The following is a 288,358-nucleotide window of genomic DNA, read 5'->3' on the forward strand; positions in this document are numbered from 1 at the left end:
GCTGGCAATGCAGCCATCTGCATCCCATGCCCCCTTCTCTCCACAGGTGGGACACAGCCCGAAGCAAGCTGAGCTGCCAGGCAGCAGGAGCAAGAATGCATCCCACCATCGCGTCCGTCTGCCACCACTACCCCGCCTGGAGGTCCCTGAATCCCCCCCTGCACAGGTAGGAAGCCCATGGGAGAAGGGGCTGAACTTCTTCCTGAGTCCTGGAAGCAGTTTATGGGCTGGTTCAGCCCGGTTCCATGATTCGTGGGGCAGGGGGACCCATGGATCCACACCCCGGGAAAGGGAAAAGGGTAGAGAGATGGGCCTAAAAACAAAAATCATAAAACCATGACATTCCACCCCTTATTCCACATCACTACATCACGCTTAATATATACAATCAAAAACTTAACAAGCATTAAACACACACACACACACACACATTTATATATATACACATACATATATATATATATACATGGAATTACTGAGTGCACTCCCCCCGCATCAAATTCTCTTGTGGTACAGATTGAACATCCTCATTTTTCTCCATCAGCTACCAAATGGATCCAGGTCCCTGACCAAAAACCGTTCCACAGACAGGTTTGCCCTTTCCAGAAGCGGGAAAGACCCAAATTGCTTTTCCCAGCGTGCTCTTTACGTGTACTACAGGGACCTTATCTCCCTCTACAGTATGTAGGAAGCTGGATTGGGCAGGACCATCGCGACTGATAGATCCTCTAGTGTTGCCCAACCAGGTGGCTGCCTCTGCACCTGGCTGTGAGCTGGTGACCCAGTGGGGGACTGTTATGTAAGGGACACTGGGCCTCCATGGCGACAAACAGAGCTTTGCAATGCAGACACAACTGCACCCAAAGGCTATCGTGACACAGGGGTCACAATACTGTCCACTCTTAGGAGAGCAGTTCCTGAGGAGGCAGCAGCTCCTCTGGGTGCCAGGGACTGAGTCTCTGTGAGAGGATACAGAAGCCCAAGGGGCTGGAGAAGAAGGCCCACGCCCAGCTGAGAGGGCTGCTGAGAATGCAGGAATGCTGCTAGGTGCAGGACGCAGTGGGAGCGAGAGTGATGGCATGACACAGAAAGCACCAGAGCATGGGGCACAGCAGCGGGCGATGACATGTCTGCACCTGACTGCCTCTGGCGAGGGCACCGCTCCTCCTGCCCCGGGGCATTTCCTGGGGACAAACCACCTCCCAGGCCAGCCCAGGCCCACGCAGGCCCAGCAGATCTGCGCCCAGAGGCACAGAGCAGTGGGATTGAGCTCAGCCAGGCTGTTCATGCCCAGCAGCTGCCTCCTACTGGAGGCTCTGCTGGGACACTGCTGGCAATGCAGCCATCTGCATCCCATGCCCCCTTCTCCCCACAGGTGGGACACAGCCCGAAGCAAGCTGTGCTGCCAGGCAGCGGGAGCAAGAATGCATCCCATCATCGCGTCCGTCTGCCACCACTACCCCGCCTGGAGGTCCCTGAATTCCCCCCTACACAGGTAGGAAGCCCATGGGAGAAGGGGCTGAACTTCTTCCTGAGTCCTGGGAGCTGTCGACAAGTAGGTGGCAGCTGCAGGAGAGAACTGCTCCCAGCAACCTCCCAAGGCATTGCCTTCAGCAATACTGTAGGATGGAGAGCTGGGCGGAGAGAAACCTTAGGATGTTCCACAAGGGCAAGTGCAGATTCCTACACCTGGTGTGGAGTAACTGCACAAATCAATACAGGATAGGGACTGACTTGATGAAAAGAAGCTGTGAGGAGAAGGATCTAGGCATCCTGGTGGACAGTGCCACGAGCCAGCAATGTGCCCTTGTGGTGGATGTGAATGCCAGCGCATTCCCAGGATGCATTAAAAAGAGAATGGCTAACAGATCGAGGGAGGCAATCCTCCCCCTCTACCCTGTCCTGGAGAAGCCACGTCTGGAGCGCTGTGTGACTACACAGCCACCTGAATCCCACACCTCGTTTTCCCCTCAGCAGGGCTGCAAGCGGAAGCAAGCTGTGCCTTCAGACAGCAAAAGCAGAAACAGATCCTACCACGGGGTCCGTCTGCCACCACTCCGTTGCCCGGAATGCATGCAGATCCTTGGCAACCACAGCTCAGAGGTAGGAAGCCCAGCTTATGCTTTAATGACTGTAAATATCTAAAAGGCGGGTGCCTAGAGGATAAGGTCAGGCTCTGCCTAGTGCCACAACAATGGCAACAAACAGAAACAGGAACACAGAGAGTTCCATCTAAGCATGAGGAAAATCTTCTTTGCAACATCTTCTCCCCACAGGAGGACCACGGGCAATAGCAAGTTGTGCTGCAGGACAGCCAGAGCCCAGACTCATTCCTCCGTGGGTCCCGGAGCTCCATCTGGTGAGGCAGAGGCCAAGTCTTCAGCTTCTGCTGCGGCTTCAGGTCCTGGGCCAGAGTGACACCATGTGCCTGAATCATGAGAACAACTTTTCCAAATTGTGAGAACAGCCTTCCATATAGCTTGAGCAGATACAAACTGAAGAACAGAGGCTTGAGTAAATGTAAGCTCAAGAACAGAAAATGTGGAAGCTGCGGAGCTTGTTGTCAACTGAAGATAAGAGAGCAGAATAGATGTCCTGTTGTTGAAGATAAGATGGCAAAACAGATGCCTCAGCTCAACGTAACATCAGTGGGAACTGGTTTGGGCTATCCCCCCTTAAAAGGTTGGAAATTCACAGCGAGAATGCATCCCACGACCACCGGAAATGTTATTTCTGCCCACGTCCTTGGAATGTAATGAGTATGTGTACACCATGCTTTTAAATATACAGTCGCTACTTCTTTGGGTGTGCATGCACCCAGCACTGTAATAAAGGGAATACTTGCTTGACATAACTCATTGTCATGTCAACTTACTTTATCGGTTTTCTCAGCTTCAGGAAAAAACACCCTGAGCCCTGCTTGCTGCTATGGTACAAAGCTTCCCAACTTTCTCCCATCTCCCATGGTAGCCAGACTAATTTTGGGGATCAACAGGCACACTACGAACAACAGACCCACAGCAGTGACTGTCTTTCCCTTGCTTTGTGCAAAGACTTCTGGCTTTTATTTCCTATCTCTTTTCTATCACCTCTTCTGTCTTCCCCATCTCCCTAAGCAACTAGGATTTGTAATAAACTGGTCAGTTCATTTTTGGCCCATTCGATCCATTGTGTCTTACTCTTCCCATCGGGTACACACACATATATATAAGACCCTTCTCTCCCTCCTGTAGTTGGAGCGAGACAGACACTCGCCAGGATCCTGCTTGGTGCCTGCCCGTAGCAGCAACAGGAGAAGGGCTGTGGACTCCGGTTCTCCTGCACACAGGGACCAGCAAAGGGGAGAGTGGGAGCTCTGTGAGGCTGGAAACAAACGAGTGGTTACCAGTCAGAGCTCAAACAGAAGCAGGCATATGGAGCAGGGTCCCGTACTACATGATGCATGTGGCCAAGTAACAGGTGATGCTGAGAAGGCAAGAGATACTGAATGCTGCCTTTGCTTCAGTCTTCAGTGCTAAGACTAGCCCTTAGGAATCCCGCACCTTGGAGGTCAGAGAGTGTCTGGAGTCTGGAGTCTGGAGTGACTTCCTGTTGTTCAAGGAGGATCTGGTCAGACAGTGTCTAGTCAAAATCAACACATGCAAATCCAAGGACCCTGATGGGATGCACCCACATGTGTTGAGAGAATTGGCAGAGGTGATTGCTGAACTGCTATCATCTTTGCAAGATCATGGCAGACAGGATAGCTAATGCCACTGCAGTCTTCAAAAAGAGCAAGAAGGAGGATCTGGGAAGCTACAGGCCAGTCAGTCTCATTTCTGTCCCTGGAAAGGTGATGGAACAACTTGTTCTGGATTGCCATCTCCAAGCAATTAGAACAGGTTGCCCAGAGAAGCTGTGGAGTCTCATTCTATGGAGATATTCAAGACCCACCTGGACACCTACCTGAGCAACCTATGGTAGGGTACCACATTTGGCAGGGGAGGTTGGACTCAATGAGCATTGAGTTCCCTTGCAACCCCTGCAGTTCTCTTAAGTCCAACCATCACCACCATGCCCAATAACTGTCACTGCCACATTTCTGATCACCTACAGGGACACTAACTTCATCACTTCCCTGCTTGGCACAGCACTTTATGGAGCAAATCATCTTGGGTGAGATCACACGGCACGTGCGTGGCATCCAGGGGATCGGGCACAGCCAGCACGGGTTCGTGAAAGGCAGGTCATGCTCGACCAACCTCATCTCCTTCTACGACTGGGTGACCAGACTGGTAGGTGAGGGAAAGGCTGTTGATGTAGACTTCCTAGACTTCAGCAAAGCCTTTGACACAGTCTCTCATAGTATTCTTCCAGGGAAACTGGCTGCCCATGGCCTGCACGGGTATACTCTTCTTTGGGTAATAAACTGGCTAGAGGGCCGTGCCCAACGGGGAGTGGTTAATGGAGTTAAGTCCAGCTGGTGACCCATTTCAGGTGGTGTCCCCCAAGGGTCGATACTGGGGCCTATCTTGTTTAGTATCTTTACTGATGACCTAGACAAGGGGATTGAGTGTACCCTCAGTAAGTTTGCAGATGACACCAAGCTGGGAGGTGGTGTGGATCTGCCTGAGGGTAGGGAGGCCCTTCAGAGGGACTTAGATAAGCTGGATTGCTGGGCTGAGGTGAACGGGATGAGGTTCAACAAGGCCAAGTGCCGGGTCCTGCACTTTGGCCACAACAATGCCATGCAGCGTTATAGGCCTGGGGACGAGTGGCTGGACGGTTGTGAAGAGGAAAGGGATCTGGGAGTGCTGGTTGATGCTCGGCTGAACGTGAGCTGACAGTGTGCCCAGGTGGCCAAGAGGGCCAACGGCATCCTGGCCTGCATTAGAAACAGTGTGGCCAGCAGGAGCAGGGAGGTAATCAACCCCCTGTACTCAGCACTGGTGAGGCCACACCTCTAGTACTGTGTTCAGTTTTGGGCCCCTCACTACAAGAAAGACATTGAGGCCCTGGAACGTGTCCAGAGAAGAGCGGCAAAACTGGTGAGGGGTCTGGAGCACAAATCTTATGAGGAGTGGCTGAGCGAGCTGGGATGATTGTTTAGTCTGGAGAAGAGGAGGCTCAGGGGAGACCTCATTGCACTCTACAACTTCCTGAAGGGAGGCTGTGATGAGGAGGGGTTCGGCCTCTTCTCCCAGGCAATGAACAGGAGCCGAGGAAATGGCTGCAAGCTGTACCAGAGGCGGTGTAGGTTGGACGTGAGGAAAAAACTTTTTCTCTCAGAGAGTGGTCAGGCACTGAAATGGCCTGCCAAGGGAGGTGGTGGAGTCGTTCTTGTTCTTCTGTTGGATAAAACATGGCCAAGAAAGCAAGAAGTCCTCAAAATTTTTTGCCTTTCACTATAGGCGTCGTGAAACTTCATTCTTTAATATCAATGAAACCACAACATCTACAATGACCCAACAGAGATACAGAGCACAGAATTTAATGGTCAGGAAAACAGCAATATGGCAAAGGCTAGGTATTAACTGAAACTGTCGTCAACATTACGTTAGTGTCACACAAGTAATTGGGCTAAGAAAGGTGGAGGCAGAGGTGGACAAGCTCTGCTCAGTGACACATCTCATTCTGTAATAGCCAGAGTAGACTTTACAGCAACACAGCAAACTGTGAGCTCTCCTCCAGAAACTTCCTTGTTTCTGTGTTTGCATGTTTCAGAATCCCTTGCTTCCAGGAAGAAGTAGAACCATTTGCAAAAGCATAAAAGCAGTTGCTAAGAATGTACAGAAGAACAGTACAAAAAGCACATAAAACCATTAGAAAGCACCCAAACGAGGGTTACGAAGGTGGAGAAGAATCTGGAGGGGAAGATGTATAGAGAAAGGCTGCAGCCCCTTGGTTTGCTCAGCCCAGAGCACAAGGCTGAGGAAAGGCCTCATGGTGGCTGCAGCTCCTCACAGGGAGCAGATAGGCAGCACTGAGCTCTGCTCTCTGTGGCAGCAACAGGGCCGGAGGGAACAGCATGGAGCTGTGCCAGGGGAGGATCAGCAGGTTACGGAAAGGGTCTGCCCTAGACGGTGCTGTCCTCCAATGGGCTCCCCAGCACAGTGGGGACGGCCCTGAGCTACCAGAGCTCAAGGACTGTCTGGACACCACTCTCAGACAAGTGGTCTGATTTCTGTGTGGAGCCAGGGGTCGAACTGGATGGTCAGTGTAGTCTCTTTCAACTTGGGATACTCTGTGATTCTGATTCAGATTCTAATGAAAGAAGGCCTGCAGATACAGCATAATTTCTTCTGTTAAGAGATAGTTAATTCAGTTTCCTATATGGGATTTAGCAACTATGAATATTACAGTTTCAGGATGAATGTAATAATGGACTTTTTTCCTCTTGAAATAATCTGTCTGAAGTACATTTTCTTTGAAAAACTGGGAGCATTCCTCAGTAAATTCTCTTTTCACCAACTCACAAATGACAGAAATTTGGAGAGATGAAGGTAAATTGACCAGCTGCAAAAACTTGGGGCAAGAAGCTGAACACTTGCATGTGACACAGAAAGACAAGTGATGAGGACTAAGAAAACTAAAGAGAAACGGACACTCAGACAGGTCAAGGAAGCAGTTCTGGAGTGATCAAACCTAAAAACAGAACTGATTTCATAAATGTGGCACAGGGTACAAACAGCATGCAATTGCATTGAGTCATCAAGGTCTTAAAGAAAGAGTGAGACTACATAAATGCAGAATAATAGCTTTCCTAGAAGTATTCTCTTTAAGTAATACAGTTAGAAGAGGTCTGGAATGTCTCACAGTGTCACTCATAGTCTTTAGTTACGGAAAAGCATTTAATAATTTCTCTGTCTCGTGACTGGAGGAAACAAAGAACTTTATCAAAGTATCTGTCTACTCCATCCTATCTTGGGTTGAGATGCTCTCTGCTTTAGTTTGGTGGCTTACAAGAACAACAGAGTATTGCACTTCAAGAGAGAGTAGGGGTTCACGTCTTTCAAAAGAGAAGTTATCCTTAAACAAGATTTTTTTCCGTTTTAATAATAAAATGATTTCATAAAATCATATAATCATAGAATTATGTCTTGGCTTGGAAGGGAGCTCAAAGATCATTTGGTTCCAACTCCTCTGCTACAGTCAGGGTTGTCAACCACTGAAGAAGGCACTAGGTCAGGCTTCACCATCCTGCCTGGCCTTGAACATCCCCAGGGATGCGTCATCCACAGCTTCTCTGGGCAACCCGTGTCAGTGACTCATCACCATCTAAATGAAGAATTAGCCCAATATCTAATCTAAATCTCCTCTCTTATAGCTTATGTTGCTGGCTCAGGTCCAGCTTTTCATCCATCAGACCTTCCAAGTTCTTCGCAGGGCCGACAACTCTTACAGTCACTACTGATCGTCTTGAGTAAGATCACATGGCTTGTGTGGGACAACAGGGGGATCAGGCTCAGCCAGCATGGGTTCACAAAAAGCAGGTCCTGCTTGACCAACCTGATTTCCTCCTATGTTCAAGTGGTGAGTGAGGGAAAGGATGTTGACTTGGACTACCAAGATTTGAGCAAAGTGCTTGGCACTGTCTTCCACAGTATTCTCCTGGGGAAGCTGGCAGCCTTTGCCTTGGACAGTTGCACTTTGCTGGGTAAAGAACTGGCCAGACTCAGAGTATGGTGGAGAATGAAGTTAAATCCAGCCTGGTAACTGATCAGGAGTGGAACTCCCCAGGGGTCAGTATTGGGGCCTGTCCTCTTCAGTATTTCTACTGCTGTCCTGGATGAGGGGATTGAGTGCGCCTTCACTAAGTCTGCAGATGGTGCCATGCTGGGACAAAGAGTCAATCCGCCTGAGGGTAGGAAGGCCTTTCAGAGGGATCTGGACGAGTTGGATCGCTGGGCTGAGGCCAGTGGGATGAACTTCAGTGAGACCAAATGCCGGGTCCTGCACTTTGGCCACAACAACCCAAAACAACGCTACAGGCTTGGAGCAGAGTGGCTGTGTGGAAGAAATGGATCTGGAGGAGGTCAGCTAAACATGAGGCAGCAGTGTGCCAAGGTGACCAAGAAGGCCAAGGGCATCCTGGCTTGTGTAAGAGAAAGCATTGCCAGGAGGAGCAGGGAGGTGGTCATCCCCCTGAACTCACCTTGGTGAAGCCACACATCTAGTACTGTGTTCAGTTTTGGGCCTCTCAGTAGAAGAAAGACATCAAGGCCCTGGTGCATATCCAGAGAAAAGCAACAAAGTCAGTGAGAGGTCCAGACCACAAGGAGTGGCTTGGAAGGGAGCTCAAAGATCATTTGGTTCCAACTCCTCTGCTACAGTCAGGGTTGTCAACCACTAAAGAAGGCACTAGGTCAGGCTGCACCATCCTACCTGGCCTTGAACATCCCCAGAGATGGGTCATCCACAGCTTCTCTGGGCAACCTGTGTCAGTGACTCATCACCCTCTAAATGAAGAGTTAGCCCGATATCTAATCTTTAGTCTGTCTGGAGAAGAGGAGGCTCACGGGAGACCTTACAGTGTTCTACAACTTATCAGTCATAGAATCATAGAATGGCCTGGGTTTGAAAAGGACTTCAGAGATCAGAAAGGCAGGGTCACCAACCACCAGATCAGGCTGCCCAGAGCCACATCCAGCTTGGCCTTGAATGCATGTGTGGGACAGGCACCCACAACCTCCTTGGACAACTTGTTCCAATGCATCACCAACCTCTGAGTGAAAAACTTCCTCCTAATATCTAACCTAAACCTCCTGTCTAACTGCCTAAATTCCTGAAATGAGGTTGTGGCAAGGTGGGGGTCAGCTCTTCTCCCAGGTAGCAGCAATAGGATGAGAGGGGATGGCCTCAAGTTGAGGCAGGGAAGGTTCAGGTTGGGTACTGGGAAAAATTTGTTCTCCAAAAGAGTGGTCAAGTGCTGGAAAGGGCTGCCCAGGAAGGTGGTAGAGTCACGGTCCCTAGAGGTGTTCAAGAAACATTTAGATGTTGTACTAAAGGACATAGTTTAGTGGGGAAATACTGATGGTAAGTGAATGGTTGGACTGGATGATCTTGAAGGTCCTGGATGACTTTTCCAGGCTTGTCATTCATCAAGCTCAGGGGGTAGAGTAACCCAAGAATAATTAGGTTGACATTTTAAGTCGGATGTAAGTACAGAATTGAGAATGTCAGTCTTTTCCTTATCCTCAGTGGATCCCCATGTTCCTCTCCACATCCAATAAAGGATAGAAATTCTCCTTGTCCTTCTTACTGGCAATATATTTGTAATTTTTTTTTTTTTTCTGTATTGCCACAGCCATTGACCTGCACCAGACTGTGAGCTGGTGACTCAGTGGGGGATGTCAGAGGAGGGGCACTGGGCCCCTGTGACGTCAGACAGGACTTTGTGAGGCAGGGAGCAATTGATTCCAAAAGCTATTGTGACATGGTGGTGTACCCCTGCCTTCAGGGGTCAGAGTCCCTGTGCTGCCCACTCTCAGGAGAGCAGCTCCGTGAGGAGGTAGCAGCTCTTGAGTGTCTGAGACTGAGTCTCTGTGAGAGGATATAAATGCCCAAGAAGCAGGAGAAGAAGGCCCGCTCCCAGCCCAACAAAGGGCTGAGGAGGGTGCAGGAAAACCACCAGGTGCAGGATGCCCTGGAAGAGAGACTGACGGTAGGACACCAAAAGCGCCAGAGCTGTGGGGCACAGCAGCGGGGTGAACATGGCTCTCACTGTGCTCCTCTGGTGAGGGCACCGCTCCCTCTGCCCTGGGGCATTTCCTGGGGACAAACCACCTCCCAGGCCAGCCCAGGCCCACGCAGGCCCAGCAGATCTGCGCCCAGAGGCACAGAGCAGTGGGATTGAGCTCAGCCAGGCTGTTCATGCCCAGCAGCTGCCTCCTACTGGAGGCTCTGCTGGGACACTGCTGGCAATGCAGCCATCTGCATCCCATGCCCCCTTCTCTCCACAGGTGGGACACAGCCCGAAGCAAGCTGAGCTGCCAGGCAGCAGGAGCAAGAATGCATCCCACCATCGCGTCCGTCTGCCACCACTACCCCGCCTGGAGGTCCCTGAATCCCCCCCTGCACAGGTAGGAAGCCCATGGGAGAAGGGGCTGAACTTCTTCCTGAGTCCTGGAAGCAGTTTATGGGCTGGTTCAGCCCGGTTCCATGATTCGTGGGGCAGGGGGACCCATGGATCCACACCCCGGGAAAGGGAAAAGGGTAGAGAGATGGGCCTAAAAACAAAAATCATAAAACCATGACATTCCACCCCTTATTCCACATCACTACATCACGCTTAATATATACAATCAAAAACTTAACAAGCATTAAACACACACACACACACACACATTTATATATATACACATACATATATATATATATACATGGAATTACTGAGTGCACTCCCCCCGCATCAAATTCTCTTGTGGTACAGATTGAACATCCTCATTTTTCTCCATCAGCTACCAAATGGATCCAGGTCCCTGACCAAAAACCGTTCCACAGACAGGTTTGCCCTTTCCAGAAGCGGGAAAGACCCAAATTGCTTTTCCCAGCGTGCTCTTTACGTGTACTACAGGGACCTTATCTCCCTCTACAGTATGTAGGAAGCTGGATTGGGCAGGACCATCGCGACTGATAGATCCTCTAGTGTTGCCCAACCAGGTGGCTGCCTCTGCACCTGGCTGTGAGCTGGTGACCCAGTGGGGGACTGTTATGTAAGGGACACTGGGCCTCCATGGCGACAAACAGAGCTTTGCAATGCAGACACAACTGCACCCAAAGGCTATCGTGACACAGGGGTCACAATACTGTCCACTCTTAGGAGAGCAGTTCCTGAGGAGGCAGCAGCTCCTCTGGGTGCCAGGGACTGAGTCTCTGTGAGAGGATACAGAAGCCCAAGGGGCTGGAGAAGAAGGCCCACGCCCAGCTGAGAGGGCTGCTGAGAATGCAGGAATGCTGCTAGGTGCAGGACGCAGTGGGAGCGAGAGTGATGGCATGACACAGAAAGCACCAGAGCATGGGGCACAGCAGCGGGCGATGACATGTCTGCACCTGACTGCCTCTGGCGAGGGCACCGCTCCTCCTGCCCCGGGGCATTTCCTGGGGACAAACCACCTCCCAGGCCAGCCCAGGCCCACGCAGGCCCAGCAGATCTGTGCCCAGAGGCACAGAGCAGTGGGATTGAGCTCAGCCAGGCTGTTCATGCCCAGCAGCTGCCTCCTACTGGAGGCTCTGCTGGGACACTGCTGGCAATGCAGCCATCTGCATCCCATGCCCCCTTCTCCCCACAGGTGGGACACAGCCCGAAGCAAGCTGTGCTGCCAGGCAGCGGGAGCAAGAATGCATCCCATCATCGCGTCCGTCTGCCACCACTACCCCGCCTGGAGGTCCCTGAATTCCCCCCTACACAGGTAGGAAGCCCATGGGAGAAGGGGCTGAACTTCTTCCTGAGTCCTGGGAGCTGTCGACAAGTAGGTGGCAGCTGCAGGAGAGAACTGCTCCCAGCAACCTCCCAAGGCATTGCCTTCAGCAATACTGTAGGATGGAGAGCTGGGCGGAGAGAAACCTTAGGATGTTCCACAAGGGCAAGTGCAGATTCCTACACCTGGTGTGGAGTAACTGCACAAATCAATACAGGATAGGGACTGACTTGATGAAAAGAAGCTGTGAGGAGAAGGATCTAGGCATCCTGGTGGACAGTGCCACGAGCCAGCAATGTGCCCTTGTGGTGGATGTGAATGCCAGCGCATTCCCAGGATGCATTAAAAAGAGAATGGCTAACAGATCGAGGGAGGCAATCCTCCCCCTCTACCCTGTCCTGGAGAAGCCACGTCTGGAGCACTGTGTGACTACACAGCCACCTGAATCCCACACCTCGTTTTCCCCTCAGCAGGGCTGCAAGCGGAAGCAAGCTGTGCCTTCAGACAGCAAAAGCAGAAACAGATCCTACCACGGGGTCCGTCTGCCACCACTCCGTTGCCCGGAATGCATGCAGATCCTTGGCAACCACAGCTCAGAGGTAGGAAGCCCAGCTTATGCTTTAATGACTGTAAATATCTAAAAGGCGGGTGCCTAGAGGATAAGGTCAGGCTCTGCCTAGTGCCACAACAATGGCAACAAACAGAAACAGGAACACAGAGAGTTCCATCTAAGCATGAGGAAAATCTTCTTTGCAACATCTTCTCCCCACAGGAGGACCACGGGCAATAGCAAGTTGTGCTGCAGGACAGCCAGAGCCCAGACTCATTCCTCCGTGGGTCCCGGAGCTCCATCTGGTGAGGCAGAGGCCAAGTCTTCAGCTTCTGCTGCGGCTTCAGGTCCTGGGCCAGAGTGACACCATGTGCCTGAATCATGAGAACAACTTTTCCAAATTGTGAGAACAGCCTTCCATATAGCTTGAGCAGATACAAACTGAAGAACAGAGGCTTGAGTAAATGTAAGCTCAAGAACAGAAAATGTGGAAGCTGCGGAGCTTGTTGTCAACTGAAGATAAGAGAGCAGAATAGATGTCCTGTTGTTGAAGATAAGATGGCAAAACAGATGCCTCAGCTCAACGTAACATCAGTGGGAACTGGTTTGGGCTATCCCCCCTTAAAAGGTTGGAAATTCACAGCGAGAATGCATCCCACGACCACTGGAAATGTTATTTCTGCCCACGTCCTTGGAATGTAATGAGTATGTGTACACCATGCTTTTAAATATACAGTCGCTACTTCTTTGGGTGTGCATGCACCCAGCACTGTAATAAAGGGAATACTTGCTTGACATAACTCATTGTCATGTCAACTTACTTTATCGGTTTTCTCAGCTTCAGGAAAAAACACCCTGAGCCCTGCTTGCTGCTATGGTACAAAGCTTCCCAACTTTCTCCCATCTCCCATGGTAGCCAGACTAATTTTGGGGATCAACAGGCACACTACGAACAACAGACCCACAGCAGTGACTGTCTTTCCCTTGCTTTGTGCAAAGACTTCTGGCTTTTATTTCCTATCTCTTTTCTATCACCTCTTCTGTCTTCCCCATCTCCCTAAGCAACTAGGATTTGTAATAAACTGGTCAGTTCATTTTTGGCCCATTCGATCCATTGTGTCTTACTCTTCCCATCGGGTACACACACATATATATAAGACCCTTCTCTCCCTCCTGTAGTTGGAGCGAGACAGACACTCGCCAGGATCCTGCTTGGTGCCTGCCCGTAGCAGCAACAGGAGAAGGGCTGTGGACTCCGGTTCTCCTGCACACAGGGACCAGCAAAGGGGAGAGTGGGAGCTCTGTGAGGCTGGAAACAAACGAGTGGTTACCAGTCAGAGCTCAAACAGAAGCAGGCATATGGAGCAGGGTCCCGTACTACATGATGCATGTGGCCAAGTAACAGGTGATGCTGAGAAGGCAAGAGATACTGAATGCTGCCTTTGCTTCAGTCTTCAGTGCTAAGACTAGCCCTTAGGAATCCCGCACCTTGGAGGTCAGAGAGTGTCTGGAGTCTGGAGTCTGGAGTGACTTCCTGTTGTTCAAGGAGGATCTGGTCAGACAGTGTCTAGTCAAAATCAACACATGCAAATCCAAGGACCCTGATGGGATGCACCCACATGTGTTGAGAGAATTGGCAGAGGTGATTGCTGAACTGCTATCATCTTTGCAAGATCATGGCAGACAGGATAGCTAATGCCACTGCAGTCTTCAAAAAGAGCAAGAAGGAGGATCTGGGAAGCTACAGGCCAGTCAGTCTCATTTCTGTCCCTGGAAAGGTGATGGAACAACTTGTTCTGGATTGCCATCTCCAAGCAATTAGAACAGGTTGCCCAGAGAAGCTGTGGAGTCTCATTCTATGGAGATATTCAAGACCCACCTGGACACCTACCTGAGCAACCTATGGTAGGGTACCACATTTGGCAGGGGAGGTTGGACTCAATGAGCATTGAGTTCCCTTGCAACCCCTGCAGTTCTCTTAAGTCCAACCATCACCACCATGCCCAATAACTGTCACTGCCACATTTCTGATCACCTACAGGGACACTAACTTCATCACTTCCCTGCTTGGCACAGCACTTTATGGAGCAAATCATCTTGGGTGAGATCACACGGCACGTGCGTGGCATCCAGGGGATCGGGCACAGCCAGCACGGGTTCGTGAAAGGCAGGTCATGCTCGACCAACCTCATCTCCTTCTACGACTGGGTGACCAGACTGGTAGGTGAGGGAAAGGCTGTTGATGTAGACTTCCTAGACTTCAGCAAAGCCTTTGACACAGTCTCTCATAGTATTCTTCCAGGGAAACTGGCTGCCCATGGCCTGCACGGGTATACTCTTCTTTGGGTAATAAACTGGCTAGAGGGCCGTGCCCAACGGGGAGTGGTTAATGGAGTTAAGTCCAGCTGGTGACCCATTTCAGGTGGTGTCCCCCAAGGGTCGGTACTGGGGCCTATCTTGTTTAGTATCTTTACTGATGACCTAGACAAGGGGATTGAGTGTACCCTCAGTAAGTTTGCAGATGACACCAAGCTGGGAGGTGGTGTGGATCTGCCTGAGGGTAGGGAGGCCCTTCAGAGGGACTTAGATAAGCTGGATTGCTGGGCTGAGGTGAACGGGATGAGGTTCAACAAGGCCAAGTGCCGGGTCCTGCACTTTGGCCACAACAATGCCATGCAGCGTTATAGGCCTGGGGACGAGTGGCTGGACGGTTGTGAAGAGGAAAGGGATCTGGGAGTGCTGGTTGATGCTCGGCTGAACGTGAGCTGACAGTGTGCCCAGGTGGCCAAGAGGGCCAACGGCATCCTGGCCTGCATTAGAAACAGTGTGGCCAGCAGGAGCAGGGAGGTAATCAACCCCCTGTACTCAGCACTGGTGAGGCCACACCTCTAGTACTGTGTTCAGTTTTGGGCCCCTCACTACAAGAAAGACATTGAGGCCCTGGAACGTGTCCAGAGAAGAGCGGCAAAACTGGTGAGGGGTCTGGAGCACAAATCTTATGAGGAGTGGCTGAGCGAGCTGGGATGATTGTTTAGTCTGGAGAAGAGGAGGCTCAGGGGAGACCTCATTGCACTCTACAACTTCCTGAAGGGAGGCTGTGATGAGGAGGGGTTCGGCCTCTTCTCCCAGGCAATGAACAGGAGCCGAGGAAATGGCTGCAAGCTGTACCAGAGGCGGTGTAGGTTGGACGTGAGGAAAAAACTTTTTCTCTCAGAGAGTGGTCAGGCACTGAAATGGCCTGCCAAGGGAGGTGGTGGAGTCGTTCTTGTTCTTCTGTTGGATAAAACATGGCCAAGAAAGCAAGAAGTCCTCAAAATTTTTTGCCTTTCACTATAGGCGTCGTGAAACTTCATTCTTTAATATCAATGAAACCACAACATCTACAATGACCCAACAGAGATACAGAGCACAGAATTTAATGGTCAGGAAAACAGCAATATGGCAAAGGCTAGGTATTAACTGAAACTGTCGTCAACATTACGTTAGTGTCACACAAGTAATTGGGCTAAGAAAGGTGGAGGCAGAGGTGGACAAGCTCTGCTCAGTGACACATCTCATTCTGTAATAGCCAGAGTAGACTTTACAGCAACACAGCAAACTGTGAGCTCTCCTCCAGAAACTTCCTTGTTTCTGTGTTTGCATGTTTCAGAATCCCTTGCTTCCAGGAAGAAGTAGAACCATTTGCAAAAGCATAAAAGCAGTTGCTAAGAATGTACAGAAGAACAGTACAAAAAGCACATAAAACCATTAGAAAGCACCCAAACGAGGGTTACGAAGGTGGAGAAGAATCTGGAGGGGAAGATGTATAGAGAAAGGCTGCAGCCCCTTGGTTTGCTCAGCCCAGAGCACAAGGCTGAGGAAAGGCCTCATGGTGGCTGCAGCTCCTCACAGGGAGCAGATAGGCAGCACTGAGCTCTGCTCTCTGTGGCAGCAACAGGGCCGGTGGGAACAGCATGGAGCTGTGCCAGGGGAGGATCAGCAGGTTACGGAAAGGGTCTGCCCTAGACGGTGCTGGTCCTCCAATGGGCTCCCCAGCACAGTGGGGACGGCCCTGAGCTACCAGAGCTCAAGGACTGTCTGGACACCACTCTCAGACAAGTGGTCTGATTTCTGTGTGGAGCCAGGGGTCGAACTGGATGGTCAGTGTAGTCTCTTTCAACTTGGGATACTCTGTGATTCTGATTCAGATTCTAATGAAAGAAGGCCTGCAGATACAGCATAATTTCTTCTGTTAAGAGATAGTTAATTCAGTTTCCTATATGGGATTTAGCAACTATGAATATTACAGTTTCAGGATGAATGTAATAATGGACTTTTTTCCTCTTGAAATAATCTGTCTGAAGTACATTTTCTTTGAAAAACTGGGAGCATTCCTCAGTAAATTCTCTTTTCACCAACTCACAAATGACAGAAATTTGGAGAGATGAAGGTAAATTGACCAGCTGCAAAAACTTGGGGCAAGAAGCTGAACACTTGCATGTGACACAGAAAGACAAGTGATGAGGACTAAGAAAACTAAAGAGAAACGGACACTCAGACAGGTCAAGGAAGCAGTTCTGGAGTGATCAAACCTAAAAACAGAACTGATTTCATAAATGTGGCACAGGGTACAAACAGCATGCAATTGCATTGAGTCATCAAGGTCTTAAAGAAAGAGTGAGACTACATAAATGCAGAATAATAGCTTTCCTAGAAGTATTCTCTTTAAGTAATACAGTTAGAAGAGGTCTGGAATGTCTCACAGTGTCACTCATAGTCTTTAGTTACGGAAAAGCATTTAATAATTTCTCTGTCTCGTGACTGGAGGAAACAAAGAACTTTATCAAAGTATCTGTCTACTCCATCCTATCTTGGGTTGAGATGCTCTCTGCTTTAGTTTGGTGGCTTACAAGAACAACAGAGTATTGCACTTCAAGAGAGAGTAGGGGTTCACGTCTTTCAAAAGAGAAGTTATCCTTAAACAAGATTTTTTTCCGTTTTAATAATAAAATGATTTCATAAAATCATATAATCATAGAATTATGTCTTGGCTTGGAAGGGAGCTCAAAGATCATTTGGTTCCAACTCCTCTGCTACAGTCAGGGTTGTCAACCACTGAAGAAGGCACTAGGTCAGGCTTCACCATCCTGCCTGGCCTTGAACATCCCCAGGGATGCGTCATCCACAGCTTCTCTGGGCAACCCGTGTCAGTGACTCATCACCATCTAAATGAAGAATTAGCCCAATATCTAATCTAAATCTCCTCTCTTATAGCTTATGTTGCTGGCTCAGGTCCAGCTTTTCATCCATCAGACCTTCCAAGTTCTTCGCAGGGCCGACAACTCTTACAGTCACTACTGATCGTCTTGAGTAAGATCACATGGCTTGTGTGGGACAACAGGGGGATCAGGCTCAGCCAGCATGGGTTCACAAAAAGCAGGTCCTGCTTGACCAACCTGATTTCCTCCTATGTTCAAGTGGTGAGTGAGGGAAAGGATGTTGACTTGGACTACCAAGATTTGAGCAAAGTGCTTGGCACTGTCTTCCACAGTATTCTCCTGGGGAAGCTGGCAGCCTTTGCCTTGGACAGTTGCACTTTGCTGGGTAAAGAACTGGCCAGACTCAGAGTATGGTGGAGAATGAAGTTAAATCCAGCCTGGTAACTGATCAGGAGTGGAACTCCCCAGGGGTCAGTATTGGGGCCTGTCCTCTTCAGTATTTCTACTGCTGTCCTGGATGAGGGGATTGAGTGCGCCTTCACTAAGTCTGCAGATGGTGCCATGCTGGGACAAAGAGTCAATCCGCCTGAGGGTAGGAAGGCCTTTCAGAGGGATCTGGACGAGTTGGATCGCTGGGCTGAGGCCAGTGGGATGAACTTCAGTGAGACCAAATGCCGGGTCCTGCACTTTGGCCACAACAACCCAAAACAACGCTACAGGCTTGGAGCAGAGTGGCTGTGTGGAAGAAATGGATCTGGAGGAGGTCAGCTAAACATGAGGCAGCAGTGTGCCAAGGTGACCAAGAAGGCCAAGGGCATCCTGGCTTGTGTAAGAGAAAGCATTGCCAGGAGGAGCAGGGAGGTGGTCATCCCCCTGAACTCACCTTGGTGAAGCCACACATCTAGTACTGTGTTCAGTTTTGGGCCTCTCAGTAGAAGAAAGACATCAAGGCCCTGGTGCATATCCAGAGAAAAGCAACAAAGTCAGTGAGAGGTCCAGACCACAAGGAGTGGCTTGGAAGGGAGCTCAAAGATCATTTGGTTCCAACTCCTCTGCTACAGTCAGGGTTGTCAACCACTAAAGAAGGCACTAGGTCAGGCTGCACCATCCTACCTGGCCTTGAACATCCCCAGAGATGGGTCATCCACAGCTTCTCTGGGCAACCTGTGTCAGTGACTCATCACCCTCTAAATGAAGAGTTAGCCCGATATCTAATCTTTAGTCTGTCTGGAGAAGAGGAGGCTCACGGGAGACCTTACAGTGTTCTACAACTTATCAGTCATAGAATCATAGAATGGCCTGGGTTTGAAAAGGACTTCAGAGATCAGAAAGGCAGGGTCACCAACCACCAGATCAGGCTGCCCAGAGCCACATCCAGCTTGGCCTTGAATGCATGTGTGGGACAGGCACCCACAACCTCCTTGGACAACTTGTTCCAATGCATCACCAACCTCTGAGTGAAAAACTTCCTCCTAATATCTAACCTAAACCTCCTGTCTAACTGCCTAAATTCCTGAAATGAGGTTGTGGCAAGGTGGGGGTCACCTCTTCTCCCAGGTAGCAGCAATAGGATGAGAGGGGATGGCCTCAAGTTGAGGCAGGGAAGGTTCAGGTTGGGTACTGGGAAAAATTTGTTCTCCAAAAGAGTGGTCAAGTGCTGGAAAGGGCTGCCCAGGAAGGTGGTAGAGTCACGGTCCCTAGAGGTGTTCAAGAAACATTTAGATGTTGTACTAAAGGACATAGTTTAGTGGGGAAATACTGATGGTAAGTGAATGGTTGGACTGGATGATCTTGAAGGTCCTGGATGACTTTTCCAGGCTTGTCATTCATCAAGCTCAGGGGGTAGAGTAACCCAAGAATAATTAGGTTGACATTTTAAGTCGGATGTAAGTACAGAATTGAGAATGTCAGTCTTTTCCTTATCCTCAGTGGATCCCCATGTTCCTCTCCACATCCAATAAAGGATAGAAATTCTCCTTGTCCTTCTTACTGGCAATATATTTGTAATTTTTTTTTTTTTTCTGTATTGCCACAGCCATTGACCTGCACCAGACTGTGAGCTGGTGACTCAGTGGGGGATGTCAGAGGAGGGGCACTGGGCCCCTGTGACGTCAGACAGGACTTTGTGAGGCAGGGAGCAATTGATTCCAAAAGCTATTGTGACATGGTGGTGTACCCCTGCCTTCAGGGGTCAGAGTCCCTGTGCTGCCCACTCTCAGGAGAGCAGCTCCGTGAGGAGGTAGCAGCTCTTGAGTGTCTGAGACTGAGTCTCTGTGAGAGGATATAAATGCCCAAGAAGCAGGAGAAGAAGGCCCGCTCCCAGCCCAACAAAGGGCTGAGGAGGGTGCAGGAAAACCACCAGGTGCAGGATGCCCTGGAAGAGAGACTGACGGTAGGACACCAAAAGCGCCAGAGCTGTGGGGCACAGCAGCGGGGTGAACATGGCTCTCACTGTGCTCCTCTGGTGAGGGCACCGCTCCCTCTGCCCTGGGGCATTTCCTGGGGACAAACCACCTCCCAGGCCAGCCCAGGCCCACGCAGGCCCAGCAGATCTGCGCCCAGAGGCACAGAGCAGTGGGATTGAGCTCAGCCAGGCTGTTCATGCCCAGCAGCTGCCTCCTACTGGAGGCTCTGCTGGGACACTGCTGGCAATGCAGCCATCTGCATCCCATGCCCCCTTCTCTCCACAGGTGGGACACAGCCCGAAGCAAGCTGAGCTGCCAGGCAGCAGGAGCAAGAATGCATCCCACCATCGCGTCCGTCTGCCACCACTACCCCGCCTGGAGGTCCCTGAATCCCCCCCTGCACAGGTAGGAAGCCCATGGGAGAAGGGGCTGAACTTCTTCCTGAGTCCTGGAAGCAGTTTATGGGCTGGTTCAGCCCGGTTCCATGATTCGTGGGGCAGGGGGACCCATGGATCCACACCCCGGGAAAGGGAAAAGGGTAGAGAGATGGGCCTAAAAACAAAAATCATAAAACCATGACATTCCACCCCTTATTCCACATCACTACATCACGCTTAATATATACAATCAAAAACTTAACAAGCATTAAACACACACACACACACACACATTTATATATATACACATACATATATATATATATACATGGAATTACTGAGTGCACTCCCCCCGCATCAAATTCTCTTGTGGTACAGATTGAACATCCTCATTTTTCTCCATCAGCTACCAAATGGATCCAGGTCCCTGACCAAAAACCGTTCCACAGACAGGTTTGCCCTTTCCAGAAGCGGGAAAGACCCAAATTGCTTTTCCCAGCGTGCTCTTTACGTGTACTACAGGGACCTTATCTCCCTCTACAGTATGTAGGAAGCTGGATTGGGCAGGAGCATCGCGACTGATAGATCCTCTAGTGTTGCCCAACCAGGTGGCTGCCTCTGCACCTGGCTGTGAGCTGGTGACCCAGTGGGGGACTGTTATGTAAGGGACACTGGGCCTCCATGGCGACAAACAGAGCTTTGCAATGCAGACACAACTGCACCCAAAGGCTATCGTGACACAGGGGTCACAATACTGTCCACTCTTAGGAGAGCAGTTCCTGAGGAGGCAGCAGCTCCTCTGGGTGCCAGGGACTGAGTCTCTGTGAGAGGATACAGAAGCCCAAGGGGCTGGAGAAGAAGGCCCACGCCCAGCTGAGAGGGCTGCTGAGAATGCAGGAATGCTGCTAGGTGCAGGACGCAGTGGGAGCGAGAGTGATGGCATGACACAGAAAGCACCAGAGCATGGGGCACAGCAGCGGGCGATGACATGTCTGCACCTGACTGCCTCTGGCGAGGGCACCGCTCCTCCTGCCCCGGGGCATTTCCTGGGGACAAACCACCTCCCAGGCCAGCCCAGGCCCACGCAGGCCCAGCAGATCTGCGCCCAGAGGCACAGAGCAGTGGGATTGAGCTCAGCCAGGCTGTTCATGCCCAGCAGCTGCCTCCTACTGGAGGCTCTGCTGGGACACTGCTGGCAATGCAGCCATCTGCATCCCATGCCCCCTTCTCCCCACAGGTGGGACACAGCCCGAAGCAAGCTGTGCTGCCAGGCAGCGGGAGCAAGAATGCATCCCATCATCGCGTCCGTCTGCCACCACTACCCCGCCTGGAGGTCCCTGAATTCCCCCCTACACAGGTAGGAAGCCCATGGGAGAAGGGGCTGAACTTCTTCCTGAGTCCTGGGAGCTGTCGACAAGTAGGTGGCAGCTGCAGGAGAGAACTGCTCCCAGCAACCTCCCAAGGCATTGCCTTCAGCAATACTGTAGGATGGAGAGCTGGGCGGAGAGAAACCTTAGGATGTTCCACAAGGGCAAGTGCAGATTCCTACACCTGGTGTGGAGTAACTGCACAAATCAATACAGGATAGGGACTGACTTGATGAAAAGAAGCTGTGAGGAGAAGGATCTAGGCATCCTGGTGGACAGTGCCACGAGCCAGCAATGTGCCCTTGTGGTGGATGTGAATGCCAGCGCATTCCCAGGATGCATTAAAAAGAGAATGGCTAACAGATCGAGGGAGGCAATCCTCCCCCTCTACCCTGTCCTGGAGAAGCCACGTCTGGAGTGCTGTGTGACTACACAGCCACCTGAATCCCACACCTCGTTTTCCCCTCAGCAGGGCTGCAAGCGGAAGCAAGCTGTGCCTTCAGACAGCAAAAGCAGAAACAGATCCTACCACGGGGTCCGTCTGCCACCACTCCGTTGCCCGGAATGCATGCAGATCCTTGGCAACCACAGCTCAGAGGTAGGAAGCCCAGCTTATGCTTTAATGACTGTAAATATCTAAAAGGCGGGTGCCTAGAGGATAAGGTCAGGCTCTGCCTAGTGCCACAACAATGGCAACAAACAGAAACAGGAACACAGAGAGTTCCATCTAAGCATGAGGAAAATCTTCTTTGCAACATCTTCTCCCCACAGGAGGACCACGGGCAATAGCAAGTTGTGCTGCAGGACAGCCAGAGCCCAGACTCATTCCTCCGTGGGTCCCGGAGCTCCATCTGGTGAGGCAGAGGCCAAGTCTTCAGCTTCTGCTGCGGCTTCAGGTCCTGGGCCAGAGTGACACCATGTGCCTGAATCATGAGAACAACTTTTCCAAATTGTGAGAACAGCCTTCCATATAGCTTGAGCAGATACAAACTGAAGAACAGAGGCTTGAGTAAATGTAAGCTCAAGAACAGAAAATGTGGAAGCTGCGGAGCTTGTTGTCAACTGAAGATAAGAGAGCAGAATAGATGTCCTGTTGTTGAAGATAAGATGGCAAAACAGATGCCTCAGCTCAACGTAACATCAGTGGGAACTGGTTTGGGCTATCCCCCCTTAAAAGGTTGGAAATTCACAGCGAGAATGCATCCCACGACCACTGGAAATGTTATTTCTGCCCACGTCCTTGGAATGTAATGAGTATGTGTACACCATGCTTTTAAATATACAGTCGCTACTTCTTTGGGTGTGCATGCACCCAGCACTGTAATAAAGGGAATACTTGCTTGACATAACTCATTGTCATGTCAACTTACTTTATCGGTTTTCTCAGCTTCAGGAAAAAACACCCTGAGCCCTGCTTGCTGCTATGGTACAAAGCTTCCCAACTTTCTCCCATCTCCCATGGTAGCCAGACTAATTTTGGGGATCAACAGGCACACTACGAACAACAGACCCACAGCAGTGACTGTCTTTCCCTTGCTTTGTGCAAAGACTTCTGGCTTTTATTTCCTATCTCTTTTCTATCACCTCTTCTGTCTTCCCCATCTCCCTAAGCAACTAGGATTTGTAATAAACTGGTCAGTTCATTTTTGGCCCATTCGATCCATTGTGTCTTACTCTTCCCATCGGGTACACACACATATATATAAGACCCTTCTCTCCCTCCTGTAGTTGGAGCGAGACAGACACTCGCCAGGATCCTGCTTGGTGCCTGCCCGTAGCAGCAACAGGAGAAGGGCTGTGGACTCCGGTTCTCCTGCACACAGGGACCAGCAAAGGGGAGAGTGGGAGCTCTGTGAGGCTGGAAACAAACGAGTGGTTACCAGTCAGAGCTCAAACAGAAGCAGGCATATGGAGCAGGGTCCCGTACTACATGATGATGTGGCCAAGTAACAGGTGATGCTGAGAAGGCAAGAGATACTGAATGCTGCCTTTGCTTCAGTCTTCAGTGCTAAGACTAGCCCTTAGGAATCCCGCACCTTGGAGGTCAGAGAGTGTCTGGAGTCTGGAGTCTGGAGTGACTTCCTGTTGTTCAAGGAGGATCTGGTCAGACAGTGTCTAGTCAAAATCAACACATGCAAATCCAAGGACCCTGATGGGATGCACCCACATGTGTTGAGAGAATTGGCAGAGGTGATTGCTGAACTGCTATCATCTTTGCAAGATCATGGCAGACAGGATAGCTAATGCCACTGCAGTCTTCAAAAAGAGCAAGAAGGAGGATCTGGGAAGCTACAGGCCAGTCAGTCTCATTTCTGTCCCTGGAAAGGTGATGGAACAACTTGTTCTGGATTGCCATCTCCAAGCAATTAGAACAGGTTGCCCAGAGAAGCTGTGGAGTCTCATTCTATGGAGATATTCAAGACCCACCTGGACACCTACCTGAGCAACCTATGGTAGGGTACCACATTTGGCAGGGGAGGTTGGACTCAATGAGCATTGAGTTCCCTTGCAACCCCTGCAGTTCTCTTAAGTCCAACCATCACCACCATGCCCAATAACTGTCACTGCCACATTTCTGATCACCTACAGGGACACTAACTTCATCACTTCCCTGCTTGGCACAGCACTTTATGGAGCAAATCATCTTGGGTGAGATCACACGGCACGTGCGTGGCATCCAGGGGATCGGGCACAGCCAGCACGGGTTCGTGAAAGGCAGGTCATGCTCGACCAACCTCATCTCCTTCTACGACTGGGTGACCAGACTGGTAGGTGAGGGAAAGGCTGTTGATGTAGACTTCCTAGACTTCAGCAAAGCCTTTGACACAGTCTCTCATAGTATTCTTCCAGGGAAACTGGCTGCCCATGGCCTGCACGGGTATACTCTTCTTTGGGTAATAAACTGGCTAGAGGGCCGTGCCCAACGGGGAGTGGTTAATGGAGTTAAGTCCAGCTGGTGACCCATTTCAGGTGGTGTCCCCCAAGGGTCGGTACTGGGGCCTATCTTGTTTAGTATCTTTACTGATGACCTAGACAAGGGGATTGAGTGTACCCTCAGTAAGTTTGCAGATGACACCAAGCTGGGAGGTGGTGTGGATCTGCCTGAGGGTAGGGAGGCCCTTCAGAGGGACTTAGATAAGCTGGATTGCTGGGCTGAGGTGAACGGGATGAGGTTCAACAAGGCCAAGTGCCGGGTCCTGCACTTTGGCCACAACAATGCCATGCAGCGTTATAGGCCTGGGGACGAGTGGCTGGACGGTTGTGAAGAGGAAAGGGATCTGGGAGTGCTGGTTGATGCTCGGCTGAACGTGAGCTGACAGTGTGCCCAGGTGGCCAAGAGGGCCAACGGCATCCTGGCCTGCATTAGAAACAGTGTGGCCAGCAGGAGCAGGGAGGTAATCAACCCCCTGTACTCAGCACTGGTGAGGCCACACCTCTAGTACTGTGTTCAGTTTTGGGCCCCTCACTACAAGAAAGACATTGAGGCCCTGGAACGTGTCCAGAGAAGAGCGGCAAAACTGGTGAGGGGTCTGGAGCACAAATCTTATGAGGAGTGGCTGAGCGAGCTGGGATGATTGTTTAGTCTGGAGAAGAGGAGGCTCAGGGGAGACCTCATTGCACTCTACAACTTCCTGAAGGGAGGCTGTGATGAGGAGGGGTTCGGCCTCTTCTCCCAGGCAATGAACAGGAGCCGAGGAAATGGCTGCAAGCTGTACCAGAGGCGGTGTAGGTTGGACGTGAGGAAAAAACTTTTTCTCTCAGAGAGTGGTCAGGCACTGAAATGGCCTGCCAAGGGAGGTGGTGGAGTCGTTCTTGTTCTTCTGTTGGATAAAACATGGCCAAGAAAGCAAGAAGTCCTCAAAATTTTTTGCCTTTCACTATAGGCGTCGTGAAACTTCATTCTTTAATATCAATGAAACCACAACATCTACAATGACCCAACAGAGATACAGAGCACAGAATTTAATGGTCAGGAAAACAGCAATATGGCAAAGGCTAGGTATTAACTGAAACTGTCGTCAACATTACGTTAGTGTCACACAAGTAATTGGGCTAAGAAAGGTGGAGGCAGAGGTGGACAAGCTCTGCTCAGTGACACATCTCATTCTGTAATAGCCAGAGTAGACTTTACAGCAACACAGCAAACTGTGAGCTCTCCTCCAGAAACTTCCTTGTTTCTGTGTTTGCATGTTTCAGAATCCCTTGCTTCCAGGAAGAAGTAGAACCATTTGCAAAAGCATAAAAGCAGTTGCTAAGAATGTACAGAAGAACAGTACAAAAAGCACATAAAACCATTAGAAAGCACCCAAACGAGGGTTACGAAGGTGGAGAAGAATCTGGAGGGGAAGATGTATAGAGAAAGGCTGCAGCCCCTTGGTTTGCTCAGCCCAGAGCACAAGGCTGAGGAAAGGCCTCATGGTGGCTGCAGCTCCTCACAGGGAGCAGATAGGCAGCACTGAGCTCTGCTCTCTGTGGCAGCAACAGGGCCGGTGGGAACAGCATGGAGCTGTGCCAGGGGAGGATCAGCAGGTTACGGAAAGGGTCTGCCCTAGACGGTGCTGGTCCTCCAATGGGCTCCCCAGCACAGTGGGGACGGCCCTGAGCTACCAGAGCTCAAGGACTGTCTGGACACCACTCTCAGACAAGTGGTCTGATTTCTGTGTGGAGCCAGGGGTCGAACTGGATGGTCAGTGTAGTCTCTTTCAACTTGGGATACTCTGTGATTCTGATTCAGATTCTAATGAAAGAAGGCCTGCAGATACAGCATAATTTCTTCTGTTAAGAGATAGTTAATTCAGTTTCCTATATGGGATTTAGCAACTATGAATATTACAGTTTCAGGATGAATGTAATAATGGACTTTTTTCCTCTTGAAATAATCTGTCTGAAGTACATTTTCTTTGAAAAACTGGGAGCATTCCTCAGTAAATTCTCTTTTCACCAACTCACAAATGACAGAAATTTGGAGAGATGAAGGTAAATTGACCAGCTGCAAAAACTTGGGGCAAGAAGCTGAACACTTGCATGTGACACAGAAAGACAAGTGATGAGGACTAAGAAAACTAAAGAGAAACGGACACTCAGACAGGTCAAGGAAGCAGTTCTGGAGTGATCAAACCTAAAAACAGAACTGATTTCATAAATGTGGCACAGGGTACAAACAGCATGCAATTGCATTGAGTCATCAAGGTCTTAAAGAAAGAGTGAGACTACATAAATGCAGAATAATAGCTTTCCTAGAAGTATTCTCTTTAAGTAATACAGTTAGAAGAGGTCTGGAATGTCTCACAGTGTCACTCATAGTCTTTAGTTACGGAAAAGCATTTAATAATTTCTCTGTCTCGTGACTGGAGGAAACAAAGAACTTTATCAAAGTATCTGTCTACTCCATCCTATCTTGGGTTGAGATGCTCTCTGCTTTAGTTTGGTGGCTTACAAGAACAACAGAGTATTGCACTTCAAGAGAGAGTAGGGGTTCACGTCTTTCAAAAGAGAAGTTATCCTTAAACAAGATTTTTTTCCGTTTTAATAATAAAATGATTTCATAAAATCATATAATCATAGAATTATGTCTTGGCTTGGAAGGGAGCTCAAAGATCATTTGGTTCCAACTCCTCTGCTACAGTCAGGGTTGTCAACTACTGAAGAAGGCACTAGGTCAGGCTTCACCATCCTGCCTGGCCTTGAACATCCCCAGGGATGCGTCATCCACAGCTTCTCTGGGCAACCCGTGTCAGTGACTCATCACCATCTAAATGAAGAATTAGCCCAATATCTAATCTAAATCTCCTCTCTTATAGCTTATGTTGCTGGCTCAGGTCCAGCTTTTCATCCATCAGACCTTCCAAGTTCTTCGCAGGGCCGACAACTCTTACAGTCACTACTGATCGTCTTGAGTAAGATCACATGGCTTGTGTGGGACAACAGGGGGATCAGGCTCAGCCAGCATGGGTTCACAAAAAGCAGGTCCTGCTTGACCAACCTGATTTCCTCCTATGTTCAAGTGGTGAGTGAGGGAAAGGATGTTGACTTGGACTACCAAGATTTGAGCAAAGTGCTTGGCACTGTCTTCCACAGTATTCTCCTGGGGAAGCTGGCAGCCTTTGCCTTGGACAGTTGCACTTTGCTGGGTAAAGAACTGGCCAGACTCAGAGTATGGTGGAGAATGAAGTTAAATCCAGCCTGGTAACTGATCAGGAGTGGAACTCCCCAGGGGTCAGTATTGGGGCCTGTCCTCTTCAGTATTTCTACTGCTGTCCTGGATGAGGGGATTGAGTGCGCCTTCACTAAGTCTGCAGATGGTGCCATGCTGGGACAAAGAGTCAATCCGCCTGAGGGTAGGAAGGCCTTTCAGAGGGATCTGGACGAGTTGGATCGCTGGGCTGAGGCCAGTGGGATGAACTTCAGTGAGACCAAATGCCGGGTCCTGCACTTTGGCCACAACAACCCAAAACAACGCTACAGGCTTGGAGCAGAGTGGCTGTGTGGAAGAAATGGATCTGGAGGAGGTCAGCTAAACATGAGGCAGCAGTGTGCCAAGGTGACCAAGAAGGCCAAGGGCATCCTGGCTTGTGTAAGAGAAAGCATTGCCAGGAGGAGCAGGGAGGTGGTCATCCCCCTGAACTCACCTTGGTGAAGCCACACATCTAGTACTGTGTTCAGTTTTGGGCCTCTCAGTAGAAGAAAGACATCAAGGCCCTGGTGCATATCCAGAGAAAAGCAACAAAGTCAGTGAGAGGTCCAGACCACAAGGAGTGGCTTGGAAGGGAGCTCAAAGATCATTTGGTTCCAACTCCTCTGCTACAGTCAGGGTTGTCAACCACTAAAGAAGGCACTAGGTCAGGCTGCACCATCCTACCTGGCCTTGAACATCCCCAGAGATGGGTCATCCACAGCTTCTCTGGGCAACCTGTGTCAGTGACTCATCACCCTCTAAATGAAGAGTTAGCCCGATATCTAATCTTTAGTCTGTCTGGAGAAGAGGAGGCTCACGGGAGACCTTACAGTGTTCTACAACTTATCAGTCATAGAATCATAGAATGGCCTGGGTTTGAAAAGGACTTCAGAGATCAGAAAGGCAGGGTCACCAACCACCAGATCAGGCTGCCCAGAGCCACATCCAGCTTGGCCTTGAATGCATGTGTGGGACAGGCACCCACAACCTCCTTGGACAACTTGTTCCAATGCATCACCAACCTCTGAGTGAAAAACTTCCTCCTAATATCTAACCTAAACCTCCTGTCTAACTGCCTAAATTCCTGAAATGAGGTTGTGGCAAGGTGGGGGTCACCTCTTCTCCCAGGTAGCAGCAATAGGATGAGAGGGGATGGCCTCAAGTTGAGGCAGGGAAGGTTCAGGTTGGGTACTGGGAAAAATTTGTTCTCCAAAAGAGTGGTCAAGTGCTGGAAAGGGCTGCCCAGGAAGGTGGTAGAGTCACGGTCCCTAGAGGTGTTCAAGAAACATTTAGATGTTGTACTAAAGGACATAGTTTAGTGGGGAAATACTGATGGTAAGTGAATGGTTGGACTGGATGATCTTGAAGGTCCTGGATGACTTTTCCAGGCTTGTCATTCATCAAGCTCAGGGGGTAGAGTAACCCAAGAATAATTAGGTTGACATTTTAAGTCGGATGTAAGTACAGAATTGAGAATGTCAGTCTTTTCCTTATCCTCAGTGGATCCCCATGTTCCTCTCCACATCCAATAAAGGATAGAAATTCTCCTTGTCCTTCTTACTGGCAATATATTTGTAATTTTTTTTTTTTTTCTGTATTGCCACAGCCATTGACCTGCACCAGACTGTGAGCTGGTGACTCAGTGGGGGATGTCAGAGGAGGGGCACTGGGCCCCTGTGGTCAGACAGGACTTTGTGAGGCAGGGAGCAATTGATTCCAAAAGCTATTGTGACATGGTGGTGTACCCCTGCCTTCAGGGGTCAGAGTCCCTGTGCTGCCCACTCTCAGGAGAGCAGCTCCGTGAGGAGGTAGCAGCTCTTGAGTGTCTGAGACTGAGTCTCTGTGAGAGGATATAAATGCCCAAGAAGCAGGAGAAGAAGGCCCGCTCCCAGCCCAACAAAGGGCTGAGGAGGGTGCAGGAAAACCACCAGGTGCAGGATGCCCTGGAAGAGAGACTGACGGTAGGACACCAAAAGCGCCAGAGCTGTGGGGCACAGCAGCGGGGTGAACATGGCTCTCACTGTGCTCCTCTGGTGAGGGCACCGCTCCCTCTGCCCTGGGGCATTTCCTGGGGACAAACCACCTCCCAGGCCAGCCCAGGCCCACGCAGGCCCAGCAGATCTGCGCCCAGAGGCACAGAGCAGTGGGATTGAGCTCAGCCAGGCTGTTCATGCCCAGCAGCTGCCTCCTACTGGAGGCTCTGCTGGGACACTGCTGGCAATGCAGCCATCTGCATCCCATGCCCCCTTCTCTCCACAGGTGGGACACAGCCCGAAGCAAGCTGAGCTGCCAGGCAGCAGGAGCAAGAATGCATCCCACCATCGCGTCCGTCTGCCACCACTACCCCGCCTGGAGGTCCCTGAATCCCCCCCTGCACAGGTAGGAAGCCCATGGGAGAAGGGGCTGAACTTCTTCCTGAGTCCTGGAAGCAGTTTATGGGCTGGTTCAGCCCGGTTCCATGATTCGTGGGGCAGGGGGACCCATGGATCCACACCCCGGGAAAGGGAAAAGGGTAGAGAGATGGGCCTAAAAACAAAAATCATAAAACCATGACATTCCACCCCTTATTCCACATCACTACATCACGCTTAATATATACAATCAAAAACTTAACAAGCATTAAACACACACACACACACATTTATATATATATACATATATATATATATACATGGAATTACTGAGTGCACTCCCCCCGCATCAAATTCTCTTGTGGTACAGATTGAACATCCTCATTTTTCTCCATCAGCTACCAAATGGATCCAGGTCCCTGACCAAAAACCGTTCCACAGACAGGTTTGCCCTTTCCAGAAGCGGGAAAGACCCAAATTGCTTTTCCCAGCGTGCTCTTTACGTGTACTACAGGGACCTTATCTCCCTCTACAGTATGTAGGAAGCTGGATTGGGCAGGACCATCGCGACTGATAGATCCTCTAGTGTTGCCCAACCAGGTGGCTGCCTCTGCACCTGGCTGTGAGCTGGTGACCCAGTGGGGGACTGTTATGTAAGGGACACTGGGCCTCCATGGCGACAAACAGAGCTTTGCAATGCAGACACAACTGCACCCAAAGGCTATCGTGACACAGGGGTCACAATACTGTCCACTCTTAGGAGAGCAGTTCCTGAGGAGGCAGCAGCTCCTCTGGGTGCCAGGGACTGAGTCTCTGTGAGAGGATACAGAAGCCCAAGGGGCTGGAGAAGAAGGCCCACGCCCAGCTGAGAGGGCTGCTGAGAATGCAGGAATGCTGCTAGGTGCAGGACGCAGTGGGAGCGAGAGTGATGGCATGACACAGAAAGCACCAGAGCATGGGGCACAGCAGCGGGCGATGACATGTCTGCACCTGACTGCCTCTGGCGAGGGCACCGCTCCTCCTGCCCCGGGGCATTTCCTGGGGACAAACCACCTCCCAGGCCAGCCCAGGCCCACGCAGGCCCAGCAGATCTGTGCCCAGAGGCACAGAGCAGTGGGATTGAGCTCAGCCAGGCTGTTCATGCCCAGCAGCTGCCTCCTACTGGAGGCTCTGCTGGGACACTGCTGGCAATGCAGCCATCTGCATCCCATGCCCCCTTCTCCCCACAGGTGGGACACAGCCCGAAGCAAGCTGTGCTGCCAGGCAGCGGGAGCAAGAATGCATCCCATCATCGCGTCCGTCTGCCACCACTACCCCGCCTGGAGGTCCCTGAATTCCCCCCTACACAGGTAGGAAGCCCATGGGAGAAGGGGCTGAACTTCTTCCTGAGTCCTGGGAGCTGTCGACAAGTAGGTGGCAGCTGCAGGAGAGAACTGCTCCCAGCAACCTCCCAAGGCATTGCCTTCAGCAATACTGTAGGATGGAGAGCTGGGCGGAGAGAAACCTTAGGATGTTCCACAAGGGCAAGTGCAGATTCCTACACCTGGTGTGGAGTAACTGCACAAATCAATACAGGATAGGGACTGACTTGATGAAAAGAAGCTGTGAGGAGAAGGATCTAGGCATCCTGGTGGACAGTGCCACGAGCCAGCAATGTGCCCTTGTGGTGGATGTGAATGCCAGCGCATTCCCAGGATGCATTAAAAAGAGAATGGCTAACAGATCGAGGGAGGCAATCCTCCCCCTCTACCCTGTCCTGGAGAAGCCACGTCTGGAGCGCTGTGTGACTACACAGCCACCTGAATCCCACACCTCGTTTTCCCCTCAGCAGGGCTGCAAGCGGAAGCAAGCTGTGCCTTCAGACAGCAAAAGCAGAAACAGATCCTACCACGGGGTCCGTCTGCCACCACTCCGTTGCCCGGAATGCATGCAGATCCTTGGCAACCACAGCTCAGAGGTAGGAAGCCCAGCTTATGCTTTAATGACTGTAAATATCTAAAAGGCGGGTGCCTAGAGGATAAGGTCAGGCTCTGCCTAGTGCCACAACAATGGCAACAAACAGAAACAGGAACACAGAGAGTTCCATCTAAGCATGAGGAAAATCTTCTTTGCAACATCTTCTCCCCACAGGAGGACCACGGGCAATAGCAAGTTGTGCTGCAGGACAGCCAGAGCCCAGACTCATTCCTCCGTGGGTCCCGGAGCTCCATCTGGTGAGGCAGAGGCCAAGTCTTCAGCTTCTGCTGCGGCTTCAGGTCCTGGGCCAGAGTGACACCATGTGCCTGAATCATGAGAACAACTTTTCCAAATTGTGAGAACAGCCTTCCATATAGCTTGAGCAGATACAAACTGAAGAACAGAGGCTTGAGTAAATGTAAGCTCAAGAACAGAAAATGTGGAAGCTGCGGAGCTTGTTGTCAACTGAAGATAAGAGAGCAGAATAGATGTCCTGTTGTTGAAGATAAGATGGCAAAACAGATGCCTCAGCTCAACGTAACATCAGTGGGAACTGGTTTGGGCTATCCCCCCTTAAAAGGTTGGAAATTCACAGCGAGAATGCATCCCACGACCACTGGAAATGTTATTTCTGCCCACGTCCTTGGAATGTAATGAGTATGTGTACACCATGCTTTTAAATATACAGTCGCTACTTCTTTGGGTGTGCATGCACCCAGCACTGTAATAAAGGGAATACTTGCTTGACATAACTCATTGTCATGTCAACTTACTTTATCGGTTTTCTCAGCTTCAGGAAAAAACACCCTGAGCCCTGCTTGCTGCTATGGTACAAAGCTTCCCAACTTTCTCCCATCTCCCATGGTAGCCAGACTAATTTTGGGGATCAACAGGCACACTACGAACAACAGACCCACAGCAGTGACTGTCTTTCCCTTGCTTTGTGCAAAGACTTCTGGCTTTTATTTCCTATCTCTTTTCTATCACCTCTTCTGTCTTCCCCATCTCCCTAAGCAACTAGGATTTGTAATAAACTGGTCAGTTCATTTTTGGCCCATTCGATCCATTGTGTCTTACTCTTCCCATCGGGTACACACACATATATATAAGACCCTTCTCTCCCTCCTGTAGTTGGAGCGAGACAGACACTCGCCAGGATCCTGCTTGGTGCCTGCCCGTAGCAGCAACAGGAGAAGGGCTGTGGACTCCGGTTCTCCTGCACACAGGGACCAGCAAAGGGGAGAGTGGGAGCTCTGTGAGGCTGGAAACAAACGAGTGGTTACCAGTCAGAGCTCAAACAGAAGCAGGCATATGGAGCAGGGTCCCGTACTACATGATGCATGTGGCCAAGTAACAGGTGATGCTGAGAAGGCAAGAGATACTGAATGCTGCCTTTGCTTCAGTCTTCAGTGCTAAGACTAGCCCTTAGGAATCCCGCACCTTGGAGGTCAGAGAGTGTCTGGAGTCTGGAGTCTGGAGTGACTTCCTGTTGTTCAAGGAGGATCTGGTCAGACAGTGTCTAGTCAAAATCAACACATGCAAATCCAAGGACCCTGATGGGATGCACCCACATGTGTTGAGAGAATTGGCAGAGGTGATTGCTGAACTGCTATCATCTTTGCAAGATCATGGCAGACAGGATAGCTAATGCCACTGCAGTCTTCAAAAAGAGCAAGAAGGAGGATCTGGGAAGCTACAGGCCAGTCAGTCTCATTTCTGTCCCTGGAAAGGTGATGGAACAACTTGTTCTGGATTGCCATCTCCAAGCAATTAGAACAGGTTGCCCAGAGAAGCTGTGGAGTCTCATTCTATGGAGATATTCAAGACCCACCTGGACACCTACCTGAGCAACCTATGGTAGGGTACCACATTTGGCAGGGGAGGTTGGACTCAATGAGCATTGAGTTCCCTTGCAACCCCTGCAGTTCTCTTAAGTCCAACCATCACCACCATGCCCAATAACTGTCACTGCCACATTTCTGATCACCTACAGGGACACTAACTTCATCACTTCCCTGCTTGGCACAGCACTTTATGGAGCAAATCATCTTGGGTGAGATCACACGGCACGTGCGTGGCATCCAGGGGATCGGGCACAGCCAGCACGGGTTCGTGAAAGGCAGGTCATGCTCGACCAACCTCATCTCCTTCTACGACTGGGTGACCAGACTGGTAGGTGAGGGAAAGGCTGTTGATGTAGACTTCCTAGACTTCAGCAAAGCCTTTGACACAGTCTCTCATAGTATTCTTCCAGGGAAACTGGCTGCCCATGGCCTGCACGGGTATACTCTTCTTTGGGTAATAAACTGGCTAGAGGGCCGTGCCCAACGGGGAGTGGTTAATGGAGTTAAGTCCAGCTGGTGACCCATTTCAGGTGGTGTCCCCCAAGGGTCGGTACTGGGGCCTATCTTGTTTAGTATCTTTACTGATGACCTAGACAAGGGGATTGAGTGTACCCTCAGTAAGTTTGCAGATGACACCAAGCTGGGAGGTGGTGTGGATCTGCCTGAGGGTAGGGAGGCCCTTCAGAGGGACTTAGATAAGCTGGATTGCTGGGCTGAGGTGAACGGGATGAGGTTCAACAAGGCCAAGTGCCGGGTCCTGCACTTTGGCCACAACAATGCCATGCAGCGTTATAGGCCTGGGGACGAGTGGCTGGACGGTTGTGAAGAGGAAAGGGATCTGGGAGTGCTGGTTGATGCTCGGCTGAACGTGAGCTGACAGTGTGCCCAGGTGGCCAAGAGGGCCAACGGCATCCTGGCCTGCATTAGAAACAGTGTGGCCAGCAGGAGCAGGGAGGTAATCAACCCCCTGTACTCAGCACTGGTGAGGCCACACCTCTAGTACTGTGTTCAGTTTTGGGCCCCTCACTACAAGAAAGACATTGAGGCCCTGGAACGTGTCCAGAGAAGAGCGGCAAAACTGGTGAGGGGTCTGGAGCACAAATCTTATGAGGAGTGGCTGAGCGAGCTGGGATGATTGTTTAGTCTGGAGAAGAGGAGGCTCAGGGGAGACCTCATTGCACTCTACAACTTCCTGAAGGGAGGCTGTGATGAGGAGGGGTTCGGCCTCTTCTCCCAGGCAATGAACAGGAGCCGAGGAAATGGCTGCAAGCTGTACCAGAGGCGGTGTAGGTTGGACGTGAGGAAAAAACTTTTTCTCTCAGAGAGTGGTCAGGCACTGAAATGGCCTGCCAAGGGAGGTGGTGGAGTCGTTCTTGTTCTTCTGTTGGATAAAACATGGCCAAGAAAGCAAGAAGTCCTCAAAATTTTTTGCCTTTCACTATAGGCGTCGTGAAACTTCATTCTTTAATATCAATGAAACCACAACATCTACAATGACCCAACAGAGATACAGAGCACAGAATTTAATGGTCAGGAAAACAGCAATATGGCAAAGGCTAGGTATTAACTGAAACTGTCGTCAACATTACGTTAGTGTCACACAAGTAATTGGGCTAAGAAAGGTGGAGGCAGAGGTGGACAAGCTCTGCTCAGTGACACATCTCATTCTGTAATAGCCAGAGTAGACTTTACAGCAACACAGCAAACTGTGAGCTCTCCTCCAGAAACTTCCTTGTTTCTGTGTTTGCATGTTTCAGAATCCCTTGCTTCCAGGAAGAAGTAGAACCATTTGCAAAAGCATAAAAGCAGTTGCTAAGAATGTACAGAAGAACAGTACAAAAAGCACATAAAACCATTAGAAAGCACCCAAACGAGGGTTACGAAGGTGGAGAAGAATCTGGAGGGGAAGATGTATAGAGAAAGGCTGCAGCCCCTTGGTTTGCTCAGCCCAGAGCACAAGGCTGAGGAAAGGCCTCATGGTGGCTGCAGCTCCTCACAGGGAGCAGATAGGCAGCACTGAGCTCTGCTCTCTGTGGCAGCAACAGGGCCGGTGGGAACAGCATGGAGCTGTGCCAGGGGAGGATCAGCAGGTTACGGAAAGGGTCTGCCCTAGACGGTGCTGGTCCTCCAATGGGCTCCCCAGCACAGTGGGGACGGCCCTGAGCTACCAGAGCTCAAGGACTGTCTGGACACCACTCTCAGACAAGTGGTCTGATTTCTGTGTGGAGCCAGGGGTCGAACTGGATGGTCAGTGTAGTCTCTTTCAACTTGGGATACTCTGTGATTCTGATTCAGATTCTAATGAAAGAAGGCCTGCAGATACAGCATAATTTCTTCTGTTAAGAGATAGTTAATTCAGTTTCCTATATGGGATTTAGCAACTATGAATATTACAGTTTCAGGATGAATGTAATAATGGACTTTTTTCCTCTTGAAATAATCTGTCTGAAGTACATTTTCTTTGAAAAACTGGGAGCATTCCTCAGTAAATTCTCTTTTCACCAACTCACAAATGACAGAAATTTGGAGAGATGAAGGTAAATTGACCAGCTGCAAAAACTTGGGGCAAGAAGCTGAACACTTGCATGTGACACAGAAAGACAAGTGATGAGGACTAAGAAAACTAAAGAGAAACGGACACTCAGACAGGTCAAGGAAGCAGTTCTGGAGTGATCAAACCTAAAAACAGAACTGATTTCATAAATGTGGCACAGGGTACAAACAGCATGCAATTGCATTGAGTCATCAAGGTCTTAAAGAAAGAGTGAGACTACATAAATGCAGAATAATAGCTTTCCTAGAAGTATTCTCTTTAAGTAATACAGTTAGAAGAGGTCTGGAATGTCTCACAGTGTCACTCATAGTCTTTAGTTACGGAAAAGCATTTAATAATTTCTCTGTCTCGTGACTGGAGGAAACAAAGAACTTTATCAAAGTATCTGTCTACTCCATCCTATCTTGGGTTGAGATGCTCTCTGCTTTAGTTTGGTGGCTTACAAGAACAACAGAGTATTGCACTTCAAGAGAGAGTAGGGGTTCACGTCTTTCAAAAGAGAAGTTATCCTTAAACAAGATTTTTTTCCGTTTTAATAATAAAATGATTTCATAAAATCATATAATCATAGAATTATGTCTTGGCTTGGAAGGGAGCTCAAAGATCATTTGGTTCCAACTCCTCTGCTACAGTCAGGGTTGTCAACCACTGAAGAAGGCACTAGGTCAGGCTTCACCATCCTGCCTGGCCTTGAACATCCCCAGGGATGCGTCATCCACAGCTTCTCTGGGCAACCCGTGTCAGTGACTCATCACCATCTAAATGAAGAATTAGCCCAATATCTAATCTAAATCTCCTCTCTTATAGCTTATGTTGCTGGCTCAGGTCCAGCTTTTCATCCATCAGACCTTCCAAGTTCTTCGCAGGGCCGACAACTCTTACAGTCACTACTGATCGTCTTGAGTAAGATCACATGGCTTGTGTGGGACAACAGGGGGATCAGGCTCAGCCAGCATGGGTTCACAAAAAGCAGGTCCTGCTTGACCAACCTGATTTCCTCCTATGTTCAAGTGGTGAGTGAGGGAAAGGATGTTGACTTGGACTACCAAGATTTGAGCAAAGTGCTTGGCACTGTCTTCCACAGTATTCTCCTGGGGAAGCTGGCAGCCTTTGCCTTGGACAGTTGCACTTTGCTGGGTAAAGAACTGGCCAGACTCAGAGTATGGTGGAGAATGAAGTTAAATCCAGCCTGGTAACTGATCAGGAGTGGAACTCCCCAGGGGTCAGTATTGGGGCCTGTCCTCTTCAGTATTTCTACTGCTGTCCTGGATGAGGGGATTGAGTGCGCCTTCACTAAGTCTGCAGATGGTGCCATGCTGGGACAAAGAGTCAATCCGCCTGAGGGTAGGAAGGCCTTTCAGAGGGATCTGGACGAGTTGGATCGCTGGGCTGAGGCCAGTGGGATGAACTTCAGTGAGACCAAATGCCGGGTCCTGCACTTTGGCCACAACAACCCAAAACAACGCTACAGGCTTGGAGCAGAGTGGCTGTGTGGAAGAAATGGATCTGGAGGAGGTCAGCTAAACATGAGGCAGCAGTGTGCCAAGGTGACCAAGAAGGCCAAGGGCATCCTGGCTTGTGTAAGAGAAAGCATTGCCAGGAGGAGCAGGGAGGTGGTCATCCCCCTGAACTCACCTTGGTGAAGCCACACATCTAGTACTGTGTTCAGTTTTGGGCCTCTCAGTAGAAGAAAGACATCAAGGCCCTGGTGCATATCCAGAGAAAAGCAACAAAGTCAGTGAGAGGTCCAGACCACAAGGAGTGGCTTGGAAGGGAGCTCAAAGATCATTTGGTTCCAACTCCTCTGCTACAGTCAGGGTTGTCAACCACTAAAGAAGGCACTAGGTCAGGCTGCACCATCCTACCTGGCCTTGAACATCCCCAGAGATGGGTCATCCACAGCTTCTCTGGGCAACCTGTGTCAGTGACTCATCACCCTCTAAATGAAGAGTTAGCCCGATATCTAATCTTTAGTCTGTCTGGAGAAGAGGAGGCTCACGGGAGACCTTACAGTGTTCTACAACTTATCAGTCATAGAATCATAGAATGGCCTGGGTTTGAAAAGGACTTCAGAGATCAGAAAGGCAGGGTCACCAACCACCAGATCAGGCTGCCCAGAGCCACATCCAGCTTGGCCTTGAATGCATGTGTGGGACAGGCACCCACAACCTCCTTGGACAACTTGTTCCAATGCATCACCAACCTCTGAGTGAAAAACTTCCTCCTAATATCTAACCTAAACCTCCTGTCTAACTGCCTAAATTCCTGAAATGAGGTTGTGGCAAGGTGGGGGTCACCTCTTCTCCCAGGTAGCAGCAATAGGATGAGAGGGGATGGCCTCAAGTTGAGGCAGGGAAGGTTCAGGTTGGGTACTGGGAAAAATTTGTTCTCCAAAAGAGTGGTCAAGTGCTGGAAAGGGCTGCCCAGGAAGGTGGTAGAGTCACGGTCCCTAGAGGTGTTCAAGAAACATTTAGATGTTGTACTAAAGGACATAGTTTAGTGGGGAAATACTGATGGTAAGTGAATGGTTGGACTGGATGATCTTGAAGGTCCTGGATGACTTTTCCAGGCTTGTCATTCATCAAGCTCAGGGGGTAGAGTAACCCAAGAATAATTAGGTTGACATTTTAAGTCGGATGTAAGTACAGAATTGAGAATGTCAGTCTTTTCCTTATCCTCAGTGGATCCCCATGTTCCTCTCCACATCCAATAAAGGATAGAAATTCTCCTTGTCCTTCTTACTGGCAATATATTTGTAATTTTTTTTTTTTTTCTGTATTGCCACAGCCATTGACCTGCACCAGACTGTGAGCTGGTGACTCAGTGGGGGATGTCAGAGGAGGGGCACTGGGCCCCTGTGGTCAGACAGGACTTTGTGAGGCAGGGAGCAATTGATTCCAAAAGCTATTGTGACATGGTGGTGTACCCCTGCCTTCAGGGGTCAGAGTCCCTGTGCTGCCCACTCTCAGGAGAGCAGCTCCGTGAGGAGGTAGCAGCTCTTGAGTGTCTGAGACTGAGTCTCTGTGAGAGGATATAAATGCCCAAGAAGCAGGAGAAGAAGGCCCGCTCCCAGCCCAACAAAGGGCTGAGGAGGGTGCAGGAAAACCACCAGGTGCAGGATGCCCTGGAAGAGAGACTGACGGTAGGACACCAAAAGCGCCAGAGCTGTGGGGCACAGCAGCGGGGTGAACATGGCTCTCACTGTGCTCCTCTGGTGAGGGCACCGCTCCCTCTGCCCTGGGGCATTTCCTGGGGACAAACCACCTCCCAGGCCAGCCCAGGCCCACGCAGGCCCAGCAGATCTGCGCCCAGAGGCACAGAGCAGTGGGATTGAGCTCAGCCAGGCTGTTCATGCCCAGCAGCTGCCTCCTACTGGAGGCTCTGCTGGGACACTGCTGGCAATGCAGCCATCTGCATCCCATGCCCCCTTCTCTCCACAGGTGGGACACAGCCCGAAGCAAGCTGAGCTGCCAGGCAGCAGGAGCAAGAATGCATCCCACCATCGCGTCCGTCTGCCACCACTACCCCGCCTGGAGGTCCCTGAATCCCCCCCTGCACAGGTAGGAAGCCCATGGGAGAAGGGGCTGAACTTCTTCCTGAGTCCTGGAAGCAGTTTATGGGCTGGTTCAGCCCGGTTCCATGATTCGTGGGGCAGGGGGACCCATGGATCCACACCCCGGGAAAGGGAAAAGGGTAGAGAGATGGGCCTAAAAACAAAAATCATAAAACCATGACATTCCACCCCTTATTCCACATCACTACATCACGCTTAATATATACAATCAAAAACTTAACAAGCATTAAACACACACACACACACACACATTTATATATATACACATACATATATATATATATACATGGAATTACTGAGTGCACTCCCCCCGCATCAAATTCTCTTGTGGTACAGATTGAACATCCTCATTTTTCTCCATCAGCTACCAAATGGATCCAGGTCCCTGACCAAAAACCGTTCCACAGACAGGTTTGCCCTTTCCAGAAGCGGGAAAGACCCAAATTGCTTTTCCCAGCGTGCTCTTTACGTGTACTACAGGGACCTTATCTCCCTCTACAGTATGTAGGAAGCTGGATTGGGCAGGACCATCGCGACTGATAGATCCTCTAGTGTTGCCCAACCAGGTGGCTGCCTCTGCACCTGGCTGTGAGCTGGTGACCCAGTGGGGGACTGTTATGTAAGGGACACTGGGCCTCCATGGCGACAAACAGAGCTTTGCAATGCAGACACAACTGCACCCAAAGGCTATCGTGACACAGGGGTCACAATACTGTCCACTCTTAGGAGAGCAGTTCCTGAGGAGGCAGCAGCTCCTCTGGGTGCCAGGGACTGAGTCTCTGTGAGAGGATACAGAAGCCCAAGGGGCTGGAGAAGAAGGCCCACGCCCAGCTGAGAGGGCTGCTGAGAATGCAGGAATGCTGCTAGGTGCAGGACGCAGTGGGAGCGAGAGTGATGGCATGACACAGAAAGCACCAGAGCATGGGGCACAGCAGCGGGCGATGACATGTCTGCACCTGACTGCCTCTGGCGAGGGCACCGCTCCTCCTGCCCCGGGGCATTTCCTGGGGACAAACCACCTCCCAGGCCAGCCCAGGCCCACGCAGGCCCAGCAGATCTGCGCCCAGAGGCACAGAGCAGTGGGATTGAGCTCAGCCAGGCTGTTCATGCCCAGCAGCTGCCTCCTACTGGAGGCTCTGCTGGGACACTGCTGGCAATGCAGCCATCTGCATCCCATGCCCCCTTCTCCCCACAGGTGGGACACAGCCCGAAGCAAGCTGTGCTGCCAGGCAGCGGGAGCAAGAATGCATCCCATCATCGCGTCCGTCTGCCACCACTACCCCGCCTGGAGGTCCCTGAATTCCCCCCTACACAGGTAGGAAGCCCATGGGAGAAGGGGCTGAACTTCTTCCTGAGTCCTGGGAGCTGTCGACAAGTAGGTGGCAGCTGCAGGAGAGAACTGCTCCCAGCAACCTCCCAAGGCATTGCCTTCAGCAATACTGTAGGATGGAGAGCTGGGCGGAGAGAAACCTTAGGATGTTCCACAAGGGCAAGTGCAGATTCCTACACCTGGTGTGGAGTAACTGCACAAATCAATACAGGATAGGGACTGACTTGATGAAAAGAAGCTGTGAGGAGAAGGATCTAGGCATCCTGGTGGACAGTGCCACGAGCCAGCAATGTGCCCTTGTGGTGGATGTGAATGCCAGCGCATTCCCAGGATGCATTAAAAAGAGAATGGCTAACAGATCGAGGGAGGCAATCCTCCCCCTCTACCCTGTCCTGGAGAAGCCACGTCTGGAGTGCTGTGTGACTACACAGCCACCTGAATCCCACACCTCGTTTTCCCCTCAGCAGGGCTGCAAGCGGAAGCAAGCTGTGCCTTCAGACAGCAAAAGCAGAAACAGATCCTACCACGGGGTCCGTCTGCCACCACTCCGTTGCCCGGAATGCATGCAGATCCTTGGCAACCACAGCTCAGAGGTAGGAAGCCCAGCTTATGCTTTAATGACTGTAAATATCTAAAAGGCGGGTGCCTAGAGGATAAGGTCAGGCTCTGCCTAGTGCCACAACAATGGCAACAAACAGAAACAGGAACACAGAGAGTTCCATCTAAGCATGAGGAAAATCTTCTTTGCAACATCTTCTCCCCACAGGAGGACCACGGGCAATAGCAAGTTGTGCTGCAGGACAGCCAGAGCCCAGACTCATTCCTCCGTGGGTCCCGGAGCTCCATCTGGTGAGGCAGAGGCCAAGTCTTCAGCTTCTGCTGCGGCTTCAGGTCCTGGGCCAGAGTGACACCATGTGCCTGAATCATGAGAACAACTTTTCCAAATTGTGAGAATTGTGAGGGGTTTGGCCTCTTCTCCCAGGCAATGAACAGGAGCCAAGGAAATGGCTGCAAGCTGTACCAGAGGCGGTGTAGGTTGGACGTGAGGAAAAAACTTTTTCTCTCAGAGAGTGGTCAGGCACTGGAATGGCCTGCCAAGGGAGGTGGTGGAGTCGCCGTCCCTGGCAGCGTTCTAGAGGCACCTGGATGAGGAGCTGGAAGGTATGGTTTAGTTTCTGGTAGCAATGGTAATGGGAGGAAGGTTGGAGTAGATGATCTTGTAGGTCATTTCCAACTTTGTGATTCTGTGATTCTATGATTATGCCAAGCAAAAATTGATTTGACATGCTTCATCTCCTGTTTAGACATGATATTTTGAATAATAACATTATCACAGGAAAATGAAAACAATAGCCTACAAGAAGAACAGTTTCCTCCAAGGAAGGAAAAAAGGTCACTGCGATCTTCTGCAGGGGCACTTTTCCTTCATTTGGATGTCATACAACATTGTATTGCTGTCTTCTTGCACGTACTTGTGTGTTTGCGTAGCAGTTCTTTACAGTAGCATCAATGAATCAGGCTTGTTCTTTCTAAACAGTCACTGTCAGCAGCAAGGCAGGGGTCCTCATGAAAGAGGTTGAAAATACAGAGCACAACTTTTCAATGCAATATTAACTATTTTCTGGTATGGCACATCAAGTAAGCCTGCCACTGCTGTCATATTTCTAAGGAACCTTTTTGTTTCTCTTGTTTCTGTTTGCACAAACAGATTTCCTTGTGCACCTACCTCAAGTGACAATTCAAACAGAAAAATTATTCAAGACCAGTTTTTAAGAGACCCTTTCCATTTAGCAGTGATCAGTGTTAACACTTTTGAAAGCTTATAATGAAAGTGTTTTGTTTGCTTGTGACCAAAAACCAAAAACTTTGTCAGTACTTGCTGCTTCACTTATGGTGCTGGAAGCAATTCATCTAACAAACATCTTTTCTAGTCTCTTCCTATGGTAACACTGCTGCAGTGGCGGAGTGGTAAGTGCCAAACTATCTGAAATTACTTCTGTGCCATTTCTGTGTGTGTTATCATGCTGTTGTGACAAAACATGCTAATAACTACAAATACAGCCTTCAGAAGTCACAACTTGTTGCTGAATTAGCTTGACAGGCGTATTCAGCAGCTTTGCACTGTTTCACAATGGTGGTTAACAATTTTCATTTTTTTCAAGAGTCACAATTGGAAAAGAGTATGTTTAAAAAAAAAAACAAATGCCTCACCTCCCCCCATTATGTATTTTCTAAGTAGAAGTGAAAAAAATCAGTTGCCTTAGACTGGGATTGTTGTTTTGATGAGATGCTAGGATACTATGTTGTAAATACAGGTATCAGTGATGTAAATAATGTAGTGCTTTACAGTTGACATATTTTTTTTTTAATTTCTGAATCATTAGTACTATTAGTGTCGACATATAAAGTGTATATCTGACCAAGGTAATGACAGGGAATGCCTTACAAATAAGCTAAATACTACAAATTAAAGCAGTGTCAGGACAAATAGATGCACATTCCGTATCAACCTAGATTTAAGGTTCCAGGGTAATCACAGTAATTTTATTTTAATAAATTCCTTTCTGCTTTCAAAGGTAGCAAAATCCATAGCCGACAAGGAAGCCTGGAAAGATAAAATCTGAACTGATGTGATCTTCACCATCCATCTGTATAAATATAACTGCTTCTGGCAAGGAAACTGCTGCCTCACTCACCTGTTGTCTAACAGTCCATCTAGTTTAATTTATTAGTGTTATAAAAGTCCATTTTACAAAAAGAGCTGGTTATCTGGTAGTTGCAGGAGCACTTTCGTTAAATTAATTGATTTTTCAAGAAACAGCACACACAGGATTTAAATATATTTTGGTCTTATGATGCCCTTTTGTTATGTTTTCTTAATAAAACCTTCCTCCAGTGAGCCACCAGGAGCAAAAACACAGGACACAAAGTATTTTATATATACAGCTTTTGTAGTATCCCCCAAAGCAGTGATTCCTACCACATGACAGATGGAGCCTTTTGTAACCCTGAACCACGGTGAGTGGCTGGAGACAAGAAATAAAGATCAGTCTCTTGCCAGAGTCCTGACAAGCCATGCATTTGCAACAACAGCCCATTACAGGCACTGTTAAGGGAACACTTTTCCATTTGTCTTTTCACGCACACAACAGTTAGTCACAGCAGTATTTGTGTCCCTAATCTGATTAGCTCAATGATGTCTAAAAGTCTCTACTCCTACAGCAGTCAATTTACAGAAAGTACTGAGCTGAAATAAAATGATGATTAAAACGTGAGTGTGGGCAAAGGTGCTTGGAAGCACAGGGGAAAGAGGAAATGAAATGATACACTGTGAGCTCTGCACTTCCAAATAGCATAATTTAGTTGCTTTGTTTGGCCTTCACTCTGTATAGAAACACATTTGGCTTAGCTGCTTTGTTTATGTGTATGGAGGATTCAATACTACAAATTGCTCAAGTTCCCCTTCACACAATGCACCATTACATTATTTTTAGTCAGAGTTAATTTACTTTTATTCTTTTGTCCTTTGTCAGTTCTCATTAGTGTAACAAATAGGAAAATTCTGTACAAGTCATCCACCAGTCTGAGGGCAAAAGCAATACCTCGTATGTTCCACTGATAAATACACAGCTAGTTACCAGTTCTATAAAAGCAATCTTTTTCTTCCTGTCTGAACTGAAACTTTTTTTAAGGAGACCTGGTAAACAGTAGAGGACAGGTGTACAGATAACTCCTCCAGACAAATAAAATTTACTCAGTTAAACCTAATAGCCTGATTTTATTGGATTGGTGCATATGAATTAAACTTGCAGATTATATATGTATTTATTTATTTTTTCCTCAGATGTCTGATGAAGAACATTTGAGTACCTGAATATGATAGCTACACTGTACTATCTCCAAGTTACATGCCTGGACAAGAAATCCACATGTAAGGATTTAAACAATGCAGGAAACTTTACTTAAAATTAGGAATCACTTAGTGTTTTATAAATATAAATACCAATTACAATCCTGTATGTATCTGTGTGTGCATCTGAGTACTGCGGCACTGAGAAGTATAAGTGCAACATGACAGCAGAGTTAAAGAGCATGTAAGGATTCAGTACAACTAAGGGACTCTTTTCCCCCACCACTATGACCTGGAGTTAACAGTCTTAAATTTTCCTGCAAACAATGGAATTTCATAAAGTAGTCACTACACATTTTTAGTAAGACTTCTTTTCCTTTTATAACAAAATGTGTCAGGAAACAAATAGAGAAATCACTATCAGTTGCCCCAAGGTTTATTTGTGTCTCAGTGTATTCACTATTGGAAGGCAGCAACCTACATGATGTTACTCAATAAAAAACAGTTTTTGTACTGAGGAAGTGTGAAGATCACAAATTGAAATACCCAAGTAGTGAAATGACAGCCCACTATTAATATTTTGTAACTATCCACTGTTTCCTCAAATGCCCTACTTTGTTGTTGTTGCTAGCAGAGTGGCTCAATCTGTAAGTAAGAGGTGCTGAGCAGAGAGCAACCTTGGAAATTTTATTCCAGTTTCCAAATACAGATTGGTTAAGCCAATAAGAATCTTCTGGCAATCTGAGGAGTGTGAAAACCTTGTGAACTTGTGTTCAAAGCTAAGGATTTTAAATTGACTTGAGAAATTACATAGCACAGTGTCTGTCAACCACACTGCTTCCTGTCCTCTGCTTCATATGCCCATCAAGGGCACAAGAGACAGATGTCTTTTCAGTGACACTGTAATATGAGAGCCAATCAAACCATCTGGAGTGAAATAACTAGAAGCTGGACAAGGGTTTCCCCACTGTTTCTGCAGAGATGTTTGAAGGGTTGGAATTATCCCCTCAAGGTTCCATGAAAAGGGACTCCAGGTATTTAAGGAGGAAGCAGGTCCTGGGGAAAAGAGAAACAAATGGGCTTATTCTCACAGCAAAAACAACCTTCATTTGGCTGCAAGATTGCAAAGACAAAAGAAATCCAACATGCTAAAGCAGACAAACATGTCAAGGCTTGGTAGAATGACACTGTGCTCTTAAAGACTTCAGTCACACACTGCAGATGAGTGAAGAAATCAGCCATGGAAATCTCAGCTTCATCTGGTTGTCACCTGCAGTTATCTCTTTTGCCCACTTGAAATTAAGAGTACACAAAGCCACTATAAATCAGAGATATTGTGTATTTCATCTTTTATGTGTCCTGAACATCAAAATGTTCTCAGGGCTTATGTGGTAAATAAAAGCTCATATGTAAGCTCATAGATCTTGAAAGTTAAGCATTCACCCAGGAGGCTTTAATGGAGACAACAAGGAGACACAGACACACAACTGGCCAAAGAAATCTATTTACAGCTGAATCCTACTGTCAGCCAGAGGAAGGGATGTGGTTTAGTGGGCATGGTGGTGGTGGGTTGACAGTTGGACTTGATGATCCTAATGGTCTTCTCCAATTTTAATTGTCCTATGATAAGGTTTAAAATGCAGATATGCAAGTCAAGCATAACTGGAGAGCAGCTGATATGATCATTATCAGCTTTATTCAGAATTAAAGCGCTAGGATATTTGCAGTAACCATTATAGCCTCTGTAAAGTCACAGCATATTTTTTCCTATGGGTTTGGAAAACAAAGCTATTAAAAACTATTTTACTTTACTGGAGACAAAACGGTATCATCTGAATGTGGGGATCTTATTTCTGCTCTTAAATGCAATCACAAATGCAGTTTGCAACCCTTAAGCTCTATAGAAATTCTGACAGACAAAACCTCTTCCTGTGAGTGGCATCCATGCACTGCTCTTCCTCTTCACCACCCACCTCCTTTGCAGGTGCTACGCCAGGCAGCACCCCAGCACCACTTTAGCTCCTTGGGATTTCTTCAGAGGCCTGAGGCAGTACAGCTGCTTAACTGTATCGCCACACCCTTCTGCTTTTTCTTTTCTTTCTTCTCTCACACATCTTATCAGCAACTTGAAGACAAGAGATACTTTTTACAGCTGAAAGTTAGAAGTGCCTGGTGTACATGAAAGCAGGAAAGTTTAACTCCAATCCCTAGGTTGCTGCCAAATGAATACTTTGATTAAATAAAACAAGTAGAAGATACACAGATTCAGATGTTAATAAAATGCTGCTTCTCTCGTAGTCTCTGTCATCAAATAGAGGTCATTTGATTACAAAACAAATGTTATTTTCTGCCCATGGGTAGCATTACAGCTGTGGGAGGCATTTCATTCTAACTTAATAGCAAGGAGGTATGCCTAACTTAAATACCCATAAAATGCACTTTCTAGATTTAAGGAAATTGCATATCGTGAAGAGAGAGATGCATTGTCTGTACTTGTTAAAGTGTTAAAATTAATGTTCTCAAACTTTACTTAGCATACACAATTCTATCTGTTCTTGCAGAACCCCTTTACTGACTGAAGATTTTAATGAACACTATTAATATGCAGAATGTATAGCGCTCCTGAACAAAAGCATGAATCTAGCCATCTTTATGAGAGAAATTAACTCTCATTTACCATTAAAGAACCCTATATGAACTTACTGCCTCCCTCCCTACCTTTAAATCCAGCTGTGTTCTCTTCCTTCTATAATTATCTGTTCTAGCCTAGTAATAAATTTCCCCATAACTCTATAAATGGCATTTCATTCTTAGCTGCTTGTTTTAAAGCAATAGTTAGAGAGACATATGGAGATAATGATTTGCTTATGCAAAGTGTTACACATGCTACAAGAGATATTTGAGCCTACAGATTTTACAGACCAGATCACAAGCATCTCTGGAGAGTCAGGGCACTGTGAAGGAGCCAGTATGATGGACAGCATGATATCAGAACACAGCATGAGCTTGTATTTGCAAACACACTTCACTGTCTATATGTTCCTGGTCATTTCAGATAAGTAGCATCTTTTATCACGATAGCATTATGCACTCAGCAGTACATCCAAAACAGTGTATGAGCTTCCTACTTCCTTATAAAGTATTTTGATATACAAAATCACCAAAAGCTACATAATAAGTCAGCCAAACCCAGTCAAACCTGTGTCAATAAAATTCTTGGTTTCTTTAACAAAATATTATCATCTCAGATTAGGAAATGCTCCATAATAAAAATGCTCCCATCACCTATGAGGCAGATGTTTCAAATACGTCAACATAACAGCGGATGAAGTTAGTTCAGCACATAATTTAGCACTATATATTGAAGCTGGTATTTCAGACAGGGTTTCAAACTCGATGTATCTGCTAAAGTTTTACGCAGCTGGTAGATTTCATCTGATAGAAAAAAAAATTGCCACCTCTACCTTTTATTGCCTGTTTTGGAGGCTACAAAGACAACAAAGGTTAATGCAAAAATGGCATACACATTTTTAGAGAAGTGCTTCTTTCATTTGATTTAGTTTTCACCACTATGCAGCCAAGGTGCACCCTTAATGGGTGCTTCAGCTAGGCTTTGTAGACCAGCTGTCACTTCTATAAAGAAAAAAAACATGTTCTTTCTCCTCCTTTGGACTGTAATGCAGAAATGCACAATGTACAATAGAATCATAAAATCACAAGGTTGGAAATGACCTACAAGATCATCTACTCCAACCTTCCTCCCATTACCACTGCTACCACAAACTAAACCGTATCTCGCAGCTCCTCATCCAGGCGCCTCTTGAACACTACCAGGGATGGCGACTCCACCACCTCCCTTGGCAGGCCATTTCAGTGCCTGACCACTCTCTGAGAGAAAAAGTTTTTTCCTCACGTCCAACCTACACCGCCTCTGGTACAGCTTGCAGCCATTTCCTCGGCTCCTGTTCATTGCCTGGGAGAAGAGGCCGAACCCCTCCTCATCACAGCCTCCCTTCAGGAAGTTGTAGAGTGCAATGAGGTCTCCCCTGAGCCTCCTCTTCTCCAGACTAAACAATCCAAGCTCGCTCAGCCACTCCTCATAAGATTTGTGCTCCAGACCCCTCACCAGTTTTGCCACCCTTCTCTGGACACGTTCCAGGGCCTCAATGTCTTTCTTGTAGTGAGGGGCCCAAAACTGAACACAGTACTCGAGGTGTGGCCTCACCAGTGCTGAGTACAGGGGGATGATCACCTCCCTGCTCCTGCTGGCCACACTACTTCTAATGCAGCCCAGGATGCTGTTGGCCCTCTTGGCCACCTGGGCACACTGTCAGCTCACGTTCAGCCGAGCATCAACCAGCACTCCCAGATCCCCTTCCTCTTCACAACCGTCCAGCCACTCGTCCCCAGGCCTATAACGCTGCATGGCATTGTTGTGGCCAAAGCGCAGGACCCGGCACTTGGCCTTGTTGAACCTCATCCCGTTCACCTCAGCCCAGCAATCCAGCTTATCTAAGTCCCTCTGAAGGGCCTCCCTACCCTCAGGCAGATCCACACCACCTCCCAGCTTGGTGTCATCTGCAAGGGTACACTCAATCCCTTCATCTAGGTCATCAATGAAGATATTAAACAAGATGGGCCCCAGTACCAACACCTGGGGGACACACTTGTAACTGGTTGCTAGCTGGACTGACCTCCATTAACCACTACCCCCTACTACTACACTACCGTACTGGCATAGCCCTCTAGCCAAAGAAGGGTTTACCTGTCCAGGCCATAGGCAGCCAGGAGAATACTGTGAGGGACCGTGTCAAAGGCTTTGCTGAAGTTTAGGTAGACTACATCAATAGCCCTTCCCTCACCTACCAGTCTGGTCACCTAGTCGTAGAAGGAGATGAGGTTGGTCGAGCACGACCTGCCTTTCATGAACCTGTGCTGGCTGGGTCTGATCCCCTTGATGCCACGCACATGCCCTGTGATCTCACCCAAGATGATTTGCTCGGTACCAAGGTCAGGCTGACAGGTCTGTAATTCCCCAGATCCTCCTTACAGTCCTTCTTTTAGATGGGAGTCACATTGGCAAGCCTCCAATACTCTGGGACCTCTCCAGATAACCAGGAGTGCTGATAGATGGTGGAGAACAGCTCGGCAATTGCCCCCACCAGCTCCCTCAGCACCCAAGGATGGCACTCATCTGGTCCCATGGACCTGTGACAGTCCAGATGGAGGAGGAGCTCTCCACCTAAATCACCGGGCATGTATTCTGCGTAGCATCCCAAACTTCCAGATCAAGGCATAAAGTGCACTGAAGATAACTGATCTGCCTATTAAAAGCAGATGAAGAAGGTGTTGATGGTCCTTAGCTTTCTCCGTATCCTGAGAGGTCACATTCCCCACTACATCAAGTAAAGGATGGAAATTATCCCTGATTCTTCTCTTACCAGTGATATATTTGTAAAAGGATTTCTTCTTCTCTTTTACTGCAGTGGCCAATCTAAGTTCAAGTTGGGCTTTTGCCTTCCTAACTTCCTCCCTGCATGCCTTAGCAACTTCCTTATAATTTCCCCAAGTAGCCTTCCCTTCTTCTGGAGGATGTAAACTCTCTTTTTCTTCCAGAGTCTCCACAATAGTTCCTGATTCATCCACACTGCTCTTCTTCCCCTATGGCTTGCCTTATGGCATACAGGTATAGCCAGTTCTTGTACCTTTAAGATTTCCATCCTGAGGAGTGTCCAGGCTTCCTGGACCCCTTTACCCTTCAGGCATGAATCCCGAGGGACCCATGCTACCCTGGCCAGCATCCCTCTACCACAGCTTTAACTTCCCAACAGCCTGAAGAGCTGTCATCAGGATCACAATTTATTTTTTCCCCACACAAACTGTAAACATTACTTCCTTAAAAATATCTTAGGCCAGGAAAAAAACAAAACAGGTTAATTACAAGCCAATGAAAGCTTCTCACTGTCTCTGTGTATACTGATTTTAAAAATATAATGTTAGTGCCTCCACAGGTCCAAAAATAGTGATGTTGGTCACTGTAAAGAGGATTTCTTACCATGACGTGGGGTAACAAGCCAAAGATAAGAGACTTGAGTATGATGACAAAAGTAGAGGCATGCCTATGCAGCAGTATAACATTCTGTGCAAAGATTTGCAAGCTGGCTTAAGGACAAATACAAAAGTTTCTTTAAAACAGACTTCTGTTCTAGTTAATCACCTCTGTTAAGAAGCTGGCAATTAGTAAGGGTATAATAGAGAGCTAATACATCCACATTGTTTCCATTAATAGCTTCATACAAGGTACTGTAAAGTGGAATAGTCATACCTTAGGTGCTCTTTGAAGCTAGTTTTAAGGATCCACCTTACCCAGTCTTTGTTTTCCTTCTTGTGCAAAGAGAATTTACGAATTTTTATGTACAAGCAAATGCAGTGTGAAAAAAGATATTTTGCACAGCAGACTTTTAGTAGAACTCTTCTGTCTACCCTTAAATTTATTTTTTGTGCATAATTTGAATGTTTGTTATTTATCTGATAATACTTTATGCAGGTTGATTATATTTGAAAAATGATTCAGGTGCTCTGTAAAAGCAAAATTTGCTCTTGTTTGCTAGTAGGTTCTCTCTCAAGCCTTCCCACTACTGCATAAATAATATCACAAAAGTGGTATTAAATGTATGTAGTTTCTAAGCCTTCACAATTGAATCCTGGGGAGTGACACAGCAGTCAAAGACAAAAAAACAAGTCAAAAAGACACATCTTCCTTTTGCTGAGGCCTGAAGAATCCTCATTGAAATAGACTCTAACAGAATCTTTTTTCCTTTCAACTTCTCTTAGATGACCAGATCTTAGATTTTTATTTTTATTTTTAAATGGAGACCTAGAAGACTACCTTTTGGGACTTGAGTCATTTGTTCTTACATCTGCTATCACTGTCTTACATCTGAGCTTACCACACGTAGAATCATGGAGTCATTACATTTGGAAAAGACCTCTAAGATCTACAGTGACTACACCACCTCCATGGACAACCCCTTCTAGTGCTTAACCACTCTTTCAGAGAAGAAACTTTTCTTAATATCCAACCTGAACATACCCCACCATGATTTGAGGCCATCACCTCTCATTCTATCACTGTTACCTGAAGGAAGAGACTGACCCCCACCTCACCTGAAACTCCTTTCAGGAAGTTGTAGAGAGCTATAACGTCTCCCCTCAGCCTCCCCTTCTCCAGACTAAACAATTCTAATTCCCTCCTCATAAGACTTGTCCTACAGACCCCTCACCAGCTTTGATGCCCTTCTCTGGCACACTCCAGGGCCTCAATGTCTTTCTTGAAGCGAGGGGCTCAAAACTGAACACAGTACTCAAGATGTGGCCTCACCAGGGCTGAATTCAGGGGGATGATCAGTGCAGGTAAGAAGTCAGTAACTATTGCCAGATGCAATCCCTAATGCTACTCGGAGAGCCCCTGTTACACAGTGGTGATTTTCTTGCAGGAAGTGTTGAAAAACATTGCAATAATAATGGATCAAAATTAAGTCAAGCGTTCCCTCACTGCTCAGGGAGAAGAAGAGTTGGTTCCTTGGCATTTTAAGTGGCTCATGGAAGGCCTTGCTTAAATGGCTACTCCAATTTCAGCTGAAAGCACTCAGTCTGGGAGGAAAGGTCAGCCTTTCCTAACCCACACACTTTGCAGCCAACTGAGTTTCACTCAAATTACTGTGCACATGTACTAACTTAACTGGGAAAAAATAGTAAAATAGCATCATCCTCCTACTTCAACCTTCATTTGTGCTCATTCATTTTTCTGTGCCATTAAAGGAGGCTTTGTTCTAGAGTGCTGAAGTTCACATCTTTTAGGAAAGCACAGCCAGCTGTAACAAGAGTAAGCACTACACTCTAATGAAGGTTCTGTGCTGATTAAAAAAACCTGATAGTTCTGAAGAAAATTTAGAATCCATCAGAACTGTGACTTTCTTTTGCTGTTCACAGCACACCAGACATTTTCTGGTTTTTCATTTTACATATTCAGTGCAGACTGAGAACTTCTCCTTGGGTTGTCTTCTGAGGCAAGGTGGAAGAGGGCCATAAAGGGGCAACAATAACTACTATATTAGAAAGTCATTATCCTTTTATATTCAGAAAAAAATCTGCACGCAAAAACCACTACTTTGCATGTCACACAGAAATTCCGCTCACACACTGAAAAAGATCAAGGGATTAAATTTATGTGATATACACAATACACATTATGCACATCAAATAAAGCAACAATAGATCCCTTAGTTATTTTTAAAAGTAACGTTTGTGGCTCACCTGAACTCAATAATACATACTATACAAAAAAGAACTATTGGAAAATGCCCTGCCTATGATGTACAATTGAAACTATGCTTCAAATGTAGTGCTCCAAAGAGATTTTCCAAACATTCTATAACAAAACTAATTTTCTCACTTCTGCATGCATGTTTCCTGTATTCTTTTCAACTTGAAGACTACCAGCTCACAGTAACTTTCCTCCCCTGTGCAAAGTCTGTGATGCCATTTCCCAGGTGTAATAATGGGACGGAAGGCAATCATCTCTGGGAACAGTGTCCTGACAACCCAAACACAACTTTATGAAACATGGTGCTCTTCATGTAGCCCGTTCGTTCTGTTAAATAGCCATTGATAAACAACTAAATACCTATGCCTTCTACAATTGGTTAACAATAATTCATCACAACTTCAGAAAGGTAAAAAGTTGTCCATGCAAACAACTCACTAGTAGTATGAGTAGAGCTTCAGTTTGTATTCTTCAGAATCCTTCAGAGTTTTCCAGTATAATGATTCTATACTATGATTATAGTAGATGACTATGGTTCTGTTATGTTGTCAAATGAAAGATGATTTATAAAAATGTGTCTGCATATTTTACATAGAAAAGCACAAGGCTGAACTTTTTGATGGGTTCACATTGTCCTTGGTAAACTATCAAAACACTGAAAGCCACCGGTTAGATGAATTTAGCTCAGTATATTTCTGTGACAAAGCAGCTATGGAAAAACTCCAATTCCAATTATCTTACATCAGTTAAAATGCATCATCGACTCTGCAAGAAAAATGAGTTATCAGGTCATGGAGCCACCAACATATTGTTAAATGTTATGGTTATTCAGAATATTGTGGATTAAATATTCATGATAAAAGTATGCCAACTTACATGCTGATGTAGTCACTGATATAAAGAGACTAAATTTGTGAATCCTTATGGACAAACACTGTTAAAACGGACATGGTTGGCATTTCTTTGAAAAACAGGATTTTGTAAAGTTCTCTTTGTCAAATAACACTCCTTGATCACAGCAGTTATACAGAATCCCTTTATCCAAACTACTTTAATGACTACTCAAGTCCAAACATATGTCTACACCATAAATAATCTAAAATCACACCATCAGCAAAACAACAAATATACTGAACTATACTATTTCTCTCATGATGTCTCCTGGATTTATCAAAACAATGACTTTTTCCCCGAGTCTAAAAGATTAAACATTAGACTATTTGGGGGATTAAATACACAGGATATTCTGTCATCTGCCTTTGTGCAGTTAGGGATTTGCTTAAACATCTTTTCTAATCAAGAAAGTTTCAGAATAGCAAGGAAGAATTATTGGGAGACAGGAGCTAGAAAATCCCTTTCTAAATGTGGCTCAAAGTTGCAGAAAAACTGCACTGTGTATTCTGAGATAAAGATACAAGTCATGTAAGCAGCTGAGGGAACAGGGATTGTTCTGTCAGGAGAAGAGGTGGTTTAGGGGAGACCTTATCACCCTTTACAACTTCCTGAAATGAGGTTGTGGCAAGGGGGGGGTAGGACTCTTCTCCCAGGTGATAGTTATAGGATGAGAGGGAATGGTCTCAAGTTGTGCTGGAGGAGGTTCAGGTTGGATATTATGAAGCTGCTTCTTCAATAAAATGGACAGGCTCTGGAACAGGCTGTCCAGAGAGGTGGTGAAGTCACTGAGTCACTGTCCCTGGTGGTGTCAGGAAACATGTAGATTTGGTACTAATGGACATGCTTTAGTGGGAAACATTGGTGCTAGATGGATGGTTGGACTGGATGATCTTGGAGGTCTTTTCCTGCCTTGGTGATTTTATGGTAATTCTTAGATGCTTTACATGCCATATACAAGCAAGCCTCTTCTTTACTATCTGCATAAGGCACAAAGGCATTCACTATGAACATGTAGCTATGACAGAACTGCCAAAAAGTCATAGTACAAATATTGTAATTCATAAGCGCTTAGGAAACATTCTGATGATTGAGATATTTATATGCAAGTAAGAGGAAATGCTAATTGCTCCCATTTAAAAAGAAGCTATTTCCCACAGGAAAATCTCCAGGTTTCAACATGTTTTCAAGAATTCAATTTTTGGTATCTTATTAAGTGCAGTAATAGCTAATTAATCAGAGGTGCACACAACTCTGGTTTGGGCCATAATAGTATGGGCACAAGGCAACAATGAAATTTAGAAATTTGTGCAATTTGTGGAGAAAAGGCATGAATTAGGAACACAGTGAACGATGCTTTACTTTGCACTGCAGGAAGATTTTTCTCCCTCAAATTTTAAAATGCTGTGGTTTGGTAAAGTATGTATTTAGCAGGTACTCCCTGTTCCAAACAAAGAACTTGCCCATGATGTAATTTAATCAGAAGTAAACCATAACATAGAGAACCATTGCTTCTGAGCACCATTCCTCTCTGTTGGTTTGAGAGGCTATTTTATAGCTATAGTTAACAAGCATCATAAGTAGTTGCATTACAAATTCCGGTGTTAGGTAGTTGTGGGAAGCTCACTGCTTTCCGTTTTTTAGGACACAAATCTGTAGCATGTCATGGAGTCGTGATCTGCAAAAAGCGTTATGCTTGTAAGCCCTTTGGACCAGCACTGGCCAAAAATGGACGCTCCTGCAGACTGCTTCTGCTGGAAGGGGAAATCACTGGTGCAGTGCACAAAACAGGCGCTACCTCATGTCTACTGGTAGGAACAGGGCAGAAGTCAGCATTTAAGCCAAGAACTCTGTTTAAACAAGACATGGTAGCTATACACCAAGAAATTCAGCTGTTCTTCAGAACCAGGCTGTCTTCTGGGTCCACTGTTACTTTTTCTCTTTTTTCTTTTTCATTTTGCCTTTGGAAAAATAACAAGGGCAAGCCAAATCTCTCTCCCAGCAGTGTCTTGTATGTTTCTACAGGATGGCAGTGAAAAGCTGGAGGAAATAGTTTCCATAATCAGAACTGACCTGATTTCTACTACTCTTTCACAATGAGAAGTAGCTAATGCTCTTTTAACAATGTCCTCCCGATCTGGGACAGTGCAAGTGTCCTTTGGTTAATGCAGACAGCTTCATTCTAAGCTAAAATCATCTCTGCTGAGATCACACTGGTTACAGTGATGTTATACTCTCTTGGGTATAAAAATGACCCTGAGACTGGCAGCAGCCATACCCAAATAGGTCTGAATTATGAAGAGATCTTAATGAATTCAGTGGCATCTAACTGTTCTTAAATTCCAGCTCCATATACAATGGAATTTAAATGTCACATTTTCTATTGCTTTTAGAACAGATTTCTATCTCCTCAAGCTCTTTACAGCTATTTGAAATACTCCACCATCTGAAATCAGGGTGCTTTGATTTTATCACAAGTGGCATCAGAAAGTAGAAAGACAGACTATCCACAACCATATGTACACTATGACTGTGGAGCATTCAGCTTACCTGTGTAAATAATCGGTATTTTGAGGTTACAAACACCTCAGACTTTGAAAACAAGGTCAAAAGAAATTTACTGGTATTTCATGGAAGCACATAGTTAGTAAGGAGCTCTGGAATTAACCTGGTTCAACAGTCTGCTTAAAAGTAAATTCATCTAGACCAGGCTGTTCAGAAATTTGTCCAGGACATTCAATATTTCCAGATACGGACACTCCCCCAAAATTTCATAGACTACATCTCTCTAAACCCATCAGTCCTACCCAACTTTCCAGCTACTTTCACATCCCTTTAGCTCATCAAAACTACTTAAAGTTGGAGTCTATAACACCACAGTGCTGGTCATCTCAGGGTTACCTTTGGTACAACCACATTGGCAGCTCCTTCTACTTCCTGTAGCAGGAAATAATCTCTTGGAAAGGACCTTTGCTTTGCCTCACATTATGGGAAATCTCCTCTAGCTTCACAGAACTAGCAAGCCCCTTTTCAAAGAGAATCCCAGCTGAGCAGTCTCCATTCTTTGAGTATGATCCCCAGGAAAGAATATTCGTCCTTATGTGCCTACATGACAATATTTTCATCATCATAAAAACTTCATGTTTGAGAGAGGATTTCTGTTTCAGATTCATGTGTAAATATATGGATTTACTGACTTTTATTATCATCAGGCTTCCTTCTCAGAAAGGGAGAAACATCAACTCTATCCAAACTGAAAATTAAGAATGCAAAATGCAGATTATATATATATATATATATATACTTAATATAAGGCTATATATAAGTATATATAAGTGTATATTACATATGAACACATTATCGTTCAGCTTTCACATTATCCTCCTGATTGACTGTAGACTGACAACCACCACAACTAATTTTAGCAACAGAAGTATGAACTACATAAGTTCATTCAAGACATTTCTACAGTTTAGGAAAACTGTGCAATCTTGTAAGATTTTTTTGAGTCTTGAACAGATAAAATGAATGCATAAAGAAATACTAGGCTTCAGATCTGCAATTGGTTTGCTTTGTCTGTTTCTTGCATGCTACTCTGCCGTGCTTCCAACTGAAAGCCCACCTAAATGCAGTTTTCAGGATATTGTGCAATTGATAGGATTCATGTAATTCATTGGATGCAGACAATGCTCTTGCTATCTCCTCCTCTGGCCTTGTGATGTTTGAGAACAATTAGAATGCAATAGGAGGCCTTTGTCTCTACTCCACAAGCAGAAATTTGTGGATCTTTGTGGATTTCCAAAATGCTTTATGACTGCAGAAGATAAGATCCAGTGAGCTAATCTTAATGTTTCTGCAAACTGTGACTGGACAGCTGCAATTATTTACTGCTATATCCACAGCTATTGCCATTTTCATCTCTCACTGTTCCTTCAGGAGCTGGAGAAAGATGACTTAAATACCTCACACGATGCAAAGTGGCATCCTTTATTTTCCTGAAAAACATGGTTCAAACTATCCCAAGACCACCGAGAGGACAAGGCTGAATGCATGAGTGTCAGCAAGAAGAAATGATATAATAACTTAATGTTAAAATACAAGATATGCAGAAGAAATTTTAATTGGATAGCTTTCAAATGAATAATTCACCGTTTAAGCTAGCACTGTGCTTGTGACTACAATAAGACAAAAACCTTGGGTCAAGCAATTATATACCATCCCAAGTTTGTTCCCTCCACGGTTTACAAATTCATAATGTGTCAGTACATAAATTTTGAAAAGCCAGCTACCAAGAAATACCTTCAACATAGGAAGAGGGAACCACAGGTTTCACCTCCGCCAAGCCAGTAACCTATTTATATACTGAGATCATGATATCCCTACTCAGGAGACAGCCAACATTCCCCTGTTCCTAATTTATCCAATTCTATTCTCTTGTTTGAAAGGGAAGCTACATTACCTACACTTTAATTTTCATGGTCTTCTAGCCAATACTGATTATTCTTAGATGCAAAGAACAAGTCTCAGTCTTCAACACCCTGCTATTCCTTTCAACCTGGGTAAAAGCAAGCCAAAAAACAAACAAAAAACCCACAAATTGAAATGTTATTTACTTTGTAGTAAAATGCATCCATATACATTCTTTATTAAAGGGAAAATTATTATTTATTCCTTAAGTATTGAAGAAACAGCTATAAATATCTTGGTGAATAAATAATTATTGTTATGGCTAACAATAGAACTGCCTTCTGCTATTATAAAGCACAGTGTGACAAGTAATGGAAGCTGTGGGCTTCTAAATTTATGAATAAACAATTTGCTTTACAGCAAACTGGGACAGATCAGCTTCGTGCAGCCTGGCTGATATAAAGAACAAAGCCAGAATTGCAGATGTGTTGTCGCATCTGCAAAATTAATGCAAAATGGTAGGAGCATCCTCTCTGTGCACCACAAGGAGCATATTAGGCAGGAGAAAAGGGAACAGGAAGCTGTTTTGTTCAGGAGGTATGGACACAAATCAGAAAACAGCAGAAAGATTTGGGAGTGGAGTGCCTATCCCCTGTGACTCACACCATTAAGGACAGGTCTGATACTCAAAAACCCATACAAGTTCACAGTCCATTTGCAGGCAGAACAGAGCTTTGCAGATTCCTTACAGCTAATCCTACACCATCATTTAAGAAAAGCATTACTCACACTCCAGATCCATCTTTCTGGTATCTCCTCTTCATCAGTGTATAAACTGATGCAGACTCAAATCTGTACATCACTGATTGGCATGGGAATGTTCTACAGTCACTTCTTTTACAAAAAGAAAGTAGCAACTAAGACTTGGTGAGCATTTAGGGAAAGGTACTGCAGCAATAGCACAAATACGAACACTTTTCTGGAAATTAAAAGCAAAAATACCATGCACTGCTAATTTATCAGTCTACTTCACATATTCTGTTTGCAGAGGATGTATACTAGTTAAATCGTAAGGATCAAGAGACTCACACTAAAAAACCAATTGAAATGAAAAAAAAATTCATCTACATACTTCTTCCCAAATCTTATTCTTACAGCAAAGGAAATAAATCATTCTGTGAAGCAGAGCAATGGACTAGAAAGAAATGTTTTTGAATTGCCACTTTCAGTACACCGTTTTTCTTCTTGGATGGTTCTCAGGCATTCCAATGGCCGAGGCACTGAAAGATGAATCATTTCACATAGTTTGTTTCCCTGCAACACCTTGAACAACTGTACCAAGCCCATCCATGCTTCAGTTCTCCGTTGCACTTGGAATGAATAAAATTACTACAGGCGGAACTGAGACACTGAATGGAAACTGTTCCTGGTAAGCCAGCAACCTAATGGATATATTCTACCTTGCCTTTTCTTAGTGCAGTCTCTTCCACATTTAATCATTAACAAAATATATGACCTAAATGATTCATTTTGTCAATTTTGTCTTAGGAAAAGACATTTGTTAATTGCACACTGTGTTCAATCATGAATGCTGATCTCCTCCTGAGAAATCCCCAACATGGAAGAACATAAGTACAGAAGAAAGTAGAAAAGTTAGGTCCTCCACACACCAACTGTAATACTTTCTGCTGTTTGACCACTTATCAACTGCATATGCAGTCTCCTCTGAAGCAGTTTCTTCTCTAGTCACCCGAATATACAATGCCTGTTCCTAAGGAGAAGCTTTTAATCAATACAAAAATGGATGCCCACATGATAAATTTCATCACACACTGACTATCATACGCTATTCTAAAACACTGACTTGAACATAAGTACCTGGATGACAGCCCCTTGGCTTGTACAGGCACAGAAGGAGAAATAAAATCAGCAAAAATTATTGTGCAGGGTGCTTTGATTCCATATTCAGTCTGAACTGGTATTTCAAAATTCTGGGCGCTGCTCAAATATTTTCCATACACACCATATGTGTATTATTTCAGTGAATTGCTTCTAATACAGGTTTTTGCTTACAGAATTTTAAACCTCTTGAAACTACTTGAGCTCAGCTTTAATTGCCTTTTACTAAAATGCAAAGACACAGTTTCCAGCAGTACAGCCTGTATAGATTTCATGCGGAAGCTTTCCATTAATTTCTCTCCATCTCAACAGTTAGCACCTGTTGACCATGGAGGGGCAGGGGAAAAGAATGCAAAAGTTGTAATTTTAATTGTTTCATTTTCTGTAAAGCATTTCTGTATTACAGTACCTCAAATTATGGTTTAATATATAGTAATCAAAAAAGACAAAACTTATTTCATGTATGTCAGGGGAAAAAAAAAAAAGCTGATGACTTTTCCTGTTTTCTTTCGCCTTTCTTATTCCTGCATCCCCTACTGCCCTATGCAATAAATTAAACTCCTCCGTAATTCATACTTGAGAGTTATCAGAAATGCAGGGGTCTAGAGACATCATTAAATTGCATGTCAAATTGCACGTCAAATTGCACGTGGGATGGAACAAGACAATACAGCTCAAGTTTCATGACTAAGTCGTAAACTAATTCTATGTCGGTTGCTCTGAAAGTAATGCCTCCTATTTATTTCCATGAAAGCTACAGTACCCACAAAGAGCACAATAACATTATCTGATAGAACAAATTCTCAGCAAAAACACTACTTTTCAACACAGTCTTCACCATTAACTATGCATTTTCACCAGTGATGGACAAGAGCCTGCATGTCATGCCCATAAAAATCTGCTTAGCCATCCAGAATGTAGTTTATCTTTTACATTGCTTCTGCCACTGCTAAAACACACCATGGCCTCACTGTGCTCATATTCACTGTTTGGTCTCCATACATGTTCAGCAAGCGTCAATGGATGTCATTGGGTGCTATTTTTTCCACATGGAGGAATTCAGTTCCACCCCTTTGCTTCATCCATTCTCCCATGTCAAACACCATTCAGTCAGGCTGCTCCTTTGCTGTCATTTGTCACAGCAACAACAGATAACAAGGCACTGGTGGGAAAGCTCAGCTTTTACTGCCATACCACCATCATCTGGAGGATCCCTCATAACATTTTCAAAGCCTTGCTTTGTTAACATGCAAAATAAATTTCTGCAATATAGAAAAGTCTGTGATTGTTCCTAACCAACAGTACTTCTCCAGTTTCTACCCTACAGAGAACTTTGGCAAATAGACTATACACTAAGAGTGGGTGTGTAGCCCCTATGCTGATGGCAGTTCTGCATGAGTGAAACTGCTCCCAGGAAACCCCCCCATGGATCCTACCACACCCATCCCATGCCCTCTGCGTGTGTCCTCTGATGCTGATTACTGAGCACTATGGAAAATTCATTTTTATTAGAATAAAAAGTCCTGAAATTAGAAGCCTATAATACCTGCTTTGAGCGTTATTTGTACAGAAAAATCTGAGAAATAGCAAAAGCGCTGCTGCAGATGGATGTTTAAAAGTGCCTCAAATCATAACCAAGGTTATAAACTTTATCTGGGTAATGGGCTGTACCTTTGGGGTGCCAGAACCTGTGGTAGAAATCACAGTAACTAAGAAATCAAATTCTATTTTTCACTGCTATTTTTTGTTGTTTTGTTTATCTTCTTTTTAAGGCAAAACTTGACAAACTCAGACAAGGAATAGCAGCTTGGTAGCTGGCCTTTTTCATTCACTATCACATTAAGATCAACTTTCCACTGAGTAATATAATAGTCAGACAGCAGAGACTATGAGTTTGGCTAAAACATTTATACACTTTTTCCCCTCACTTTCTGCAGGTCAGCCTTTAACAAGAGCTAGCAAGATTTCTTGTTCTGATTGAACAAGTGAATACCCCCTGGCAAGAGAACTGCTGCAGCTAGAAACCTAGAATGTGGGTTGTATCTCATGACTTCCTAAAAACCTTGTATCTGGAGGTCATCAAGACAGATCACTTAAAAACATTCACATATTTCATACATATAAGCATTCATTTATATTTCATTTCAAGTCAACTACTGTCTGGATCAAACCAAAGCTTCAAAAAGCATTGTGTACTACATTACAATGACTTTTTTCTTTAAGTAGAGTGTGCAACAACTGGCTGGCTTCTAGAAAAATTTTATGCTTTCAGTTAAATTATTTTAAGGTATTTAAATTACTTTCTCATATATATATATATATATTAAGGCAAAAGCACAAAGTATGTATTTTTCCTAAAATACCCCTAAACTGCATCCTCAAATGTAGAAATAAAGAAAAATCCATATGCTTGAAAGCATATTTCTGTAAATCTGTAGTTTGAAAATTAGCATAAATACTCTGATCTGTACTGATAATCATGGAAAACGTAGGAAATGCTCAAAAAGCAACTGCTTTCTGACTATGTATACATAAGCTGGAAGACTTACAACACTGCAGTGCTCTGATTTACAGAGATGAGTAAATCTTCTCATAGTGATAAATGCCAGGGCCTGGCAACATGTACCAATCTGCTAAATGGTTTTTTCTAGGAATTAATTTTGCTTGCAGGGAACTGCTTTGATGAGGTCTCTGTGAGCATCCCACTCAGTTCCTCATATTCTCAAGTCATTTTATTAGTAAGATTAAATAAGAGAAAAACCAAACCAGAAGTCCTCTGTACTACACACTGAAATCCACCATGATGTTTGGCAGCTGGATTCCTCGCAGAAGAATCGAAGGCCAAGAAAATATTGTGCTCATCCATTAATGCAATGGTGGGCACAGGATAAACCTTACTGAAGTCATGACTTTGGTCTCCAGCAATACCAACATTTAACGAATACTGCAAAAATAATTTTTTACTACACTCAGTATCAGTATTTTTTTTGGTCATTCTTACACTTCACTGATATTATCTGAAGCATTTCAATAATTTCAAATGATACTTCAGCCACCAAATACATACACAACATTTTACAGAAGGTAATCAAAAGGATTTGCAAAATCCTACTAGTTACACCTACAACAGAATTACATAAAATACTGAAGGGAATCCTGTGCACCTATTTCTAAACAGCAAATATCCTTATGAATGTATGGATTTCAGTTTAAGGGCATGTTTCAAATATACCTAAGTGGAAACAATAAATAGTGATGGGAACTAAGTGTTTCTCTTCCCACTCTAACCTAAACACACATCAACTGCTTCGCTGAGGAAGAGACATCCTGGACTCAGGTATTTTCTCAGGTACCAACATGCAAAATGAAGCACTGGCATTTTAGGACAGCAAGAGAAAGCTCTACTGGTGGACTGCTTCTTACTCTTGTGTTGCAGCGTTCAGATATATTCTACACTTCTCAATATTTACAGCTAAAAATCTCACACAATCCATTTCAGCTGTACACAGGAAACTTTTGCTGTTACAGAATTAAAGATGTGTTTGGTACAATTACAAAAATTCTCTTAAATGATCACATCTGTGCACATCGGATGCACAAATCAGCATAAGACACATTGCAGGATAATGATCATGGCTGAATCTGTTTGCTGAAATGTTGCATCCTTTTAATCTGAGAAAGATGAGAGGCTGTCCTACTTTCAGGTATCATTTGGCAACTTAACTATGTGCCTTAATTCAAAATCAAAACATGGTGATGTGAAACATCACCTGCACAGATAACTACAGGTTGTAGAAGTTATTTTGGTTAGCGTGATTTCTGCAACAGCATGCATATGGTGCATTGGCTGCATTAAGAAGCAGGTTTCTTTTTCCACTCCAGGAGTCTGAATAATTTACATCCTTCACGCAGCCAGGCAGCTGTGAGAAAAACAGCACTTTGCATGGCTTATGGGCACACCAGTTTGCATACAGGCCATGAAAGAGACAAGCAGCTACAACTTCTGGGACGCTCGCTAGAGGAAAATGACACACTACCAGGATGCTGCTTTCCATGAGGACTTCAGCTGCTGTACAGTAATACCTGGAAAAATGTAGCCAATCCACATCAGAGTAACTCTGAGTTATGTAAAAGACCAAAGGTTCCTTTTTTAAAATTATACGTGAAAGACCAGAGATTCCTCTGACCTAATAAAACAGAAGCCTTCTTGCCCCAGTAATGTGTATGATTAAAGAATGCTAGCAGCCAGAATATCCCTCTCTACATTTGCTCTGTCTTAAAAGAATAAAGCAAACTCAGGATGCAGATCTATCCCTCATTTCGGTCACAGTTTGTCTTCCATGTTTAAAATGTGACTGTCTTAATGTGAGCAAAATCAGCAGTTACATGATGAATAATGACAGTGCCAATAATAGGCTCTTCTTAAATATCTCTACTAAACACAGACACTGGTTGAGGCAGAGGTTATGATGTCAGTTTAACAAAAGCTGACTGATATATTAATGAGAAAGGCTCATTAGCAAATTAGCTCTGCTGTTCAGCAAGGTCTGATACTATCACCCTGTGTGTGCTGGAAGAGCTCGTTCTGGCATCCAGGATCTCTGCTAGGAGACTGCTGTGGATAAATCCTAACCCTTCCCTCATGACATTGAAGCTCCAATTCAAGAGCAGCCATAGGAAGTGACACAACACAGCATTTGGCTGACAATAAGGAAATACTTTCTGCTGGCAGCAGCCCCCCTGCAATGCATATGTTTATGAAGGAAGCTGTAAGTGTGAATGATAGACCCTGAATGTACCACTATATCTGTTAGCACTGCTGACGGTTCGTGTTACCTTGTCACTTATCTGAAGCTCCAAAAAGGAAAACGCAGATTCTTTGGGTGAATTAAGCGGAGGTGCAAATTGCAGTCACACCTTCCTGTCTCACTGCATATCACTTCATGTCTTCATGAACAACATGGTCTCACTTTCCTGCTTGTGGCAAGTAGCCATGCTTAATGCTTGCAATGGAGATCAGTCACAACACAACAAATGAGTTTCAGGCTATCCTGTAAGAGACAAGCTCATGCACAGGAGGAAAAAAGAGGATAGGCCTCGGCTTTGCTAGATATCTGGGTTCGGTACTGTTCTTCTAAGATCCCTTCTCTCACCTCTATCATTAGAGACACTGTGTGTGTGTGTGTGCGCGCGTGCAGGGGAGTGAGACTGTGCTGCTGCAGGTTTTGTTAACAGTATTTCTTACAGCTTATTTAAGTTTTGCTACGATCCAAGAAACTACTGATTACAGAAGGGGTAGATTCAGATTCTGATGAATTGAAGCTTGTGAGGTTAAAAAAAAAAAACCAGGAATAAAAACTCAGACATAAGAGATCAAGTCAAATGCTGGTATTTATCGTAGTTGACTTCGAAGTGTTCATTTCGAAGGGTCCACAAAACACCTGTTTTTCTTTCACTCCATAAGGTCTTTGCATTTGAGTTTGGTCTTGTAATAAGATCTACCACAGAGTTAGACTTAACATTAAAGAGGAAAAGTCTGCTACTGAATATATTTACATTTAGGCTATACTGACTGCTTAACACTTCTAAGTCTTCAATCATGCTTCGTTGCAAATATTTTCCAATGTACTGTGTATAAATCCAGTTAATATCAGGATTGTATTTTATTTACCATGCAGAGACAACATTTCACAGCCACTAATTGCCTCTATTTTAGAGACATTTAATGCAGAACAGTAGGAGCCATACCAGCATTAGTACTGTATGAGTGTAGATTTTTTGCCAAATTGTTTAGGGAACTTCAATTAAGCACAAAGGATGGGCAGATACACAATTAGTGTGGCCACAGAAGCCTCAAAGAGGAAATCTGAGATAAACAGAACTGCCTTTATTCATGAAAAGATTTAATAGTAAAAGGAAAACTTAAAGAAAATCAAAGCACTAAAGAGTTACATTTATAAAAAGGAAATGAAGACTAGAGATGGAGAAGAGAAAAAATTATCAATTCCCAATAACAATCTCCATGCTGTTTTGCATGAAGGGAAAGAAGCACAACAAGTACAGGGGCAGTTTCTGGAAAGCCTGAGTAGAATGCAGGATGCACAACGTTAAATGGTAACTTGCATACCAGTAGCAAAGACTTCTATTAGAACAAATTGTCAGCTGGAATCAGTGTCTTGTCAAGTAGGCTCTCCCAACAAAAATATCATTTCTTCTTGGATTTCGGTTCTCAGAAGCAGCAAAAACTTCCTACAGTCTTAGCCTTAAACACCTGCTAGCTACTAGTGAATACATTCCCCTAGATCTCACCTGTGTCCAGATGTGGAGTCCTCAGTACAGGAAAGACGCAGAGCTGCTGGAGGAGGAGGGTCACAAAAATGACCCAAGGGATGGCACACCTCTCCTACGAGGACAGGCTGAGAGAGCTGGGGCTGTTCAACGTGCGGAAGAGAAGGCTCTGTGGAGACCTGAACAGCAGCCTTTCAGTATCTAAAGGGGAGGCAGAAAAAAGAAGCGGACAGACACTTCAGAAGCAGAACAAAGGAAATAACTTCAAACTAAAAGAGGGGAGATTCAGACTGGAAATAAGGAAGAAGGTTATTACAGTAATAGCAGTGAGGCACTCGCACTGCTTGCAAAGAGAGCTGTGGCTGCCTCATCCCCAGAGACATTCAAGGTCAGACTTGACCGAGCTTCGAGCAATCTGATGTCCTGATAGGTATCTCAAGTCATTGCAGAGAGTTGGAACAGACTGCCTTTAAAGGCCCTTCCAACTCAAATGATTCTGTGAAACAAGAAGTGGCTTAATGGGAGAAGACTTCTTTCATGTTTATTCTCCTTTGATCATTAGTCCACACACTCACTGGTTAATGACTGGGAATACGTAACTGCTCTGATCAAAAGGGAACTTCAAACTAGAATCACAATTCCTTTCAAGGATACTTTATCATCAACATGTATCTTGAAAGATTATCACACCAGAAAAAATCAGAATGTGATCCATTTTGAAGGATTTAGTCATACTGTCTTTTCATTGTTTGTCATGAAATACCAGCACAGATGTAAACGATGTTGCTTTCTTCACCTTGATGCCAGGATGTTACTCTGTAAACTGGAACCTGTAAAAACAGTCCTGTTCTAAAGCACAATGAAGTTGACTTCATATTTTACAGAATAACCCAAAGTACTGACATATGATAATGCTGCTTTCTAGCATAATATGTACTTCATTTACATTGTGCTCTGTTTGCTACGTACAGCAAGCAGACATGTATAAACAATTACAGACTGAGTAAAGATAATTTCTACACATCATCTTCCAAATGGTTCTTAAATGAAGACAAACCACTTCTCGCTGAGACTGCAGACCTTTTTAAAGCATACATTCACATTTCCAAAGCTTATTAAAACTACACCTTTGAAATTTTTAAACATTTAGCTGCTACAACTGTCACAACATCAAGGCAGAAATGAAACGAATTAAAGCACATTACTGTGCATGCAGTGACTGAGCAAAGCAATGGTTTTGTAACTAGACTTTTGAAAAGACGAAAGAAAATCACCCATTACCTTTCTGTCTATGTGTATATAAACAATTACACATTTTAAATCTGGAACATCAGAATTTAACCATTCTGTAACCTTCTCTTTACTTCTTCCTCAATGTTTTTGATTTAAAAACCCCCCAGTGTTTATATTTTAATGAAGATCTTTCCATATATTATCTTTCTTTCTGAATTTATTAATTTATGTATTTAAGTATCACATCAGCAGAAATGCAAGTAGAGTTTCTTCCAGTAAAACCAATCTCTCAAAACTTAAAAATTGTGCTTGAAATAACTTTGATAATATTTAGTATACCTTCTCCATCAAGACAAATATTTGGTTCCTTGAAGAGATAGAAAACTGCTGTAACTGCCATAATTGAGAAGAAAAGTCATGAGCTTCAACCAAATTTTACATCTCAAGCAACATCTTGAGATTCCTTACACAGATAGGTGCACAAATGAAAGGATTGAAAGAATCAACAACATGTCACCAGCTCCTTTCAAGTAGTTGAAAAGCATAAGGACTCCTCAACCTTGGTGCTCTTCCACTTTTTAAAAGGAGCTGACAGTCATGCTAAATCTGAATAGACATGGAAGAGTGTTGTGGATTCACATAGGCTTTTCCGTATGTTATATTCTCAAAGAAAACTCAATATGAAGCAAGCTACAGAACTTCAAGATACAACTTGTTTATTGCTTCTGTGAACTCAGTTTCCCACATGGTATCTTCCTGCAGTTAGCTGCTGCAATCTGTGGTATAGAAGATGACATACTGTTTTTGCATATGTCATAGAATGTCGTACCAGAGGGACATACCTCAGAACGCATTATATATCTGTGGCTAAAGAATAAGGTATGCGTCCTCTGGTGAGATAAAAGTCTGGTTGGTGTGTTTTGTGTGCTCTCCTCCCTTGGGGACAGTAGGGTTGAGGGATGACCAAAGGCAAGGACTGTATGACACACATCTGCACCCAGAACTGTACAAGAAGAAACATACTTATCTGGCAAGACATACAGCAGGAGATGGTGGCACGGTGATTTTCATGGATTCTGCTTACTTGGAGAAACAAAGAGATGGACTTTTTCAGCGACCTAGAGGATGTGTGCATGAAGAATGTGAACATGGCAGCAAGGGAGGGATTCAGCATCAGGATCTAGGAGATATAAGAACTTGTTCTTACAGCAGGTGCTCCCGCTTTCAGGATGCCCACCTTTCCAATTGTAAATTGAAACTTTTTCACAAGAGATCTGGTCTCCAAAAAATCATGTGAGGTATTTCTCATAGTTGGGTCAGGAAAAGTAAATAGGGCCATCTGTTTTCCTAATCAGACAGCAGAAGTCGGGGTATTAAAAACTGAACTATGGTTTTTTATTAGCTGCATTTTCTAACACAGCAGGAAGAAAAATTCACCAACTGATGCTGATGACAGTCTTATTCCAGGTGTCAGACAGTCACATCCATTACTCCAGAAAACTGTTGTATAAATGTTTTTCCATACATACAAGAGCAGAATCTGTGACAGCTGTTCACCTGACCTGATGGGCATTAAGCTCTCCTGTAAAAAATATAGAATATGCAGAGTTGGAAGTGATCTGCAGATATGCATGCAGTAACACCTGTGAGACTCACACAGGTCAGTCTGTATTTTTACACGTAACAAATTGGGTTTAGTAATAACACCCAGTTGCTTAGCTGAAAACTAAATAGAGTAACCTATTACTGAGCAAACAGCTGAGTCTGTTGCTGTTAATCAACCCAGGTGTCACAGAGTTAACTAGATCAATCTATTCCCATGACAAGGGGTCCACAGGCCCCTGGGTCCCCCCAGGCCCCACAAAATGGGAAGGAAAAGGGAAAAGGGGAAAGGAAATAGAGCTGGGCTCAAGAAAGGAAAAAAAAAGAACAGCAGCAACGATCTATGGAGGAAAACTTATTTTACTATGATATCGGAATGCAAGAAAACACAATATAATACAATTGAAATTGAGACTAATAAATCAAATACAATAGGAGAGAGAGAGTTCCTGAGACCGAGTCAAACCTGAAAAGCTTGGAATGGCTAGGAAAGCACCCTCTAGCACTCACTGCAAGGCAGTAAGAGACTGCCCAACCAGGAAGGGCCAGATCCCATGACTTCCATGAGGTACAGGGACAGGTACCTGGAATTGGAGCATTAACACTTTAACTCCCAGTGCACTACATGATGTTAGGACGTAGAATATCAAAAACCAAAAATCACAAAACCATGACACCAGGTCAAGACAATCATAGAATCATAGGATCATAAGGTTGGAAAGGACGTACAAGATTATCTAGTCCAACTGCCCTCCCACTACCATTGATAACAGAAGCCACTAAACCATATCTTGTAGCTCTTCATCCAGAAACCTCTTGAACATTGCCAGGGATGGCGACTCCACCACCTCCCTGGGCAGCCATTCCAGTGCCTGACCTCTGACAGAAAAAGTTTTCCCTTATGTCTATTTAAACCTCCTCTGGTACAACCTGTGGCCATTTCCTCAGGTCATGTTTGTTGCCTGGAAGAAGAGGCAAAACGCCTCCTCATCAGGAAGTTGTAGAGTGCAGTGAGGTCTCCCTAAGAGGATGTCTTCTTAACAAAGCCAAATGGCTGCACAGTAAAACAAGCAGAGCTAGGATCACACTAAGCTCATCTCATTTCTGTGTGAACCCACTGACTACCAGAAGCGTTCCCTGATGTAAATCCCATGCTGAAGCTAAATGCACACAAAGCCTCAATGATCTCTGCTGGATCTCAGAGAATACAACAGCTGCAAGTGACTGCACTGGCTAATTACTCCCTGTAACAACAATCACGAAGGATAAACAATCACAACGGGAAGATGACACTCTGCCAGTAAAATGTTAATGCATTTTTTGTTATTGTCCGGGCTAAATTTTGGTTAAAGATTTATTTTAAAACTCTTCTTTCCCTACCTCTTTCTACAGATATGCAAGAATGGCAGTATGATCTAGAAAAGATTCAAAGAAGTTCTCAGCAGTTCACATCTCACTCCAAGTTCAGCACAGATAAGAGTACTGTCTTCCTTGCTTTGGGGACCACTGCTTACCTAAGCCTGCTTGCTCTTGTAGAGCACTAGCAGTTCAAAGAAATATTCTACAGCTCTTTCTAAACACGGCTAAGTATTCCATTCTCGTTTCATGCAGAAGTAATTTCTTAACTGTACCTTCTTAGAGAACACTTTTCACCAAGCTTATTAGCACATTTTCCAGGACATCACTGTGCCTTACCTCCAGATGAATGCAGCTGCTTTAGCAATTCTTTAGTGCAGATTTGCTCTTTAAGCAGTCACTGATGAGGCATTCAAAAACAGAAGGATCTAGCATGAAGCAAACTGGTGCAGCAGTCTGAAAGCAGTAGCAGAGATGCTTCCTGCAGTTTTTGTAGCATAAACTATGAAGAATAGCACATAATTATGCAGGAATTTGCACATCATTGTGCATCTCCAACTAAGTGAATACAATGCTCTAGATTATCGGTGAGACACATATGGAAATCATTCAGAGTCTGGACAAAGTATCTGAATCCAGTTTGAGGCACTACTTTTTAATGCAAATTCAGTAAATTAGTTCTAACATTCAAAGCTTTTAAAGTAGAGTTTATTCCCACCAATGGAAATAAATTCTTTGAAAGCATTTTCCCTTTGACTCACGTTTTCTGTAATACTACAGCAGCATTCCTGCTCTGCACATGTGTGAGCACTTCACAATCTCCCATGAAAGAAAGAAACAGCATCAATCCACTCACAGCTTGGGGAGTTAGTATTTGTTTGGGATCAGATTACCAATGCTACACTTCAAAGCATGGAGGTTTTCTTGGCCTTGGTCAGAAACAGAAGGCAAATGGAACACAGAATGACAGCATCATAAGGGATGGAAGGGATCGCTGGAGATCTGATAAAGCAGGCAATCTACCCTACAGTAGGTTGCACAGTAGGAAAGCATCCAGAGGAAGAGGCTGCACAGATTCTCTGGACAGCTTGTTCCACTACTTTCTCACTCTCTAGTAAGTTGTCTCTCATTTTCAGATGGAACTTCCTGTGGTCCAGTGTTTCAGTCTCCTATCACTGGACACCACTGAAAAGCCTGGCCCCATCTTCTTAACTTCTATCCTTTAGATATTTTTAAGTGTCAGTAAGATCTTCTCTCAGACTTTTCCAGGCTGAATAGTCCCAGCCTTCCCTCGTAAAGGAGGTTCGCTATTTCTCATAACCTTTTCTTCCACGTGTTTGTAAATGACATCCAGAGTAAGTTTGTCCATCACCTTGAGAGCAATGGAGGTGATGCTGACTCAGCATTTCCTTTCTGCTCTTTGTGAAGACTGGCGTGACATTGGCTTTTCTGTAGTCCTCAAGCACTTCTCCCATTCTTTGTTCACTTTCAAATAGAGTTTGGCAATCATTTCTGCCAGCTCTCTCAGCACTCTGTGGGTGCATTCTGTTGCAGCCCATGGGATCTGTGTGTGTCAAATTTACCTTGATGATCTCTGAACAGATACTTCTTGAGAAAAGTCAAGTTTCCCTTTTCCCAGACTCTCTCATCTCCATGGTTTGGGATTCCTAAGGGGCAGTCCTCACTGTAAAGGCTGAAGCAAAGGTGGCATTCCATAGCTCTGTCTTCTCAACGCCCTTCCAGTGCACCACCTCATTCAGCTAGAGTCCCACATTCTCCATAGTCTTCTTTCTGCTACTGATACACTTAAAGCAGCCCTTCTTGTCCTTGACAGTCCCCACCAGATTTAATTCCCAATGGGCCTTAGCATTCTTTGTTGCACCCCTGCATGTGTGTACCTATATTCCTCCCAAGTGACCAGACCCCTTTTCTACATTCCGTCTGAGTTTTTTCCATGAGCTCCTTGCTTATCCACATGGATCTCGTTTCTGGCCACCTTTTCCTGATTTCTTACTCTTAGGGATGTACTGATCTTGAGTTTGAAGGCAGTGGTGCTTGAATGTCAACTAGAACTCTTGGGCCTTCTTACCTTCCCCAACCCATGGGAGAACTCCAAGTTGGTCCCTAAAGAGGTCAAAGTTGGCTCTCCCAGAGTCTAGGGTTTCAATCCTACTTATTGCCTTATTTTATTCATGCAAGATCCTGAACTTCATTATTTCATAGCAGCTGTATCCAAAGCTTCCCACAAGCTTGACATTCACAACTAGTCCTTCTCTGTTTGTAAGTACAAAGCCAAGCAGCACACATCTACTCGTTCACTCCTCCACCATCAAAAAGCCATCTTCCATGCACTACAGGATGTGTGTACATGGTTGTGTGCCAGCCAGTGTTGCTTTCCCAACAAACATCAGGATGGTTGACACTCCCCCTGAAAACCAGTGCCTGTGGGGGCTACTTTCTGTCATCTGTAGAAGGCCTCATCAACTTCCTCCTCCTAATCAGGCTGCCCGCAGTAAACATCCACAATGATATAGCCTGCCCCTTAATACTCACCATAAGCTCTCCATTTATTCATCGTTCATCCTTAGAGCTCAGTGCGTTCCAACTGTTCTTTCACATAAAGAACACCACTATTGCATCACTTGTTTGTCTGTCTTTCCTAAAGTCAAAATAGCCATCCATGACAGCATTCCAGTCATGTAAGCCACCATACCATGTCTCCATGCTCACAGTGAGATCATGGCCCTGTGAACAAGCACAGATATCTAGTTGTTTCCTATTCATTCCCCAAGCTGCATGCATTGGTATATATTGGTATATATTCTTCAGAGAAGAAAAGGAACAGAAGATACAGGTTTCCCTAGCTTCTTGAAAACAGTTTAAAAAAAAAAACACCACAAATTGGAAACTTTTTCAAGCATTGTTTCCTGTTTCCTCTTTCAGGTAGGCCTCTACTTGCTTCTATCAATCTGTGCCTGTTGCATGAAATAGGTACATTTTCCACTGAATCCTGGACAGACAATATTTATTTGCAATAACATATGTGGGTATTTTTTTTATTTTTATTTATTTTACTTTAAGCTCTTTCTTCTCCCTGCTGTTGGATTTCCACAGAATACGTGCAGTAGTATTCCCAAAGTAAAATCCAGCATCAAACTGATTACCAGGGCTGATAACTTGTACATCATATAACATCTCTTGCTATGCACAAAAATACTGTTTTGACAGCACAGAACTGGAAGGCTCATTTTTTCTTTGATCCTGCAATTCCAGCAGAACTGTATATAGATTTATTTGCCAGTGGTATAGTGGAAATCAGTGTGAAGTCTCATTTTCCTCTCCACAGTGAGAATGCACTATAAGGAAATTATTAACAGTGGGATTTACATAAGCTCAAAATAAACAGTGGTTTGGGGCAGTTTGTTTTCCTGCAGCAGACAGGGTCAAGACATTTTCTCCCTTGACTACACTGGAAATAGAAGGAATGCACAGATTTGCAACCCTAGTAACAGAAGAACTAGCAACTATTCTGACTAAAGGATCAGTATTTGTGCTTCTGGTGCTATAGCTGAGGTCATGTTTTATCTTTCCCCTCCTTCAGCTCCCAGGACAGGGACCTGGCATACCATACAACCAACACAACACCCTAACTCTCATTACACAAAAAGGAGATTGTTTTACTCTTTCCATATAGCTAATAATGTAACTCTTTCTCACACTAAAACAGTTGATGATTTCCCAGCATATGCTTTCAGGAAACTGCTCAGCATGTTTAGAACCTACCTCATTTAGAAAAAAACACTGTATTATTTCCAAGAATGCATATGCAAAAAATAGTGGAAAAATTGTATGTGGAAAACACTATCCTTACACAAGAATATAAACGTTGACAACATGCAAAAAGTTTGTAATTAATCTACCGATGTCTTGAGGGAACTCTGCCTCTAGAAACTAAACATGCAAAAGGTTCAGTGCAGTATTTTTTCTTACTTGAAATCTCTTGGGTTCCTGGGCCTACACTCCTCTCAAATCTTTCAGCTCTGGGCAGTAAGGAACCAGATGAAGTTTAACAAAAGCAAGTGTAGAGTCTTGCACCTAGGGAGGAATAATTCCATGCACCGGTACAGGTTGGGGGATGACCTGCTGGAGAGGAGCTCTGTGGAGAGGGACCTGGGTGTCCTGGTGGACGACAGGTTGGCCATGAGCCAGCAGTGTGCCCTTGTGGCCAAAAAGGCCAATGGCATTCTGGGGTGCATTAAAAGGAGCGTGGCCAGCAGGTCGAGGGAGGTTATCCTCCCCCTCTACTCTGCCCTGGTAAGGCCTCATCTGGAGTACTGTGTCCAGTTCTGGGCTCCCCAGTACAAAAAAGACAGGGATCTCTTGGAAAGAGTCCAGCGGAGAGCCACAAAGATGGTGAAGGGCCTGGAGCATCTCCCCTATGAGGAAAGGCTAAGTGAGCTGGGTCTGTTTAGCCTTGAGAAGAGAAGACTGAGAGGGGACCTGATCCAGGTCTATAAATATCTAAGGTGTGGGGGGCAAAGTGGCGAGGCCAGACTCTTTTCAGCAGTGTGCGGAGACAGGACAAGGGGAAATGGCCAGAAGCTGGAGCATAGGAAGTTCCGCACCAATGTGCGCAAGAACTTCTTTACGGTGAGGGTGACGGAGCACTGGAACAGGCTGCCCAGGGAGGTTGTGGAGTCTCCTTCTCTGGAGATATTCAAGACCCGCCTGGACGCCTACCTGTGCGACCTGGTGTAGGGATCCTGCTTTGGCAGGGGGGTTGGACTCGATGATCTCTGGAGGTCCCTTCCAACCCCTACGATTCTGTGATTCTGTGATTCTGTGAAAGAGAATATTGTGCTTAAATACACAGTAAATTATGATGCTAAAGTTATGAACAACTTTTCTCACCTGTAAAGACCTCATCTGGTACAGAAATCCACATGAGCTTTCCTTTATTTAAGAAAGCTTCTTCCACTCTCAGCAATCAATGACATGGGCTGGATCTTCTTTACTGGAATCTTCTCTCTACCAGCACTTCAAACAGATGCATTCTGTCAACTGTACTCACACATCTTGCAGTAACTGAAGAACCACATGCAGCCTATAACAAAGGAAAAAATGAGTTAGTATTTACATATCAAAGTAGCTCATTCCTTCCTGAACATTACTCCATCATGCTTGGGGAGATTTTTTGTTTTGCAAATCTACTGACACTGAGATCAGAGCACTGATTCTTTCCATAAATCAGTATGATAGACAATGCCTTAACATGATCTCAGCCTTAGTCCACTTATGTAGAAAGAAAATATTACCACCTGGAATATTGTAAAGAATTGATATACTTCAATGAAAGAGAGTACCTGCTAGTCCTAAAAGACAAGAGAGGCTTTGCAGTAGCATCATCAGAAACTAAAGTGGTCAGAGATACTAACCCTTTTTCCCCAAGAATTCTAACCTTGCTTTTATATGCTAGGTAGGACTTCCATCATTGTCCGAGAGAGGCAGTCCTCTAGAGCTGGAACGTCTGGAAAACAGAACATACAGTTTTTTTGACACATACAGTAATCACCTTGAATTCACGAGGAAGGAAATTTGGTCATCACTTGCTCACATCTCTTCCTTTTTCGGGTAATGACTAAGGAATTTCATTTTGAACAGTTTTTAAATTGGGGTCTCTGAGTCTCTACAGATTTAATGTGATCAGGTGAAGTCTCCAAGAAATATGCCACACTTCAGAGGTGACAATTCAGTAAACCCAGGAGGAATTTCATTTCTATTTTATTAGAAACTTTCTTTATTAGAAATTTCATTTGAAAACTATTTAGTTAGAAATTCAATTCCAGATTTTTAGTTCACTTTTCATCTGAAATCTCTGTGAAGCATGAAGAACACGGAAGCACACTAACCAACTGTCAAGACCTACTGTATTCAGCACTGCCAGATTTTTAAAGCTCTAGTACAGGCTTCTCTTTGATTTTACAGTTTTCATATTTTCTTTTATTCTGCTTCTCCTCTTCTAGAGAAGCTATCCTGGTTGCAGTAACTGAAAGAATCAAACAGAATAATTTTTGGAAGAGAAAAATTCTCGTTAAGCTTTAAGCACACCATACTTTAATGACTTAACTTTCCTTTTTAAGCAAGACATAACCTTTTTTTTAGTTTGCCTCTTGCTTCCCTCAGTTCTTCTGAGATGATGAATTCCTAATTCACTGTCTTCGAGATGTATGGCAATTGTTACAATATATTGTTTAGCCATCTAGAAAGTGGAAGACAGTTATCAATTAAGAGATTAGCCAGCAGCATCTACGAATGAGTTCTCATTTGGAAATTGGATGCACAACAAATAATTACTAAGAGATCAGAGAGGCAGGAGAAAGCAATTCTTAGCTTTCCCTCTCCGTATATCTGATCTTTGCTTGTTAGATTGCTATGAAGCTCACTTAGGAAGAGAGATTAAATCAGACTAGTGAATGATTAAGAAATCAGGTATGAAATAGGAGGAACAGTTGAAAACTAAGAGTAGGAGAGACTTTAAAGGTTAGAAAAGGAATACAAGCAATCATAAGGCCCATGAAAAACTAGAGCCACACAGCACAGAACATGCCATGTCAGGCAGACTACAGAATTAAGTTATATTTCAGTTTATTTGTAATCAATGTAATGATTACAAACAAGGTAATTAACACAACAGCTGATGAAACATATTACAAGCACATGGTTGGGATGTAGTCTCAGAGCTTCAAGATACCATAATCTGTCTTGTGGCTATTGAGCAATAACACCATGAACATGGATTTGAAGACTGAACTCACTTTAGAGAATCTTTTGCTGATACAAAAAATTAAACAAAGTCCACCATCAGTACTTTCAGCTATTGTTTCATGTATAAGCAATCTTCTGCCTACACTTATTTCAAAAACAGTAAATCAAAATTCAGATCTGTAACATTTTGCTTTCTGGTAATAAATACAGATACTGCAGCTGCTTGCAATGTATATGGAGCACATCAGTTCAAGACAGAAAATGACTGAACATGAAGTCACTGAGTAAATTCCTCATAAAATGTCAACTATTTAACACAGAAGACAGGCAGATTGAAGTGGAAGGCAGAATGGTACTGTTTACTTTATCACATTAGTGCCATCACTAACACCAAGAATAAAAAATAAAGTCTGCTAGTACACAAAGGACAGACAGCAGCAGGGGAAAAAAAAAACATTTCAACTTGACAAATCCCCTTCCTTCTGAGAGAACAAGCTGCTAGGGAATACTCTGCATTTCTAAAAGATAACTCCAGACTTTTCAAACAGATGGGCATAAAAAAAATGAGGAACTGATTTTCAGGGTTATGTAGCTCTCGGTAAGTAATCCTGTAGTATCAACAGCTGGATGACCTGCAAAAGTTCCTATCAATAGTGCATTAAGTAACTAAATCACTGCACTCAAAGCAAGTTCTGTAAGGGTTGACTGCCAAAATGAGGATAATTTAACAGTAAAATTTGCCTAAAATTAAAAAAGCACCTTTTCTGGTGTCTTTATAAATGTTGTATGCTTTACAATCTACACTGTGAGGGCATTTCTAGCAGCTTTCCTTCCAGGGTTGCAACAAACACACTGACATCAACTCATGCGCAGAAATCACATGATGTACATAACAGAACGCTTCCATGAACTTTCTGCAGTATTACTTAGTTTTTAAAGCAGGGTCCTTCAAGAATAAAGTCTTCCATGTTTCTATCGATGTCTGAAAATACTGGTCAAAACCAGAATGTACGAGATGATATAGCAAGGTACCAGACTTGATTGCCCAACTTTATGCCATCTCCTACGCCTCTGAAATTATTCATGGTGCTTTCAAAGTGCCAACCAGCTTATATGGCTCGCCTTTTTTATTTTTTTCTCTCAAGCATGGAGGCAACAGAAGTCAAGCCTTTCAGATCCAGGCTGCACTTCCCCCCACAGCAGACTCTTCTTACACATTATTAGATTCCGTATTCTATCTTCTCCCATCAAAAGACCTCAAACCTAAATATACCTTCAATACCTAAAGGGAGCCTACATACAGGAGGGGAATCAACTCTTTGCAGGACAAGGGGAAATGGTTTTAAGTTGAGAGAGGGAAGATTTAGGTTGGATGTCAGGGGGAAGTTCTTTACAGAGAGAGTGGTGAGGTGCTGGAACAGGCTGCCCAGAGAGGTTGTGGATGCCCTGTCCCTTGACGTGTTCAAGGCCAGATTGTATGGGGCCCTGGGCAGCGTGGCCTAGTATTAAATGAGGAGGTTGGTGGCCCTGCCTGTGGCAAGAGGGTTGGAGATTCATGATCCTTGAAGTCCCTTCCAACCCTGGCCATTCTGTGATTCTGTGAAACCACCTCCAGCTTTGTTTCAAGCTGCTTCACTCTGATGACCTTCTATGCACTAACAACACCTGCTGGCCCAAAGCATTAGTCATCAGTGCAGTGCTGCTTTTAGAAAGATACCATCTACTGCAAAGTCTAACTAGTACAACTTCAGTGTAAAAAAAAGAAATCATTCTTGCTTCTAACACATTGAAATTTCAAATTCCAAGTGCCCCAATTGAACAGAACAAGCACACATAAAAGCTGCAACACTGGGTCAACAAAAGTGACAAGACCAAAGTGCCGAATTCCAAGCTATTTTATGCATAACAGAACAGTTGAAACTGTCTTCATTTCTACAGCAAATGTAGAAAGAAAACCCTGTTCTGTTTGCCTTAGAAGAAGCTGCAAAATATTGTCAGGAAGTAACACCTAATTGTTACTATTCAAAAATGTTTTTAAAGTCACTCAAAGTAAACCACAAGCAGCATGTTAAGTGATGATGCAGCAAAATGAAGATTTTAAACACTTGTCAGGTCTGCCCAGCAATACAGCTAGACAGACTTCATGGCCACTGGGTGTCACACATACCCTGAACATGACCAATGCTAACAGACAGCTGACCATTCAAAAAAGCACATTCCCTCTTCACAATGGGAAAACACTTTCTTGCCAAAGGAAGGCCTTTCTAGATGTAGGTGGGAAGCTGATCTGCCACAACTGGTTTCATTGAGTATATGTTTTGCAGAAGAGGACATAAGCCTCAAGCATGCTTCTGCTGTGACAAATCCTTCCTCAAGTCCCCATGTTACCACATGCCCCCAGGTCACAGTTCTCCCCTGTTACGGTTGTGTTTATTGTTCATCCCATCTGCCACCATTCATCTCTGAACTTAAGGGGAGGTTCCTGGAACTCTTATCAGATAATTATAACACTCCATCACCACATCCTGAATGAATGGATTTCACATCATCTTCCATAGCTTCATCATAAAATTTAAATATAGTGAGAAAAGTACCCCTTCTGTAAGAAATCCCAGCAGGTTCCCTTATTTACTAGCTCTGATCAATCCAAGGTGCTCAGCAATCACTTTCCAGAACTGAACATTCTTCCGGATAACTGCATTTACAGCTGGTAGTTTTTGTGTTGCTCACTGACAGCCTGTTTACCTGCAGCTAATCCTCAAAATATAAGCAGTTTTAATTTTAAAACTGAAGGAAATGACAAAAACACATTTTGTCCTTATTTCCACATAACAATTCAATCAGGGACAACTACTCACGCTGGTCTGAGCTGAGAACTAAAACCACCCTTCTGTGAAAGCATGCAGGCTGCACACAAGTCTCTGCTGGAAAATGAACTGCACGTACAGCCACTCATTTCTTGCCAAGACCCATAAATGGCACTATTTCAGTACTTCAAGTATCAAAGCACATAACTGTATAAAGTCACCAGCATGCTTTCTGTATGTAAATTGTTTGTTAACAACAGCAGTGACTAAAAGGCATCTTGAGGTATCTGTCCTTCACACTCACTAGCAAATCTACACAAACATGACTCCAATGCATTGCACTGATGGCAGACGCTCCATAGTGTAACTTATACTACACAGTTATCAATCCAAACACCCTCACACTAGAAATGTGAAAAAAAGAGTGAAAGAAAACAGTTAAAAATAAGTTACATACTGCATGTGTCACTACTGGATTTTTATTATCACTGATGAAAATTCATTCTCATTCATTTGAGAAAAATCAGTGAATTTAGGAACATAAATACTTTAAGAGTAAATAATAAATTTAAGCACCCTTCAAGTGCTGAGAAGGTGAAAGAACAAAGTAACTGGATATCCATTAGCCACGTATTCAAAGAATGGAGAAAATTCAGTAATCAAACAGCAAAAGAGCACTGCAATGGAGAGTAAATCCTTCTCCCTTCTTTGTACTTTTCCAACACAACAGAGCATTGGTTTAGCTATGCTGGATAGCAGGTGGCTGGACAGTAAATTCATTTTTCATGCAATGTGTTTAACAATCCTCATTTATCATACCTGCCTCAGCACTGAGTGGTCCATGCAATGCTGAACTGAAAACATGGACATGAGTCCTAACATAACAGAACTGGTATGGAGGTCCGCTGAACTGCCTGCTTGTGAGTAACTAGCAACCTTGGCTAAGCTAGAACAAGCTTTGCAGACACCTTCTGCTCAGGCTGCTCACCCAATGAAGGCAGACAACACAATAAAACGTGCTCGTGAGACTTTTCCCTTCAACTTGGTTTATTGATGTACTGAACATGAAAAAGTACAAAGAATCCAAACACAAAAGAAAACATGTACAACCTCTTTAAATACTCAACAGAATATATTTTCTATTCCAACAGATGTGAATTAACTATACATCTTCAAATAAATACCAACCTTACATTTTACTAAGTGCTCTGATAACACTGTAAAGTGAAGCCCAATTTACATGCCTTCTCATCAATGCCGTTGTTTGCTAGAGTAGTATAAGGAAAGAAGCACGTTGCTACTGTTTTCCCTACATTGGAAAGATTGTGTTTCCTATAGTATATACAATTTAATGCAGAAAAGCTTTAACAATCTAAATGCACCTAAGAATGAGAAAGTGCTCAGAAAGCCAATTGATTTTCGAATAGCATTGAGGGGTCAGCATGAAAACTCGCTTATTCACTTTAGCACGCGCTTCACAGTATATGTACTGTACTATACTGAAAAATTTATAACTACAATTTAAAAGAATAAGAACCAAATGCAACTGCAAAGATAGTGTACAACTATGTTTATGCATAGAACATTGCTTTTTTCTAAGGGGAAGCCTATGAGCATCTCAGTTTATACAAAAAGCAGGACGTAACTATATAGTTCTCAGTGCATCCTGGCAAAGGCATCATCAAAACCCTCAGCTTTTTTTTTCCTCCTCAAAAATTTAATGTAAGCTAGATGCTAATCAGAAAATATTCTGTAATTCTTTAATTTCTTCAATACATGGCAAAGACTTTCTATGTCCCCAAATAGTGATTTAAGCATTATACAAAGTTAAATTTCAGTAGCATACAGGTGTTTATGGGTTTTGTATGAAAGATGTAAGGAAATCTGTTCAAAACTTATGATTATACTCGTTTTTAACCACAAACATATTTATAACCCAAAATGTAGCATCACTATAAACAGCTGAAGCTAGACTATCTACAGACAAAAATAGCAACAGACCTGATGCACTGTAAATTCAAGTCCTCAGGACAACAAAAATGAATAAGCAGACCTCAAGTAACAATGTTAATGCCATTTACAAAGAAAGAACTCATACAAAAACATTCAGAATTGACCATCACTTGGCATGTAAGTTGAAAAATAAACAAAAATCAAAATTAGCTGAAAGATTCATAACTCAAGGTCTTATTTACATTACACAAAGCTCAGGTGTTAGCCTTGAACATAACTTTCAAAATACCTCCAAACATACCCAACCGCTGTGCAACCCATGCACAATGTCTTTTCTTAAGACAAAACAATTCTTCAAACAATAGTGAGTACATCACTAAACACCATGAGCTCTATCTGAAGGGAATTCTTTAGGAAGAACAGATTTTTTTTCCCCCATCTCTTAGTATTTAAGTTTCCTGCTTGCTCTTATATAGACTTTTTTTTAATTTTCTCGTTTCAAAATCACAAGTTAATGTGAGCCACTTATATAACCAGGATGATCAAAAACTTCACTGATGATTACAAAATGAAACCAACAGTGCATCCCATCAACTCTACTTATTAATAGAAATGTCTCAAATTTATTTCTACATCATAAATCTTTCTAAATTTTCCCCCAACAACTGCAAATTTCCTGTTAAGTTTTAAAAGCTCACAAGGTGTCATATGAAGAGATTTCTCAAAGTATTCAAGTCAAAATATTTGTTCCAGGACCAGTAAAAAGTTTCTCCAAATTTTTTTTTATCTTTTTTTTTTTATAAAAATAGATGCTTTTTTTTTTTTAAATCCACATCAAAGAGGCTCTTATCTCTTTGGCAAGGTACTGCTTTACGAAAAGTTCTCCAGTATTCTTACAATAAGCTTTTATAATGTGTTCCCCTTTCCCAACCCAAACACTAACTAGAAAATAAATACTGCGTATAACTTTATAAATAAGATGTAAACTTTAAATATTTCTCAACAACAACAAAAGCAACTCATCAAGTTGTAAATTAAACACATGGCAGATTGAGATATTAGAAAATAAACTTAAGTAGTCTAACACAGAGCCTCAAATATTTACTCATCGGTTAATGGCAGTCGTGTCGTAACACAAAAAAAACAAAAGAAAACTTCTTCCCTTAGCTGAAACATTTTAAAAGGTCCACCTTCTTCAAAGAAGGCAATAGAATGCACTGTGACAGGTAAAAACCCTGTACCTCTTTTCAATATTCAAACACAAAAGGTATTTAAGAAGTTCTAATTCAAACATTAGCAATAAAAAAATCTCACATATTCTTAGGATGCTAAGTATTCATTTTATCCCCATATCCACACTGATATACAACAAAGGCATTTACTAGCAGAAGGCTTCTCATAAATTGACTTTGTTGTATAGATTTCAAATGTTAATGCACTGAGAATAACTTGCTAGGCCTTGTGCGTTTTATTTGTTTTAAAGGAGACCTGCAGTACTCTGTCTCCAAGGCGGTAACCATTCAGGCTTGCTATGGCCATAGCTGCCTCGTCATAGTTTGTCATAGTCACAAACCCAAAGCCTTTGCACTTATTGGTGTTGAAGTCACGGATGACCTTCACATTGGTTACTGCTCCGAAGGGTCCGAACATCTGCCAGAGAATACTCTCATCAGCATCTGGGGCCAAATTGTACACAAAAATGCACCATCCGGTTCCTGCGTGTCCGGGGATGTTAATTCCAGCCAAACTGGTCATTCCATCAATGGTCATGGGGGGAAACCTACTGAAGAATGATGGGAAATAAATAAAAACAGAGCAATTGTTTTAAGAAAATCAAAAGAAGTTTCAAAAAGAGGAAAGGATAGAGGGCTTTTCACAGGTGGCTGGGACTTATCAGCTGGAACACTGAGGTAATTTGGGATTTTTACCATTTTTCATCAGAACAAAATACAATGCACAGCACAATACACAGATGTGGGAACTGTGTTTGGTTTGGATGAAATGGAAGAATTAAAGAAAAGCATGCTAGAGAGGATTAAATCACTTTGAATATGGAACAAAAGGTTTGTCTTCCATGCACGTGCACCAAAATGAACAACCTCATCTGAAGTCTCAACAAGCAAAAATAAGTCTTACTGCAAAAGTAACGACAGTCAAGATATTTTCTCTTAATGAATTGGCTATTATGAATGGAATGGTTCTTTATTACCTCTTTACTCCATAAGCCATGTTGAGCAGATTGTCCAACCTGAAAATAGTCAGCAAAACTGTCTTAACATAAAGGCCTGGAAAAGTCTCGAGGAAATCTCATACATTATTACCAGCTCCTCTGCACTGTTTCTATAGGTGCTCATTAATAGCTTGAATACCACCAATACAAAAGCCGCACCACTTTACTACACAGTTAACGTAATACTAAACAGATGTTCTTACGTAGCATCCACAATCTCAACCAATTCAGTTCAGAAAGGTTAAACTTATGATAGTGGTGCACTAAGTTAAATACTACCAGCAGCATAAAGTTGCAGTATGTACACTTCAGCAAAACCTTCCAGATCATGAATTTGTTTCTGATGAAGACTTTACTGAGACTTCTCTCAGTATGCTGACATGAATATCTAGATAGAAATAAGGTTCTGGAACACCAGCAAGTATTAGGACATGCATTGCAAACAACATTATTATTTTTTAACTATTTTCTTACTCTTTTCTGGACTAACCTCTTTCAGAATACTGATATATACAGTACAGGCTGTGAACTTTCTCCAGATTATTTCCTTCATCTTTTCTCCCCATCTCTAGACCCTCCGGAGCTTTCTAGCCAATATCTGAAGTAAGCAGCGTCTTCTACTCCTAGTATAACAACTTCAGTACTAAAATACAATCTGCTTCTCCAAGAAAACTGTATTCCCTAAAGCAGCTCTTGTTTCTTCCTGGCAAAGCTTAGAGGTGAAGACGACACCTTTTGCTGAAAGGTTACCTCCAGGATGCCACAAAATTAAGAGAATAAAGACTTACATGATGCAGTTTTTAGCTTACAGCTATCCTGCAGATCTGTACCTCACTGTTATTTTTCTCCAGTAATTAACTTTAAGATTTAAGAACCACTGGTAGTACAAGGAATCCAAAGGCAAAGATTTAAATTGCATAATTCATGCAAAAAAAAAGGAAATGAAAAATGATTTGGTCTTACTTGCAGGTAAGTGAGGTCAAACTACAGAGTATCTTGATTTTGCAGTGAACAGGATTTGAAGGGTGTATGGACAAGACAGAAAGGCACTAAACACCTCGAAGAGCATAAGGGAAAAAGAAATCTGCCTGCCAACAGTCAGCAGGCTTTGGGATTACATAAGTCTACTCTCACTGAAGATCTGGAAGTGAAAGAAAGATGAGTTCCAGAAATACTACCACCTACAGGTATTTGCTGTGCAAGGGGCTGAGGACTTCATACAGTAACAGTGTCAACCTAACTGCTTTCATCCATTACTGGATGGCCTTAAGAGATTTGGGAAAAAAGGAATTCACTTGACAATTTTTAAGGATGCTTTCAGCAACACAACCTATAGGATCTGAGGAACAACTATAGGTAGAGCTGCTTTCAAAAGCCCAGACCAACACTTCTATTAAGCATTTTGGTGAGCCTTTTGTTCTTCACTACTAAGTATACACTGCTTGTACATTTTCAGGCCTCAATCAATTGTATAGACTGTATAACTGCATCAGGTCATCCTGCTAGCATCTGAAATTTCAACCACCAGGATTTTCCTTTTTTTTTTTTTTTTTGCATGTAAAAGACATGGAAGACCTGAGCTGTCAGTGCAATCTGAACTACACCAATAGCAGCAGCTGAAACACTGCAACAACAGCACATACACAAATCCCAAATGTAAGACATCTCCCTTGACAGTTACCAACATGTAAAATTTATCAAAGCTGTCTCTTCCAGCAAACAGAAGCCTGAAGATAGAAGAAAACGAAAGAACTAATGTCTGCTATTCCACTTTCACTGTCTGACCAGTTGGCTCTCCATAAGCTCAACCTTTTACTTCTTCCACACCCACCAAGGAGAGAACTCACCCTTCCCACCCACTGCAGGCCTGACACCCACTTGATACTACTTGCTACAATTATGCTTTTAAGAGGAGCAAATTGCAACATCTCCTCAGGGTTGTTGTAAGCATTAACTTCACACTTAACATCTTACCAAAAAAACTTCCAGATTAAACTGGCATTCCCAAAAATGCGCTGTTTAATAAAAAAAATCGCAAACAACCAAGAATTTAAAGTTTCAATGCCCAATGTTGCAGAAGATGGCTATTATATTGCAATTACATCATTCTTCTTCCCAAAGAAGCAGTACGAACATTCTCCAAACACTGAATACAACTGTGTATCCTTCCCTTCACTGCTGACCTCCTCCGCTGCTGGGCACCTGTGGTACAAAGGCAACAAGTTGGAAACAGTCTGGAAGTCCTGCTAGGGCACTGTCCGTGAGCTCTGATCACTGGGACCTAAAAGGAAAGGTGGCCCACACAGACCTTCTCAAGGCTGCTACATTCTCCTCTTTTTAAGCAAACAGTAAGCTGATTTTGTTGTTTTGTTGTTTGAAAAAAATCCAACAGCACATCTTGGAACATACTAAAATACAGCACATTCCAGTAACGTGGTCAGGGGCGGAGGCTGAAAAGAACCTATCAAAGTCACTGAAAACAGCAAGACACTCAGAAATGTAGATTACAGATTTTGCTTCACTCTGCTCTCACCATTTGTTCTTTTGAATACACTGAATCATCATAAGGAACTACATGCTGTAGTTTCCACACAATCAGAACATGTATCCACAAAAAACAGGTGCGGAAGATATCTGAAGTGGGGAATAAGGGAAGACACTACCATGCACTCAGACAACAAGCCAAGATAAAATCTGAATGACAGAATGGGGAAGAAGTAAAAGAGTTGGGGAAGTGAAGGATGTCTGTGGCATATCACATTAAGAGATAAATTTAATTACCCATGTCACTGTTGACTGAATCAACTTTCAAATTAATGAAGAAAGCACAAAATTAAAAGCAACCTTAAGTGATTTGTACTTCTTAGTGACCGCCTAGAGTAAAAAGAATGTTATCTTGTCTTTAAGTAGGTTTACTAGATGCTTTCCAGCCATCAACAGGTCGGAACACATTTTTCTTTCAGCTATATTCTTGGAACATAGCTGCAGAAACTCCATGGCTTTCCTTCATACAAATCGCAGAGGACAAAAGAGGACAGAGGAGAAATCAGAGTGCAGAGAAACCAACAGGCCCCTGGGAAGATACATTTTCCAGCTCAGACAAACAGAAGTATCTGACTTACCTAAAGCGTTGAGCCTGCTGAGCTAGAGGTGCTGGATACCTTCTGTTTGGAGAATGGTACAGCTGGGAAAGGATGGCTTGATTGGTTTTTTGGCTTGGATTGTTAGCAAACTTCACAGTAATGGGCTCTGTGGCAGCTGGAGGCTTCTGGCCATTCAAACCTTTGATAGCTTCTTCTGCCTCAATACGTTTGTCAAATCGGATAAACCCCACTCCTCTTGACATACCTGCATACAGTGAAGGAAAATGTGCCTCTGAATTCATTAGTTGACAATATTTGATTCTCTCAACAAATGCTATAAGCAATTGCTGAATTTTTAGCTTACTAGAACTGGTCTTACATTGGTAGAAGTAAGACTTCCAGAAAAGTGTTGCAGTGCTTGTTTTTTGGGTCGCATCAGTTTATTTAAATTAAACAAGGCAAGCTGCTCAGAAAGAAACCATGGAAGGCTGAGTCAAAGTAGATGCTGAAACAGCCATTTTAGAGGAATGGAAGTGAACTCAGAATTACAGAACTCATTTGCACTGTAACCTTTGTTCAGTTGGTTCTACTCTGTGGTATTTAAGTGATTTACAGAGCCCCCATAAATAATGTCTTCTACTCCTCAGAAAGGAGAAATGCCTTATGCTCTCTTGCAGCATGCCTTGAAGTCCACTTTGAAGCAAATATGGTAGAAGAACATAGAGTGTTCTAGGTTGCAGTAATAGGGATTACAGGGCAAGTTTATTTCTGTAAGTGAAAGACTCCCTTTCAGCATACAAATGTTTTTCTGGGGGAGGGATATTTTTGAAGGAAACTGATTTTTTTGGACCACAGACTCTTCATGGGAATAGGCAAGTCAAAGATAATAGGCAGGGAGATCAGCAAGTATTTATAGAAAGTCCTAGGGAAATAACTCAAAACCTCATTCTGCTGCTTGAATATAAACATACTGAGGTGTCAATACTTGCACCAACCACAGTTAAAGCTTCTAGGTCTAGTACTACTTTGTTGCGCACTCAGATTAACACTCCTGAATCCATTTAGAAGCCTCTTACATTTCTGCTCATGAATAAGCAGACAAGTTTGAAGTTTGTCCTCACCTTAGAAAGGCATTAACTAGAAGTTCTTTTCATCAATGATAATTTAAATGAAAGTTTAAATGAAAATGACAATTAACAGGCATAAGAAAGCTCTAGAGGCAAGTGTCACAGCCTCAACTTTGCATTTTTCATCCATCAGTTTTTAATCACAACCTTATTATTCATACCATTCTGAGTCTCTTTCATTCTCCTTTGCAACTTTGAAAAAAAGTTTAACCCTGAACAACAATCCATGCCAGAGAACCACTGTGTAGGATGAGTACTTAGAATTACAGTACACATTTTTAAAGTTCACATGTACTTACTGGCTCCCATCAAATGCCACCCTTTCTGTGCAATAATACATAAAAGCACTCTGGAAGCAGTTATTTGTTGAACAAAGATCAGAAATACATCCAGCAAATCTGCAACTACTACAAGTCAGTGCTTTGCATCTAACATTCGTTTTTGTGCTTCTCTGTACTCAAAGCATCAATATTGAAATTTCTATTAAGAGAAATGCAAAAAAAATGCCTGGGCAATCAATTATAGGCCAGCCAACCATCAAACAATACACATATACGTAATATTTTCAAAGTAAGGTTATTTGAAAACTTTAAGCCAACATGAAAGTACAGCATAGATGTGCTATTGTGGTTACTCTCCAGACTAGAACAAGTGTCACTGACATTCATTTACTTATTAGAAACACAACCTAGACTGTAATTCACCTAAAGCCTACTTTTATTTATACATGTAGAAGACATTCTGAAGACACTTACAAGGTGTCTGAGTTCCCAGGCACATGGATTAGTGGTGGGTTTGCTACTGTTAGCGACAGCCGGACTTTGTGATTTTCAGTGTCTTTTCCAATCTAAATAATTCTGTGGCTCTTTAAGGCATTGCTAAATGCAGAGTTTAACTGTTCCTGAGGAACTCAGTTTCATGTTCTTGAGAGCATCTCAAGTGACTAAGGCAACCATGAAGACAGACTTAACAGCAATTAACAGTCCCCATCTTTTGTAATTCAAGCCTCAAAGAACCAGCACTGCATTTCTGCATAAAGTTTTTTTTTTTTTAAATGTTTAGTAGCATTTCATAAGGAGCATAGGGACTACTTACACACAGAAGCTTGGAAAAGAAGATGGTAGCAGCTGTAGATTTATTACATGACATGAAACAGGCTTCAAACCTGCACCTTTGTGGTGGAAATGACTCAAGCTGGCTCATGATACTCCACAACCTATTTTTGTCCATGCATATTTATGAACAATTCCAGCAAAAATTTCCATTTTTTTTAGCCCTTATACAGCTTTTTATACATTTCAGAGACAAGACTACTGAAAGGTGAAATATTTTTCAAATTGCTAGTCCAAGAATGAGAGCACGCAAAGCTGCCCACTTACCAGTGACTTGGTCAACTAAAATACGAGAAGTTATAATGCGTCCATATTGGGAAAAGAGTTGTTCCAGTTCTTTCTGAGTCATTGTTTTGGGAAGTCCACTAACATACAAGTTTGCATCTCTGATAGAAGCTGAACTTGGTCGCGCATAGGAAACCTAAAAAGAACATAAAGTAATAAACATGAACGCTTCCAAAATACTTGGAATAGAATGAACCACACTGTTCTGAGATATTGAAGTGTTTTTAAGGATAGACACTTCACAATGACAGCTGTAAGAAGGGAATGCAACACAGATCAGAAGTTGATTGCATAAACTCATATGTAACCTGTAACTTAAGCAGTATTCTTAACAAAGGAGAAAAGCTAGGTATATATACACCAAGTCTTTGTATAAAAGTATTCTTTCTGAGCAATTTTAAGATTAAAGAGAATTAATACCTAAGAATACTTAAAGATCTAAAACTACCATTAACAACAAAAAATACCAGGGATATAGTTTTTGACAATTCAAGTATCAAAGCAAAGACAGTACGAAGCACTTACAGATCTGAAGACGTTGACGTACTAACTCTGCCCACTCTAAATGTACAAAGCTCACTATCAAATGACATACAATGACCCAGAAGGTAATAAAAATAAACAGTCACATCACTAAGAACGTGCAGCAGAAATGGTAACACAACAAGGAACAGCCTGAGCTGGAAAGGACCTCAAAGCCCACCCAGGTCCAAGTTTTACTTGCTGCCTCAAAGAGCCTGCCAGATAGAAATTTCGTAAAATCAATTACATTCAACTCTTAAATATATCATGCACAGTTACAGGGTTCAGTATCTCCCAGTCAAGTCCTGACAAGTTTTCTCTTACAAAAAACACCACAATTGGTGCACTCTAGTGGTGTTCTAGTGGACAGAACAAAACGCTTAGGGGTTTACCTTGTATAAAATATAAGGGTAAAACGATTCTCAAGGAATAGTCAGATTTATCCCCTTTCTCCTTCATAATTCAGGATTCAGCCTCTGTGCAGCTGAAATTCAACTCCATAAATCTACCTTTTGCCTAGCCTTGAGTCTATTTTCAGATGCTTCCCACCTTATTCTCATATAGGTCAAAGAACTAAGACCCCTGTGTAAGGTGAAAGCAAAACAAAAAGCAATTAAGACTGAGTGCCCCAGTACCTGAACAAGCAGTATCCTCAATGCTGTTTTTATTATACGACCTTCTAGAGAGGCTTTATTAAAGGTTGTCCTGCTGAATGGGGTTGACCTACAAAAATTCTATCTGTCCAACGCAAAACCTGCACAGAACTCTGTGAGGTGCACTACCTTCCTCTCTAACACGAAAGTCACACAAGAACTTCAAATGCGTCTTCATAGTCCTTGTTTTCTGGTGTCTAGCGTAGGCAGCTGGGAAGCAGTTTTTCCTCATTTACTTTGAATATTTTTTAACCAAGGTGTTCAGTGTCCAGTTTCACAAAGAATGACATTCCCAGTTTACACACAGTTTGCTTTAATCCTTCATAGAAGAACACTATTTACTGGAGCTGAGTCTACTTTCCTCTACATGCACTTCCTCTCCTCTTTCATAATCTAGAAATATGCACTGAATCTAAATCAGTTTTTAGGACAAATCAAAACCAAACCTCCCTCTGAGGACAGGCTGGAGGAGTTGGAGCTATTTAGCCTGGAGAAGAGAAAGCTTTGTGAGGATCTTATAGTGAGTGGTCTTTCAATACCTGAAGGGTGCCTACAGGAAAGCTAGGGAGGGACTCTTCAGAAGGCAGTGAAAGGACAAGGGGAAATGACTTTCAACTGGAAGAGGGACGATTTAGACTAGCTATTAGGAATCAATTCCTTACTTTGAGGGTTGCGAGACAGTGGAACTGGTTGCACAGAGAGGCTGCGGATGAGGCCTCCCTGGAAGCACTCAAGGCCAGGCAGGATGGGGCTGTGAGCAACGTGGTCTAGATGGAGGTGTCCCTACCTATAGCAAAGGGTTGGAATGACGTGATCTTAAAGCTAACATCCAATACAAACCATTCTTTGATTGTCTCAGCTTCCAGCATTTCACAGAGCTCTTTTGTCATCCAGTAATATACACTGACAAATATTTTCTATTATATTTTTTCTTTCCTTTACAAATTTATGTTTTAACTTCTTCAATATACTGTAAAACAGTTCATTTTGTGGATTTTGCACAGCAGCTGGGAACTGATAAAGTTTCTACTACAATCAGTTTTTGCTAACTAAGAGCTTAGAGAGTACTCCATAAAAAGACAACTGAGGATTATTCCTGGAAGATGATATGAACTACTATATAGAGCAAGATAAACACAGCAGGAGTGTTTCAAGGCATTAAGTGACTGTAACCTGCTGTAAGAAGCCTCTAATTACCACAACCATAGCACCAAAGTACTAAAATGGCTGATTATGGTTGTTTTGCAGTACCATACGAATAATTTATTCAAATACTATATAGTGCTTCCATGTAAATCTCAATGAAATCTCATGAACTTGCAAACAAGGCATCAGGTAACAGATATTGAAGAGAATAGCAATTGTATTCCTGTGCAAAAAAGAGCTTTTCACAAGGCACATCAGAAGTTTATCAGGTCCTTCCAGAGAGGCAAACAACTCTTCATTTCTGAAAACTTACTACTTTTGATTTTATATTCAAGTCCAAGTCAGTGACATTAGCTCTTTCACAAAAAGACAGGAATGGAGAGACATCTTATGTCACTGTGCAGTTTTTTTTTTTATTACCCAACTACATGACCATTTTCAGATGAGCATTTGTAGAGTCAAGTATGATGAGCAGAACTACAGAAATGAAAACGAGGGGGAAAGCATGGCACTGAAATTCAAACTAACAGAAGAGGAATCAGGATTAAGCTACCAAAGGCACGGCAGATTTCCTGACACAGCTACATCAAATAACTGATTCTGGGCTGAACGGTTTGACACATGTTCAGTAACACCTCCTGCATGTGGTAAATCTGCTACCACCACAGAGCTGTGCAGCCAAGAACCAGAACTAGCAAGCTGCGTCTGACACCACGTTCTTTTCTTTCAGTATATTCAACCTCCATTTTGCCTACCACCTGTATTTCCAAGAACTTTTGCTAGATTGAGGTTTCCTTTACTTACTCTTTTATGTACAAAAAATGTACACCTTCAATATTCCCAAATGCACAGAGGTAAACTGAACCAGAGACAAGGAAACATACAGAGAATGAAGTACTGCTGCATTCAGCTGAAAGATAGCGTTTGATACCCAAGAGGTACAAAAACATAACAACTAAGGAAAAAGGTATTGACAAAGTTGCTGTGAGCTTCTTTAAGTAATAAAACTATGTTCTATTTGGCAGAAATACCTTGAGGGGACCCAGGCCAGAGTGGAGACAGACTGCTTGGGTGGCAGCCTAAGCACAATAAAACCCTCACTTAAAAACAAGTATTTCTGAATAGCTCAGTTCATGTCCGTTTTCAAAATGAACCCCTATAGTCCCCAGAATTCAGCACCATTAGAAGAACATAAAGGGGCAGAGCAAAATCCACTTGGATCCATCCAGCAGGAACAGATAGGTTCTACTCAGAAGTAGATGAAGAAAGATGCATAGCTGCATGGATCACTGGCACATCTCAATTTTATTGGTCTGTTTTTCATTCTCTCTGCAATTGAGATAGACTGAAAGTTGTTTTATTCAGTTTGCATTAAGCTGTCAGACAAGTTTTGTTTTCTATATGCATTTGTTCATATCCTCTAGAGAAAAGTTAGCATTCCAGGGAGTGAACATTGGCTGGAAAAAGAAAAACAGTGACTTATCTTTACAAGAAAGCTTACTAAAGAGCAAACATTTCTCTGCTGAGAGACTTAAAGAAAAAACATTAACAAGAGCAACTCATAGTTTACTCAAGATTAAATCTGCTGAAGAATTGCTGTGGCTAGCTTTGAACTGAGATAAATGCACATTACTCAACAGCTTTCTAAGCACACATTTTTCTAAGCTTATAGAACAGAGGCTGCAAAACATAAACTTGCAAACTACTTCTGAACAGGAAAAGAAGTCCATATGAACAGAAGATACCCAAAAGCTTGCTTAGGACACAAATCGGGCTGCTACTGTTTTCCCAGACTGCCTTGACCTTGTTTCAGAAGTAGGTTATATAGCTCTTGACATATTAAATAACTCAATTTTCTACACAATCTAATGTAGTAATTGGACTCTCCATCCAGCTGCCCACTGTCCAAATCATTCTAATTCAACACACAAGATGGAGTAAAAGAACACAAGCAGAAATGAGAGCTGTTATGAAAAGAGAAAGATGCACAAGACGCCCTCTCAAAGAACAACCTTGGGTCAGGTCATTGACCTGTGAGGCACTAGTTAATACTTGTTTTTCTCTTGCTCAGCCATACTAATATGGGCTAGAACCAAAGAACCATTGCACAAGGTCTGCCTGATCAGCAGTGCAAGTTCAGCATTGCAGAGAATGAAAATTCACCTTACTCATACACTGGCCTGACAGATTTCCCTGCTGATGAGCACAACCCAGCAACAGAGGAATGGATAGCACAGTTCTCACAAATGAAGCTGCTGAAACAGTATAGGTATGGAAGCATGATGATGTCCCTAACTACAGCTGGTTTCCTGCTCACCATCTCCGGAACAAACATGTAGCAGTATCATATGCTAGAACTGCCTCTGCCTAACCTTTTATCTTCCTTTCTCTGCTGCTTTAATTTTGCATTTTGCTGCACAATACGACATGCTGCAAAACCATTCCCACAGTTAGGGCACAGTGGGTATTCCAGGAATGACAAGAAGCATTATTTCCTTATAGGTGATGTCCTCTCAAAGAATGAGCACCCAGGAAGCCAGTCACCTTCACAGCACAAGAACTCTCTCCAGGAGGGGCCTAAGTGCTGGTGACTTCAGGCAAGAAGCACAGTTCTCTACATACAGTTTAGGCTCCCCACCCCAGCAGCAAGACTTTTAGAGAAAGCCCTAATGACGATCAGAGCTGTCAGAAGCTGGAGCCCTGCAGCAGCACTAGGAGACCAAGGAGTGAGGGAGATAAAGGTTCCCATATGCTGACTGATCATCTGGCTCAGGGAAACTGCTGCTCTGTGGAATTTTACATCTAACACATCATAGAGATGCTGCTGATGCATATAGAGCTCTCAAACTGTACCCCAGTTTGGGGGATCAACAATCCCAGAAACCTGGAGAATGAGGGACTGCAAGGCTCTGAGAGGCTGGTGGTCCAAGAGGAGTTGCCTCAAGTTCTGCAAGTAAGGGGAGAGTGCTTGAAAAGCAGAGGTTAGTATTGTGGGTTATGAAGAGCAGCTACTGTCAACAAAAAGGGATTTAAATGGCTTTTGGCCATAGAACTCCCTGACAGTCAAGTACAGCCAGAAAGGGACGGATTTCTTCTTCATGAGCGCAGTAAACACGTGTACTGACCAATCTGATATTGAGAGCTTCAAACTAGAAATGCAAAGCAAAGAAGATAAAATGCAGGTAAGTAACACAAGTTGACAAAATGCAGACTGATACAGACAAGAGGAACCTTTAAAACAATGGAACAGCTCCAGAGGACCAGATCCCAAGTGAAAAAAGAAATAAGTGACAAGTGCACATCAGTGGGTTAGATATCAATTTCCAGGATATCAGCATAACTGAGCACCTTAAGCAAGTGTGCATGAACACACTCACCACTGGGAGCAACCAGGAGGAAATACAGGTCCACATGCAGCTGCAAGGCTAGGATCTCACCAAGGTCATAGATGTTTTAACAGCTCATACTATCCATGTAGGGAAACCTGCAAGAGGTACTCCTGTCTCCTGATTCATACATACTGGCATTTACACAGATCAGCCACAATAAGAATATAAACAGAAATCAGTACATCAGGATCAATAACTAACTACTACCTCTAACCATCTTGCTGAGCACCAGAAGTTCTGATATGGCAGGAAAAAATCAAAAGAATCATAAGTTCAAACACCTAATATAACTGAAGATTAAACTTGTTCTGGGACTACTTTTTCCTCTGACTACTGCAGGTCGGTATTAGAGAAAAATAAGGATGCACAAAACATTATTGGTACAAGATAACTAATGCCCATGCAAAAGAAACTTGCATAGAGTACAGGACATTTGGTTTTTATTTGTTCAGATTCACCTCCCTGTCAGTTTGCTAGCCGAGTTACTTCCTGATCCTTCCAGATTCATTCCTTTCATGTAATATACCTACACTGAATCAACAGCTGCATTAAGATTACTTCCACAAATACTTCAACAGGTGAACATTTTATCAGTAAGCAGAGTGTGCAACATCAGAACTATTAAACACAGTGCAAGTCAAGAAGCAGCTGGAACATCTGATTTTTAAATATTTAATGACAACATACAGAACACATTTGCTCTGCAGAACAAATTTAAGAACTGTTTTCCTGGAATTTTCCATTGCCGCTAATAGTATAGGCCTGCTTCTAGAACCTCAAATAATATGAAATCCAAGTATTTTCACTGCTTTAATATTTCATCTCTCAGCATCAAGATGAATTGATTTACAGCTTTCAGCCCAAAACTGTGAAAGCTAGCAGGTTAAGCAATGAAGATGCCAAAAAAATGCAAAGATCAAGTTTTTAAAATAGAATGTCTCAGTTTCTTACCATCTGCTACTACCTTCTGATACCTCAAACACTGTACTTTTTTTTTTTTTTTTTTACCACTTAGCTGCTTAATAGTCTAGAGAGCAAGCAGGGAAACATATGTTGCCTGCAAGAACTTAAGGAAAATGTGATTAAAATTTAAAATCTTCTGCTTAAGGTATTCTGGGATCTTAGCATTTTAGAAGTCAGGATTTCAAATTATGTTTACATTCAACAGCTTCCAGTGTAAATTTTCAGTTTAGGATGCTTTGTCTTATAGATACTACCCATTTCTTTTAAAATACTTGTTTTAGTAGAGAAGAAGCAAACCAGACATCCACAAAGTGGGTTAAACATTTCCACAAAGCAGACAGGTGTATATTGGAAAGAGACAGACATTAGGAATATAAGCCTTCTTGGCAAGCACAATAAAGTAAAGATATATTGTTTCTTTTGGGCAATATTCTCAGAGGTGACTGTACAAGACAAGATCTTAACCTGCACTTAGGTCAGTATATGAGATGCCATGATTCGAGAACTCTTCATGCATTTCCAATAGAATGATGAAGCAGAACAGACAGCTTGGTTTCAGCTGTCACTAGCCAGGAAAAGGCTGCCAGAAACAGAAGAGTGTGTTGCCATGCATTTATCAAGTCTACTTTCTGCCTCTACTCAAATTAAAGATGGACCCATTCCAAACAAACCTTGAAGGCTGGTTTTCCCAGTATATGCAAGACTGTTAGGTTAACAGGTACATGCTATGCCCAGTTTATGTTGGTGGTAAAAGCTACATTTGTAACAAAAGCAGACTAGCCACATGGGCTTCCTTCTGTAAATAAAAGCAACTTAGTGTGTTTTAATAGTTCCCAACAACGGTCTGTTAAACACCGCTTCACCTATGTGCCTAAATTAATAAACAGACTGATAACAGGTTTTGCTTTTACAGCTCAGGCTGCAATAGATAGCACAGAAATGCCTTTTCAGTACTTTAATAAAACAATGTTTTGCTATTCTAGTCCCCATCTTATGAAGAATGCCAGCGAAACCCAGTGCCAGAGTTCCAGGTTAGTAATGGAATACTTGTCCATTCCATGCCCCACACAGAGGGAATGACAGACTGATCTGCAAGTTTTTTCATCCAGAAAAACAGACACAATCAGAACTACAACTGGCCACAAAGTGGTAATCTGAGGGAGATCCTGGTCAGAGGGACCAGGATGATTCACCCAGATGATTCACCCAGTCATTGGGCTCATCAGAACACTGAGTTGCAAAGACAATTAGTGTCTCAGGACATTTCAGCACAGCAATATCAGTTCCTAAACTCTTGACAATGGATCCCCCCACTGCCACACAAGGACAGCTATGCTGACCAGCACAACTCTTTATATGTTCATATCAACAGCTCTGCTGGAACACTGAAGCTCCAGCTCTTTTACAAGCAAGCTGGAAGTAAGATGTTAGAAGTGACTACTGACAGGCACAATAGTTCACAAAAACCAAAGGACTTATACTGTAAAAAAAAAAAAACTTCTTCCTTTGAACTTGACATTCCCTGAAAAAAAATTAAATAAGTAAAAATGGTGAAGTCTCCTTATAGATGGAGTTTCCTGCAACTGCTCAGTGGAAAATCTTCCCCTTTGCATTTTTACCTCATGCTCCAGCTTGTTACGGCAGAGTGTGAACGGTGGATACGATGCCTCAAACATGGGGCTTCCATCACTTTTAAAGTTAGATACTGAAAAGAGTCACTGATTATAATAATGAATTTGCGCTCACAAGTATAGGTTACTTAAAGATTCTGTACTTCCACTCCTCTTTGACCACAGTATGAAATTCTGCGTTTGACTTGTCAGGCAGGAGAACCACCACAGCCACCTGGCACTTCTCTCCTGCAGCACAGCTCATATTTGGCAGACCTGCCTTTCCAGAGGATAGCAGAGCAAAAGACCCAGCTGCACAGAAAATCTGGACCAGCTGCTGGGAAAACCTGGATCAGCATGAAATCTAAGGTAAATTTGGTTTCAATTCTCTAAATTCCAGCTAGACATTTTAATCCACTCTTCCCTCTTTTTTTAATTTCCTCAAAATGGAACATAATTTAATCAATTTAATTTTAATGGACAAATATCATGAGCAGATAATATTTAGATGAGAAGAAAGGTCTAAGAGATGTGCGACAACCAGTATGAGAAAATGAGAAAGCCCACAAGCAATCCATTGAGATAAAAATCTCACAAGGTGTAAAGCATAGGATTCTCTAGTCTGTAAGGAAAGCATTTCTTCACAGTACTATTCCTAAGGGTAACTTGAAATGAAATACAGCAGTATCTCCTTATGAAAGCAAGACATTTTTTCAATTACCAAAAGATGCACTGTATACACCAACTGAGCAGTCATGCTGACATAGGTGAGACCAATACTTGGTCTTACATCAGTAAGTCATCAACCCTTTCCTGTCACTATTAAGCCAGTCATTAACCTATAGGTTTTGTAATAAAATACGGCGTATTCTCATCATTTCTCCGGAGCCCTTCTGATCAATAATAGCATTATATTCCACACATAGCAACAACACACCAGAATAACAGCTTATGTTTCATGTAAGATTTTAAGGGGCTCTTCTCTCCCAATGCCCATTCAGGGTTTACAGCCAGATGAATGCCCTCTACTTAGTATTCAGTCAGCTTTGATTCTCACTCAGTCCCACACTCCTGGATGGTACTGAGTTATCTAAGAACCATGTTTCATTTGGAAAAGCAACTATAATTCACTAGTTTGTCTGGATAGAGAAGATGCTTCAACTAAGAAGTCTGTTATAACTTCCAGCAGCTCCCAAAAAAACTATATTCTGTTCTAGAATTCCCAAGAGGAACACGTTAGAAAAAAACAAACTTCCCATTCATGACAGAATTTTCATCAAGCAACACTGTTGAAAGTATCTGAATCTCTTTCATGCAAGAGTGATAAAACATGATTCTCTAAGCAAGGGCAGATCAAGCTGGTACTGCACTTAAACAGAATATAACTGATAAAGTAAAACGTAGTTCTTCAAGATGAACATCTGGCAAAATTACCTACCACAAAGGAGCACCAAAAACAGGCTTTCAGAAGACCAGGTCTGAAGAGATTTCTACTGCAGGGAACCTGCTTTAGTACAGAGGCGGGATTCACTGATCTCCAAGGTTCCTTCCTACACCTACAGTACTGTGATTCAAGTTGTTTTCATCCACCAAATCACACATGCAGAAGCATCAAAGTTGACAACAGAAAACAAATGGAAACCCTGTTTAAAACTAACAGATTCAGGTTTTCATAAAAGTGCTTGAGACAACAGGTAAAATGCTGTACTATCAGAAATCGACTGTACTGCAGAAAAGAAATAAAGCAATTAAGATCACTGATGTATTTCTACAATAAAATGAAATAAAGATTGAGACTGTGCACTCCAGTGGATATAAGGATAATAGGGATTAGAATATAAGGAAAAATGAGGGTGGTGAGGCACTGGAAGAGGTTGCCCAAAGATGTGCTTGATGCCCCATCCCTGGAGACCTTCAAGGCAAAGCTGTTATCAGTCCCTGGGGCTAGCTGTGGTGACCCTGTTCACTGCGGGGGAGTTGGATTAGATGGCCTTCAAAGGTCCTTTCCAAGGATTCATGATACTATGCTAATCCCAGGATAATAATTCTGCTGACTGCTTTGCCTTTAAAGGGTCTGTAGTACAGAAGACTTCAAAATCTGCAGTCAACTATCGTCTCTTTAAGAAGAATCACTTACAAGATCTAATTTATGTGCAAAGGATGAACAACAAATCAAAGGAGACATTCTCCAAACTTCTCTTTGGACCTGGAGAAAAGGTTTTCCTACCTTCTGGCAGCCCTGAGACCTTCCCCATCCTTATCATTCCTGATTCTGATCTGATGAATACACTCTCATCACTCATGCCCAACAGCTGTAACAGCATTACACACTTCAAACACCTTCAGTTAAAAAAAATAACCACTTCACTTAAAAGGACAGGACTACGTGGTGTAATATCCAGGCCTTTGTCGGAATATACAAAGAACAAAGCAAGCAGCCTCAATTCTACTTCTGTTTTTGAAGCTGAGGTGAACGAAAAGAAGTGCACTTTAAGTTCTCCACTCTCCTCCTCAGCAGCTCTCCATAGAAACACCGACAAGCACATCATTGAGTCTGCCCTGCATTAATCACTACACACCTTGTAAAAATGTAAAAAATTAATTATCCAGATATTATTTACCTATGAAGCCTTTCAGGAAAAAGTCTTACTGCAAGTATGAAAGACACCTGCAGTCAATATTTACATGTCAAATAGCCTGGAAAGCCGTTAGCTTAATAGAGGTCAAACAGATTCTCAGTACTTCTACAATTACCAAAGTAAGTCCATCTGTATTTTGGAGTAAGTACTCTTGATGAGAAAAAATAATTATTTTTAATAAGCTGAAGCAGATGTTCATGCTTGACATTTGCAGCTTTTTGGATGCATGCAGAAAAGTCATATCCTACTTAGACTTACCATAGCATGGAGAGGACTGAGAACAATAAAGTGTAAAACTGGTCCTGTTTTTTTTTAATTATTATTTTCTTGCATTCTTAGAACTCAGCCCTCTGGTAAAGTTGGCAGTTTTCCTTCAAGCCCTGGTTTGCCCTACCACATCTATTCATGTTGGATATTTTTTGTGCAGGCTCAGAGAAGATCAAACCCGCTCAGCTCAGCAGTCTTAGTAGAAGCTGCACTGGTATGAAGAACCTCTGATCCTGGTAACGTTGCAGTAGAATCCTGCAAGAAAAGTGAACTGGCCCAAACAGGAAAAAAGCTATGCAATGGAAGGAGAGATGAGTACAATTTTAAGCCCAGCCTGAGATGCTGTGTTATTTACCTTGGAGTAGTTTAGCATTAATGGAGAGCCATGTCATCTTAGCATGGTTCACAGCACATGACAGCAATATGCTTTCACAAGTGAATCCTCCTCTCAACACAATGAGTAAGTATTCAGATAAGCCAGTTAAATAACATTCATCATCTGATAGTATGAAGGGATTTAAATTTCAAGGAAGAACAAGTTTTACTTGGAGGTGAAAAGGTACATGTGGAGTAAGAAGTGGGCTTAAAATAGTTAAAGCTTTGACAGCGTTTCCATAACACAGCTAAAAGGTTGTGTAATTACCATTTATATAACTCCTGAAGAAATTTATGGCAAAAAACATCTTTACCATTGTTCCAAGATAAATTGTTCTACTACCTCAGGTTTACTAGAGTGCTTCAATTTTACCTGAAGATTATAGTCCTGTGTCATGACCACAAAACTGTCTGACACCATGGCCTCAGTCTATATCTTTGCTGATTGACAGCATCAGTAAAATTCACTAGCTTTAACTAAACCTCCAAACAGAACCCCCTTTTGCCACTCACCAGATCAATGTTCCTTAGTACTGTAAGAGCAGAACTGATGCAGTAAGGAGGGTTTATTTCACCTGCACAGCTTAATTGCCCCCGAGTATTTAGAATCAGAATGGTTTAGGTTGAAAAAGACCTTTAAGATCACACAGTCCACAATTCATACATTTCATCGCTCCCCAGAGAGATGAGTAGAAGTGACACGACTAAAATTTTCTTCTGAAAGTGTCAGTGTTAGAGAAGACAGGAACAATCAAGATCCATTTCCTGCTGCACTATCTCAGAAATCAAACAAGTACTTTTTTATTCAGTATTTTATTATTTCCTATGAAACACTTTCAAAAGCAATGTCATAGGTTTGTGATGGTACAGATCTTGAGCAGCGAAGTTAGAGGACAACTCTTTTAAAATGAATCCTATTGTGCACCTAATTAATGCTTCTAGATCGAGGTTCACAGCATCAGAGAAACTGCACAGTATAATGCCAAGTGCTTAAGGACATGCTATCTCAGAGGACACAAACAAGGCTGCACATGCCTTCAAGTCTCTCCTTGCTGTATTTCCAACACTGAACCAACAGCTCAGTGCTCTAATTGCAGTTTTCTACAATAAAGTAGTGAACGAGGAAAAAATGATGGCAAAAGTAGGACTTCTCTGCATGTGGCCAGAAAATCACTGAAACTTACTTCCAACTTCCTTTTGGAAATGTTACATGTTAAGTCATATAATTATTTCTTTAAATATATGCAAAGCTATGAAGGAGTGGGAAGAAAACCTACGGATTTAATACTTTAGCTAAAATATTTCTTAAATCTATATTCCCCTGACAGGTGATAATTACCCATGCAAACACTAATACTAATAGTCAAGTAAAGAACTTGAAAGAGGGAAAAAACCTTACTAAATCTGATTTTTAAAAAGCAGGTAGAAGGCAGTTAGATAATCGATGCTATCTTACCCAGAAGGTTAGGCCCGTAGCTAGGGCAAACCATTTTCCAATTAATATTTGCGTATGTAACTGCATCACATGTCACCTGCATTTAAGAATACCACCTGTTAGCCCTTGCATGGGGAAGCTCTGCCATATGGAGAGCTGAGATAAGGACGGAGGGAAGTTCTGCAGCCCCATCTCACCTTGAGGCAGAAACAAGCATCATGTTACTGGTATCAACTCTGTCCTTTGGGAGCTCCAACCCACTCACGCCCACATGCATCATTCAATCACCCTGGCACCCACAAGAAGGAAAGCTGAACTGAGAGATTTGTGTCCTTCTGCTAACATTAATCATATTAAAATCTGCCTCCTGACACAGCTTTGTACCAGTTGAAGGACTGGCCATTGTTGTTTTTTTTCTCCTTTTTAGAGAAAGAATTTTGTCTGTGCAAAAGCCATTTACAACATACTGAAAGATACTGCTATTCAGAACATCTTATAATTTGTCTTTCTGAAGGAGTTTTCCCTAAAGTAAGGTGAAGGAAATTTCACTTAGGATTTCCTCTCCCTCACGCAGAAATCTACCTAACAAGGCATGTGCTGAGTTCACCAATCACTACATGAAAGGAAGTGATACTCACAATGTTGTTTGCACCTCTAAGCTTTCCACACTTGGGTATTATGTTTTCAGGACAGAACTGAACAACAAATTACTGTACAAGCAAGTGGGTAATCAAAGACCATCACCATACACACACAGATCTACAGTGGCCTATTTAGGAATCAGTGAAAAAGTTCTTCCCAGAAACATCTTCCAAAAGAGAACCCATAGAAAGTATTTCATCTCTATGATATAGCTTATTTTCACCTTGAAGCTGAGTATCTCTGTGAAGCCAAAATTTCAGACTACTGGCAATTCTAATACGGCTACTTACATGTATTCCATAAAGCATTACAAGGGATAGCCTTTTAGAAAACGCAGCAGGCAACAGGTTCAATTTTGTTATCCATGCAAATAGCCAGTAGCTTGCAAATTCATGTTTTAAACATATTTTACTTCAAGAAAACAGTAGGTGGCATCCCTTTTAGGTGTCAGAGGAATATAACCAGTGTTTTACGGTTATATTAGACTAAGAAGAAGCTGTGGATGAGGGGTATCTTATGTACACAATTCTAGAATATCTCACATTGGGATCAATTCTCCCTGAACGGGAAAGCACTTAGTTCAGACACAACATGAAGGTCCTCACCTAAACAACTTCCCTCCAGAACTGCATACCAGTAGGGAAACTGCACTCTCAACAATTAATCTTGCAAGCTGAGAAAATTTTACAGTGATCAAGAATGCAAGGAGAATACACATCTTTTCTTGAAGAAAAAATTTACTATGAAGTAAAAACATCCACTGAAGACACAATTCCATCATTTTTCAGGAATGTATATTAAAACCTAGCTGATATCCATGTTTTAAGTTTCAAATCTAACTTCAAATCAAATAAAACCAGAAGCTGGATTTCGAGTTCGCCAACAAATATACAATTTTTAAATGGGCTGTCAGCTGCAGATAAATAGGAATACTGCAGGCTCCATCAAGGTCCTGGTTCTGACTGCTCAGAAAGGACTGCTCCCCCAAAATGTTCCTGCACAAAGAGCTCAACTTCATTTCTGTTCAGGATAGTCTCTGGACTGATGAGAGGAATATGAAATACAGACTGCTTCCCAGGTGACTATTTATATTGCAGAGATAGGAGGTAGATGTCCCTGACAGTTCTTCTCAACCACACAGACATCTCAGCTCTTCTAACAGAAGCAACTCTCTAGTGTATCAATGCCCTAAGTCCTGAAACACATCAAATACCCCCCTAACCAATCCTCTCCACTGTAGTGTCAAAACTGGTAAAGTCAATCAGTCTTAAATAGCATATGGGTGACAACCATGAGAACTTGCCATGAAACCCAGCTTATGCTTAACAAGGAAGGGGAAGGGAGTAAAGCAGTCTTTTCCCAACTATCCGCACATTAACCTTGTAAAAATTTGCTGAAGTTGAACAGAATGGAACATGGGCAAGAAAAGTTAGAACTTGCCCTCTGTCACATGAAAAAATCCAACACTCAGTTACCTGTCTTTTAACACAGTCCACAAAACAGCCTGAGCAGATGCATTCCTTATTCTTACAAGCCAAGACATTTAATCCTAGTTGATGCTAGGTTGCACATACTTGCAACATTACTGGAGTACAAATTTATTCCCTTTTGAAGTCTCCTACAAAATCTACACGTGCTTCTGGACACCGAATGACTTCCTTCCATCTCACCCCACCAAACAACATGGGAGAGCTTCCTGTCTGCCACAGCCAAGCACCTACCCAAACCTTTCCATGACTCAGTGTTTGTCAAACAGCAGTATATGTATGTTTCAAATAGCATCACATACTTATTAAACTTCATAATACGGAGCAGGTAGGTAATTCTAACTGTAATCACTGTCACCTCGTATTAATTTCAGTTATGTTTAAGTGGCTCAGCAGTGGCTTTTAACTTCAATTAAACTTCAAACATCTTAAGAGGAGAGCTTTTGGTTACAAGATGGAGGGCCCATCACTGCTCAAGAAATCGGGTAGCAAACCCTGCTGTTTAATGAAGAAGCTGGCTGACAACACCTTCAGGCACTAACACCTGTAAAACAGATTTGAAAGTCTCCATTATCTGACAGATTTTCATTTCCTATCCTGAGATTTCAGAACCCAAACAATTGTTTCAATGAATATCTTCTTCTGATAACAGAATAATTGTGTAATGCTACACTTTTAAAAGTATTAATAGCATAAAAACATAAGAAACATATGCTAATTATAAAGCCAGTTCCTCATCACCATGACCCTGCCTTCATACATTTGGAGAAAAAACTGTTTTTAAGAAAGAAAAAGATGCAACAACTGATGAGCCAGATCTCAATATCTGTACTTCTAGAAATTCAGTAAACTGAATTTTGTAAATAGAAGACACAGTAGTGTGACAGTGCAAGACATCCCTTGCTCTCTTCTTCTCAGCCTGACTGGCCATCAACTTTTCTCAGATGGGTGGTGATCACAGTGCTCGTTACTTTCTGGCCCAGAATAGCAGTTCAAGAAACAGGCACCTAGCTCCACAGCTAAGGACTAGATGAGCCAGTGCCAACCTTAGCCACAGCTATGAGCACTGTGGCCTAAGTTTTGGAAGAACTAATATCCAACTCAAAATCATATTCAGTCATCTTACCCCATAAATAATAAACAGCCCAGGAGCACTTGAAGCTCTCCTGTATGACAGCAGATTGAACAACAGGATGTCCCTCTGAGTAGGGATGCCTTGAGGACACATGCACTGCAGTAACATCATACACCTTGACATCAAGAGACTCTTTGTTGCTACAGATCCTCAGTAAATGAGTAACAGCAAAGACACCAAATCCTACATAAGCTTATATCTTAGATTGACTGTGTACATGTAATCCCTTAGACATAAGCCACTGTCAAGTTTGAAACGAGGAGTGGATTCAAGCATTTAAATCGAGGAGGAGTTTAGAAAACAAGAGAGTCTCCTCTAAACCTTGTGATTCAATGGGAGGGTCTCCTTGAGAACTCTGTTTAGTCCTATAAATCTTGTTAAACTAGGGTAGCTTGTCATCTCAAAGTTGTCTTACTTACAATTAAGTTTTGTTAAACCACTATTTTATAACAATAAATGTATTGCTGCTTTTCTCTTACAAGAGAGTTGTACAGCTCCATCCATGATAAGAATTAAAACATGAATTCCGAACAAACAACCATATAAACATTAGCTACAGAACAACCTTGCAAGACTGGTACTTAAGGGATCTTTGTAGCCAAAACAGTTATCTCAGCATTTCATTTTAAGGATATGCAAGAGAATACTTTTAGGCTGCAAGTGACTTGTTTAATAAGTGAATTGAGAGGGTAGGTAGGAAGTGCACAGTGCAGCCTTTAGACGATATGAAATACAGCACTTCTGTAACTCAAGCAAACAAAGCACTTGATGTGATTTTCTCAGTTAGATCACACTCATATGCAAGTGCTAAGAGTTTGCAACTCTTGATTTTCTATATTTAATTACAATCTAGCTTTAAATCTAACTAGATTAGAAAGGGCACATCACCTGCTTCATGGTGAAATCCCACACTATTTTAATGCCAACAGCATTAATGAAATGAAATTCAGCATTTGGAAGAAATGAATTCATTTAGAAGAACACAAGTCATAAATAAGAAAGTCAAGAAGACAAAAAACAATTTAGTTTCTTAAAGTCAGAGAAAGCAATACATACTTTAATTGTTTTAGTTTGAAGTCTCAATCCGTTCAGTGTATTGATAGCTTTTTCAGCATCCTTGGGGTCAACATAGTTCACAAAACCGTAACCCAAGCTCTGCCCTGGTTAAAGAAAAAGAAAAAGTGATCATTAGTGTATCTATGCTGTCAAACACATAACTAAGTTTTAAAAACCTTAAATGCACACACAATGAGTTATACTGAGGAACAGTCACCTGCAACAGTTTCAGATGTTCACAATACCTTGTTTTTCCAGTAAAGCTACTATCTTTAACTAGGCTTCTCTTTTCCCATAGATTACCCTAAGTTCAATGAAGATTCAGTGAAGAAATGGCCACAATAATTTTAATGAAAGACTTGAAAAAGCTATACGAAATACATTCAGTAATTTATTACGAACTATTGGAGACAAGAAGTAATGCAAGATTTTTCAAGTTAAAACATCAAAAATCCACTATTCATCTTTTTAATTGAGTAGAGAAAGCATAATGGTAAAATTCCCTAACAATACTTCAGAATAAGGGAATTTCAAAGGCATTTCAGTACCAGAATTTGAGCTAAGAGATCTCCAAATCTGATTGTTTCTACAGATGTTACTCATGCAGAGTACAGCCCCATGGTAGCAAGGGGTTTTAAAAGACCATTTTGTTCCTATGTTCATATTAACTCATACAAATGACTGGACATCAGTTAAATATCATCAGAACAAAGATGCCATGTTAACAGGTTCTTCAAGCATCACCAGTTCAGATCACAGATGGCAATAGAAAACTTTTAACTCTTATTGAGCCACAGCCCATTTCAATCAGTGCGCTGTGCCTAAGCACTTATTAAGCACTTCAGACTTAATCTCTTCAAAATCTCAAAACCAAGCATGTAACATCCTTAACTAGCTGCCTTCAGCATACTTTTCTAAAAGACTTCCAACACACAAGGACAGCTACAAAAATGTAACAAAACAACACGATACTATCTAGTAAACACACCCTTCATTGCACAGATTTTTTTTTTTTAATACAAAGTCCCGCAGTCTTTGAAAATTACTTAAAGAACCTGAAAAAGTTAAGTCCAAAAACCTGAATCAACAAGTCAAAGCCATGAGAAGCATCCAGTACAACCCACTTAAGGAACATTAGTTTGAGGTGCTACCTGGCAATGTACTGATAAAGGGATAAACAGTATTATGTAATGCACAAGTGGCAAATTCTTTCATCACAGGAAAGACCTAAAAGCATTCATGATGTATGAAGTTCTTTTATGGTATCTACATAGCAAAACATACGCAACAAAAATACCTGATGGGCAGAGACAAGCAAGGGTTCAGTAACAAGCCCACCACTGCTGGCAGTGTTTTGTACAAACTACCAGAGCACCAAAAGTTTAGCAGACAAACCTCAATTCCACACGCATCCATTTTTCTCCATTTCATTTAAAATAATAAATACAAGAAAAAAATGGCTAGAAGCAGCTGTGAACAGATGACCAGAGGCAAAGTGCCAAGTTATTAACAAAAAGAACATCAGTACTCAACTGGACAATGCCCTGATCAGTCTGCTCTATACAACCTTGCTCTGAGCAGGGAATTGTATTTTATGATTTCCGTAAGGGTGTTCAATATCAGTGGTTCTGTAACAAACAATATGAAAATCAATGGAAGTATGGTCTGTGTTCATTTATGACTCTATCTAGATAACTTAGTTAAGTTTCTTAGCCTAAGTTATTTTTTTTCCATATTAGTTTGATTACAGCAGAGCAATTTCTACACCTGTCACCTCCATCACTCCCACTGTCTGCAGAAACTCTCCCCAGCACTGTTTCAAAATAATAAAATTAAAGCAACATAAATGAATGTCTTACTTTCTAAGACAGAAATGCTGATTTTTGGTGTTTTTAGTCATGCTTAAGGATGAAACTCATCTAAGCCACAACTTAGATTTAACTTTCTTACAAACACAAAGCTAATTCATGTAACATGCTCCAAAAATATTCTTATTTCTAGAATACAGAAGATGAACAGAGGATTAGAAATTATTTCTGCACATGAGTTTCATTGTTTTTTTATGTAAAAAATACCTAGACCAGCATGCTCATGAAGTGTGGAAGGCCAATAGTATGCTGGGCTGCATCAAGAGTGGAGTTGGAATCACTTCCCTCTGCTCTGCCCTCATGAGGTCCCATCTCTAGTACTGAATCCAGGCCTGGGACCCCCAGCATAAGGAAGATGTGGAGCTATTGGAACCACAAAAGATTATCAGAGGGACGGAGCACCTCTCCTATGAAGGAAGGCTAAGCAAGTTGGGCTTTACATTTAGAAATTCAGTTAAGTGTTTCACAGCCACAAAAACTCACAATCTAAACTTGGCTAACACTAATGGTGTCCGTAAAATGCCTACAAGAAATCTGATCCGACTATACATTTCAGATGGAGGAAGAACAGCATATCTACTGCACACATTTCACTTTCCTTAACATGGAATTAGCTAGCAAGTATAATACAAATAGGTTCTCATTCTGTGCAGAGATGTTTTTCTTTAATGTTCAAACTTCTTGCTTTCAAAACAAGCTATTGAGAAACTAGACACGTAGGCTGTCCACCACATAAAATATTTAGAAAAGGAACTCCAACATTCTGTAATTAAAATCACTAATTTCTGTTGCTAGAAGCTAAAGATAGAACCAAGTAGCTTTGGACTTTTCCATCCGTGACTCTTCTACATCAGTTAACTTTATACACCAAAGTAGAAGTCATCTGCAGATCATCTCACATTTGTTTCCAAGTCTAATAAGATGTTTAAAGTATATTTGTTGAAGTCCACGAGTGGGTGAGAGATGAAACAGTAAATCTACAGTTCTCCCTAAGTTAAATAATTCTTGGATTTAAACAAACCAAAAAGCAGCTCTAGCTGCTACTTCAGAATAGGGTCATCTGAACCTAGATCTTAACCACAGAAGTGCATAATGACACTGCCAGCAATTTGAAAAGCCACCAATGCCTCTTGGGGCTATCTTGTTTCTTATTATGAGTTACTAATTCTCCCACAAGGGAGAAATAATACCTTCAAGGAGGTTGCCTCGCCCATTTCTGCAAGTGTGTAGCATGTCAAGTGTTACATGCTCAACTGCAGCAAATGAGCTTCTTCACCTCAACAGTTGTTGTGGTTATTTCACAGCTTATTAAGATTTAAAAATCTGTTTCCATATGCTTTGTACTGGATTTTATGCTCTGGATTGGACACAGAAACAGTATAAATGGTAACCTGTGGTGTAGACTAAAACCAGCTAAAAGCTAAGTAAAAATCACAATAGGAAAAGCCTAAGTGGAGAGATGATTAGAAGGAAAAATCTGATAAAACACTCCTAGAAACAAGGCTTCTTACCAGGTATCTTTACAAGTAATACCAAAAAAAAAAAAAAAAAAACACAGAAAAAAACACAGGAATGGGCAGCAAAGCTGTACAGAACTTTACTTCTTTACTTTCACAATCACACACTATTAGAGCATCACAGCAGTGCTAATAAACAGGAAGATAAACTATTCTAGATTGTAGATCTCTTTGTAACTTCTGCTGAAGAATTTTTTGGTTGTTTCAGCAACTTCAACAACTCTATGGAGACTGCTTATACCACAGTCCTGTTCTCAAGAACAGAATGTTAGAATATGGAGAGAAGGAATGACAAGATGCCTGAGCAACGTAATTGGCTGCTTAGTGAAATGCAAGTGTGGTCTTCCCCCGGATTTTGATTTGTTATTGCACATCACTATACAGCACCACACATTTCTTTGAAGCACAGGTACATACAACATCTAAAAGAGCTTACTGCTGGGTTACTGAACCCTCAAAATCCTCTACAAACCACCTCATTTCACTTGGTCTCAGTTAACTACTTATGCAAAGTTTTCTCATGAGCCTTGGGAAGAACAGACAAGGTTCCCTCATTACTACACAAGTTTCTCATAATGATTTAAGTAAGAAACAGAAGGTGACATGAAAGAAAAAGAAGCCCCAGTGCTGTCCAAATATTACCTAGAAAAATGCTCATGCCTGAAGTACTCAACTGCATGAAACACCTAATGCATCCTGAGGTAAACTCCAATTTGAGGTTAAAAGACATCAGCTAGCACGATTTGTCTCAGAATTTGCTTTAGATAGGAAAATTAGGAGCATACTGTCAAGGGTAACAACAGAGCAATCCCTCTTTGCCCACTTCTTCCTGTCAAGTCTCACTTTAGGTCCACTATCACTGTGCATACAGCTCATTTCCAACTGAAGTGGAAACCTGACATCACTTTTTTCTTGTACCACCTCCTATAGGCTCTCATTTGTATATGCACACCCTTCTGACTTGCTATCAATTTAGAAAACATTCTAAGTATAAGATGAAGCAGAGTTTATTTAGATTCAAATAAAGCACTCCCACACTAAGCCTGGAAGTGTCTTCTTGCTAATCATCATCTGCTGATCAGCAGTTTTAGATCTAGTTGTGATCATTTGTCCAAGGCAACAGCATCTCCCAAGACAATCTATAAACTATTTTCTCTCAGTAGTTTGACTCAAACCATTTGTACTGCTTCATTCAAGTCTTCTGTTTCTTATTTCTAAATAGTAATTTTGAGTACACAAGAGCAAAGGAAAACTGAAAGACATAAAAAGTTATTTGTCTCCATCAAGGCTATTCCCCTTTTTCAAAAAAAAAAAAAAACCCTGCATTAAAGTTCACTTACATTAGAGTTGTGCAACCAGCTAAACCAGGACATTCAGTCCAACCACAGCAGGACAGCAGTGAAGACACTTTTTATAGCCTCTCCTAGGAACTGGACTGCTGACAATAAGTACAAATTTTTATTTATTTATTTTTTTTTTTTTGGAAACAGCAGCAGTTATTGCATTTTCTTCTAAAACTTCACCCGAACTGCCACATAACAGCTACATTTCTTCTTGCTGTGTTTCCACAGAAGCACAGAAGGCAGAAGAGCCCCTAGATCAGTCAACCTTCTAGAAAAAGAATTTTTTTTAAAACTAAAACAACTACTGTACTTAGAAAATCGACACAAGCAAATGCAACAAAAGAAAACCTTACTATGGAGATCAGTGTCTGCATAGCTCCTTCCTCCTGCAGTGGGCAAAAGATGACAGTATTTTATTATGCAAGTTTAAGACAATAGAAAAACTGTTTCTCTTCAGTTTCAGCCCAAGAGCTACTATTTAGTTCCAGGAAGAACATACTTCTGAATCCTGTAGGCAGCTCAGAACAAATAAGAAATACTATTTCAGACAAGTGCCAAAAGCAGCCTTCTTCAACAGCTCTTTACTCAATGCTTCTGGACTGGATGTGCAGTAAGAGAGAGCTCAGCCATCTGAACTATGTAGTCCTGTTAACATATTTGCCTGAAAGTGCTCAAGTGTCATTTATAATCTGTGATATCTTAAGAGAAAAGCTTGAAACACTGACAAGGCTGAGCTTTAATAGATGCTAAGTGAACCATTTTTAAGCTACTTGTAAAATGCAGTTATAGCTGTATGATACAGAAGAGGTCACAGATACAAAGTGAATTCAAGTGCTGCATTTTCAGTAGTTAGCACCATTTTAACATTCATATAAAAGGATGTATACTGCATGACTGTGGTTGGAGAGCAGATGATTAGCTCGGTGGTTAGACTTCATGACTGACTAAACATCCTGGTGAATTATAAGGTGTTACTTCGTCATGCTCTCTCCGCTCTCAGGAGAAAAAGAGTCCTAACAAAAATGCAGAAAGATGCCTCTGAATCGTGGCACACCCACCACACGAGGGAGCCCTTGGCTGCGTTCAGAGCTACCAAGCAGCAAACGTAAGTACTGAACAAGCCACCTCTTCCAGCCCCTCCATGACACTGCCAGAGCGTCCACACTCATCCTGCTAAGTTCTAAATATTTATCAGTATGGTCTACGGACCAAGAAAAATAGGTAACTGAAAATTTCAGGTAATCTTTTTCCATCAAAAAAATCTAAGTTTAAAGTGTTCAATAACAAATACTGCAAGCACCTGAACTCCCAAAGCCTTTTCAGTTTGGACTTGTCTTCTTATAAGGTGTAACTTGAGTCCTATGAAATATACTGGTTTAAGGTGAAAATAGAGTCAATTTTAAGAGTTCCACCTCTCCTCCATTTCACTTAACAAGTAATATATAAGTATCTCCACAAGTTAACTTTAATAGCTGTTAGAATTTAAGAACTAAAACTATAATTCAATTTCAGATGAAGATAACAAGTAATTCTTTTTAAATAAAAAAGAAGTACAATACTTACACTTGATTAATAATTCATCTGGAAAATCCACTAAGCTTGAAAAACTTCATATTCTAATACAAAAGTTTAGAGAACACAGTCATACTCTAGAAACTTAAGAAATTCAAGTAATAGCAAATACCTTCATGCATCTACTTTCCATACAGAACAGAAAAAAAAATCAAGATAAGGCAGGCTATAAAAAAAAACTAGGATTACAATAGGATGACTTCCCAGAAATCTCAAGACTGTTTTGACTTAGGCTAAGAGGTTCTATTGTGCAGTATTGTAGTACAGGAACTTAACCACTAAGAACATAAATATCACAGAAAATACTGAGTAAAATTACATTTATTATTTGCATCAGTATTTGACATGTTAGAACATGCTACTGAAGCTAAGTAAAGCCTAGGAGCTGAAGTTTTCAACAAAAAATACTTAAGAACTCTGACTGAGTGCTTTTTTTTTTTAAATAACTGAACTGCAGCAATGTAAGCTACACCTTCTGCGCTTCTCTCCTTCAAGACATCAAATTATCTGCCTGCTACCAGGACTGCTTATTTTCTGGTGAATATCATTTTTATGCCAAAGCTTACAAATGTTCACTTTATGCCAAAGATTCTTAACTAAGAATAACTTAGCTTAAATCCATGTTTTTTTTCTTGTGTACAAAGCTAAGCAGTCAAGTTTCCCTGAACTACTGTTAAAACAAGCCAATATCCTATCCTTTTAAACAGTATCAAGCTCACAGCAACTTAACATTGGACATGAAAGACAGAAAAAAGCCTGAAGCTGTAAACACTGGTGTAAGAACACTATTAGAAGAAACACCAAGAACAACATTAAAAGTCTATATACAAAGGTTCTCGTTTCTTTGGACCTGCACCATTTAAGACATCTTCCAGAAGTTCAATGCAGTGGAAATGCTGCATTACCTGACTGGCATGCCAAAGCACAAGTAGTGCGGTTGTTCATGCAAATACCATGTGAAGATCAACCTAAAAACTGTCATTAGTCACAGCCAACAACATTCTGAAGGCAAGCCAAAGGGGCCATGTGAAAGATTAGTGAGCAGTACATACAGCTACAAATCCAACTTCATGAACGTAAGTTTGATGAAAAGTTTCAGATTCAGGAGCATGAAATGGTCCAATTGAGTTGTCCTGATTTGCAGTTGAAGTCATCAGAATGCTCCACAATACACTAGGCTAATCTGTCTGAGTTGCAAGGCCACAGTACTGTGTGCCTCAACAACAGCATCACCCAGCTGCTACCTAGCAGCTCCACTTCAGAAGTTATTGCATCAGCACTGTCAAAGGAGCAGTTTAAGCCACTGAGATCACCAACGTTATCATGACATTGAATAAGGCTAGGGAGCACACACTGATGATGATGCAAGTCACTCAGCCATACTACTGTACCTAAAATTGTACTTCTCTACTGAGAATAACTAACAGAATAGCAGCACTACTGTCCTCTCACCATTTCCCTTCAATAGCAATCACTGTTCAAGTTTCACTGCCCTTTCAAGTTAGTATTAAAGTCTGAACTGTGTTTTATAACCAGCTTCTGCAAAATGAGAAAAACTACAGGAGCCACTGAGCAATTCCAAATTTAAAAGGAATTTGTACTTGTAGATAAATTGTATTTACTGAACACTCACAGCTCTTACCAGTGAGCTGGCAAGCTACGCAGCTATCAAGAAAACACTTGTAACCTGTGATCATTATTAGATTTCTGTTTCTGATACTATGCCACCTCTTTCTCATACATCTGGACCCTCAGCTATTGGTCTGAATCAAAAAAGAAGTCAGAACGAATTACTGATTATCAAATACTGATCAACACACTTGACCGTTTATTCTGCCATACAGTAAGACAACTATGCCTAATTAGACAGCTACCACCAGAGCTTTAAGTTAACAGACTTTTTTCAGGAACAGATGCAGAAGTTTCACTCTAGCCAGGTTCAACTTTTATCCTCTCAGCCTTACATCTTGCACAGTTTTTCCATATGTGAAGAAGGCTACTATTCAACACAAGCCACTATTCCTGGAAACTTTGTTGTTTGTTGTCGTCATACTCAAACACAGAAGTGCAGCTTTGGTCCTTCCACCACAGCAGGCAGAGAAAGTCACAGGTAGGAAGAAACCTTATCAAATAAGCACAGTAAGTCAGAATGGACAGTAATTGAGGTTTACAAGCAGATACATTATGTTCAAATAGGAAATCTTGACCCAGAACAGTTTCAAGTAGGGACAAGTAGAAGCTCCTTATTATGTTAAGGTGAAAATGTACCAGGTAGTTTATTAAATTAATTGCCTTTTCAAAAGACAGTGTCACTCTGTTATTCTGCTTGTATTAACACTGTATGCTGGCTACTTCAGTACGTAATGGAACAACCATGAATCTGCAAAATCTCTGGCTGCATCATGTTGATAACAGACAAATACTCTCTTGACTGATACTAGGACCATATAATCCACATTATATCCTTTCAGACAAAGATATTCAGGGTGAGCATGACATTAACACTGGTGCCCAATTTGAGCTAGAGTTCACTGAAAAACATCACAACTGCTATAAATACTTGGCACTAATCTCACAGCACAGCTACTCTGGAAAGCAGTGCTGGCCTACAAAAACTTCAAACTATTCAATGTCTCTTAATAGACACAAGTTTGCACAGGGATTAACATTTATTTCAAGTTTGTCTAGAATCAGTAGAAAATAGCATTATCTACAAGCAGCTAAGAAAGAGTGAACAACCAGCGGTAAGACATGTAACAGGTAGCCGGCATGCAGCTAGGGGGGAAAGCAGAGCCCTGCACCTGCCAGAAGCACACAAGAATGTCTCACGTCACTATAAAGGGACACAATTTCCAAGATCCCATACTTTCATGGGTTTATTGTACGTTATCGCAATCTCTGACAAGAATGAGTTCAGATTTGCTCACAGGGAAGCATAAAGGAAGCACGTATTGCATTTATCTCAATCGTAAAAACCGATTGCTGAATGGAACAATTTTATGAAGGTGAGATCATGATTCACTATATATACTCAGCTGTATTGAGCATTAAAAGAAGAATAAGTGTTAAGCATTAAGTTCCTACGCTGTATACTGAGGTCAATCCTAATGGGTTGACGTATGAGTTAACACTAACCATCTAACCCCCTACAAAATACTTTGTTTCGATAACGTCAGTACTAAGAGCTGACCAAGCAGGGAAATTTACTGAACCCCTGGAAAATGCTACGCAGGTAAAATTAAACATTTTTGTTACCTTAGTTTCAAGAATTTTTATAACTTCACTTTTAACATCAATAACAGTGCCAATCCTGCAAAGAAGTGAAGTCAAAGCATGAAGAATCAAATGCTACTGAGTAATTTAAGTAAAACAAGTTACTTCATCTGCAAGTATGAGTTACTTTCAGGAGTGCATGCTACACAATAAATCACGTGGCTCATAATGGAAAAGCACAGTTAATGCCGTTAAGTTCTTTCCAGTTAACATCGAACAACAAGTATGCAGAATAAGAGTAAACGCACTCATAGTACACTACACTGAGAGGCTTAAAACAAGTATCCATTAGTACTGCTCATAAGGCTTGTCTGAAAGCTTCTACAGGATTATTCCCGCACTCCAAACAATAGGACAGTACTTCAACCACCAGCTAAGTAGACCAATTTTTCTGTGCTTGTGGGAAGAACATGTAACAGCAAAGTTTAAAATGACGACTACTGTCCTTCTCTTCCTACACACTGGGTCCCCAGGCCTCAGAGTCCACAGTCTAATAGGAGTAGAGCTTAAAATACAAACTTACATTAAAATTTAAAAGCTAATACTAGGAACAGTTCTCCTTTCTCATCCACCCTTGTAAAAACAAAGAAAGGAGAAAAATCCAGTGCTTCACAGTTATGTAAGAAACTAAGAAGAAAAACAAACTTCAGAAAGAAAGTAAGTCATATATAAATTGGTCTGCAATCCCATTTGTTTTCCATTCCTGCTTTAGTCATTGCCTGTTCTAGGCATCCTGCTTGCAAAAATATTCTGTCATGCAATATCTCCTGTCCATATCCCTGCTCCAGTCAGTTATTGTCAGGCTGTCAGCAACTACCAAGAACCACTGCCACCAAGTCAGCACACCACAAAACTGCAGCAGTGTTCATCTGGCTTCTCTACCTGCCAAACTAGTCACCCACCTTGAGCACACTTAAAACCCTACAGAAATACGTAGCAGGTTAGACTGCCATAGGACTCTCAACACCATACACACTGGGAGTGAAGGCTGAGAAGGCAAAAAGTGGGGAGTATAGAAAATCAGCAAATAGAAAAACAATTGGAAAGTGGCGAAGTAGTAGCCATCTGTTCTTGCGATGCTCCCTGTATGAGGTACTAGCACCATAAAGCAAATACCAGGAATTTCAGCTATTCAGTCTTACTATTCTCAGTTTTTTTCCCAGGAAGATTTTTATTTTTGTGACAGGGACATCTGAGATTTCCTATCCTGTGAATGAACTAAGCAGCCACTTTCCAGACTAAGCCATTCCATAAGAACACCATAGTATTATTCTTCTCTTACCTCCCTCTGAGACAAAGACAAGAGAAAAGAACTTGCTTAGTTTGTCTCCTATCTCATCTTCACATGTGCTTCAAGAAGGCAACATTTGTAGAGTCTTAGACTAAATTTAATAACTATGACTATTTTTTTCCCATTCCCCCATAATGTTAGTTTATAGGTCCTAGAATTAGTCAAGCATTAAAGTAAGAGAAAGATTTATGGCTGGAAAGTAAGCTAACACTTCAAAATGGTGACACGACTCAAATTACCAGACCAGGTTCAAGTGAACCAAGAGATTACCTTGAAACAAAGAGTTGGTGTGTGGGGAAACTAGAGTTCTGCAGTAGCACTGATCAGAAAGGTTTGCAATAGAACAGCTCCATAATTTCCCAGAAACCTGTATGAACTACAGTTTTTGCACAGATGCAATACAAAATAAAAGATAGAGGTTAGCAGGTTTCACAGGTTCTAGCAACTAGAGCCAAGCAGCCAGTCAGACAAAGCACTTTCTACTGCTCATATGGAAGACACAAGATCTTTGTATTTATTACGAAAGGACTGCAGTACCAGTCAAGCAACCACACGACTTAACACACATTAGGAGATCAATGTTTCATCCATGTTTCATCCTCTAATGAAAGTGGGCTCACCTTAGAGAAAATCCTTCGTCTCACAAAATCTAACACTTGTTTGGGCACGTTACAATGCAGCACCATGACAACATGTCTCCTCTTAGACACTGTTCAGTGCTCTCTGGTTGTACAAGCAGATGTGGACTTAAATTTCTCATAACATCCCAGTGACTGTATACATAAGTAGAGTGAATTACAAACAATGTGATAAGAAATACTACTGCAGATAACACCAAATGCGAAAGCTCAACTTGTGATGGTGACACGTACAATTTGCAACTTTGATCGTAACATGTCCAATTCCTTTTACATTTTCCATTTTCAGTTGTGATCAGCCCAGAACCCTTCAAATTTATTACCATAGCTCTTCAACAAAAAAATACTAAAAAAATGCACAAGATTTTAGTATTAGGAACTGTTTCCATACAAACATTAACTGCAATCATACTGATGTTTTCTAGATATATTTAATTTCTCCAAACTATAGTTCTAGGCATCTGCTGAGCTAAGTGCTGCATTTTTTTATCTGTACTATCTATAACCAAATGGCAATGAGACAACACTTCCAAATATCTATGAAATCAGAGTCTGCAGAGAGTCTGGAGAGAAATATGTTCAGCACTGACCCACGTGATCCTGCATGAAGAAACCTCACCATGAAACTACTGGACATGAGGCAAGTGAGAAAGAGGTTTTGGAAGATCAGGCTTTTGTGAACTTGATAACAGTGCAAATGGATTGAATAATAATGGTCAACAATAATCTGCAAAAACTGTTTGTCATCATCTTATAGAAAGCAGGAAGCTTGTCAGCAGAAAGTGATACAGGAAAACTTAAGGAGGGGAACACCTGGCTCCTTCTAGCAAATGGAACAGTCAATTAATGAGGCATAATTTCAACAGTGCAAGTCAACCAAGTCAACAGCTGTGAGTTACTGCTCTAGACTAGATGCATCCTACCTCAGCTTCTAGGCAATACAGGCTGGTATATTACACCACAAATGTAAGGTCAGTATACACACATTATTAGTAGCTTAAACATGATATTTCAGAAGAGGGTGAGAAAAACAGACTTGTCAACAATAAGATTTCTTTAGAGAAAAGCATGTGAATTTTATAAGCCCGTGATTATTACAATAAGAACACTACACATGCTTTGGAGACAAGAAAACTCAGAAATTCTCCCTGATTTATGACATAGATTTCAATCACTCGTATGACTGAGACTGAGTTCCAGAATTTTTATTGTAGGTTACTACTCTTTGGCAAAAGACTAAAAAGTAAAGGTCTGAAATCAGATATTCTACCCTGAAGCAAAACCTAAAAATTTATCTTCCACACAACCAAACATACACTGCAGCGAAGACAGAGGACATTAAAACTGAATGCCATTTTTGTAAGAATACCACATTTGCAGTGATTTTACATTCAAGTTTCAGAAAAGGAAGGGTAGTATAGCAAACTAAACTTCAGTGTTTATTTTAAGCAGCAGCTACAACTTTACCTTGCATTTCCTCAGCAGCTGCTGAATTTACCTGTCTTGTGGGAGCAGATACTCTTAACTTTTATAGCACTTTTAGCTTTTTTTAATCATTTAATGTTACATACGTGCAATCAAGTAAAAAGTTACATGCTGCACTTCAAAATGAGAAGAACTTAAAACTAAACAGCTACTATAAACAGGCTATAAGCATTTGGTCATATTGCTTTGTTGAGACCATGGTCTCTGTACAACTGCAAACAACGTGGTAGTTTTACATTAAGTATGTATATACAACAGCTACTGTGAAAACAGTGTCCCCTATTTTATGATGTTGGCACATCAGTGGTGCATGCTAGTGGTATGGCACTAAAGCTTGAACCTTCCCACTCACAGCCTGTTATGTTTTATTGCTGTGCAACAGTTGACAGATGAGGGGCAGTCTGACAACAGCATCTGAAATGGAAGAGTGGATAAAGTAAAGGTATTGGACTGAATTCCTTCATGTGGAACAAATGGTACCCACTGTCATTTGTTGAGGCTTGCTGAACACTTACGGAGACCAACCAGTGGATGTGAGCACAGTGAGAAGGTGAGTACTGTGCCTTAGCAGTTGGAACAATGGGTCACCTCCAGTGTTGCAGATTCCTTTAAAAGCATGGCATGCAGGCTGCTGCTCATTACTGGTGAAAATGCATAGCTAATGGTAGTGACTACTCTGAAAAATAATGTCTGGTACCTGAGAATTTGCTCTATCAAACAGCATTATTGTGCTCATCTGCTGTAGTTCCCATGGAAATAAATGGGAGGTGGTATTTTTGGAATAACTTACGAACATCCACATTAGCCAAAGGGATCTGTGAGTCAACAATGATCCCTAAATATGTGGGCACAATAACTCATTCCAGACAGATTCTTTCATCAGCAAGCTAAGTGACACTGATGTCTCATTTGTCAAATAGTGTCTTCTTAATGGTAGTCCCTACATGGAGGCTTCATAATCTTTGGTAATATCACATTTTAATTTCCTTACTTTCAGAAAAACAGGTAAGTAGATCAGTTGCCAGGTGGCTTAACTCTTGTTCAGAACATGCTTAGCTAATATGACAACACCAATATTTCACAGCAGTAAAGAATGGTGACCCAGCATACCAAGTTGTGCATGCTTGAATATGATCAATAGCAAACTTCTGCATGCCAGTTTTCTCCTTCACAAGCAAAAGCTCTAGATAAAAATGGAATACAAACTTCATAGTTAACTGTTGTATTAAAAGATACTAGCAGATCACAGCAGGGAGGTATGTTTGAGACACCGATATTATCTGCCAATGCATAGAGAGAGATCAGCATTTCTTGTTTTCTTGTTAGTTAACAATTCATTGCTGTGGAAAGCTGTAATAGCTGTGTTTGTATTGCTTATTCATTTATCCAGCACAAAATTTCTTAGTATTCCTATACTGGAGTTGTCTTATTGGCTTGGCAAACAGATCTCAGTTCCAACATGCAATGCATCAAGTTTCACTTCCCAAGCAGAGTATGCATCCAATATCAATGTGGACCAACCTGCATTAGACAGCAGAAGGCAGATCAGTGTTTTGCTCCTTTATCAATTCTCACTTGCTGTTCAGTTTGTATGAAAATGTATTTAGATTTCTGTACTCACAAACTTCTCATCAACTTAAAGTATTCACCAAGTATTTAGCACGTGACAGCTCATTTATGATCAACTGTTTAAATACAAAAATAGAGTAATTCTGAAATCCATGAGAAGACTTCCTAATAATCTGATCTGAATTGAAGAAACAGATGGAAAATTCTCTCTAAGCATACTGTAAAAAAGCTGAAGATGAATGAGAACAGATCTCAAAGCAGTGTTCTCAACCAAGCACCCACTATCACAGGATTATCTTAATACACTGCTTAAATCAGAAGCACTGCCTCCGATGCAAATTAGAAATACAGTTTCTCATCTGTAACAAACAACTTTTGGAACAAGACTAATATCACACTTTAGCTCACAGCTAAATACATGCTTCAAAGTACAGGAGATGCCCTCAGATAAAGGCAAATATGATCTCTTTCTCCAAACAGATCCAAACAAGACTGTCATCAGTTCATTTAGCCCCCAGCTGCAGATTACATTTAAAGATCTTTCACACCACTTTGCACTATGCAGAAGGCATCAGGCTTTCAAACAAGGCCTGCCACTAAGTTTTCCTGTTCTATTCCCAGGCAAGGAGTCATCTGACACTAAGTAGCAACACTGTGAGCTTCTAGCACAGAAAGCATCAAAACCATCACTTAAGAAAGGATTATTTGCATATCCACCAGTAAGATCCAAAGGCTCATTTCTGTTAGCCTGCAGCAGCTTCACAATTGGGACAAGCACTAATCCCCAAGCAACTTTAATGAAGAATGCTAAATGTGAACTCCCAACTGCAAGATGGATAAACAGCTTGAAAGGCCATCCTACAAAAAGGTGAAGTACCACTCACTTATCTCCTTCTACTTTCAGAAGGAAAAGTCAGAAAACAGCTAAGAAAAGTAGCTTTTTGTTTGGAGGAACTGAAGTCAATACCTATAGAGAAGATTAGTTTGGTTTTTGCACCAATCAGCCTTCAGCTGAAGACAGAAAGGTATGTCATCAGCTCTGGTTTCTTTGACATTCCAAGGACTTCTGGTGATCACCATAGTGAAGAGACTGGCACATGATTTGGTAGCAAAGTCAAATAAGTAGGACTGAAAGTAATTTCTGTAGCTTAACCCATAATGTTAGAGCATGAATCTCCAATTCAATAATTACGCTACACTGTCTTAAGAGCAAGTCATCTGCTACGTATTAGTGCTGATCATTAAGATCCAAAGGGTAGAAAAACTACCCTAATTCAAACGCACAAAATCTAGCTAGACTATCTAGCAAGAAAAGTGCAGTGCTCTGAATAGCCTCTCAGCTTGATCCATTTTGTGCCACTGAATAGTGCCTGCCTTAAGAAGGCTCAGTTGTCAAATGCCAACTGAAAAGAATCACCATGAGTACAAAGCCTAGTGAATTCACCAACATGGATCCATTCTGGCAGTTTTAAAAGCCAGGTTCTTCAGGAAGGACTGCCTTCTTTTGTGGGAAATTTGCTTCCAAATTTACATATATATATATATCAACTATGTGTAATGTAGTCAGCAGAAAAAAAATATGACTTCAACATAATCCCAATTTTGCCATCTTCAAAATACAACACATCCCTAGTCCAAGAACACTTATTCTAGAAAGTGAGGGCTGAGAACCTATCTTATGACAAAGTGCATCTCATCAACAAAACCATTTATGGTTAACAACAGTAGGCATTACCTACATTCATGAGTAACCAAAGCCAAGAACACACCTTTATATTCACAACTCATTCTCACACCATGCACAACTAGAACTTTTTGGACCCTGTTACAAGTGTTATCTTCAATGTGTAACAAATAATTACAAAAAGTATTCTCAAAAAGCAATAGGTGTTATTTAGAAGTAATGTAAGTGTCATACCAATATTTTCCTCACTGCACATTAGCAGAATGAGGACTGGAGATTAAAGTATTTTGTGATATCCAAAGCCCTGTCACTACAGCCAGACCTCAGTACTGTCTGAACAGCACACTAGACAAGATACAGGAGAACGTCAGCTTAGCCACTCCACTCATCCTTGGCAGATACAAGTGTGTGGGTAAACTAAACACTAGGGAGTATTCACACCCCACATTTCATGGGTTTTTTTCTTGCTGTTATTTTTTTGAGGAGTTTTTTTTGCCTTTTAATGTTTTAATAGAATTGTATTATTACATTATATTATTCTACAGGGCCCAAGACAAAAAAAGCCAAGAAATAGAGTGCCAAAGTCAATATTTCTGAACAAAAATAATGAAATGTCAACATAAACTGTACATCAATGTTTTTTAATTTGACAGAGCTTGGAATTCACAAATGGAAATGAGACAAACTGAACATTGCCAATGATCCTTTCATTTGGTTATTAAAGTGCAGACATCCATCTGGTAGTTCTTTCAAAATTAAACAACTGGTCTAAATGCATGCACTCTGAGCACCAGCTGTTGGTAAAAAGTACTAATCGACAGAGTCACTCCGCACTTCACACTTGCATATTCTAAGACTGCACATGTCAATTCAAGAGCATACCCTAAAGAAATTGGTTTAAATGCTGCAACACAGAAGCTAAATTAATTAGTTCACTCTTCTCCCTAGGTAGAAAGTTAAATCCCTACATCTTTCAAAAAGAAAGTTTTGAATCAGCAATAGCTACTAGGCACTGCTCTAATAATAGAGCTGAATAATTATATAAGGCTTGAATTTTTATCTGCTTTCCAATATCACAGAATGGTTTGGGCTGGAAGGGACCTTTAAGATCACCTAATTCCAACTCCCTGCTATAGGCAGGGACTCTTTCCTCTGGATCAGGTTGCTCACAGCCCCATCCAGCCTGGTATTGAATGCAGCCAGGGAATGGATATTTACAACCTCTTTGAACAACCTGTTCCAGTGCCTCACCACCGTCACAGTAAAGAATTTCTAATATCTAGTCTCAATCTGCTCTCTTCCAGTTTAAAGCCATTATCTAAAAACTTCTTCTAAAGAATCAGAAAGCACAGAAGATTTTAGAGCAATTATAGTACTCACATACAAAATTGGATGAAATACAAGCATTTATTTTTTCTGTTTGGAATCTAGATGATGACTAGATCCTTCAGACCAACAATGTCTGCATTTTTCCTGAATTTATTCTGTAAATGAACAGAATTGCATGACATCATCTGACAGCGCAGACTATAGGAAAGTGAAAAGATGAAACCAACATACCTGTTATTTTGTCCCTGACAAGCTTGCAAGACTCTATCTCACCAATGCTGCCAAACAAACTCTTCAGCTCTTCTTGTGTCATGCTCTGTGGAAGGTAGTTGACTATTAGATTAGTCTTGCTGTCTTCCGTGTTTCCAGAATCAATCGGTGAAGAGCAATTGTTTATAGTGCTTGAACCATGGGCTGTATTATTGCAAGTTGGTCCATTAGACAGTTGTGTTTCCATGGCAGCAATTACCTGCTAAAAATACAGAAAAATAAGAAACATCAAAATTCATATTTTACCCTCTTATGGAGAATCCAGACAAGAATCTTAAAGATCCGCTACTATGCACAAGTGGCACTGTCACAGCCAGATAATGCTTCCACATGCAAGAGCACTACTGAAGACTTTTAAGTGTTGCCCTGATTAACAATCTCAAACTTACAGGCAAATTAAGTTGTCATTAAAATCATCAAGATGTACCTCAATTAATACCAAAAACTTAGTCCCCTCCTCCAATTCATTTAGGGCATCACAGACTTCCTACTACAGAAATAACCAAGAACTGTCCTTTTTCAAGAGCCAGCAATGCTATCAACTCACAAGTGACAAGTGAGGTACATAGTCCTTAAAGTATTTGGTTTTTTTAAATTATTTGGAGGTGTTATTTCAAGATAGGTGGGTATATAACTGTATACTGACCCAATGTCTAAGAGCACTAAGAAGATTAATAATTTAAAAGGAAATACCTAGAGATGTAAATGAATGTGCTGAAATGGAAAACAAACTCTTCCTTCCTAACTTCTAGAAGATTCTTCTGCCACTACATGCTGGAAGTAGGTTTCCAAATCTGTTTTGATTAAATTGATAACGTGGGGTTCTCTCTACTCCTTTCCTCTGTATTCTAAAAACAGTTATTTAATACCTAAAAGTAGGTTGAGGTAAAGTATCAAACAAGTGAGCAATTGCTACTTCCGAAACTCTGTGTTCCACCTCAAAGTGACTAGTTGCTATAATAGGCAGAAATGGTCCACAGGTACAAAGACTTTCTGCCTCTCTGACAATCATCCACTATTAACAGTTGGTAAAGAGCATGTTTTCTAAATGGCAGCCTAATGAACAAGGCTTAGGTAGCCTACTGAGGACAACTTCTATAGAATTTTCTGCTGACAGTTATCTGTTAACAGAACATTTAACAAAGAAGCAACACTTGTGACATTTCACTGAAAATTCAGTAATTACTGAAATCCAATATAACACTAAGATTTCTAGGAGGAGTTCTCACACAGGAAAATGTTTTGTGAAGTTGTAGAGTAGCATCAGGTTGGAATTTGTCCTAACTCCCCTCTTCTAAGCAGTATATCCCCATCAGTGCATACCTAAAGACCTGGTTAGCTCAAGGAAGGCAAATCTTAGTTTCCTAAAAGTATCAAAGGAGGTTAAGAGTGTCTGAATGAAGTTCAGACATGCCCAGGAAGATATTTCTGTTTTGCATACAAGCATATTTTCCAAAAAGTTACTTCAGCACAGAGAAAGAAAAGGAAGATCCATCTATTCAGAACATTTAACATAGAAACCCGTTCTGGTTCTTCTGAGGAGCTACCACTGGATCAAAAGCTTTTTATTCCCTCATGATTAACCACCAGGTAAACTACTACTGGCACTGTGAGGAAAAGTCTGCTGAAGAGATGAGAACATAGATGATCCAAAGATAAATTGTTTTTCCAGAACTCTAGTGTATTTAGCAGAGCTGATAGCCACCAATGCTTTCTCTTCATACCATAATTATGGCTGCTTCTTTTCTCCCCTTCCAATCAAATTTTAAGTGTACACTAACCAAAAAATTAGACGGAGTTAGCAAGGACAAGAAGTCCTCACTTAACTGCACATTTATTTTCACGTTCAGGTGGCAAAAATGCTATCTTAAGCCAACATTCAAATGAACAGCTGCAGTAGCCTGTGTGTGCTGAAATTACAGCATTTCCCAGCTATAGAACCATCTGCTCTGATGGAAGTGATACTAATGTTTTACAATTAATGCATATTCCATTGATAGATTGGATACAACTGCTCATAAAACACAAGCCACATCTTCAGAAGTTACTAAGTATTTTCTATCCAGATTGACCCAAAATAAAGTTAAAATTTTTAAACAATTTATTAGAATAAATTTTTTAAACACACTTTAAAAATAGTAATCATTAATACATAGCATACAGGTTTTTAAAGTTACTGCAACTTAGTATTCAGACCATACCAAAACAATGTTAATGTAATACTACACTCTTCAATTCACCCACCAGATATTTTGAATTATCACTAAAATCTCATTAGAAGAAAGGCAAGCCACTGCAGTATAATTTCCACAGGAGATCACCATATAACAGGTAAGTTGTCATGGTACACCAGTGTAATCTAGACCCTGACAGAATAGGGACACAGCCTACAGCCTAGAATGAAACGTAGAACAGCGTTAGCGTTCCGAATGAGATTGGAGTTTGGTATGGCCTCAGCACTATTAACACGTAAAAAAAGTAGCCTACAGAATTTAAGAAAAATCCCACAGACCCCAGTCCAAGGCTCTGCTGCCCACGAACCACTTCTAAGCAGAGAAGCCACATCACACAGTCTGACTGCCATGTTAGTTTGGAGTTGCCGTCTGCAATATGGACACAAAAGGACTGTATGTTAGATTAGCAAGATAATGCAACAAATCAGTTTGTACAAATTTACAGTAATTGCATTTATATTCCCAGCACGTCCACGCAGTGTGGCTTAATTGAATTTGAGGCAATTCCAATCTAATCTTTCCAGATTTGTTATTTTTCTTGCATGAATTAGGATGATTATTTTTAAGAGAAGATTTAAAAGATCATTACCTCTGCATCTACCCTGGAAGCTACCATAAAAACCACTCCACACCCAGAAGGAATCTTAACATATACAGCCAAAACCCCCAGCTGTGATTTTTTTTTTTTGTGGTGTATTCCTCCCCCCACTCATCTCAGAGTCTTCAAAACAGAACGGGAAAGACAATTTTCGATTAGCATGTAAGGTGTACCACTGAAGAACATCTCCCCTTACATGCCTTCCCCAGTCCAGAAAAACACAGAACATGCTACTTGGCAAGGATCCAGTCCATAACCAAAATCCTAGATTTTAAAAATTAAAATTTTGCACAAAGACATTCAGAAAGGTTCCTGCAACAGGAACTTCCAGAAGGACCATCTGCAGACATGCAAGTTGCAGGAGAGTTGAGGGTTTCTCAAGTGCAATACCCAGAGAAAATAATCAATGGAGTAACTCTTCATAATGGCATTTCATTTGCTTTAAAAAAAAATTACTACAAATCTAGTTGTATTTCAGCTGAACAGTGCTAGGAGGATATCACAAAAGCTAACGGACCATTTGCAGCTAATTACAGCTTTTCCAGATCTTAAATACAGCCACAGTACTTAGCAGGAATAGGAAGAGTACTGCCATAGTTTGAGGCCGGTGTAAATTCTGGATGCTTCTAACCCCGTGGTTAGCAGATGAAAAACAGTAAATCTAAACAGTAAGTCTAAATTGATCTAAAAGAAAGTCAGATTTTGTAAGAATGCCACATCCAGGTTTTTACAAACAAATTTATCAAAACTGTTTTTTTTTTTAATTAAACACTTGAAAAACTTGTCCTCTCATTAGTTTGTTACCGAAACCTTTGTGGTTAACTGGCTTTACATCGAGCCTTTATTTTTTAATTCAGGTTGATATTAAGACTTTTAATCATTACTGAAACTGTTCATGCAAAGACTCTGTTATCAGCCACATTCTCAATGGCCTCAAACCAAGAACAAGGCACAGACACACATTTCTAAAGCACTCCGTGGTACCCAAGCATGTTCAATAAACTGCTTACTAGAGGAGGTCTGTTATGTCTACACAAGTTTTATTACAGAAACTGCATTAAAATGTCAGATCATCAGAATGTCAGATGAATCTGTCCTACCTCTGCACATCCAAGCAAAGCAGCAGCAACTGGTATTTGCTTCCTGCACACCACAGCTACAGACTGAAAACTCCTATTACCCATATGTACTTAAGGTGCACTCACTGCAGGCACCACTGAGCCCCTAGGAGAATCACAAAACTTCTCAAAAATCAAAGTACCTCATTTCAAGTACTTCCAGCATGCATAACACTGCTTAACAGCTTCGAAGTTAGAGTCTTTTTACATCTAATTTGGAAAAAACAATTCTTACCCTTTTAATACAACTTCCATCTGACCTGAAAAATAAGGGATATGGCCAACTTTGCCAAAGAAAGTCATGACTTTTTCAAAAACTATTTCCAAACTAAACAGCACTATTAGAAGATTAAAATGGTTGCATTTTAACAAGATTCTCAAGTTAAAGAAAGCCCCAGCTAGTGGACTACACATGGCAACAGTTTTTGACATTACTACCCTTAGAATATTATTTTCCAGATGGCTACAACAGCTTGGCAGTCATTGTATTCAATAACTGGGAAAAATAAGTAGACTATTAAAGAAATGCAAGGTTGTCTAATACACTAAGGTTTATCATAAGTAAGCAGGAAAAGGAGTTCTGCTGTTTCTTTTCAGTCCTCAAAGGGGAACCGAAGAAAGTTGTGCAGTCCAGCAAACAGTGCTTGGTTCCCTTTAGTAACACACTGCATTGCATTGTGCACTTCAATTAAACTCACTTTTTATTTATCAGGCACAGTTTTAAATCCAAATAGTCTTAAAAACTAACTGTGGCATTAACTGAATCTGTTTCTAATTAGCTAATTTTAGTTAGCTGATATTTAATTCATGAGCATTGCCTGCATGGCAGAAAAGGAGTTCTTTTCTAAGTTTTTTTTTTTTTTTTTTTTAATTTAAACAACAGGAGTTAAAGGACATAGTTTAAGTAATTAGTACTATTTGCCATGGAACAATTCAAATTAGTTTTTGTTTTTAAACAGGGCTTTAGAAAATTAAAGCAAGGCATTGCTGAAGATCAGCAATGCAATATTCAATGGTCTGCTACTCCCTTCCCCTGAAAAATAGGTATTTTGATACAGAACATGTTCAATTGTTTATACTAAGAAGGAAACAGCAGCTAAGGCTGCATCCTGGTAGCTCTGACAACAAAGGCAAAAAGGTGAAAAAAGTGAAAAAAGAAAGAGACTGTTGTTACCACCTCAGGTGCACACAATAGAGAAGCCTTCACTGCATCATAATTACAGGTGGAGATCCTCTACTATCTGCTTTTATTAATTTTCTCATCCACTCCTGTGCATCCTCGTCATCAAGGGGGAAATCATTTCATATGGGCTTTATACACCTTTATACACTTCTACTTAGAAATACCACAACAAAATCACTGCATAGCCTGTCCCAATTAAGCTATATTCTTTCAAACGGTATTATGAAATAAAGGTGATCACAGAAAATCAGCACCTTGAATCTAAGTGACCAGACACCACATACTGAACACATGCCTTGCCTCCTCAAGCAGGTTACTACTTGTCAGAAGCAACTAAAGCTGCACCATGAGATTAATACCTCCAGCTTCAAGAAGGGTCACAACTGACACAACACACCTGAGGTCCTCAGAGACCCCACCCAATCTTATGAAGAACACAGCAGAAGACTTTCAGAATATGCCTTTTCCCCTTTGGGTACAGACTGTGCAATGGAAGTGAGGCATCACATGTTGCTGTCTGGGTAAGCACAACACAGACTTAAGTTTCATGACATCAGCAGCACAACAAGAACACACGGATGAGAACAATGTCCCTTGTATCTTCAAATATGAAGATCAATTTTACTTAGCCTCTGCTTGTAATCTCTTAACATCTGGTCTGTAATACGCTACCTACTTTGACTATGTACCAGCAACGAAAGCTATTTAGCAAGGGTGCCTAAGAATATCCCTAAACACCTTAAAAAGGGAAAAGCTATGGATTATTTGAAGACTTATAGAAATGCAATAGCCCTGACATAATTTGTAATGTCAGTTTTGCTTTAAAAACAAAACTGAAAAAACGTATTTCCTTCAAAAATACGTAAGTGTACTGCTACTTGTACTTTGATGGTTACCCTGTGTCCACAAGTACAGACTGCTTGGGGAGTTTGCACAAACAGGTGCAGCAGATTCTTATTTTAAAGCACCACAACACAGTATTTCTTCTCCAAGAGCCCTTCTCAGTAGCACATCTGTTCACTTGTCCTTTTTTCCATTATAACTTTAAAAAAAATAGCAGCAAAAACTGGAACAGCAAATTGCTCCAACAGAAAATTCACTCAGTGTAAGAGAAAACTAACAGCAGAGAACCCTTGGATTTATGCACACTACAGTTCTGAAAACAGACTTTGTTGGCTTGACCATGGTCAGTGTTAAGAGCAAAAAGAAGAGTAGTCACTACACAACGACAACAGCTTACTGTGCAGCCTCTCAAAGGCAACCACACTAGAAGGAAAATCTTCTGGCAATCACTCTGACACAAGTCACAAAACAAGGAGTAACTGTTACACCTTGGCCTCAAAGGCAAGAGGGAAGGCAATGAAAAGGACAGAAGACGGATATCAAAAGGGCACATGGGATGTAAGCAAAAAGACTAATTAATCGTTGTGATTAACGCTAAAGAAATTAATCTGAGAAACTTTTGGCAAGAAGAGAAACAGCCAGACTTGTCTGTTTCAAGTAGGTCATAAGTGAGCAATTCTAGATGATTGAACAGGACACTGTCATCAGTAAAGGCACACTCTTTCTACCAAGAAACACCTTAAGAGCTCCAGTACCTGCACCAAAAAGACAAGAAAAAGCATGTGGAAGTTCATAGGGAACACTAGGAACATATACCTGAAGGAATGTCTCCAGACAACAGGCAATGCTTCTGAAAACTCAGCAGTCCACCAAACACATGAGCTGCTCCAAACACTGCCCCACTAACACTGCTACTGTGTGAAGTAGCCAATACAAAAGACTTTTAAGCAGGTCTGAAAAAGTAGCACAAGTGCAACACTAGAAGTTACCTGTAACACCTGCATTTTGTTAAATGATTAGTTCAAGTGAGCTTTCAGTAATGTAAAACTATGTATTTGTAATCATTCAGGTCAATCTAGAATCAGAGTGCTTTTACTAATGTAACTACTTACTTCCAGCACAAGAAAGCATCAACATTAGCTCATGCACAAGATGAAAGAACCCAACCTAAAACTATACTTCTCCTTTTCACTGCCTTCATTCATTCAAAAAATTTAGGCCAGTTGTGGACAAAGTTAGATTTATTATATTCGAATTCCTGATACAAGTCACATTGGGCATGTGTGAACACATAATATTGCTGATATGAGCGCGCAAATCCCATGAAAAATATCACTAGATCACACAGTTCAAGCCTGAACTCTCATCTGGTTCCACTTGCCCCAGCTCTCCAGCTTGTCCAGTCTCACTGAATAACAGCACAGCCTCCTGGTGCATCAGCCACTCCTCCCAGGCTCACACCACTAGTAAACTTTCGAAGGTAGACTCTACCCCTCCACTCAGGTCACTGATCAAGATGCTGAACAAGAACAGCCCCAGTGCCAACCCCTGGCATCGTAAGAGCTGTGTGTGTTTATCAACAGCCAGGAAAAAACAAACTAGTTTAGTCTGATTCAGAGAATACACTCAAATTTAAAAGCAAACAAGACAACTTCTGATTAGAAAGCATGCCTCCAAAGACATCTTTACTTCATCTAATCTCTCACTTATGTACCCAAAAAACAAGGCTCAAAGATTCTGCCCAGACTTCCCAGTATCTATGACGCAAGAGGACAAGGCATGAAAACGGATTCCTCCAAAAATGTTTAGATAAACTCTCAACCCTTCAGTTTTTCATGACAGCACTCATCTTGCTAACAGCTCTTCGTTAGCTGCAGAGGTAGCTGGGTCCAAAGCCCAGAAGTAACAAACACAGCAACAACACATTTTGATAGCTCTGGATCTCCCTGCCCTGGAAAAACAGGGTAAATCCTCTCGATTCCTCTTCCATAAAGGACTTTTTCTCTCCTCAGACAAATCATAAATGAAAAGTAAGCAGGGAGAAGTTCGGCAGTTAATATCCCCACTCCTTATAATTCTTGCATACACAGCAATATATACATTACTCAATCCCACATCTCCAGTCCCACAAACAGAAAAGAAGCAAACTGCTGGAAGTAAAAAGCAGCTTCCACACAGCTTTACCCTCCACACGTTCTATCAAAGCATGTGCACCTGTATACCTGCATAAGTCCTCATCACCCACGACCTTGAAGAGAGCCATGTTACAGGCTGCAGATAACAGTTTTAGATCTGAGAAGAATGCTAACAAGCAAAATATGTGCAAGAGGAAGAAACATTCAAATCTGAAATACACACCACCAGCCTTAGATAGCTAAAACAAAGGCATAAATTAAAACCAAAACGTGAAGTCACAGGAGGCATCATTTTGCAGTTTTCTTACTTCTGAACAGACAATTTAAAGAGGATGAAGAACAACATTTCCACTCTGAGAATGACACTAACAAGGGAAAAGTAAGAATAAGGATTGTCCTTCCTAAACTGAAAAGCTAAAGGTATTAGGATTCCATAAGAGTGAAAGCAAACAAAACAGCAAAGGACAAAGTAATGTCAGTTACATCCTGATACGATTGCTTCAGTGCATTTCTAGCTGATTAATTTCAAACATTAATCCCCACTTTCCGTCCCCTGTAAAATACCTAGAAATAGAAATGCCCCCCCCCCCCCCCCCCAGTGGGCATGGGGGAAAGAATCAAATCAAAAAGGACACTATTCAAGCTTCTCAGTCAGTATTTTCCATCTTCTTAGAGCTAAGAGATGCTCAAATATTGTTTACAGATGTGTGAAGCTTCCACTATTTCTTAGTATCTTTGCTGGAAGCATACAGAAAGGTATGAGCAAATACACCGATAAGCCACGTCAGGTAACCCACTAAGTATGAGCAAGTATGGCCAAAACTAGACTTCTTGCATTTTATTCTGAACACCTATTACAAATTAAAGCTATGCAACCTAAGGAATATTCTTAACCACCTGAAGCTAATAGTCACTTATTTCCAAAAAAACAGCTGCGACACTCCACCCTGCCTGTTCTACCAAGAGCAGGAAATCATTGCAGTCCCTTGAATGCAGCAGACTTTCACAGTAGCAGATGAAGAGAACTTTATTTCCTCATCCAGCTATACAAGTAATGAATAATGCAACACAGATAGAACATGACAGATCCATATGCTGTACTGAAATGACTTATCTGCAAATTTGTATAATCTACCTAAAAATGTTGAGAGACTTAAGTAACTTTCCTGCTGTAAAGTAACCTTGTACTTGACTAAAATCAGCAGAAAAATCTGAATTCATCTTAAGTTTTGACCTCTGTGGATGGAATTGCTGCAAAAACAGTAATGTGAGTCAAGGTGCCAGAACTGCTTGTAAAGTCTAAAAGATGGATAAATCATTATTAACAGATACTTATAATCATCTCCATAAAATAAGTTTCCAGGACCACATAGCTCCCACACACTAGCACGTCAGCTCAACCTTTCGCTGAGATGCATCTAATTTGTCCTCCATCTCTAGCATTTCCCAGTAGTCTATTTCACATTTAATGCCACTAAACTGAATAAACACTCCCCTTGTTCTTCATGGGCTAGACTAATTTTTTTTTTTATATCATTTAATGCAATACCTTGTATTAGATCCTATAGCCAAGCCTATTCCAATTTCCATCTAATATATTTTCATATCTCTATGTTTGCTATGTCCGACCCACTAAAAATTCTCTCTATTAAGTATGAGATTTTTCAGCATATTCTATATTTTCTTTTTAATTAGTTTTGAAAGGCTGACTTACAGCTGTATTAAATGTCTCATTGCATCAAAAGCCTGAAGTAATACTCCATTCCACAGTAACATTATATCTAACCCAGAAGCAAAACAAACAGCTATCATGGAATTACATCGCTGAGAGAGCTCCCAAGTACACAGAGTTCTATCTTCCTCCAATTTATATTATTCTCTGCACATCTTCCAACTTCGATATTAAATGACAGGCCAGAGAATTGCTCGTGGAGTTGCCGAGAAGTCTCAGGATAGCATGAAAGCAAGAACAAAGTCAATCCAACAGCACATGGCCCTGAATAATTTCATGCTTTCCTGCCTTTATATGAATGTACATAGAGTTCTAGAAAGTCTCCTACACAGCCCAAAAAATTCTAACACATTCTACAGGATGAAAATGAGCCTGGCTGGAGAACTACAACATGAGTAAAATTTTTTTTGCTGCAAAGGATTTTAACAGGTGGAAAATATGATACTAACATTATCTGACTCAAGATGTCCTCGTCTCTAGCATGGAAAAACTCATGTGTTCTTACTTAGAATTTCACAACAGCCATGGACAATTCTAAGGTAGTTACTTTCAGCTAGCACCTGTGTTTGAGACACGGAAGTTAAGACGTTCTTCTCTAACACTCTTTGGAATTGATCTGTCAAACCACATTACTGTGCCATGACACCCAAAGGCTGACCTCTGTCAAGCACTGACTACATCAATACATCACATGGCAGACTTCAGAGCATGATACTCCTCTTGACATGGAGACAGAAATCTGCATTTTGAAGCTTTGCTATTTGATTCATATAATCACAGAATCATAGAATCACTAAGGTTGGAAAAGACCCACAGAATCATCCAGTCCAACCACTCACCCATCACCAATTCATCATGAAGTACTTACAAACAGTATCAAGTCCACTTTTACAGAATGAACAATGAACCTAGTGGGAAAGAATAAGGACCTGAAAGTGCCAGGTAGAGCAGAACACCCTGAGAACCAAATCACAGAATGGCCTGGATTGAGAAGGACCTCAAAGATGATCTAGTTTCAATCTCCCTGCTATGTGCTGGGTTGCCAACCACCAGACCAGGCTGCCCAGAGCCACATCCAGCCTGGCCTTGAATGACTCCAGGGATGGGGCATCCACAACCTCCTTGGGCAACCTGTTCCAGTGTGTCACCACCCTTTGTGTGGAGAACTTCCTCCTAATATCTAACCTAAATCTCCTGTCTTAGTTTAAAGCCATTCCCCCTTGTCCTATCACTATCCACCCTCGTAAACAGCCATTTCCCCTCCTGTTCATATGCTCCCTTCAAATACTGGAAGGCCACAATGAGGTCTCTCCAGAGCCTTGTGTTCTCCAAGCTAAACAAGCCCAGTTCTCTCAACCTTTGCTCATGGGAGAGGTGCTCCAGCCCTCTAATCATCTTAGTGGCCCTCCTCTGGACCTTTCTCTCTACATCTTTCTTGTACTGGGGGCCCCAGGCCTGGACGCAGTACTGCAGATGGGGCCTACAAGACCAAGTAGAGGGGGACAATCACCTCCCTCTTGCTTCTGGCCACCCTTTTTTCAATGCACCCCAGGATACAGTTGGACTTCAAGGCTGCAAGTGCACACCGCTTGCTCATGTCATGCTTCTCCATCTACCAGGCATCATCAGTAAGCCACTAACGACTGTTCTGAAATAGTATGCATCTTCCCTTGAGATGCTTCCATCTTGCAAAAAATATGATGCTTTCTACAGAAACTTCTGAAGCACAACTGCTATTATACAAACATTTCACTAGGAGGAAAATATAAAAACACAAAACTTATGCAGTGGAGACATGCTCGCAGTAGACAACAGCAGACAGTACTGGGCAAATCAGAATGATTGACAGACCTCGTATCAGACACAGATTCTTGTACTGTCCTGTATGACCACACCTTACCATCAGATATAAGATTCTCAAAACAGAAAGGCATGAGCTGCACCACTTAGTTTAAAAGTTTAAGTAGCAGAAAGGAAAAGACAGATCCCTGTTTCAAGGAAATGCCATCCAGACTGCACTAGAGAGGTTCTTCAATAAACTGTAACAGCAACAGCTCCAAGTTTGAAAAAGGCAGTTTCTTCAGTTGTCAGCATGGAATAGCTCAAAAAAAAAAAAAAAAGACATGTCTGGAAGAACATTATTTACTCTACAATTCATTAGGACAGCAGCTTATTTAAGCACTGCTCCCTAAGCTTTAACTGCACATTTTTAAAAGAATAGCAGAACTAAGACTGTAGACAAATCATTACCTTGAATGAACTCAAATACGCAGAAGTGAGAATGGCCAAAATTTAAAGAAATCAGTCAATACAGAGTGCTGCACTGTCTCACAGAGAGCAAGGATTTTTTCCTCATGCTGTGGCTAACTAGTTCTAGGAAACTCTCATTCCATCTCCTCCTCTGCTGTGAAGAAGTCAAGATCTACTGGAACCATCTTGCAACTGTCTCCTAGCATGCAGATCAACATCTCCAGAACCCCAAGCCCTAAAAGCAATAATCTGTACATCCCTGCGTGAAATGTCCAAACTGTATGTCATCATCCTACTATGCATGTACAACATAAAAGAACACAGGAGTAAGTTATTTTTGAATTAACTCAGAAGTCAAATGAATCAAATTATTCCTTTCACTCAGAAAGCACACCACACATTAAATAGACCTTCCAGATAACACTAAACTTCAAGAGGCTGAAGGTTCATTTACTGCTTCACAATGTTTTGGGGGAAAAGTAGCAGGAAACTAAGTTCAAATACTCTTACTAGTAACAGCATTAAGGATAATTCAAATCTCTTACTGCAAACTCAGATTAAATACTGTATGAAATGCGTGGGTTACCTCCAGGTCATCTCCACAAGGCAGCACTTGGGATGAAAGATCTGCAAGTGCTCAGCCTACATGTAATGCAAAAAGCAATGCAAAAATATTCACAACTGTTCTACTCTTGGCAGAAAGCATATACCAAGGCTGGAAAAATTAAAGGTGTAAACCTGAAGTCAAGAGCTAAAAGTCACTTAAAGAGACTTCATGTCATCAAGACAGACATGGACAAAAGGAGGATGAGGTCAGGACACCGTACAAGTCAAAGCTGAGAACCAGCCTCCTGACACTAAAGACATTTCATCACCAAACAAGCTTGTAGTATGACTTCTAACCTGTAAGACATAGACCAGTGGCAACTTATCTCCCAGTCTTTGTCCCAAAACTACCACAAATTTCCAAAAGAAAAATCACTAAGTAAACTGCATGCACTTATGTTCTGCATCACACAAGCACATGCAGGTTTCAGGTTTTTCCTCCTCACACAGTACAGCTCATGCAACGGCTCTTTAAGGATTGTACTGTTTGTACACACACCTTATTGGAGAATGGACTCAGCACACACAAGCATCAGATCTTTCTCTTTTCTCAGCAGCTGGTAAAGTTTCAAGCTCCTACTACTAATGTAAAGCATCATTAGTATTGTTTCAGTGACTTATTCAGAAGTTCTCAGAAGGTTGCTAAAATCTTGAAGAACTGTAACAGATTTTGAAAAACAGATGAGCCAATATTGCTATTCATTTTTTGTTGGTGTAAGATAAAGGGGTTCTTGCATTTTATTTTCAATGGAAATCCAAAAGAGTAGATAAAAAAAAGCAGAATGACTCAACATCAAGACCATACAAAGTTCAAAGAAAGCTTCCTTTTTCCCTAGATCTGCAGACAATGACAGCAGCTCGCAAAGCTGTATTTCATTTAGCTGATGAAATTGCTAAAAATGTTTAGGTACAGAAAGTGCTTAAACACAAAGTTTCTCAAGTAGCAGAGACTGTCCTCACAAAAAAAAGACATTCCATATGGTAACTATTTTTATCCTGTTAAGCATCAGAGGTTAGAGAAATCACAGAAATGTCTCTAAACTACCAGCTCCTCAGCTGATTTTTTTTTTTTTAAATCTTTCACATAAGAAAAAGTAAGTTGGAATCATCTTTAGCACTGAAAGAACTCAGACTCAAGAACTATATAACTCCTTCAGGTTCATTCAGCTTAAATAACTTATCAGCCTTCCTAGTAAGGAATTAGAGGAAAAACAAGCATGATAACCTTTGGCAAAAATACCTAGAACATCCACAATTGATCAGCTAAGATCATATCTACGATGGTTCTAGTTTACTGCTAATGAATCATAAAGAAATGCTTTCTGCTACAATGCAAGCAATGCAGCTCAGAGCCTGCACCAAGCAGTTACCAACAACCCTTGACTGTTCTCACCAACAGGTACAGAACAATCTCTGTACTGTAGCCAAGCAAGTGCAACACTGAACATGCTGCTCTGTTTTATAATCTCTTTGGATATATTACTGCCATGTTATCAGACTAGGTAAGCAGTCTGATACATTCACTGCTGCTAGAAGATCATGTCTGATTCCTCAAACCCACAATAACTCACCTACTTTACGTAATAAGGAAAAACAGCAGTCTTCCTTCCTGATAATTCATACACAGATATCAACATAGGAGCCTGTGATCAGCCACACTGAAATTGGGTGAACAAACTAAGCTGCCTACATGACTATTATACAAACCTTTCCAAGTGTTCAATCTGAAAACAATAAAAAAATCATGCTGGGATTCTAGACAGAACTGTCTAGAAGATTTAAAGCAAGTGGGTAGTACAGTAAGTCTGTGACTGAACGTAAAACTTCAGAATACTGTCAGTTTTCTACACAAATACTTGAAGCCTGAGTAGTTCATTGGTAGCCACCAAAAGTTGTCAGCTGGCTGCCTTTGATACACTAGCACATTTTTATGAAGTTTGCTGTTTAAGATTGGGATTGTATTATAAAGTTCACTATCTCTGCCTCTATTTACAAGCATTTTTCCAGTTTTATGGGACTTCTCTGGTCTCCAGGGAGTCTTCTAATTAATCACTATAGCTACCAGGCAATCAATGAGCAAAATACTCCATTAAAAAATAAACTTAACTGTGAATGGTTTAGATTACTCAGTGCCTCATAATTATATACAATTACTTGATCTTCTTTTACCTTCTTTTTAAGAAAGGGGACAGAAAGAAGGAGAATAGTGTAGGAGAAGCTTCAGGAGCTACTAGAAGTGTTTAGCAGTGACAAAGATTTATCCACACAATGGGTACTTCAAAAATCACTATCTTCACAGAAAAGGAGCAAACAAAGGTCACTCTAACAAGGAATTAACACACATGCAGCTGTCAAAATGAAGTTTCTCTTGTTCAGCATTTCTTGTTTGCAGCACACTCCACATGTGGGAGGATTCACAGATCTGCTGGGGATAATATAGGAGGAATGGAAGAACAAAAACAAGCATTTGGTTCTAGTAAGTACTACAATAAATTTCTTTACACTACAGAGAGCGTCGAGCTTTTTACCTCCTTAGTCAGAGGATGCATGCCATTAACTCAGTATCCTTAAGGCAACCCTTCAGAAGGAAGCCAGATGAGTCTTGTGAAGAGGTAGATAACCAACCACACCAATCTGTCATGCAGAAATGGCTCTGACCACAGAAAGGTCTCCCAACAAAGACACAACCAGGTATTTCAAAAACAAGCTCAACACTAGCACTACAGCCTAAAATATGAAAGACTGGTTTTGGTGTTATCAAAAAGAATCAAAAGGAAACTGAAATTTAAGAACAATTTCAGGGGAAACATTTATATTCCCTTCAGGAAGAGTATCAAATCAATTTCAGTATTAGCTATATGGTAAATGCTCTAAAACCTACCTTACAGCAAACTGTAAGTACTTTCACACATACACACTCTGCTCCCAGATTCCTATAACCATATAAAAACAAAATACTGTATGAGAAATCATCCTCTAACAGTAAAAAGCAGAGATCTCAATAAAAAAGTCAAGGAGGAAAAACCATCCTCAATTCTAATCTTATTTTTCTTTCAAAAAAACATTAAGTGGTGCGGTATCCCAGCTGTCACACCAGTCTGTTACATTCTAATTTGCTTATGCAAAGTACAAATTGTTATATTTTCCTACCAAATTCACCACGATAAGTGGGTTAACTACAGAGACTAACATTACTAGTAAGACTTTTCTCCAAACACTGAGAAGAGGTATGACTTTGGGGGTGGAGTTCAACATTTATTGAAGACAGGTGTCAGAGAAGCAGCAACAGGAATCTTTCTACAGACCTCAGCAGGGAGTAAGTGGTAGACGTGATTCAGCTGGCTAAGAGAGCCCACTTGACAACGAGAAAAGTACTATCAGCTGTTTGCAAGAATATTACAATGGCCCAGAACTAAATGCAACCCCACAAACTAATTTAGTAGATTACATTCACCTCTGCATGCAATCTGCTCCTGGGGCTCCTTGTTCCTCCTGGCTTTCAAATAAGTGTTCACAAATTATTCAATCATACACAACCACAGGAGTATACTAAGAATATTTTCCTACCTACCACTCCCTTGAAACAAACTCCTTCACCTCACAGAGTTGCAATCTCAAATATCGGTGCTTGACAGAACTAAGGAGAACTAAAGTAACACTGATCAAGTTCCCAGACGGAATTCAATCAGAAGGTACCCATTCAAGCACTGAATTTGTCACCCAACAAGAGCAGATTATCCAACTACACAAGCTTAAGTGCAGTGTGACCCCCAAAAAACTCAGAACAGCCCCTTTTCATTCATGTACTTCATAGCAAAACCTACTAAAATTAAGGAAGTCCCACAGCTGCATTATATTACTAAAATGTACACGTAGAAACTTGAACAGGAAAATATCCCAAGTCAAGCCTGACACACCAATCCCATTTAATGCTGTAAGTGATGATAACGACAACAGCTTTCATCAGGTAAGCTCTAACACACTGGGAGCCCTCAGCTGCACAACCTTTGACTTTTACAACTTGCACATTTAACTATTTCACTTCCCATCCTAACAAGAAGACTGTTAACAATCCTTACAGACTCTTACAGAGAAGTCAGTCAACAGCTTTTTCAGAAGTGACTTTTACATACACAATACTATAATTGACAATCACGGAATGACTGAGAGGACAATCAAATTACCTGTCCTAGAAAAAAAACATGCCTTCATCTGGAAATTCTACCTCAGTTCTGTATACAATACTATCTCCAGGGAGAAGACTTTTTGGAGCTTTCTAAACTTAAGGAAATTGGTCTACTATTTAAATGAAAGAAAACTGATGTCCTAGTAAGAGAGGTAATCCCAGGGTTCATCAAGTGTATGGTCACCTGCAAGAAGCAGAGTTCAACAAAATAAAAGCCAAACAGGTTAAATGAGTTTGAATAGTTAAAGACTTTATGAAAGGCTCCGAAAGAAATTCTCCAGGTGAAATTTAAGCACCAGACCAAAAGCCCTCATTTTGCAGACCTTGCATTCTTCAGCCTCCAACATCTTCTGTTTCCTAGAAGTTTTCTGAAGTTGAAATTCATCTTGGTAAAGCATCATACTACATTACGTGAGTACCTGCCCTGCTAGCTATTTCCTTTTGAATGCATTGATAAGGAACCAAAAAATCCAGAAGGCCTGATTAAAGAGAAAGCAAATAGCATTTTCAATGATACACTTTCAAATTGTTCCCACGGAAGATGGGCAGAATACAAACATATGACTTCAACTGTTAACAATGCAAATCCTAGATACTATTACCCAGGAGACACTGTTTGAATTTGTTAAGACACTCATCAACATCTTATTTCATCCCACTTCTGTGATACTGTAATGGCAATTCTACCACTGATGCTAACAAGGGATCCATTTGTACCTAAGAACACTGTGCTAAGTCTCACACCTTTGCAACAACCCCTTGCATCTTTGAGCAGTAAACAAAGTCAAATCAAGATGACAAAAAAAAAAGCCATAGTACTATGGTTAACTACACAGGATATTGTCAGGTGGAATACCCAACAACTCCTCAGTTTCCTTTTCTGCTTTTTCATATCAATTCCTGAAGTCACACCTGCAACATCAAAATCATTCAAAAGGCAGATTTCATACCTCAAGTTTTACAGCAAAGGCCCAAACCATGTAGTGCTTGCACAAAAACAGGAAATCACAGATATGACAGTGATAAGCAGCAGCCATTTGTAGGTATCAAAGATCGGTGACAACTTTAAATCACTTTTCATCTCAAATCTACTTTACGTTCAAGAGAAGCCATTTTGCATCCTGACAGTGCTCCAGTAGCCCTATAGTATAGGAAATGCTGCAACAGGGGGCTGCTTCTTCAAGCAAGCCTCTTTTAATCTTTCATGTATCAGCACTAAGTATGTCACTGAACTCCAGGAGAGACATCAGATAAGAGACTAGAAGCTTCCCTGTATACACTTTGAGAAAAACCTCACTTTAAAAAACAGCTGTTTTCAGCAGGAGATGACAGGAGCTTACAAATAAGTCCAGACCTCATCTTTATTCTGGCTTTTAAAACACTTTCAGACTAACTGTTTCTTCAGAAATTTTATGCACTAAAGTTTTAAAAGACCAGAGCTTATCCAACACACTGTGCACCATTATTACCTGTCTCCTAAAGTGAAACTTTACTTCAAAAAACAACAACAAAAAAACCCAGCAAACCAACAGAAATGCACCAGGCTGCGCTAGCCCATTTCATCAGGCTTCACTTGGCTGCCCAGAGAAGCTGTGGATCCTCCATCCCTGGAGGTGCACAGAGCCAGGCTGCATGGAGCCCTGGGCAGCCTGATCTGGTGGGTGGTACCAGCCCATGGCAGGGGGTTGGAATGTGATGGGCTTTGGCCTAGGTTGGAAGGGACCTCATTCTATGATATGATTTGCTTCTCCTGAAGTGCCACCCTATCCAAACCCTTTTTACGTTTAGAGTGCTCTTCTACCATCTGAATTTGTTAACATATTGAAAGAAAATCAGTGTGAACTCAACGAATCAAACCCTTCCCTTCCCCCTCAGCACAATCTGTTGAGAGGGGTAGCACTGTCTCACAACAAGGAAATCTCACATAATAGACCATTTTCAAGCTCATTAGAAGTGTTAATGGACATGAGGCCCAAAATAGTAACTTTCCCTCAGCTCATAACACTTCTTGTTTGTACAGATTGCTGAAGTGCTTTTAAGTCTGTTTTCTAGTCTTTGCACCAGCTCAACTGGTGCACAGGACACAACGTTTTGGCACAGAACAAAGTTATTTAAACACTGACAGTTATACACAACCTAAAACAGATGGCTGCTTCTCCTGTGAATTTAAGAGTAAAGATTCATGGAAGTCTGGATGTGCTCACCAGGCCTATTTTTCTGATAAGCTAGGGAAATTAAGGAACCTAAATCTGTAAGCATGCACTTATTCAGAAAGACCACCTTACACAGGTTCAGCTTCTCTTCTAACACCTGTTGTTCTTCTGAATTAGAAGTAATGATATGAGTCAAAGTTAAAGCACAGAACTTTATCACAAATTATCCATTCAGACAACTGATACAAGAGTTCCTGTCCAGGGTACTTCAGTCTTGCTCAAATCATATATACAGCACTAAGGACACCATTGAAATAGTGGGGGTTTTGTTCTGTGTTTCTTGAGTTGTTTAAATTCCTAGAATTTTAATCTCCTAGATTTCTTCCTCTGTTCCAGATCTACAGTACCCTTCATTAAAGCCTTTGTAGAGTGCTAACTCCAATCATCATGTCATTGGTATGCTATATCATTCCATCCTACACATCTCAGCAGACATGAACTGGGCAAAAACAGCACTCATATAGTCATGGCATTGAGAAGTCCTATGTAATCTTCTTGCTGAACTCAAAGACTTAGAAAGCTACAATGTTTTGTTTCCAACACAATCCTTAGTATTTCCTCCCCCCCCCAATGAGGAATCAGTATTCAAATTAAGATGACAAAATGTTTCAGTGTGTTAAAAAAAAGGAGTGATTAAGTTAGAGAACTCACCAGAAAAGAAACCATGATTTTTAACTATTTTTTTTAAAACAAGCAAGTGATCCTTGCCATTAATATCTGTGCTTTGTTTGAAACTCAGTTCATGAACAGAAAGCCATTGTGATGCAGCCTTGATGGAAACAAAAGAGCAAAAAAATAAAATAAAAGTTAAATATCAGTATGCAATTAGTTTCCAAGGAACTGCAAATGATTTCTTCCATAGCTCTCAAACGAAATGCAAGCTTACCAAATGAAGACATCTTTCCCCCTTCTGAAGAAGTGACTGTACTAACATCAGGTTTTGCTAGAATCTCAGTGGTTCCAGATGCAGATTAAAATTTGAAGCTTATTGTTAGTAGTAAAGTTTAGCCACAGGGGTGCAGGACTGCAGAAGACAGACCTACCCTAATCCCCTTTCAGTCTTCTTGCAGAGAGTGAAGAGACTGTTGCAATGTGTCTAGCTCTAGACCTTGCAGACATCCTAGCAACAACATTCTTTGAAATAAATCTTAAAAACAAGCACTTGACTAATACACTAAAAATGCAGAGTCCACTAAAAAACATATCCATTATGTAGTGCTTCCCTCTAATGTAGCTCATTATATGGAAAGTCATTAAGAATAGAACAGTAACTTCAAAAAGAATAGTCAATCAAGCATTCTATACCACAGTCTCCAACTGTAGCCTCACAACTTGCAGAGAAGATGACACACACGGTTAACGACAGTGTTTCTGTGCACAAAGAGGGTCTGATTTCAAGGTACTTCTGAACTACTACTCCAAGCTGCATTTCTGAACACAGGGATATTAACTGCTCTTAGAACGTCCCAGTAATTAAGTCTAAATAACGTGGTTTGGAGATCCTTACTATCAAAGATAGTATAGAAAGTATAAAACAGAACTAAAAGCAGACTGCAAAAGATACCTTATACCCTAACACAGAAGGAGGAAAAAGCATTGAGGTTTTTCTACCCCTAAGATGCTAACATGTTAGCCCACTGAACAACACGTTTTCAAACTGCAGAAGTTACTTCAACTTACCAGCACCACTCAAAGATAGTCATTTAGAAAGACAAAGACTGAAAGAGCAAGACCTTAGTGCTTCATGGTACCTGCTAACAACGGTCATGGAAGAAGCTGAGGTACTCAAGTGCCTTCACTTGATCTTTCCTGGTAAGACGAGTACAAATATCAGATGTATGGAACTACAGAAGTCTTGAGCCAAACAGTATCCAGTGAAGTGACAAGAACCAGCAAGCAAGCAGAAATATAAGTAGATCTTAAACAGAAGAAAAGACTTTTCCACATGGTGAAAATGACCAAGCATTAAAGACATTACAGAGATGATACAGAATCTGACCAGGAGAAACTTCAAACCCAGCTGTATTCGACACTGGGCAGGGTGTTCTATGTTGATTTTGTTTAAAGCCAGGGATTGAGATGTGCTATAATACACACAAATACTGAAGAATAAGTGAGTATATTGTCCACATGTCCTATGATGATACTTTTAATATGTCCCTCACAGAAGGTATAACAACAGATAGAGGAACCACTTGTTATTCAATTAGCTGGAATAAATGCAGAATAATTCACATGCTTGAAACATCATTTAAAAAGTCCTGTCAATACTATCCTTGACTTCTAGGGAGGCCACTTTGCTTAACAAGTTAACAAACTTAGGAAGTTTTAGAAAAAACCTCCAGGCTTCACATTTTTGACTAAAACATACCCATTTCATGTTTCTGAAAATGTATCTCCAAAATTCTGCTCTGACATTACTAATGCACAGTCTACCTCCTTGAGGCTGTTTGTGACAGCTTCATTATCAACTAGAGACAGACAAAATGTGTCATGCCTTTATGGAGGTTTCCGAACGGAGTCCTTCACTTTTAAGGAACAGTTGTACATGAGCTATAAAAAGAAAGAAAAAAGCACACTTGGGAATGAATTGAAGCAGAAGGAAATTGCCTTGAACAGCAACTGTTGCTTAATCCATTGTGCAAGTTTATCACTGTTCTGGTTTTCTGGGATTTCTTTCTTCCAAATATCAAATACTGCCTACAAAATTCTTCACCAAGCAGTCTCCAATGACATCTCCCAAAAGCACTGAATTTTACAGTAGCGTTATACTGACTGCAAGGCCAGGGTGCATAGGGCTTTAGGTAACCTGATCCCATGGCAGAAGGATTGGAAATAGTCTTTAAGAAACCTTCCAACCCAGATTTTCTACAGCTCCACTAAATAATTCAGAGCACTTGCTAGACTGAGCCCAAACAGGTTTTCCTCTTACAGCAAACCCCGTAGTGCCAAATCAACCAAGCACCTTCAGCTTCAGATCACTGTCATGGTTTTTACTTTCCTGTCACCCTGCATTCTGAAATCTACAGATGCCTCAATGAGAAATTTCAGTACACTTTTTAAAAATGTTGGACAACAAAGCAACCAGGCAACAGTTTAGTCATACCAGTGAGCTACCAAATCACCTCCAGTTCAGCATCTACAGTCAACCTGTCACCAATGCTTGCTTCAACACACAAGAGTCTGCCTGCTTAACAGAACCATAAGCACAAACTATTAGCTGAAGCTGAGCAACACACACTACTGTTCTGCACAAGAGAGACTATGAAGAAGTAAGGCATTGAAGTACAAGCATACCACCTCTTTTTTGCCACAAATAACATGCCATATTCTTACATCAACTTATGTTTGTTTCTTTCCATGTAGAACAGTGTTTCCAAACTTCACATACATTATATCTAAGGACTAAGAGTAGAGTGAAAACACTAAACTGCTAAAAATCCTGGTACTGCATGACCAGTGGTCCTATCTTTCTCAGTGTCTCTGCTAGTGCTGAGGGAGTAAATGTTTCTTTAGAAACATCATGTACTAGAATCAGCCACGACTACTCACAATTGGGCACTTCAGATTTCAGGAACTCCACATAGAATTAGATGAGTAAGAACTCCAGCAATGGTGTGTATTTTGCTTGTATTTCTTGACTCATCTCACAGAAGCGCAGCATAAGATGTATATGTAAATAAGTTTAAATCAGCTATTTTCTAAAATACAGCAGGCAGAAAAGTCGCTTGTTTTACTGGGCTTAAAAGGAACAGACACTCAACCGCTTGTTCACTGACAACAGGAAAAATGAACAGGGCTACCCTGAAGTAAGTTCTCACAGCATCCACTCACCTTCTCCAAATCAGACTGTGTTATAATGAGTAGACAACTTTATATAAGTCTACACACTGCTTCTTACAAAATAAAGCAGAAGATACTTGAAAATCAAATCACTTACCTTCTGTATGTTACAGAATTTTTTACCTATCCAAATACAGGGTTTAGGATTAACAAAGGGTAGCATTGAGAAAAAAAACAGCATAGGAGGTGAGTTCAGACACCACCTCCAGAGATGTTTTACTAATATGCAGCAGTAGTGACGCAGGTTTTAAAGGTGCTTAAACTTAGATTGAGCAAGATTAAATCTGTAATGCAAAAAAAGCAGGAAAATGTTGATTAGCCAGCAAGAAGCCGTGCTCTCTGTACACCCACAAAGCACAATAAGTCATAAGTACTTCCTAATCAAGGAACAGCAAAGCAGTTCAAGGAAATTATACTGCAGATACCTATTGTAAAGTATGGTTTTAGAAGGAAAGTCATAGAGACTGCCAGCTGTTCACTATTAAGAGACCTGTTCCAAATGCTAATCTTGTTAATAAACTGATGACAATACCCTGGTTCACTCCAGAACCAGACCTCAAAGGAAGGCTATTATTTATTCCTAAGTTGAAAAACCGTAATTCACTGGACAGAAAATACATATAAAATCCAAGCAGGTATCTTTAGAAAAAGATGATAGAGCATTCCTTTCATATGATTTCCTCTTGACATCACTTGGCAAAGTATGAACGTGCAGATCTTGATTAGGTAATAAAAAAGCTACCGTGGCAGAACAACCTATGACTATCTACTTAAAGATGTATTAAGCAAGGACAGAAAAAAGTCTAATCTGAGTACTAGACAGATTTTTTTTTTCCTGTTCCCCATTATATCAGTCTGTCTCCAAGCTTCTCAAATTCTCTCTGTACCAGTTCACATGACTAGATCCAGCAGCTCTGGCAGAACAATGTTCCCCAAATCATCACTACCATATTTAGATTGTATGATGGGACCTTTACTAGCCCCATCACAAGCAATTCTGTCCATGTCATTGAACTCTAGTAAACCTGTAAATGTGTTCAGGATTACGCAACAAAGGGCTTCCCCTCAGAAAAGCAGAAGTAAGACCCTCATAACTCCCATTTTATTAGACAAATAATAACGTCAGTTAATATTCTAGTTCTATGAATTCTAGTTACATTCAAACTCAAAAGATGCTATGCTTCAACACAACAGCTACTTAATGAGAGTCTGACATGATCAGCTGTAGATCAGTTTGTCTCTCCTTTCTCTTTCAAGATTTCTTGGTTCTGAAGTGACATGACTGTTGAAGACAGCTATCACCTTGACTTCAATCTGCACAATCCCAAAGGTAACTGGACTCACTGACCATGAAGTAGAACACACCAGTAGTGCAATTTAAGATCCACAGTAAGTGCCTTTAGCATCTACTCACATGAAATAAGCACTGCACTCAAAAGACTACAAGCAGTAAAGATCAACATCAACACAATCTCTCATAATATTCTTCTCTCCAAATTGGAAAGATATGGATTTGACAAGTGAACTGTTCAGTGAACGAAGAACTGGTTGCAAGACTGTACCCTGAGAGAAGTGGTCGATGGTTCAACGTCCCAAAGGAGATCACTCATCACTATGAGTAGAATCCCTCAGGTGTCAGTTCTGGGACCAGTGCTCAAAATTTCCAATGACATCAAGTGAATGCACCCTCAGCAACTTTGCTGATGACAGCAAACTCTGTGCTGCAGTTGACACACCTGAGGGATGGGATGCCACCCAGGAGACCTAGAGAGGTCTAGACCCTGCCAAGTCCACAGTTTTGCACCAGGCCATGGCAACTCCCACTATCAATACAAGTGAAAGTATGTAAGAATGGAGCATGACCCTGCAAAATAGACTAAGAATACTGCTACATGGCAAACTGGACATGGGCCCTCACAGCCCAGAAAGACAACTATATCCCTGACTGCATCAAAAGAAGCAGTCAGCAGGATGAGAGAGGTGATCCCTGACCTTCTACTCTGTGTTGGTGAGGCCTTACCCAAAGTACTAATCCAGATGTGAAGTCCTCAGTACAGAAGAGATGTGGACTTGTTGGATTATGTCCAGAGGAAAGCTATACAAATGACCCAAAGGATGGAACAAGTCCCTTATGAGGACTGGGTGAGAAAGTTGGGGCTGTTCAGCCTGGAAAAAGAGAAGGCTCTGGGGAGACCTGACAGCAGCCTTTCAATATCTAAAGGAAGGATAAGAGAATGAAGGGAACACACACTCTAGGAGGTTGTGATAAAACAAGGGGAAATGGCTTCAAACTAGAAAAGAGGAAATTTAGAGTGGATATAATGATGAATTCAGAGATCCAGACCAGAGATAAGGTGAGGCACAGATACAGATTGTCCAGAGAGGTGACAGAAGCCCCATCTTTGGAGATATTGAATATCAGGCTGTTCCTCTGAGCAACCTGATGTCCTTATTCTCTGCAGGAGCGCTGGAGTGGCCAACCATTAAGGATCTTTTCCAACTCAAAAGATTCTGAAAGTCTGTGATCAAGGCAAAGAAGCTGATGCACAACCATTAGTCATGTGCTGTAAAATAGTCAAGTTTTCAAATCTTCCATAATTCTTCAGGTAGTTATATGGTTTTCATGCCTAGCACTAATCCTCCTGAGATTATGCAGTATTATATAACATAAAAATGGAAAGCAAGTAAGGTAACCTCGGTACAAACTGTGAACAGTTTGGTCACATACTGTTGAAGTATGAAGTATGCCTCTTCTGCAGCATTACCATCTCATAACTAGAAACAGAAGGACACAATAGCAGTGTTACTGTCAGAAATAAATGGCTACAGACAAAGTTTTTATACGTTTCATTTACTATACAAAAGCATCTCTGTTATTTAGAAGCACAGAAGATCAGCTAACTCTTCAACTCCTCTAAGTTAACACTTGACTTTACAATACTACAGTCAGTTCCGTGTGCTAAATGGTAAGTCAGGGAGCAATATAAATTTAAGTCCAATGTAGCATAGAACAAACCAAACTAAGGCACTACATGAGCAGATTCCCCTGACCATCACTACAACCACCCTGACTCAACCATACCTGGCTCTGGGCAGCCTGGTCTAGTGGCTGGCAACCCCACACACAGCAGGGGGGTTGAAACTTGAAACAAATGATCATTGTGGTACTTTTCAACCCAGGCCATTCTATGATTCTATGATTCTTTTCAGTGAGCTGCACACTGTTGCTAGAAAGATAAATACTGCCCACACCAAGCTATTCTAATCCATAAGACTCTTATGACTTGCCCCCAGAAGAGCCTGAACCTCACCAAAACTCTGACACTTAGCTGTCCTAGAAGTATGCCCAGAACCTTACTTGCCATCTAAATCTGTACCAATATGCCAGGAAAAAAAAAGCAAACTGATTCACAAGTAACAACTCTGAGCAGCTTCTCTTTGGCACAAAAGAAATTGTGTCAGTGTTGGCCAGTAAGCTTTCAGTTCTCTTACCCAGAGAGCAGCACTAACACCTCCACATCCCAGCTGTCAAAGGATCCTTATTCAGACCAAATCTATCCTTAGGGACTTCCAGAAAAGGCTTCTGACAGTCACTGCTCTCAAGAGTGGCTCATGAAGAGGTACATCGTTTTAGCTTTAACAGCACTCTGAAGACTTATAAAATCTAAACGTGGAGCCTGTTTGTCTCTGAGCTAATCCCCACCAGGAAAACAAGTTCAGACAGATTACAGTATTTATTTTTGATTAGGTCACTTACATGAGGAAGAGACAACTAAGTTATTTTCTTCTTCTAAGTTCTTCTCTCAAACAAATTACATCATATAGCCTCTAAGATCAGAAAATATTTGGCTCTACTATCCCAAGCTTCACAAATAATTTAAGTGTAAAGAACATTCTGAAGGGCTGCTGCCCACATAGTATGTAGCAATACTAGCTAATTGCCATTCCAAGCAATTAGAGCCTGAATGAGAAGACAGAGAACCTTAACCCTAGAGTTACAATTGTTAAACAGCATAAAGGACTGGATTTCACTTTGAAAGGCAGCTCATAATAGGCAATAGCTTCACACTGTATGAGCATCTCTGGTTATTAAAGCCTTCTAGCTTGACTTTGTCACGTTCCTTATACAATGCTTCTGTCAACTGAGACCAAAAGCTACAGCTTCCAAACCCATGATCTCTCAAAAAGGAAGCAGATGACAAAGCAGCATCTGACTCTGACACATACCTATCACCTCCTGTCCTAGCTTTTTTAGGTCAGGTACAGTAAATTAAACTTACCCCAAAGATCTTTCAACTTCACTATGAAAGCAAGTTGTTTCATTTAAAAAAAAAAAAAAAAAAGCCTGGTTTTCCTTTTTAAAAGACCTAAATCTAAGGACCCTGACAGAATTTCAAGTATGGCAAATAAATGCATTTAATAGGTAAAGAGGTAGACAAAGGTGTCATTCAGATCAGGAGTATCTTCAGGCTACAAACTGTTTAACACCTAGATTGCCTTGTGTGGATGTAGGAGCTAGACTCAGTTTTTCTTCATGAGTTCGTCCTGCTCAGAACAGAAGTTCTATGATAGCAGGTGTGAAATCTGACGTCTGACCAGAACAGACTCAGCCCTGAAGTTAGAACAGGTTGTTCAGCACTTTATCACTAGTGGCTGGAAGCTCTTCTCCAAGAGAGACTACACCTCCCTGGACTGTCACCCTGTCATCCCTGTGGGGAAAAACCCTTCCCTTCTTCCAGCCTCTCTGTCCCTGCTCAGCACAAGGCCCAGGACCTGCTCCCCAGAGAAGCCCTGATCCCATCAGTATTGCTGCTAGTGATCTGTCAGCCTGAGTCAGGGCTGCACAGTACTCTTGCTTTGACTGCAGTCCTTCAAAGCTCCTTTCTCTCAACAGTTCCAGACCCTCTGGACAGACTTGCCCTGAGGAATTTGAATGACATCACTCAAATAGGTACCATCTACAGAAATGAGGACAAGCTCCTCCATACTAAATATTATCAGTGCTACAGAATACACAAGACCTCTATTCATAATAAGGAAAATCATGGAGCATTAACCACTAAACTCAGGAATCCCACAGATTTTCCATCTCTAGCCACCTCTTGCCTAAGATGTTAACAGAATTCTGCAGGAAACTGCAGTCATGCTAGGCATGACTCAAGACAGATTACATCCATCGCTCCCTCCTCAGCCACAGAGTTACGTTTCAAAGATGTGCATTCCTGTACAACTTACTCTTGGTAAATCAATCAACGCTGGGTAGTTAGATTCAGCTTCTCCTTGACTTGCACAGATATGACTCCAACAAGTCAGTGAGTTACTCAAAGACCACAGTAAGGCTCCTCAGATCACCCTTACTGCACTCACGTAACAGCAGTAAGACTTTGCTCCAGCCATAAGGAACCTTCCCAACCTTTCTGACATAGCAAATATTTGACAGTGGTCTCTCCCCCTGCAAAATGATGTTGCAATTAATATGCAGCTTGATACACCATCTAATGCTCACACCTTTCTCACACCAATATCTCACACCTTTCACACATTCTGAAGAAAGAACAAAGACCTACCAGACATAGGTAGTTTTAAGGTCTGTCGCTTTTGGGGATGGATGACTGCAGATCTTTAATTATGGCAGTGAACAGTAGTGATATTGGAAAGTTCCCTAAACCACAGACAAATAGAACCAACTCTGACAGCTGATTTAACCAATAAAAGAATGAAGCAAGTCATATGCCTTGGAAACACTCCCTTCTAAAAATTAATTCCAACACCTTACTCCCTCTTGAGAAGGACAGGATCTGTGGCTGCCAAGAACACATGTTCCACTGACATTTAAAAACTCCAAATGCTAATACAGTCGGAAACAAATCTGGTACCAGGTCAGGTACTCATGCAAAAGGATTATCAAGCAGATATCCTGCCTGCTGACCTACACCAAGCCACAACAATCATCCCTACCTGTAAGCATAAACTGAAATACAAAGGAAGAAGGCTTTCAACACTTAACAGCTTGAATTCCTAGGCTGCTTTGAAGCCTGGTTATTCCTTGTTAACTAGGAGACTATTTGGAGAAGTCGTATCTCAGAGGCACACAAATATAGAGCAGACAACTACATTTGGAAGCCAGCCTTCTCATCTTAAGGAAAATTAACGTACTTCCATTTAAAAGATTTGGCTAGTATCAAACAGAACTGGACTTAAAACTATTTTCTCCTCACCTCTTACCCTCATCTTTTCAGGCTCAACTTCACTCCCTTCCTTCCTCCACCTCTTCAGAATGAGGAAAAAAAGACAAGGAGGCTTTTACTGGTACTTCATCATACAGTTCACTTGCTCCACCATGGCCTCCCCACAGGCTGCAGGGAAACAAATGGCCCAGAACACCTCCTTCCATGCTGACCTCAGTGTACAAAGGACTATTCACCACACCTTTCTCCTCACTCCTATCCATCTGCACATCATCATTTCACCCCCTTCTCAAATCCATTTCCACAGAGGCATCACAGAGCCTCCAGGCAGGCCCAATCATGCCCTATGGTGGGCAATCAGCTGTGTGCAAAGGACAACCCACAGAGCTCAGCCATGGGTCCCCTAGTGCAAACCCCACTGCTAAGGCCCAGCACTGCCTGTCGCCACAGTGGTGAAAAACAGGCAGCCAGGTCCAGATGCAGATCGGCATTACCCAAGTAGTAAGTGGAGCAGTAAGGTGGAGGAAAAAAAAAAAAAAGCAACAATCTTTAAAGACTACATTATTCTTATAAAATCCAAGGAGTTCAACAGATCCACAGCAACTGTGGGAAAACCCTGCAACTTTAGACAACACTGGTATTTCCCAGCCCATATGGAGCTACATAAGAAGTACTTTCCAGGGGCAAAGCACCCCAGCTAGTGTCTATCATCATAAAGTTAAGATTTTAAGTGTTTAACTTGAGCATGACTATGCCACCAATGTTTCCATTTGCAGGCTGGCACTGATTTGGACTGACTAACTGTACAAGCAAGGGCATTTTCCCAAAGCAGGAAGAGCAGCACAACTGGACACCAAGGATTCGCTGTCTTATTGATTTTCAACAGCTAGCAAGGCAAATGAAATCAAGCATATATGAACAGATAACCCAAGAGTCTAGCCTTACAAGCTCTCAAACCTAAGTCAGATACAGTTCAAACTACTCATCTGCCATCCCAACATGAAAGGCCTCTTTGCCTCTATGTTATACATACAGTACTTCAAACACTTTTCTTTTTTAATAAGAAATTCCTGTTCCCATTAATCCAGCCAAAAAACTTCTGAATTTCCTTTTAGGATTAAGAAATCTTTTCATCAATGTATTTTATACAGGCACCTGTCACCCACATTTCATGTGTTACCAGCCATCCAAGTAGCACTAGATGTCTAAATCATGCACTTTATACACATTTTGGTAGTTCAATGCAGAGTCTTGCACATACGTATTACAATTTGACTCCATTATCTTAATGAGTAGTAAAAAAAAAAAATGTGATAAATTATATGGCCACAGCCCTTCCTGACATTCCAATAGCCATGTTTTCCAGATGTACAAAGAAAAAAAAGCAACACAGCCCTCTCAAATGAAGTCATGAGAAGAGGTATTGCAGAAGCACTGAATGTAGGATAGAAGCACCTCTGGAGCGTGGTCTGGTGCAACTGCCATGATCAAGCAGCTGTCCCAGGCTTTCCTCACAGGACAGGCACTCCAGTTACTGAAGTCAAGGAAGACTATCCATTGCTCTGCCCTCAGTCACCGGTCTATTAAAAACACAGTAATAGAGTACACATTTTAACTAATGCTATCTTGGACAAAAAAAATCCTCAGAGATTTCATATGTGTAGCTTGTAACACACTCCTTGATGTGGAAGAAGTCAACCACTCCATAGGAGTTTAGCTATGCAAAAAACCTTCCACACACAAAAAAACTAACACCCAGTTATAATTCAGTAAAGATATTCCTGGCCATCACTTGATCTCCAACAAGATGACTACTTTTGTATTACTGAGTTGCAGTGGATCAGAGAAATTTCACTACAAGCACTCTCCTTACAACAATAGTCTTTACCAAAAGACAAAAATGACTCAATTTACTTCTCTTTCAGTTTGTTCAATCATTATAGAAAAAAAATTCAGCTACTCATTTGGTTAATGAGGCTGTAATCCTCATCTTGCCTACCAACTTCTCAACCATGGATGCAGTCCAACGCAACTTGCTATGCCAAGTTTCACAGTTTAGCTATCTGAATGCAAAAGCAGCTCCTAAACTCTTCATTTTAAGCAGTTCACTTTGTCAGCAATTTTCCAGTCCCCTCTGAAATGGGTGCTCCAGCCAGATTAAGACTAGCAGTTTTATATCAGTAATCATATTCTGAGATCTAGCTGAAGGTACAAACATGTCAAAAAAGTTACGCTTGTTAATAAACTCAGTTCACTATGCATGCAGGCAGCACACGCATAGTTTGTTATGAGAAGCATATGGTGTTTTAGAGTTACGACTTTAGTTGTCCCTGTTTCGAAAACAGACAGAAAACAGCTTCTAATGCATATTGGGAAGAAAGAAATTGCAGCAGGAAGTCTGACAAGATTTGTAACCATGTTACTAGAGATAAAAATAATATCCTTAATTACGAGTATAGCAGGTATTAGGATTTTAAAAGCTCTTTGTATAACAACTGATTTGCAATAGTATTTCCTTCATACCTACATCCAGTTACATTTGTTGGCTCAAAACCACAGCAAGCAGTTGATAGAAAAAGAAAAGAAACTCCAAGATCTTGCCCTACCTACACTGAAATTTTATTGTATGCATGAAATGCTAGTAAAGCCAGTGGATGAATACAAATGCAGATCACAGCATTAGGTATTTCTGCTATTTCGGGTGGACAAACAAAATGGAGGGCAGAGTAACAAGGACTCCATTACAAAAAAAATGGAGGAAGGCCTGGAGCTGCTAACTGTGGCAGTTTTGCATAACAGTTATTACCTATTTAAGAGCTATGACTCTGCCCATAGAAGCACAAAACAATCAATCAGATGTCCAAGCACCTTTCTTTCTACTTCCCTCCCACACCCATCAGAAGCAACTTTAAAGACTGTGCTTTTCTTATAAAATCCAAGGAGTTCAACAGATCCACAGCAACTGTGGGAAAACCTAGCCCACAGCTCCAAAGAACATCTCCTCCTACTCCCCCAAATGCACTCTATCCCGAGTTACCTAAAGTTGCAGGAAACTTCAGTACAGTGGCTGGGTGTGTTTGCTCCTGCCCCACCGGCACCACACACTTACTAAAAGCTGCTTCACCATTCAGCCTTTTCTGCACTGCATCAGATCAGGCACAGCTGTTTCTGATGGGAGAGCACTAACTGCAAGGAAGCATTCACAGGTGCACTCAGAGCACGGAGATTAAGCACAGTTCTGCACCAGCACCGACACTGAAGGGGCATGCCATAGAGGCCCAAATTCACACGGCCCAGTTTAAACAACAGACAGGCAAACACTTGATCTTCTAATGGTGCCTGTGTACTTCATTTCTCACTGTAGATACTTCCTACAGCAAGCCTGAAACATTATTATTTCCTGACAGTACTTCGTAGTTCCAATATTAACAAAAAAGCAATGACACAAACATAAAACTCATATCTGATTTTATGTATATGAAGGCTTGCTAATACTAAGCTTCCTATGCTACACAGGAAAAAACCGTGCAGTCCTCTGCACTTCAAATCCATACCTTGTATTTCCCTGTCCCTGTCCTGGAGAAACAGTTCTTGCTGCAGGACTCAAAGTCACATCTTTCTCCCTAGTGAACTTAATTTAGCCTCCACGAATGTTGAAGTTGGAGTACACCCTCTGCTCCCCTCCAAATGAAGTCAAAGCAATCCTTGAAGGCCCTTTCACACGTGGAGGTGCAGCCCACGTGCAGCTGGCAGACACTGCAGGAGGGATCTCTTCTCCTCCCTCCTTCCTAGCTCCACCAACCCCCACCCCATCAACATGACCAAAAAGTTCAGAATCAGCTTAGCATGTCACAGGTAAGCACAGAGCACACTGGGAGGCAGATCCCAAATACACATTACACTTTTACCAACCATAACTCTACTTTTGAAAAAAATATGCAAGAAATGAAGCTAAAGTATTATCAACAACATAAGAAAGAGACCCTACCAGTAGAAATGTCAAATTTCTACTACTTCTCCCTTTCTACAGGTGAATCTCCATTCCTTAAAGTCAAATTAAGACACTTAACCTACAAATTTCCATAAAATCCAAATAAACATTAGTTTTATTCATCTGCACTGTGTAATAAATTCTACTAATTTTATTTCTGTTATTAAAATTTGACCAGCAGAAGAGCGTAAGTACTCCAGCAGTCACAGAAATGGAGTTTCACCCATAAAACTTGCATAAATCTCTCCCAGTTCAATTCAAGGAAAGATGTAGCAAACTCATTCCAAAAGCAAATGCAGCTAGCATAAACCCACATAAAGGATGCTGAATAAATACACCAGCAAGCACTCATAGCATCCAAATCTGCATGTTCTCTCATCTCACCAGTACTCCGGTATCAAGCACTCAAGAAATTATCACCTTCCAGCAGTTCAGTATCTCAACATTATCTCAATCCAGTCCACGCCTGATGAAGACCAAAGTAAAAGCACCATGCACCTTTTAGGACTTTTATGAGCCCACAGCATCCTCAGAACTCCGTTGCTTTCTAGCTTGCATCATGTAGTCAACTACTGCGGTCTTTACTGGACACCCTTTTTGCTAACCACAACAAACCAAGATTCGCACTTATTTTTTGCAACATCTTAAAGCTTCATCTGCCCCAACCTCTTGTATATGCAGTATCTGGGTCATCAGCAAACCAAGGACTGAAGGAGGCAGTGAAGAATCAGTATCTCAGAACATTTCATAAAGTGAAGCCTAGAACTCCCTAGAATGATTCCCAGCAATCCCAAGCTTGTGCACTTCACAGCAAGGCAGTGACAAGCAACATTTAAACTCCTTATCTCCTTGCAGACTTTTTATTAGGAAGCTATAGTTTCTACTAAGCCTGCATATGTCCAGGTTCACTGTGACTATCAAAACAAATGAAGACCCCTGATGCTTAACTATGGGAATACCACAAAGAGCAGTGGCTCAAACAGAATAGAAAACAGCATGACACTCATTTTAAGCTCCATCTGGAAAACTTATGCTTGTTCCCAATTTGCATGTTCAAATGTAGGGAATAATGATTTCCCATTACAATTCCTGTTATTGTATCTTTAACAGTTCCTAAAACTCCAGAAATCTTGCCAGAAAAATCAGATTTGAATAATGACTTCAAAAAAATTGATATATGTTTAAAATTTCTAAAGCTTCTCTGAAAGCTTTTGTTGTTTGTTTTCTTTTTTTTTTTTTTTTCCCTAATATCTGCAGTAAAAAGCTTATAACTCTTTCACCAAGTTTTCAGAAGCAAAGAACTGAGCTCTCCACCAGATCCTGGTGTTCCACCTTCTGCACAGAAAGCCTATGCTCAACTGAGAGAACTTCCAAATACAGCAATGACCAAGCTCTGACAAGGTTAGCACAACACCTGGCTGCTCAATGCCAAAATATTAGATTCAGGGAGTCCCTACAAACCAGCAGCAAAGCTAGTGAAAGCAGCATGCTTAGCATTGGCACCTCCCATGCTCAGTGCTCACACCGCCCCTGAGCTTCTGTAGTGATCAAGAGACCAATCTGCCTCTTTGTGGTACTCTACCATTCGAAACTTAGGATGACTTCAAATTCAGCAATAAACTGGACAACAACACACCTTGATCTAGCCCAAGGGGTGGGGCAGCTGGAAGCTCCATTATCTTGGCTTCACCAGGCTAACCCTTCTGAGTAAGCGAAATTAGATAGATTCGAGCATATGAGATCAAAAGTTGCTTCCTTCAAAACTGCAACTGCAGACAGCAAAACCCAAACCAATATCAGCTGATCCTGCTGATAGCACTGACTTCTGTCAGGACAAGAACGCTGTGCATAACACTGTGTTCTTACTTTTAAACTCGTAGCAGCAGCCAGTGACATTTGCTGCCCTCTATAGATAGCAGCATTTATTAGTAGAGCATTAGATAGAAAGCAAAGATGACTTTAAAGTAAGATTGAAACATATATTCATCACAAATTGAATTTCTCCATTAGCAAGCATTCTATTTCACTGCCGTGAAGAACCTCAGCAATAGAAACAGAAGGCATTACATTGCAGGACAGCAAGGGCTTTGCCCATAAAAGCAGCATTTTAACATCACTGCTACCAGGAAGGAGCTGAGTGTGCATCCCTGTACTATTTTTACCTGCACAGTCCACCTCTCCAACAGCACTGACTTATTTTGAGAAACAAAAAAGCTCAAGTATTCCTTTTCAAAAATATAATCTTTGATCCATTCTGATCTATCTTCAACTGCGTTCCTAAATAAAGGCAGCTTAGCTTTGTCTCTCCCAAAAATCTCTCTTAGATTTGCAAATGTTTGAATAGGAATCAGTCCATAGCTCCAGCACAGGTTGTATGAAGCCACACAGAAATCTGGGAACAGCCGAAAAGCTATATATATATATATATTTTTTTTTTTTTTAATAAAAAGCACACACTCCCAAGTCAGCAGCTGCTTGGAGTAATTTAAGCACGCTGTACCTGGTGCCCAGCTCAGCTGCGGCTGTTCTGGGTTTGTGCAGCAGCAGTAAGTGTACGAATTACAAAAAGGGCACTCAGGAAGGACCTGCCCCTCCCTGTAGAACAGCATTAAGATTAATTGAAGAAAATGAGCATAAGTTTATGCTTACAGCAGTACACAAAGTTAAATTTACATCAGAAATACTATAAGAGTGTGTTTAAGCCAGTAATAGGAGAGATTTATGCAGGTTGGGGAGGTATCACTTGCTAAAACCCAAGCAATTAATACTTCTGTGCACAGAGGAAGGCTGAGCCACTCTGCCAAGATAAAAAGTGGAAATTAAGGCATTGCTGAGAGAAAACATCAGCTCAGGTACAGCCTAACATGCATTTAACATGGAACTAAAGCTGTGCTTGGCTGGATTTTAATGAGCATGATAAAACCCTCAGCACTCTCAAGGTCATTTGTATTTTGTCTGCAATAACACATTCTTTCAATACACCACACCAAAAGGCTTCAACCACAGTATCTCTTTTTAAGGAAAACCAGTCTGACTGCCAATTCTGTACTTAAAAATGATTCATGAGTAATTTAACCCCAATTTACAGTCCAGCGCTCAGCTACCACCCCCAGTGCAGCAATCCCAAGAGGCCGGCAGGGAAGCAGAGGCACTGAGCACCACTTCCAGAGCCAAAAAAAAGGGGAAAAGCACCGAACCGACGCTATAGCCACATGTCCGGTGTCTGCTACCCCAACATGTCCCCACTGACCGACGCATTTCCCCACCTCCATCAGCTTCATTTAACGTTTAACGTGAATGCAGAGAAAGGCAGATGAAATCGGACAGGCTGCTTTTAATACAAACATCGGCACACCTCACTTTTGCAGAACATTTATGTGCACATACTGACGCATACAATTTATAACAAATGCCATTTATAAGAAATCCAGACACCTTAGTTCTCGATTGAGTCATCAAACCAAAGTTGTCCTCCGAACTCCTAAGTGCGGCACCGCGTTATAGAGTTTTGGGCTCCGACTAAACTAACTATAATAACATGAATTCTGTTCTCTTTCTGTAAAAAAAAAAAAAAAAAACGCCCTTGGTGCCGCCCGGACCCGCACAGAACGCACTGCGCTGAGAGCGCAGCCTGCATCCTCGCGGGTGGGGGTGGAACAACGCGGCAGCACCGCTCCACGGAGCGCACAGGCGGCGCGTTGCGCCCCTCAGCAAAAACTCTGACAACGAGGCTTTCTTCAGCACCAAACCCTCGCCAAAAATTAGGGAGAGAAAAGAAAAAGAAAAGGAAAAACTAAAATACTACTTCGGTGCGCGCAGCGCCGGCGAGGGCGGCAGAGAAGAGCCGCGACGGCAGCCGCGCCCCGGCCCCACCCTCGGCCCCGCAGAGCTCGAAGCAACGAACGGCTTCGCCAAGGGTGGAGCGAGGCGCGGGGAAAGGGCCAACGCCGTCGTCGGGCGAAGCCGGCACCACACAAAGGATGGGGCCAGCTCAGGTGCCGCGGAAAGGTCCGCAAAAATCCTGGAGCGCGCCGCAGAACATCTGCCTCGAAGCGGGGGGAGGGAAAGGTTGGAGGGGGATGGGGGGAGGAAAGGGCTGTCTGTCCGCAGGGAATAGGCTGTCAAAGGTCGTAAGCACTCGTGATGCCACGCCGCAAATACCTGGGAGCTCTCAAGTTGGAAGTGCAGCGATCCAACGCTGCCGGAAAGCCGCAGGTTACCTACGACGACAGCGCAGGGTGAGGTCTCCGTCCGCCCCACGCGGCTCCGTGCCCACGCACCACCACCGCCGCCCCCTCCCGCCCCGTCCCGCCGCCCCCCGCCCCGACACCCGCGTTGCATCGCGGCGCTCCGGGGGCTGCGTGGAGCCTCGCAGCCGTCCGTCCCTCAAGCTCCAACACCACCGCCCGCACCCGCCGATACCACCCCGCTCGAAAGATGCTGTGCCCTGCGGCGTCGGGCCGATAAAGGCGCCCACCGCCCGCCCCCGCCTGAATGACACTGCCGGCGGCCACTCAAGGAGCCCCGCGCCCGCGGGGGCCGCGCCCCCGGGACCCCCCCCCTTCCCTGCCCGCCCGCCGCTCGCTCCCCGCTGCAGAGGGAGCGTCGGGGCGGCGGCCGCCGGACACCTGCGCCGTTTGCTCGACGGCGGTCCCGCGCCCGCGGGATCGGACACGCGTGGCTCTGTGCCCCTCCGCCAGGCAAAATACACAGAGAGCGTCGTTGTGCCGCTCCGTTACCGGGAACCGCTCTGTGCCGCTATCGTGCGGATCCCTTCCTTACGGCAATAGGTGGGCGCGGAGCGACGTGCGGGGCATACATTAAGCAACAATGGCAGCGCCCGACTCCGGCCCTCCGCGATGGGGCGACAAAGGGGCACGGCCCCACCCGCAATGCTCCCACCCCACAACTTCTCGCCGCTCTCACCCCGCCTCCCCGCAGCTCCGCATCGCAATCGGACGGAGCGGTCACACCGAGTCTGAACTCCGCCGGGGCCGTCCCCTCGGGCAGAGCGATGCGCGGTGCACGCACGGCCGGGGCGAAGCACGACTTACCTCCGTCCGCTCGGCTCAGAGCAAAAAGTGACGGCGCAGCTCTCCCGGGTAAGGAGCGAGGGGCAGAGGGAGCGTCCGCTCAGGACAGGGCGCAAAGAGAGAAATCGCGGGTAGTTCTGAAAGGGCGTGGAAAAGGGTAAAAATAAAATAATAAAACAAGCAGACATAAATCCTCTCCCTCCCTCTCCCTGCAGTCCAACACTGGGGATGGGGGGGGGGGGAAGGGGGGCGGCGAGGGAGGGAAGGGAAGGGGCAGAAATAAAAAAGGGGGAAAAAATGGAAAAAAAAAATTAAAAAATCGGCGGGGGGAACCCAACAGCGCGGCAGTGACAGCGCTGCGCTCCGCTGCACAAAAAGGGGAGGCGTAGAGCCGCGAACAAAGAGCAGCGGGCGCGGGGCGATGCGCTGCCGCTCACTACCGTTGCCGCCGCTCTCCTAGCACCGCGCCGCCGGGGCCGGGTCCCGCTGCCGCATCGCGGGCTGCGCGCGGGGCCGGGGGGAGGACGCGTGCCGCGCCGCGCCGTGCCAGAGGCGGACCGCCGCGCTGATTTATAGCGGCCGCGCCGCCGGCTCCTGCCCGCCGCCGGGCTGCGTGCGGCTGCGTGTGCCGCGCCCGCCGGCGCGGCGCGGGGGCGGCTGTCCGCACCCCCCTCCCCAGCGCACACACGCACCCCGCAACCGCCGCACCGCCCCGCAGCCCGGCGCAAAGCAGCGTGCTGCCGGAGCCGCGTGCATCCATTGGCGCAGCCGCTGCCGCTCGGCCCGCCCACCGGCTAGACGGCTGCCGCCCATTGGCCGAGCGGGATGCCGCTCGGACCGGCCCCATGGCGCCGCGGAGAACGGTGCTGTGCGGATCGCGAGGCCGCGAGCGCGAGCACGGCGGCGGGAAAGGGGCTCGGAGCGGGCGGCGGCGCGAGGAAGCGGGCGCGGTTCTCTCTCGGCCGGGAGCTCCGGGAGGATGCTCTCTTGTGTTTGCTTTTTTTCCCATTTTTCTTCCTTTTCCTTTTCTTTTTTTTTTCCACCCCTATTTCATTTTATTCATTTCTTTTTTTTCTTTTCCCCGTTTTCCGTTTTTTCTCCCCCCCCCCTTTTGTTCATTTTCCCCGTTTTTTCTTTTTCTTTTCCCTTTTTTCTTCTTTTGCCCTTTTTCTCCATTTTCCCTTTTTTCCTTCTTTTTTTTTTCCAGTTTTCCTCCTTTTTTCCTTTTTCCTTTTTTTCTTTTCCCTTCTTTTTCTTTTTTTTCTTTCTTACCCTTCCTTTTTCTTTTCTTTTTCCCATTTTTCCCCATTCATTTCTTTCCCTCTTTTCCTTTTTCCTTTTTTCTTTTTCCTTTTTTTTCATTTTTTACTTATTTTCCCTCTTTTTCTTTTCTCATTTAGCTATTTTTTGTTTCCTATCTTTTTCCTTATTTTTTCATTTCTTTTTGTTGCCCTTTTTTCTTGCCTTCCTTTTCCCTATCCCTATCCCTATCCCTATCCCTATCCCTTTCCCTTTCCTTTTCCCTTTTCTTTTCTCTTTTCCTTTCCCTTTTCCTTCTCCTTCTCCTTCTCCTTCTCCTTCTCCTTCTCCTTCTCCTTCTCCTTCTCCTTCTCCTTTTCCTTCTCCTTCTCCTTCTCCTTCTCCTTTCCCTTTCCCTTTCCTTTTCCCCTGCCTCACACCACTCTTGCCATTGGCATGTCAGCACTGTGTATGTAAAGTTTATGCCACTGCCCAAGGGCTGTTCTCACACTTTGACTGCTGGCAGCACCAATGCAAGGAGTGTGATTTCTTGGCATGAAGCCTCTGGCAAATGGAGGAGGGAAGAAAGAAAGGGACAGAAGGAGGAGAAAAGACAGAAAAAGGAAGGAGGAGAAGCAGGCAGACAGGAAGGAAAAAAGAAATACCCTCACTCATTGAGAGCCTCCTGTGTCTCCCATGGACCATGAGTTGTGTTTGAAAGATGGAACTGTGTGGAAGAAAACACCTGCATGTTCCTGTGATGTTCCTGCACTGTGCTTGGCCCCAGCTTCCCCCACATTCTGCAGAGCTCCTTGGGCGTAGGTCTCTTGCCCTGATGCACAATGTCAAAGTGCACACAGTGACAAAGTGCATGTGATATATTTCCAAAATCAAAAAACTCACAGAAAGGAAATGCTTTAGGCATGTGTTTAGGATATTCTAGCATTTGCATGCAGCAAGACACATTGACATACACACAGTTACAGATAGAGGCATAAAACAGTGTTCCTTGAGAGTGTCCTTGAACATTTATAAATGATTAATGCAAAGAAGGAAAAATGCTCACCAATCATTCCTTGCAATCACTGCATCCTATCTCTGTGGCAGTAGCTCTGTGTTGCACAGGCTCTAACTCTGCATTTCAGGCATTCAGCACATGCCATGTATGCCCAGTACATTTGACACAGGGTGTGATGACTTCTGTCTCACTATGGCAACTTTCACACCTTAGTATGAGAGACCTGCTTGTTAATGGATGCCACCATTAGTAAACTCAGTCCAGTTCTTCACACTGTGGGTGCAGATATCTCCAACTTTGTACACATCTTTTTTTTTTTGGGGGGGGGGGGGGGGAAACAAAACCAAAAACCACACTTACTTCTAGGCCTAGTTTGTAGGCATGGTTTAGGGAGCAAAAAGAAAACATAAAATAAGTGCACTGTGTTGTGGTTATAGAAACAACTGAGTTTGGTTGCTGAGTGATTCTGCACCTGTTTCAGTCCGAGGAAGGGAAGGGAAGGGAAGGGAAGGGAAGGGAAGGGAAGGGAAGGGAAGGGAAGGGAAGGGAAGGGAAGGGAAGGGAAGGGAAGGGAAGGGAAGGGAAGGGAAGGGAAGGGAAGGGAAGGGAAGGGAAGGGAAGGGAAGGGAAGGGAAGGGAAGGGAAGGGAAGGGAAGGGAAGGGAAAACTCTGAAATTCCATAGGAGTTCAATGTGTTGCACCCCCCTTCCACCCCACACACAATAAAAATAAGATCAAACAGCTGCTCAGCAGCTCTCAAGAGTAAAGAAACTTGCTTTAAAGACCAAGCCAAAATGTATACGATTAGAAACCAGAAGCATGGCTTTTTTGAACTGTCAGGAAATTAAAGGACTCCACTATAAGCAGCCTCCCTGTCAAGTCCAATTCTCAATGTTCAAATTGCATCTTCTCCCTCCTTCCCCAGAGGGAATGATATTTTGTCTGTAATTAGTGACCAGCCTGTAGCAGTAAAAGCCAAATTTTAGTCATTCTCTTCTAAGAATTTAATATCTCTACCAGTAATGCACTCATGTTTATCACATTCGTCAATACATGGTGCTAAGATGAAATCAGCCAGAAAATAGCTGCTAAAGTGAATTGTCTTGTCATTTGCCATTCCTGGCCCTGGTGCATTTTCAGAGCGCTTTGATGCAGTGATGGCAGAAGTAAAGCTGAACTCTGTCCTTCCTGGGGGATGCATCATTCCTTCAGGGTAAGCTTCTCCTTGCTGTGGTGATGCGTCTTGCAAAGAAATGCTTATGATCAGCGTTAGCTGCCTGGCTGGGCACAGCCTAAAACCAGAACGTGTACAGCTTTATTAAATGTTCTTTGCACAAGGGAAAACTGCAGGAGATCTCACTGCTGTTTGTTCAGGCACGCTGAGCCCCGGATCGGGACAGGGAGGGGAAGAAAGCGGCAGCTGCAGTGCGCGGGGTGGGGGAAGAGATTAAACAACAACATCAACAACAATAACAAAAGTCTGTGTGAGAGAGAGAGCTAGGGAGAAAAGAATAATAAAAGGAATCCAACAACGAAGCATGGCTCCGTTGCGAAGTGGAGCCGCGGCCTCCGGGAGGGCCGTGCCGGGAGCGAGCCGCGGCCGCGGGTAGTCGGCGCACGTCCAGCACCACGGACAGCGGCGCCCCGACGGCGCGTCCCGGCTCGGCCGCCGCGGGCAGCGCTCGGTGCGTGGGGCTGCGTCGCGCCCAGCGGGGACCGCGACCCTCCCCCGCCCTTCCTCCCCTCGGAGCGACTCCGGTTAAGGTACGTGGTGTCGCTGTGGGCTTGGTCGCTCTCGAAGCCGCTTCAGCCGAATGGTGGTGGTCATGTGCGAAGCTGTGCACGGGGTGATGGAGCTTATGGCACCCTGCAACCATGGGTTCACTTTTACGGTGCACTCTCCTGTGAATTCGATACGTGGAGAGTAATTGGCTGGAAGGCTTCAGAAGAATGCTCTGGAGCGGCTTTTTCTGCTGCAAAAGCTATGCAGAGGCTGCATTTTGGTATGGATGCATGATTGCATTGCCTCCTTTTTTCCTCAGCTGCTCTGTGGTCATACGATAGGAGCATCGTGTGAATACACTGTGGGATGAATGCTGTAAATGACTCTGCTCTCCTCTATTATGCAGCAATGTCTGAATATGAATAAAATCTGTTTTGCAAATAGAAGTTAGCACTTGTGCAGAGGAATGGGGATGTTTTATTTGTCTGAAACTGAGAAGATATCCCAAAAGTCAGTTTGACACAAGGTTATTACAGCTGTAGGGAGTTCTACAGAAAACTGAGTTGCCTTGATTCCAACACAACATATGAAAGAACCTGCCTATATATTGAAATGACTGTACCTTTGCTTGTTCCCTAATGCGACTGGACAGAGGCAGATTTCTGCTACACCACAGCTTAGGCAGCTTCTTTTATTAAGGATTTTTATTTCCAGCAGTGTGTAGTACACATTCAGCTGTGAAATAATAAAACTGCGTCAGCTGCCAGTCAATCACTTCCATCGACCTCTTTTGTGCTTGGATCAAACACTTGTACAACAGACAAAGTGACAGCATCACGGCACTGTGACAAAGCTGTAGTTTGCACCAAAAGAAGACGGAGGCCTGGAGAGACACTGCAGCTACAGAAACAGCTGTCTTATCAGCACACTGCAGAGATGGAGATGGCTCAAGAGGTCCTCAACAGATAATCACTTGAATAGGTTTGCAACGCACCAAACTTCACGCTTGATAAGACCAGCCCAGTGTAGAGAGCAGCAGAGATGCAGCTCCATTCTGTTTTATCTGTGCTGTAAATTAAGAAATTGAAATTCAGGTGGCACAGCCAGCACCAGCATGCTGCTGATAATCCACTGAAGTAAACTGTCACTAGGATGTCTTCAGCAAAGAGAAATAGGTTTCTCTTACTCAATGCTGCTTTAATAAAACACTCTAGCACCCCCGTCCTTAATTGCTACCCTAGCAGCACCTGAGCTGGGGTGAGCTCTTCATCTGTTTCATGCTGTGAATCATGGCACAAAATATCCAAAGGACAAAATCTTCCTCTCTGGAACTGGAGTAGTTTATTCCAATTCCCCATTTCCTCTGCAGGAGAAGGGACTGTACTGTGATTTTTAATAAACAACAGCCACGCTCACATTAAACCATGTAAGCTCAGCTCTGTAACAGGCAAAAAAAAAAAAAAAAAAAAAAAAAAAAGCAGGTATATGTGAGCACATATAAAAACAAGCACATATAAAAACAAGCAACAAAAAACTTAACTGCTGATGTGAAAAGGATATATAACGACTTTTAAACGTATTTGATTGAGAAAACATCAGCCAAATTATATGCTGAGAAATCTTATAGGAGCAGAAAGTCTGGTTTCAAACCGTGTATTTTGATTGACTAATGGCAGCAAATTAGATTTCTGTAGCTCCACCTTTCTTCAGTAGAAACACTTAGCGTAGACAATTTCAGTCTAGCTTTGGGGTTTTTTAATTATTTATTTGTTTTTTTATTTTCTAAAGGAGGCTTTGTGGGAAATGCAATTAAAAGGGATGTAGATGGAGCATGTAACCTGAGGTCAAACAGCATTATGTTGTAAAGAAGGAATAGCTACGATCACTTGACTCCTTGTGATTGATTCCTTAAGAGCTGGAGTAAGTAGATGGGTTTACAAGCCATTATGTTATCTAATTTTAGCCATTAAAGCTAACTATCCATCTTCTTTGGATAATAATTTAAGACATGTGGTAGACTTTTTTTCTGAACAACAGACGAGTTGTCGGGTACTTATGCCAAGAGAAACTTGAAACTTCAACAGCAACATAAAGGCTTATCATTCAGATTTGTTGAATGGAGGGCAGAGAGGTGAGACCACTGCTATCCTCCTGGAATCCAACCACGTATACTTGGCCTCTGCCTGTCAGTTAAACATGTCTGACAAGGGGACTGCCAAGGAGGAAGAGGAGCAATGAGTACCAAGGAAATTGCTAATTTCTTTCTTGTTTTAGAACTGTAAGCATTACCAGAATCAACAGCAAAGACAGAAACAAGGGGGGGTGGAAAGAGAGATCTCTTTAGCACTTGCTGGAAAAACTTCTGTGCTTGTCTCTGAAATCTGGCGCCCCTTCCAACAGTGTATCGGAAAGCAGACTGTTGGTAAGGTCGAACTCACACAAGAACTTCAGAGTACTGTGCAGTTCTAGCACATGGAAATCAGTGCCAAGTGTCCATGGCAAAAGCCAAAAAAACCCAGCATTATTTCAGATGCAATTCAGTAGCTCACAAGCAGGTAGGTATTGTAATGAAGGTGACAAACCAGGGAGAGAACTCAGATACAGCAATGTCACCCTGCCTCTGCCAATTTGTGGGAACACAGGCCTGAAGTCACAGCCCTGCCTGTGAACTGCTGTGCAGATGTGAGGTGAAGTAACCTTGTGTAAAAGAGGCAATTGAAAATACAAATTGATCAATATTTTTAATGCTGTTTGTTATCCAAAAATAATAAGTGTTTTTAAATTCTCTGAATCATCTGATGTGCTGTCAAATCACTTAGATTAGTCTTCTACCATAACAAGTTTCTCCAGGAAAGGGAAGCATAGTTATAAACTTACAGTAATTAGTATATCCTGTAATGGTACTAAGGTACAGCAATATTGACTTAAGAGATAGATTTTGCTTTTTTGGAAGTACGCATTTGTTTTCATTTGTTGAGGGAAAAGCACATATTACACAAATAGAGCTTTTTAGTCTGTGAGCATATTTCCTGCTGACAGCACAGAGGAATAAAGGAGAAGATGTTGCTACCATTATTTTATCAAATAAATCCCGATAAGTTCCAGAGTGTTTCTACAATATGTAATTAGATGATCTTCAGATAATCAGATCACATGTGTAGCAGACAGATTTTTTTTGGACCTTGTAGTGCAACTCTTAAATACATTCCGTGTCATATTAAGCATCAGCCTTAGTTTTTTCCATTTTTTTCTTCAGTTAAGCTAATAAGAAACCAGCTGGCAACTATGTTTCAGCACACAGAATGCTCTAACATGTATGGATTCTGAAGATATATGAAGGTTGCACATTTTCCTCCTCCTCCAAACAGAGTTCATCTTTTTTTAACACACACCTACTCTTATGGCTTGGTGGTGGAGAGCAGATGAGTATCTATGCATGCTTGAGAAGGGATATTAGAAACACTTTTTCTTAATGTTACATTAAAAGCCTCCTTCCTCATATGTATTCCTTTATGCTTGCGACAAAACTACACCAAGTTCTTTAACCTTTTCTTTTAAAGATATTTTATAATCACTTATATTACAGTCAGCTTACGAGGCAGTGATTCAATATTCAATTGTACTAGAATTAGTCTTTTCTGATTACTGCTTGCACTCGTTAGCTATGAAGACCCAGTAGCACTTCCAAAAAGCATCTCACAGTGATCATTGAGACTTTATTTTTACAGATCAGGCTGAAAATATTCTAAATAATGACATTATCTTCTCTTTAATGTCAGAATTACTCACTTGTGGATGACTTAACTGTCTTTCACTGTTGCTGGCCTAGTTTTTTTGCCTTTAAATGATGGAGGTTTTGTTTCTTCTGCTTATACAACTCAGTTTCTTGCATCAGAAGTATTCTGCAGAGCTCTCTACTACTGTGATTCTGCTAGATATGAGTCATCAGCAAAATCCAGACTGTAAATGATCATGTAGCTGTAAATATCTAAAAGGTTATTGCAACTAATAGCAATGTACAGAGCAGTAATATGATTTATTGGAATAAAATATGTGATAAGATTACAGTCAATTATTCTGATGTTGACAAGGATATTTACCCATTGTTGAAAATTCTCCCATGTATCTGCTCACTAGCTAATATGTGTGCACACTTCAGAATGGATTCAAAGGTACTATACATTTTCCTTTTCTAAAAAGAGATTCAGGAAAGGGACACCACTCATATTTATTTCAACATGCCAAAACACGTTGTTTATTAATTCAAAAGAAGACCATAGAATTATAGCAATAAGAAATACTCAATGTGCCAGGAACAAATTGTCAGACAAAACCTATTTCCTTCTACAAGCATAGCACATTGCATAAGGCAGAGAAGTAGTGTATGTTGATTTTAAAGCTTTTAGTTGCCAACCTGCACTGCATTCTCATGGGATAACAAGAAAAGATAGTATTAATTAAATTACAATAAAATTAGTATATAAAAATATATCCAGAGGATAATTTGCTATAGTACACTGGCAAAATGGATGGCCACATCAAATAACATTTTATTGGAATGTATCTTTCAGGGCAAAGTGAGCGCTTCTGTCTGTGATTTAGAGAATGGAGCACAGTGGGTACAAAAATGGTAGATTGCAGCAAAAGCAGAGGAGGTCATAAACATTTGGTGGTTAAGTACTGAGTCCAAATGGTCTCTTCAAAACAGAGGCAGATCAGCAAGATAAAGCCAAATAAAGATAAGTGGCAAGTGGCTGTGATTATTAGGAAAGAAAGATCATAATAAAATGCAAAAAGAAATAAACAGAGAATTACAACAGCACTGAGGATGAGTGACATTAGTTCACCACACAGAGTCTTGGGAATGTGGTACTGAAAAAAAAAGAAAGAAAAGAGATTTCACCCTGAGATGTGATTTGAAAAAACATACATGAATGCATTTCATGTTTGGCATTGATGAGTCCAAAAGTGAACACCGTACCCAGTCAGTCCAGGTTTTAAGAAAAGTGGGGAGAGACCACAAGGTTGTACAAAACATGGAAATATAGAGATATTTTAAGAGAGAATTTGGTTGAAACAGTGGCAAACTGTATCACTATTGACAGATTGTGATTCAAGTGCACCACGAGTTGGGAAAAAAATGGAAAATGGCTTAATTCACACCACGCAAATTCTAGATTAACAACTGGGAAATATTTTGTAAGGGTAATTAAGTACTGGAGTTCAAACTCATAGACACTTTATTTTTCCTCAGAGAGCTAGGACAGATTCTTTGATCTCTTGAAGCTCCTTAGGGATTTCCACCATTCTCCACCACCAAAAGTAATAAACTGCTTTATTTCTTTTTGGCTTTTATAGTCAGTTGAATGCTTAAGAAAAAGGTCAAACAAAGAAAACAAACCCCCTGAAAAATGCCAAACCCAAGGAATACATTTGACAGCCTGAGAATAAAGCTATAAAGTACTAGTCTAGTCATTTTTCTTCTTAGTCAATAAACACTGAAACCAAGAAAATGCAAGTCCAATGAAATAAGCTATTTACATATTTACATTCTTTTTTCTTTTCTTTTTTTTTTTTTTTTTAGATTAATTCAAAAACTGGTTATTTTTATTTCTTACACCTCCATCTTCAAAATGCCTTTGAGTATTCAGCTGTTGATTTTAGTGACATTTTCTTGGTCTGAACTGAGGAAATGCCTGCCAGCTGCAGACTAGTTGCATTCTGAAATCTTATGCACCTTTTCACAATTCCTATTTGGTCATTCAGAAGTTGTGACATAGTAACTTACTGATGAAAACTTCAGAGCTGAACCTAGTGGATCAGCAGAACAAATATCCATATCTACGAAACTCCGCCTCCATGACGGGCCAAAATTCTACAGTTTAGATGGGATGGATTTAATTTTAATGGTCTAGAAATTGATCTTACTGATAGGAATGGGTCTGCTTCAGTGCTGTCTCAATAGAACAAAATCTCCACTCACTTTTCTCCCCAAATGTTTCCACAGTCATAGATGGGTCATTTGCTACACCCTACACATGAAACGTGAGATAAATTATGAGACATAAAGCCGGGTGATATTTAGCACAAATCAGAAAATGAATTCCCATCATGTTAAAAGTAAATCTGAAGTATCTTTCTTAATACTCAAATTTGTATTCCAGCCCTAAGACCTGACTTCCTCCTTCAAGTTACATTAACCACACAGAGTCTGAATTGACAGGGAACAGAGAGACAGAATTATGGGATGGCTAGATTCTTCACATTCTGAAAACATATTCTTCTGGAGGACATAAGATGAGATCCTTGTTTCCAATGTGTATAAAAGATGGTCAAAGAAGAAAAATATCTAAGATGTAATTACTACAAGTCCTGTAGAAAGGCGTATTTAATATTTTTATCCAGCCTCTTTTTTTTTTTCCTACACAGCAAATCTTGAGGTTGAAAAGAGCTAGCTGTATTTATTCCAGTTAGCACTTAATCATTGCTCCTAGACGCTATTGTAAGACAAAAGATAAATACTAGGTCACTCCACAAATAATTATTTAATACTTCTTGGCTAAAGATCCTCCTTAATCCTTGTGAAATATCCCAATTACTGTCATGGAGCATTCAGAACAAGAATATAATAACTAATGCCGAAAGTTACATCCATCTTTTCACCATTTACCTCCCAAATATGTGATATCTACTTGTCTTCATGTGGGACCTTGTTAATTCTTTCTGTCTTTCTTTGTATGTATTCAGATCCTTCTATTTCTTTAGCATCCTTGAGTAGGCTAAAACTTTGTTGGATTTTCTTATTTTGACTTGGTGGGTCAGATTTGAAAAGCCTACTATGTAATAACTATGCAAATTCATTATGTAATGTCTAACAGTCTTTTATTCTCATTGAGCATGTTCCACTCAGAATAACTCAGTTTTCCATGTTTGATATGAAAGAAGAGAGATGAACTATTTTTAGCTTATATTTGAGTAGAATTTTACCATAGCTTCAATACAGTGTACATCTTAAGTGTATGTCAATATTTAAAAGCATAGCTGGATAGAGCAGGTTTATTAACAATAAGTGAAGAAAGTATGTTAGAATGTAGTACTTTAGGGAGAGACTGCATTTGTGCACCTGAAAAAGGATTCAGGATCTGCTCCCCTAGTTTTGCCTTGGGTGGGAGAGATTTATATTGAGAAGGTGGAAAAGTGTAGGTTTGATTTGGAATAGATCTTCTACATTCTTCAGAACTGATTTTTTTTTTTTCCTGGGAATGTCATTCTTGAGCTAATAAAGAAGGAAAGGAGAGTCAGCCCATCTTTCATCTCCAACAGGAATGTTGACCAAGTTCTGCTCTTTGGATTCTAACTTCTCATCAAAGTCTGCAGGTCTATGGTTTTCCTGCTGCTTGGAAATGCTGAGAGAAAGGGAAATAGTGTTATCTGAAACAGCAGGTCTGAGGCTACTCTTCACTTAATTTCTGTTTCTCTGACTTTCCCTCCCAGTTTAACCCCCAATTCCATATTCAACTATATCCAAGAATTGTTTTGAGTAGTCAGAATGCTTTGATCAGAACGAAGAGGTAACTATCGGATTTCATGCGTTTCTAATTTTTTTTTTTTCTGTAAAAACAAATACACAATCCAGAAAATGTTTGCACGATCCCAGTGAGGGGACAGAATGTTTCATTTCTTGCTTCCAAGTCTTGAACTGCTGTTGTGGAAAACTACTTTTGTCATTCCTTTTGGTATAATGCTTAGGAGTAGCTTTGTAAAGTCATCACACAGTGAAAATGTCAGCATGTATTTAACTCTCCTTGTTATGGTAATCTCTCTGAGATCAATGGAAATATTTACAGTGTATTAAGTAAAACCTGCAGAACACTTAATCTCCTTAACTACCAAGAACCTGTGACTCGTAGCTCTATGCATGTATCATTTTGCAGGAAATGATTTTTATAGTTTACGTAGGAGCTGCTATCAGATACAACATGGAAGTACACCAAAACTGCTACCTCCTTCATTTTGCAGCTTCAGTGTGACACAAGAAATAAAATATTATTATTGTTGTTCCGCAGGACCTGTTTTAGTAATCCTAAATCAAATGCCTTAACGTAAATTGTAATAAAGACTTTTTTGAACTGTTTGAGTAGCATCATGTTTTCATGAGTTATTCTGACATTCTGTACTATGAAACAACTATTTTTATTCTCACTTTGCTCACTTTAGATTTTTGGGAAAAGAGATATCTTTCCTTGTGCTACACTCCTTAACTCCTATTGTGTTGGCATTTTTCTGTTATGCCTTTTCTTCTTCCTTGTAATGTTTTTATTGCCATTACATGTTTGGAACTCTCCCTTCCCCTTCCCCTTCCCCTTCCCCTTCCCCTTCCCCTTCCCCTTCCCCTTCCCCTTCCCCTTCCCCTTCCCCTTCCCCTTCCCCTTCCCCTTCCCCTTCCCCTTCCCCTTCCCCTTCCCCTTCCCCTTCCCCTTCCCCTTCCCCTCCCTTCCCTTCCCTTCCCTTCCCTTCCCTTCCCTTCCCTTCCCTTCCCTTCCCTTCCCTTCCCTTCCCTTCCCTTCCCTTCCCTTCCCTTCCCTTCCCTTCCCTTTCCCTTTCCCTTTCCCTTTCCCTTTCCCTTTCCCTTTCCCTTTCCCTTTCCCTTTCCCTTTCCCTTTCCCTTTCCCTTTCCCTTTCCCTTTCCCTTTCCCTTTCCCTTTCCCTTTCCCTTTCCCTTTCCCTTTCCCTTTCCCTTTCCCTTTCCCTTTCCCTTTCCCTTTCCCTTTCCCTTTCCCTTTCCCTTTCCCTTTCCCTTTCCCTTTCCCTTTCCCTTTCCCTTTCCCTTCCCTTTCTTTCTTCCTTTCCTTCTTCCTTTCCTTTCTTCCTTTCCTTTCTTCCTTTCCTTTCTTCCTTTCCTTTCTTCCTTTCTTCCTTTCTTCCTTTCTTCCTTTCTTTCTTTCTTTCTTTTCTTTCTTTTCTTTCTTTCTTTTCTTTCTTTCTTTCTTTTTGACAACTTGTAGAACTGTGGGACATATATTTGAGAATGGAGATGCCATGCTTTTAAAAGCATCTCTCCTCAATATATCAAATCTGCTTACGTGTATAATTCAAAGTACTGGGGCATCATTTTCATCAGTTTCTCTGTAATACCTCAGCTAATTTACTACAGTTTACAGATTCTGTAAGAATATTTTCTAACCCTGCAAATTTAAGCTCTGAACTGAACAAAATAATTACACAAGAAGCAGAAAATATAAAATTAAGGTCAGGTATCTAAGATAAATAAGCAAAACCTGCAAACTAATAAAAAGGAAGCAAAAACCACTGTTGTTTTCCATCTTAGCGGAGCACTGCTAATACAGCAAATTATATTTTGCAATTCATTACTAAACATTTTACTTTTGCACAGCTTTCTTTTAATACTAATTCTGCATATGTTTTCAATGCCTTCCATGGTTATTTCCTTCAAAATACTTACTCTGAATGACAATGTATGAAGAAGTAAATGTAAGCAAGTGATTAGAGAAACTGCATAAATAATTCTCCAGCTGCAGAATACAAGAACATTTTGTGAGTAAAGGTAGTTTACACAGCACAGGTAGTTTGCAGCTAGTTCGCACTGAGGGCTACAAAGCACCATTTGCCAGTGAGGAAATGCAGGGTCTGCAAAGTCTTTGGTTTGGGAATGGTATGACAGAATGCACATCATTATGTCACAAACCCACCAGCGCAGAAACACAGCATGAATAGGAAGCAGATATGCAATTAAGTTACCTTAGTAAGATAATAAGCTCAGGACCAAATATAGCATTTTGTTTGATAAACCATTTATACATTAAAAAAAAAAAGGAAAAAAAAAAAAAAGAATTAATAAAAAATTCTCTTTGTGCCGCCTGGTTTCCCAAAGCCACCTCCTGTTCCCTTCCTTATTAAGTGCATGACATTTTCCAGATACAAATTTGCATTCCCAGAAGTAGAAAAAATGAATCTTAAATACACTTGGAAGATAATTTAGTACAGTTTCATATCATGTGAGGGATGATAGAAAGCAAATAAGTAAGACTTTGAGACAGGATTTGCATCTTAGGAGATCCTGACCCCTGTTAACTCCAGGTAGAGCTCTGATTTTTCCAGCTGAAGATACATGACCAATCTTTCCTTGGTAATGAATGAGAAGGAGGTGATAGCTCTGACAAACTAGTGCTTTGGCTGCTCTTATCATCTGCCACCTATCCTTTGCTTGCTCTACAGACTGGACTGACCTCAGTGCTGCCATTCTGCATTCAGCATGCAGAGCCAGGAGGGTGCTGCAGCCAAAACTGAGTAGGAACTGTTCCTTGGAACTGCGCAAGAGGTGTTCCTGGCAGTGTGCTGCCATCATTCTTGTATTTGTCTCTTGGTCTCTCTCTCTGCTGAGCCTCAGTGGTCTGTCTGCAGGAGAGTACCTCATCCGGCAGGTTGTGCCCACAGCGCTGCAGTTGGTGAATGTTTCTGTACCATCCTCTCTATCGGGAGCAGCTGTTTTTCTTCCTTCAATCTACAGACCTTGCAGTTTTTTTCCTTTGTTTACGGCTCTATGGCCAAAATTTGGTGATGCTCCAGCTAGAAAGATGCCAGCTGACAGAAGCCTTGCTTCTGTGATTGATGGAGAAGGGCTTCTGATGGCTAGCAAAGTTTGTCCTCTGCTCTCATACAGGCAATTAAATTTAAGAAATGAAAATCCATATCAACCTCACTGCAAATGCCTGCCTTTTCCTTTTTCTTCCTGGTCATCTGCTTGACATAAACATATTGTGCAGGAGGCTGAAGCTGTGAAAGGCTCTTGCTCTCTCTGACGAAAGAATCAGCTTTTCAGACAGCTGCTGCAGTCTGTCTTTGAAGAAACTGTTGATGGTACCAGTTTTTTACAGGTCCCCTTGAGTGGTAAGCTGTGATTTATGCAAAAGCACTGTGTTGATTGCCAGCATAAAACAAGCAACAGAGGACAAATGGCAATGCATATGGTCAGACTTCTTCCAGCAAACTGCAAAAGCCTCACTTCAGGGAACAGGTAGAAACAAAACTATTTTTTATTTGTAAGATAAAGAAAAGACAAGGAGATGCACAAGAAATTGAATATGTGAGTTTTTTTTTTTAACTACGTGGAGTAGGGAACAGGTTTGCAGGTGTTGGGAAATCTCTGTACTCTGCTACTAGTGCTCATGGACTGCCAGCATCTTGGTGCAAATCACAGGGACCTGCTCCTCTCTGACCTATATATTTGCTGCAAAATTTCTCCAGTGCTGCTCTTATAACGAAATTAGCCTGAATCTTACTGCTGAAATTCTGGAGAAACCTTCTGATTCACCCCAGCCCACTCCAAACAACACCAGGTCTGAAGTGAACAACAGATCTAGGCGTGAATCCTTGATGAAAATATCTATCATTTGCCTATTTATTGCCTTCAGCCTCTGCCCACGTGCATGCCTGACCTCCTTTGCTCGGCTCACATGCCTGCGCTCACTCTGATTTCTCATTTCTTGCAGAGGGGTCAGACAAACAGACGCCCTGCAACACTGTTGTCAGCCTACTTTATGTGCGTCCTCCAGAAGTGCCCCAGCCACCCTCTGGAGATGGCATCTCCTGCCATCTCTGGTCTGTGGTACCGCATTTCAAGCTGACACGAGGGGTCTGGCCTCCCAGTTGGCAACGCTATTATAGTGCTGGCTATGTCTTAGTGCCTGAAAGGAAAAAGGCCCCCTGCTTTAACACCGCCTGTTATCTCAGTAAAGTGATGTTTAAATAACCGAGCTGGCTTCAATGAACTGTAGTTGCCATTTTCCTGCTTCTTAGTGAGATCAAATGGAGATAATTATGAAGTGGATGAGCAGGTTTAATGAAAGCCAGTTTCTTTCCGTATATTCCTGAAGCAGCAATCATCATCTGTTTGGCTTTTGAAGAGCAACAATTATAATCACTTTAAATCCCAAGGGGAACAAAAATAGAACTCAGATTAGCATATAAAATATACAGCTGGATTGGGCAAGCCTATAAAAATCTGGGAAAATCATTCTAATTTGAAAGCTATTCAAAACCACAAGCAAAATGAGTTCAACAGTATTTACATGTTTCTTCCCCCCTTTTCTGTCCTTTTCAAAGTGGTAACATAAAAACATTGATAGGATTTTCCTAAAACGTGAAAATGAAAAACCAGCACCAAGACAGAGACTCGGGGGAAATAGGACAAAGGTGTATTTTCAAAATAACAGACAAATTTAGAACAATCTTCAACAGGTATTAATGTCCCAGAGCTCTGAGATAAATGCATTGCAAAACCATGGAAAATAAAAAACTGCCGCACATTTCAGCTTTAGCTGACTGAACAATGACTTCAGATGGCTGAACAATGATAATATGTAAAGGAATCCAGCAAGAGCAGATAAGTTGTAAACCGTGACACTCCCACTATGTAAGACAAGAAATGCAGCTCTCAGTGACCATTCTTATAGCTAAGAGAAATTCAGCAACCAGCAAAGGAAACTGTTTTCTTTGCTCTGTAACATTCACATTTCTAACTGCTATTTACGAGTTTGAGGTTCTGAAAAGAAATCATTTCTGTAAGCGGAATGCATTTTTTAATACAACTGACTACGTAGAATTTTTAGTCGATTTGTTTTGAAATACAACACTTAGCTCCATTAAAGTTCAGAAAGACAGTATGCAGCTGTGGGAATGAGATTCCAAAAAACAAATCTCGGTGGACAAACACAGGAGGAGTTTGTACTGCATACTATTTTTAACACCAAAAACGTGCATGCATATATTCTCAGTTTATCAAATATCTCCTAAAAATACACAGCATTTTGTAAACTCTGGTTTATACACTGGGGTCTGATTTTCATGCCTAAGATTCCCTCTGCAAGATGCATAGTTTGATTTTAGCTAGAAGATCCTATGTGATTCTGTGATGTGCTCTGGGTGTTTGATGCCAAAACAAAGCAGTTCTTGAGGGTGCAGCTGCTATATCTATAGGGAAACCTCTGAAATCATAGTTTTTTAAAAATATATCAAAATCAAAGACCGCAAGATTTAGCTTCTGTTACACTGTGTTTAAAATATCTAGAGACGGCCGGTGAGCCTCCTAAATAGATTTATTTTTCTGCATTATTCAGCCCTGTGATGAGCCCCTTCAAGCAAACGTCTGTGCTTTCCTACTCCTCCGCTGCAATTTTCCTTTTTCTACTTCCATTACGCATCTCAATTTAAAATAATTTTTATTGTTTCATTGCTCCCAAGTAGATATTTGTTTTGATATCTGCTACTGTGATTGAGTAAGCATCCCTTCAGAAGACTCAGCTTACTGAATGCTGTGCTAAGGCCAAAAAGTACAGCACATTTACTCATCCCTTCTCTTGCTTGAAAGTAACACCAGAAAAGGCCCAGCAGGTCTTTTTGACAGCCTTCCCAAGCCATCTGTTCCATATTCTGCATGCTCTGAACAACACAGCACACCATGGGATGTAAAACCCAACTAGAGCACATTAAGTTTAATGTGGACTCAAATAGACACTCATTTTTAAACAAATCATAACAGAAACTGTGACATTACTTGGAGAATCAGTTTTGCTCAATTCTTATTTCCCCTGATAACTGTTCCACTTTTGTTTTTGTTGTTGTTGTGTGTGGGGTTTTTTTTTTTGGGGGGGGGGGGGGGGGGCGGAGAGGAGGAGGGTGATATTTTTTATTTATTTCCCCTTGCTTTTAGTTTTTATAGTTTTAAACATATTTCAATATATATGCTCAAAACCTTTACAACATCTGTATTTAGTACCCCAGCCTGCTTTTATGAATGTGTTGTAATTAGAGAGACAAAATGTGCTCAACAGGCAATGGGATCGTATAACCTAAAGGAGTCAAAACCTTGACTTACTGATAAACTGCTAAAACTCAGCATCCTGTGCTAGGTGAACCTCAGTGCCCCACTCCTTCCACTGTGCTTATAAATTATCATTTCTGCAGATTATCTGACAGGTCAGCAGGGCTACAGGAAAAAGAAAGTGTGGAACCATGTCCAGAGGGAATGGCCAGACTGTGCTGACTCCAGCACTCAGAAGCAAAGTAGAAAAAGAACTTGACGAGGGTAGAAACACTTTTTTTCACATTAGATTGTGCTGTTAGAGGGGTGAAAGCACTTAATGATTAAATATTTGTAAATTAGTCCCTGAACTGAGGCAGAAAGTGGCCATACATTTTGACATTGTTAATGACACTATTTAGATTTTCTACTCTCTCTCTATATTTAAAAAATGACCAAATTTTATGCTTCTGTGGCCAAAGAAGGCTGCTGTAAATTTCATTTTGAGAAATGAATGTTAACTCACAGGCTGAACATAAGCAACAGTTGTAGAGGAGATGAGGATCTTCTTGTAACCTTGAGAGAAGCCAAGGACCAGCACAGTAAAAACAAACCGAGCAAGGCTTTGTGCACTGCATAGCAACACCTTGTCTAGACGTAAACCCTGATTACTGACTGCTAAATAGAGTAACACCCCGGTCATGTTAACCCTCAGTTTTACCTGTAATTTCCAACAAATGAAGCTCTATTTTTGCCATGGTAGACTGGTCTGACATTTTTATGACCGAGTTACCAGACAAACATGCAGGACAAGTGGACAACTTGTGAAGCCAACTTTCAAGAAAAACACAGCTCTGACAAATGGCACTCTGCACTCCAAGTGATTTGATTTCAGTACAAGCTCTTCTTCACAGCTACATTTTTTCAAGGGGCAGAGGTCTCTGAGTGTGTGAAATCTGAACTACTGACCTTAGTACCACAGACTTATATATAAAAGTGAATGTTTGTTTCAAGCATTCAGGTTTTTAAAGACCTCTTAGTAATTTAAGGGGCAGTTCTACATTCATGCATTTTGACACATAATGCATTTCTATGATCCTTAAAGGCAAAATCACAAATGTTCAGATCTCTGTAATGTTTACAGGGTACTTTAACTGTGCAGGAATACCTGCCAATGCTCTGCTATCAATATGGAACTGATTCAGACTCAGGGGCACCAACACTGTTGATGGGAGCAACAAATGCATTTGCGCTTCCCTAACAACTTTCCTAAAGCTTTATTAACTCTACAGGAATACATGACTGTGCAATATTTTGGGCAAGAGTTTTCCATTCAAGAATTAGTCAATTAGTCAGTGTTCATTTTAGGAATGTTAACTGGGCTTAAAATTACCCAAAAAGGCACAGGTGGTTTCTAAGTATGACTATTTTAGTTTTAATTTCTCCACATATATAACCTTAGAAATCAAAAGCCTTCAGCATGCAATTAGCTAAGCTTAAAATTTGTCAGATGTTGCAATGATTTCCTGAATTGGGCTAAGATACATTTTTAAACGTTTCTCACACTTCCGATTAATAGAGATCTGCATTATTTAAACATGGAAACCTGCAACAGCTGTGATCTTATTTTTCCATGGATCTGCAGAGGCAGGCAAAGGAGTCTCTTTTAGAGCCTTGATTCACAAAATTTTAAACACTTTTCCGAGTTAGGAGAAACTTATTAGCTAAGTTCACTTACTAATGAAAGGTATCAGTTGAACTAGTGAACAGTTTGAAATCATGGTTTGATTATTGTTCTGGAAAACATAAACTTGAAAAAGATCACAAATCAACACCAGGAGAGTCATACAGATATTCTGGCAGAGAGGGGAGCATTTGGACTGTGCTTATTTGATTTGAATATCTCTCTGTTTGAGAGATATTCACTTTAACACTACAACTGTGTTAAGGTGCTCCAACGAGAGGTACCTGTGGGTATGTTTCCTGAGTCTCTTAAGTGTGAAACAATTTATTTTATGAGACTTCTCCTTTTAACAGACTAAATATCCCATGCCCTGTGCATGTTTGGTACTTTATACCTAGCAACCTAGCATGGACTTACACACCTTTGTAAAGAAATCGTTCCAAAGCATCATTTAAAAATTCAGCCCACGGAATGCAGTAGACAATCACGTTTCCCTTACTTTAAATTTTCAAGAAAGTCTTCACTATTTCATGCCGTTCTGATGCTTTTGGCATTGCTCTCTAATTTGGATTCTCACTTCACAGAATCACAGAGTCACAAGGGTTGGAAGGGATCTCAAGAGATCATTGAGTCCAACACCCCTGCTACAATAGGTTGCACAGGCAGGAATGCAGCCGGTCTTGAATATCTCCATAGAAGGAGACTCTACAACCCCTCTGGGCAACCTATCCCAGTATTCTGTACCCACACCATATAGGAGATCTTCCACAGGTTTGTATGAAACTTCCTATGTACAAGTTTTAGGCCATTACTCCTTGTCTTACTGATAGACAGCACAGAGAAGAAGAAGCCTGGCCTCCCCCATTTGCTTCCCACTTCCCTTTAGATATTCATAAATATTTATCAACTCCCCCCTCAGTCTTCTCTTCCTCAGGCTGATCAGACCCAGGTCTCTCACCCTTTCCTCATATGGGAGATGCTCTGCTTTGCACATTAAGTCTTGGTTTTGAGACAGGAAAATTTGTTATATGCACAGATCAGAAGAATTTCAACTCACTTCCTGCCAGCCTGCTGCAAGGTTGGTATGTGGGCTTCCCACCTCACCTCTTGAGATGTCACACAGCAGTATCTGTGTACATTCTGCTCACAGTTTTCTGCTTCAGTTTGCAGTAACACTGCCATGAGAACACCCAGCCATATGCTCTCTGGGAAGGTAATGCACAGAACATGTTTGGGTGAGGGCACACAACTTCTGCCCATGTTCCTCCAGTCAGGGAGTACAAGGCCTTCCCTCTGCTACCAACTACCCAGAGTACTGCATCTGCAGCCACTGCCACGCAAGAGAATGCCACCAAATCTTGCACCAAAAAATCTTCCAATTTTCTTGTTAGCCAAAATCTTCTATCAGCATTTTGGGTTAAGTTTCATCTATTGCATACTTATATACATACATAAACACATGTACACACATGTATAATTCCTTTTCTTCCTATTTCTACTCCATTAACAGCAAAAAACTATTATTTGGGGCTGCAGAAAATCACTTTTTCAGATCTGTCCCTAAACCCAGTGCCTAACCCTCCTCACTCCCACCCTTCTAACACTCATGCTGACAGTGCTCTGTCTCATCCTTCTGACAGAGGGCACTACACCCAGCACTGGTGACCCTGGGGCCCGGATCGCTGCCCCTGCTTGGTGTGCAGTGATGTGCAATCCATGGGATCTCGTCTGCTGGACGTGGAGCAGCTTCAGCATTGCACTGCAGCAAGCAGCTCTGGATGGGAGGACAAAGGGCTGCATGATGGCAGAGATCAGTCTCCTGCCCACCCATGAAGTTGCTGTTTCTGGAGAACTGCTGCAAGATCAGGAAGTTTACCTTTCTTCTAACTAGGCAAGTTTCCCAATAAATTCAACACCTTTTGGTCTCTCTGGTTTTCTTCTGTGTACTGCTTAAAAAATAATGGAAATAAAGGGTAAGTGAGCCATAAGTGAGAGAGCCTACAGAACTACACTTAAGCAGTTGCTGTAACAACAACAACAAAATATATATATATATATATATATGTAACTATATAAAGACACTTATATATAAAGGTGTGAGGGGCATCCAGTTTCCCTGGAGAAGCAGCAAAAAATCTGGCTGCAGCAATATGTGTGCAGTTTACCACCTGCGGTCCATCAAAGGGGTTCTGCTGACTTCAGCCTGCACAGTTCTAAAGTGCTGAGGTCCTTAACGAATATTAAAGCACTCACGTGCTTGCATTTTGCAGGTCTTTGTCAAAGGATTACTTTTTTCGAAAAGTAAACAGTCTGGTTTGAGGCAAGTTAAGGCAGAGCATCAACGTGCCCATCCAGCTGTGCTTCTGGGAAGTGTTAACCTGAATGTTACTGCCTTTGGACAGACAGAAAAAAAAAAAAAAAAAAAAAGGAAACCAACAAAATCTTTTTTATAAAAGGTGAAATGATTTTGTGGGAAACATATATATGTCACTAGCTACCAGAAGTTTACACATCCTTCTTACCCACACAGACTTTGGTTCTTGATGTTTTCTGCTTATATAGTGTAGACCAGATGTGAATTCTGATCGATTTCAATGATAGCCAATAGCCCAGAAAAGTTGTCAGGACAGTGATAAGGCACACTTACCTGCACAGCCTTCTGTAATGGTGAAGTTAAACAATACCGACTTACAGTATTTTCTACAGAAAGGATTCTGATATCCACAGAAAATAGAGTGTTGGTTAATTATTGCATTCTGTCACATGAAATAAAACCAGACCTGTTGCTAGGACTCAGAAAGTTGCCCTGCGTTACCACGAAGGCAAGAAACGTACTATTCCTTTGCTTGGATTAAGCAGATATAAATGTACAACTACTAAAATAAATAAACAAGCAAATAAATTAATTAAAATTAAAATTAAAAAATAAACAAAACATGCATGTTAAAATAAAGCAAAAAATAAAGTAAAATAATAAAGCAATATCGCAAAAATATTATCATAAAGTTAAATGCAGTAAAATAAGACGTAGTAAAATAAAATGAGATTTAAAACAAAAAGTAGTGAAACGAAATAAAATGAAATAAATGAAATGAAATGATAAAATAAAACGACGGATGCACTGTCTGGCTGGTTTTGTGAACCAGCGCTACTCTCCATCAGGAGACGAAGTCCCCCACCGTACAAGAGCTCGGGCACGGCGCAGATACGGTCCTCAGACCCCCGCCCTGCCGCTCCGCACCGCCGCCTCCCCCGCGGCGGAGCCGCCCCGTTTCGAACCGCGGTTGGCCGCGAGGTCTGTGAGCGCGGATCGCTCCTCTGCTCTCCCCCACCGACAGTTCTCCTTTTGATTCCAGAAAAAATTACAATCTATTACTGTTTTTTTGTTTGTTTTTTTGGGTTTTTTTTTGTTTGTTTTTTGTTTGTTTTTTGTTTTTAAATCACCATTTTGCCCTCCCAGCGCTTTGTCACGGGCTTAGGGAAAAACAGGCACGCATGCACGTGTCTGCGCGTTTTCAGAACCGCTGCGCTGGGGGCTTGGAGGGACCGCGGTGAGGAGGCAATACCGGCGCTGCGCATCGCGAAACCACCGCGCCGCACAGCATCCCGCACCGACAGGGCGGCACTCCGCCCGCCCCCGGAGCTGGCAGGAAAGCATGGAGGGGAGATTGACAAGTGTACTGTGGAGCGTTGGTGGTCAGCACGAACATCCACGAAGAAGGCTCATGTTTGCAGAACGCCCTGTGCTAGCATCCCTTACCCGAGCTGCAGCTCCTTTCCTTCCCAGAAGCTGGCATCTGCCCTTCTTGCAGCCTTCCTTCCCCCCCTCCTGTTTCCTTCTGAGTTCCTTTCCCATGGTTAAGCCCTGTCCTGGCCCTCTGTTCCTTTGGGTCATGATACCAGTTTGGAGAGAGACAAAGAATCACAGAACCACAGAGGAGCCCGGGCAGGAAGGGAAACCAGAAGATCATCAGATCCAATCCATCGTGGGAAAAGTAGGACCTGATGACATTTTCTAGCATGCTGTCCAGTTGCATCTTGAAAGCCCTCAGTGATGGGGACTTGACCATGTCCCTGTGGAGGCTGTTCTGGTGATGGAAAAAACAGGACAATTGTCAACACCTTCACCTCAACGTATTAAGAGGAAACCATCCCCTGAGCAACATAATACCCATTGCTCTTGTCTTCTCCACCTGACTCCTGGTGAAGAGAGAGCCTTTACCCCGTTTGTAACTGCTCTTTAAAGACTGGAATGCTGTGATGAGGTCCTCCCTAAGCCTTGTCTTCCAGGGAGAAAAGATCTAGTGCCTTCTCTGTCTTTCACTCACTCTCTTCTGCCTCTCTCCCCCTCCTTAACAAGAGCTTAAAGCAACGCAGTAGGTTTATTGTAGTTCTCAAGGGGGGCAGAGTATGAGTAAATAGAATGCCTGAATATTGCCAATATCGCCTTTGCAAAATAACCTATTGCTTGGATTATTAAAATACAATAAAAACAACAACAACAAAAACCTAAGCTGTTGAGTTTAATTCATGATGTTAAATTCTGAACGATTTTTCTTTCAATTTTCTTGCTTTTCTTTTTCAATTTTAGCAACATCTCAGTTTCTTCAGAGCCTGTGAGACTGACCTCATAACAGCCAGCACAATGTTCTTCCCAACAAGACTTCACAATCTCAGGAATGGCCTTGTTGGTGGGTCAACAATTAGATCATCTGTTTTAATGACTCAATCAGAGCAGTTTTTTAACAGGAATTCACTGTAAGCTGCATAGGATGAGTCAAATTGAAAGGAGCTGGGCATGCCAGAGACAGTGTTTGCAAATTTCTAAACTGTGGACATCTAAAACCTGTTTTACTCTGAGGTGGCCTGGGGGAGCTTAGCTTCACTTTGTTGTCTGAAATGAAGGATTCCTAGGTGATAGATTCATTTTTCCAGGTAACTAAATACTGCCAAAACCTTCAGGCTAATGCTACTCAGCAGAGAGGTGCCTTGGGCACTCTGGAGGCTCATTCTGATCAGCCCTTTGCAGAGGACAGACAGCCCTGTAACCATGCTCATTACTTATCTAGCCTCTTCTTGACCCAGTCCTTCACAACAGGCAGCAGCAGGGCTGGCATTGGTGCTGCTGATGCTGCCCGCCTTGTACATGATACTTTACCAGTTGGAGAGACTGAGCAGAAAATGGAAAGACTTAGGGAATTCATTTTTAGACTTGGGATGCTCAAGGGCAGGTCTGCCAATTCCCATGGGAGCTAGAAATTTTTCTGAGTGTAGAAACTGCCTATCTCTTCGTGACAGTGTGTTGTAAGAACTTAAAGATTGTGGAGATAAGAGGAAGAGAAAGAAGGGAAAGCATAACTATACCCATGTTAGTACACATAAGACAAAGGTACCTCTGGTCGCTAACTTCAGGATTATTCTGGGAATATATGTAAATCACTTTCCTAAATCTTTTTGTGTGCGTGTGTGTGGTGTGTGTGTTTAGGGACCCAGTACAACCTGTGGTTTATGTTCTGAAGGCGTATTACTGCATTGCTGAAAAGGCATATGCTGTTGTATACAGTTCTTCACATCTTTAAATTTCTCAAGGGAGCTTTATTCATCTTAATTCATCTTCTCTCTATCATTTCCCCACCTATGGTGAGTGCCACTAATATACCGCTATTAATATTGCTGAGATGCTTGTATCTACTGATGAGTATTGAAGGACAGGCTGCAATACATTAACTGTATTCCTCTGTGCCTCAGAGGAAGAGCAGAATACACAAAAATTTCTGAGATGTTTTCTTTCCTGAAATTATATAAACAAAATGTTTGCTTAAAAAATAGCAGATGCATAAAAATACATACGAATGTGGCAGTCGTATCTGAGAAACTGAGTTTGGGACCCTGGTTGTGCCAGGGCTTAAGGTTCTGCCCATAAATCAGTATGTTGGCTTCTACAGAAAAAGAAGTATCAGCGAAAAGAGAGATTTGTGTGAATTAGGCTTTTTCCATGTCTAACTGATACGGAAATGTTGCTCTGCTCCTCCATCATGGCTTCTTTTGAGACCTACTGCACAATAACGAGAGGTGATAGTGTGTTATGAAATGTTAGGACAAATCCCTTAGTACAGCCATTAGGCATTATTTGGCAGTTATAAAGTCCTTGGTGTTCAGTCTTTGTGCATGTAGGATGGATGAAGGGAGAGACAGAGATGGAAGTTGGATCTAACTTAGAAAGTATATTCACCTTATGTTTTTTCCAAAATGCTGCTTAGCAAGAGTCTCTTAGTATGTGCAAAGACAAATGATTCTTGGAAGCCACACCATTTTCTGCTTATTTCCTAATGTCTCTAATTTCTCCCCATCTTTTACAAGCACTTTCTTTCTTTGATGGTACATCTTGCTAAAAGTCAAAGGAATCATGTCCATACTATACAGTGGGCATTGGACTGCATATCACTTTTTATCTTTAGCTTGCTTTTGGATTCTTCAGTGTATTTCTATCCTATTGCTGTGTTAATTCACTTTTAAGTTACTGGAAATATTTGGAAAGTAAGTGAAGTTACTCAGTGTTACCTGGAATTCCTGGTGATTTAGATGATCACATCTTTGAAAAAAGAGTCTGTTAAACTGAGTTTTGTGTCCCTCTGAAATGAGGAAAAAAAAATGCAATGAACAAAAAAAGACTGACTGAATAATAAAGATTTCCCTTTGCTTAGACAACCGATGTATTGAGATATGTGCTTGAGAATAACAGTTGATTAGAAAATATACCACCGTAGTCCTAATCAAGGATGATTAAACTTTATGACTGAGGGTTTTTTTTATTCTTCTTAGTGGAAGCTGTTCTTTCTTACCTGCTGTTCTGGTGGATTTTATACCAGACTGTACGTAGATGAGCTCAAGTGAGGTACAGATGCAAGGTTTTAGCTCTTGGGTCATCACAGAGCCTGATAATGAGATATTTTGAAGTCAAAATTCTTCTAATAAATCTGCATTTTTCTTAATACAATTACATCTCTTATAGGGATATCTATCTTCACTATACTTCAGAGTATTTTATGCTCTTACAATCTGTGTTTTTAGGTTGACGTTATTTATGTAACATGACAAACAGAGAACAATTAGATTCTCATTAGCTGCTAGGCAAATGTCATGCCCCCAAATTTTAATCAGCCAACGCAGATATCATCAGAATGTAATATGTTTGCTAAGTTTTTCTCATTATGTCTTCCAGGATGATGGCCAATATTTTTCTTTTTAATTCATATGTGTATGCTTATTTCTGAGTATCTATTAGTTCTGCAAATAAATACTCCAGAATATAATTCCATTAATATCATTATCAAAATGAAGTGAATATGGGCTTCATTGTCTACTGTGGATTTGGATCAAAACATTTGGTTTTCATTTTGGATTCTGGAAAGTGAAATATTAATAAAATAAAAATGCTTGGGGTTGGCTTTTTGTCAGGTTGAGATGGCCTCAGATTTTGACTCCACACTTCTCCTGGTACCTAAGGTGACTGGTCTATCATCCCCCTTGTAGCTGAACTGTGCCCCTACGTGGTAGCCACATCTGCTGCTAAAAAATGATGGGAATATCCTAACTGAAGAAAACAGGAACTGGTCTGTTTCTTTCTGCTTTTCGTTTTGAGATTCTGCATAAGCAGTTTCCAATTTTCTCTTCTGCCCTGGGGCCTGGAGATATTTAGGTACCATCTGGAAAGTAGATTCAGAATAAAGTATGAAAAATGTTGTCTATTAATAGAGTACTGTCTTATTATGAACACAGAAGTACCCAGTCTTTAGCAGTAGGAGATGCATCTTGTCATGCCACTACTTTGTGACATTTTTTGTGTCAATATCTAATGATGCATCAGTGTTATCCGACATTGTCACGATGCACTTTCGTGTTTAATGATATAGAGGCAACATCATTTACTTTCCACTCCTTTCACTTTAAGCCCACTTGCAAAAGTAAATGACTCACCCCACTTCATGTCCTCATGCTGATTAGAGGAATGCCAGCTTTCTCATCTGTCCTCCTAGGACAGTGTTATGACTGTCACTGTCATGAGCTCCCACTCCTTCAAGAGTTAGTTATTCCAGGAAATGTAGGGGATAAGTATTACAGTGACTCTTAGAGAAAGTTGTTCATATTTTCATGTGGGAAACACGTCAATGGGAAGAAGTGTGTTAATTTCCAGTTTGTTCCTTCCAGTTGCTGCTCCATATCAGTCCTCCTTGCAGGCTGTGCTTTCAATAAAGAAAGAAGAAGGACAGACACAATTAGATGCAAAAATACAGGAAAAAACATAGGAATGTAGCTTAACAATCAAAGGAGTAAGAACTCAAAAGATGTTTCACACAGAAAGTGAATAGATGGACCTGAGAGTTGTGGGAGGCTGAGAAAATGTCTAAATACCCAAGTTGGGTACAAGCTGAAGGAATACATTTTTTTGCAATTATGAGTAATGTTAAGTAATGAGCATGAAGCATTTGATCTACACTACTAAACATGAGAAGAAACTTTGCCTTTGTTTCTTTGTCCTTCCACACCCCAGTTAGAAGAAAATTTCTTATGGGAATGATTCTCAGCTTAATAAGAAAGATTTGTGCTAATAAGAAAGATGTGGTTTACTCTTCTTTATCTAGCTGCTTGACAAATGGCATTGTCTTTTCTTCAGGAATTGCTTTAGCATTTCTGGGGCTGGTCACTGCACAGATGTGGAAGTGGCCTTATTATGAGAACCACAAATTTGTGCATTAAAGCATGCATAGTGGCCACCAAAAGACTCTGTGGCTGCTGGAAGAAAGTTACCCTGTTCCCCACACTCTCTTGATGTCAGTTTGGAGGGAGCACGTTTCTTCCATTCTTTTAAAATAAACTTACAAACATTTGGATGGAACGTAGACTTTTGGAAGACAAGTCTTTGCATTTAGGTGAAGAAAGATAGGATGATGACTGGTAATGCTGTTTAAAGACATAAGTAAATTGGAATTTTTGTTTTGTTTGTTTTGACACTTAAGTAATTTGTTTTTATCATAAAACAATTTTTTTACTGTCAAAATGCTTATCACTCACACATCTTAGGATGAATTTAATTTACTATCTGCTTGGCCTTGTGGCATAAGGGTGTAAGCATGCAAAGCTACAATGAGAAATTCTATCTCCATCATCAGAGAAATTCCAATAATGAAGCCTGAAAATAGGAAAGAGTTTTTGGAAATCTTACTGTGTATGTAGAAACTTGTGGTCCATCACATTGGTACAGTTGTTAACATGGCTAGTCAACTGCACAAGAACTACCAGCTGAGGGCAGTCCTCAGGCTCTCTGTGCGGTTATGCCCGTGCAAAACATTTCTGTGTGAGGTGTCTTTCATTACTATGTGGAAGGCTGTGATATAGAGTTGTAAGGGATTGCCACCAGAGTTTAAGGCTGATCACATTCTGCAGACAGTGCTGATTTGCAACCAGATGTACTAACAATTCTGTGATTTATTAGTGATTCAGTTTAGTTCAGTGGCTTGATCTGACCAAGGGCATTTTGCTAAGCCAGGTTTTTGAGAATACTTTGCACTGGCTGACTAGGTTATTGAGGTGGAGTAAACTAGGAAGAGCATGAAGAGGTTTTGTGGGAGTACAGAGGGGTTAAGGTGCTGGGCAGGTGCTGGGTTTTATCTAAGGGACAATAATGCGCGAATCATCTGTTGAGTGGCTGCAAAGTGTGAAGGATCAATAGTAAGAGCCATTAATTTCCACTCTCACTTCAGCCTCCACATCTGTGATTATATTTAATTCAAAAATCATATTCACAGGTAAAACAGAAAGGAGAGAAAGCCAATTATTTCTCTATAGACTAAAAGAATCTCTTCATAAGGACAACTGCTTAACAAATAATTGGCTCAGAAAGCACTTTTCACAGCAGGTTGGGAAAGTAGCTTAATTTGGAAGACAATGAGTTTGCCATGCATACACAGGAGGCCCCATTCACTAACTCACAGTTTTGCAATTATAAAAAATAAATGCTGTACTGTTCCCTCTTGATCAAATTTTCCTTTCCCAGCTCAGATCCATGGCCTGATGACACTTCCCCACTCTGACTGAATTAAGTTTGAAAATCCTAGAACAATTATTTCTTCTTGTTATTGTTTTGATGCTTTTAACAAATGGAGCTTCTTGATCATTAATGGCTATTCTGATACAGGAAGGTTGGGGATATGTAAGGGCATTGGTAAATTCAAAATACATATAAATTTCCATGTGTTTCAATCATCTTCAGACCTTTTGTGGGACTTTAATTTGAGCACTCAGCTTTGTAACAGGCACTAAGCTCTAAAGTTGTCCTTGGATTTACTTCATTTTATTCTATTTATTTTCAGGCATTACTGCTTTTTTGCAATCCCTTTCTCCCAGCTAGCCCAGTCCTTGTAAGGACCGGAGCTGTCTGACTGAAATCAGCGTGTTCTGAGATTTGCATGACATATCTGTGTGTCAGATGTCCCAGTAAACACAAGAATGCAGAAATCAAACTCAACATGAACTATCATGGATGGGTAATTGCATGGGATCACTACCATCCTGCAAATTTCTCCCCTTGCATACACATATTAGACAAAGACTCCCTCATTATCTCCACAGATGAGGTGCACAAAATGCAGAAATGAACTACCCTGAGCATTATTCTGCAAGAGCTTGTGAGAAAGATATGCAAAAACCTTTAACATGGAGAATATCTCTGTGCACATTTTTTGAGATGCGTGAAACAATTATGTGCTCTAATATTCCTAAACTGAGACTGATAAGCTCAGTATACACTTAGTAAAAGCAAACTAAAAGACAACCACAGATGTTGTGTCTGTTCTCTGTGATGGGTAAAGACTGCTGTGTAATTTACTGCTGCTTCTCCCAACTGTTTGAAAAAAAAGATAAGAAGTCCCACTTTTTAATTGAGAGAATTGAAGGAAGCTGTTGCAGGAGGGTTTGAGATCCCAGCTGTGGTGCTGTGAGCCTCTGTGTGTGAGGATTGTCAAGGTGTAAAGGTACCAAAAACAGTGTGAGAACTTTGTTTCCTTAAGGACATGCCCTAAGCAAGCATTTTGCAAGAGCTGGACAGACATAGAATGTTATTACAAGAATTTAAGGAAGATTGTTTAAAAATTGTTAGAAGAGTGAACTAAAAACACAGTAAAGGCTTTTTTTTTTTTTTTTTTTTTTTTTTCCCCACAACTAGGATGTGTTTGGTTTTTTTTTAATTATAATTGTTTTGTTTTGTTTTACACTTTACTTCCCACATCACTTTAAAGTTTCGAACAGGTTTGCTACCATCACTACTAGAAATAAGATTTGAATTTGGTTTTGACATAAATGATACTCAAGTGATCGTGAAATAATCTTATTATTTCACTGACTGATTCTGCTGCCACCTGTGAAACCATTTCATTCTGTTTTACGTAAGAGTAAGCATTTACATAAGAGTCACTTAGATTTCTGCTAAGTACTGTGAATTGTTCCTTCTCCATGTTGTGACAGAACTTATCAGACAGCTAACAACACACAGCCATGCACTTATTACCCCCCAAGTGGGTTGAGGTTCCATCATGGCCAAGTCACAGTCTGGCCATGGGCATGCTCCCAGCAACAACCCCAACATCTGTGTGCTGAAACCAGGACGCTTCACTGCTTTGCCAAGAAGTAATTTGAAGTATCCCACCTTTAGGATTTAGCTAGTGATGCCATTTGTGGTTTGGGCCTGTTACTGCAGAAATTTAGTCTAAATGGAATTCAGTTTTGGGGGGTCTGTGAATATTTCCTCAGGCCAATTCAGCTAGAATATAAAGGATTATAAAAGTGCATTGTGGTAGGAAATCTGAGAACATGATTTGGAAACACCATCCCAGATAGCTAAACAAGAAATATGAAAACAGAAAAGTCATAATGTTATCAGAAGAGAACAGCCTAAATGCCAGCCCCTAGTAGCAGAACTAACAGCTTTAATATATGCTAAGGATCAGGGTAATACAAATGGAGGCTTTTGTGATCCACTGCTTCACCTGAAGGTGTGCTCTGTTCTCCTAGATCAGTTCATATCGCTGGCTGTGTATGTGTTGAAATCACATCAAACTGACAAACTGGAATTTACTATATTCTTTTGCTACATTTTTTGAATGTTGGCAATTACAAAAAAAAAAAAAATCATGTTTTTTTTACAATTTTAAATTAAACAGTAACTAATGAAATAATAATAATTAAAAAAAAAAAAAACTTCCAAAATTTAAGATAAAAAACCCCAGGAAAATGCAGCTTTAAATGTAGAAATGCTGCATTCTCATAACACACAAATTCTCCCTTTCTGCAATGAAGACTTAGAATGAAAGAGAACTAGACCAAATGCATGGTTTCTTGTTATGTAGCGTACTGCAAAACTGCATTTGACTTTCCATGTAGAATACTCAGGCATAGGGCAATTTGTTCAGTGGGTCACTTCAGATTTTTTTCCTTTGTGTTGGTTAACTTGGGTAAAGGACCAATATCTTGTGCACCTAAAGAGTCCTGCAGAGACACAGAAGCAGGGTGGAGTGTGCTGCCCAAGATTTATCTTCCTTTTCTGCAAAGGGCTTCTTGATTATTGTACTTAACACTGTTTCTGGCATCCTACATTCTCATACTTCTCTTGGAATGCACATACATTGTATGAATGATAGTCAAATGAATTAATGTCAGAGCATCCTGATCAGGAGAAAAGTAAGTCTTTCTCTTCTTGCTTCTTTTATTTCTGTGATACAGCATGAAATCTCTCAACAAAGTTTTATTTCTTTTCTGTTTTCTTTAGCACTTTGTCTCATTATCTGATTGCTTTCACACTTTATCCTGCAATGGAACAGAGGTTGAAGCAATACAATGGTCTACTCTATTTACTCTTCAATAAAGTTATACTGCTTTACAGAATGCATGAATTGGGCCTTTTCAGATCTTCCTATGCTGCCAGAAATGCATTCTGAAGAAGTAATATTCCTATTCAGTTTACAAAATCATGCTTTCCTTCTTCAGATTTGAGGAAGTACACTGTGGACAACTGTTGTTATTTGATTTCTATAGTGATATTTATTTCCCTGGGGCAGCGAAGCTTAACTCAGCCTTACACAAAGGATCCAATGTAAACTTGCATTTTATCCCCGTGGCTGCATAAAAGCTGCTAGAGCAGAGATGTGATTACAGCTCAGTGGTTCACTTTATCTTCAGCCATTCAACGCTGCAGCACAGGAGTGCACACAACATGAGGGGAGAATCAGCTGCAGCTCTTGCTGACTTGATTGAGAATTCCTGGAAAATTCTTCAGCAAGGTTTTGGTTGTAATCTGCCTAAGTCTGGGTGGTCAAGAGCACAAAAGATTAGAGCAGACTGGTTTTACCTTTGTGTTTATCTGCCCTGGTTGCAAACTTAGATGGGTTTATGATGGTTCTCAATTTAAATGGAATGGCTTAATCTACTAAAGGCATTCAGAGCTCCTCCTCAGATCTGAACAGCTCATGATGGCTTAATTAAGGCATACATTCGTATTTGCAAACAGATTAACTGAGAAAAGTCATGTTTTTCAAAATTCCTGATTCTCCACTCTTATGTTACTGTTAACCATAATGGCAAACACAACAGTATCTTTGAAAGGTTCTGGGCTACTGAGGAACACCCTGAGGTGGATGTGATAAATGAAGTCTACCTCTAAGAGCTAAAGGTCTTTATTTCCCTCTAGAAGAAAGTGACCTCTAAGCAGTGGTAGAGGGATGAACTCTATGTTTCTTAGTCTTCTATTATGCTCTGCATTCTGTTTTTTGTTTTTTGTTTTTTAAAGTTTACCTTGGGTGCATGCCATGCTCAACCAAAATAGTCAGATAGTTAGCAAATGGCAGCATCTGCAAGTTGGCAGATGCTAACCTGTTAGCACTACTTTTGTTCTATCCACTGTTTTTATTTTGGCTCATACATTGTAGCTGCCATCCAAACTGGTGTGGTAATTCAAAACAGCTACTAAAAAACCATATTTATTTAACAGTGTCTGCATTTATACTGTGCCACAGTTAGTGCTGGCTAGCAACCTCTCTGTCAATTCAAAACTCCATGCTTATTTAAAATCATTATAGCAACACCCCAATTAGTGACAGAAGATCTTTTTTTGCCACTTTCTATGTAAGATTTGGTGTTGTGTCCATCTTAGTGTCATAGTTTTATGATTTTTGGTTATCTGTATTCCACATCATAACATCATGTAATGTTCGACTGTGGATGCTCAAGTTCTGGGTGCCTGTCTGGAGGAGAAGAACAACTACATTCCCCAGGGGCCTTTGCGGTCAGCAAGGAGATGTAACTCCCAACAAGGTCACTTGATCCTTCTTCTTCGCCTGCTCCTCTTCGCCTGCGCTTCGCCGTCTGCTCGTCTCCGTCTGCTTTTCTTCATCGGCTCAACTGGACTCCACTTCTCACCTCAGCGTTGTGGTGAGACCTTTCCACCTTTCACACACACTCTCTCTCTCTCTCTCTCATTATATTTTGCTGTTACTATATTTAGTAAATTAATTTGTTTCCCCTCAGATCGTTGCCGCTATTTTCAATTATTTTGGGTCCCCTGTTTCCTTTTCCGGAGGTGCGGATCTGCGGATCCCTCCGCCCTGCTAGTCACGGAACCAGGCTGAACCAGCCCGTAAACCGTTGACATTCTTGGTGGAGAATGCGGGCAACGAGCTGCTATTTAGTTTCTTAGAACTAATCTCTCTCTGCTCTTGGAGAGCTTCGTTGGGAAAGTTTATCTTTTTCACCGGTGTTCTCTGAAAACTTGACCTTGAAAAGTCCAGGCGGACTGCCAATATTCTAGGATATTTGTAAACTTTGAGCTTTGCTATCTTGCTTCTGTAAAGAAAAAGAAAAAAAAAAAAAAAAATGTTTTCTCTTCTAAAACTGCCTTTCAAGGGACTGCATGCCACCGTTTCTTCTTTTTTAATGCTCAAAACATACTGGGCCTTAATCAAGTTTGCCACTTTGCTCTATGGAGCTATAGGTATATACAATCGATTGAAAACACTGATGGAAATATTTATCTGGTATCTGCATACAATGTGGCATACAACTCCAGAGGGAGCTGCTAATATTACAATACTTGGGATTTTTAAGCAGGTTTCCAGTCTCTCCTTTGAATCCATTATGCAGTTTTTGAATGTTCACCTGATCGCGTTATTAATCTCCCTGAATGTAGTGCTCATCATTTCACTCAGTATTAGTATTTATTATATTTTGAGGAAGCCCTCCCCAAAACCAGAGGACACTGAGTGGCAGGGAGTGTGGAGAGGCCTGGGAGAGACTTTAGACAGATGGAAATCTTCGGTGTCATGGAACTTTACTCCTGAACACCTGAAAGACCCTGAGAGCTTAAACAGATATTTGAGACAGGAATGTTGCGGCTCAGGCAGATTTGAGGTGGCTCAAATAGACCTGGATTGGCAAAATAAGGGTGAATTATTTCTAGCTCGGTGGGCCCATGAGACCTCGGGCCACCAAGGAAGAGATGCTACATACAAATGGGCTCGAGACCGAGGGGTGGACTTAACCATGGATGCTATTTCACAGGTTATCCATGACTGTGACACATGCGCCACAATTAAACAAGCCAAGAAGATGAAACCTCTCTGGGGAGAAGGGCGATGGCAAAAGTATAAATATGGGGAAGCATGCAGGTTGATTATATCACCTTGCCACAATCCCGCAGTGGTAAGCGTTACGTGCTTACTATGGTAGAGGCAACCACGGGATGGCTTGAAACATATGCAGTACCCCATGCTACCGCCCGAAACACCATCTTAGGTCTTGAGAAACAAGTCCTGTGGCAACATGGCACCCCAGAAAGAATTGAGTCAGATAACGGGACTCATTTCAGAAATTCTCTTGTAAATACTTGGGCCAAAGATCATGGCATTGAGTGGATTTATCACATCCCCTATCATGCACCAGCCTCTGGTAAAATTGAACGCTACAATGGGTTGTTAAAAACCATGTTGAAAGCAATGGGTGGCGGAACATTTAAGCACTGGGAGAAGCATTTGGCAGAAGCCACCTGCTTAGTCAATACCAGAGCATCGATCAATCATGATGGTCCTGCTAGCTCCCTACATACTGTCGAGGGAGATAAGGTCCCTGTAGTACATGTAAAGAACATGTTGGGAAAGGCAGTTTGGGTTCTTCCAGCTTCTGGGAAGGGCAAACCTCTTTGCGGAACTGTTTTTTGCCCAGGGACCTGGGTCCACTTGGTGGGTGATGCAGAAAAATGGGGATGTTCAATGCATACCATAAGGGAATTTGATGTTGGGGGAATGCAGTCAGTAAGTCCATGTGTTTATACATAGATTTGTATGTGCATGTGTTTATATTTTGTGTGTATATATATATATATTAAGCATGATGTAGTGATATGGAATAAGGGGTGGAATGTCATAGTTTTATGATTTTTGGTTATCTGTATTCCACATCATAACATCATGTAATGTTCGACTGTGGATGCTCAAGTTCCGGGTGCCTGTCTGGAGGAGAAGAACAACTACATTCCCCAGGGGCCTTTGCGGTCAGCAAGGAGATGTAACTCCCAACAAGGTCACTTGATCCTTCTTCTTCGCCTGCTCCTCTTCGCCTGCGCTTCGCCGTCTGCTCGTCTCCGTTTGCTTTTCTTCATCTGCTCAACTGGACTGCACTTCTCACCTCAGCGTTGTGGTGAGACCTTTCCACCTTTCACGCACACTCTCTCTCTCTCTCTCTCATTATATTTTGTTGTTACTATATTTAGTAAATTAGTTTGTTTCCCCTCAGATCGTTGCCGCTGTTTTCAATTATTTTGGGTCCCCTGTTTCCTTTTCCGGAGGTGCGGATCTGCGGATCCCTCCGCCCTGCTAGTCACGGAACCGGGCCGAACCAGCCCGTAAACCGCTGACACATAGTTATAACCTCGTTAATTTGTATGCTCTTAGGAGTACCAGTAAGACCTATATTGAATATACTCATTAACCTAGTGAAAAGAAATCAAGATTGAAATTAAAACCGTATCTCTACAACATATAATACTAGCAAAATACTTCTGGTAATATATCCTGATTAAAAATCCATGTTAAAAAAAAAACAAACAGGCAATTCATCGTAGAAAAAGAACAAGGCAAGATAAGTGTGTATAATAAAACACACCCACAATCTTGCTCAGTGCTGATTGGTGACTACAACTAAAAAGATGCAAAATTCTTTTGCTGACTAGAGGAAATACCTTTTATTTAACACTGTATTATTGATGGCTGTCACATAATTGCTTGGAAATCTCTCCAACATAGAAGTCCATGAATTTCTCAATGGGTCACAATGATGCACTTACAGAATAAGTGCTGCAGTGCACCTGAGAGACATAGTAACTTTATCTCTTTGAATCCTGGCTCAAGCAAACTTGAAATAAACTCACCTGAAAACTGCTGAAGTTGCATTGTGGTGTGGTAAAGAGAGGCACGATTCTGTTACGCTGTCCAGAAAAGCTGTGGATGACCCACACCTGGAAGTGATCCACTGTCTGGCAGCCCTGTCCACAGCAGTTGGAAGTGGATAATCTTTGAGGTCCCTTCCAATCCAACCCATTCTGTGATTCTATAATATTACAATGTGCTTTGCTATGTATTTTGTATTCCTATAAACTCATATTTGAAGCTGGAACACTGGTCAACTGGATGTGACACAGAGAGGAAAACATTTCAGTCCTTTTAAAGTCAAGTCAAGTATCTTGTCTTTCACACAAACACCTGCCTGCCCATGCTCATAGGGTGAGGCTGAAGGGTTTACTGTCTCACACTGTTAGAATTGAAATACCTGTGAAAACTCTCACTATAAGAAAAATACAGTGATCTTCCCATAAAGAATGAATATTTAACCACGTTTTGTTGTTGTTGTTTTTTTTGTTTGTTGTTTTTTTTTTTAAAGAAACATAGTCTCTAATGTGGTAAGTGGGAGTTAAAAGCTGCCACTTCATTTTGACTATTTTTGATGATAATCAAAGTCAGCAAGAGTTTCTGATGAGAGGATAGAATATTTAAATGTCATCTGTTTGCCCTCAAACATTTCACATCTGTCTGTGTGATAACTGCAATTGGATTGGGGAGATGTCTGTTGAATTACTCAGATAAGGAAATAAATGGTACCTTTCATTCAATCTGCTGTCCTGGTTTTAAGTGTTCCTCTTTGGGGAGTTAAGACCCTCAGCATGGGATCTGGTAGATTCTGTGTGCAAAACTGTCAAGCTGTCTATCACAGAGGAAAATCAGATAGGGAAGAAGTTTGGAATCAATCTGTAGTTAAACACTTAAAAAAAGAAAAAAAGTTTCTGAATATGTTCAGTATTTTAATGGTACAATGGAAGTTACAAAGGCACAAACAACAGGTAATGTGTACCTACCAATTTTTGTGATGCAGACTGCCTGCTGCAAGTGAAGATCAGGTTCAAAACCATCTAAAGAACCTGAAGGTGCACAAGTCCATGGGATCTGATGAGATCTATCCATGGATTCTGAGGAAACTGGCAGATGAATTTGCGAAGAAACACACACTAGGAGTAAGGGGTGCTATCCAGATGGACCTAAACAGGCTTGAGGGGTGGGCCCATGCCAACCTCATGAAGTTCAGCTAGGCCAAGCGCCATGTCCTGCAGCTGAAATGGGCAATCCCAATCATAAATACAGGGTGGGTGGAGAATGGATTGAGAGCAGCCCTGAGGAGAAGGATTTGGGAGTGTGGGCTGATGAAAGACACACATGAGCTGGCAGTGTGTGCTTGCACCCCAGAGGGCCAACTGGATCCTGGGTTGCATCAAGAGAAGCGTGGCCAGCAGGTAGAAGAAGAAAGTGATTCTGCCGCTCTACTCTGCTCTAAGTGCGACCCCATGTGGAGAACTGCATACAATTCTGGGGCCCCCAGAACAAGAAGGGCATGCAGCAGTTGGTGATAGTCTACAGAATTACAACAAAGATGATCAGAGGGCTGGAGCAGCTACAGGAGCTGGCCAAGAGAATTAGGAGTCTTCACACTGGAGAAGAGAGGACAATGGAGGGACATTATAGCTGCCTTCCAGTAATTGAAGGGAGCTCACAAATAGGAGAGTGATCAACTTTTTGTACAGTAAAATAATCAGAGGGTGATGAAGCAGTCCCCAGAGAAGCTGTGTATGCCCCATCCCTGGAGGTGTACAAGGCCAGCTTGGATGGGACCCTGGGCAACCTGATCTAGTGGGTGGCAACCAGCCCATGTCAGGAGTTTGAAACTGGATGGGCTTTAAGGTCCCTTCCAATCTAAGCCATTCTATGAGTCTATGAACTTCTTACCACTTTTACACAGCAAATGAACCCTGATGAAGAACATTCTTGTAATCATCTATCAGAGACCCCAGATAAGAAATACAGCAATCACAGTTTCCTCACAGCAGTCAGTATCGAGTATTTTAGAAGAAGGTGCAAAAATCACCTCCCGACATTTCTAGAGTGTAAGGATTGAAACTGTTTTCCTGGGGCATATTTCTCCTCATCTGCTAATATCTTGACTTAGGAGAACTGCACTGTACATGAAAAACATGGTTTAGAGTACCATTACTACTCTGTATACCTTGTTTGCTCTTTGCTGATGTTTACAGGTTCCCACATACAACAGTAGTCTACAAGTGATATAGTCACACAAAATTAAGAAAAACATAACTAGGGCTTTTGAATTACAATTTATTCAGTTTCTTGACATAAAATGGCATCCTTTCAAGTGTAGGTAATACAAGTTAGGAATAGCATCTCTAATTACATTTTATTCAGATTATTTTTAATGATGGTAATTAAGAATAGATTATGGGTAGCCATTTTAAAGTAAAATTATCAGTTATTTATTAAGATACTGTGCTTTATGTTTCACCTGACACCTGTATACAGTAAGATATCTCATTGATTCCACATTTAATCTCTTATGTTTACTTCATTCTTCTGTGAAGCTGATGTTAGGATCAGTTTGCTTTTGGTTCTACTACAAAAGCAGGGAAAAAAATGGGAATTTTAAGAATGACTTAGACAAAAAAAAAAAAAAGTACCTGGATAATTATAATTTGTATGGGATGCCAAGACATTTAAATGAATAACTTATAAGCATTTATGTTTCACTTTCAGTATTCACTTTGAATTATGAGAACACATCTGTGATTCTGGGATAGATATGCACTGAACAATTAAAGCATGAAATGCAGTATCAGAAAATCTTTATCTAATTTACCTTTAAGAAAGAATATAATTACCAAGGACTAAAGTACCCTCAGGCTAGATTCTATAATACTCCCACTTCTAAAAATTTATTTATTTCTTTATTCATTTATTTATGTATGTGCACTGCAAACACAACATCTTCAAATTCAAAAGGTGACAGTAAGTACAGGAGCCAAAAGCTTAAGTTAACCTTCTGTTATTTTTCTCTTTATTTTCTGAAATGACACCCAGGGCAGAACAAGAATGGGTTTACTTTGTCATCCTAAGATAAAGGTGTGCCGAGGCAAAGCAGGAGGTGAATTAACAGCCCTGAGTGGGGATGCCTGCATTATGCCTCACTGCCTTATCTGCAGACAAAAAAGCAATCAGTTTGGTTGCTAAGGGCAGCGATATCATGGCTTCCATACCATCAAAAAGTAAACTGTCGCAAAAAATAAAGGAAAATGACCTGAAGGGGTGAAAGAAAGATTTCACCCACTCACGCTATTTATAAAAACCATCAATTTGTATTGGAGCAGAAAGGTGACACTGGGCTGCAGTGCTGCTCTGTCTGCAGGAAGGTGGGTAGCTGGTGGTCCTGCCCCACCTGGGCTCCTATGCTTTCACATTTAGATCTGGTACTAAGGGACACGGTTTAGCGGAGTTATATTGGTGCTATTCCATTGGTGGAATGGATGATCTAGAAGATCTTTTCCAACCTTAATGATTCTGTGATTCTACAGTTCTCCTCTGGATGCTGCCCATAGGTCTGATGATGTGGCAGAAAATGAGGGGCCACACCACAGACATACAGCACAAACAGGATTGTCAAGCAACTTCTCCAGCACTGCCTTCCAGGCTCACAGAAGAGCACCAAGAGAGCTGGCAGCATCTGTACCATTGTTACGGTACTGGAGGGCTGTAATTTTAATTCCCAGTTTGAGTTACACAGTATTGTCATATCACAGGGAGCAGAGTTTCGGAAGCTTTGACTGTTTTTTTTAAATAACACGTTTTTTTCTTGGCTTCCTTCTGAATCAGAGGAAGAGTAAGCTTGCAAATCTTTTAATAAGGCAATTACATGCAGACAAAGATTAGATCTCATGGCACAATGGATTTTTGCTATATTATGCAGTATCTTTTTGATATTTCACTGTCACTAGACAAAGCTGTGAATAGTAATGTGACAAGTCTATTCAGGAGACAACAATACAAGATTCCCTAATTGTGCTCGCTTGTATGCCACACAAACCTGCACTTAATTTTCCTGCCTATTTTGAAAAAGTGGAAAGAAAATACTATTTAAATTCAACAGTGCTTTTAGTGCTTTATCAGTAAAATCTGCATTTTGTATTTGTAAAATGAAAATGTTGAGATAGTCAATCATTTAATTTTTCCCATACAGTAAAAATCTTATAATCTTCTGATTCAAAATGCCAATCATAATATAGAAGTGAATTTCTTATTAATAAAAAAGGCTAACGAAATGAGAAAAATATAGATTGTGAAAGGCAGGCTGTGCTGTTTTCAATATGTGGAGTCTGAAACTTTGTGTTTGTTTTCCCAATGCTGTCTGAGAGATAAATCAAGAAAGACATGGGAGTATATTTTCTTGCCACTGCTTATTTTGTAAGTGGCATTACAAAGTAGTAAAATTTTCCTTGCTATAGTGATATGCATTATAGAACTAATTATTATTGTTTCCAGATTTTGGAGGAAAGCTGAGGCAGAAGGCAGTGGTTTGCCTGAGGTCATGCTGCATAATGGCAGCAAATCAAAGATTGAAGCCAGTGCTTGCTCGTGTCCCCGCACATGTCACCATGAACATGGAGAAGATCACAACATCTTTGAATTGAAGAAAGGAAACTCCTGCCATAAGCTAACTTCTCCCACAGACAAAATTATAATCAATACTATGTATTAATTCCAAACCTACAAACCCATTCTGGATACCTCTCAGAGGAACTGAGGGAAGGTGACCAAGGAAACAAATAGTGGTGGTTGTTTTCAATTTAGATATACGGGTAAATAACTATTGGTAGGTACAAATACTTGCATAAATACTACATTAGCATCAAAATAAACCAAATGCTAAATCTGCTTTAGTTTATTCTTGTCTCCTAGAGGAATAAGTTCTTGGATAAGTCCATTAAACTTGAAATTTAATGGACTTAATTCCATATTTAGTGTCATAACACTTGTCTGCTTCATTGCTTTTGCTCGTAATATAATTGTGCATGTGTATTGTTTATGCACATGACTTAATTAAGATTTTCAAGTGTTGTGGTTGGTCACCTTACAACACTAGACCTTTTCAACAGCAGAAAAACTCTTTCTCACTGGTCGAATATAACCAAGATCTCAAGAAAGAAAACAATACACTTTATCCAAACTCATTGTTATGTTTTAACTAATAGGTTTAAATTTTTGCTTTTGTAACACATACTAAAATCACAGTAGGTACATAACACTTATTGCCAAAGATGCTGCTATTATTCAGTGTAAGTGTAATTTTTCAATATAACATTCTAGCTCCACAAATTCTAATGAATACTTTATTGAATTTGTCTCTAACAATAAGGCCAGGTGATTAGGCAAATAACCAAATGTTGGCAGAAAGAGTGGAAAATCAATTGCCATCAATTGTATAAACTCAGAATTTCAGAGCATTCTGGCAGGATTTATATGAAGTCTAAATCCAATGAGACATAATTCCAAGTTCTGCAAGCTGGGTGAGCTGTTCTCCAGTGTATTACCTCCAATCTCCCATTAGGAATTAAAACAGTAGGTACAAATTTGCACTCCCAAAGGAATTCCATTTTTTCACAAGGGATCTTTATGCTTTTCTTTTCCTTAACTTTTTCACATGTTTTAAACCACTGTACTGCTCAACCATTGGAGGTACAGTACACAAAATCTTTGGCAGTCAGCAACTTACAGACAGTGTCATAGCCTCAGCATAGGCCTTTTTTCTTTATTTGTGTGGGGCAAACACCGCATGTGAGTGAAAACAAAGAATATAATCCTGGCCATGCAAATAATTAGTGTTAGTTCTTGGAAATGGATCTATGTAAGCAAACATGTTTGAATTGTGTTGCAGTTTACTATCATGAATTACCCACTGATTTGACTTGACTGTCTGGGGAAGGCAGTGCCTTTTGATATGTGTTACACAGGACCAAGCTTTATGCTGAAGAAGTAGAATAGCAAGGCTTGTACTAGTACACAGTGGGAGATTTAGCTTTTGTGTATTGGAACTGGATTTCCATTAATGATGAGGTCAGCAGACTGCACAACATCAGAATGGATGAGAAAGGGGTTGACTGTGTCTTCTACAATCCCTTGCAGCTTCAAGAGCCCAAATACCCAATGGCAGCTGCGGAGGTGTTATAGTCTCTAGCTGAGAAGTAGGAGAGTGGAAACTCCAGCCACAGTAAAGGCTGAAAGCTGTTGACTTTCTACAGCACGAGAAAGGCTGCTATCCTAACTCAAGACTTGCAGTTATGGAAAAGTACACTTACAGGAGGAGCTGGGAATGATATCCAATGGAGCATCTCCAGTTGCTGAGCCTGAGCCACAGTGCTGCAAGAGGTGGGAGAAGCAATGCTTATAGAGAACACACTGAATTGTCTGTGTAATTTTAACACATATAAATATAATCATAATGTTAATCTATAGAAACAATCTTTAAAATCTGCTGAAATGCAGTATTTTCAATAAATCTTAATACTCAGTAGTGCTAATAGTTATTTGATGTTTAATTAATAAACAAAAATATAATAATATATATACACTAGAAGATATATATTATATGCACAGACGTATGTACATAGTTATACATTTTTTTGTGCAATTAATTGGGCACAAATGCAACTAGGCCAATGACTAAAATGGCTAATTTCTATAGGGGTTTCAGTTTCATTGTAAAGGTTTACAAGGGAAGGTTTCTGACCAGGGATTCTAATGCAGTGCTGATCATAGTAACAATCCAATGAGAGGTATATAAATAACAGATGAGTTATGCCATAACGTAATTCTAGTAACAGTTATAAAATCTAAATGGAATACACTTATACTATTTTTTTTCACTACTTGTCAGAAATACAACATTTTAATCATAATATAGAATTATAACTTAAGATAAAATAGTTTTTTGCACATGTTATTTCACTGAATTCAGTAGGAACCTGCACAGTACTTATGTGTGCTAATGGAAGTTGATTATCTTCTTCTGCAGCTCCAGCTACCATGATACAATGTTTGCTAGTCCTTCTACATTGCTTTCTGGAAATATATGTAGGTCTTATTTTCAAGGGAGCTTTTGGGCTATGAGTCTGAAATTCTGGGCTGCTCATTCTCCCATGGAGGCAGGAGTCCATGTCAACTAATTCTGGTGTTCACTGAAGCTGAAGGGATTTGTAACCTCCAAAGGGGAAAGACATGGTGGAGGCTGTCCAGTTACAGGAAGCAGTTGGAATTCAGTACAGATTTATCAATGAGAAACAATGATGAATTCAGATTTAGCAGCCCTTTTTTTTCTTTTTCTTTTTCTTTTTCTTTTTCTTTTTCTTTTTCTTTTTCTTTTTCTTTTTCTTTTTCTTTTTCTTTTTCTTTCTTTTTTTTTTTTTTTTTTTTTTTTTTTTTTTTTTTTTTTTTTACCACAGCAGGAAATAACAAGATCAGGGTAAAATTGCAAGAGTAGCTTAAAGCATAAATGAAATTTCAAGAGTAACGTAGGCAGCAAGATCCTGAGTGTCCTAATGTGTAATTTCTCACTGTAAGCCAAGAATGCTCACAAAGCATGTAAATGTTAGAATTGCTTGTTTTAGTGAAAATCAATAGTGCACGGACAGCGTTTAACCAAGAGAAGAGGTGAGAGGAACTCCCTCTAGTAGCCAAATGTCCCGTCTGCTCCAGAAGTTGCCACTAGATGATCTAGATCTTTCAGGTCTCTTCCAGTCCAAATAATGCTATCATTCTATGATTCAATGACTTAACAAAACCAGATGGAAATCCCAGAGCAAGGGTGAAGCTCTTCCCCTTGCCCAGGAAGCCAACATTACCAGCAGGTCTGCTCTGCACTTGGAAAGAAGCAGCCAATGTGACCAGGCATCATCCCACTGCAACATGGAGCCATCCTTCGGGTGGATAGCCAGTAAGCTCAACTTATTATGAGAACAATCTACTGGGGACATAGTAGAGTGTTCTTTGGTAGCTTTCTGTTGAGGTTCCCTCTCTTCAAAAATCAAGCAGTATAGATGCTGAGTTTCAATGCTGAGGCTTCCAGCAGCATTAAAAATATTAATTTTTGTCCAAGACAAAAGAATGAGGGAGGAACTAGTCTCAACCATCTGCTGAAGTCACAACTGAAATAAAACATATAAACTTGATACCTTACATTATCAAAGGGAACAAGAAGGTGCATCAGAAGTGGGGATCATTCCATGAAAGTTAGTAGTGATAATGGCTTTCTCTCCGAGAAAAAATAAGCCACCATTAGAAAACAACACCTCCGAAACCAAACAAGTGAACAAAAACAGACCAAAAAAAAGAAAAGAAAAAAAAAAGAAAAAAAAGGGGGGGGAGGAAGGGGGGGAAGAACAACAAACATGCACAAAAAGAAACAAACAAAAAGGACAGAAGAAAACAACAATATGGAGGAATGGATGATGTTCATTTACTACAAAGGACTTCCTTTAAGGATTTGTAATAATTTCAATATGTAGATTAAATGTTTATTTGTCCATGCTGTCATTTCAGAATAAGTACAATATCATTTAAATGTCAAAATATCTCTTGTTTTTCTATTTCTACTTCTGGAATTGACAGCTAAAGCAACATCAGAAGAGACCAGACTTTACCAAAAGGGGATAGAAAACCACTGTGTTATTTTTATAGTGGATAGTAAATCCTTATCTAATAAATAACAAAAAGTAAAGGTCAGGATTTACCCTGATCCTTTAGTGCTTGTTGAATCTGCTTTTCACATTTTAGAAGTTCTTTGATAACTGTATGGCTTCAGTACTGTTCTTTATGCCTCCATTATTTTCACTATCTTACTGCCTTCCTTCAGACTTAATGACTAAATATGTTCAATGAAATTATAGCCTTTGCTTATAATCCTATAATCTAAATGATTAACACAGTCTTGTAGATAGTTGTTACATGCAGATTAAGTTAGGACAGACTGTACTCTGGAAGCTGATTTGATTTTCCATTAGATTACTAAAATAAGATGTATTTTTTTTCCTTCTAAACAATGCGCAGGCTGCTGGCCAAAGCTTAACAAGAAGAAGCAATTTAGTTGACCATTAGGCATGGACTTCTAAGCCAAAGAGTGGGCTGACTGTGTTTGCAGTGATGAGACATCTTGCAGATTGCAGAGGCTGTTCTGTCATTTGGCTCACCATTATCTGCTGCTCTCTATTTTTCTGCTCTGCATCCTGCTGCATGCTGAGCCACTTTACTAACTGCTCCAGACATGAACTGGCATGTGGCTAGAACCATGCAAACTAAAGATGAATATTCTGATGATAAGATAGTATGAATGTTGTGAAAATGATTAAAGTGTGGAAAAGGCTGGTAGACTGTTCAAAGAGAAACTCCATGCATAAGGGAAGACCAGAGAAATTCCCCCACTGAGTTGCTGGTATTTAGGCTCCAGCTGGTGAGAGCAGTGATTCAGGGTACTCTCACCATTTTTCACTGTAGTAAAGACTCCACTGTTAATAAAATCACTGGAATCTTTACTGCAGAAATCCTTTTTCTTTTCCCTTATTTTTTTCCCTAACTTCCCCAGAAATCCAATCAAATGAATGCAATCAGAAAATTGTGCAAGTTCTAAGACTCCATTTGGACCCATTACAGGGCCACAGAAGGCACCTGCAGGCGTTTCTCTGCCAACAGTAACTTCAGGCTGATGCTCTTACATAGCATTTTCTGGAAGTCAATGAGATTTGACTCTTTATTCTCTTGAGAGTTAGGATTTTACAGTCAGGAGGTTGAAATAATGATGCCATCAGCTTCTGAATAATTACTCAGATTTTTGGACACCACTAGATTACCATTTATAGTCATTTACAATTTTTTAAAGTGAGAACTGTGAATCTGCTGTTCTAAGACAGGTCTGCCTATAATGTATGTAATTGAGCACTAACAGATGAGTGAGGCTTCAAGGTAGCAAAAAAAAGACACAGAACTCAAGGCTTTCATGTGTATACTCAACCAGAAATATAACTGTTTGGCTGAAGCCAGAAAACAGGCACAGAAACATGTTTGAAAATTATTGTAATTATGTGAAAACATGTACAAAAGATGATGGTCACTATGATAGTACTGAAAAACAACATTCCCTTTTTCTTGCCCTTTTAACGAGGAGCAGCAAACTTTGAGAACAAATGACACCTGGTCAGTGTTACCATGATACACACATAGAAAGACTGCTTTTGGACTATTTATCTGCAGGCCTCTCCTGTGATGTACAAAGATCATTTTACAGACATGGCTGATGTAACAAAGGAAGGACTCCCTGGCAAAGCTTCAGCCACTTTTTCTCTTCCAAAAGAATCAGCAATGACCTTCACTACTATATCCACAGCTGAGCACAATTATAGAAGAAAACAACAACAACAATAACAACAAACCAAAAGAACTGGATGTATAAATACTCTACACTGTCCACTACTTTGTAGTTTCATGGAATCATAAAATGATTTAGGTTGGAAGGGACCTCAAAGGGACCACATCCTGTTCCAAGTCCCCTAAGTGGACAAGATTACTAGACACTAGATCAGGCTGCCCAGGTCCCCATCCAACCTGGCCTTGAGTACCTCCATGGATGGGGCATCCACAGTTTTTCTGAGTAGTCTATGCCAGTGTTTCACCACTCTCTTAGTAAAGAATTTTTTCCTAACATTTAATCTAATCTCTTTTTTTAGTTACAAACCATTCCTCCTTATTCTATCACTATCAGACCACACACCTTCCTATTTATAAGCTCCCTACAAGTACTGGAAGGTGATACTGAGGTCTCCTTGCTTAGTTCTTTTCTCCAGGCTGAACAAACCCAGCTGCCTCACTCTGTGAAATAGGTGTTCCAGCCTTGCGCTCATCTTCATCGCCTGCTCTGATCCCACTCCAACAGTTCCATATTTTTCCTGTACTATGGACCCCAGACCTGTACACGGTACTCCAGATGGGGCCTCATAAAGGTAGATTAGAGGGGGACAATCCCCTTTTTCTGCCTCTTCACCACCCATCTTTTGATGCAGCCCAGGATACTGCTGGCCCTCCAGGCTGCAATATCAGTATTCATAGGAAGTACATCACAACTTGGCATGCTTATGCTTAGCTCTATTGTAACTTCTGGGCTCTAAGAGCACACTGCTGGCTCATGTACAACTTTTCATCCATCAAGACCAACAACTGTTTCTCTGAAGGGCTGTTCTCAATGAGATGATCTCCCACTGTGTATATAGATATGGGATTTCCCAAACACAAGTGCAACAGCCTACATTTGGCTTTGTTGAACCACATTAGGTTTACATGACCCCACTTTTCAACATTCTCCAGGTCCTTTTGGATTGCATCCCTTCATTCTGTTGTATCAACTGCATCACTCAGCTTTGTGATGTCCACCAACTTGCCGAGAGTGCACTCGATCCCATTATCTACGTCATTGATAAAGATATTAAAGATGAATCCTGGGGACATCAGTCAACATGGACCTCCACCTGGACATAGATTCTTTGATCACAGCTGTCTAGTTGCATCCCTCCAGCCAATTTTTTTGTCCACCAAATAATCAACTCCTCGAATTAATATATCTCTAATTTAGAGATAAGAATGTTGGACTCTATCAAAAGCCTTGCACAGTTCCAGGTAAATGACATCAGTTGCTTTTCCTTTGCCGATGCCATCATAGAGTGCCATCAGACTGGTCAGGCATGATCCGCCCTCAGTGAAACCACAGTGATTTCCTCAGATCACCTGCTCATTCCACATGTGTTTTAACTCAGATTCCAGGAATATCCATTCCCTGATTTTCCCAGGCACAGACATGAGGCTCACTGGCCTGTAGTTCTCTAGGTCATCCTTTCTATCTTTCTTAAAATGGGAGTGAAGTTTCCTTTTTTGCATTCACTAGGGGCTTCATGCTTTAGCCATGACTTTTCAAATATGATGGAGAGTAGCATGGCAACTGTATTAGCCAGCTCCTTCAGGACCCTGGGACGTATGTTGTCTGGTCCTCTTGGCTTGTATGTGTTCAGTCTTATTAAGTGGTCTCAAACTTGTTCTTCTGTTACAGTGGGAGGGATTTTGCTGCACCAACCCCTGCCTAGATGTTCAGGGATGTGAGAGATGGAGAAAGCCTGACTGCCTGTGAAGACAGAAGTGAAGAAGTTGTTGAGTTTCCTTTAGTCTGTCCAACTAACAACCACATATATATGATCTGAACAAAGTACCTGTACCTTTAATTTTTCAGTTATTTTTAATATAATTTCATTTTTTCCCTTCACATATTGTTCTTCCATTCTCAGAAATATCCCTTCTGAAGAAAATTTAATTTACAGTCTTTTGGAATAATATTTACCTGAGTAAGTCTCCTGATTTCTTTATGCCTCAGTTTCCCTGATAATGGAACAGAATAAAAACACATGGCTTTCATTGCATGCACAGAGAAAATACTATGCAAATTAATCTGTCTGATTATTCTATAATCTTTCATTCTATGACAATCAGTGGTACTGCTATTTCAAAACTTCCTATTTCATTTGCAGCTCGGACACACTGATTGCAAAGAGCTGGCATCCTCTGCTGGTTTAGACAAGGAAGGTTTTTCCATCTGAAAAAACACAGTACAGCCACCAACCCATCAAACTGGCAGTCTCTGTGTATAAGTCATCCTTTTTCATTGAGTCATTTTACATCTCCTATTTGACACTTTGAAATATCACTTCTTTTTCTCTGCTAGAGCATAGCAGAATTTTCTTTCATACTGTGGTATCTTGTGAGATTAGCTGAAGTCTTTAAATTGTCCATTGGTAGTTCAAAGGAGTGCAAAAAACATGGCATAAATATCTTACCAGCCCAATGGCCTCTTATTTTAGCCAATGGAAAGAGCATGTATGATTTTAATTGAATTCGTAATATGTCATTCTCCTACAGTCAAATGAAAACACTGATTTGCCATTATCTTCTTGAAATATCAAATTTAAGCTTTTTTTTTTTTTTTTTTTTTTTTTTTTTTATCCCAGGAAGACATGAAGTGTTTTTCAACATTTTCTATAGACCTGGTCCTGCTTTTGTTCAAATCAATATCGAATCCTTACAGGGCTGCTTTTGTTGGGCTCTGGAGACAATCATATGCTGACTCACGCCATCACCTTGTGCAGGATATACTGTACTCCTGAAAGATGATGGGATTGCACTGAGCATGAGGGCTTCTTTTAGTTTTATTACCTCCAAAACTCGGAAAACGATTTGAATGTGGAAGTTGTTTCATTGTGGCAAGGGTGTGCTAGGACTAGCAGATGGAGAGATTCAATATTAGTGCCTATGTGCATGTGGTTTGAACTGCAGAAAGGAGAATATTGCTAGCTAAGCAAAATTTTGAAATCACTATCATACATTTTAGGATTTCTGAGTGATCCAAAAAGCAGGTTGACAACATATAAGTTCCACAATAAAGGTCAAAGCACAGCAGTCCAGCTAGTGACATATTACTATGGCTTCTAGCACCATTCCATATTGAATCTATAACCTTCAACATAGTATCTCACCTCTGCTATGAAAAAATTCTTCAGATTAATAGAAATTAAATAGAAAACAACGTATTAAAAACATAAAAATGTGCTCAGACTGCAGGTGTATGGGTATCATTTTTCCCCCAAACTTTTCCACACAGAATTTTTTTAATATTGATCTGAATATCTTGGAATTGATTTAATAATAAAAATGACAAAGTCACAGTAGTCTAAATTCTTAGTAACAAAGATAATCTTACATTTAATAACTGCAGCTGGACCACACTGTCAGCTGATCATAAATTGCTTGAGTAATGAGATTCAATATTGCAAATTTTCCATATTTCCTAATATTCAGAAAGTGTGAAAATTGCAATTTCCATTTAGAGATTGCAACATTGAAGAATAGTGTCATTTTTTTTTAAATTCTGACAGTGTTGAAAATGTAAATATGATAAAAACATTAGGAGCCCTGCTTAAAGATTGTGAGGAACTTAAAGTTAGTTATTTGTTGTAGTTGCTTTTTTTTCCCCTAGAATAGCATGACCCATAAAGTTGAATAGTATTTTGTGACTTTATTTCTTTCTTTAGAATGCTTTGGATATACAATACACAGTTAAATGCTTTCATAGTCACAGTCTAATGTAGCCTAATGTAGTCTATCTCATCTGTGTGGCATTTTTTGTCTTGCACATCCTGGGCAGTTGTGAGCCAAGACAGCAGAAATCTCCTTTAATATGCTATAGATAAAACATTTTCAATAGCACATCTGAACTGCTACTGTCATTAGCACCTTAGCCGATAATATAAAGGTTAGGTAGCTGACCTTTACATATTTCTTATTATTGTTAGCTATTTCTTCTAAATTGGTTTGACCTTGTCTGTCTGTGCAAAGGTTATTGCTGAATCCTGAAGTATCTGGAGCACGGACTTCATTGCTGCAAACTAAAGTTGCAAAAACGTAATTTCAAGTATGGCCCTTTCCAAGTTGGTACCACAAAACGAACACAAGATACCATCAGTAACCAATTTTTTTGCTCCATGGTATTTTGAGCATTCTTTTTATCAGTAGTGTAGATGTAAGCTCTGAGGGAGATAAGAGAACAAAAGTCAAGCATGCCTCCTTGTGAAACAATGCAGCTTGTTCTGAAAGGAGGTGGATCAATAGAACTATTTATTTAAGCCCACAGACCAGTTTGAAGTGGCTCATGATGCATGTTAGAGAGAAGAAGCTTCCAATCCTTTTCGAGAAGACAGTGCTATTCTCTTAATCACAAAATCTTTGTCTTCAAATTTTAAACTGCTATAACTGCTAAAAGCTTCCCCAAACCAGATTTTTGGCACTGTTGCCTATAAGTATAGGACCGTTAAGACTAAACAATAAAATACATCTCTTTGCACCAACAAGAAATATGGGAGTAAGGGATTCTTGGTGCTGGACCGTCGGTAACTTCATGGAGAAGACGACAAATACCTCATGGAGCCATTAATGTTCCCATAATCCCAGAAACTGAACCTTCTTTTTTTTTTCCTCTCTTTTTTTCTTTTTCAAGAATGAAGGTGCTTTTATTTCATACATACATACATACATATATATACACACATCTATATATATATTTGTGCGGAGGCATGCTCTAGAGTCTTAAAATTTATTGTTACTTTGGAGGCAAACCCAGAAGCGCTAAAACTTAAATTCAAACACCCTACATCACACATAGGTTCTCACACTTTCCTCCCTCCAGTTCAATTCTGATAAAAATTGCTGCTGTCAGGAGGGATATGCTGTGAGACATCACTTACAGTTTCATGCCCAGATCTTAGGACTAAGGAACTTCAGCTGCATACTCAGGTCTGCTCTCCAGATGAGATTTGAGATACAGCTCAATCCCTGTTCCCCAGGGGTCAGTGCTGGGGCCTGTCCTCTTCAATATCTTTACTGATGACGTGGATGAGGGCATTGAGTGCACCCTCAGTAAGTTTGTGGATGATATCAAGTTGGCTGGAAGTGTTGATCTGCCTGGGGGTAGCGAGGCCCTACAGAGGGATCTGGACAGGCTGGATAGCTGGGCTGAAGCCAATGGGATGAGGTTCAACAAGACCAAATGTCAGGTCCTGCTCTTTGGCCGCAACAACCCCAGGCAACACTACAGGCCTGGGGCAGAGCGGCTGGAAGACTGTGTAGAGGAAATGGACCTGGGGGTATATTGATTGATGCTGGGCTGAACACAAGACAGCAATGTGCCTGGGTGGCCAAGAAGGCCAATGGCATCTTGGCTTGCATCAGAAGTGGTGTTGCCAACAGCTCAGCTCTGGTGAGGCTGCACCTCGAGTACTGTGTCCATTTTGGGCCCCTCACTGCAAGAAGGACACTGAGGCCCTGGAGCAGGTTCAAAGAAGGGTGACAAAGCTGGTCAGGGGTCAGGAGCACAGGCCTTATGCAGAGTGGCTGAAGGAGCTGGGATTGTTCAATCTGGAGAAGAGGAGGCTCAAGGGAGACCTTGTTGCTCTCCATAACTACCTGAAGGGAGGTTGTAGTGAGCTGGGGGTCGGCCTCTTCTCTCATGTAACTGGTGATAGAACTAGAGGGAATGGCTTCAAGCTGCGCCAGGGGAGATTTAGGCTGGATATTAGGAAATACTGCTTTTCTGAAAGAGTGGTCAGGCACTGGAATGGGCTGCCCAGGGAGGTGGTGGAGTCATCAACCCTCGAGGTGTTCAAGGAATGTCTGGATTTTGTGTTGAAGAATATGGTTTAGTGAGAACTATTGGTTATAGGTGGATGGTTGGACTGGATGATCTTACAGTTCTTTTCCAACCTTGGTGTTTCTGTGATTCTGTGATTCTGTAGAGAATCTGCAATGGGAAGATATCAAACAGAGCACATCTGCTCTGCAGTGTGGGTGCAGGTGTTCAAGAAATCCTGAAAAGTGAAGAACTAAGCAGTGACCTTTGTGGATGCTCTTCTGTGAGTAACAAGCCAAGGTTGCTCAGAAATGCTTTTTGTTCACCTTTTCGTTTGCACTAAGCTGGGAACATGTCAAGTTTTACTGCAGAGTGGTTTTATCCTGCCAGCACACCAATTACGTGTGCCAGAGAGGTAAAGATGAGGGAAGTGGAAGATTAAGCTAAGTGTTCACAGGTAGTAATCTCAGCAACAAGAAAGGATGAATCAGGGCATGCGAGCTGGAGATGGAATTATCTCCACTGGACCTATCAACCTCTCTATCTCTTGCCTCTGTTTTTGGTCTGGTATTTTTTGTGTATTTCTCTTCTTGATGCTTCTGTCAAAGGTTGCCTTCCACATCTGGGAATTGGCAACAGCAACAAGTGTAACCAGCAGTATTAGTAAAACAGTGGCTTTTGTACAGATTTCCAGGTCAATAGGTTTTTTCCTTCTCATCTTCACTCAGTCTTCTTAACGAGGCCAAGGAATAATGAGCTGTCCTGGCATACAATTCCCCTTGGATCTCATCACTGACCCAGTACTGGGTCCTTTTATCAGATCAGTAGCCCTAACCTATTTATCAATATGGTGACTGTTACAGAGCTAACAAGAAATCTGTTGTTTTCCACCCTGAATTAAAAAGAAGAATTTCCATTTTGCTGTGCCTGTACTGTTGGACATTTGATCAAGATAGAGAGGAAATGCATCACTCAACCAGGGCCCTGATGTTTAGAGGTATCACAAATGGCATATTTCAGATACACTTCAGCATGTACATTCAGTTTTGAATGAGAATGTCACCACTCCTACCATTGTATATGACAGCCCAAAAACAAATTTTCCAAAATACTTTTTAGTAAAGAAGAGGAGCATGCAACATCCCTTTTCAGTTTAGCTCACAGCTGCAAATATGAAGCATGGCTGCTGATATGCAAGATGTATTCCTTTATGTAGAACACAAAGATGTCATTATAAATGCTTACATTGTACAGCAGAAACAGAATATTTTATCACATTATTATGTAAAACGGAATGGAAATGTAATCTAAACGTGTTATATATCAATGTATGGAGACTTTGGCAAGAGTAAAGTTAAGATAAATGGTGTTGTCCATGTTCTGAGCCTGAAACATACTAAAAGAAATATTCCAGGTTTCCATGACTAGGAAGAGCTGTGCTAGAAAACTCGAAGTGCACACCACTCACACTCTGAAGCAGGGATTAGCTTGAGAACTGCATGGGTAGCAGATTCCATTACAGTGTCTGTGGACCTGCTGTCATAGACCTGCTGTCAGAGGAGATACCACTGCTTCTTGTGCTGTCAGCTGTCAATAGGCAAGCTAGCACAGCCAAGTGGGAGAAAGGAGAGACAAGCTGTTCCAGGAAAGTAAGTTGAAGGTTTTTTTCTTTGTGAATTCACTCATAAGTGACCAAATATTAAGATATTTCTTTACTGCTTTTTACTAAGAACAGATACTGAAGTGCAGTAATTGATAACAATTTAAATAGTTCAACAATATACTTGCCATATCATACACACTTTCACCCAATACATCCTCCTGAGTAGCAGAATCTCATTTCATGTTTTGCAGTGTGTGTAGGTAAAATTACTCCTGCCACTTTGTACAATCCTCTACTTGTCACTGTTGTGCTTCATGTGCCATTGCCCTAGATTGTGGCTGGGCTTTGCAATGCCATGTGGAGATTTTCTGACCTAAATAATTGTAAATCATCTGCAAGTTTTGTCTCAGACATCTTCAACACATTCTGTAAAAATCTGTGTTTTAAAATCAAAACAAATATGTTTTTGTGGAGCATTCAGATAACTGATGTCAGTTTTGCAGTTAATATTGAATTACAAGCATTAAGTTAAAAATATTGCCTGTGAAAATACCAACATAGATTGCTGCATTCTTAGGATGGTTTCCAAAATCCAAAAAGTATATTTTTTTTACTGTAGAATCAATGCGTTAAAATAGCAGTCATACATAGAGTTGGATAAAAACACATTTCTCTGAGCTTATCATAGAAGATGTTTCATGTCTCTTTGTGCAAGATGCTGCATAATACCTATCTCCCATAAAGGGCCACATCTTTGTACAAGGGTTGCTCTGAAAGTATTGCCTCCTATTTTATGACATTGGCCCATGATGTTAGAGATGGGGGTTGATGGTATGGCTGTAAAGGTGTACCTTCCAACTCATGTCCTTTACATCTTATTGCTGTGCAACAGATGGCAGCAGAAGGGCAGTCTGACAGAATGGCGTCTGACATGGAAATGTTGGTGATGCAAAGGTGTGGAACTGAATTCCTCCACTCAGAAAAAAATGGCACCAACTGACATTCATTGATGATTGCTGAACATTTATGGAGACAAACCAGTGGTTGTGAGCATAGTGAGGGGTTGGGTGGTGTGTTTTGGCAGTGGCAACAGTGACAGTATACTGTCACTTCTTCCAGTGCAGATTAAGAGCACAGCATGCAGGATCTTATTCATGACTGGTAAAAGTGCAGAGCTAATGGTGATGACTAAGTTGAAAAATAATATTCTGTAGCTGAGAATTTTCTCAATCGAATAGAGTTATTGTACACTCTGTAGCTGTTGTAGTTTCAATGGAAATAAATACAAAGCATTACTTTCAGAGCAACCTAGGTAAGTACTTAGCAAGAGGTGTGGAATGAGGAGGAAAGATCAGTACAAAGGCAGACAAGGACAAAAAACTGTGCTGGGAGGTGGTTGTGCATCAGAGAATATCAGTTTGTATCTGTGTTTTATCTAACACAATAATTATCTGAAATATATATATATATTGTCATTAGAGACTGATAAAAAAAAATTAAAATTCTGTGATCCTTTGTTACTTCCTCACAGACAAATCTATTTAAGAGCTCAGTAGCAGAGTGGAAACCTTTGTTAGGTTTCCCACTCTGCCAGCAAAGCCAATAATGAATGAACCACAACTCCTCTTGGCAGAAGCTTTTGCTTTGGAATGAATGGTCTAAATGGTAGCGTTTATACTGCAGTTTCTCTATCTGTCCTTGCTATGCCTATTTTGTAGATAAAGAACATTATTTTTCCAGAGATGTTAACACAGCATTACTCACAAGTTCACTGAAATTATATTACAGGGGGAAAAAAAAGAGACATCAGTTCAGCATGAGAAAGTCCTATATGGCTTAGTATTCCTAATGTTCAGAGAGGTAGGCTATAGAGGCTTACATCATTTATATCAGCTTTGAGAAGAAGTACAGAGAGAACATGAACTTAGCTGTCTTTATCTTCTAGATATGTAATTCCAGATCTTAAGTGCTTCACTCTTCTGTGATAGCCTTACTACACTTACAGTGCCTCTGCCTCATATTCCCATGTAAACCAGGCTGAATTTAACAAACACACCAAGAATGACAGCTGACACCAATTTAATATGCAGGAAGATAAATCTAATCACAACTCCTAAGATAATGAAGATGACAAACGTATGCAGGCATCCAAAGAAGTAAAGAGAAATATGTGGCTGTACAGCTCCTTCACCCATAATTGCTAGTAAATATCCTTCAGGAATAGTGTTTTAGATAGACTGGCCCTAGAGCCTAAAAGGATTTTTAATAAACTGATGAGCAGTTCGGTCTAGCTGTTGCAATAGTCCTGTTGTCCCTCAAGCTGCTAGGCTTCCTCATGAAAAGCAAACATCACCAATATGAGCAGTTTTGGCCAGATAGGTCCTCCATGCTTGGATTTCAACTTAGTATAGAAAAGGAGTGCTGTCAACTAGGCTTGAAAAGGAATATTTAAAAGCATGATAAAGCCAATTTGGTGGGTCCCTGCAGAATACATGCCAAAGATCTGAAAAAACATTTGATTTAACATCTGTAGATAAAAGCTGTGGACTAGCTGTTCCCTAGAGAGGCTACTATGACCAGCAGCTGATGGTAGTTAACAGGAGACTGCAGCTGGGGCCTTTGCTAGCTGAGCCTGTAACAACCCTTCTCTGTAGGGCAGCAGGATTAAGGATAAGGCTAACATAATGGAATTTGTGTACGCCTGGTCTGCTTGCTCCGCCTGACCAGAGCACTGATATCACAGTGACAGCTGCTTTCTCAACACTCTCCCCTTGTAGCAAATGGTGGGCCAGGCTGTCAGCTGCATATGTATGCTTAACAGTGACATACTGGCAATTAAGGAAAGAACAATTTGCATTTGTACTGTATACGAATAAATAGTTCATGAAACATATAAGCATGAATTAGAAAGGGAGAAGAGTCCTGGTGCAATTCAGGGCAGTTTTATCAGGATTTATTTTCCTCTTGCAAGAGAAAAGAAGAAACATGTTGAATTTGAAATTACTGTAATTATTTTAATGATTAGAGTATGTTTTGTAATGCTCACCACTTAGAGTCTTGATTAAAGCAGAAATTCTGTCTGGTTAAGAGTAATCGAGAATTAATCATTTATTAAAGTAATGAAGCATGGATAGTGGAGGCTAAATTTCCGTAATAATTCTTGAGAGCCTCAGCCATGTATTCTATAATTGTAATACAAGTCTGAAGCACCACTGGCATGGTGCAGTTCTAGGACAGTTTCCGGCTGGTGATTTGATGCCATTTGACAAATAAGTGCTTGAGAAAACAATAATAAAAATATTTCTTTGGAAAGGGAAGATTTCCAGTAGTAGCAAGACTGGAGATATATAGTGCCTTAATCTCACATAAACTATTTGAGAAACATTTCAAATTTTTTAACATCGAAGTGGTTTTCTCTCTTCTGCAGCTGCATATTGGCTTGTGAGGTATATGTACTCAGACAAGACAGAGGCAGAAAGTGTTATGTTTTTTGTAATAAATAAGCAGGTGCTGAGGTTTCAAGGAACAACAAAAAAAAAAAAACAAAAAAAAAACAAAAAAAAAAAAAGGAAATTCTAAACCAAAATCAGATAAAGAAGCTGGAATAACTGCTTTTCAGGAGGAAGCCAGTCCTACCTACAGAGAAGCTCCATCTGAAAGGATTTTACATTGTTCTTTAGTTAGCAGTTGTAATCTAGGTGAATTCAGACAACCCAAGGGCCTATATTCAGGTTTAATGCTGTCAGTTTGTGCTGATAGATCCATTTATTTAATTCTAGGGTTTTATTCTTGATTTTAATTACAGTGCTGTTTGGTGTTCCAGTATCTGCCCAGCTTCTGACTTGCTGAGATCAGGGGGAACATAACTAGTGTATTTTTCTTACTGAACTTTTATTATTATTATTATTATTATTGTTGTTGTTGTTGTTATTGGAAAAAGCATTTTTTTCAGCTTTTGCCAGGAAGATGTCTTTAAAATTCGATAATATTTAATGTTTTCCAAAAAGGACACAGCAGTGCTGCCTTCTCTGCAATAATCTGCTGTGAAGAACTCATTGAGAGCTACATGAAAGGAAACATTCAGCACACTCCTTAAGTCAGTTTGCTCAGGTGCTGCTACCATAAGAGGAAAGTTGTACTGTGCCATAGTCAGCAGCACTGCCATCGCCACGCAGCTGCTCCACCTGCCAGCTGTGCCTTGCAGGAAGCATGTCCTGCTTGTCCTACCACTTCTTCTATGAGGAAGAGGCATGAAAAGCTCCTATCGTTTGCCTGAGGAATTGGCAGGATCTGTTGTGTTCCATTCCATTCCATTCCATTCCATTCCATTCCATTCCATTCCATTCCATCCCATCCCATCCCATCCCATCCCATTCCATTTTTTGTCCAGTCCTCTTAAGTAATTTCATGAATATACCAATAAGACATGTTTAGGAAGCCCTGCCTTTAAATCACTGCTGGTATCTCCATTGTCTCACTAACTTTTCATCTTCACTATAGCCTGCAACTCTTCCCTGATCCTACTTTCCTAATTCAGATCAAGTTTGTGTTTTCAACAACTTATTATTATTAATTTTTCATGCACTAACTATAGAGAAGTTCTGTTTCAGAAACAAATTTTCCAGGCAGTATTTCCTCCGCGTTTATTTTCTCATGGCACAGTAACATAATGCATTTTCAGCATTTTCAGCCTTTTTTTTTTTTTTTTTTAGTGGAAAAGTTTAAATTGAATTTTTAAAAGTGTATCATTTTAGAAATAATTTGTTAAGACCAACAGAGAAAAGAAAGCACTAGCATAGGCATTAGTAATAGGTTCATTTTAACAATTATCTTGACAATCAAAATGAATTGAAAGAAAACAGAATCTATTAGTATTACTTTTCTGGACAGTAATACATGCCCACCTCTGTATGCAAAAAATGCTTCTTTTTCTCCAGGGCTTTCTAATGACCATCTGTGAATGTTCTTTTTTTCCAAAAAATAATACTCAGGCTACAACTCTTATTTGTTTCTGCAACAACCTACAAAATTGGACCACGTCACTGAGAGAAAGAGTTCACAGGCTTCAACTGGATCCTATTAGAAACATAACTCAATGTTGATTCATTTTCCAAATTTTATCTTTTTCTTTATTTCTTTCTTCATTTTTTAGATTATTTATATCTTTCAGCCTTTCACATTAACAGCGTCCTGAAGCCCTCATAGATTATATGTTTATATCCAAACACATGAGTCAGCGTGCAGAACCAAAGGAAATCATTAAGCCTACGCACATCTACTGAAAAAGAAAAACATTTCTGCTTTAAACATGACAACAAGCTTTTAAAATATTTCAGGGAAATCATAACACAATTTGGTCACAGTGTCAAATCTATTTCTTCTTAAACACTGTTATTTTCTAGTGAACCAGTGTCTTCTTATTTTCCACAGAGAGAATTCATAACTTATTTCATAAGTCTTAAATGTCTTGAAGACCTTTCAAGGTTGTAATTCTTTCCTTTCCTATCTTTTTTCTTGTGCTGTTTTCAAATTTTACAGTTTCTAAGTATGATACTGCAGGGACAAAATGTCACTGACATTAAGCACTTATATTTCTCACATTAACTATTTTTAGTTTGTAAATATGCTCTTTGGTATCTGGCTTTTGATATTCACTGACGTCTTTTCAAAAGGACTATTGCATAATAGAACAATTCTTAATACTATCATAATAACACTATTCTTCTTATAATTAGTTTTTCTTGTGATACATTTTGCCCCTTTCAAACTTGTCCTGCTCCAATTTCTTCAAGACATGTAAAAAGATGGGAGGGAAAGAATGTGACATTTTAGGACTGTAAGATCTTGTTTTAAGTGCAGGGTGGAGCTTTGGCTATAGAGAGACATGTTGTTTAATTAATTCATTTCCCTGGCACTTCTGTCATCATGAGGCAAATTTATTTGTGGTGCTTAATCTTAAATATGACATAAATTTTCAGAATAGTAATGCAGTCACCTAAGGCAACCACACAAAACAACATTTAAGCTCTCTCTTGATTTATTAATCAAGATTATTAAAATAGTCTCCCTTCCCTTCCCTTCCCTTCCCTTCCCTTCCCTTCCCTTCCCTTCCCTTCCCTTCCCTTCCCTTCCCTTCCCTTCCCTTCCCTTCCCTTCCCTTCCCTTCCCTTCCCTTCCCTTCCCTTCCCTTCCCTTCCCTTCCCTTCCCTTCCCTTCCCTTCCCTTCCCTTCCCTTCCCTTCCCTTCCCTTCCCTTCCCTTCCCTTCCCTTCCCTTCCCTTCCCTTCCCTTCCCTTCCCTTCCCTTCCCTTCCCTTCCCTTCCCTTCCCTTCCCTTCCCTTCCCTTCCCTTCCCTTCCCCTCCCCTCCCTTCCCTTCCCCTCCCTTCCCTTCCCCTCCCTTCCCTTCCCTTCCCCTCCCTTCCCTTCCCTTCCCTTCCCTTCCCCTCCCTTCCCCTCCCTTCCCTTCCCTTCCCTTCCCTTCCCTTCCCTTCCCTTCCCTTCCCTTCCCTTCCCTTCCCTTCCCTTCCCTTCCCTTCCCTTCCCTTCCCTTCCCTTCCCTTCCCTTCCCTTCCCTTCCCTTCCCTTCCCTTCCCTTCCCTTCCCTTCCCTTCCCTTCCCTTCCCTTCCCTTCCCTTCCCTTCCCTTCCCTTCCCTTCCCTTCCCTTCCCTTCCCTTCCCTTCCCTTCCCTTCCCTTCCCTTCCCTTCCCTTCCCTTCCCTTCCCTTCCCTCAAAGTGATTCTTACCTTTCCCTTCTCTTGCTGCTTACTGTGGCACTTTAAAAACAGGAAAACAAAAGCAAAGAGTTGTCTTCCCTTTTGTTGCCAATTTAAGAACCAGAACAAATATGTGACACTGACTGATTAGGCAACACAGTGCCGCAAAAAGCATTATACACACATATTTTTTTTCTAATCAAATTTTTTTTATTAGTAGCTGATAATCCTGACTTTGGAAAGTAGAACTACAGTTCAAAAGACATTTTTTATCAGGAGTTACTTGTGTCTTTAGTATTCAGATAAAAAATTAGCAATGAGAAAGTAAATCAGAAATTAGATAGTATACTTTATATACAGATTGTTTTGATTACTGTATCATTGATCCATTTTTCTTAGATCATTTTATCCATCTCTAAACACATTATTCCTGGAAAGAGATGGGATGGCAGGCCTCCAGATGGAACACTGTCATTGTTCTAGCTGGTTTGTTTTGTTTTGTTTTGTTTTTTTCTGCGTGTGTGCGTGTGTGTGAGAGAGAGAAAATCACTACTAAGTCTGCATTAGACTGAAGGTATGGATTGAGAAGGGAGAATAATAATAAGTTATGGTTTATAACTAAATGTTCAGTGTTGCTAATGCCACTAGCTGTTCCAAAACCTACTCACATCTTTGGAAAATTGGAACACCGTCCTTAAAAGATAATTGGGTATTGGCAGTGAGTCCAGTAACAGCACTCTTTGCTGGTTACTAGCTCCCTAGCTCCTCATCATAGACCAAAAAGAATAGTTAAGTACTTTAAGAAGTGAAGTTGCTTCCAGCATCTTGGGCCAAAATATCCCTGGGAACACCTCAGAAAAAGTGACGGGTGGCCAGCTATAGATTTTGTGTTCTACTTTTTTTGATCTCAAATACTCAATACTGCTTTTAACTGTTGAGGATCCTGATTTAGTGCAAGTGCTGGCTGAAAAGGTAGCTGCTATTAAAAGCACAAAGCCTCTCTGGAGCTCTTGCAGTCATGTTATTTTGTCGAATAATTGCAAAAGCTGATATATAAAATAACTAGTAGTGGTATACCCTAGAGCAGCAATAGACAGTCCAGATAATGACCACCTTCCAGACAATGATCTGATGACCACTGGTGTTGAGGGTGGAGGGAACGGAGAATATTTATCTTGCTTTATACTGTAGATATAGGGGTCAGTGGAAGGCTTATTTGTGAGTTTTCTCTATCCTAACTTACTGTGGGTTTGGTCATTTAAAAGACTTTTGTAGGTGTGAATGAGGGATTGTTTGACATTATGTATGTCATGTTGTACTTATGTCAGTACTTCACAGCTATCTGGTATGTTCTGTCTCAGACAGTGCTGAAATATGAATTCATAGACGTATGGATCTGAATGTATTTGCAGAAAAATAGGTACTTACTTGTATCCTGCAATTGAATACTGCAGTGAGCCTGACCAGAAGATACTGGCATATGTTCAAGGTGCTTTGTTTCCACGAGAAGCTGAGTTAGCCCTATAGGAGCCCTAAGATAGTAGCCTAGGGCTATTTACCCAACCTCCACATGACTAGAGAGAAGGTAGGAAGATGAACAACAGCAGAGGGAAAGTAAACAGGATAAATGAAATGTGAGAAAGCAGCAATGAAAAGTGGTTATTAAACAACTGCTGTCACCATATAATCTTGGAAAAACTGTCCCTGACTTATTATTTCACTGAGATCTTACAGACCAGTAATTACTGAAAGTTCCTATTTAATAAAGGTGAGAGCACATGGGAAAATTCCTGCTTATACTATTCCCACTGTCCCTCTTATAGTGAAAACGTGTGGCTCTGAATTCAGATATGAATCTCAGAGAGCTAGGTAAAAAGAACAGTTGAAAACAGATGGCAGCAGTTACAACCGGCATATTCCCAGTTGGTGGCTTTAGCATTTAGAAATGAGCATCTGTTCTTCTTCCCTATTGCAAAGTGGTTTTAACTCAGAGGTGTTAAAAATACGTAAGTTGCTGTTTTATTCATTTTTGCTGTTTACTGACTCTAATGACTTATATCCAATAAAAAGTACTATGTTTACCTGTGTGGCAGGGGACTCAAAACAGCAAAACTGGTCTCTGATGCAGAGACTGGGGTTGTAAAGTGTGTGTGTATGGAGGAGGTGGGGGGAGGGAGAGGAATTTATGTGTTTTCGTCCTAATGCTGGAAAAAAAAAGGGTTATTCAATGCTGAAACAAAAGAAACATGAAGGTCCAACCTCTGTTAACTAATTTCTGATGCTCTTTTTAAGCACCTTTTCCTTTCTATAGTTACTAATAATTTTTTTTTTTAGTCCAAAGGAGAGTGTACTTAATTATCTTACTGCTGCACCACTGCTCTGAAAATTCCATATTTGGTTTCAGAGAGGATCAGTCTCAGTCTTATCTTGTTATGCACTCTACTTTAAACAGGGTGGAGCTGATATCATTAAAACTGGAAAAAATAACATTCTAGGTTGAGCACAGTTTATATTACCAGCTGTTTCTTGTATCAGATAAGATCTTTGGGAAATGGAAAAACATTCACAAACTGGATTTTTAAGACAATCCTATGAATGTATTTATCCATTTTTAGTTAAAGATGGCTATGACAGGTGACACCCTTAATTTGCTGCAACTGTGCATAAAATCATGGCAATTATGCTTTTAAGCATGAGTCTTTGCTATTTACTACATATAAGAGCAAGAGTCCATCTGGATGGATGTGGCCATGGGATTAATTCTTTGCATATCTTTTGGAACATTAATGCCTATTATAAAGACAATGCAATAGGCTTTTCTGCTGCAAAGTACTGAGAATAAGGTTGCAGATCCTGACTGAAGTAGATGGAATTATTTTTCTGCTGCCGGATTTTTTAAATGAAAGATCACAAGATAACAGTGACAGACAGCTGACCATCTGCCTGAAGGATTCTCTCATGTGAGAGGGCTCTGTTGCATTATGTGTTTACTCAACAAATACGCAGAAGAAAGGGAGAAAAAAGTTGTTTTAAAATGTGACACTTTCAAGATGATATTTCTTTTCTTTTTCCTTTTCTTTTTCTTTTTCTTTTTGCTTTCCTTTTCCTTTTCCTTTTCCTTTTCCTTTTCCTTTTTTCTTTTTTCTTTTTCTTTTCTTTTTCTCTTTCTCTTTCTCTTTCTCTTTCTCTTTCTCTTTCTTTTTCTTTTTCTTTTTCTTTTTCTTTTTCTTTTTCTTTTTCTTTTTCTTTTTCTTTTTCTTTTTCTTTTTCTTTTTTTTTCTTTTTCTTTTTCTTTTCTTTTTCTCTTTCTTTTTCTTTTTCCTTTTCTTTCTTTTTCTTTTTTCAAAGCTTAGAATAGTTCAGTTCAATTTGCTAGTTTCTGGGACTCCTAGCTTGGGTTGAATGGACGCCAGATAATTAAAACAAAATATTGACAAGATAAAAATTGTGCTAGTTGGTGGAATGGAATTGGAAGATATGATAGACCTACTGGGCACAGTTTGAATTTAAGAGTTTCCCTCCTTTCTTCTTTGTTTGCTTGTAAGCCTGGGGATCCCATTAGAAGATGATCTGCTCAAAGAGCAAAGTAACACAGAAGTTCTCTATTCTATTTAAACTACATACAAGTATTTTATAAGATGGCATCTTATAAAAGATGGGTGATGAATGTCTCTGATTTTGAGAGATGAGTTGTACATGACATTTAGGTAACTCACTATACAGACTTCTACTTTCTGATGGAATGTTATATGTGAAAAGTTGAAGAGTAGATTTTGACACAGATGTTTTATTCATTCTTACCATGAAAACCAAAGTGCTTTACTGATCTTCCAGTTTCCCAGGAATTTGCTTGTGGACATATAGCTGGAAATATGAGTAAATAACAATAACCATGTTACCACTTCACAGTAGAGACTGGTGTTGAAGAAGACTTTTGCTGCCCATTTATCCTTACTTGTCTTCATAGGAGAGGTGCTTCAGCCCTCTGATCATCTCCATGACCCTCTTTTGCTACATCTTTACTTCTTGTGCTGGGCCTGTACACAGTACACCATACCAGGCCTCACAAGGGCAGAGCAGAGAGGAACAATCCCCTCCCTCTTCCTGCTGGCCACTCCTCTGTTGATGCAGCCTAGGACGCTGTTGACCTTCTGGGCTGCGAGTGCACACTACTGTCTTGTGTTAAGCTGTCCATCCACTAGGATCCCCTTCTCTGCAGGTCTGCTCTCAATCCATTCTTCACTCAGCCTGTATTGTGCCTAAGAGCACCCCAACCATGGTGCACAACCTTACACTTAGACTTGTTGGGTCTATCCTAAAAACCCATGTATGGTTATACTGAAATTCATGATCATGCACTGCTGGTTGTGAAAGTGCTCATGAAGACCTGAGATTAAATTTGCCCCCTTGTGGCATTTGGCATTTAACGGTATGAGTAAACAAGACACAGACCTACAATTCTCAAGGATCTGCTATTCTGTGATGCACTTAGTGGAATCACCATTACACCTGCAGTGCAGGAAGAGATGATCTGTAATAATTGTTTACAAGGATATCTGAATTTCTGGTGATTTATGCCTTCCATGAAAGTCTGCCTTTAATTTTTGTTCCAAAACCTAAACTGTGCTAATCTTTATTCTTCTTTGCAAAATTTTTCTGTTGAATCAGAAGAATGTAAACTACTTCTTTGAACTCTTTTGTGGCAGCTTCACTGCATTTATCTTCAAATTTGGTTCTTGTTATTCTGTGAAAATCCATGTGCCCCTTAATGTACATATATATATGTGCTTCTATGCTGTTTTAATGCTGGATGGTTGAAACCAAGCTTTTTTTAAAAAAGTTCTTTAGCGATGCCTTACAGAAACAATTTTTTTTTTTTTTAATCAAAAAGGCAATATTTACCAAGAAGCTTGTATTTTTATAATATTTATTTAATTACAGAAATAAATAAATTGAATCAGCCTTCTGATGTTGGTGAAGTTAATGTGAATTCTTGATCTGAGCTGTCTAACTATCTCAACAGAAACTTTAAAAAAAGAGTATATAATAGAAGAATTTTGACCTGTAGATGTATGTATCCTTCACAGTTTGTTTACTTTACATCACGGGCAGTAAGATTATTAGCATTACTGTGCAAAGTTGTTTTGCATATGTACATATGAAAACTGTAAGCAAATGCAGTAGCTTGCATTTCATTTCTGGACCTTCAAACTGTCAGTTAGACTTTCACTTGATAGTATTGTTAGCTTTCTGTGCACAGTAATCATGACAGGAGACAAAAGCCATGCTTTAGAATTATGTGACATAAATATTTTGCCTTTGCAGTGACGAAGTATTTAACCAAAATCTGTTATGAAGATCTTGACTCTCATACATAGTCTGTGTTATCAGCATAATGGGATGAACTGGCTACTTGTGTCCGGATCCTGCATTCTGCCTGTTGTAGCAATATAATTGTTATTATGAAAGTTCCCAGATTAATCTTTCATTTCATAGATAGCAGTATGACAGCCTCACTCATCTACAGATTATGATAAAGGGTGAAAAGCAAAACATAAAGTGAAGACATAAGAATTATTGTCATCAAGTGATCATTAATGTCTATAAATGATAATTAGAACATTTGAAAACCAGAACTATTTCTATATACTCTATATTTTCATTACTTTCTGGAATAAATCAGTTCCTGCAATTGTAAGTATATCTGAGTACATATAAAGCATTCATATATATAAGTTTATAAAATAAAGCAAGTAATTTGAAATGTTTTATACAGCTAAGTGTTTTCTTTTTTGTTCATGTGAAAAAAGTTCACACATTTCTAGCTGTCTGTTGAAGAATTCAAAATACTGCCTGACTGTAATTACAGATTTTGTGATCCTATTTCAACCATTTACTGGAAGGGTGATATTGTTAAAATCGTGTAGTTGATGTGAATATTTATGTAAAGTACATTTGACTTCTGTAGATGTCCAAACAATTTATCTTATATTTGCATGAGCTGTGCATTTGTACTGGCAGAATCCATTTGAATTAATCTACAGCAAGAAATAAAATAATAACACTGTCAGTGTAGAAAGGTGTTGTGACATCTTATCCATGAGATTCTTTCATCTGGGTAACCTTGATTCCCTCTGTTTTCTTTGCCCACATTTACAAGTTTGAACACTGGAATTCTTGTCCAATGTAACACAACTAGGATTCTGACTGCAATCAGGAAGCAGGTGCTTGCTGTTCATGGTGGATTTGTGTATAGAATAAATATTCCAAGAGTCAAGCTCATGTCTACAGCTATAAATGGTACCTAACCAGTTTTGCCACAGACATAGTGATTGAGGTATCTGAAGTCCTCATAGGAGCCTCTGGTTAATATTTTTTTCTTTCTTGTACTCCTAGTATACCAGAAGAATCATGACTCTAGGCCTTTTCAGCTTTTTGTTGTGCCATGTCAGCCTAGAGTTGCACAAGGTGGGAGGCGGGGAGGGAGGGGACAAGTGACCTAAACTGTCCAAAGGGCTGCCCCATACCGTGTGGCATCATGCTCAGAAATACAAGATGTGTTATAAAAGAAGAGGAGACATTTGGAGAGACAGAGTTTGTCTTCCCAGGAACCTGTTACTTGTGAGGGTCCTGTTTTCATGAGAGTGACTGAACATCTGCCCAACAATGGGAAGAAGTGAATGAATTCCTTAGTTTGCTTTGCTTGTGCATGTGGCTTTTGTTTTACCTAGTAAACTATCTTAATCTCAAGCCATGTGTTCTCACACATTCATATCTCTAGTTCTCTCCCCCCATCTCACTTACAGAGGGTGAGCAAGTGGCTATGTGATGCTTAGCTGCCTGGTGGGGTTAAACCACAACACTGTTTTTTCATATAATGTTTATTACCAGAGGACTAGTACACCTTTGTGAATAGTTAGATCTATTTGATATAAATATATGAGAACCACTGCATTGTCTGTTTATTTTATTTTATTTTATTTTATTTTATTTTTTTATTATTATTATTATTTTTTTTTACATAGTTACAGTAGTAGTAGTTTATCTTTGAAGGCATCTTTGTAGATTTTAGAAGATACAGAGTAGCCACCATAAATGCATGCTTTTGCTTGTCTGAACGTCAAGTCTGGTTATTCTTTTTTTGGAACAGCATAAACCACTTGGCTCCTCTAATTCCTTGGTGCCTCAAAAAGAACAGTCCTTGGTGTTTTCTTGTGGTTAGTGATCCATGTAAGCAGGGCAAAAATGAGTTAATAGGAGACAAGAGGCCTGAGACATGCAAAGCTATTTCTTCTCCACTGACATAAAAATTCAGGCTCTATGAATAATTTTTTTTCTGATAAAGATGAAACATAGAGTTCTTGGTTTTGTTTTGTTTGCATTATTTTTTTAATTTATTTGGTTGATTTATTTCCTAGAAAAAAATGATAGCATCTAAGATGGAATTATCCATTATTCAATGCCTAAGTTCAATGCAAACTTTTAATAGAGATCATATATTAAATGTGGGTGAAAGGAACTTTTTATAGTAATGTTGATTCAGAGACTACATTATTTCATAGCTTCTAAAAAGTACCCATTAATAAGCTGTCAGTATTAACCTGTATGTTATTTGCTTTATGGTCCGATTTAGATATTATCTGAAATTGGTCAGAGTAATTTTAGACAAATGGTTTTGATCTTTTGAAGGACCTTTATGGGACGCAGTATCATTATACCACACAGTGAATTCTACAGCACAGATTTTTCTTTCCCCAGTGCTGTCTATATAGGGCAGTACTTGCCACTGTGCTTCTAGGAGGTGTCCTTTCCTCCTTCCCTTTTCCTCAGACATTTTGTGCCATCCTCAATGTGGGCACAGACTATTTCTATTCTTTTCACAGTAGGTAGATTCTGGAAACAACTGATCTCAGTTCTCCCATTCATGGAGGGCAACAGGCCATCTCTGGGGCCTTTGACCTTCTTGTTCTGCACTCAGGCCAAGAGGAGAGAAGCCAGGCCTAGAGGCTGAATCTCCCCCTGCACCATGCCATGAGGAAGCCACAGCTGCTTTTAGTGCAGTTCAGGAGCCTCATAGGCTCTTCTGAACTTCATCAAGCACATTCCTTCCAGACCTTGAGGGTATGGACCTCTGGTTATTATAATGCTAGCTAGCAGGTGTAATAGATCTGTGGCCTGCTCTGGACTAGCTAGCAGTGAAAAGGTAGTAGAAGTCCACCCAGCCCTGTTTCCCCTGACCAGAAACCTTCACATGTTTTAAGGCCAAACTCACTTAACAAAGTTCAGTTTATATGAATCTCACACCCACCTAGCTACTTACTTCCTGCAAATCCTGTCAAACTAATTCCTGTTATTAGATGCACAAATCAGGATTTTGCATTTAAACAAGCAATGACATAACAGCTGATAGCTGTGCTTATTCCAGCTTGCCCCTCTGTACCTGCAAGTGAATTGAGGCCTCTGAGCCACTAGAGAAGTTGCTGTGTTAGATCTCCAAAAGAGTAGGAGATGGGGATTTTATTGTCTTCTCTACTGTATTGTTTAGAAATGTGCCTAGAAAGACTTAGAGAAAAGGGAAAAAAATCACCAAGCAAATAAAAGGTACTGAGAGCCCTGTGTTGTACAATCTACTGTTTGCTTGCCTATTTGGTTTTCTTTATTTTCTTTCTACCATATGACTGACTTTTCTTCTTTGTGTTCAGCAGCTGAACAAAATGCACAGTGCTATATTTAGGAGGACCCCCTCACTCCTTACAGCTTTTATGACAAAGAGGTCCTTCCACATGTCCGGATTGGCCTCTGACACCAAATGTTTATTTCAAGTAAACACAGCAGATGGTAGAGAAAAGTGGAGGGGAAAAGAACAACCCTCTAGGGGCCAGGAGTCATGAAATACTTCTTCACAAAGCAAACTTAAAAGCAACAACTTCAATAAATACCTTAGAGAAAATTCACAGCCAGAATGAAAGAAAGAAAAAAAAAAGAAAAAAAAAAGAAAAAAAAAAGCAAAAATTTCCAGCTCAATTCTCTCATTACATACTTTGTTTTCTGTAACACCAGCTATATTAGTAGTAAAACAAGTAAAAATATAAGCGATCATTAGAAAAGACAGACAGATGGACTGAGTTTGTAGACTGTGAGGTGGAGGCGGGCTTTCATTTGGAAGTGAGCATTCTAATCTAGAGCTGGAGTATTGTGTTGACCCTTGCAGTATTCCGTGTGTCCCTTTTCCTCTGAAGGAGTACCATCAGGAGATAAGAGATGAAGCTACTCTATAGCAAAGCATGCCTGCCACTCCAACCTGTGCAGAAGAGAAGGTATGAATAAGGAGATGTCTCATTCACCAGGGATACTGTCTGCCACCATGAGCATGCAATGGTGATAGGTAGTGCAGAAAAGCATGAGGTAGAGACTGAGGAGGTAAAGGCATGTAGACTGGGTGGTGTCTCCTCCTGGCCTCCTGACACGGCTGGAAGAAGGAGGCACTTTTTAAGGTTTACACTCTTTCCCCAGCTAACTGTTTAATAGAGATACAACTTGTATAAGAGGACATCTCCAGATAGCACTTCCAACTTCTACTATTCTGTGATTCTATCTGCAATAAGTTCTTCCTGTGCACCTATAAGTCAGTACTACTTCATCTTGGCTTCTACAACAGTATGAGACAAGTAGTTGACGTACACAGTCCAGTGGGCTTTTCCAGTTAATCCCACAGGATCTACTGCAGACTCCTCAGCCCACCTCCTGGTTGGGTTCTTAGGATCAAATTCTGTGTTTATCCTGTGTTTGGTAAGGAAGGTGGCAGACATGATTGCCAACGCACTTTCTCCTGTCTGTAAGCAATCATGGTCAACTTGAGAGGTTCCAGAGGAATGGGAAAGGTCATGCTTAACCAATCTGGTGGCCTTCTATGATGTAGTGATGGCATTGGTGGACAAGGGAAAGGCAACCGATGTCATTTACCTGGACTTGAACAAGGCCTTTGACATTGTCCCCCCACCACATCCTTATCTTCAAATTGGAGGGATGTTGATTTGGTGGGTTAACCATCTGATGGATAAGGAACTGGTTGAAAGGCCGCAGACAAAAGGTGCTCATCAATGGCTCTATGTCCAGTTGGAGGCTGGTAACGAGTGGCATCCCCCATGGGTCTGTCTTGGGACTGGTGCTCTTTAACATCTTTATTAATGACATTGATGACAGAATCGAGTGCATCCTCAGCAAGTTTGCTGATGACACCAAGCTGAGTGGTGTGGTCGACATGGTTGAAGGAAGGGATGCCATTCAGAGGGACCTAAACAGACTTGAAAGGTGGGCCCGGGTGAACCTAATGAGGTTCAACACGGCAAAGTGCAGAGTTTTGCACTTGGGCCGGAGGAATCCCACGCATCTATATAGACTGGAAGGCACAATCCTTCAGAGTAGTCCTTCAGAGGAGGACTTGGGGGTCCTGATGGATAAAAAAACTTAATATGAGCCAGCAGTCTGCTCTTCCAGCTCAGAAAGCAAATGGTATCCTAGGCTCCATCAGAAAAGGGGTAGCCAGCAGGGACAAGGAGGTGATTGTCCTCTCTACTCTGCTCTTGTGAGGCCCCCATCTGGAGTACTATGTCCAGGTTTGGAGCCTCCAGTACAGGAAGGATGGGGAGCTGTTGGAGAGGGTCCAGAGGAGGGCACAAAGATGATCAGGGGACTGGAGCACTTCCCCTATGAAGACAGGCTGAGGGAGCTGGACTTGTTCAGCCTGGAGAAAAGAAAGCTACGGGGTGACCTCATTGCAGCCTTTCAGTACCTGAAGGGAGCCTACAAACAGGAAGGAAATCAACTCTTTGAAAGGGTAGATAACAGCAGGACAAGGGGAAATGGTTTTAAGTTGAGGGAGGGAAGATTCAGGTTGGATGTCAGAGGGAAGTTCTTTACTATGAGAGTGTTGAGGTACTGGAACAGGCTGCCCAAAGAGGTTGTGGATGCGCCATCCCTGGAGTTGTTCAAGGCCAGGTTGGATGGGGTCCTGGACAGCCTGGTCTAGTATTAAATGTGGAGGTTGGTGGCTCTGCCTGTGGCAGGGGAGTTGGAGATTCATGATCCTTGAGGTCCCTTCCAACCCGGGCCATTCTATGATTCTCTGATTCTGCGAATGGAGGCTTGCGAATGTGACTCCTATCTACAAGAAAGATCATGAGGAGGATTGACGGAACTACAGGCCTATCAGCCTGACCTTGGTGCAAGGGAAGGTTATGGCACAGATCATCTTGAATGAGCTCACACTGTATGTGTGGAACAGCAGGCCCAGCCAGCATGGGTTCATGAAGGGCAGGTCCTGTTTGACCAAACTCATCTCTTTCTGTGAAAGGGTGACCTGCCTGGTAGATAGGGAAAGGCTGTTGACCTGGTCTACTGGGACTTCAGCAAAGCATTTGATGCTGTTTCCCACAGTATTCTCCTGAAGAAACTGGCAGCCCATGCCTTGGACAGGTACATTCTTTTTTAGGTGAAGAACTGGCTGGAGCGCTGGGCCCAGAGAATGGTGGTAAATGAAGATGGTGACCATTCATGACTGGTGGAGTCACTGTCCCTGGAGGTGTTAATAAAGCATGTAGATATGGTACTAAGTGACATGGCATAGTGGGGAAATAGTGGGTATGTAGATGGTTGAATTGGATGATCTTAGAGGCTTTTTTCTGACCTTGATTCTATAATTCTATGATTCTATGATTCTATGATTCTTTGATTTTATCTCCATTTGGATGATAAATACTGGATTCAGGCCAGAAGTCACTCTTCCTCCAGGTGCAGATTTTCTTGCTTGGATGTAGAATCAGGCGTCATAAAGTAATCCTACTGTGGCATCCTGCTTTTCTCAGATGTTCAGAATGACGTGACCCATGCACAAAAGTCAATACATGTCTTGGATTGAGTGCAGCCCTTATAACTTGTTCTTTGAAAGCATTTTTTCCTCATCAGTCCTAGAGCACTTGACTGTAAAGGTAAGTAGCCATTGATTTTTCTCTTGCTTTTCAGGCAGACGCAGAAGCATGCTGAGTGGAATTGCATTCCTGAGGCCAAACCACAAGCTTCACAGCCACCTTCCTCTCAGCTTCCTTTGCTGCTCCCTGAAGTGCCCCAAGGAAGAAGGGGTTGCTGGAAGAGATGCAGACTGCTAGCAGTCTAACTGGTTGCAAACTGCTCCTTCCAGTTCATGCACATTTCATCTTACACTTCTGCAGTGGCAACTGCAGAAAAAAAAAATTGGAGTGCATTTTAAATGCTGGTTTATATCTTCCTCAGTTTTATGTACAACCCTGTCTTAAGTTCCAAAACTTCCTTTAGTGGCTTTTCTTAAATAAAGCAGCTGTCCTGCTTCTGAACTAATGGGATGAATTTGAGATGTGTCCAAATTTCATTGCAGTCAGAAAAGCTAAAAATTTGCCTTTTCAAGAATGTTAGCAGAGGTCCACATATAAATACATAATTGCATGAGCTGGATATTAAAAAAACATCACCTACCATAGCACTTGAGATAGAAATGTAGCACTACCTGTACACTGGAACCCTGAATATTGGCATCTGTCTTGGAAAATGTGGAATGTGGGAAAATGAACATCTGACAGCAATAAGGAATAATAATATTAAGGCAGAGATATTTTAGAGCAAGTGTTTTTCTGAGAAGTATGCATGTCTATGTCTTGTTGCAAAATTACATCTATCCCCTTTCTGACAGTCTCTCTTTGGTGCTGTTTATGTTTTGTTTTGTTCTGTTTTGTTGGGGTTTTTTTTGTCTTCTTACTGAAAGCAAATGAAAAAATGCACCTCTATGCAACTTACTGTTCTGTTGGATGTGCAGCTTCTCATGTAACCTTGGCTGGATAGCATGTCTGATTACAATGCCACAGGCCAGAGGCTATAATTAGGGGTTTATTGCTCCTTTAGTTACAGCAGTGCTAAGCATAAGCATGCAGGACTGTGCTGCACTTCCTCTGGATATGCTTGCTGCTGATCGTCCTCCTGGCATTTGCAGAGATGTGGAGCTGTTGGAGATGCAGTCTGGGGCTGGGCAGCGGTCTGGGCAGCATTGGAGAGGGCTTTCAGTGGTATAGTTAGGCTGAGATAAGGGAGCCAGGTGCAAAAGTGGGGCTGGATGGGCACCATGCTCACCTTGTGGGTCTCCTGCAGGAGAAGCAGTCTCCTTACATATCTGCAGGATCTGTGCCAGCTGATCGCTGTGTTGGCTCATGCATGGGAGATGTGCCTCACACAGTAAGATGTCATATCCTTGAGCATATCCAGATTTTACAATATTGTAGAAAACACTAATCAAGGTAAACAAAGTGCTTGGAATCAACTCTTTCACTTGTGGGAAAGCTGCACAAGCTACTCAGTCTTCCAGTGCTTGTACTTAATATTACAGGTGAAATTCTTATAGTAAAATTAATAATTGGTACACCATAATGTTTTGTATCTTAAACCATTTGGCTAAGATTTATGCAAATGCTTCTGACTAGAGACTGCTCAGCACTGCTTGTGTCCAACAGTGGTTAGCTAAATAGAAACATCATTCCTGAGTGCCCCATCACTTGTAGGCATCCAAACATCACCAATAGATCAGTTTCCTACTGTACAGTAAGCTATATTTGGAGCAAGTTTATCTGCCAAAAATGTAACTTCAGCTGGCTGTGTATTTATGTAAAAGAACAGAAGCTTTACCACTCAATAGACATCCTAATGGCAAAAAGTTTCTGGAAAGTAGAGCTGGTCATTGATGTCCACAGATGACTTATCTGCATTTTTTTTCCTCTCCTATATGTACTTGAACAAATTATTGTTCTTAAAACTTGAAAAGCACTATCTTAAGTAGCTTTAATCACGGTCCATCCAATAACCTGAGAATTATAAAGAAATAGGACTGAAAGATATTGTTTAATCTGATAATACTGTTAGCAGGGTTTGGGGGGTAACATTCATTTAATCAGAAAGTCAGTATCTTGGGCCTTTGACCTACAGAAGCTTTAGATTGTCTTTTGATTTATGATGGGTCAACACTGGCAAGGTTGTGGCACCTCTCCGAAAGCGACAGGTCAACACATGTTATTTGTTTAGAAATGGCTGTTTTATTCCCCGTGCTTAATATATAGCCATACCAGAGAAGTGAGAAGCAGTGCTAAAGCCATTTTGAATCTTCATTCCCATTAACCACTATGAAAAACATAAAGAAAAGAGATAGAGTCACATGCCTGTTCACTTGTGCGTTGTCTGTGACGTAGGCTGGTGGCAGCAAGCATGAATTGCATGGTGCATCTGCTTTTAGTGCTCTGTTGGTGTATTTGGCCAAAATTTTCTTGGGAAATTTTCTTGGGAAATTCCTGACTCAGCACCTTTTGGAGCAAATATTGGATCAGTAAGGATCTACATTCTACATTATTCTGCCTGTGCTGGCTGTGCGAAGAGCAGAGAAGAGGGAGCAATATACTTCATTTTTGACCTCTGCCAGAGAGGTGACCTGAAGACTATAAGTTATTGGAAAAGAAATACAAGAGAAAGAATTCACACTTTGGTGCTGTTCCAAGGCTTTGTTCCCTTGTTTTGTATGTGTTTTGTGTTTCCTTGTTTTGTGTGTGTTTTTTTTTAATTCCTTCAGATGCTCCTATTCTCTGCTCTACATTTCTCATACGAAATATTGTTGACTCTAAAAGCTGTAAAAATCACAATGTCTAAAGTGAGAGAATGCTGAAAGCTCTCTTTCTCTCCTTTTAAAGTCACCCAAGCTCTGTAGTCCTGGAAAAAGAGAGTCTCAGTATTTGTTTTCAGGCTTATTTTCACAAACATGGAAGCCAGAGACTTAATCTAGTGAAACAAAATTTTCCCATGCTGCAAGACTGCAGAGTCTGTGTTGTGAAAGAAAAGGAGGAACTGTCACCAAGTACAGAGTGGTGCCAACTTATTGACTCACTGAATCAACTTGAATGAATTTTTTATTCCTTTGTTCCACAGCATGTTCAGTTATAATTTAAAATATAGATGCCTGTGCATGTTTACTATTGGATGGAAAATCTTAAAAGAAAGAACAGACTACAGTGAAAGCAAGGATTCTTTTTCTATGTGATTTTCTGTTCTGCGTGTAGTATGTGAGGTCACTTATAGGACGCTGTAACATTGTACCAGTTTGGTAATATTTAAATTGCTTTTATATTGTAATGACTAAATGACAAAGAAAAAAGTTTTTTTCCTAAATCTTGATAGAAATCTTGTTAAAACAACAAAGAATATACAGGGCAATAAAGATCCCACTGCATCTAGACAAACTGATGTATTGCCAAGAGTGTAAGACTTTTCCAATTATATCTTGGGATTTTTTTTATTTTTTATTTTTTTACATTAACAGTACAGTTGCCCTTACAGAGTTAGAAAAGAACATGATGGTATCCTGCAAATCCTCACATAAATGATAAATTCTCACACAGATAATTTTCATCTTAGGGTGAAATAAAACAGCTGAAAGGCAGCTGTGATAACTCCTAGCATAGCTTTCATTCAAGGCACTAGCACCTCACAAGCAACAGCATTTAAGAGAGCTGGCAAATCCAGTAGTATGAGAATAGACATCATTGCCTATTACTGGCATCAGATTTATTGGAGAGGTTCTTTGCTCCTGTCAGGAACAGGACCCAACAAATACAGTTGAAGTCAGTGTCAGCCAGTAAGACTTATCTATTATTTCTGTGTTGCCAGCTTTTTGCTAACCTTACCAGGAGAGGAAGAGCAATCTTTGGGTAAGAGTGGGTAAGAACATCAGCAGCACATGAGGATTGGCAGCATGGCCATTCCATGGTTCCTGTGAGAACCAGTTGCGCACTCTTCATCACTCTTCTTGCAATGGCAGTGGATATAGCTGCAGAGTATGTGGTGCTTCTCACATCCTAAAACCATCAGAGGATCCCCAAATCACAGCCTGCTCCATGTGCACAAAAGAATATTGTTCCTTTTCAGTGAGAGAACTCCAGTTAGGTGTGTTTTGAACTAAATGTGCTTCCTGCTTCTTGGAGACTTTTGTACTCATTTAGTTGTAGAATCAGAAAAACAGTTTGGGAAAAGATCTTAAAAGTTGATTTAGTTCATCTTTCTCTGCAAGGCAGATACAAAGCAAGATCTTGCCACCATACTGGTTGAGGTTGCAGATCCTCAGGCCACTTAGCCCTCTTCTTAAATATCTCTCATCACTTAAGGATTTTTCTGATGTCAAACTTTAATCTTCTGTTGTTGCAATTTGAGTCAGTGACATCCCAGCTCCACGAGATTAGCTTTGCGTTTTTGTTTGTTTTAGAGCTCTCTCTAGCATATTTTCACTAAGAAATTTCTCTCTCTCTTTTTTTTTTTCCCTTCTATAAATCAATCATTTCTGATTCCTTCAGTGTTTTCTCCTAATTCATGATCTGTAGAACTACCAAGATTTTCCTCTGGACATCTCCAGTTGATCAGCATTTTCTGTGGAATCTCCTCCAGCTGAGACTCTGCCATTGCTGAGTAAAGTGTACAGATTGCTTTACCATCAACCTTCCTCCTCTTTTTACATATCTAACTTTGATATTTGCCTTTTTTTTTTTTTTTTTTTTGAAACAGTACATCATTTTTTTACCTGCTGTTCAATTTGCAATGCACTGTAACTCTCCAGTCTTCTTCATCAGATCTGATTCAATAGCTCCTTTCACTCTGGCAGCTGATTATGTTGTCCAGATGTAAAACTTCACTTTAATCCCATTTTATCAGATTTGTTCTCTTTCAAGACCAGTTTGATTCCTATTTCAGTTTATTCACCGTATGTGCAGTCCTTCTGAGTCTTGTGAGCTTCGTAAGCATTTTGAATAATAACTATTATTGAACAATAGCAAACATCTACCAAACTTTCAGTTCTTACTCGTTTGACAGAATCATTCATAGCCACCTCCTTCCACTTCCATCTCTCATCCACCTAAAAAATTTTAATATACTACAGTAGTTTTCATATTAATCATTATTTTCTTGCTCGAAGAAGAGTTTCAGGTCAAAAGTTTCAGTAACTTAATGCATCTGTATTTTCTCTTCTACCTATGAAGTATAATACTCTATCATGGATGAAAATTAGACTGCTTTACAAAATTTGTTTTCAGTAAATTCACAGCAGTTTTTTTTTTTTTCATATCATTTTTCCTTCTAGTTACTTTGCTTGAAATCAAATTTATATTCTTCCAAGAATGCAAATAAATTTGGAATTTCCTGACTTATCTTCTTACATCCCTTTATAGGTGATTTATCTAACCAGTTTTAACATCTTGAAATCTTATTTGATCTCCAAAGTTGTGTAAAAGTCACTAAGATAACAAAAAAGCTTCACAAACCATAAAACCAGAGCGACTTCATCAGAACCACTGAATTAGTATCATTTAATTAATTTTTTTTCCAACCTTTTCTTTCTATACTGTTTTTTTCATTCTTTGCCACTACTGTTGATGCTGAATTATAACACTTGAATTATGAAATGAAGCTAAGCTCCAAAAGCCCCTCATAATGACTCTCCTCTCCTCTCCTCTCCTCTCCTCTCCTCTCCTCTCCTCTCCTCTCCTCTCCTCTCCTCTCCTCTCCTCTCCTCTCCTCTCCTCTCCTCTCCTCTCCTCTCCTCTCCTCTCCTCTCCTCTCCTCTCCTCTCCTCTCCTCTCCTCTCCTCTCCTCTCCTCTCCTCTCCTCTCCTCTCCTCTCCTCTCCTCTCCTCTCCTCTCCTCTCCATTGAGAGGAGCCATTGAGTTAAGGGTAATGGGAATTTTTAGAGGCAGAGTTTGTGTGGAAATTTTATAACGTAACTGTAATTGGCCAACACATTTCAAATCTCAAATGTAGTAAGATGACTTTGATAAGCTCGTAGATGGAACAGTATATTTGTAAAACAGTGTACTTGTACAGTTCTCTTGGTCTTTGAATTTCTTTATATAAGTGGTTTCATTTAGGACCTGAAACCAAATTAGTAACAGCAGTGAATGATTTTAAGCTGAGATGATACCTCAGAAGAGTGTAACAACCACACACGAGAAGGTCACAGCAAATCTTGTTTTGTAAGCATTTGTAGAATTTATGTTTTCACCCCACTTTTGATTGCTTATTCCTTTTAACTTAATCACATTGAGGACCAGAGTAGAATTTATGAATGATAAAGAGTATTTTCAGTGCAGCACTCTTGCAGAACTAATGCTTGAGAATGCTCTCCAGAGTGTCCCTGGGAATAATTACTCTTTGTTATGCAAATATATTTTTCCTATCCATTCCTTGAAGGAATTTTCTCTTGCTTGTGGTCTTACTTTTTGATACTATATATATAAAGCAATGCATCCTTTTCACCAAGTGAAAATAAAATGATGCTATATTGAGTGCAAGAGGGCAGTGGGACTTCTCAGTGTGAGAGAAAATGTTAAATTCTCCTTGTGTTGTGATGAAGGCTGGGTAAATGGGTCTTTTTGTCCTCCCAGATGCAATTACTTAGTGTAATAAACTGCATTGGTAGGAGGCCATAAACCTTCAGACAAACACAGTTCCTTTGCCCCTTGCCTGTTTATTTTCAGGTTTTTTTTATTCTGCACAAAGAGAAGCTGTATATATCTTCAGCTCTTCCTGCAAGGGAAGAAGAGAGAGCATTTTTTAGCAGAACTAGATACCAATAAGCCAAGAGAACCATCAGCACTTCTACAGTGCAGAGATGGGGACACTCCCTCTGCAATTTCCTTATATTACAGATTATATAGATGGAAGTAATTTCTAAATCACTGCATGATTTGGGTATTTTTCCCTGCCCCAACAAAAAGTGATACAGTGCCTAAACTTTTTGTAGTACAAGGAACAACAACAACAAAAAAAGAAAATTCAGCTAGTGCTTGTAAAAAATGATGGAAATAGTAGTTCAGATACAAACATATAAAAAAATGCAGATCAGGAGGAACTGCCTTTTACCTAACACATGGGAAAATAATCACATCATCCTTCCACTCAAGTCTGGTTTATACTATGAAGCAGCAGATTTGTCTGTAGCTTAAGAGATGAAGACAATTCTTTTCCACCTTGTCTCTCTGCTACACAAGGTATTCATACCAAAAAAAGAGGCACAAACTGGGTGTTTCATGTCATCATGCCATTTACACACTGAGGCATTTATAACATCACCAAAAAAAAAAAAATTCACTTAGATTTCTGAACATTTTTTCTTTGCATCAGATGAGTATCAAATAGAAAAACAAATTGAAGTTATTAAGGGACTCAGGAAAAAATACTTCCCTGTCAGATTTTGGCTATGATTAATCAGAATTGAATAGCTGTAAGACTTTTTTTTTTAATGTTTTTCCTTTTGTTGTTTTTTTAAACACTGTAGAATCTTGGACCTTAGTAGGATAATGTGGAGAAAAGTGAGCTATGAGTAACTCCTTTTTTTCCAGAGTTAGCAGCCTGGAAGATGCTATCTGTATTAATAAATGCATGGTAGGGTGGGAAACAAAGAGAACAACAGCAACAGTCAGTACCACTGAAACTCATGGATTTGATGGATGATTTAAAATTCTAGAGTGCTGCGATTTTTCCAACATACCTGAAAAAAAAATGTCTTAAAATCGCATTGTCTGCTTTTTACTCTCTTAATGTTTGCTTCTAGTCTTTAAGATCATAAAGAACAGTTTGTAATCATAGAATCACTTAATCATAGAATGATTTGGGTTGGAAGGGACCCTTAATATCACCTAGTTCCAACCCCATGCTATAGGCAGGGACACCTCCCTATAGACTGTGTTGCTCATAGTCCCATCCAGCCTGGCCTTGAGTGCTTCTCTGGGAGAGGGCATCCACAACCTCTCTGAGCAGCCTATTCCAGTGTCTCACCACTCTGTAATGGTAAAGAATTTCTTCTTAATATCTAGTCTAAATCAAGCCTCCTCCTGTTTAAAGCCATTTCTGCTTGTCCTGTTGCTGTCTGCCCTCATAAAAAGTCCAATGCAGTAAGAAAATGAGAAAAAGAACAATTCTATGAAATAATAATTTTAAAAGGTGTGTACAATCCTGAAATATATGTTTACTAAAAACAACTGTTATTTTGAGACAATCTTAGTATTCTGGGGAGAGACATTTATTATTGTGTCGGAATAGAGCAGCATATAGATGTGATTTTTAGTTTCTTACTGCTTAGAAACTACCTGCTTAATTTACCTTGAAATTAAAAATTAAAAACAAAACACTGCTTGTGGGAGGTCTTATTCCTTTTATAATTCCCAGATGAAAAATTTGAGCAAATGAAATATATATGTTTTGAAAATATTAAATCATATTTTTCATAGCAATACCTTATATTTTAAAAGATTATATAAATTTCTATTGCAACTTAAAAAGAGTAATATTTAACCATCCTAGAAACTGAAAAACTGAAAAATTTCTTTTCCTTCCATCTTGTCTAAGACGGAAACACAAATATAACAAAGTAGGGTAAATACATTCTTATCTCAGTTATGATTCAAATGTGACTGTGAAAAAGGAAATGAAAAACATGAAATTCTTCTGGGAAAAGGCCAAAGGAAAATAATTTAGATATGTTTTATTCCTAGGAATAAAGGAAATATTTCTCTGCAATTATTTCTCCTAGAAGTCCTGTCAAGATTTTGTCTGTTTGTTCTGCTTCTGCAGTTTTTGTGAGACTTAAACAAATTCTCAGTGAACTTAGAACAACTGAAATAAAGGTTCAAAATCTTCATTGTATCAATAAATGCAAAGCAAGTGCCAGGTAGAATGAGTGATTTCCCATGAAGTTTGTGGAGTATATTAGTCAAATTCTGGCTAGTGGACTTTCGTTCTCCCAGGTGTCTAGATTTGTTGTTTTATACAAATTCTTTTATACTTTTTATTCTTACATCATTCCTCTTCCTCTTCATTGTTATCTGAATCAGTGGAAAAAGGTTAGAAGGTACTGAAACAATTTGTAAAGTATTATTTTGATATATATTTAAGCATTTGTTACAAAATGCCAGTGTTTTCTTTCTTTTGCTTTGTTTTTGTTGATGTTTGACCACTTTTCACTGAATTTCATCTGCAGTTATTACATGGTAGCTACATGGCAAATTATCTGGAAAATAGAATACCATCCTTTATTGTAGTGACAAGATAATTCAGCTTGGAGAAGAGAAGGCTCCAGGGAGGCCTCATTGTGGCCTTCCAGTACTTGAAGGAAGCATATAAATAGGAGTGGGAATGGCTGTTTACATGGTAGATAGTGAAAGGACAAGGGGAAATGGTTTTAAACTGAGACAGGAGGTTTAGGTTAGATATTAGGAGGAAGGTGACACACTGGAACAGGTTGCCCAAGGAGGTTGTGGATGCCCCATCCCTGGAGGCATTCAAGGCCAGGCTGGATGTGGCTCTGGGCAGCCTGGTCTGGTGGTTGGCGACCCTGCACATAGTAGGGGGTTGAAACTAGAAGATCATTGTGGTCCCTTTTAAGCCAGGCCATTCTAAGATTCTGTAATTCTATGATAAGATCTTACTGAGATCACAGCAGTATGAATTTATAACATGATGACTTACGTACATATTCACAGTTTTCTCAGGAATATTTAATTATATTTTCATAGCATTATTACAATAACGTATCACCTACAGAATGACTCAATGTTAGTTTTCTATCAATGCAAACCTATTTGGGCAAAAATCTGTTAGAATCTCCTGTTGTGGATTTTTGTTGTGTGTGTGTGTGTTTTGTTATTTTTAATTTCTGAAAACATAAGTGGTGCTTATAGCATGTTAAAGTTGCCCGGACCACAAAAGATGGAGTCCCTTTTTATACTGAATTGACCCTTTGATTGCAGAGTGGTTGAGAGGCAAGTGATCTGGGACTATGATGCCAATTTTCAGCATGACCACTCTAAGTTGGCAGATGATGTGTGCTGGTTTCATGATATGAGTAGAGAATTTACCCACCTGTCTCAGTCTGTGATACACCTACACTATCAGCAGAGGTTTTTATTTTCTGCTTGTAAAATTCAAACAGGAACATCACCTAAATCCTATTAGATATACATTAGTACATATATTCCATTTATACTTGTCTTATTTTCAGGTGGGATGGAATTGTTTTCTCAGAGTGTCTGGTATGATGCTATGGTTCTAGGAGAAAAACAATGTTAGTAACACATGGATATTTCCAGTTCCTGTTAAGAAATTCTGTACAGAGCCAAGGCCATTTGCAGTGAAGGGCACTAGGAGGTGGGAGGGAATTAGGACAGCTGACTTAAACTGGCCAAAGGGATATTCCATATCATACAGCATCATGAGGAAGGAGTTTTGAAGAGAGTGGGAGTTCATCTCTTTCTCTTCTGCTGCTCAAAGGTGAGCTGGACATCAGTTAGTGGTGGTGAGCAATTGCTTCTGCATGGCTTGCTATATACATTCACATATATATATGTATACATAGTCATAACTATTCTCCTTTTCCTTTTCTGTACTGTAGTAAATGGTTTTATTTCAAACCATGAGTTCTATTTTATGTGGTTTTTTAAAATTTTCTTCCCCATCCCACTGGGAAGAGAGGGAGTGAGGGAGGAACTCTGTGGTGCTCAGCCACCTTCTGGGTTAAACCACAACTACTGAATCACAAAATGCCATAGTGAGATCATAGAAATTGTGTTTATAGAAACAAATGCTGGCTTCGGGTTTGTTTGTTTGTTTGTTGTGCATATGCTAACAAAAGAACAAAATGAAAAAATTCAGAATTGCTTGTGTCTTACGCTTGTTCCTTTGCAGCACAGCATTCCATCATGCCTTTGGATTACGCTGTTAGAGCGTGAAGAAAGTTGCAATAATTAGCACATGTAGCTCTACAGTTTTGTTTTCACTTGATTAGGAAGCCTTTGGTATTCTGTAGCAGATGTTTGAAATGGAATGAGGGGAATGGGCTCGCTAAATTCCCTTCTGTACATAAGTGCTGAATGCACACAGTGAGAAGAAGATTATAAAATGTGATGAATTTCAAACAAAGTAAATAGAAAGATGAGAGAGATAATGTACTCTTCTTCTAGATGTTACTAGATTCTGCTATACAAGTCACCTTAAACCATTGTTCTGTACAGTCTACAGTTTGTCCAAGTAAGTAAGCAAACAAAAAGTAAGACAAGTAGCCACCTCCCTATGGCTTTATGCTATGACACTTTGTATTACTGCAAAATTGAGCAATGTCCTTTCTGGTAATATTACAATGAGATAATTCAAATGGAAAACATCCAGTGTCCCCATACTTCTGAATTTAATTATTTATGTAAGATAACGTTGTATCGTACACCCTTCTGAGTCCACAGCTGCATATCTAAGCAAATATATTATCCCACATCTGCCTTCTGCAGGCCTATAAGACATTCTTCTTTACCATATGTTGTTAGGAGCTACAAGAAGAGACAGCATATTGGTCCGAATGCACAGGTTCTGTACAATATTGTAGTTTGTGTGTGGATGTGTATGTACATACGGGATGTTTTTTGGCAAGGCAGGTATTACAGAATCACAGAATATCAGGGATTGGAAAGAACCTTGAAAGATCATCTAGTCCAATCCCTGTGCTGGAGGAGGGGAATTGTATTCCTACAAATATTCCTCTAAATTTTTAGCTGAAGTATAAGAACAGTGTTTTCTAATGATGCTAAATGCATCCTAGTAACGATTTCCTTCCTCCTTTGTCTTGGTGCTAGTTTTTACTTCCCAATCATTTAGCATGCTGAACACCCAGAATATTGATTCCATGGAATCTGTACACAATTAAAAACCAAAAACAACCAACCAGCCAACCAACAGCAAAACAAAGCAAACCAAGCCTCTGCTAATCTGCTTTCTCAAAAATTTGCAGAAAATGTGTATCCATCCATATAATTAGTGCTCATTGCAAAAAAAAACAAAAACAAAAACAAAAACCAACCAAACAAACAAACTTTGAAAGCCCTTTATAATGTGTTGGTTTGCTTTGTTTACCAAGAGATTAGCTGGCACTAGTTTTTGCTGCCTGTCAAATATCACCTTTATCTGTCATCTACCTACCTTGGCAGACTTTCCATGGAAAACAAGACAACAGTGGTGTGAAGCACCTATAAATTTAATTAACTGTGTATATTTTCTTGAATAATGTATGGTTTTGTATATACGTATATGTGCAGATATGTATGTGTTTCAGGTTTTTTGTTTGTTTGTTTGTTTGTTTGCATGCATTTGTACAGATAGAGATACATGTGAAATCTTCACGTTTTTTCGTGTCATTAATTGTATTGGTATATTAAGGTGTCTTGATTTTCCAGGGAGACATTCAGAGCACTCACTAGATTTTGAAGAGTTGATTCCGTGGAATACATCAAATTAGACAAAAAAAAAAATTATGTCTAAAACTTGGCTTTGGAAACAGATTCAAGATTGTTACAGACACCAATTTAGCTTCAGGTTTTGTGTACAATATTTGCAAATTGTTATCTCATTTCTGAAGATAATGCATTCTCGTTTTACTTTTCTCCAGATTTTCTCCCCCATCAGATTCAATTTTATGAATACCAGTTCAAAGCAGACTCTTCATTATGTTGTATCAGACCCTCAAAAAATAGTTACCTACTACAAGAGTAAAAAATAAATAGGAGCATTAAATGACATGCTTTGCTCAGTGTTGCTTATTTCTATATGCCACTGTTAGGAACTCAGCTCAGGGTAGCAGGAATAAGAAGCTGTGCTGTAAACCTGGGTAAAACATGTGAGATCCCCTTTGCACTATTCCGCAGTTATCTTTTGCAGCCATGCTGATTTTCATTGTAGATCCCTCCTCTTTTTTTAATAAGCTATGTTACTGTGGGAATCAAATGTTGTTTCTGCATTAGAATTGGATAATATTCTTTATTTCATGAACTCCATTGTCACAGTTCTTTTTGGGAGTCCTTCTACTTAACTTGGGGAAGATCTCTGATACATCACTTATCCTCTAGCCAAATCTTCCCAGGAATGCACGCTCTGTATATAGGTGTATATATGTATATTTTGTCACAACATTGCAAGAAGATTCTGCACAAGATCAAACCAGAGAACAAGTCATGGTATGCCCGAGAAAGCCTGAAGAGACATCTGAAGGCCTGGCATCATCCCCCCCCCCCCGGTGCTCTTTGTTTAACGAAGACTTCGGAGACAATCACCATATCAATACGACAAGAAGAGCACTGAGACATCTTGGAAACAACAGGATGGCTACTGACTGACACCAGATAACACACGAATCAACAAACGTAAACTGATAGGATTGTGAACCTGGAGTACCGATCCAATGGGAAAACAGGGCAGGGGGATGGATAAAGGGAAAAACAGGGTTTTTCCTCTTTTCAAAGACTGTCATCTTGTGTCTATAGGTGCGCTCCTGCTTGCGGGACGCCCGCCATTGCAATCGCGAATAAAATCTGCTTTTATCAGAGATACTGTCCTGACAAAAATTATTTGGATGTTTCCAACGTTACCATGTGTAAGAGATTATTCTTTTACATCATTGTCTCAAAGCTTGCTGAGGACACAGATGAAGAAGTCCAGACAAGTCCCGGGCAGAGGCAGAGAAATCCTTTGTCTGGAGAACTTTGATGGACAAGTCCTGGGCAAGGGTTGTGAAATCCTTTGTCTGAGGGGCACAGATGGACAAGGCCCGGGGGCAATGAGAGATAAGCTGCAGCTTAATGGCCGTGAAGCGGTCTTTTGTGTGGGCTTATCTCGAGGAAAACGGCCATCTCAGGGGGAACTCACATGACTCTTGCTCAAGCATCCAGAGATGTCACGTAGGCAGAGAGAGAAGAAGGATAAAATGGGGACCTACAATCATGAAGAACAGAGGTTTTCTGGCAACAGATTCCTCATGAAGAAAACGTGAGGTTTTCTGGCAACAGATTCCGGATGAAGAAGAAGAGGTTTCTGCCATGAAGAAGCCTCACGACCTGCCTCTCTCCCTCCCGGACTCGCTCTGCGCTCTACCACGATGCTGAAGAAGAACAAAGGTGCCTGCCATCAGATTCCTCACTACGGGATGCCTGCATGCTGCCGGACTCTCCTGGGCCCGCCACCCGAGTCCTGCCGCTTCCCCCGTCTTGGCTCTGCGACTGCCTCCTGCTGCCTGCTTGCTGCCCAAGGCCGGCCACGCCGCTTCTCCCCCCCGCTGCTTCTGCCTCGGACCTTCGAAGCGGCGTGCAGCGGGACCGCTGCTGGATCCTGGTGGTGACTAGCCCCGCTTTACGCGATTCTTGCTTCTTTCCTACCTTTTCTATCGCCCTCCTTCCCTTCCCCGTCTCCCTGATTAGGATTTATAATAAACTGGTTGGACTAACATATGAACCGTTGTTTCTTAATCTCACGCCGGGTATACAGATATCAAAAGAACCTCATCTCCCTCCTATAAATTGGAGCGAGACACCATGCGAAAAGCTGTTGGTCAGCAGTGTGTATACAGTGGAGGCAACAAGGAAAAAGGATGTTTTTAAATCTCCAGTATTTTGCTTCCTGCTTAAAAATTCAAGCACAGTCAAAAGTGTCAATGAAGTTTGCTTGAAATACTGCAAATAGTTCTTTGTTTTTTCCCTGCAGCAGTCAAAACAGTGTCAATACTAAGGTGAGCTGACATAAAAATACATTTGAAAGCCTCGTGAATACCAATCTTTTCAGACAGGAGGTCTCCTTAAAGAGCAGTTTCTATCAAAGATTCAATTTGAACTCTTCCTTTTGCTCTGAATTGTACAGAAGATGCCTTTGAAGAACATGACCCACTTTACATCATTCAAACATATAATACAAGAGAAGAATTTTCTTTTCATCTGATCGTATGGGAGATGTTGTACATCTCCAGTGCATATGCTCTGGTACTGATATGGCAAATGACACATAAGCGGAGTGACATCATTCGCAACTGATGATTAAATACTTCCTAGGGAAGCACAAAATAGTTCTGCAGAAAATGAGAATAGAAACTGGGTGATAACTGGATTTTCTGGTCTCCGTCATTCTTTTGACTTTTTTTTTTTTTTCTTTTCCCAGAACACATTGTTCTCAACTCTTTTTTTTTTCCTTTGTTTCCTTTTTTTTCCCCACAGACTTCAGAGATTAAACATGAACTGTGTACTATAGTACTTTCTATAATTTAGATTACTGATTTATGCGTGAATAGACAAAATCATTTTATTTTTTTCAGAAGAGCACCTTGCTGTTTTAGAGACTTTTATTTCAAAGGCACTTTATAGGGATAACTTGAGTATGCTAACCTAATATACCGTATTCTTGTGATCGTCTTCCAGACAGGTAAAGTGGGAGCAGAACTAAAAGTTCCTGGTTTTGGGCAAAGACAGAAACAGGTTTGGATATAAGAAGCTTTATTTAGACATAGGAGCAGATTGCTCTTGCAGTTTTGTGAGAATAAATGCACTGTCATGCCCACGACTCTCTATGGCACTGTCTGCAGAGCCCCCGTAAGGTGGTAGCATGACTTCACACAAAACCAAGAGGAGAACCAGTCTCTTTGATGTGGGTAGTTGTGATATTCGTTTGCAGTATCAAGGAAGGAAGCAGACAGTGCCTTTACAATTATTTTAAGTCTGTTTTCATGTTTTTTATTTGAGGTACAATAGAGGGTTTACCTTAACATAGGACAAGAATTTTTCTACCTGAACTTTGGCATACTAAACTTGTGCTTCTAGCAGAAAGTGCAAGAAAAGCCAAGTCCTTTGGGTACTATCTGTTTACATCAATGTTTTCTATGCTGGACTTTAAGCCATAGATTTCCTGTCAGAAATTCTTTACACTTTTGGTATGTAATAGGTTGAGCTGTAAGTAGAATACAATGTCTGCTTGTGCTGACAGGCTGAATATTTTCAGACCACACATCCATGCAAAAAGTATGCATTTTTTCTCTCCAATTACAGTTCAATATTGATGCTCTGAAGAAATTTCTTACTGCCTTGCTTAGGACATTACTCACAATACCATTCAGCGAAAAATGAACAACCATCAATACAGCTAGAGAAAAGGGTGATATGAGATTTATTGATCTGTTCACCATCAAGAAGTGTGGTAGCATAGAATTTTTGTCACTCAGCTTTGGTCTCAGATCTACTTTTGGAAAAGAGAGAGACAGAACATGAAAACTTTGTGTTTCTATGAAAGTGGAGATTGGGAGAGTGGTTGTTTTCATGACCATTGGCCACCTCTTTACAGTCATTTTGCCAGAGTTCCTGTGTGTAAATAGGAAATTCCTCATGAGGTTTCACTGGGGAGCCTTCGAAACGGATAAACTGGGCCAGGTAAAATGCAAAGCCTGTTGGAGTGACCTACATATAATTTATAGCCATGAAAATTCATGTAGAACTTATTTAACATCTCAGGAATTATTTAACGTATGCTGTCCAAGCACTACAGTGAGCCAGATTTGAACCTGCAAAGACCAGTGTGAAGATTTGTGTGAATGGCACAGGGATAGAACCTGAGATGCATGCTTGCATTCTGCTGGCTGTAAAAGTGTTTCTTAATTAAAACTATTACATCTCAGACACACAGAATGCTTTCAGTTTTCATGCTGCATTGTGATACGTGGAGTAGAGCAAGATCTTACAGAAGCATAACTCCTGTCATGCAAGTCAACAACTTGCAGGGAAGGGGATGAACAACTAATGGTGAAAAGAGCTTTCAATAAGTAACTAAAACAGTTAATTTCCCACGCATACTAAAAACAAGTAAAGGAGAACCAAGAAGCATGATGAAGTTCTGTAATGTTACTTACTCAAAACATAAATTACTATTTTTAAAAGGAGAATTTAATTGATACGGAAAGAAACAAAAGAAAACTTGTTTGCTTGTTTTTAGTTAAAAGTTGTTTTGAACATCATTGCTTGTATTCTTGTCTAGGCTAGGTTTCAATTTCCCAGTGCATTTAATCAGACAGATAACATCAAACATTGATTATTTCCTTGAACTCAATGGAGGTGTTCATAAGCTTTAAGTTATGCACATACTTAAGTACTTTTTAGGTTCAGCAAGTGTCAATGAATGTCAACTGGTGCCATTTTTTCCACATGAAGGAATTCAATTCCACACCTTTGCTCCATACTCACTTCCATGTCAGCATTTTGTGAGACTGTCCCTCTGCTGCCATCTGTTACACGACAACAAAATATAATGGAATATTGGTGGGAAGGTTCAACATCTACTATCATATCACCAACATCCACCTCTGACATCATGGGCCAACATCATAAAATAGGAGGCATTAATTTTGGAGCAGACCCTTTAGTTTGCTGATCTTAAAAAGAGGCAGCAATAGTAATAGTAGCATTTCAGTATGCTGAAGTAGGGTTGGGTTTTTTTTTTTGTACTTTATAATCATTCATATTGCACATGAAATACTTTGTTCTATTTGTCTTTCACAACTAAGCACAATGCAGATATAAAATCATGCAATATCAACAGAAGCAAAATCAAATTGAAAAATGCCTAGATAGTGCCATCTGTAATGACAAATCACTTTACGAATTTAGCACTCTCTTTGCTTTTCCATTCTCCTGTTCCAAACCTTAAATGCTGTTTCAGGTTTATTTTCAAGTGGTGTTAAGAAGTCCTTCTTGAAAAAAAAAAAAAGAAAGTGTAAATTCAGTTAATGACTGCAATTTTATCAACAGTGAATGTATGGAAATGACGCACTCAGCTCTTAAATACAAATATTTCCACATAGAACAAATTATTATGTATTAAAATATATACAGCATATACACTGAAATATTAACAGGAAGAAGGCCTGCTACATTCTTTGTAAGATTCCTTAGAGTTACCCTTGGAGTGAATTTGGACCGAAATGTTTTGTCCAATGCACTGTGCATAATAATTTATCTTTCTTGGCAGACAGACTCCTCTTTCCATGCAAACAGCTTCTTCTAAATTTCTTTCCTTTGGGGAAATCTCTGGGGAGATGATTTATTTCCTAGCTAATGTCAGCATCTATGATAGGAAAAGTACTCAATTCGGTGTTCTTGTTTTGCATACTAATAACATTGCTCAAACTTTTGTAGACTTTACTTCAACCAGATACTTTAACAGCTCTGCATTCCCATTATTGACCATGAAAATTTTGAATATGCCTGCCTAAAAGGGAGGAATTTTCCATAAAAAAGCCCCCCTCTCCCCCCCCTGTTTTTTTTTTAATTAATTTTTAAATAGTTTGTGTGGTTCATTCAGTATACATCTTTTTTTTCTGCAGCAGATCTATACTCTTAAAAGAGTCATAGTGGACAGAAAAAATGTTTAAGTCAAGGACGTCTCAGCTTCTTGCTCTGCTCAGTCATTGAGGAGCTGGACACACAAGGAGCTGGGAGAGGACAGAACCAGCACAGCTGACCTAAACTAACTAAAGGAATGTCCCATGCCACATGGGAGAGTTTGCCAAGGGAGCTACTGATGGACTGACTAATTGTGAGCAGTTGCATTGCACATCTCTTGTTTGTTTATTCTTTTTGCTGTTATCATTGTTTGTTTGTTTTTTCCTTCTCTTTCCTTTTTTTTTTTTCTTTCTTATCAAACCATCATTATCTCAACCCCCGCACAAGTCCTTGCATTTTTCAGTTGTCATACAATGATGATAAAACCGTTTGAGTTGGAAATGACCGTTAATGGCCACCTAGTTCAACTCCCCTGTGATGAACAGGACACCTACATCTCCATCAGGGTGCTCAGAGCCCCGTACACCCTGACTTTGAATATCCCCAGGGATGAGGCATCCACCACCTCACTGTGGTGAAATCAGTGAACAGCTTTGTGGTGTTTGGCTATGGGTTAAAACTCAGTAGTCATGCAAATCCTTTGTAGTCCACATTTTACATGATAAGCAATACACTGATAGTTCATGCCGTATTCCTAGGGACATTCTGAAGACTTTAAGTTAAATTGCAACAGTTGGCCTTTGTATGAAAGGGAACTGTAGATGTAGATAGATCAACACTATCATCAACAATGACATTTCTTGTCTCCTGAGTAGAGAGGGAAATTGTTTTAAAAAATATATGCCACAGTGTTCCTACATTAAGAATGATAGCAAACTTGAATGCTGGAAGCTATTTATAAAATGGCAGTGTGAGATAAATAGGATAGTGATTCAACACTTAATCATTTAGTGCAATTTTCTCACTTACTTCGGTAAGTACTTTATTTGCTTTGTGCCAATTTAGCTTTGCCAAAAAGTTGATTTTGTTAATCCGTCTCTCATTAGTTTTAACTCACTATGAATTGTCTGTAAGTTCTCCTTAAACAGAGACAAATATATGATAAAGCATAAGTATAGAATTGCTCCTTGTTTTCTATGCTTACAAATTCAGTGCAAACAGAACTAATACTAAACCCATCTCACTTATTTTTAAGATAGGAATGGCTATGATTAGGGAATAAATACAGTCATTTAGCATTAATTTTTAGATATTATGGACATACAAATGTTTTTAATTATTGACAGAATGTTCTATTATCAGAAATTAAGATAGAAAAATGTATTCTTGTGCTCATAAGCATTCTTGTTTTTTCAAATGCTTGCTTTTCTTAGGAAATAACTCCTGTGATATGTACTAAAGCTAAAGCACGTAATAGGATGATTTGGCATCATAAGGGAATTCAGGGATATGAACAGCTTTAGTTTTGGAGAATATTCTTATGGGGTCATAAAAATTATCTTCTGCAAAAAAGGCATCAGAAAATAAATCTCTGTTTTTGAAGACCTTGGACTTACTGCTATTGCAAAGGATTAATAATAATTGAAAACTAGCTTGACTTGCTAGCTCTGTATAGCTAGAAAAAGTAGCATAGATCAGAATAGATGCTCAGAGTTGAGTTACATGCTAACAGTTTCTACAAAATAAGTTTAGAAAGCTGGTTGCCACTCCAAATACTTCACTTCTAGATTTCTGGTTTCGTCATTGTCAACTAAGAAACTTTGTAGAGAAACACATGGTACTCCCATCATTCCATCAAAAATTTTGATGTTAATAAATCTAAAAAGTCTTTCTTTTCCCTCTTTGTATCAAAGTCTAAGAAGAATATCCCAACTTGGAAGACCACAGCTATACCTTAGTCTCCTTGTAGTATATGCCTGTGATAAGATACCAAGTGGAGGCCAGAGTTTAAGACAAGTGTTGTTAGGAAAGTCTCTCTCCAGTGCTATTAAAGAAATCCTCAGCATTCCTGTTCATTTGGGATTTTACAGAGAACTGAGAAGTAAGACTTTGGAATAGATGGTCCTTATAGTGACTGGATGACCTTTAAGTGTCCCTTCCAACTCAGACAATTCTTTGATTCTATGACTCTACATTTTAGTTTGAAATAGTCACAGTATAATATGGGGTTACATATTTATGTGACAATGTTCCAGATGTGATTTTGTATTTTAAAGTCTCTCTGGTCATAAAGAGAAATTGGCAGCTGACCGTGGAGATCTCAAGGCAGTCAGGAGCGCTTATATTCCTGTACCATGTCTGCCAGGGTAAAACAATTTCAACATCAGCTGTTTTTCATTGAATCTTTTTGAGTTAGGGACGAAACCCTTAGCCCACAGGGTGTCTATGTGGGGGACATGTTAGAAATGTTCTGCATTGATGACTTGCTGATTTCCCCTTCTGGTATTTGTAACAATAACTCTTCTATACTGATCCACATAATTCTATATCACATTTTACAAAGAAGATTACTGTAACAAGCAGTCTGAAAGGTTTTTAAAACCGGAAATTTCGTTAAAAATATATGTATGCATTTAAGTACCTACTCATATATGTTCTTCTTTCCAGCTACAAAGTTAGATTTCTCAATTACTGAATACAGGATTGAAATAGTGAAACTTAAAAGCTTCTCAGTGTAGCCCATAATAGCTTTTCATTATGTAAAAAGGAGCAATTAGGAAGTCTATCAGAAAGTTCTAGGGTTAAAAGCTACTGCGCTGTTGCTATTAAAAATCTGAATACATGCCCCTTTTCCAGTGAAAGAGCACTCATGTTTTTATCTCTGTAAATGGGATATGACTGTTAAATAAGGACTTTTTTTGTCTAAGAAAATTTGGCATGCTGTATGTTAATGTCAGTAAGTCCTGGTTGAATTTTTTCTTCTTATTTTTCTTTTCTTTTTAAATCAGGATATAAGAAAGAAGAATATTTTATTTTATTTTATTTTATTTTGTTTTGTTTTGTTTTGTTTTATTTTACTTTATATTTACTATCTAGCTTCTTTAAAATTATATATGTGAATCTATTCAGAGTTATGGATAATAAAGAAAGCCCCAGGAGATACCCTATTGGGTAGAGTGCAGGTAAGGCAGTCAAAGGTACGTGGCAAATTAATGTATCACGTCTCTGTAATTTATCACCTGATTCTGCAATTTATCACATGAATCTCACTTCTAAAAAAGGGTTGTAAGTGTTCGTATGTATAATGCTGAGGGAACGGTCTGTCTGTGTAAGGTGGAAATTTTTCATTTTGTATCTACTCAGACTTTTTCTTCTATTTTTAGATTTCACTTCAAAGTGGAGTTTTAACTGTATTGACTGTAAGCGAATGTAAACTAAGTTAGTATTGAACCAGCAGATGGAAAAATCCTTATTGCTGAACAATGGAACAAGTCCTTTTCTTTTCCCTTCCCTTGTGCCATCTGGTGTCTCTGCTCACATTTGAAAAATTAACCATTCACGGTGTGGTTGTTCGACAGTTCCAACAGTCAGCCTTTTTCTCTGAAGATCAATGCTTAATCTTCTGAAAGATAAAGGCACAAAATACAAATGAAGAGATGAAACTAGAGCTCGCAGCTTCACAAAAGCTAGAAAAAAAAAAAAAAAAAAAAAAGTTCAGCACGGAAGAGTATTTCACCACTTCTTACATAATCCACTCATGCAAAGGTTAATCTAAAATATGAGGCATAAACATGTTTCTTTTTAAAGAAAATTTCCATTGTTTGCTTGATGGAAAGAGGAAAAACACACTTGTACAAACAAAGGAAGTGTTGAAAATGAGTTTAAGGTCTCATCAGCCTGTGCTGAAGCTGTGTTTGATGTGACAAATGAGGTTGATGGGGAACAAACATATTAATTTATACAGAAATGATTGGAAATTGAGAAAAATATCATAAAAACCTTGGAAATGAGATAACAGTTTACGATCTCAAGCAGACCGTGCTTTATTAAAAATTTCTAGCCTGAGATGGGCAGATAGATTAACCATTTTCATTTTGCATTTCTGTTGACTATCTTTTTGTAGTATACACAAAAATGATGAATGTTTTCCAAATGCTTCTCGCCAGTTAAGCAATTGAAAATCCACATTATCAGGCACTGGAATGTATGGCTTTTGCTATTTTGATGGATCTTATTTGAGTCATGTCTCTGTTAACACTAATCTTACTTATAAAAATATTTAATTGCAAGAATTTTAGAAGTGAATAGATCATTAATATCTGAAGACGCTATAATATTGTAACTATAATATACATATAATGTTTACAGTAGTGTGTTAATTTTATTTTTTGTCATGAAAACTATTTCATAAATCTTCTCCAGAAACCTTTTTGAAATTTACTTCTCAATTTTAGTACCTAAAGACTGTCAAGAAGTAATCATCTTGTATTTGTTGTGTATTTTAGTAGAAAATGATCATAAGAACCATCTGAGTTGACCAAAGAGTGGGTATGCGTGGATGTTATGAGTGTTGTGCCACCAGCCACTGCTAGAGATAAGAGCAAAGATAGAATTGTTACTCATTCTGAGCTGAATTAAAACTGCACAAAGTCCCACTAAGCATACTTGTGAAGGAAGAGTACTATTATTAATAAAAAATTTAAACAAAAGAGCTTGAAATGCAAATATTTTGAAGTACAATACATTTACTGTATAAAACCAATAAAAAAGAATTACTGTATGAATAAAGAAACGGTTTTATAAAGATTATGTAAGAGACCAGTATAGTTTAAAATAAGTTTACTCAGTGGTTCTTGTAACTGAAAATGCAGTTATACTGTTAGTCTTTAAAAAAAAAATCAAGAATTTTCTCTGCATAGAATCTCCAGAGAAATACCAGCACTTCCATTTAATCCTGCAGGAGGATTTTTTCCTATATGTGTTTCCCACTTTCCCATTTCTTTTTTTTTTTTTTTTAATTATACCCATGTACAAATGGCAGATGATTATTTTCTGGTCTTAGCTCTATGTATGTAGCTGTAGTCAGTTGGTTTATCTAGCCTGCGTATCAAGTTGCAATATAAGAATTAACTAAAAATGAGAGCCTGTAAAATTGTTTGATAACTAGATATTAAAAAATTGTTTAATGAAACTTGCATAGGTGTTATGTGTATTGTTCTTTCATTAATATGATGTAAATACAGTAATTTAGATTCAGCTACACTAAAAATAGCCTCTAAATCAGGAATTAGTTTATAGATAGGATGGACTGAATAAGCCTTTCACTAAGGAGCACCAAGAACTCAGAAAATTAATGCAAGAGATTAACCAGGCGGATTGAAATTATTGAAGAAAATGTATGACTCACTTGAGTGTACAGTATTTTAGAAAGTACTATCTTTCTTAAATGAGAGCATTTTTGTCTTACTGGTTGCACGTGATTTAGAAAGCATGTATCTCATTCATTACTCTTGAGGTCTTGCCAAGATTTTCCCTCTGCAGAAAAGTGTGTAAGATGCCCCAGTACAACTTTTACTCTCTGAGTTTAATTAGAAGTAGCGTCTAGTGCTATTGACAGCCAAACAGCAAAGTGCCAAGAACCTTGCAAATGCACCCGAGATCTTGACAGATATTGTTAGAATGGGAGCTCCACATTGACCTTTGAATATAGAAGCTCAGCTGTGAAGGCAAAGAGCATGCAACAGCTCATTAGCTACTGTAGACAGCTTATTTGTTCCCCTCAGACCTCATAGAATCATAGAATCATTAAGATTGGAAAAGACCTCTAAAATTATCAAGTCCAACCATCGACCCATCCCCACTATGCACTATCCATATCCCTCAGTGTCACATCTCCATGTCTCTTGACCAGCGATGGTCACTCCAACATTCCTATGGGATAATCTACAATACCGAATGAGAAAAAATGTTACATTATTCTGTGCCATTTCTGCAAAACAACACAGTGTTCTCCATATCTCTGCAGCTTCTGGCATTATTAACTTTGAAGTAGACATCATTTTACACTTGTTTTCTCATTAAAAAAACAAGCAGATGCAGGGCTTCTACATCCTTCAGGTACAGACTTATAGGAATAAAATGTGTACAATTAAGGTGCTATTTAAGGATTCCTTGTCCTTTTAAAATAATTTAAGCAGGTCATTAACTGAACCGGTGTTTCTTTACAAACCTCATGATAGCTGAGCACCTTGCTTTAAATTTAATGTATCTAGGTAGAACCAGCCATCCAGTAGCTATCCAGTGTGCAGCTAAGAACCACACCGCATGCAAGGACTTCACTAAATACACTATACAGAGCATGTGTTAAAATTTCTGACTTCATTAATTGGTTCTGTATGTGGTGATCTGCAGTTTATTTGGAGGTGATTTTTCCTCAGAAAAAGTTGATTGCATTGCAGCTCATTAACAAGAATACCTTTGTTACCAAATGTTTAGCTTAAGCACAGTTGAATCTCTCCCTGTGACCTAATTCTACTGCTTTCAGAGCTGTAAGGTTTCTCATTCTTATTTCAGTACCTACGTTGATCAGCTGCAGAATAAGATAGGTTCACAGTCTAATTTTAGATTGGAAGATGTAGGTTTTCTTCTGTGTGAAATAAATCCAAAAATACCTTCCTAGATCGTAAGAAGTTGGAAGCTTATGGAAATGGTTCACATTTCAATTCTAACTGTTGAGAACTGGGATCAGCAATCCTGAACATTTGTAACACTATTTTGACTCTTTGTCTTCATCCAAAGGCACATTTTCTCTTTCTATGGTTTCATAAGAGCTCCTTCTCAGGAACTTTTCCATTGTTTCTATTGCCAAAAGCAGTATTTCTTTCTGGAACATCCTGTAGAATTGAAAGGGAATAAGAAAAAAATCAAACTAGAAAATTCCCCCAGGAATTTTGGAGATTTCTAGGCGAACATTACTTCTTCTTGACATTAATAGAAATGGATTCTATTCTGAGATAATGAAACTGTAGTGATATATAACAAATCCCAGCTGATACACTAGTAGAATGAAAGATGTGTTTCAAACTTTTGACATCTTTATTTGGTTCTATCTGAGTTATTTTACATTCAGCAGTAGATGGCAATTTGTGCCTGATTATCTGTATATCTGCACCACAGCAGCTGGACTTACTCAGACAATAATTCAGGGGTATATATTTAAACTAACTGGCTCACCTCAAAGCATATCTTTATTTCACATTTGGGTTTTCAGCTTTGTGCGTGTGTGCAACTTGCTAAATACTGAATGGATCAGTATTCAGTATCCAGAGATATACTTCAGTGTCTTGGAGTGCAAGGTTCATCCGAATGCAGCCAAAATCCTTGAGAAATCATGCATAATTAAATCAGGGTCTGTGCTGAATATCCTAAGTTCTGTGAGCTGCATGAGTTTTGCCTATGATCAAGACTATAAATTCTCAAGAGCTGTATGATCTTGCATTTGTATAAAATAACTGTTTATGCTTCACAATATCTTTTCTTTAAATTTCTCTTGCTTTTATATAGACTGACTTCTGTACAGGTGGCACCCAGGGCACAGTGGAAGCCAAGGACTGCTCCAGAGTGGCAGGGCAGGACATGGCAGACCAGACTGTCCCACTGCCCCAGCAGGGAGCAGGGCAGTCTCCAGCAGTGGTCACCTCCCTGAGGATGGAGGGATGGGTCCTCCCTGAGGATGGAGATTCTGGGCTAACCTAGGGCATTTAATTTGTCAGGTGAAAGAGGTGAAAGTTTCTAAGTTTCTGTGAATGCTAATTAACAGCTACTAGGAAGATTGTATGCTGGATGTGTCAATGCTTTTTTCTTTTTTTTTTTTTTTTCTTTTTTTTGTAAAAAGCATACTTTTCTCAACAGGTTCACCAAGAAAATGGCTCTGCCCAGAGCTGTGGGAAAATGCTGTCTGCTTTATGATTCTCACAAAAAGTGCTGAAATTTTCTATTCACAGCTGGCCTTCATGGAACATTGTCATCATAAGGGCTGAAGAATTTTTACTTGTCAATGACTAATGTTTTCACAAAATACGTCCTAAAAAAAATTAAAATTGTAAACACTATTTTAAATGTTTTATTATTAATGTAAGAGTAAAACATGTAATTTAAATAAAGAAATCTTCTGCTTACTAGATAATATTCCTAAATGAAACATGAACAGTCAACTCCCATCAAAGGCAATGAATTATTCATGTGCTCATAGCACAACATCTGCAAATGACTTACAGAACTCTTGTTCATAGAATCATAGAAAAGGATATGTAACTGTTGGCCATTTCAGAGATTCATAAAATAGATTTCTTCACTTATTCCCTTATGTTGTGGTAGCAAAGATGTCCTCAGTACTATATGGCAATTCTTTTGAAAGTTAGTAAATAAAATAAAATGATTTGGTTAGTGAACAGATGCTAATCCCCATGAATCCAATCATGTTCCTTCAGTGCAAGAAAAAAGTTTTATCTGAGGTTGCTCAAAATTTTCTAATGATAATATACTTCGTGAAAAATTGTTTTTTACATCCAAGTTAAAAATGCTTGCTTTTGAAAAGAAAACTTGATTTCTCAAATAAATGTTTCTGTATCTTAAATAATTGCATTAGAAACCTAAAAAAATTAACTCACTTATTTTCATGTATTTTCTGTGAAGAGGAGTTGATTTATATTGTTTTTTGCTGTTGTTTGTTTGTTTGTTTCCTTTATTCCCCTCTGCAAGATGGATTTCACATGTGTATTATATCTTCCCAACAACAGTATGGCTGAAAAGCACCTCAAGTTGCAATTCCCTTCTTTTACCTTAAGTGGTAAAGGCATTATGGGCAGTAACACAGATATCAGCAACTCCAGTTTTTAAAGGTCAGGAGGGAATCAGACAAATTACCATTATCTTATGTCTCTAAATCTCATTACTGTTTCCACAAGCTTTCAATTTTTAACTAGAAGAACTTCCACAGACACTTTACTCAAAAATGTCTTTTTAGAAAATTATTATAATTGAATTGTCCACAGAGAATGTCTGCTTTCAGACGTTGATGATTTCTCCTTATTCTTTGCTTATAAGTTAGCTGTGATTTGTAAGGCTCATGAATCAGGAAACCCATTAAGGGAGCAATATAGACTTGGATAATTATGCCTAACATGGAGCCACAGTGATGGCAATGACAGCTGCCATATGTTCTGCTTATCTGGGCAACTTGAAAGCTAAAGGATGGTGTTGTAAGACAGAGCAGAAAGCAATACTGTTATGATTTCTGCTTGTAGGAGTGAGGAAGAAAAATTATTCTTCATAGGCAGCCATGCAGATACTCAAAATGCAACTTTTCAGTAGTCAGTGTTCTTAGCTACCATTGTCTGACTGTTCTTTGAAATATAATTGGACTCTCTGCATGTCAGCTCCTTCTCAAAGAAGGGAAGCAAGTTTGCTTGTGGATTAAGGGATATCCTATTTCTAGAGGAGGTGGCACTGTGTGATGAAGCAGAAAATTGTTGGAAGTAAAAAACTAAATCTTTAGATTGTTTTAGGAGCAAAACATGCAGTGACAGCAATTTTTTGAGCCCAATCTTTATGTTCAGTGTAATCCCCCAAATAGTGTATTGATCAGATTGGCCTTTCAGAAGTTATGGTTATATCCAAAGGAAGGAAATACCATCAGGTACGAGTACTTGATTTTTTTTTTTTTTTTTTTTTGCCCAGCATGGTTAGTGAGCTGGCACCCTGCTTAAGTGAATAAGGCAATGAAATCTGCCTGCTTTCTCATAAAGCCTTCTGTTATGTTCGAGTCACATCCAATAAATTGGTGCTATGTATGCAGCTGAAAAGAGCGTCAGTTCTGTGTACACACAGTAATTTTGTGTATATGGGATCATGTGTATTGGCTTAAGAGGATTCAATCAATTCATTTCTCTCACGGCAGCTTTTGAAGGCAGATTAGCATTTTTAAAAAAACAGTTGAGAACATAGGCTGGCCTACAGTTGCTAACAGTGCTGAGATCATGGCAGCACATCTCCCCTAGAAAAGAAGGCAAAATGTTCCCCCCAGAATTTGTTCATTATTTCTTCAGTATTGTGAGCTGGAGACAGGAGAATGAAAAAAATAATCTTTTACAGAGGAATTCAGAAAGGGAAATGAGTTTGGAAAGCATGCAAAACATGCAAATCCTGTGACAGTGATTTTTGCAGTCACCATGTGGATATGCACTGTGGGGTAACCCAGCCATTACAAGCTATGTTTAATTACTCTTTTTGAAAAGGATTTCCTGCTGGTATGTTAAATGACTATATTATACTATTCAAAAACGCAATTGGTCTAACTTCATTGGTATAAAAAAAGGGTAAGAGTTGCTTGGCCAATCTTTTTCCTGTCTGCCATTTAACACAGTGTTCATAGCTAAGTTATCTAACTGGATTATGAATTGTATTTGTTCCTATTGATGAATCTCTTTTTGTAGTTTAACTTAGTACATTTTAAATATTCAGATTTGTGCAAAAGCATGCTGAGGATTTTTTAAATTTATTTAAATTGAAAGAAACCTCTCAAGAAGTGCAAGTATACGGGTTGTGTGTGCCATTTGTTACAGTTAGAGCATATTGACATCAGCCCTAGTATTGATGTAGTTATAATAGTAAAAATAAATATTTTGTAAATATTACAGTAAAAATGAAATAAAAATATTTCATTAGGATGTATGTTGTGGTAATTGAAATAAGATATAGGCTATACTGAGAGAAAAAAATTTACATCCGTTTATGGTGTTTTTGCCTAATGTTTACTACTTTAACTGTGTTAGAGAAATGTTAATATAAAATTTACACTGAGATTTTGTCCTAACAATATTTGCTAAGAGAAACAATGATAATCCATATGCATCCGCATTTACTGTTTGATATAACATGAACTCATTCTTAGTTTTCTGCGGAAAAGAAGGAGGTAACTAACGACACTCTTATTAAGTGTGAAATCCCTATTATGGCTGCATGGTTTTCATTGCAACAGCCTGTTTAGAATCCTTTTTACTGCTGAGATTTCAAGCAGCCAGGCATAGATTAAAAAAAAAATGCTCCTCCACGTTAGATAAATGAAATTTAGATTAATTAAAATGGGGGACAGAGTTTCCTTATACTGATGACCTAATGCTTTTTGTGACTAGGTCTAGGACCTTACGCCTGCACTGGCTTTTCTCTTTGTAATGTAGGAGTCATTGTTTAGAAAAACAAGCACGATGTAAAATTAATTCTTTTATGAAAAAAGAGTTTGCTTACAGTCCTAGGAACATCATGACTTTCTTTTGAAGTCTCAAAACTTTAATTAAAAAAATATTATTCTCTATACAACTCTATTTCCTTTATGAAGCCCAAATATAAAGTTATTTTGACACATTTTCCTTCAAAATCTGGAAAGCAATGGAATGAAGGGGCTCACTTGTGTCTTCGATCACGTCACTGTGCTATGAACACTCTGTTTAAAATAATGAAATATTGTAAACATGGGCACACTTCAGGGAAATGTAGAGAGAGTCACAAGACTTCTCACCATATAACTGCATGAAATTTCCCTTTCTAATTGGAAATAAAAAAAGTCATCACACACAAGAATTCTTCTGATGTATGTCTTGTTTTGAATATATTTTCTATTGCTTATCTTGGGAAACTTGTATGTACTTTAGGATTTTTAATCTTTAAAGTGTAAAAGTCAAATCTTCAAGTAAACAACATTTGTTTTTGTAGTCCAGGTCAGGGACCCCCAGCACAAGAAGGATCCAGAGCTTTGGGAACAAGTCCAGAGGAGGCCATGAGGATGATCAGAGGGCTGGAGCATCTCTCTTATGAAGATAGACTGAGACAACTGGTCTTGTTCATCCTGGAGAAGAGAAGGCTCTGGGAACACCTCACTGTGGCCTTCCAGTGCTTAAAGGGAGCTCACAGGTGGGAAGGGGTCCAACATTTTACAAGACTGATAGTAAGAAGATAAAGGGGAATGCTTTTTTAGCTGACATAGGAGTGATTTAGATTGGGTATTAGGAGGAGATTCTTCAGTTGTGATGAGGTCCTGGCACAGGCTGCCCAGAGAAGCTCAGTGTGTCCCATCCCTGGAAGCAGTAAAAGCCTGGTTGGATGGGGCCCTTTTCTAATCTGAACTGGTGGGTGGCAACCAGTCCATTACAGCGAGCTGGATGAAGTTTAAGGTCCCTTCCAATCAAAGCCATTCTATGATTCTATGAGGGGAAAAAATAAAAGCCCCACCAGCCTGGCCTTGAGCACCTCCAGTAGTGATGACAAAGTAGTGTCTTTCTTATGGAGCAATACTGCAAACAGTCCAGCCCCTGACATAGCTAATGATGGAGTAGATGGGTAATTAAGAGAAGGAGAATAGGCCCTGTTAAGCTTTTAATCCAAATATCATTCTTAAGATGATTAAATGCAGAGCCAAATCAAGGATTTCTATTAGACAGTCTTTAGAGAACCAGAGCACTTCACAAAGGCTTTTCTTCAAATTGTGGTTGACGAATGGCTCTCTTCAGGAGAATAATACAAAGTGGCATTTAAGGCCATAGGGAAACGAGTAACAGCTTAAGGGCAAAAGATGAAGATGAAATTTTTGCTATATGAGAAATGAGTAATTACTGTTAGGGCTTTTTTGCAAATGAGTTTGCCAGTTGGACACATTTACCATGTTAGTTGTTCATTAAAATTGAGAAGGATGAAGAAATTTTCAGCAAATCTGCAAGTGAGTGTCAGATAGGCAGTGTCATCTTTGTCCTGTGATGAATAGAGGACTAGGTTTTTTTTGCTTTATTTATTTGTTTGTTTGTTTGTTTAAAAGAGTATTTTACTGCGTTCTTTTTAGCTCTAGAAAAATGGAAAATGTCAAATCTAATAGCCACCTATTTAGTTAGAAGATCACTTGGCATTCTCTGGGATGTCTAATGGAAAGACTGGGGAATCATCTGCAAATATCTCTGCATTTTTAGTCTTAATGAAAGATTACACTTAAAGACAGCAAAAATCTTCACCTTTCAGTTAAATCTTGCACTTTTTGAGAAAAGTGTGATTGAATTACTGTCTGCATTTCCTAATATGATCTCTTCCAGTCTTCCTTGGAAATTACTACATTTTCCTCTATTAAACTTCCAAGACATCCAAGGCCACGTTTTCTGGCAAAAACATTCTTCTTTCAATCTAGTTCGAAGTTACAGAGACAAGTGAGATGATATTCAACTCACTTTGAGTTCTGCTTTCTCTTAGGAAATGACAATGTATAATAGGCCAAATCCTAGCAAGAACAACCTCACTGTGGTTTCCATCCACATCACTCTTATCGGCTGCACCTGAAGTTTGTGTCACAAACCAGTTTTAGTTGCTGCTTGCTTGCTTGCTAACCTCTTATTTTGTTGGAAAAAAACAGTGTGAAAATGGATTGATTCCTTACTTGCCCTTTGAGATTTTAACAATTCCCACTTCAGCACTTAGGATTAAACACAAATGAAATATTATTTTTAACTGACAAAATTCAGCCTGTTTTATATTCAGAAGACGCAGTTTCTAAAAATTGCCCTTTAAACACTGTTTGTCTTTATGGAAAACTTAGCATCCAAAATCTCTTCAGGAAAAAAATAAAAATAAAATCTCAGACATGATTCTATAGCATCAACAAACAGATTTTATGGAATAGGAAATATCGTTTACTTTTCCTGAGTTTTGGCATTATAGTATTTGTTTGTTATACTTCTAAATAACTCACACACATGAGTGGAATAAAAAAAAAAATATGAAAATGTATATAGTCAGGTACTGTAATGGGCTGGTTGTTGCATGTCTGCAGAATATTGACTTCTGCTGAATGGTATGATCTGAAAGGCAAAAAGGATCTTTCTTCTGCCTGGTGCATGAGAGTTTATATATAGAGCTTCCTTCACAGCAAATGAAGGAAGATGTCTGTCTAAAATCCTGCACATGCTTCTAAGAATCATGCAGTGTTGAAGCTTTAATGATCGCCAAAGAATAGGATGCATTACTGCAGCTGTGACCATGGTTGCTACATACAGTGACACTGCTACTAATATGTAGTAGTCATAGTTACAAGTAAATAACCTACTTGCAACAAAAATGTATATTGCTCACTTTTTTCTTTTTTCCCCACAGTATGTGCAAATAAAATTTAATTTTTGCAAAAGCTTATATAAAATTATATAATTTCACCTGCCCTCTTTCTTGTGTGTTATCTTCAACTCAAATCTTTTTGATCAAGTCTCAAAGCAAGTCTTCTTGCTACCATTAAAAGACAGCTTCTCAGGAGACACCACTATGGTGTGGATTGAGAGCTCAGGGAAAACAGGGATATGCCATTCAGACCCAGGAAAAGCAAAACCAAACCTGGCACTTAAACACTTTGTCAGCCTCTGATCCGTCTTTAATCACTTGTAGTGAAACTGCACTTGTGGGGCTGCCGAGGCAGCATCTCAGATCTGTGCTTCCCTGAATACTTTCTGTGTCTTTCCTTCAGCAGTCACTGGGATCCTCCCAGGCAGATCTTTGCTCTCAGTGGCTCACACACAGACATACACAGTCGTTGGCAGAGAGTCTGCATCCTCTCTGCTGCTCCTTACTGACAGACACAGCAACTGCAGGAAAACAAATACAGTGTCAAAAATGAATCGTCTTATTTTTCACTCAGCTACTTTCTAATGATTCTGTTTATGTGCCATTGCACAAAGTTCTGTACTAAGGCAAAAATTTAATCTCTTTCCAGCACCAGAATGGAGGCAGACTACTAACTACTGCTTCTGATCATTTTCTAAACTGTCAGGTCTAAATGGGACTCCAGAGAGTTTGTGGGAACAGGAAATATTTGAAGTGAAAACCATCCCCCTTCAGCTATTTGCAGAGATGTGGTCTCCGAAATTCTATACCCTATATCTCTGTAATTTCTTTTACTCATTTCTAAAACATCCTGTCTGCCTGCTGAAGGCCATTTGACAAGGGAAGTAGAGAGTGGCATTTGTAATATCTGCTTAATGTATCCAAAGGAGAATCTGTTGATTTATAGCATGCATTATGAATCTCAGAAAGAAAATGTGAAACCAAACTGCAGATTAAGCAGGCAAGGAATGTAACTAATCAAACTGTGGCTCTTGTGATGTTTACTTGAGCATCATGTTCAAACCAGAAGCCCCAGTGCAATCAATAAATACTACAAAATGGAAAGGATCCTTCTTCTACCTTGTTATTACGTTAAATTGTAGGGCAAGTCTGGTTATGAGGCCGTTCAGAGACATGTACAAATTTTGGTTCTCATAATATTATGGAATTGCAGCACACTGAAGTTTGCAGTGTTATATGTGACCTCTCTAACAGCTGTGATTTTCTTTCACGATATAAATGGTTTGTTCCATTATGTTTGTTGCTTATCTTTTGTTCCAGAGTTTTTGCTGCTTTAAGTTTCCTTACTGTGGGTACCAAATTAGTGTGATGGACATCACTTATTCAGTGCACAGCACGTCTCTTCACCTGAGCTTAGTGCAAATCAGGTCCTGATTTTGAAGGACTTACTGGTAACCAGCTGAATGATTGCTATTGTCACTGACAGGTTAAATGCTGGAACAAAATATGGGTAATTATAACACGTTGGTAATGAGGCTATTTTATAATGCTTTGTTCACCTCTTAGTTTAGTGCTGTGGCAATATGTCATGCCTTAATCATGAGTTTCAACTTCCAAGTGCCTCTGTGTAAGCTGGACCATATGAAAACTGTCCAAAGACCTCTAGATTTGCCTGGGCTATAATTGTTATCAACACTAAATGAAAGTGTGCACTGCCCCATTATGGATACAGATGCCCATGGACAGTGTGCCATGCCACTTGTGTAGTGTGTAGGTGCAATAGTCTCTGTTGCATTTGGTAAGATGGAAGCTGAAAAGATGTTTATGTCATTAGTACAAGTGACTGTACACTGCCAGAAAAAGAGAGTGTTAGTCTCTTCCCTTTTGAAAGCTAGCTGAGCATGGCACTTGAGCATCCCAGGGCAGAAGAAGAATGAAGAGAGAAGAAAGCTCTGACAGAGTTTGAGGTGAAGAAAGGTCTTGATGTAGCATGGGTACTTCAGTCAATGTCTTTGCATGGAACCCTCTTTTCTTACATAAGGTCCATTGTGAACTGGGCACTTGCTTGATCTGTTAGTCTTGTTGGCAGCCACAGTACAAAGGCAACATTAATCTTTATCAGGAATTATTCATTTAACATGGATTTCTGCCAACAGAATCAAACTACTTAGTTGGTAAGCAACACCTTTCTGTAATCTTTAGCGACTTAATGATACATTTGCTCTCGACAGCTGACTTGCTTAGTTTTAATGGACTTTTTAAACATATCGGAGGTGGTGTTTATTGATGTTTTATTATACTTTTCCCAAAATGGTGAGGAAAATTATGTTAGGCTGTGCACTCACTCTATAGAGCTGGATTACTTCAACCTCATTGCATGACAGTTTCACAGCTCTGCACTGATTTTGACTCCTTCAGAACTCTGCCTCAGGGGTACACACTCATGTATGAAAATGCTTAGCTCCTTCCTCCCCTGCTGAGATCACAGTTCCTGTTTCTTCTATGCAGCTAAACTAATTTGAACATTGCACTACTTATGAACCACAAGCTTGCAGAGCTGGCATTTGTGCAGCATTGAAAACTATTAACTCCTCACATTTATCATCCTGCTCAATAGCTAGCTTTTGAGAAGCCGCTGATAACTTTCCAGATACTGCAAAACCTGCTGTATGGATTTAGATGACTCTTTTTCTGTATGGGTGTGTTTTCCATTATGTTGACTGGTGAGATTTGAAACTGCTTTAGACTAGAGCAGAAACTTCTTCATTTCAGAAGCCTGTGGATGGGTTTGCATGCTTTAGGTGAGCTTTCAGGAAACAGTGGTGGATGGCAATGTGTGAAAAAAGTAGGAGAGAAATGTTGTGTGTAAGGAAGAGAGTGAGTCAGAATTTCTCAGTAAGATGTTTAAGATGTGATAATGTTATGCTGGAATATTAAAGGCATATATTACTTATAAAATAATCTCTCTTTAGTGTAAATCAAGTATCTTCTAAACATATGTATATATATATATATTTGTCTTCATGAATGATACGCATTTCTACAGATTTTCATTAGTATTTGAGAAAAAGGAGTTTTTGGTAACCATGGAATGAAGAACAGTGTGATTAGTCTGTGATCTTAGTCTTGTGTAGGCTTGATCCTGTTTCAGTAGACAGCCTGGTTTGAGTGAGCAATGTGTAGTATCTGACTTATATTGCAAGGTCAGCATTTTTCCTGCTTATTTAACATTCATTAAAGTATCATGCTTTGTCAGTTCACCATCATGGGAACTGAATTCTCACATGCCCAAATCAAGCCTAGTTCAGGTAATTATATTATAATTAAGTTCTGCCCCACATATTTGTGGCAAGAGCAATTCTAAGGTAATGAATAATGATTTAGTGTACTGAATATCCATTCAGTCACTGTTAAATCCTTAGTTCATGAAAACAAGACTGCGTTATACTTCTCCCAGTGGTAAATAGGGAGTAGGGATAGCAAATACAGCTGTGCTGTCCTGAACAGTGTTTAAAAGTGGCAGTAATCATACCATCATGTTGTTCTTTTCATTACAACTGAAAGATCTCTAGGCTGATGTGACATTATGGTATGTTGAGCATGCAGATGATACAGAATTCAAGACATATGTAGGACAAATTATGTAGGTAAAATCTTTATATTGTGAGTTGGGCTAGGAACAAGATAGTTCTTTGGTAATCACTGAAAGACTGAATGATACAGAAACATAGAATACTATGAGTTAGAAGAGACACACAAGGGTCAGAGTCCAATTCTGGCTCCAGACAGGACCATCCTACCCTGTTTTCAGCTTGGACAGAGCTGATTCTTTTTTTTCTTCATAGCATCTGGAATGATGCTATCTTTTGGCTTTGAGAGAAAATCAATATTGAGAATACACTAATGCTTTGGCTGTTGCTGGAGCAGTGGCTCTGCAGAACCAAGGACTTTTCAACTTCTTGTATTCTCTTGACAGTGATGGGAGCTGAGAGGGCTCCATTTTTCCTCCTATTACCAAGGATTTCAAATTTGATTGCCTCATGGTCACTATGGCCAAGACAGTCTTCAATAGTCACTTCCTCCATGAAGTCATCATCCTGACTCAGTAGCCTATAGTAGACTCCCACAGTGAGAACTATTTTATTTGCTTGTTCTTAAATCCTTACTTAGAGTCTCTCAACCTTGTCTGTTGCCAACCATGAGCTCCACACAGTCCAACCTTTTCATCACAGTGCCACTCACCCCCATCTCCTACTCTGCTTGTCCCTGATAGAAGGCCTAGAACTATCTGTCATGGCACACCAGTCACAGGATTTTCCCACCAAGTTTTGCTTACACAAATGTTGTCTTAGTTCTAGGACTGAGCCAAGATGTCTAGCTCTTCTTGCTTGTTCCTCATGCTGCATACACTGGTGTAGAAACACCTCAGATATGCTTCACTATACCCAGCACATTACAGAGCAAACTGCAGATCTCACTATCATGTAGTCCCTCAAATTTTAGCAGAGCTTGTCGCTGTTGGGTGAGTCTGGTTTTATCTATTTCCACCTTCAAATCTTGTGTAAATCTCTACTGAACAAAATCATCAATATCTAAGAAAGAGAGTTTACCTGCTTTCTGCACACCACAGTTGTATGAGAATCAAGGTGCTCAAAGACTCAAAGATTTGCCCAGTCTGAAATCTACTAGTGCTTTTAGGCCATAACTTGTATTTACATTGCTGAATTACTTTAGCACAAATGTCAGTTGTTTGGTTATCTGTGCTTCAGTACATTGTGACCTTTTCTTACTCAAAATGGAATTACCCCAATGTGCCTATTTCAGCCTGTGCCTAGAGCTCATTTAAAGAAGCTGGTACTTTATTAAAAAACAGAACAGAACAAAACAAAAATCATTTTCAACTCTGCTGTTTATGTAAACTACCATGAAAATAACAAATGCGTATCTAGAACTAACATGAGTTTATAGGAATCTTTTACATAAGATGATGTCTGTCTTTCATCCAGAGTGTCACCATCAATATAGGCAACAACTGTATTAAGTAATATTTTGGGGGAAAAAAATCAAAATGCTTGAGGCATACTAAAAGGATTTATATATCAGCACTTTTATTTTTATAAATACTATGATACATGTGGAAAAATATAAAAAATCTAAATTCTGTACATGTGGAAAAATATAAAAAATCTAAATTCTGAAATAAAATCAGAGAAGGCATATTTTTCATCACCAAGAAAAAATGGATATGACTGTACATTGAACCGGTAGAAGTTGTATAAGATGCAATTTCATAATCAGTGAGCACTTGTTACACCTCCTATTAAATCAATTTTAAACTGTGCAAATTTTAGAAAAATAAGAGACCACTGTCTTAACAGGCAATTGTGGACCCATATACCAGAAACATACTTATGTAGAGAAAGATCTAAAAGTCTAGTATAAATGAGATGGGAATAAAACCAACAGTTTTAAATTGCTCATTTCTGTGTTTTATCTGTGAATTTTCTAAACTTTATATCATACTTCTGTGCCTCCAGTGAAGCAAACCTCTGATTCAAATCCTATTTCCTAGTGAGAGTCAGGCCACTAATCTATCCTGGTTCCTTTACGCTCTTTTGTCTCTCTTCTTGTTCTCATAATAAAGCTGGGTAATGAAATAAAACAACAGAAAGATAGTATCTTACATATTTATTTAAAGAGGAGCAGGCAGGATATTCATCATTATGGACAGCTAATCTTCCCATTATGTCTTGTATAGAGTTTATGCTTTGGTTTATTGATTAAGCATAGTTATGGAAAGATTTGTTCTTTTTAGTCTCTGAGTCACTGAAGATATTCTCACTGAACTAGTGTAACAACTTTTGCTATATTTCTTGTATGACATTTTGTAAAGTGCATGGTTTACTTGTTCACTTATATAGATGGAAAATGTTGTGTTTCTCCCCAGATGTTTTATGCTTTAGTAGTTAAACCTTGCCGTATTTCTCAAGAACCTGGGTTCTGTGATAAAGTGAAGCTAAACCTGTTGTGTTCATTTATTAATCTGCATTTGACTCGGCTGAGAAGGGCATCAATTCCAGTTTAAACATTGTGTGTGGGAGGGGAATGCTCAGTGTTGTCCATGCATGAAATTATCTTTGGTAATTGCTTTCAGTATTAGTGAGGTACAAAACCACAGTAGCTTTGCTAAATGTGGGGCTCTGAAGCGCAGTATGTGCAGTAATTAGCCAGAAATGTGGACATCTCTGACATGACTTAGCATTTATTACTGTTCTGACCTAACTGGATGACCTTTAATCTGAAATACATTTTGTTTTCAGAAAGGAAAAAGACCTTCTTAAAGCAGGGAGGAGCTATGTGGGGATGAGAGAGTCCCTGTGTTGCTTTCTCTCTGAGGAGTGCTTGTTGCACCCTGCTGTGCTTTGATGTGGCCAGGACCTGGCAATGCCTCACCCCTGTGAAACCAACCCATTGGTGTGGCAATGCCATCAGAGAGCTGGAAGCTGCTCAGTGCTCTAAATCATTCAGGAGACGATGGTGCATCTAGGACTTGGTTTTCTTCATACCAAGGATACTCAGTGACTGAAAAACTGTAATAAGTGTATGCATCTCTTTTGTGTATGTTACAGCAGTTTTGACAAAATGGCAGGATTTGGGCACAGCTTTTTCAGATTCATACTAAATAAAGAAAATTGCTATTGAGATTGACTCCACATACAAGCTCTTTAACTCCTTTCATATCGTTATTTCTTTAGAATAGTTGTATACTTTCAAAACATAAATATTATTTGAATTATGTTGTGAGCATATATGTGTACATAGATACTTGCTGAATACAGAACATGCTGGAAAAAAAAAAAAAAGCTCTACAGCTCAGCAGTTTTACAGGTTTATTCTCTTTTCTTTACTTCATGTTTTAGTATATATAGTTTAAGTTACATTACAGTCTTCTGAATCTAGACCTGTATCTACTCTTTTGTTACTCCAGTCTCATCATTGCTGCAGAGTAATAGCCACCAAATGTTAAGTAATACACTGTCCTTTTTTTTTTCCTTTTTCTTTTCTACAGTCTTTGCAAAGTAACACATTCAGTTCGGTATTATCCACTTGAAGAGATTCACTTCTCATTTATAAATAAATGTATAGTGTGGGGTCTACTATATAAGACTTTCTAGATGTGAAGAACTAATCACTGTATGTGGCTGGTTTTAAAAGCGAAATTACATTGGCTCTCTAAGCTATTTATGCTGTTCTATCTCTATTTCTTCCAAGTCCCTGACATTTTTATATCTGATTGTTTCTCCTGAGAGTTCTTAAATAGGTAATTTGGATTTTACCTTTCCCCCATCATATGTTTGAGAGGAAAGGAAAAAAACAGCACCAACTACTCACACAAAATCCATATTGCTATCTTTTCTCTTTCTCGATTTAAAAATGAGAAATACCATTTTTTCTTCCAATGCTTTTTGGCTCTCTGCACCTTATTTTAAAGTCCAGAAGGGAAAAGCAAGTTAAAGGCATTCTTAAAGAGAAAATGATTCAGATGGTAAACTGATTGTGATTATTTTAGTTGTATCTAATTTTATCTCAGAACAGAAGTGTACCTTTCTTGGATCCCTTCAGACACTGTATTTCTGTGTTTTCTGTGAAAATCTGGAGTAACTCAAATCAACACATATATGGATATGGAGTGGTATCTACAATAAACAGAGAAATGTTAAAAAAATCTTTTATGAGTTGTAAAAATGAATCTTTTGTTTATTGTAGAAACATTCCCCCCTACACCCTTCCTTTGCATCATGCTTTAATTTTAATTTTTTTTTTTTTTTTTTTTTTTTTTTTTTTGCATTACATACTCCAGAATTATTTAGCAACAAAGTAAACATAGCAGAAAATCCACAACTTGTTGGTAAAAGTGACAGAAGTTGAATGATTTTGTTGAGTTCAATTGATACTTCCAAGCTATAGAAAAGGTGAGACACAGGAATATGATATAGGCTGTAGATAGAGGTCTTGAGTTCCTAACACCTTGAATTACATCTGGATTTTTGCATTTACATCCACAAAAATTAAAAAGTAAATGTGAAAGTGTGTGCCATTACACCAAATTCAGAATAACTTAAAACCTAGCAGTGATATTTACCACAGCACCCTATGATTCTCTCTCTATTAAAATTGTATTTAGGAACATTCTGAGGGAACTACAGGCTAATCACTAAACTTTTCTAAATGTTCGTATCTCATTGTCCCCATCAATCAGTCCTAACACACTCAGATATAGCTATCATCATCTCATTTAATTCAAGGATTAAAGCCTCTTGTTATTCCAGCCTGATTCTTTGAGTTACGTATGCAGCAAGAAATGTTTTGTGACAGCACCAAAGTTAAAATCATGGTCAGCTTCATAATACTTGGGTTCTTTCATACACCAAGTACCTGCTTAAATAATACATCAACATGAGGAACAAAGTACTGCCTAACCATAAAAAAAATTAATAAAAATAAATAAATAATTAAAAAAAAGCATCAAAGGAAAGAAAAAGGTATTTTCATACAAAACACAGTAGCAAAAATTTGTGTTGAAAGCCAGCATTTAGAGAGGAGGTGAAATTTACCTTCGAGTAAAAAAAAAATATACTATGTTTTTTGTAAAATGGCATACAAAGTTCTTTCATCTCTTGAGGCTCTTATTTCTGAGGAAGCCTGGGAGTAGAAGTACGGGTGTTCTTTAGTGTGTGAGACTTGGAGGTGTGCTACACTACTGATTTGTTGCTGCAGTGAAAATGTCCTCTATCATTTTTCTCTCTTCGAACTCCTGGATTTTGAACTCCTCACGACAAAGGAAAGTGCATATGGATATGTGAAAATATGTTTGGACCATTCCCTGATAGAAAATTGTGTACACTGGGCTTTCCAAAACACAAGGCATTAAAAAAATTATAAATATTACTTTCAAAATGTAGAGAATTAAACTGATACACTACCTTACACACAGTGGCACTAGTGGGTGCTATAACATTTCTTTGCCACTGCAAACAAGAATTAGAATTGAATCAACATGAATCCTTTGAAATCCTGGACTGTTTTACATTAAAATTCAGTTGAAAATACGAATGAACAATGTGATACAAGATTCTAAATTTAATTATAAGTTCACCTGATAAAGAAAGGATTTAAGAGAATAAACGTCTGAAACTCTAAGTTTAGATGCACTTAATACAGTATAATCTTATGCAAAAAAGTCTATCCTGTTGCAACACAGTTCTTCTATGCTGAGATCATTTGTTATAATATGTTTCTTCCACAATGATAACATTTATTTCAGTCAGACTCTGTAGGACCCCACCATTTTGAAACATTTTGCTATGCTGATACTACAAAAGGTTTCTCTGGCCCCTACTCTTTACTCCCAAATGCAATGAGTGAGCAATACAACTTAGTTAATAAATAATTAAGTAAATACTGGAGTACCATATAACCATTTACATCTTTTCAGAGACCACATTTGCTTGTAGCAGAAATCAATTGTTAAATGCTCTCTGACAGAAAAAAATCTGTCACTTTATACTGTGGGGGTGGAAGGATCTACATACTGTTCATATAGTATTTTTCTAGCTTGTAAAATGAAGGTCCCTAAAGTAATGTTTATATGTGAAGTTCTGTTACTCTTCCTAAACAAAGTCATTGGAATTGAGCCCATGTGAGACTTCAGTGCCAAAGATATTTTTACCCCCCATCCTTTTGTTTCAACTTTTCTGCTGCTCTTCGGATCTTGAAAACTGTATCTCTTTAAAATATTCATTCCAAAAGAAGAACAGTTCCTATTAATTCCTTTCACATCTTGTCAATGAGAGAAAGAATATAGCTTTTTGAGAAAACTCAATGTATTCCTGCAAAAGTTGCAGAATTAGTGTCTCTTTCATCATAAGCAATACTGAAAATTGTGTTAAAGAATTCCTTCTAGACACCACTTTATTACCTAGTAGAATATATTGTCATGTGGTTCAGAAGGCTTGTTCAATTTTTCTGCCAAAATTTAGACTAGCCCTTCATACAGTAGTTTGCAGTGACTTAGTAGGTTAATTCTGGGTGTACCTGAAAGTAATTTCAGATCTCCACTGGGTTTGAGACGACTTCTTGCTCTTCCTTCCAAGTAAGAGGTAGTTCTGATTCAAGCTAAAAACAATGGAAGATGCAGAGGAGTCTATTACTTCTGAAGTCTCAAGTGGTTTGAACTATATTCCCAAAAAGACATTTTGCTAAGTATGTTTTGAAGAAAAAAAAAGGTGATAACTCAAAAAAGAAAGTGTCTCATTAGTAATGTGATCTGCTAATATAATCTAGAATAGAAATATCAGACTTACGACCCAGTTTATCAAGACATCTTGGGTAAATTAAATTTACAGTGCAAGTAGTGGGAAAACATAAGTCTCCATGAGCTAATTACAGCTCGAGAGCCTAAAATTACAACAGGCTGATTTTTCTCTTCTCACCACCACTGACCAGAATACTCATCATGGAGAAGGTTCTGCTAGAAAAAATCCAGGAATTGTTATACTGAATCCAGGTATCTTGTTATACTGAATATACTTCTAAGGCTTCTTACTGCACATCAGTATCTTCTGTTGAAATAGGGGAGTTTTTTTCATTTAAACTAGCTTATTTTTCCATGATATCTACATGTTTTTGTCAAATTGATATCTTGCTGTTTTCCTTTATGGAGCCAAATAAAATTTATGGGAATCCTCTACATTGGACTTCTGCTTCTATCTCAGAATGAATGTGCCACCTGCCTCAGTTACGGTTTTTGTCTCATTTAAATAGCAGGTAGTTGGGATGATCGTGGCACTTTGGCAGAACTACCCGGGGAATTTTCATATCTCTAAAATTGCATTGCACTTAGCTGGTAGTTGTACAGACTCAAGCAAAGCCCAGTAACTTCAGCTAATTTAAACAGAACTTGCTGGGAATATACGCAAAAGATAGGTGGAATGGGAATGTTAACTAAATGGCATTTTGCATAATGTGCAAGTTAGTGAATGCAGAGAATACCTAGAATAACTGTCTCTGAATTTTACAGACATGGGAAAACAATGTCTTTTTTCAGCTATTGTGACCATTTTGAAGAGTTTTTAAGAAAACAGTTCAACATTATACTGTATATCTGTATGTTGTATGTGCTTGCAACAGAAGAATCATCTACTCCCTCAAGAGTGGACACCTGACAAGAGTCAGATGACTTCCAGAAATAATCTAGAGAATATGTGTAATGTCTGTGGAAGAAAGAGAAACTGCAAAGAGGAATGTTTGCTGTTGAATAACTCACGCTTACAGTAATGCTGAATCAGCTGCACCTATATGCACATTTCTAATCTCAGTAATGCAGCTGCCCATGATTTCTCAGCTCATAGAATTTACTGAGTTTCAAATACACAGTTAGCCATTGGCCAAATGTGTGTGATATTATTTCTAAAGAAACAATCCAGTAACGAAGCTCTGAATAAGTACAGAGACAGAACACTTGTGTTAGCTTTATCACAAAAAAAAAAAAAAAAAAAAAACATTTTTTCTCACTGAGAACAGCTAGCTTGTCATCTTTTCTATTTTTCTCCCCATTTTAAAAAATAATTGTCCTTTTAGATATGTGTAATCTCCATTGCATACTTTCTGTGCTCTTCGCTATTGTGTTACGCCTTCCCAAAGGCATGTAGCTATCAAGCTGCCATGGTTACCTGACTGCTGTCAGAATTGGTGTGAGGCTGGTGTCTGGTGGAGGAGCATGTCTCACTGCCATTCCCGGGTCACTGTTGTCATTGGTTCCCTGTGTTCCAAAAGGACACAAAATTATAACACCTTACAACTGAAAAAGTAACCCAGATGTAGATAACTACCAGAACCTGCAAATAGTTTCTAATTGCATAAAGGTTTTTAGAGACTTTTCAAACTTATTTCCCTTAATATATATATTTTTTCATCTTCTGTAACTAGAACCATGGCTGTGAACTGGTTATTCCTACAGTAAACACCTGCATCCCAAACCTAGGAAGTTATTTATTTTAAATGCATTTTTTAAAGTATTATTTCTGTGTATTTCATTCAAGCACAAGATTCCCCGATTTCAGGTCCACACACAGAGTGGAAGCTACAGAACCGACAGTGCATTTTGAAAAGGCATTCCTAATTTTTTATTTTCTTCTATAGGATAACATCTTATCTGCAGAGAACAGGAAAAAATGTCAAACACTGAAATGTTTGCCAAAATTGGTGGCTTGCTGAAAAAGAAGTGCCAACAGCGTTTGTAATTTATCTTTGTACTTAGTATATAAAACTTGCTAGATGAACAAGGTGAAACAGCTTTGTTCCAGTATTGACTGCAACAGTGTCAATGCCTTTACCATAAGGGAGAAGTAAATCTACTGATCTGGATGAAAATGACAAGTGTTACAATAGCACGCTGATGTGCCCATTCCAAAGCCCACTGAAGGGCCTTGAAAGACAAAGAAGCTTCTGATGGATTAATGCTTCAGATGATAGAGCTGAGGGGTAAATTATTCTTTTTTTTTTTCTTTTTCTTTTTTTCTTCTTCTTCTTTTTTTTTTTTTTTTTTTTTTTTTAATAGAAATAAAACTATCCTTTGATTTTAGGAACAAAACTGTGAGTACATGTGCAAACCTTATCATCAAAACAAAGTTATTTTTCACGGCCACACTTAGTACTTCTACCTCTTCACATAATATGAAGGCTACTACCAGATAGTTCTATCAAAATAATATTCTGAATTGAGTGAGTATTATGAGATCCTTCCTATAAAACAGTGGAAATGGTATGCAAGTTAAAATATTTCGTTTTCAAATGGACCTTTAAAAACTATGACCATTTCTCTGAGTGCTTCAGTTGCTTATACATTTTGCAATTATTGTACAGTTATGTTTCACTGTATTTTTTTTTTTTTAAACAAAATAAGAGTTTTATCAGATCATTCTGTCAACTGAAAGGAGACAGTGTAAAATATCTTCTTCACTGAACTAAATTGCCAGTTAATTTTGTATATGTGGAACAAATAGTGAATGTTTGCTAACCGAAAATACAACATTTTCCCTACTCTGAATAAACTATATTTAAATAAAAAGAATTTTAAAGGTGTATTAGGTTCCTTATATGTATGCTACTCCAAAAATAATGCCCCCTATATATTTCCAAGTAAATGACATCAGATATGAAGAGCACAAAAATGCTATTTGATAGAGCAAATTCTCAGCTGCAAAACACTGCTTTTCAACAAAGTCACCACCAGTAGCTGTGCACTTTCACCAGCAATGAACAAGAGTTCATATTTTCATAATGAAGAGACAGCTGTGACAGGTATGTGTATCTGTCCAAAATGTGGTTTGTCTTTCACAACTGTCACTGTTGCCTCTGCTGAAACGCACAACCCAATTCCTCACTGGGCTCACATCCAGTGGTTGGTCTCATGTGTCCAACAAATATCCATTAATGTCGATGGGAGCCATTTTTTTTCTACATGGAGGTATTCAATGACACATCTTCAGACACACTTCCATGTCAGAAGCCATTCTATCAGATGGCCCCTCTGCTGGCATCTGTCCCACAGTGACAACGTGTAACAGGATATTGGTGGGAAGACTCAACCTCTAATGCCATATACCCAACATCTGCCTCTGATGTTGTGGGCCAACATCATAAAATAGAGGGCATAACTTTTGGAGCAGCTTACATGGCATCTTTCACCTACCACTGTTTCCTAAGTGGGACTGCTGAGGTGACTTCCCTAATTCTGGATTTCTGTATGTGGCTGTAAGTTTTATGAGACTTCTTCAAGGCAGTAAATTTGTGTCTGAATTTTCTAAATAAAATCACTATGATTTTTTCATGCAGACATTTCCTATGATCATGATTTTGGAGCAACAGACAATCTTTTTGAACTTAACATTATATCAGTAAAAATTTCCTGGTAAAGTAAGCATATATTTTTGATCATGACTATACTTTGATCTTGTTTTACTGCTGACCATATTTTAGTCTCTGCAATTGTCAGTATTACAATGAAAGTACCGCAGAGTCCTAAAAATTGTAGAGGACTTGCAAGATCATCAAATCCTATCATCAACCTACCTACTGAATCCCACCATTAAGTGATTTCTCTAAGTGCCACATCCATATGTCTCTTAAACACCTCCAAGGATTGCAACTCCACCATTTTCCTGGGCATCCCATTCCGGTGCTCTCTGAGAAGAAATCCTTCCTAACATCCAATCCAAACTTCCCTTGGTGCAACTTGAGACCATTATAATACGGCTTTGTTGGAGAGAAGGCTTTGTTATGCAGGATGTTGTTTAATCTCTCCCACTGTGATTCATGGATGGAAGAGAAAAAAAATCACAACTGATTGTTATGAGGACTGAAAATGAGGAAGCACTGTGACATTGCACTTTGAGTTTTTTACTGGAGTTCAGAGAGCCATGTTTACTTTCTGAATTTTTCAATAGCACGCCTTATGACCCTAAGTGTCTCTCTTGAGTGTGTCTCTAGTTCATAATGTTCTGTGAAGTATCTGAAGATCTGTTGAGTGGCACTACATAAAAGCCAAGTGCTATTCTTCAGTGTATGAGTATAGCAGCATGTTTTTCTGCAGCCTAGAAGGAAAGATTTTAGCAAAATTACTAAAGATACTAAACTACAGAGTTTCTGGTGAAAGATCAAATGTGGTAGAGCTCAAATACTCTGTGAAATGAGGGATTTTTTAGGGAAGATCTTTTAATTTTTGTCTTATTAGGGAGGCCTTTGTTTTTTCACCTGCTGTTATCGTGCAACATAGCTAAGATTTTGGTCAGCACAGTATCTGAATCAGATTGCTACAGCGAGTACAACCAGAGAAGAGTTGATAAAATGTGCACAACATCCATTGATTATTTCAACCCCCTTTTTAAAAATTTCCTTTTAAAAAACTGATTTATAAATACCACAAAATGTATTCCTATTGAGAAAACTGACAGTTCACTGGAAAAGTAATGACTGCAGTGATAGTTAACTATTTGCTTACAATTACAGATACTGCATCATTGGGGGGAAAAAAAAAAAAAGACTATTTAAGTAATAAAAAGAATTAAAATGTACAAGTATGTCTTCCTTTCTTCCTTTAAATTGGATAAAAGTGTTGCATTTTAGATTGTTCTTCTTGGTGCTAGCTGTCCTCTTAAGAGATACTTATACCTAAGGTCCTACTATATATTGTATATATATACACTTATATATTTACCCTTTATTTTTATGTGTTTGATGCATAAAATTTCCATTCAATTAGCAGCCATCAGTGTCAGTTCATTTGCTTCCTTCAATAGAGGAATGATCAGAAAAAGTGGCACGTTTGCAATATATCAAAAAATTATCATTGATTTGCTTTCCACTAAAAGCAAAGAAATAGAACCTAGCTCACAGGAACTTGAACAGACCACTGTTGCTGTTTACACAGTATCAGGACATCTGAGTTGCCATGTTACAGGACCAGCACTCAGGCAGCTGGATAATGATGTCCCCTCCTACAGTGAGAGATGCTGTCTTATAGCACAGATGCAGCTACAAGTATTTTGTACAAGGTTGCAGAATGCCTAAACGAATTCTTGACTTTTGTTATTTGGAACAGAAATTGGCAGGACCCCAGGCTATAGAAGGTGACTTTATATTTTGTCTGTTTATCTTCCTGTTTTCTACTTATGATAATTATAAATATTTATAGACATATTTTAATGTATATGCTGATTCCATAGAAAGAAAATACTGCTGAGTAGAACTGAGCTGGTCTCCTGCTGACTCACACTGACATCTTAAGCTGTATATCTCCTGGCATATGAAAAGGAAAACAGCCATATCTCTTTACTAGTCTGCTGTCTTCAGGCTCCAGATGCTTCACAACTTTCATTCTTTCTCTTTTTTTTTTTTTTTTCCCCTTCCTTTCTGTTATTCAGTGTTTAGCAGGAGGCTGTTTGGTGTTTAGAACAAAAATTACACGTTGGTGTCTGCAAGAACAGCAGTTTTAATCCATAGTGTGATTTTATGGAGCCACAAAACTTCAAAGTGTACAGTCTTGTGTGGGTGAGTGTATCTTCTATGGAAATGACATTCAATAGTAAAAGCATCAACTACAGATTTGACATTCAGGGCATTTGTCCAAGCCATAGACTGCATTTTTGATTGAGCAGTACATACAGAAAATATTCCTTATGTCTAACACTTATAAAATATTGTGACAGACTTGAAAACATTGTGAAAAGCAAGAAAGACACTGAAAATAGAAGGAACAATTAAAGGAACGGATTGGGATGACAATATTGAAAATGCTCTGAGAAGAGTTCTGGTTTTTTTGCTTTCATTTTTTTTCAGATTAAAGAGAGAAAATAGCATGGTGGAATATCAGTCCATTAGTGGAATGACCAGAAATAGGTAACAAGAGAAAGACTTAGCCTTGATGTATTGACATGTAGGAGGATATAGACTGGGTTGTCTTCCTTTTGTACTTAAACTAACTTTCAGTTAAGTCTTTCAGTTTCATATGTGAGGAGGACAGTTCAGAAGGAGAACACTGTCTTTCCATATAATTGGATTCTGTATATCTAATTTCCGTTAATTATCATTAAGTAATTTAGGATAGATTCATTACAATTTCTAGGCATGGTCTAATGATATGTTTTGTTGCTTTTCATTTCCCACAATGAAACTAGTCCATTATTCATTTGTTAAAATAAGCTTGTAACATTCCCAGTTTTTAAACTTTCCTGATACGAAGAGTGAATTCAGATAATAACAGCACCTCAAAGCATTCTACATGTTTGTTATCTCCAAAGGAAAACAAGTAAACAATTAAAGACATGTGCAGATGTTCCCTTGTTGAGGAATGTCAGGAAATCTAAAATGAAGATTAAATTGGCTATTTTGGAACTTGGAATATTTTCTGTAAGAGTCTCTATGACCCAATTTTTTTATTTTTGTATTTGTTTTGTTTTGTTTTGTTTTGTTTTGTTTTTAATCATTTGTTTTAGGAAGGTGGTCTGAGAAGTGTCCCTTCTGTTTATGCTGTATCTGGTAACACTTCCCAGATAATCTCACAAGTCCACATATGGAAAAAGAAAACATACTGTTAGATTTAGACTGTCATTAAGTGGTGAATTCATACTTTTTCATTTCTGTCTATTGCCAGTCAGGATCTGTTATTGGTGATGATGTGATTTTTGAGAGTACTATCTGAAATCCAGATTTTGTTCTGGATACTTAATTTAACATAAATAAATAAATAAATCCAATTTGTTTAGGCAAACATCTTCACAGTACTCCTGCAGATACTACTTCAGCCAGGTTCATGAATAGTTTTACCATGGATATTCCCCTCCGTCAAGAATAGATAAGTAAGCAGCAAGAAGAGACGAGTAAGTGGAACTTCTTTAATTAATAATAATTATAATTAATAATAAATTCAGTATTCTTAGAATTCTCCACACAGAACATTTGTCTTACTCATGTTCTCCCCACTTTTCACATCCTACTTATGCCTTCCCTGAGGTGCTCTTAGATGTCAGTGAGTTCCTCTGCCCTATCAAATAGCTAAATTGTGTTTTTCCTTTCACATTTTGCTAGAACACTGTGACTTTGCAGTGTTTCCAATCTATCACATGGTAGCCCTGTTCACATGGCTTTTCTCTTCTCTTTCATTGCATCTCCACTGATCATCTCTCACTCCTGACTGGCAATAAATATATGCTTAAATTTGTGTCATCTTGGAAAATATAACATAGAAAGTAAAAATGTTACTTTACAGAGAAATTGTTCAGAAGTTTTATTTCAGTGGGAGTATAAACATAATCAGTAAGTTAAAATACATTTGTGTAAACATAGGTATTAAAGTAATCTCTCTTTGTAAATATATATGAATATTAAAAAATAAAACCCTCAATACAGCCACAGCTGTAGTGTTGTTGTCTTAGTATAAAAATTAATCTAGATACATATACCTAGACAGCTGATGATACAGTTGAAGCAGTTACTATTATGTCAGTATTTTCTTTCTCTGTTGTGCATACAGCTTTATATTTTCGACCCTGTCCTGACTGAGTGTGATGTGTGATCCTCCTGAAATAAAAATCTGCATTTGGCAAACAGTCAGATTGTCTTTTTTTTTATTCCTTTCCACCTGTAATTTTATCAAAATAGAATATTGTTTCCATTTCTAATTTAATGTTGTCTTTTCACTCATAGTTGAAGTAGTTGCATTTAATAGATTTGTCACAGAATTTATGGTGTATCTACCAGCCATTGAATTCCTTTCCTTCTCCATATTTCGCTAGTCTCACTACCTTCCAGTCACCATATTTTTCTGACTACAATGTAATGACTTAAGCTAAGATTTTTCTCATTCACTGTCAGCAGTCCTGTTTATCTCTTCAGAGCATTTTCATGGCATATGTTACATGCATAATTATTGGAACACAGATCTTTGTCTTCCTGTTCTCTTGGTTTAGTTGGGTCTTTGGGTTGCACGGAGTTGATTCTGAAGTAGAACTAAAAAAGTCAACTGACAAACAAACACCACATAACCAAACAAACACCATATCCTAATTGTTCATTATGTAATTTCCAGCAGTACATTTACAGAGAAGTTCAACTATGTGAAATACTGGGTAACGAGTACTAGATTTATTGTATAGCACTATCTTTATTCATGTCTTCTTAAACTTGAAATGTCAGTTAGCTATTTTTTTTTTCCTCCCTATATTTGTTTTCTATCCTATCTCATTTTCAGGGCAAAATTTGAACCAACATACTTATTTTTTATTTCTTTTTGTCTTTTCTTCTCCTCATGACCTATGAACATAATTCATTCTTCACTGACTACAAAAATGGATGAACTGCATGTGCATCTCTAAGGCAGTACAGGGTCAGAGCAGTGCA

At 40.7% G+C, this 288,358-nt stretch overlaps 2 protein-coding genes and 1 long non-coding RNA gene across 29 annotated transcripts; 1 reads left to right on the top strand and 2 right to left on the bottom strand.

Annotated features, from left to right (window-relative positions):
- Positions 1-39,050: 39,050 nt before the first annotated feature.
- LOC149912882 (uncharacterized) lies at positions 39,051-47,177 on the top strand. 3 transcript variants are annotated; one of them, XM_090131997.1, is made up of 5 exons: positions 39,051-39,318; positions 39,617-39,736; positions 40,946-41,065; positions 41,545-41,673; positions 41,847-47,177. In XM_090131997.1, exons 1-5 carry the CDS (start codon positions 39,214-39,216, stop codon positions 41,862-41,864), a joined length of 492 nt encoding a protein of 163 aa, XP_089988123.1. In that variant the 5' UTR covers positions 39,051-39,213; the 3' UTR covers positions 41,865-47,177. The 3 variants fall into 3 exon arrangements, with proteins under 3 accessions (XP_089988123.1, XP_089988121.1, XP_089988122.1); XM_090131995.1 differs by lacking the exons at positions 39,051-39,318; positions 39,617-39,736 and having other exon boundaries at positions 39,743-41,065; XM_090131996.1 differs by lacking the exons at positions 39,051-39,318; positions 39,617-39,736 and having other exon boundaries at positions 39,743-41,065; positions 41,548-41,673.
- Positions 47,178-69,389: 22,212 nt separating this feature from the next.
- Positions 69,390-73,527, bottom strand: LOC149912883 (uncharacterized). The gene is made up of 4 exons (XR_016461556.1): positions 73,486-73,527; positions 71,272-71,388; positions 70,043-70,160; positions 69,390-69,556 (listed from the first exon to the last, which is right to left on the bottom strand). It is a non-coding gene; the product is annotated as an uncharacterized LOC149912883 (long non-coding RNA).
- An 8,011-nt stretch (positions 73,528-81,538) lies between these two features.
- Positions 81,539-164,351, bottom strand: ELAVL2 (ELAV like RNA binding protein 2). 25 transcript variants are annotated; one of them, XM_090131412.1, is made up of 9 exons: positions 164,298-164,351; positions 163,627-163,742; positions 127,965-128,055; positions 125,414-125,654; positions 107,614-107,717; positions 90,277-90,430; positions 87,810-88,035; positions 84,667-84,705; positions 81,539-84,240 (listed from the first exon to the last, which is right to left on the bottom strand). In XM_090131412.1, the coding sequence occupies exons 3-9, from the start codon at positions 128,034-128,036 to the stop codon at positions 83,910-83,912; spliced, it is 1,167 nt and encodes a 388-aa protein (XP_089987538.1). In that variant the 5' UTR covers positions 128,037-128,055; positions 163,627-163,742; positions 164,298-164,351; the 3' UTR covers positions 81,539-83,909. The 25 variants fall into 25 exon arrangements, with proteins under 25 accessions (XP_089987538.1, XP_089987537.1, XP_031465373.1 ...); XM_090131411.1 differs by lacking the exon at positions 164,298-164,351 and adding an exon at positions 164,046-164,183; XM_031609513.2 differs by lacking the exon at positions 164,298-164,351 and adding an exon at positions 162,734-162,792 and having other exon boundaries at positions 163,627-163,755.
- Positions 164,352-288,358: the final 124,007 nt, after the last annotated feature.

Source organism: Phasianus colchicus, chromosome Z, assembly GCF_987193195.1.
Source record: "Phasianus colchicus chromosome Z, bPhaCol1.hap1.1, whole genome shotgun sequence".
Classification (NCBI taxonomy): Eukaryota; Metazoa; Chordata; class Aves; order Galliformes; family Phasianidae; genus Phasianus; species Phasianus colchicus.

What these genes read in the sequence shown, in the direction of transcription:
- ELAVL2 (XM_090131397.1), bottom strand. Translation starts at nt 163,793, where the DNA reads ATGTCTGCTTGTTTTATTATTTTATTTTTACCCTTTTCCACGCCCTTT. An exon ending in TCTGAGCCGAGCGGACGGAG is followed by an intron (nt 128,056 to 163,626) that starts GTAAGTCGTGCT and finishes TCCATATTGCAG; the next exon opens with ACGGCAACTCCAAACTAACA. An exon ending in TTTAGTTGACCAAGTCACTG is followed by an intron (nt 88,036 to 90,276) that starts GTAAGTGGGCAG and finishes CACTGTATGCAG; the next exon opens with GTATGTCAAGAGGAGTGGGG.
- LOC149912882 (XM_090131995.1), top strand. Translation starts at nt 40,697, where the DNA reads ATGTCTGCACCTGACTGCCTCTGGCGAGGGCACCGCTCCTCCTGCCCC. An exon ending in CTGAATTCCCCCCTACACAG is followed by an intron (nt 41,066 to 41,544) that starts GTAGGAAGCCCA and finishes TTTTCCCCTCAG; the next exon opens with CAGGGCTGCAAGCGGAAGCA.